The 288358-nt window shown below is 41.2% G+C and overlaps 3 protein-coding genes across 15 annotated transcripts; all 3 read right to left on the reverse strand.

The window, feature by feature from the left end:
- Positions 1-17014: 17014 nt before the first annotated feature.
- Positions 17015-25531, reverse strand: LOC311266537 (uncharacterized protein). The gene is made up of 3 exons (XM_084368954.1): positions 25441-25531; positions 19405-19741; positions 17015-18929 (listed from the first exon to the last, which is right to left on the reverse strand). The coding sequence occupies exons 2-3, from the start codon at positions 19712-19714 to the stop codon at positions 18493-18495; spliced, it is 747 nt and encodes a 248-aa protein (XP_084225080.1). The 5' UTR covers positions 19715-19741; positions 25441-25531; the 3' UTR covers positions 17015-18492.
- A 3001-nt stretch (positions 25532-28532) lies between these two features.
- Positions 28533-30140, reverse strand: LOC311266538 (la-related protein 6-like). The gene is made up of 3 exons (XM_084368955.1): positions 29968-30140; positions 29704-29890; positions 28533-29576 (listed from the first exon to the last, which is right to left on the reverse strand). Exons 1-3 carry the CDS (start codon positions 29982-29984, stop codon positions 28647-28649), a joined length of 1134 nt encoding a protein of 377 aa, XP_084225081.1. The 5' UTR covers positions 29985-30140; the 3' UTR covers positions 28533-28646.
- A 2349-nt stretch (positions 30141-32489) lies between these two features.
- On the reverse strand, positions 32490-202191 carry ptprfb (protein tyrosine phosphatase receptor type Fb). 13 transcript variants are annotated; one of them, XM_084369356.1, is made up of 35 exons: positions 201590-202191; positions 143191-143365; positions 129540-129685; positions 128463-128604; positions 107663-107851; positions 105882-105899; positions 103330-103440; positions 95646-95915; positions 94149-94730; positions 93429-93562; positions 92580-92724; positions 89323-89628; positions 88274-88467; positions 82850-82876; positions 79531-79648; positions 78494-79066; positions 76229-76329; positions 75321-75568; positions 73478-73556; positions 72053-72277; positions 64704-64858; positions 60850-60962; positions 57489-57521; positions 56022-56119; positions 52235-52358; positions 51488-51663; positions 46413-46532; positions 45499-45653; positions 44562-44847; positions 43253-43431; positions 38864-38990; positions 37309-37434; positions 36119-36273; positions 35079-35214; positions 32490-34453 (listed from the first exon to the last, which is right to left on the reverse strand). In XM_084369356.1, the coding sequence occupies exons 2-35, from the start codon at positions 143288-143290 to the stop codon at positions 34385-34387; spliced, it is 5760 nt and encodes a 1919-aa protein (XP_084225482.1). In that variant the 5' UTR covers positions 143291-143365; positions 201590-202191; the 3' UTR covers positions 32490-34384. The 13 variants fall into 13 exon arrangements, with proteins under 13 accessions (XP_084225482.1, XP_084225487.1, XP_084225488.1 ...); XM_084369361.1 differs by lacking the exon at positions 201590-202191 and adding an exon at positions 160613-160893; XM_084369362.1 differs by lacking the exon at positions 105882-105899.
- Positions 202192-288358: the final 86167 nt, after the last annotated feature.

A 288358-nucleotide genomic window follows, 5' to 3' on the forward strand; every position in this document is an offset into this window, starting at 1 on the left:
GGAGACCTAGTGTGAACTAATGTGATTGCAAATCAAGTTCAAAATTTTAATTGGGATTAGATTTAATAACAAATGTTTTTGTTATGAATGTGATAAGATCTTACGTGATTTCCCAGGATCCTCTAGGCTGACAGCATGAGGACACCGCTGTCAGTGACTGAGATATCATCAATCACATTTCAGGACAGTTTAGAGACTGAAAACAGACGCAGGCAGACGATGAAACCTCGATGAATTTATGAGACAATGTAAAGCAGAGAGCACAGAGATGTATTATAAGCAGGAATAAATCATATGATACAAGGTCACCACATTTTCTACATGAATAAAAATTAGGAGCTGATGTTCTGGGGTCTGTTCTTAAAAACAAACTTCCCAAACAGGCTTCCCATGGTACATTTAAAATTCCTTGAAAGTTTATGAATTTGAGGGGGAAAATGTAGGCCTTGAAGATCAAAAGGTCACTAGTCCTAAAACAAAAATAAATCCCCATGTGTAACAGTAATTAACCTTGATCATTGTCTAAATTTAAGCCACATTGGGTCCTTGAATTTGAGGGAATTGGGCATGGAAAGTTCTTGTAAAGTCATTGAATTTGGTGTTCAAGAAGGTGTGGGGACCCTGAAAAGTCTTGCAGATCCCACAGGTACCAAACAGATTTCTGTTCTACCAGCTTCTTCTTCTTCTTTGTCGTCTTTTTTTACTGTCTTCATATTTTCAAACCACATCAGTGGGTTGACATACTGTAGGTCAGTGGTTGTGACCCCTTAATACCCGTTTCATCACAGGGTGCATGTCCGACTCTTCAGCAACTCAACTAAGGAGTGATTATCACAAGTAAATCTGATTATTTATTGAATTATTTGACCCTTTTCAACCCCAGTAATAATCTTGTGATCCTTTTGATCCATCTCTCGACTCCTTGTATTGGTCCTGACTGAGCCTCAGGCTGGGAGTGACACAATAATTGTGCAGTAGCAGGATCTTTGTCTCAGTGATTTTTCTTTTTTCTGATGATTGTTTTCTCTCCTGTGTTTATGACTTGGGGAAAAAAAGTTCCTTATTTTTTTTTTTTTCATGTGTGAAACCAAATAGGGAAATAGGAAACCGAGTAAATAATTTCTTTTCCCAGGAGATGAATTTCAGGTGTGGAAGTGAGTGAAAGATTAAAAAATGAGGAGAATTTTTGCATTACAGGAGGCAAAAAACGTTTCATTGTGTGTAACCAAGTGGGGAAAATACATTTCAGGAGAACTTCGTGTATGTGTAAAACCAAGTAAATTTTTTTTCTTTTCCTCTCCGAAGGATATTGTTTTTATTCATGTGTGAGACCAAGTGGGGGAAAACATTCAGGAGAATTCACAAGAAAAAAAAAAGTCATGTCTCAAATCAACAGTGTGTCGGTGTCTCACTTAAAAACAATTATTCTCTTGAAAATAAAAATGTCACTCGGTTTTACACATGGGGAGAAAATTCTCCTGAAAACCTTCAGAGATGGAAAAAAAAATTAAGGACTGATTATCCTGTTCTCCACTCATAAACACAGGAGAGACGAAAATTAGATCAGACTTATTAAATGGATCATCAGAAAAAGTTCTTCACTTGCAGCTCAGGGCTTCCATAGTTTGCCTATAAAACGTCAAAAAAACTGTGAAAAAGGCCCGTCGCAACATCTCAGAAATAAAAGCAATGTTTTCAAATGTGTTGTTCTGTTAGATCAAACGGTCCAAAACCTCAACATAATCCATTTCAATCATATAAAACAGAGCGAAGCAGAAAATACTCACATTATGAAGCTGCTACCAGCAAAGTTTAAGAATTCCTGCTTGAAAAGCCACATACATTTTTAGATTGGTTGTAAAAATAGTTGCAGGAATTAGAGGTCAAGCCCAGACATTATTTTACAACACTGCCTCCAGCTTTGGTTCTGACTCTGGGAGCTTGTTTGTATGAATTTCAGTTTTGAGTAAAAAAAATATTGGATTTATGTTCTTCCAACAGAAAGATGACCTTGTAACCTTGAATTGATTGTCTTATTCTTCCTTACCCATGTATTATCCCTATCTTCTCCAGTTATCTCCAGGCTTTTTCTCCCTTCCTTTTCCTTTTGATATGCTATACATTCTTCATAGTGTAATTTGTATTTGAGGTTTTCTACATATACATCTTTCTTGAACTAAGGATATCACTGCAATTTGTATTAAACGCTAAGCAAATTGTTCTATCATGTGTGGGTTTAAATGTATTTCCTAATGTTTTCCTCTGTTCTATTAGGATCAAATTGAGATGTTTCTCTGTTTACGTTGCTGTGCTGTAAAAAAAAAAAAAAAAAAAAAAACTCCACTCCTGTCCTTTTGTAGTCTTGGTTGATTTATGAGGCTTCAGGCCAGTCTCTCCTCAAAAAAGTTGTTACATAAGAAATGCATGCACTGGAAAATAACCAAAGTAAAGTTAGTTTTGTTCAAAGGTGGTCTAACCTGTTCTGCGTGTTGCTATAGTAACACAACTGTTTTTCTGAATCATGCCTTTCCTTTTTTATTATATGCTTCAGGCTACCTGCGTCATATAGGGATAATAATCATGACAGGAACAACATAATCAGCATGAATATCAAAAGTACTAAGCGGCACCTCATGGTAAATATTATGGTATGTGGCAGCAGTTACTAAGATGTTATCAAAAGAAACAGTTAATGAAAAGGTGAATTCCAAAGAGCACTTTTATTTTTCTCTCTTAAGGCGCACTCACACTAGGCCATCTGCACCGTGCCCAAGCACGTTTGACCCCCGAAGTCCAGTTTGTTTGACTAGTGTGAGCGCTTCGTACTGTTGGCCCTGGCACGGTTGAAGGAGGTGCGCTTCGGCACGGTTCAGTTGCTTATGCACGAGCACGAGCATGGGTACGCAATGTGGACATGACATATAAGCGACGCGACCACTCCTCTCTGCAGTCATTTAACAACAATGGCAGCGAAGGGTTCACGTTGGCCCGATGCAGAGGTCGAGTGTTTACTCAAAATTTGGGCAGACACAAGCTTTCAATTTCAACTGGATGAAATCCACAAGAACTCTGAGGTCTTTGGGAAAATAAGAAAATAAGGCAGCATCAGGCCTCTCGGGCCTTAAAAAAACACCCTGTTTTGTCACCACAACAACGACTGGAGATGATCCGCCCTCCCATGAAAAATAGCCAGCTTTGGCCACAAAAACAGCGGAAAAATCTACCCAGGGAACATTATACAGTACCCGCTAAATATTAGCATATTAGCTTGCTGACATTAGCATCTCATTTAAACCACAGCTGTGCCTAAATACAACATGTCAAATCTCCTAAGATTGTTTCATTCAAAGGATTCTTAGAGGCTCGAAAAAGGGCGGAAATTCCTAGAAGGTTAACACTATCGCAAACAAACAAAAGTTATGTTTACATTTAGTGACACGCGTTTCCCACTGAAACGCATTGTGAGTACGCTTGAGGTTAAGCAAACATGTGGAATACATTTTCTTCCTCATTAAACATTTGGGGAGCAGATTTTGTTTTTGAGAGTTTTAAATTGCCAATCGTGTCCTCACTTGGCATGAGCACAATCAAAATAGGGACCCACTGATAGTAACACTGCTTCTTTGTGGTCAAAAACTCAAAAGGGCACCTTTAATATTAATCAGGGCACTGTAAAAATGTTCTTTGTTGTAGTTGCTCAAAAAAAAATGTTTCGCTGTTTCTGCACTGAATTAATCTGCATAGTTTTGGTTGGAATGAATATTCAGACTGTGTTTTTCTGCCCATGAAATGCAAATGCATGACTTCAGACCAGGTGGAAGCTGTTGTAAAGTGATAGCTCCAAGTTACAGCAGCTCCTGAATTTCAGCAGACTTGGATTACTTTCAAGCCTATACATGTCATGATGTCAGAATGAGAAGCACCTATTAGCATGCATTGTTAAAAAAAAGTAAAAGCCCTGGAATGAACCTCTTGTGTCATTACTCAAACAGCTCCTTTTAAGAATTCCTCAGGGGGAACAAATTACACCTGCTAACGCTAAACTCATTCCTCTTCTTCACGCAGTCGACTGGTGTTATAACTCAGAGGGTTAAAAAAAGGGAGTGTAAAATTCAAATTACTGTCTGAGACACCACATTTTTAAGACCTGCTATCACTCGTGGGTCGGAGCTTGTTTACAAAAGGCAGATCTGTAAATGAGTCACGCCGCTCTGTTTGATTTGGGAAGTTTTTTAAGGAGCATTTTTTAAGGATAATCATGTCAGAGTGTATTAAGTTCAGAGCGAGAAGTTGATCGAAGATCGTGATGAAAATACCTAAAAGGAGAATTTGTGGTATGCTCTGGTGGAGAACTGGGAGTAATGTTTTTAAATCAGTGAACAAAGGTACAAATCTATCAAAGCCACATTATATTCTTCCTTCCAAGCAGCTTAGGTAAACAGCAGGTGTCACATAAAGAACAATTATCAAAACCAAAACAACAAAACATTTATATGATCTCCAATAAAGATCCCCTGATAATTCTTCATTCGTGTCATTTATTTCCTTACAAGGAGTCAAGTCATCCCTGAGCGGGCTGGGAAAAGAAGAAGCACTGCAACATGACTATTTCTTCTCTTACAAGAAGCATCTTCCTCCAGCAGGGAAATGTTGTATAAACAAAGCGAGATTACTAACTGAATGAATGGGAGGCATGGCATGGGTATTAGTTTCAAAAAAAGTCCAAACTTTGCTCAGTATATAAATAAATGAATTACTCAATAATCTGGTATTTTTTAAATCTTGGGGCAAGCCCAACGTTCAAAGAAGAGACAGGCACAGGAAACTAAAGTTCTGGTTTTATTCCCACACTGATGGCCAGAACATTTTTCTCATGACATTTTCTGTCACAAACACAAATTCTTGGACGAAAAGTGCACCAATTCATTCCATAGCAATTTTTCGTTTCAAATAATTATTTGGTTTAGTTTCTGCTGCATCGGAGGGCGGCATAGATTTCTACATCCGGTGCTGTCTTGACCATGAGCCTCACATCCCTGAGATGATGCATGGTACCTTCTGAGTGGTGGACCGCTTGGTGGGTGTACTTACAGTGTAGGGCAGAAAGAAACCGCTCACAACAAGGTCTGTAGATTATGTTGGCTAACAGGGTCATGACTTCTGAAGTGCCATCCAGTTCCATTATATTCAAGAGGAGGCAGAGATCTCACCGGCTGATGTCTCCAAAACTCGGCAACTCACACCAAAACCACCTAAATGGATAAATAGCACTACAGCCAAGAGGAAGACAATTTATGTTGCTTTGTATATTCAGAGAGTGCATCCAAACCCACCACCCCATGTCTGAATTAACATGGTGCCTATGCCTCAATACATTTCTGTTTAATCAAGCTACCACAAATAGGGCATCAATAGGGGTCCGCAACTAACCCTAGAGGGGGAAACCAGCCATGCATCCAGTAATGAAGCCTTGTCATAGGTGGTAAAAGGTATACGGTTAATGCAGGTCATCTCCTCTTAGTTTTACTTGTTTCTTTATCTGAAGAGTTTTACAAGAAACACATAATCATGCACTGAAGTGTACAATATGTAACCCACTCAGCACTGGTTTGGTGTATTTACTTAAATGCTGTAATTGTATACAATTTGGAAGTATTTGTACTTTACTTGAGTAGTTCCACTTTTTGTGCATCTGCTTCAAAAAGCAAATATTTCTCATTGTCTTCCACTACATTTGTTTGAAAGCTATGGTTACTATTACTTTTAAAAAGATTAATATACTGATTTATATAAAAGCTGTCTCATAAGCTCATAATATGATACACGTCATCAACAGTATGAATTCAACTCCCAGTCAGACTAGAGAAGCATCTGGGATGTGTTGTAGAGAGGAAAACTGATATTGATTTCATTTTTAATCATTATTTTATTTATGAACTATTCAATGTAATGTAACTTTTTATTAAATGTACAGTGTTTTTTAAAGACTGCTATACCGGCCCATCGTATTTGAACAATGGCCTACAGTAACCCCAGTTAGGTTGAAATATCTTTCTCTTAGTTGTCATTCCTATTTTATGCCACAAGGGGGAGCTGTCATGTGAAAAAATACATTTTTAAGTACCTGATAATAATTTCCTAAAACTACAGGATTGATCCATGAATTTCAGATTAATTAAAGGAGGAAATCACAGCTGCACAGAGGTCCCAGGCCTCCAAGCGCTTTCAACACTTTGAATAAGGAACCATGAAGACAGACAGTTAAAGAGAACCATGGTGATTTTACTATTTATAATGTCAGCATGAAAATGTACGAGGTATTCTTACAGTCTATACAAACCAAAATTATTTAATTCACATCACAGTCTTAAGTGTCCTAATAGGTCCTTATAAATACCTACTGTCGATCATTACGCTGGACGAGAGAAAAGGGACAAATATATCATCAGTCAGCCTCATCACTCCTTCAACTTGATTCCTTCTGTCCTTTTTTTCTCCACCTCTTTCTGTCTCTGATCCCATTCACACGGCACACATTAGCCACTACCACTGAATAAAGTGCATTTTGAGCATTTTGTTTTGAAACTACTTATCATTAAACAAAATCTTAATCTCACAGGGATTTGTTGTAGCTAATTAGTGTTGTTTGTGACAGCATGTGTTACAACTAGGAGAGATTAAACACCAGGTGCACGCAAAATAAACAGGATTTATACAAATCCTGGAAAAGCCTTGAAATGTTTGAAATCGTGTTATCTTTGAAGAAAATCACCAACGTTGAATGTGGAGACAGGAAGGCTCTGCACGCTCGAGTCCAATACAAGTATTTTTTATGATAAAGCAAAGCTTTCCATCAATAGATCTTTACTTGAAAGAGTGCAGAGCGTTCTCCCTATTTAAAATTATGTCATCTTAACTGAAGATTTTAAATGGTTGTGAATATAGTTTAATTATCTAATTTACATATCAAAGTCAGTTGTGCAAACTGCAAACCACTTCTGAAATTCTCCTAATTTTTTCTTCCATTTTCCGCCGTTGTTATTGGCATTAAAAGGTCCAGAATCTAGGTTGATGAAATGTGTGCGCTTGCTGGATAATGTTTGTTTCAAATGTCCACTTGACGCTTTATTGTGGGTCTGCCTTAGTTATCTAAACACACATGCTCACAAATAGTCCTGAGAATTCTTAGATAAAAGTGAGAAATGTAATAGAAAGTAATCTGATTATGACATTTATTTAAAAAAAAACAAAAAAAACCACTATATTCACCAGAATGTATGGTATTGCATGTGTGTGTGTGTGTGTGTGTGTGTGTGTGTGTGGCTGCAGAGGGGTCCGTATGCTGCGAATTGATCTGCAGGATCATCACTCCCTTCGTCCTTCCAGCTCTACACCTTGCCCCACTTCCTCCTCTAATCCCCCATTCCATCAAATCCTGCCACTCCCAATCACACACAGCCCTCTCCATATCTGACTCAAATCACAAGCATTTTAATTCAAAGTGCCCCCTCCCTGCCCTAACTGAGCCATAATTTAAAGAAAGATGCTGAGAAGGGTGTAATTCAAAGGGTTTCAAGGAGTGGAGCATATTGAAATCCACATGGGGACTAATGACCAAACCACAAAAAACCAAGACTAATAGCAAGTAGCACAAAGCGAGAAAGGAGTATCCCGAGGCAAAGATAACTGTGTCAGCTTTTTCTACAAAGGCCTGACATATCTCTGCTTACAATCAATAACATTAATGCTGATTGTCCAACAGTGTAACCATCTGCAATATGTCCAAACAGCTCTGCACAGAGGCAGCTATCAGCACATCTCTACAACCACATCCACCTAAAGAAAAGCTGAGTGATACTATCAAACTGGAGGGCATCAGACGCGGCAAACAGAAGATTCTTTATTCAACCAAACTCACGCCAGTCTGCTCACAGAATGGCCGTCATTCATTTGAACACAGAGATGGTGCCATCCAAGATCTATTTAGAGAAGACGCTGCCAAATTAAGCATCCTTCGCGCTTCCCTTCCCCACGCCCCTTAAAGGTCCAGTATGTAGAATTTCAGGGAATTTAGAGAAATCTTTTGGCTAAAATTAAACAAAATATTCATATCAATTGTGTTATTATTAGTATAAAATCACAGGAACTAGGAATCATTGTGTTTTCGTTGCCTGAGAATGAGCCTTTCATATCTAAAGAAGAAGCGAGCCCTTTTCCACAGAGTTGGAAATCCCTCAAAACTGGCATTACGCCAGGAGGCAGCGCCTTACGTGCTGTGTCACACAGTGTTGTTCGCCTGAAGCGTTGCCTCCTCAGCTTACAGTGGGTGTCTTGTCGCTTTTAACTTCAAACAGAATTTTTTTTGTGATTATCGCTGAGCGTCCAAACCGTTATGTTTTCCTAAACCTAACCAAGTAGTTTTGTTGCCTGAACCTAACCAAGTTGTAAACAGGGCTTTTAGGTTTAGACTGCACAGCTAAGTTTACTTTTTTTTGTAATTATGGTCCCCTTTAAATGTCAACAACCACAACCTTTAACCTCAATGCATTCCCCCAAATACCTTTCAACCTCTTTTTTAAAGGAATTAATACCTCTTACAGGAAATACTTTCAAATCCCAAATATCATTTATCAATATCAATCAACAGAACAACAAAAACAACTCCAGTTCATTAAACAATGGTTTGGTAATGTCCTGTTGTCAGTCCAGTCGAGGGAATGAAAATAAGCGGTCTTTGAAACATATCCTTTCTGGTCTGCCTTAAACAAGCCTACCAGAAACCAGGTGAAAACAACAGTCTCCTTCAAAGATGTTGAATGTTGAAACTCAAAACCACAGCAAGAAAAAGACCTGGTCTGAATAGGAAAATGAAAAAAAGGATTATTCTCTCTCTCTCTGCATTTACATATAGAGTGGTGTAAGGATGACGCCTTCCTGTAGGCCAACCCTGAAGTTAGGACTTGGTTACAAAGAGCCTATGGGATTTTTGAATTGGATTTTGGATTATCGCCGACAATAAGCTCTGTGACAAACACAAGCTTATAATACTTACAGGTTTTGTTCACCAAGATAATCTTCACTGATGAGCACCACTTTTGTGATTTTCGAGGCGTAAATTACATCGCTAGAAGTAAAAAGCTAATGTTGACTTAAACATCACCGCAAAAATACTAACAGATTTCCGGGTTTTAGGACTCATTACTACACCACTGTATAGTGGCTCATGACTTTCGCGATTTGTATACTTATTTCCTTATGCGTTTCAGCACAGTTGACTTTTTAAATGACTAATAATCAGAAATAACCATCAGGACAATTCCAGATAAACATCATTGTGTCAACTAGTTGGACAAGGAACACGTGAACTCAAATTAAACTCACTGCAGATTTCCATCCATTTTGCAGTAACAGGTGACATGTGAGTACAGTAGATAGAAATTTAATGTCTAACTGATACAGGGTATATCTCCAAAATCAAGGCCGACCAGGAAGAGCGTAAGCAGAGCTCTGATAGGATAGCAAGGTGTGTTACTTTGGTATCACCAGTATGACATGAAATCACTGATTTCACTCCTAATGTCACCTGAAACTTTACACATATTTTAAAGTAGTTCACCCCATTTGAAATGACTGAGACATTTTTTATTAAAGATCTTTACCTTTTTTTCTTCTTTCTAACCACTGTTTTGGTTGTAATCAAGTCATTATTTATTTCCTTGATGGAAATTATCAGTTAAGTTACCGGTAAACCATACACTACTCATAATTAGTCAGGGATATTGGCATGTATGCATGTGCATGGTTATGCAATAAAAGTCAAATGAAATGTGTTGCATTATTCTTGGGGGACAGGTTAGTGAAACACTAAAATATCCAAATATCCCTAACTCATTTTGAGTAGTATTTCACCACAGTCTCATAATTAAGGCCTTGAAACACAGGTTACAAAGTAATTGTGTTGCCTGAACCAAGTAGTTTTATTGCCTAAATCTAACCAAGTAGTTGTATTGCCTAAACCCAACCAAGTAGTTTTATTGCCTAAACCCAACCAAGTAGTTTTATTGCCTAAATCTAACCAAGTAGTTGTATTGCCTAAACCCAACCAAGTAGTTTTATTGCCTAAATCTAACCAAGTAGTTGTATTGCCTAAACCTAACCAAGTATTTTGTTGTCTAAGCCTAACCAAGTAGTTGCATTGCTGAAACCCAATAAAACTGTGACTGAAAACTGAAAATATTCCTTTAAATAGCTGAAAACAGTAAATGCATGTGCAAGGTCAATTCATGACCAAGCATTACTTGCTGTGAACAAAGTAAATGGTTATCTTTATACTTTCACTTCTCTTTGCAAAAGTTTTTCTGACAGTAAACTTGTTATAACCACCAAAAAATACTTTTTCATTTGTCCTCTAAACTCAGAAAAGCCAATCAGAAAACTTTCCCGCTGAAGCTGCACTAACAGCAAGAGACCTTTTACTCTACTCCAGATTGTGTATTAACAGCGTGTACGTCATGGAGAACTGTCACTTGTTATGAGTTGAATCGTTCATTGAAAAGTTCTTTCTGAAACACAATACATCGTATACACACAATGTCATCTTTGTCAATTAGCATCTTGTATAAATTCAGTGAATTATTAATGGTTATTTAGGTTTAAGGTTTTAAATATTTATGGATGTGAATATGTGAATTGCGCATGAATTATGAATGAATACAAGGAGTCAACGAGTACATTTCGTTGACTTGCACATCTATCTGTATTATAATGTGATGTATCCCACGACCTCACTTCGCCCCTCTCAAAATCTTTTATAAATCTCATAATGCAATTAAAAATGTGACGCCCAATGTCTAAATGCAATCATTCCATTTAAAAAAAAAAAAGTAACACAGCCAAAATGGATTGTGTTAATTCATCTTCGGAGAGTTCAGCGCTGCTCAGGAAGAGGAGAAACACCTGCTCGCTGCAGTTGTTCATGCTGTTTGGGTCCTCTAGAGTCATCGATGCATCCTCCGTCCTGCTATCTTCCTCTAAAGATGTCCGAACTCACCAACATGCTGCAGCTGGACATGGGAGGGGGCTGTAAAACTTTGGCATGTTTATTGTAGATCTTGTCAGTGCTGTTACCAACAACAGATGTCTTGTATATACTGACGCTATTATCCTCCAACACGCTCCAATTTTGATGCTGAATACAAAGGGGTTTTTCCTTTAAATCCGACAACAGAAATAATAATTGATTTTAGCTCAAATGTGCTTTTCTCAAACACTAACAAGGTGGTCGATTATATAAGAATGCAGCAGAAAAAACACACAAGAGAAAGGATAATGGGTGGAGTGGATTAATTTTGTCTTCTGAGCACCTTTCCGCTCAGTTTAAATCCCTTGTTGGCATAGAGTTTCACTTCTTTCAATTTGGGGTTCATTAACTCCCGCTGGCCCAAGGTCTAACCTGCCATTATCACCCCGTGAAAAGTCCACAAAGGAAAAACAAAAAGCGGCAAAGATTTCTTTCTCTTAAAATGTCAAACCACAGTTTAAATCCTGTGAATCATACTTTGATTCACATAGATGCCATGTGTTATTATGCAGTTGATTTTCTCATGAGTGTTGCTTTCATTAACACCCCCCCCGCCCCACACACACACACACACACACACACACACACACACACACACACACACACACACACACACACACACACACAGAGATCCTGCAGTTCTCTTCTGTGGGTGTGTAAACGTTTTGGTTGAAGACCATTTACCATTTGCAGTGGCAAGTAACGGAAATATCTGTTTATAGCAGGAGTGAAGTGGTTCCACTTTCTTTGCTGTTGTAAACATTTTAAGCATATTTGGGGTGCTCCAAGTTTGAAAAAATACCAGGAAATTGCATAAAGTTACTATGTAAATACAAGGTGCTGGGAAGTGGTCTCCAAATTTTACTCTTTGCTGTGGCGAAACTTGTCACTGTTGGGGAAATTCTTCGTATATTGGATTTCAGGGGGATGTGCCTTTGATGTGAGGGGGTCATGTACTTCTCTGTTATTCCTGTAGTTTGCTTTAAAAAAAATATGAAATTGCTCAAAATACAAACTGTTGAAGTCATTTCTCCCCCACAGCTGTAGTAAATACAGTAAGTCACAGTCAAGCCCAAACATGTGCTCCACTTGGCCGAATAAAACCCAAGGGCAAACAGATTAGTTTTTTTCTACTCACAAAAATACAACTGTTACTCCGGACCATCGGTCAGCCAACATCATTCTGTATGACCAGCCTGTGATGGACTCTAAACTCAGGTAACCCGAGCTGATTGCTGTGTTGCCTCTAAATGCCTGCAGTCATGGTTTAAACTCCAAGAGGTGGCTCATTGAAACTCTGCAGGAAGTTGTTTAAGTTATGTTGTCTGGCCTTTTCTGGAATTTATGTCTCCTGGGGATAACAAGCACTAAGTCTTCGTGAATGTATAACTAAGAAAGAGCTTTCCCCACTTCATATACTGTAAGTCATACTCAGGAGATGAAATATGGGAATAGCATATTACATTTAAGATAATTTACATCTAAAGTGAACTCAAAATACAGCTCAACTGTGCGACTGTACAGCCATTACAACTCACTAGATGTATAGTATATACTGTATGTCACATTGGCTGCAGTCAGAGCTGGCATCTGAAGGACTGGCATTTACTTCAAACAAATATTGTTCTTGAGTTACCTCCACATGAAAGAGCTATTTCCAAAACAATAGTGTATATACTGTATATATGACCGCCATCATGTGAAAACCCGCTGACTCCACTTTTGATTTGTTTAATGTTCTGACTTCCATTTGAAGCCAAACTCCCGCTCAGACACTCACACATTTTGTACATTATCAAACTGTGATTTTCAGTGTATAGAAGAAGTTGTCATGAAGTGTTGCTGTTAGCTTTTCTGATTAGACCATGGTCACTACGCCTGTTTCCTTCTTTTCCTCCCAGTTAGTCATATCCAAGAGTACATTTCAATGGTATCACTAACAACAGAACCTAATTAATGAAGGCCTTGATTCATTTAGATATCCCAGTGAGCCATGTGAGTGAGTCAACATGAACTATACCAGAGCCCCAGATCAGACACATGTGAAAGGAATGCAGCTACAATAATTGATATCAATTAAAGCTGTGCTTTACCTGCTATGACACGTCAACATGTCTGCCCCAAGAAAGGCCATGGCTGCGTTCCAATATCCATGCTACCATACTATTTAGTATGAAAACGATATGGTATGTCCCAATACTTGCTGCATTCCAGGCAACTCGGAACTCGAAGATTTCCAACCTCCCGCTGTAAAAAGTGCTATGGCACGCCACTCAGAGTCGGGATCCTTACTTGTAAACAGTCCGACGTCACACAACAATGTTAGCACCCATGGGGAGGGTGGTAGGATGCATTTGTAGACTACAGTGGTTGTATGAGGCGAGTGAAAGGAATATTTCTATACATTTAGAAATATAAAACGTTTAATGGTGTCTGTTACTTCATGAATCATGTTGTTTATATTTGGAAGAAGGCCGCACTGCTGAGAGATGAACTGTGTGTACATGCTGCCAAAGAGTCATCGAAGTTTTTCTGCATCACGCACCTGGAGCCAAGTAGAGGCTTGAGGGGTTATGGCCGGGAAATTCAGACCTCCAGCTAGAATGCGGCAATTCGTATCCTGTATCAGCATGACAAATAACAACTGCATCCAGTTGTATTTTGCAATGTGCAAGTATACACACGCATCTCTGGTCATTCTGACCCACAATCCTTTACTCAGCAGAAGATACTTAACATTTACTAAGATGTCGAGAGAGCACACTGGCTGCATTTCATACTTTTTCTTTTTTACTTTAAATTTCACACTACGGACTGCAATGAATGTATGAGCAAGGGCTTGAAGTTCCAGGCGCAATGTTATGACAATGTAGTAAGTCCCAATTGTATGCAACTGTACATTGAAAGGGCTGCTGCAGTACGTCCTAGAAGTAAAATGCAAAAGTACGTGATTTGGTACAAAACATTTGGAACATACGTAGATCTAGAGTTCTTCCTTTGAAAAAAGTCAAAAGTTATGTCTTTCTGTCAAAATGCAAAATCTATTACCTTCTGCTCTACTATTAGCGCCATTAGTGGGAAAAAAATGGCATTTTCTACAATATATGTGTCTATTTGAATGTCAGCACCAAATGATTAATCTTGTTTTTTTGGTTTTGATTCATAATTTCCATCTGCTGCCTACATCTCTGATTTATTTTCAGCGGGTCTAATTAGTCTGGTGTTGATCGCTTATTGACGACAGTTTCCCCGGTTGGAAAACCCATCTAGCCAATCACAGCTTTGTAGGTGAGACTAATGATGCTTCCCAAGAATTTCCCAACTTCTGACCTCAAAGTGTTCCAGGTGCACAGCGCCAGATGTAAAAAAAATACATGGCTCACCATGATAAACTCAAGGTCCTTTGGCAATTGTACACACAAGTGAATCCTCAGCAGTGCGGCCTCCTTGCATATATAAGTGAGTAAAGTATCCAAATACTTTCATTCACTAGCCTCATAAAGATAGTGTCGTCTCGAGATACATCCTACCCTCCTCGACATGGCTGCTGCCATTGTTGTGTGACGTCAGACAGCTGCTTCTTCGTGAAGTTGGATGGATTTGCAGAGTTTACAAGTAGAAACTATGACTGTGAGTGGCATCTCTGGACATTTTCTGTTTGGAGTTCAGAATCAGCAAAGAACACAGACGTCCCTTCAGCCAGAGCCTGAAAAATGTCAATAGAAATTCATCCAAAAATAACATTGGCAGAGCGAATACACAAGGTGCTGCTGTTATTATGGCAAAATAAACAGAAACTGGCTAACACGTTCAAGATATAAAGCTTCTTTTTACCAAGGAAACTGTCTCTGAAAACACTTGACACACCTTGTGTTAGACCACTGACATTTTCCAGTGTAATTTGACTTGCACGAACAATGAATCAACCTACACCTTCAAGCAACATCATGAACTTGAAGGGGTATGAATGGTGTCTGACTCACTCGCTCCTCCTGCTGCTTGTTTCTACACTATGTAACTTTGATGAGCGGGTAGCATCACAGTGTGCAATGCTTTACTGCAGGACATCACATATTTTATAGAAAAAAACATTTCTGGTCTTGCCTCTGATGTCTTCCAGCTGCTCTGCCTGAACTCTCTGTGATTTACCTTTAACCTTTAAATTCTGCATATTGTCGCTACAAGTGAGCTCTGTTAGCTAGCTGACTCCGCCTGGAGCAGCGCCAGGGAGTGTTGGTTTTCACACTGCTATCACGGCAGCTTTGGACCACCAGGACGAGGACGTTTGAAGGTTCAGGACCAGAATAGACACCGTTACTGAGCGCAGTAGCTTCTACGGACACGATGACAGAGGTGAAGAGACTGAGGACGTTAACGGAGGAAGCTAAGAGGAGAAAAAGAAACAGTGACAGAGCAAAAGACGATTAGCGTTAGCGACAGCTTCGCTAAACAAAATGCTGCAAGACGGACGTCGAGCTGGACTTGCTGCCGTTGAATGGTACGTAACATTAGCTTGCTTGCTAAGTTATGGCGTAACATTGTTATGATGTGCCGAGTTTTGTTTGTAGTTAGCACATAACGCTACATTACACCTGACAAACTGTTAAAGAAACCTGGGGTTTCATTTACGACAGCTGTGTTGGACACCAAATCGCTCAAAATACACATTTCTACATAATGTTGCCCTAAATTCAGCTACCTTGGAGATTATTTAATGATTTTAATGTACGTAACAGTGCAGAAAGTTCTCCAACTCATGAGGCCTGATAAAAATAAAACCTTTTAGCTAAACTTTTTGAAGGTCATCTTTTATTGTCTCTTAAAGAATGATAAAATGTCACTGAAAGTACAAAGTTGCCATTGTTTGATATTCTCAGCACATCCCATAACAATGACTTTCTCTTGGTGACCTTATCACTATCCTTTGTGTGTCACACAAACCCGAGCCCGTTGGAGTCTCTTGAAAACTTAAAGTAAATATTTAAAGAGTTTCAGTGATTTCCTAAAACAGCTGGGAACTGCTGTTTTTAGCAAAAATGTCTCAAATGGGAGGAAAATTGCGTGTTTGTTGGGAACTATTTTGGGACTGTGACATTTCACTCCAACTATGTGGCTCACTGATGTGTTTAAAATGTGTTTTTGGGCAACAGTGGCACTCCAATGGGAGTAAACTATATCAGGTTTTGGCTACACAGGCGATACTTGTTAGTTGGACCAATTAATTGTTGGTTTTGTTGTTTTTATGGGACTTTAACAACCACATCCTAATATTGAGGACAAGAAAAAAGGCCTCATCTGGTTTAACTTGAATTAATAATAAACTGAATGATAAGCTGTCACTGTCACATCCCTGCAGATTTTTCAGAGTGATCAAACCGTCTGGTCACAAGCCCTGCCATATCAGCTCATGTCATGATCGCTGTTCAGTACATGGGCTGCTGAGCTGCTGTATAATAGATGATTTCAGAGAACCTCACTGTGTGACAGCTTCATTGGGAAACATTCGTATATTAGCATGACAAAGGTGTTGTGCTTTTATCTGCCATACGGTTGATTGAGTGTAATCTGAGCGTCAACTTTCCCCACAGGGGTCCTCTTCTTATCTTTATTTATTTCATTATCAACAGCATCCTGCATTATGAGAGTTGATTATTAATAGTTTATTTAAGTCATTTAAATACAATCTTGAGTACAGAGTATTTGACACCCAAAGATTGATAGCTTGGGAGAAATGATGAACATCCATACCTCTGAAATTATGTTTATTCAGCAGTCAATATAGAATGTTAGATAAAACATTTTTTGGCACAGTTGCTTAATGATAATAAGCTGTCCCGTTTCTGTGTGGTATTCTAAATAAATATGCAAAAAACATAATTTACTTCCCAAATAAATACAATATAAACTACAATAAAAGATGCACCGCATCCACACCCCACACTGCACCTCCTCAGGAAAGAAAAAAAAAACAACAAAACATAATTTATTGTACTTCAGGCAAACAGTTGCAATGGGTTCGAACCAAATAAAGATTGTCGAAGGTGAAAAACATGCTTCATAACTCATTTCAACAGCTTATTTTCTTCTAAAACTCTAGCAGGCAATACAACAAGGAGGCATTTGATGGGCCAATAAAAGGCTGTGCTGTGGGCTTTGGATCATAGTAAGTTACAGGGTTTTATGGATGGGTGCGAACACTTTTTCAGATCCTGACTCTACTTCATAGTTTGTTTTCTGTCAGCGAGAAAAAAAAAAAAAAAAACATGCCATCACTGATCACTGTAAGCATTCTTCTCGTTTACAACTCAGATTAGCTAAAATCTCTGAGTGTAAACATCACAAATTACATCCAGAGACGATATTAAAGAGGTGATATCACCTGGAACTTGAGACGTGAGGTGTTTGTGAATCAAAGTTAATGAATTCATCATGTGTGTTGAATTGACTTGGTGTGCTTTGGCAACTCCTTGAGGAAAATAATTCCAGAGGATTATGTGTAATTGCGATACGGGGGAAAGTATAAAAAATGATGATTTATTTGGGTGCGATGATGAATTATTCTACGTAGAGCAGGTGGGATCAATTTTCATGTCAATCTAACGTGTTTTGAGACAGGTCCTCACTGTAAATCTACACAACATCGACATACAAAACACAATAATTAGAGGTGGGTATCAAACCTGGAGCTATATAGAAATTGTTTTCTTTCTTTGTCAAATTAATCAATAACACATGTTCTTTTACCTGTGTAATAACACTGCAATCAGTAACAGGAATGCATACAAGCAGGGGAACAGGTCACAAAGTCACCTGTGGTAACAACAACTCAACACACCTTTAAGTTAATAAACCTTCTGGACATCATCAGACATTGTTTTAGTAAACATTGGTGGATTACATTTTTCTCTATTTTAGTTTTATTTGTGGCTTTGAAATGGATTTTTGAGCACTTTTTTTTTTTTTTGTACCTGAAAGGTGATTTACTGTCACCGCTATAATCATGTAAGCTACAGGATTTGGACTTGAAGTGGATATGAAGTGTAGTAACAGCAATAATCTAGTCCACCATGGCTCACCTACGACTCAAATGTTATATCACTAACATATTGTTGCTACATTGTCGTTACACCACAGTTTACAGTGTTACTACACAGATAGAAAAGATGATAAAAAGGTTTTGGTATGAGCAGTCATTTTCTGTGTCCCTTTACATGGAATCTGCACAAACGCAGCACCTGCTGTCCATGTGATACGGCTCCCACTGCATTGACAGGCGCCACAACGCCGTCCCATCCTTTTCCTCCTTTCCTTGAGTTTATATTCCATAGTTTGTCTTTTTCAGCATCCATGTTCAACTGTTCCAACAGAGGCTGAGAGCAGCAAGAAGAGGTGATAAGTCCACTTCATCTGGGTCATACACATCCGCAGTTCTTCGCCGACACGTTTTGTATTGTGTGATAGCGACTCTTGTTGTCCAGGAAGGAAAAGTCCTTCTCGAACGCGGTCGGCCGGCAACAGGGCCCGTTGCTGACCTTGTCCTTACGGCCCTTCTTCCTGAAGCCCGTCCGCATCATGTGCTCCATGGTGATGTCGTAGTTGTGCCGGTGGGCCGTGCACTTGCCGCTGCAGTAGCGCAGCAGCACCGTCTCGTCGCTATCGTAGCCGAGACCCAGTTCGCTCACGGTTAGCTCCAGCTCCCTCAAGGAGCAGGGCTTAGGCCTGCGGGCTCTTTTAGTCCTTCGGGCCTGCTTATCGGCCAGGCGCCGGCTCTTCCTCCTCTTCCTGTCAAGCAAGGTGCCAACCACTTGCTGAAGCTCGCCCTCTGTGAAACTCTGGAACATCATGGAAACTAACAGAAAGGAGACAAACATGGTCAATAACTTGCAGGTAGGATGACTGTCTGATTTTTGTGTAATTTTCTATCAGATCAGATACAGAAGAGGACAGATGGTCATCAGAGACAGCCTACTGTAGCATGACAATGAAAGCGTGTAACGACAAGATGTTTGTTTTATCTGACAACAGCTACAAACTAGCCTTATCATTATCAGTGTCACAGTCAGTGGCAGAATTCCCTGAAGCCCACTTAAGCTGATGAGTGTCTCTGTGAAACCATGTGGAACCAGATGTAAGAGGATAAGTCTTCATCTCCTGGAAGTCACAATGGTTCTGTGGAGAGTCGGTGAACTATGAGGTGCTACTTGATGACAGACATTACAACCTGCTTCATAAGCAAGTGTTCAGTCTCAACTTGAGCTGACCTTTCACACGACACCTTATCTCAGACCAGACAAGGAAGAAGAGACAATAACAGTTTATCTTACACTCTGAGAGGAGGGAGTTCATGTCGTCTGCTGAGCGCGTTCTCCGATGAAGACCACCCATCTGCCGGGACAACGCTGTCGATTCTGCTGCTGCTGCTGCTGAGGCTGCTGCTGATGATGAGGGCGATGGCAACGATGCCTTGGAAGCTGATTCAGATGATGAAGACCGTCTTGATGAGGCTGAAGATGCGTACGGGTATTTCGTCTTGTGTTTGAGCTGTCCGATAGTGGCCATGTTTCTAACAAGGAGGATGGACAGGGCTGCACCACAGAGCATGAAGGCAAAAGTAGCACCTTTCCATAACTTCATCTTAGAACGTGGAGGAGCATTGAAACTCTGTCGGGAGAGGGTGAAACGGACAAACGTCAGACATGTTCAAACAGTCACGCATTTAATAGTGCAAACCATCTCCTAAACGTGTCACAATAAAGCACAGAGAACAATGCAGAAATTGTTGTCGTCTGCGCCGTCACATTTCTTTGACCCTGCCTCGAATCCACTTCTCTCAGTGGGGATTTTATTTCACTGTCAGTTTACTTTTTCTGATTCGGCTGTCAGCTCATTTTCACTTTAAGTGGGCTCTTGATCCGCGAGCTTGACATCACTTGCTGACACCTGAGAATGCAGTGTGTGTTTAATCGCTGCTGCCGCCTGAAGAGGAAAAAACAACTGCAACTTCTTATTTGAACTGAAGGCAGGTTGATTTAATTCTGCAACCCTCTGCTCTTTGAAACCTCTTAAAAGTTTGTGTATCTTATCAAAATACCTGACGTGCTTCTTCTCTTCATTTCAGGTGGAAAAAACCCTTTTCTTTACAGAACTTAATGTTCCGTTAACATCTTCAGAAAAAAGGGGGAAATCCATTTCTTCCTTGACAGGAGGCTCAACCACACCTATTTGCATTTCTATCTATGATGAGGCCTCAGTTAATGTGTGTGTTTTGTACATCCCTTTATCTTATACCGCCCCTCCCTTTCGAAACTCAATTCGGAGAAATGTACCTTCTCTTTCCTTATTGCCATGCTGCAGGTATTTAAGAAGTTTTAAAGCGCACATCTTTGTATTTCTCATATAATGTCACCAGTGAGCAAAACATTCCCCCAGAGCCGGAAATGGTATACTGGCAGTGACTAACAGCAAATCCAGACCGGCCTTACAAAGTGTTTTCCCAGACTGGATCCTGTAGTGTACATATACAGGCTGCTGTAGTGTTTACAATGGGACAAAATGAGACATATCTTTGTCTAGTTTAGCGGACAAACAAAGATCTGGAATGAATGACTTCTGGAAGTTTGCACTTTTACTCCCGCAGATGACATTAAACAGAAAGGTTTACGAAAAATAGTTAAAATTAGGAACATTTGGTCTTTCTGGTGGAACTATAGGCAGCGTCAGACTCCTCCGCTGCGTCTGAGTGTTTGGTCACCGCAGAGGGAAAAATACAAAGAAGTTGCACACTTGAGTTGCAGTGGAATAAACAGCGTATAAACAGGTATAACCAGTCCTATCAGTCATAGCTTGACTCATCACTCATAATTCCATATGGGCTTGACGTGGTAAGCTGCGTCTGAACAATGAACGGGGAAAGGTATTTATTTGAAAGTCAAACATTTCAGCTCGCAACCTCATTTGACACAGTCCATGTAAATCAGATGTGGCTCTGCGGTCGCTGCAGAATGTAACCCGGCTATACGTCTCATTCTCGCTGGTTTTCACTCCCCGCGTGGTAGATAGAAGCCTCGATGAAAAGTCTCGTTTTGTTTCTCTTGGTTCAACACCAACTCCTTACACCAGGAATCTTGCAGCTCCTGCTCTAAATAAGATGAATTTTCTCATTTAAAAAGAGCCAGTTTGTTATGATATATGGCACAGGGTGAGATCATTGTTTTCTTTTGCTATTAATAGGTCAGTTTGGGACAATTACTCAGCCTCTGAGTTAGCAGTTTCACACGGCCGAGATACATCAATGCCAGTGGACGGTTCGCTCTGTGGCTCATCCTGATAAAGCAATTAGCTTGTGAAGAGATGAGTCCTCAGATGTCTCAGCCGCTGACACTGGATGAAGCCTGGTCGTCAAACACTGATCTCATGTCCCTGAAGACGCTTTGATTGTCATAATTGCTCCACTCAGAAACACATTAGTCCCATCTGCAGTCGATTGGCGCCAATAAAAGTGCCAAGGAGCATTCTGCAGCTTGTTCAGATGGTCATGGATGATTAATCAGGACAGACATTTAATATCTACCACTGGCCCCCGCTGTCATGGACATAAATATACAGATATTGATAGGGGGAAGAGGCACCGGTGTTTTTCTTAGGAGAGCAACGGACATGAATGAGTGGTCCTTTTCCTCAGAGGACAAAAGCTGCTGTTTTCCAGCAAACAGAGAGGAGCAACAACGCAGAGGATATAGTGGAACCCCAGAGGACCCTGCAGCAGAAGGAAAAGCCATCCTCAAACTGAGACATTAAAGTGCAGATGAGCTGCAAAGACAACTAAAACACACACGGGCGCAGCATTTCTGGCCCTCACAAAGCATCAGCGCCGATGTGCCCATGCACGCTCCGAGACGAGATCGGTGTGAGGCCCAAAACAAACCCAGAAAAATCATCTATTCAGGAGAAAAGACTAAGTTTGCACGCATGAAAGTCATTGGGATTTGTGTTTCCAGTAAAAGTGGGAGTGAACACGAGGTATGTATAGACACACCTGATGTTTGCTGTCAGTCATATGTCACCTGAAGAGCTACCAACTGAGTGAAAACATTCCCTGGGGCTGATTAACATGTCGGAGGCAAACCATGAAAGTGAACTGCTCAGCCAAGAATTCCTCAGTCTGTCAAAGCCATTCCTGAGACATTATGTATGCATCGTACGCCGGCGCCCCTTCCTCAACCCTCAACCGAGCTCTTGTTGTGACTCAAAGATGGCATTATTTCAAACGACACAATAAAATTGATGTTTTCAAGGAATAATTGGGTCAGTGGCCATGGCGCTGCTAAGCTGGTGGTAATGTAATTACAGTAGCATGGCACTCGTGTCCTCCCCTCCCTCCCTTCTCCCAGAAGGAGACACTCAACAGAATGCCACAGCCTATGGAAGATGAACCAGAGATCTGTCAAGATGGGGATAAGGGGCGTCTGTGGTTAACACTTTTGAATGAAGCCAGCAGACAGGGGGTGCCTTCTTTGTCAGCTTGCTTGGATCTTGACCAGTGTGACATGATTACAGCGAGGGAAGATCACAAAAAAGGAATGAATGAAGAGCTTCTTTGTGCTGGGGGAAAAAGAAGCGCGATACCAACTTTTACTGTCTCACCACTGTAGAATTTGTTCCTATACATTCCCTAAATACAGACTCGTCTGTCTCACTCACTTACTCACTCTCCCTGTCTCTCCGTGACTCACGCATACCATAAACACACACACACGCAGCAATTGCGTGGTTTCACTTTTCCCAAATCATATGACAAAGTCTAACCTTCCATTGCTGTCCACTTCACTTCCAGGGCGCACACGCACTCCCACAAGCAGCATCACATAACACTCGATAATCCATCTTACATAATACCGCTGCTTCTTGATATCTGAAATGTCCACAGGTTGAACCTTTGTGTACATGCAAACCCGAGGCCTCTACCTACAGATCATTATTACCACGCCGTGTGTTCCAGCTCAGCTCCACCCATGTGACTCTTTGCACCGCTCTGAACACACCCCATAAATACCTGTGCCTGAACAGATAACAGAGGAGCATAACAAACAGTGGCGAAGACACCTACTGGGTTGTTGCAGGGAAAACAAGGTGCTTTAGGGAGTCCTAGAGAGGCATTGTCTTGTCTTTTCCCTCTTAAGTGAGCATCAGGAGGCCTGGGGACAGCTAGAGAGTGCTTGTGGAGGTAATAGGGACATATTCGAAAGATCAGGGCGGGATTAGCACTAATGCCTGCCGGCTTTATCTGCAGTCACGTGGGTTAACACCTGGCTGCAGTGTTGGTGGCGGAGCCTGGGCCTTGCTGTGTGTGTGTCTGCGTTAATCCATCAGACACCTCTAACTCAGGGGTTAGGCCAGCATGCAGGGCCAACGGAGAGAGCAGCAGCAGGCGCCTCTTTCTCCTCTTCTTCATCCTCTAAACCTGTCATGCTTTCAGTCTGAATAATGAAGAAGAAAAGTGACGAGCTCAGTTAGTTAGATCTGTTGTGTTGGCACCGGGGTGGGCCAAAAAGGCTGTAAAATAAAGTGGATGTTCTGAGCCAGGATTGGCTGTTCTAAATCCAGCCTTGGTTCTAATGCAACTGAAAAAGGCTTAGGTTAGACTGTGCTGTAATTTTGCTGGGCAACCGCTTCAGTTGGCTCCCGCTCTGTCACTCAGTAACCATAGGATAATTAAAACAAGCCCGGTCCTTGTTAGTGGGAAAGCTGCTGTTCATTATCGAGAAGGAAAAACAGGAGGAAGGAACATCTGTTTGTGATACCGGGAAATTAATAATTTTTTACACTCATTCTTTAAACGCCAAACATGACTCCTGCATCTTTTTAATCCACTGGATGTAGGTGCGTGGTTAAAAAGATTTTATTTCAGAGGACCTACTATCACATCCCACGGATTTAAACAGATTAATCCAGTGACCTAACGAGCCTCACGCGAAAATCTCACACCTCAAACCTGTTGCTCTCAGGGAGGTGTTAATGAGGTGTGAGGGGATGATACACTTTAGATAGACGCACATTTGACACCTGTCCCAATTCGTCTGCCACTTTCTATTATGGGAAGAGTTGAGTCAAGGTACGGTCCTGGCATGCGTTTAAACATGCGTTTTTTTTTCTCACAGACAAAGAGGTTACATGAGGCTCGGCAGGAGAACGCCCCCCCTCGTCATTTTTATGGTGCGCGCTGGGTGTAAGATTGATGCTGTCTCAGGTACTTTCTAAAAAAGAGTCCATGAGCTGCTATTCTGGCTGCTAATCTGTCTATGCCAGATCCTCTTTTAACACAGGAGCATCGCCTCTAAACCCATGTTAAACATGTTGATGTTGCTGTAACAAAAGGTTGACGGCCACCTGGCACACGTTGAATACCACTTTAAAAATATGACCCACGCGAGCAAGTACAAGCAAGTGCAAACATCTGAAATATGACATTTTACATCTTTATAAGCCTCTGCTCTCTTCAGGAGATTCAGATATTAATTATTTCCATGCAGGATGTATATTTTAGCAGGAATCCTGATGAGACGATGGGGAGCGGTGCATCAGCTCAGCTTCCCCTCTCAGTTTTGCTCCTGTTATGACCAGCTTTGGCAGGTTATGAAAGTTGAACAGCTCAATTGACTTCAGGCTTAACCTCTATCCGGCCTCTTGGGGCTCTGCTAGACACAGTATAATCTCTACGTATGATATGGGCTTAGCGAGAAGGGATCATCACTTCAGTAAAATGCTCATAGTGAGCACATCAAGTTTGCCTCTCTCAGAGTGTCACCGTTATATTTTTAGACGAAAGTTTACCCACTTCCTTTTAATTATTCAAGCGATTAAAGGTGCAACTCTGCAGAAAAAGAAATCTCTAAAACGATGAACACAGAGGAAAGATCATTGTCCGGAATCATTATTTTGTTAAAGTTGTGCTCCAACGTTTAGGAAAGGAAAGCCAGAAAGTATTGAGAGAGCAATTATGCATGATAATGAGGCAAACCACCATGTTGGATAAAAGGCAGGAAAAGAAAACAAACTTTACTCTGCGGTGAGGGGTTATTCAAACTCTGCAAGTATACAACAGTGATTATTTTTCTTGTTGCTCTTCCAACATACTTGCATGCCCCTTGCAGTCAAAGGTAACCGCTCTGCAAACATTTCGTGACAGGCCGCCGTGCACTATTGACATGCGGTTCCAGCAAGGGCCGCTTGTTGATACAGATTATCCAACGTGTGTTTTCTGCCACTCAAGCACTTGGTGAGGCATCCCTGTCAGCGGCAACCTAACGCCTTCCCCATAAGCTGCCGGCTTAAACCAACAAAAGAAGATGTGGTGTCCTTACCGTTCGGCCGGCTAATCCAGACTTAGCTGCGTGGCGTCGTCTTCAGCTGACCTCCACAGGCAAGTGCTGGCTGGGTAAGTCCATCATCATCACAGGCGAGGAGCGAGGGCAGGACTCCTGCGTGTTCCCCTGAAAATCATCACAGCTCCCTGTGCCTGCAAGTACGGGAAGTGTCCTGACTTGATTCAGGTCCAGGCTGTATTATTCTTCTGTCATCTTTGCACTTCCATAGAACTCTTTTATGTTGCAAAGATCAAAATCAGCATTCCTCTGAAAGTAAGCGTGTGCCGCATGGCACTCAGGTCGCTCCATTCAAAAAGAGGAGAGTTGTGTGTTTAGAAACGTATCTGACGTGACATCTGGTTCACTTCAGAAAACTTCTGTCATCATGCTTCTCCATACAGTGTCTGGTCCCCCGTTTTTGTTTTTTTCACAAACCTGAATCTGAAACAGGAACAGAGCAAAGCAGAGGTAGTCTCATGTAATAAACAGATCTTACAGATGCCTTAACTTTTATTCCATCTGTTGTGAAACTCCTTCCCCTTCATGCCATTTTTATCTCCTTACAAGAGAAGTGTTGGAAAGATAATGCTCATCTCCTTACCCTCTTTCCAGCAGCAGGTCTTCTCTTCAGCTCCAGGGAGGGAATCTCTGCGGGTAGAGAAGATGGGTTAGGGTGAAGAGGGAGAGCGTGGTTACCGTAAGCGGAGCAGAGTGCTTCTCTGATGCCTCTGCCTGCCTCCCCCCCTCAACTGTTGCTCCTCCTCCTCCATAGTTGTGCTTCTGGGCCGAGTCGGATTACTCTGACATGATAATCTCCCTGGCTCTAGCTCCAGGAGCACTAAAGGATGCTTTGGCCTGAGCAAGGGCTTACATTCACCTTCTGCCGCAAGAGAGTCTGCCATCTTAAGTGGGCGACTGGTAATTGGGCAGATCAGTGAAATAAGAGGGGTCTGTGTCTTTCAATCTTTTAGGGGGAATTAAGAAAGTTCGCAATTGGTTTAAATGGTGCTAAGACAACACTAACCCTGGTTAAATGGAATTATCACAGCAGAGGTATTTCACGATGATTCAATCTGCAGTTGGCTGGAGATAAAACCAAGCGTGTTGTTGTTGAGAATCGCACGTTCACGTCTCCTCCAATACAAACCAGTATTTTAGCCCTTGAGCCTTGAAAGGCAAATGAGGAGCAGATGGTTGTGCTTTCGGAAGGTATCAGGCACTCCAGACTGCAATCTAAATAAATACCCCATCCACAGAGGAAATGCGTCAGGTGTGTAGGGTCAGTCATGTATAAACAAAGGCCACGCAGTTTGGAGACGAGGGAAGGCGATGTGTGAGGTGGGAGACGGGGCAGATACACTTACAGGTGCTGTTTGAGGGCAAAGAAACAGTTGATTAAATCTGCAGGGACAATTTTGATCTTAACAAAATTGCCCCTGCAGCCAAGGAGTTTGAAATAAAGCAGATATCCTTGAGTGGAAGAGTAAAAAAGTCAACAGGAAACAAATTATTTGCTAACAAATATCTCATACTAGCACCATGAGTCATTCACATGTCCTCGGGCCAAATTATACACAAATCACGCCTCGCAAAGTTCCTCCAGTGAGGCGATGATGTGGCCGAGAGCTAACTTTGGAGGACTTAAAATTCCTCCACCGTTGACTAAGAGAAGAGGGGAAAAAAACCAAAGGAATCTTTACCCAAGCTTCGTCTCGCACCAAAAATGTGCATTGATGGATATTCAAAGGTTGTTATCTCAGTGACCTAAAGTGTAGATTTCATGTTCAGTCCAAAGTGAAGCCAACGCAAACTCTCCTTTTCATTTCAGCGCTGACCTCACGGATATCACTGTGCCACAAATCAACAGAGGAGTCATGCTCTTTTTTTTTCACACTGTGGATATTTTGGTGGTGGTAAGCAGGTGCAAAATCATCCAAAGAAAAACAAAACTAAGAAAACATGAGAATTATTTCAACTAACTTGTTTGACATAAACCTCAATTACAGGCCTGAGGAGCGATGTGTAAAAACATGATGACTCCTAGTTAACAGGGGATGTCGTGCTTTTCTACCCTTGAAAAGGAACGATCAGCACACAAACATTTCCTGACACTGGGCAGGAACGTTTCTACTCCATACATATTGTTCACAGATGTGCAAAGCTTTCGCGGACCAGACTCGGCTGCAATAAAAGCCCAACAGCTGTTAATTGCTAAATCAAGTCAGAGACAATAAGAGTGAAACACATGATACGTTTACACTGCGAAATTTCACTCAACAGCTAAGATTACATTAGTCATGACGACAGTCTGACGTCCAGAATATACAAGAGACAAAAAACAACAAAGTGTGTTTCCAATTTAAATCTGATAGAATCACATACACATCGGATTGAAGCTTTTCCACTGGGCGTGGATGAGTGAAGAAACACATTTTGTTTAGGTTTGGGCAAGATTTTAAGGAAGCCCTCAATCAGTAACACTATAAACACACCATTCCAGTCGAGGTGTCATTAGAAAGGCTGAGCAAAAGGCACAAATCTTGCTACCTCACTCGTCTTGCACAAGATGTGGTTTGATGATTGGACAAGTAGCTTTCAGCCAAATGTCATCTCGGCGAGTGGAAAACTACTTTTTAGAGAACCAAAATCTAAACAGGCACTTTGTGAGAGTGATGCAGCGAGACAATGAGGGCCTTTTCTGAGCTATTTCATGTTGAAAGACAACGCCTCCTTTTTGGAGAGAAAGTGGCAACAAGGTAAATCCATCCTGGCCCGAGAACAAATATACAATGCAATTTCCCAGTTGTGACCAGAGGAGCTGAGGTCACGGGTGTTTCTGGAAGGGCCTGTGTGGACTCAGAGACACTTTGACGACAGTTTGTGTAACAATTTGTACCTCCAGCTAATATTGTTTTAGTCTATTTGCATGCAATGCAGTGTATTTACTTCCTACGCAACAACAGCTTGATGAATAAGACACAGTCAGTGTTTAAATTACATGGTTGTGAACGCAGCTATATGCTGCCCCCATCTGTCCGTGGTTAACAACTACATGTAACCCTGAATAAATAATCTCTCACCACCAGATATCAAAGATTAAATAGATTTTATTATGTAATACAAATATTATGTTATTATCTTAATCAGCTATTATATTGTTGTGGTATATTGTTGTTCCATGATTTCATCGTCACCACTGTTATTCAGCCTGAGTGATGATACTCCGTTTGATCTCTGCGTCTGCTCCGAAAGCCTTTGGTGCCATCAGGACCGAAGGGCTGGCGTGGCAGCCGTTGAATCAAGCAGGGCCTGTTCAGGTGCACCTTGGTGTTTAATGCACTGGCTGCAAACTTGCGCTTGAGCACCCAGGGGCTCTGAGAATTCTCCTTATCACAGTCTCCAGAGCACCAGCTCCTCCTACTGTACCTCTGAGTAAAACCAGTGAAGGTCTTGCCATTAAAGCTGGTGGAGGTCTGCTCAAAGGTTCTTTGCATGCAGTTATCTGGGTACTCCTGAGGCTGAGACGTGCCTGGCGTCTCATCTGAAACTTTAACTGGCGAAGAGTGCTCCTCCCGGAGTGAATCCTCCGAGGTTTCAAGTGGATTTTCCTGGGATTTTCCAGGTTGGTCCTCTTTGTTTTCCTCTGATGGGTTGTCCTCGCTGTTGTGGTGCATCGACTGGAATCCCAAAGGTACAACACACAAGCCTTCACCGTTAGACTTCTCCTCTTCTGTTTTCAAGGCTCTGTAGGCCTTACGAACCGCATCCAAATGATCAAACTTCACCACTGCACACAAATGTTGCCCAAGCTCTTTGTGACGCTTGGCGTAGCACTGCAGCTCCTTGGGGAGCTCTTTGCCAGGTTGCAGGATCCAGACTGAGGCAACGTCGCCGTGAGCGCTGACTTTTTGGAGGATCCTGTCTGAGAGTGAGGAGTGCTCCAGGCCGTCTCCTTTGCTTTTCTCTGCGGAAATGTTGTAGATGAGAAGGAGCCTGCTGGTGGGGGAGCACAGCAGCCATTTCGGAAGCGGCTTTATCCGCCTCACTTTGGTGCGTTCATCATTCACCTCCAGAGCTTGCGAGTACTCTGCTCCAGCTAGAGTCATGTACCAGTCAATGGTCAGGACCTTTATCTGTGACAAACAGTGGGGAAACTCAGCTGTTTGCAATTTACTCTGTTTTTATTCAAACTGAATGAATGTAAACACCAGAGAAAGCACATGAAATCTTGCTTTTCTTTCCTTTTTTTTTACCTCTTACCTTTTTCAAACAAGTCAGGAGCTTGAGACTGACGTAGCCCTGCTTGTTCTTCTTCACATGCTTCAGCAGGAAGCCGTCCTCTGCCAGGTGGCTGTCGGAGAACAAATCCTCCAACTGGGCTTTAATCTTCAAGCAGAGCAACTCGCCTTCACGCTCCTCTGCATCTCGGGCAGATTGTGCATCATCTCTACAAGAGCACATGACTCAGCATCATGATGCGCTGCAATGTAGATTAGTCAACCATATGCTTTCAAATTTTCTTACCCAATCGGATTACTCATGGTGTCTTCTGGAAAAGGAAGAGCAGGTCACTGAGCTGTGCTGTTGTTTGGACTGTTTTCTGGGCAAAATAAAGACGAGTGCTGAGGAAAAAGCAGCAGACTGGATAGAGTTATTACTACTCAATGAAGACGAAAATGCACCTGGATACGGTTCATACAGTCACAGTGATGTGTTGGTTCTGTCGCATCCAAAACAACATTTTTGTAAAATGCTGCAAGCTAAATTCCGCCTCGCACACCACCACTCATAACAAGGAAAAACTGTCATGTAAACAAACTATTAGCTGTCATAAACAGAATATTTTCACTGCTAAAATAAAAACCCACAACAGAGACCACAGCAAAGTATCAGTATTACACACAAATGACAAAACATCATTAAAGGTGTGAGTTTCTGCAGCATGGCTCGGAGCTAATTGCACAGTCAAATTAATGGCATTGTGAGGCTCCCAAGCTATGTTATGATGTAGAACAACATCCGTACCTATGCTTTAAATCCAGCTTTAAATGTTTGTGAGCTTTAGTCTTGAGATAATTCAGCCTGTTACTGCTACTGCTACTGCATGAATTGTTCCCACATGCTGAAAGCAACAAATAAACATAATTTACATGAGAATATGTAGGCGCCCTGTTTGCTTCCTTCCATATGTTACAATCAGTATATGTGGGATAAATATACAAACCCAAACTGTTTCAGGCCTTTCCACAGATGCAGTCACGCCAACGTTTTTTTCCCAGTGTGGGCTGCTGGTGAGAGGTAGACTGAGCAAGTTAGCGAGGGGACCCGAGATGATCAAGCCTCGCTATGAGCACAGAAACCCACATGGATTTATACAAACTCACATGTAGAAAGAGGGGTAACAAAAGGCACCTTAAAAAAATATATATCAAACACAGAAAATGGGTAAATATGTTAGAATAAGAAAAAAACATCTATAGTTCTAATATTAAACAAGAAAAGATTCAAAAACCCAACACATCTTCTTCATCAGAGCTGTGTGGGTGTGATGTGTGTGTCCTTAAACACTCCCTCAGTCATTTAATCAACTGTTGGACTCATGGCTTTCTGCACACTGGTGCACCACCACATACAGCTGGCGCCCTCATTTTTCCCGCCCCTTCCCGTCAAAGATCGTGAGTCAGCCTCTGATCATCATTTTGCGTCTTCTTTTATTTTTTCCATCCACATACTGAGATGCATTTCATTGTGGGATTGCTCGCTAAAAGCAGTGTACACTTGTTGGCTACCACCGCTGAGTGCTGGATACATTTCACACTAAGAAATCAGACCTTCAAATAAAATGGCAGCAATATTCAGTAATTAAAGGGTGACTTCAGAGAGGTTGTGTGTGTGGGATTTGATCAGATTTGATTGACAGTGGTTTCCAACACTAAACTCTGATTGGTCCACGGTGACATCATCTTTCTCCAGAGTCCTGCCCACTTCAGACCAGTCAGAAGAGCACAGAGGAAAAAAAACAAAAACTGAATTTTCTTTTAGGTGAAAATACTGAAATGAAATAATTACTGATGATAACTGAGCCATCTCCATGACAACCGAGCACACTCCATCTGTTGTGCAAGACTGTGAGATGTGGGAGAAAGCCCTGGAAATAGTGGATCATTCATATCTTCCCAGGGTGCTATTTTCCCCAAATGTATTTGGCACATGGGAACATGACAGACTTATATGTTTCCCAGTTTTATATACAGTTTGTGCTTTTCCAGAAGATGTTAGGATTATCCTAAAGTGGTGACCATGAGTTCTGCTGTGTTTATTACTAGATTTTAACTTGAAACACAAAAGGAGAGTTAATGTGTATTAACCAAATATTGAACTGGGGAACATGAAACATGGGAATTTAGACCTTGGTAACATATATCCCTTGGAACTTAGGACCCTGGGAACATAGGGCTTTGGGAACCTAGACCGTTGAAACTTAGACTCTGAGAACATAGAACTCTGGAGAACAAAGAACCCTGCGAACATAGAACTCTGGGAAAATACAACCCTGGGAACATAGGACCCTAGAAACTTGAAACCCTGGGAATTTAGACCCTGTAAACATAGGATCCTGGGAACATGGGAGTGCTCCTTAAATAGAAAGTGGACTTGGAAAATAACAGTGTGTTCACCTAGGATCCGATGGGTTACAATTAAAATCTGAGTCAGAAAATTAGTTTGGGGACCTCTTAAAAACATTTGAGGTGGTAGATATCTTTCAGACACAAACACACACAAACGCACACTTTCAAGTATCTGAACATTCAGTAGTATAGTTGGAACAACTATTAAAAATGCCTTGAAATGAAGGACACGTGATAATGAACTAAAACTACAACAATCCAGGCAAGGGGTGATAACGCAGAAACAGTTTCCTGGTTGTCCAAAAGGCAAATGGGCAAAAGAGCAAACTTGTACTTTATAAGGATTTATCAGTTAGTAGTTCAACTTTCACACATTTTGTAAATGACAGGATTAAAAAAAAAGCCTCACAAGCCAGAATTTGTACAAAAACCCAATTATTTAACTTTATTAACATCAATGTTTTTTCTTTTTCATCAACAGTTTCTTTTTAAATTCCAGTTCTTTATCAACAAATAGAAAACAGACTGTGTGTACAACAGATCGAACCCCTACAGCACTAAGCATTCACAAGGTAAAAATGAACATTTTAGTTTTTCGCCAGCGTTTTCAAGTCCCCCCTCCCTCCCACCGCCGCCGCTTCCACCATCACGTTTAGGCCTCTCGGATCAGACGCTCCCCTCCTGCGGCTCGTGTGGGAGAAGATGTGTGCTTGAGTGGTGCAATGGCCCGCGCTGAGTGAGGAGTCGTCCATTTTGATGGGTGGATTGGGGTGGGGGGGTTTGTGCTGTTTTTCCTCATTCAGACGGACAACCAGCTGTCAAAGTTACTATGGTAGTACAGTAGATACAATGGTGTTTCCATTAATACACACTCTAGGACAGCAGGCTCTCTGCAGTCTCTAGGGTTGGTAGATCAGCAGAATTAATCCTTTTTAACAATATACCTTTGAAGCTGTGTATATATCTATATGTAATTGTACATATATATAATCAATCATAATTATATATATATATATTTATAGTTCTATTTCTGTATAAAATAATATCAGGTTTCAGTTCAAAGGGCTGAGTCTCTTTCCCTCTGGTAGGAATGGTTGATTCTGTACAGGTGCCAGCGTTCATGGCTCTACTCCTCAGCCCGTATGAACCACTTCCGCTCCTTTCCGTCTCGTGTGGTTCATCTCCAGCAAACCGACCAGGCTAATGGGCAGTGAGGAGATGGGAGGGACTTGAAGAGCAACAATATTCAGAGATCAGGGAGTTTATTTTCTGTCAACTACCCTTTGGGTATAAAAGTCTGTTTTCCTCAGGTAAGTTCTCCGCTGTGGAGCATGAAGGCCTCAATGCCATAGGCTTCTGATGAAAAATAAAACAAGACGCAAAAAACGTAGAAATCATGTGCTTTCCATTTCTGTACACCTCTGATTTAGTCTCTTGTTAGCTAATTCACTTTTTGTTTTATAACTAGCTACCATGTTTACAGAAGGACAACCTTTTAGCTAGTGTGTGTGCTCTGAAATCAATTTTTTAAAGTTGATTTTTTTTGTCGAAAACAGCAAGTGAAAGGCAATTTTTTTCTGAACGGAGATATTGAACTGTGTAAGACCAGAAACAATGAATAAAACACATAATATGAATAAAAAGATAATGTGACAAAAGAAATCTGACAGCAGCTCAGAGAACAGTGGTCCTCCTGTATTAGTATCTAGGAACGTGTTAAAAATACATGTCCCTTGTGCTAAAGTACCCTAGAATAAAAATAAAAAACAAAAAGTACCGAAAATATATAATGAAAATAATGCACGCCCTATGCTGGGCAGTTTAAGACAGAAGAAATGTCTGATGTTAAAATGATTATGTAAAACAACAAATAAACTAAACAATAACATTTGTTTGACGTAATGATTCATAATATGACAATAAAATTAACATAAAAACAGAGAGAACGCTCTCTTAGTGCTACCAGTAGCCTTTGACAATCAGGGAGGTTTGGCTTCGACAGAGCAGAGAGGCGAGCTGCCGGTCTGCGCTGTCGCATCTGTACAAGAGTTGTCATATTTGTCAGAGTCATTGTAATGTTCCTGTTATTATTCTTAAAGCAAAATCTCATGATGTTGGTTAAGTCGGCGTGGATCTCTATGATTGGTTGAACCCGTCGCCGGGTCTGAAAGCGCGTCCCTTTCTCCTCCCCCCCGGTAGCTGCGGGGAGGGGGGTCGGGTTTGAGGGGGTCAAGTGAGTGGATGGTGGCTGAGATGGGACACTTGGCACACTCCTGAGAGGTTTGACCAGGGAGGCTGCTCGGTGGGAGTGGTTATGTTGCATAGTGGTCAAAGCTCCCCAGGTATTCCAACGCTGCCCTGTAGCACAACTGGTACTGGTCCTGGAGAGGAGAGGAAGAAGAGACCTCAATTAGAGAGTCTGGATTATCACTAGTCATATCTGTAATTCTGCTATTCTGGTCTGTTCTGCACACATGACATTTACTGCGTGTCTGTGTCCATGAAGAGGCATCCCTTTGGAGTGTTTTTCCTTATCTGTCTACAGATAGAGGATGTGGTGAGCTGTGTTAAAGTAAGAAATCGAATCTTGTCTATAACTAAAGCTGTAGTAATTAAAGCTGTTTGCACTAGAGGCACAAATGAAATGACTTCATTAACTCGACAGCATTCACTTTCTTCTCTCCTTATTTTTAACTGAACATGTTTATGAACTCCATGACTGTCTTCTTTAATATGCCATCAAGGTGCTTTGCCTGCTCGTTGTTTAATCTGTTTTCTTTATTTTATCTTGACTTGAAGAACATTTGACACTGGATCTCTGTGATAGCACCGGATGAGTTTGCTGTAATATTTCAAGAAGTTCCTCTAAAACTTCTACTAAGGACAAATTTGTCAGGAAGTCAAAAAAGGACACTTGAGATAACATCAAGAAATAAATTATACAACATTGACTTTGGAATACCGTCCTGTCACTGTGGGATATTGAGTATAAACAGTTGTTCTTACCTCTGTCTGCACCATGGCAGGCCGCTGAGTGCGAAGTGTCTTCACTGTCTGGAAGAGGTCGACCACTCCTTCGTACCTCATCCTCTCCAGCACGATGCTGAGGGTGATGAAGACTCCGGTCCTGCCCACCCCGGCACTGAGGAGCACACACAGAAATCTTTATCACATCTGCTGTTCAAGGCTCATTAACTCTTTATGACTATAATGTTCAAAACTAAGAAATTAAAGCTCATTGTACTAATTTCAGGTTGCTCTAAATAAGAAAGCCTGACTACACTGTGGTTTTAATAAAAATAACTGGGAAGAAGTCTGTTGTCTGTAAGCATGCGACATGATTTCAATACCTATTTTTGTTCTTATAATGCACCAAATATATAATACAGTTCAACAGCACCATGAAATACAGCCTCCTAATTTACCATAAAATTACACACATATAAAAGCAGCACATTGGAATGATGGCACATGTGAACATGGACAAGTTTGACTGTTTCATCTCTATTAGTGTCAAATTCAGTGGAACTGACATCACAATGCAGTGAATACATACTTAATTCATTCACTTTTCCATTTCATGGGTATTTTGTATTCTTCAGTTAGACAGATATTGTGATGTATCATTAGACATTTGTCTCACAATCAATTGATTATCGCAAGATCGCTGTATCGTGATACTATCCTTATCATGGGCAACGTATCGTGAATCGCATTGCACCATGAGTTACTCACGAGTTACTTTTAGCCAGGTGCCAGGGTAATACTTTGGAAAGTTTTTAAATGTTGAAACCCCATTTAGATGTGATTTTCTATACCTGGTGATCTCAAAATGATAAGGACCAAAGTGCAGAGGTACACACCTCTGTCATTATCTCAATTGCTTGTACTTTGTGCACGTGGAACAGATTATATGCCATTTGAAAGTGCAGAGAGAATTACGAGAACTCTCCTGCTCCAAAATCAAAACGGTAACATTTGCATGCACGTATAAAGCTCTGAAGTAGCCGCAACAGATTTGTCTTCATTTTATTGCTTCATTTTACCTGCAGTGTACAGTGATTGGTCCGTCCTGTCCGAACTGTTCCTTGGTTTTGTGCACTTGTCCAATGAAATCAATGAAGCCTTCTCCAGTTTTTGGCACTCCTTGCTCGGGCCAGTCGGTGAACTGGAATTGGCGGATTGTTCTGGACTGGCCGTCCTGAGTGGCAGCAGAAAAATGAGTTTAAGTACATTTAAGTGACACGGTGCATTCATAAGAAGAAAGCGTGACAAGTAGGTGATGCATTCTTGTTTGCATATTTCTACTGAGCTTTTTAGATGCTTCAATTTATCTCTCTGCCTGTGGCCTTCGCTCTAATACGCACTCGACAAAAAAACACCACAGCACAGGTTCTCAGTCGAGGTCCACAAGTACCATAACCCTGCTGTTTTTTTACTGCAGCCATCTAATCATCTAATTTACACCTGCGTGTACAATATGAAATCAGTTGATGATCATGTAGGAGAAAACCAGCAGGTCTGAGGCACTCGAGGAGCAGTGATGACAAACACAACACTGCAACATGCGGTGTAAATTAAATGTTTCTTTGTACATGTTACGAGTTGATTTCTGCATTTATCTCTCGTTCGATGAACATACTGTATATATGTCTATATGTGAATGAAGGGGTGGATGTGGGATTAGAGTGTTGCTGTGCTGTGGGCCTTCTGATGACAGTAAAGTATATTTATAGCCCATTGAAACTACTGCATCACAGGGAGTAGCAGTACTGGCCCTCGGGGACTGGAGGCTATGCTTTTCATGTATTTTCACAGTGATCTCGAAACACACATGCACGTACACACAGAGACACACACGCACACAGAGACACACACACAAACACACACACACAATCCATAGAGCATGCATACTGCTACTAAATCCGGGTAAACATGTTTGATGGTGCATTCACTTGATGTCAACCTGTCAGGAGAAATAACACGGGACGCGTTCTGATCATCTCTACCTTGAAATCACAGTCGGTATAATTCTTAACACTTAGCGCGACTGTCAGCATTTGTATGAAAACCTAAAATTAAGATGGATTTGGGTTAGATGGTTGTATTTGTGTAAAATGCCAATCAATCCTCACGCCCTCTCCCCAACCCCACACACACAGGGACAAACCCACAAATATTCACACACACACACACACACACACACACACACACACACACAGTGAAATCAACATACCCTGGCATCTGTGACTTTGAACTCTCTGAGGATGTACTGGGGCATGTTGTACTCAGCCATTGGATCCACCACGAAGTACTGGTACCTGGCTGAACGCTCTGCTGGCCAGTACTGATGGCACTTCTCCTGCAGAAGAAGAGGAAAGCATACATTTTAAGTGCCTATATTTGACAAATCTTTTTCCAAACACATCCAGGAAGAAAAATAGACTTTCACATAATGGCTGTCTGATGCAGAAGTGCAGGATATTATTAGTAGGCTGTATGTAAGTTATTAGTCATTTTGAGTCATGAGAAGGGCTCTGCTTACAAAAGGAAATTGAGGAGAGATGAATCTGTGATTCTGAATTATTGTCTTATTCATGGAAAAATATTTACATAATTTGCTTGTGTGCTTAACTACTGCGATGATGTGCATGAGGGCTTTTTTCCTAAACTGTGATTATGGATGAGAGGGTGATAAAAGCTATAAAATGCAGTTGAGTGCTGTTTGAATCACCTGCATAATCATAAAAAAACAACTCAGTCAAAGATATTAGGAGTTTAATCTCAAACTGGTACCAAGATCATTGCACTGATGTTATTTCATTAAAGGAATAGTCTGAGGTTTTGGGTGATAACACTTAATCACTTGATTCTTGATGAGTGACACCACTCTCTTGTCTTTCCATAAATTATATGAAGTTGAAGCCAGAATCTAGTTAGCTTTGCTGAGCATAAAGACTAGAAACAAGGGTCCAAAGGTATACATTTGGTATGAAATGCAACAAAGGTCTTCGGATGGAATCAAAGGAAAACCGGAAAAGAATCCAGATGAGCCGTTTCCCCCTTTTTCCAGTGTTTGTGCTGAGCTAAGAATCAGAATCAGACTTCAGAAAGAGAAATACTTAATGGATCCCCATGGGGGTAATTGCATAAAGCTAGCCTTCACCTGGCTGGAACCTTATATTTAATAGACAGCTGTAAGAGAGGTATTGATTTTCTTATGTAACTCTGGGCAAGACAGCAAACAGGTGTATATCACAAAATGTCAAACTACTTTTTAGAATTCACTCCCTGACTTGTTTGTGGTGCCTCATGACACCCAAAATCTGTAAACTTTCTTCGGGGTCACGGTTGATGAATCTAAACTTTGCTGAGTACCAAACTATTTTAAAAGCAGGAGTGTTATTACAAAATGATTTTTTTATGTAACTTTATGTATAAAGTCTGCCAAATAAAAAGTTTAAATCGCTGTTTTAGCTCCCTTGTTACCAAAACAGATCAAATTTTTCAGAGTGTGTGGTGCAGTCATGCAGTATGGGAATTATCAGTACGTTTGGAATGCAACCAATTATTGACAAATCTGACACGGCAGCATGGTAGTTTCAACCAGGAGACATTCCAGCCATGCTGATAAGAGAGTTGACTTTAAACCATAGTTACTGTCCAGAGTTGAAATGAATTAATATTTGAGCAGTGTGATGGAGTAACTAAGCTGAAGTGAGCCAAGTTTGTTATCATTCCCTGAGATGGTTCAATGACCTTACAGGTATTTATGTATAAAATGTATTTACCCGTCCCATCTCTCGTAGCTTGGTGAGCATGACAACGATGGTGGAGTTGTGCTCCCACAGCATCCTCCAGAAGTCCTCGGTGGTCTCTGCTAGCGGGCCCTGTGTGGCCAGGTAGGCCTTCTGCTGTCTGAAGACATAACACCACACAGAGGAGGCATTAAACATTACACATAATAATTGTTAACTTTATGGTGCTTTTACAGCTGGTATTATAAAGCACATCACAAAGCAATAAGCAGAAAACGATTAAATGATAAAGGAGTGCTTGGCTCAGGAGAAGAAAAGGCTTTTAATCCAACCCGAACTGCAAAATTTAATAACAGCCAAGATATAAGACATGTAACAAAACTGATGTCATATAAAGTGTTCAGATACTTTCAGACAAAAATTTATTCAAATAAAATTCAAAGGCTGGAGAGAAGCTCTTTGTGTTGCTCCATTTTTTTTTTCTATAAAAGCAACACATAATATTTGTTGGACATTTATATATGAGGCACCTACAGTAGCATGACTTGTAGGAAAGGGAATCAAAACCTTTAACACCATGTTAGGTAAAAGCTTTCGGCTGCAATTTGTAGAGTAAGCAGAGCTAGAACAACTAGTTGAATAATCCATTAGTTGAGTGAAGGAAAAAACATTTGTTTTGTTTTTATTTGTGAATTCATGAATCCTTTCAGGCATTTTTCAAGCAGAATGTCAAACATTTTCTGTTTCCAGCATCTTAAATGTGAGGATTTACTGCCTTCTTTGTCATTTATGATCGCAAATGAAGAGTCTTTGGTTTTGCAGACTGTTGGTTGAGACAAAAGAAGCAACTTGAAGATGTCACTTTGACTCACTTGAGCGTGTTTTCACAATTTTTGGACATTTTACAGACTGAAAGATTTCAAGTAATAGTGAAAATAATCAGCAAATTAATCAATAATTAAAACAACTGTTCATTACAGCCCTATTATAGGGTATTGTTATTGTACTGTTGTGATGTCAACCTAATGCCTAATGCTGACAAGACAAATCCCTACATGTTTAATGTACAAAGCAAATAATCCATGGCAACGATCTTCATCGCTGAGCTTTTCAAGCCTGAACAGATCCTCTACTTCTTCCTCCTTCCTCTCTGTAACACAACACAGAATGAGCGAGAGAGAGAGAGAGAGCACTCGATATGCTCACTAAACTAGAGATGAGCTCATCCACTGAGGTGCCAGAGCTGTGCTGGTGTCCTACGTGACTTTGGTCCAGCAGAGCAGTTTCTTTGTCAAACAGCAGGTGGCAGCAGTGCACTGATCAACAGAGAGAGAGAGGGAACTGAGGACTCCAACACAAAACGCACGCATCATCATCGTGCACGCACACACTCACATGTTTGCAGCACATGTAAGCATCCAGGTGTACCAACGTATGCGTGCCGTAGTTTTGCATGTATATTCAGACACGGGGCTACACACACGCACGCACTCAGTCACACACTGAGCCACGGCTGAACAACTAATGAAGGTGCTGCGGGCGAGGCACTAATGTGGAACCGAGAGATTAGAATATGCTCGGGGCCTCGCTCGCACAAATAAAGAAACAACAGATTGGTGGAGAGAAGAGAGGAGATGGCACACGAGGAGGGGAAGGCAACAGAGTGAGGAATCAAATTAAAAAGATGAAAAAGGGGGAAAGAAATGCAAAGTAAAGAGAGGAGATGTACAAAGTAGAGGGAGAAGATGTAGAGAGGAAAACGTGAGGAGATGAAAAGAGTGTGCACTGCTCTCTCCAGCTGGTCATCAGAGTGCAAAGTAGGACTGACTGCTGAGGAGGAGGAGAGAGAGGAGGAGACGGGAGGAAAACGAGGATGTAGGAACACAGGAGGAAGAAAGGGGAGGGTAGTTAAGCAGGGGATGAATGTTAAATTTCAAATTGATAGGGTGGACCCCTCTAACCTCGCCATAAAACAGCCCCTAGCCAAAACAAAAACAATTCTAACCGTATCACACAATACTGACTTCTCTGCACACAGTGTCCTGATGAGTGCGCTGCCAAACAGCACAAAGCACTCTGCGCATCATCCCACATGACTGCAGTGCTTGAGGACATAGTGTTTCATTTCAACCTCATTACAATGCTAAAACTCCAGCCTGCATCGGAGCATATCCAGGGCTCGTGCCCCTGATAGCATAGCTGGAATCAATGGCTCGCCTCTCATTAGCTTAGCATATTATTGGCTTTTCTTGAAGGAGCTGGGGTGAAGGGCACTGGAGGCCCCTGTTTAGTTTTTATTTATGCTCGGGCTTTAAAAGCGGCTTAATCACACAGAACCACTGGTGCACACAACAGGTCCCCACCCGGATATGTCTGTGTCTGCCATGATGTCTGAATGGAAAATTAAGATGGCGAGTGAGAGATGAGGGTGGGAGGAGAGCCAGAGAGTGAGGAAAGAGGTGAGAAGAAGACAGATTGCAGAGGAAAACAGAGAGAGACAGAGATAGAATGGGGTAAAAATAAAGAGGGAAAGGGAAGGAAAAGAAAGAACAGAGGAGAGAGGAAAAAGGAGAAAGAGAGGGTTTGGAAAACACACTTCATTACGATACTCTCTTGCTGCAATTATGCTATTTACACAGCAACAATGGAGGGTTGGCCTCTGCAGAGCAACTTCTCATTAACAACAGGACTGGAGAAAGAGGAGGGAGTTAGGGGAGAGCGGGTGGAGGTGTTGTTTCTGTCACGGTCCGGTATGAAACAGAACTCCATATGGACTGGATGGCATTTCAGGCTGGCTAAATCCATCCCCTCGCTGTAGACTTCAACCACAGAAGTGTCAGCACTGTCTGTCTCTGCCTCATACTCATATAGATATAAAACAGAGGCTGCCTTTTCATCTTCCTTCATCTCTGAAGCAATTTGGACTCACAGAGCACACGAGGACATGCAGTAGCTTCCATATGAAAGCGGCTGCAGTGCAGCGGATGAGAGCCACATTGACAGAGCCGAGAGTGATTCTTGCAGCTGGATACTGCCCACTGCGGACTCATCTTCAGTCCCCTCCCATACATTTTTATCTAGCGAATGTGAAAATCTACTGTATTTTTCACACCTGTAACAATCTGCCAGAAAACACCTGCGGATCTGTCATATTCAGTGCAGTAGGGAATGTATTAGGACAGTGAGTGTTGGCTCTGTAGCTCTGCACTCCAGGACGATGGATATGAAAAAAAATGGCTGCAAATACAGACTCTCAGATTTAATTGAAGGATTATAGCCCTGTTTCAGAAGACAGAGAGTAATTGGAAAAGTTATCATGAACCTTAATTAAGTAATTGCATTTAAAATTAAGTTGCAAGTCCTGTTCAATCAATGTCTGCCTGAAGTCTACGGCTCATTAACATCAGCAGACACTTCGTATCTTCTTCGGATGCTCTGCCAGGAGTGTACAGCAACCATCTTCACTTTTTGCCTTCAGTCTGGTCCAAAGTGCTCAGTTGGACTGACAGATGTCTTACTATTTTATGCTGCCGTCTTAGCCAGGACTCCCTCCAAAATGAGATTCTGAATCTTAACGGGAATCTTCCTGGTAAAATAAAGGTTAAATGAAACTGTGCTCATAAAACAGATGCCCTGTAGGACTATATATATATATATATGTGTGATCACTGTCCTGTTGCCTTGTTGTGAAATTGGGGGATTGTGTTCAGAAAAGGGCTACAAGTCTTTTGCTGTTACCACAAACTGGATGTGAACATTAAAGGATAAAGGTGGTGCTATTCCATAATTTCTTATTGTCAAGGAGTACCATTAAAGACCAGAAATAGATATTAGTATCTTTGTATTGCCTGTGTACACAAAGCCTGATATAGCTCATATCTTTGTGCCATTAAGCACAATTTATGTCCATAAACTACAAAAAACACACCAATGTGGCACATTTTTCTTTATTACATTGAACAAACACTCGTTTATTTCGAGTCAATGCCACATACACCGTCCTGCTGCATTAAATACTTCACTCTACTAAAATTAATTAATCGGTCACTGAAAACACTTTCCAAAAAAAATACTGCATTTATTCCAGTTGACTAACATTTGCTAAAAACTACGGTAGCCAACTATTTTAGTAGTTACTGAGCCTTTTTTGTTTGTTTTTTAATGAAAAAGGAAACTGCATATTTGTGACTCATTTTTCAAGATTTACATCTTCAGTAGGAACAACAGGGCTCGGGGTTGAGAACTTGGGTAGTAAGTTAGAAAATATTGAGAGACTGACTAATGCATTGTTGATTTTGTTCTTTTTGTGCGATGTTGTTGACAGAAGGATAAATACAGAATGATGCAGCCCTGTCCCTCAAATCTCAAAGTCAGCACTTTAAGCTCACTCATTGCATTCAGCTCAGAGAGTCCTTTACTGACCTGTAGCCGTCAATGCAGCTGGCATTGATGTAGTCCGAGCCCTCGACGCCACGGATGGGCTGCAGGCAGACGCGGGTAGACTCAAAAGGCATGATGTTGACCAGGCGGTTCTTGAACTTGTTGCAGGGCAAGTTGGCGCTGATGAAGCGTGACGTGTGGGCTTTGGAGTTGGCCAGTCTCTGTTTAATGAAAGGTGGGAAGAACCCAGACAGGGGAGAGAGATGGAAGGAAGAAATGAGTGACCTGTGACCTGGAGTAAACAAACAAAGACGTCTGAAATGCTGCCTTGTCAAAAGTCTCTATTTTGGTTTTCTGTCAAGATGAATAAGAAGTTCTGCTGGTAGGTATAACTAAATGCAACGGGCTTCTCTCCGTCTCAGAGCTTGGAGGATTGTAGGCGTGACAAGCTCAGTGTTGGCAGTGGTCAGAGCACAGATGGACAGCACAGGAGTGTGTATGGACAGTCATGGTTACTCCGGTATAATTTGCGTGTGTGTGTTGTGGCCAGACTGTGTGGGCACGGAGGCTGTGGCCCCCACATACGCCGCAATCATTCTCTCACTCTTTCATTCTCAGGCGTTGGCAGGAGTGTAGATGCTATTATCACTTCAAACAGAATGGATCATGGTCATAAGAGGGCTAATGGCAGAGCCGCGCTGGGAGGAAAGTGTGTAATAACATCACAGTCGATGGCTATTGACAGAAGGTGTGCGTGTGATTGCGAGTCACCTTGAATACCAGCTGTGTGTGTGTGTGCGCGAGTGTCAGTCATTCTGTATTTCTCCACGTGTATGTGTGTTGTTGAAGTGTTTGGGTTGATCTGTGTGTTTGTTCTGGTCCATTTGTCCCTGAAACATGTGATTCTACCGTAGCTGCTGGGATGTCTCGGCACCAGTGTCACGGAGACAAATTCCTGTGCATCACCTTATTTGGTGAATTAATGATTTCAAACAAGCTCTATGTAATCGCTCGGTGCAATAGCGACACCCTGAACAGAAGATCAGAAATCGCAACTGCAGTCTGACACCCTTTTGACGACCTGGCACTTCAGAAACCCATGCAGAATACTGACATTATTTTTCGAATTTCTGTGAATTATTAACAAAAACTCACATCACAAATCGCTAGAGTGTCACAATGTCACCTCTGTGAACTATTCAGTGCAGTATAAATCAGAAAAAGCTCTTTTGTTAAGTTAAATGCTTCATTACATCTAGCAGGAGTCAACTACAGCACTGCTAAAAATTAAAAGTCAGTTTATTACACTGGATCACATAGAACCTTAAGTAATAATTGTCTGAAGTGTCACCTTGAACTCCAGCTCCATGGCAGTAACCGTCTCGCCGGGCGCGGGCTGGGTGAGTTTCTGGATGTGGGCGTACAAGTTACGTGCCGGCACCTCGGTGTTTCCGCAGGTGGCGGCCTCCAGCAGGGCTTCGTGGATGAAGATGTACTGGTCTTCGGTCTGGACCATGTAGTTCCTCTGGGCGCGCATGCACGTCACGTGGCCGTAGATGTCTACAGACTTCTCGTGCTTCATGCGTTCCAGCATGGCATCGATCACGATGAAGCAGCCAGTCCTGCCCACACCCGCACTGTTGGATGGAGACCGAGAGGAGGGGATAAATAGGTTAGTGTTCGCTATATAACAGATAACTTTCTTACGTCTGTTTGCACTTTTTAACGAGACCCACTGAGTACAAACACATCAGTGCACTTCTATGGAGGTAAAACTACAACTGAAGAAATGCTGATCAGATTGTGGTCAAAAACGGTATAAAAATAAAAAAATGGGATGCAGGGTGCATAGAGAATATTATTGTACTGAGAGGTAAGTTTTCCAGTTCTATTACCATTTCCTCTGAAAACTGGACATTATGTTTTCCAGGTAATTTACTCCCTCTAGCACAAGAACTGAACCATAACGAAATTGTTTGCTGCAGATTGTGATTGGAGAGGCATCCTGAGAGGATTTTCGACTGGCTGGATTATACGCAACACAGAATTATCGAGCCAAATTCATTGGAAGAAAAAAAGTTGAATCAAGAAACAAGATTTCAACATCTCTTTTCCATGTGGTGTCATTTACTGTGTACTGGCTCTTATTTTTGATAAAAGAACACACTGTCTTAACCATTCCCTTTCATCCATGGAGAAAACAAGCCATGAAAAATAAATCCATGATGAAAACTACCAGTTCATGTACTGTATGCACACATATTGAGCTTTTTCTCATCTACACCCACCTGCAGTGCACCACCATGGGCCCTGCATCTGGAGGATTGCAGGCCTTTACCCTCCGTAGGAAGGCAAGGATGGGGGTGGGGTACTCTGGCACCCCGTGGTCTGGCCAGGCCATGAACTGAAACTGTCGCACCTCTCTCTTCTCACTGGAGCCATTCTGCAGGAGAAGGTAGAAGGAGTTTAGTTGGATACCGTGACATGGTAAATTGTAACTGGCTGCCTTATTAAGAACAACGTCACGCTGTTTTGAATACATCAGGGTCAGACTATTTTGATGAAAGGGAGCTGAAACTCTGCAGTTACAGTCTGAAAAGCACAAGTGATTTATTTGTCAGAAATGCAGCTATTTCAAGCAAAGGTCTCGAGTGCTATCACTTTGATAGCTTCACATAATGTTCTCTTCATGGCTCTGATCATTCTGCAAATGTAGGTGTAGATAATGTGTATAATTTTGGAATTGAACTCAGGCAGTTTCTCGGAAACGGATTCTTGGCATTGTCACCATTCCTGATTGAAACCAAGTAAGCACTCCAGCTGGAGACTAGCATTTAATTAGAAATTATAATAATTTTAGAAATTACGAGTAAGTAATGGAAAAAGAGAGAGGAGAATTAAAGGACGAAACATCAGTCACATCACCATGACACTGAAGTATATGAATCAAAGTGAAAAAGTGAAATCTTTTCTTGCCTGTCAGAGAACACGAGACAAATCTTGGATGTTAAAAACCAATTACAGCAGCAAAAAAAAAATGGCCCAGTGATAATAGCCCTTATCTGTCTTCAGAAAAATAAGAAATTACATTTTAAAATGTGACCCCAGTAGTGATGAACTGCAATTACCTACTCAGAACATGTCCTTCATGAGCATTTCTCACTATATGGTTAACTGCAAAATGAAAAAGGCAGTGCTGTACCTTGTAGAGGGCGAAAGTGCGGACGCTGTAAGTGGCTAACTCCACAGTGTCCAGCATGGTGACCTGGATCATCCCGTAGGTCTCTGTTCCTCGCGACGGCCAGTACTGGTCACACTTCACCTGGCAGAGCAAGAGAGAGGGCACACTGTCAGGAGTGAACTGCTGCTAACATCCACCACGAGCCTAGTGAGAGGCTTGTAGGATCACACTGATTAACAAGAAGGGAACATTAGAGAGGTCAGATCAAAGGCTTTGTCCACTGTCTAATTAAAAAGTGAAGGCTCAGAGTCAGCTCCTGTACCTCCAAAAAAAAAAAAAAAGAACTCAAGTGAAGTGAGCATGCGCATTCATGTATGTCTCCATTTGAAGCCGGCTTCAAAAGGGCATTAAAAAGCCCACTTTGTCTTTTACCAGCCTGTGATCATTTTCAATTAGCTAATTGTCAGGTGGTTCGCAGCCCTTTGTAATGTATGCTTTTGGTGCATTAGTAATGATTGGGCGCTGTATTTTAGAGGGAAATGTGTCTAAAAACCTGTTCTCATCTGTCGTGAAGGGACAGCAGGCTCGGCCACCTGGCTCCATATGTGCACAGAACAAACTTCACTGCGGATGAGGCTAAAGATCCTCCAAACACTGGCACTGAATGTCTCTGCTTCACTCTGTGTATCTATGAAAATGACTGATCTTCATTTTACTTCCTCTCTTTAGCAAGGCTCAATTGGCATTAGGACTTATTAGGACTTAGGACTCACTCAAACACTTACATGAACTCCTCACATGTCACATTGATGAAAGACACTTCTGGCTGTCACTGGAGCGTGGCTCTGGTTTTCAAACAGCAATAGTAAGGTTTCTGTTCTGGAAGTTGTTGGGCAAATATGTCCTAATCCTCTTCTGAATGATTTGGAATCAAAAATAGCCATGCAGTCGCACGATCCTGCCTCGTTTGATTTTAATAACACCTAATTTAATAGTTGTTCACAGAGTCTGAGAGCTTCCAGAGGTGATGAGTCACAACATTAGCTAAACACTGGGCAAAGTCCACTGATTGGTCTTGCTTTTAGCTTTTGGGCTCAGTTGATTCTCAGTGGATGTTTTCAAGAATAAAATCTTGTTTGGAAAGAATTGAAAAGCGTGTAACATGTAGTTAAATCTGTGTGGCAGGTTCAGCCGAGGCATACTATGTGTGATTTGTCAGTTGTTGTTTCTACACACAGCGTTCAAAGATGGCTCCTCTTCCTGGTCAAGACAGAGAGGGAGCGAGCAAGGGAAAGAGAGAATGAAGAGAGGGAGCAGGGTTCAACATTATTTTCAGATTGTCTCACAGCGCCAGTTCTAAAGCATAAATAAACACGCTCCTGTCTCCATACTACCCTCTGGATTTTGTGTGAATGCAGCCAAAGTGAAGCTCTTAACAGACAAACAGCAGAGGAGAGCGATGGAGAAAGTGGCTTAACATGGTTGCTACATTTTTATGAAGTCAAAACCTCGTGCTTTAATTGGCTGGGGGCTACACGCAATTGCCCATTGTTACATCACAGAAACATCCGGGAGACAGCCATTATACTAAGAAAATAAGAAAATACAGGCAAAGGGCAGTGTCTCTGCAGATACAGACACTGCCACACACTTCTAGTGGGTCATAAGTGATGATTGAGAAGGATTACTTTTGTGTGAGTCAATACGTTCTGCAAAGTATACAAGAATTTTAACCAATTTTCAATATGTCAGTCATTTCACAGAATATCTATAAATCAATTCTACTCCCTTTTTACTTGTAGAAAACAGAGCGAATCCAAACTCTTTCTTCATGTCAGAAATGGTGGGACTAGCACTTGCTGCTATTGATCTGGATAACATGAGAGGGAAGAAATGTGGCGCAGGCAAGCTAATCATATTGATACTGCAGTACCGGGCTGACATTTCGGAGCACCTCGACTGTCTGAGCAAGCTGGTACAAATCGACATACAAAATGCGCTAAAATTCACCCCCTCACATTTCACCTCCCCTGGTGACAGCTCCCATTCAGAGGCAGAGGTACACCTTGCAGGAGAAACTCAATTGAGTGATGGGGAACCACTTGCAGTGCAAACATATGGATTAGCAGTCACCACTGTAATGAATATCTCTGTGCTGTCTGAGCTTGGGTGGCAAATTCTCCCTCGCACACATAAACAGATCCAGATGCACACACATGCAAACACACGCACACACACAGACCGCAGGTTTCACTATCATCTGCTTCTGCTTTGAACTTGACTTCTCACATGTCGACACCTGGCCTTTTGCAGAGGACGCAGACCTCTTATCTAGAGACACACACACACACACACAAGCACACACACACACACACACACACACACACACACACGCACACACACACACACGCACACACGCACACATACACAAAACCACAAGTGAGTAATAGCTCTGGTCTCATTTCACGTTCTGACCTTTTAGGGTTTTACTAACTAGTAATGATAGCGAGGAAGCTGAAATTTGCCTGCCGGATCTCATCATATTTGTCAAGCTCCTGCTCTGTTTGGCATAAGACATCAGTCTGGCTGGGTGGTGGGAGGTTGACTCACTCACCATATGTGTATGTCTGTGTGTGTATGTGAGAGGGAAATAGACAGAAATGAGATGTGTATTTATGCAGAGGGAGAGGACGGAATAACGAAAATCCCTGAAAATGTAGCAATACCATGTGTCTAATCTGGAGTACAGCCAGCTTTTTGTGATGTTTTGTCTTATTAAAATGTCATGTTAAATAATGTTGTTTTCAGAACTGATGCAGACACATTTTAATCAATCCAATTCACTGTTAGTTGCCTCACATTGCATTCGTAAAAAGTCATTTAGAAACTGCGACATACGGCTAATTGTCATTTAACTAAACATTTACTCCCTCTGTATACTGGATGTTGTAATTGTGATTTATTTACACAGTTTAAAGACTAATTAAACTCTAAAAATGTTTTGCGAGCTGTTAACACATTAAAATATGCTGTGTATGGAAAATTCTTTCAATAGTATAAATGTCAGCAATGCAGATAAAAACTCTACATGCTCTTTTAAGCAGTAATGAGTGGAATTAAAAACCGTCTACTGGTTTAGAAACTACCTATAACCGACCCCTCCCTGTATGATGATTAATATACCAAAGATTTCAAGGTACTTTGACATAAGCGGGGAGAAAAATGTTCCACCCCCACTTCTGGAAGGTAGGTTTGGTTCTCTACATCTCTCTCCACAGTGTTGGAAAGCCAATTGATTCTCAAATGTGTGTAGGAGGTGGGGATAGGCTGTTTGATTTCTCTTTAAGTTCCTCATGTTGTGGTGTTCCTGTTATTTTGTCCCTGTGTTTGTATGTTAGGCTGTGACTCTGAGATCAAAGCAGGAGAGCATGGTGATCTGTCACAGAGCTCTCCCAGACACACTAAATCTACATGTATAGAAAAGTATTTGCGAGTAATGTGTTTATCCTGGCTGACATCGACTGTAATAAAAATCATCTTATCAAACATATCCGCGCTGCAGAAATCCTCCAAGGTACCAATAAATGAGGTGTGTTCCAAAAGGACACAGTGTGCCCACAATTTGCCTAAATGATTGATTGCATCGATGGCTCAAAATTAAAACAGATGATGGTATGCTTTGAAGGATGGAGAGTAATTTAAGTCTTTATTTAACAAAACAGTTGCTTCTTTTACAGACCTACTATAGATACTGAATGATGAACTGAGCTTCAGGTAAGGTTCCCAAATTAAAAAAATCAATGTCGAGGGTTTGGAAAAGAACTCTTTCATTTACAATCCCTTTTACTTCCAGTCTGCAGTCAGGGGACTTTCTTTCATTAGGGCACCATATGCACACACTAATAAAGCACCACATACTGGCAGGGCTCCACGCTGATTTATTTCCTCCAAGGAATTCATGAGCATGATTCTGTGATGGTAATTAAATAAACCCATCCCAATTTTCAATCTCAAGTTGCCCATGTGCTCCTTTTTTGCTTTTATTAGCTTGGATGTATTTTTAGGAGCACAGGGGTGTTGCTGGGTGACAATCCTCTTAGCTCCAACTTCAGAGTTTTCATTATAGTGCCGTGGCTTTTCGAGAGCAAAATTCAGAAAGAGCAAACACAAATGAGACACTGTGTCTATGAAACATTGGCATGGCGTTGCAAAAATAAATATGTAGCAATCAAGTGTTGAGCTCTCTGAGCAGTTTCTAAATAATACATGAAACAGAAGTCGCCTTATTATGAAGTTCTAAATGTAACTACACTGTGCATGTTCTTGATTTCGAGTCGAGGATATGCACGTATTGTCATCATATGCAAAGTTGCCACAGTAACTCCACAACAACTGGCAAGCAAAGAAACAACAGGAGGGAGAATTGGGGAATGGGAAAAAGCTGTTGTGCAATTTACTTCACAGACAGATTTAGAAGGAATTCATGCATAAGTTTTTAGAGATCGCTGAAGACTCAGGAGAAGAGAAACAACATGAAGCGATACTGTCCACAGACAACCGAAATATCCTTTGAAGTCCTTGTGACTTTGATCAGGCTGACAAATCCTGCTTTAAAGTAAGACCGGGCGTCTATATGCCTTCTGGCTTCGTTGGGTGTAATGTTACTTCCTTGGTGTCAAGCTACATAAATATATACATATATACGTCAGGAAGCTCCATTTCTGCCCAGATTCTAACTTTCAACAGTGACTGACTGGTAGGTCGTAGTACTATCATCTTCAATGGCATCAAAGTTTTACAAGACAGTCCTGTGATTTCCTCCTGGTAAGGCATCCCTCTCCATTCATAGCAGCTACCCGTTGGTTGGTTTGGTAAGTAGGTGGTGGCAGAGGGTGTGGTATCACGTAAGAAGTGATATAAATTCATAGCTTCTATTGTATCATAATCTGCTGCATGCAAATGTATTTTCATGACATTTCACAACAGAGAAATATTCTATTTCTGGACACCTTAGTAATAGTTAGTAATATAGTATTATTGAGTGATTGACTGCCTTATTGGTTTCAAAGTAACAGAAGGACAGTGTCTCTCCTTACCCGTGACTTCTCCTCCAGTCTGGTCATCATGACGATAGTGTTGGATCTTTGCTCCCATACCATCCTCCAGAAGTCGCTCAGTGTCTCTGGCAGAGGCCCCTGTGTGGCGATGTAGGCATTCTGCTTCCTGTAGCCGTCAATGTAGTTGGCGTTGATGTAGTCACTGCCTGGAACGGCTGCAACCAAGACAGAAGGAGTGAGGATGAAATTCAAATATTACACAGCAAGCTTTATTTGCTCAGGTCAAGATCTGAATCAAAATACAGGATACATTTACTGATTTATTCTTGTTTACATTGAGCACATTGACACAGATAATTTGCCTGTGCATGGTACTTTCCAATCTACATGTTACGATCAATCTATACTGATGAAAAGATGATACATGTGTTTTCTAAGCATCCAATCACACAGAGATGCATTGCTAGAATTGTTTTGCCTGCAAAACCACTGCAAAAACTAGTGTTTTTTAGAAGTTGAAATACTTTCAGCTTTTCAGAATAAGCAGCAGAGTCGTACTGCTTTTTTCATTAACTACCTTTGATGGCCGATTACACAGGAACTTCATGCTTTTTTTGCTCAAAGCAGCAACAGCAACAAAGCAACAAGTTTCTGTGTGATCACGGCCTAAAGCAGCAGTTTCAGGCTCACAAAAATGTCCTTGGTACATGTGAAGGAGGCCTCAATCGATGGGAGCCTCAGTCAATGGCTAGCTGAGGTGTTAAGTGGCTTTAGATGAGCTCTTACCATCAACAGAAGTGAGCACCACCCTGGAGTGGTCATAGGCAATGACGTTTGCATAGCGATTCTTTGGCTTGTTGACTTCCATGTTGGAGTTCTCCCAGGTAAACTGCTGGCCTGGATCAATGGACTATGGGAGAGGGCAGGAAAGAACAGAGAACACAGACAGAAGGAAAGGAGAGGGAAGGGAAAAGAAGCACAAAAGGAGGCTCTTGAGTGTTACATGTATAAAATGGAACAAGACAGGAGAGGAAGGGAATGGCAAAATGACCCCACTGTCTGCTGCCATTAAGCTGCAGTATACTATGGACAACAAAGCCTTTATATGGAACATATACAAACATCATGTCTCTTGAAAAGCCACAGTGGAGCGCTACAGGTAAGTGCATTTATGCTATGGAGGGGACTGTGCAGAGCTATCATACTGCTACAGTACTGCTGCTGGTGCATGAACAGGTTGATTATTTGCATGACATTTGATGCCTAGAATACCAATGAAAAAGAAATACAAAGGTGCTGGTTTTTTGTTGATTTAAATAAAAACAAAATTCCATCGTCCATTGAGCCAACATATTCCTCCAATTTATAAAACCCAACATGATTGTCTTTTTAGCTGGGAGATCAGTAAAGATCTGCAGGCAACCACAAACATTCGTCCTCTCCCTTTAGTCATATTGAATTACCTAATTCTGGGAAGCCACATGCATGACTTCTTGCGGTAACCATGATTCTTGTCATCCTCCGTCTTTCTTTCTTTTCCCATCTTCTATTTCTGCTGTCTTTTCCTACCTTGTATTTTTGTTTCAGCCTCTCCCTTTCCAGCCCCTCTCTGTTTCTAACCCTTTCTTTCTTGCGTCATTTGTCTCTCGAGCTGCGACGACAGTAGACTGCATACATATTGATCCGGGGAGATATGTGACGGCCTCCCATCCCCTGGCTCGATAATGTCACAGAGTCTCTTGTTATTCTGTATCGATCCCCCTTGGCTCGCACCGGAACCATGTCCACTAATTCCCCAGACCTTTCGCCTCGCAAATCCTTCAGGAGTCAGAATGACACCTTCGAAATTCCTTCACTTACTTAACGTGGCTGCAGTACTAATTTAATTATTAGAGGTTATTTCATGTCAAAACTTGACAGCTTGACCATAATAGTAATAATTATTGGATAATGGATAAAATAAAGGTTGCAAGGTGAGGTCTGGAGAGAGCAGAGATTAGGATCCTTGGCCATAAAGTCCTCATTAAGTTGTCCTATTGAGTAAAGTGGGAAAAATATGGTATAAAAGTTATACACAAGCTATTGGAGACTCAAAGTTTATTTTCAGAGAAAGTCATGTACATGCTTATTTGTTTTTGAACAAGATATGAGAAATATGGAGAGCTCATATGCAAAAAATCTTGCACTACAGCTCCAAATTGCTCAGCAGCGAGATTCATGTGAGTATATGCCTATTGCTGCTGATGAGCTCAGCACTGCCAATTTCTCCGTCCGTGCCCGCCAGTACGAAGAGAAAGATTTCATTCGCAGTCAAAACATGTCATATTCATTTGAGAGCTCAGTGAACACAGCGGGCACACTAGACTGATGACAACTAGCAAACAAGTTAGGTAGAGATGGTAAAAAGAGGTGAGAAGCGAACGCCCAGGGTATTCTTGCTGACACACTGGAAATGCCTTCAAATGAACATAATGATGCCATGACGACTGCAGCGTGATAGTGCTTCCTGCGATAAAAAAGACTTGTCAGGGGGAGCTACAGCATGCCTGATTGACAAATTCTGCTCATTACCCAGTGTGCTCATTGCTCAGTGTGATGCGGACTGGCGTTGGTGCTAAAGGAAGTGTCAGGCCGCCTAAAACATCAGGGAGAGGAGGTGGTGAAGCCTCTACAAATTCCATGCCTCAGGGTAAGGAGCGACGGGAGCAGCCGGCGAACGTGACTGTGACAAAGCGCCATGAGCTCTGCCACAGTGTCTTGGCTGGCATGGAGATGGGCGGCCATCTGCTGGGCCGTGGAGGGGGTCTTCCCTGGCTTGGAATGGTGCGGAGGGGGAACGGGGTCGGGCTGGTTGCCTGCAGCAGTACAAGCCACTTCTCTGGCTTGATTCGTTTACACTAACTCAACAGGCCGGGAGGGCGAGGTGCTGGAGAGGCACTGAGCAACACACGAAAGCACTTAATTGAGTGCAGATTTTTACCAAGGTCTAATTATCTCCCCAGTTAGCTTCTAATTTCACAGTGAACCAGATAAAAAACTTCATAATAATTATATAGCATGGTCTTAAATGCGCAACGTTGCATCCAAGCATATAATGAATGTTTTATCATTATAATGGCTCCTTCTAACAGATTTCATACAAGATCGTAGATACCTAATGTTTTAACTTGTGTCCTTTTGTTTGTTGGTTGGTTGGTCTGTCAGCAGGATTACCCCAAAAATACTGAACGGATTTCCACGAAACCAACTATGGGTGGCTTAAACTTTCATGTGATACAAGGCTATTGAGTTTGATATTGCATTAGGCTTGATTGAATTAAAGGGGACTGTTGGGCCTTGGCAGAGGTACGTGCTCTACTGAAAGCCATTCTAGTTTGGATATGTTATAGACTCCTCTCATTGATATCAAGGGAGTGGACAAAAAATATTAGAAACGTTAATCAGTATATCATAATACAATTAGGGCTGCACTGCAACTACATTCTCCATAATGACCATTAAGTTGAATCGACACCTCTCTAAACACTATAACCTCCTTGAATGTAGGATTTATTTCACAGCTGTTGCACTGGAATGCAATACTTTCAGCTTGGAGTACTACAACTGAGAAAAAATCACGTGTGAAATTTAAATGAATAAGGCCTTACTCATATAAAACAAAAAATGCAAACATTTTATGTGAACACGGTTCTGAATGACATTTTTCATGCCGGCAATACCCCCGGCTAGCGGATAGAAGGGTTATATAAGGCTATGAAATAGATGTTATTTTCACAGTTAACGCTGGACAAGGCAGATAACAGTTATAAAACGTTGGCTAAAGTTTGGGCTCATGGTGATGCTCGGGGAAAGGTCAAGAGGTCACCAAAATAAATTTGTTCTGTCTCTCTGTGAGAAATCGCACAGAAAGCTTCATGCTGCAGCAACATATGCTGGCCAGAGACAGACAGAGGCAATCACATAACCTTTCAGATGAAAGTAAAAAAAACATTTACAATCATTCCAACAGCTTTGTTGGATCCATTAAGGTGAGGAGAAGAGCTGATTAGACAAAACCGATCGAGCAATCAGAACAAATAAATAAAAGACAGCTCTTGTTTTTCTGCATTCAAAGATGCCTCTACTCTTCATCTGGCCTCGCTTCATCCCCAAACCAACTATGTGCCACTTTAAATGCAAATTCAACCCCCCTCCTTTTTTTTTTGTTTTTTTCTTTTGGAGGAAGAACACTGACAAGAGATAATCCCTCACCGAGTTGCATCGGAGAGACTGCCGGCAAAATAACATTCTTAGGGGAAACGTCAAGACGCACACAGATTGCCTAAACAACTCACCACCTGCTCGTTTTGTGGGAAAGCATCTCGCAGTATTTAATGTAAGTGTTGGTTACCTGGTGGGAATGGTAATAGAGTTGTAAAACTGACTGAGGAATGTCTGTGAAAGAAGTCTTCCATAATCCATTTGAATACATGCATATGGGATCAAAAAGGCATAAACATAAAACGTCCACCCAGATATCATAACAAAGAAACAGATTTATATGGTTGACACAGGATCAGTTCTGGGCTCTTACCTCATACTCCTGGGAAAAGCGGAGACCGTCGTTGGCCTTCAGTCGCTCAATGTGGTCAGCCAGGTCGATGACAGGAATAGGCGGGTGCTCCCTCATTCCTGAGAGAGTTAAGAGGAGGAACAGGAAGTGGGAAGGAGACACAGAAAAAAGTGAGATATTGCTGTTCTTACATCAGATATGGACATCGACTTTCACAAACACTGGTTGGACCACAGGGTGAGTGAAGCTGCCAGTGGGACCATGAGGTGGCTGTGTAACGGTGAGGAGAGTGCACTTTGTTCAACAATGCATGAAGAGAGAGGAGAGAGAGGAGAGAGAGAGCGAACAAGTTGAAACAGGCCGGTGACATTTGGTGACATTTGGTGATATCGTCATGCTAAGTGAGGAGGACAGAGGTGGGGCTGGCACAGCAATGCACATGAGTGACTGGGTGAGCATGCTCCTGGAAGGAAGCAGGAGGCAGACATCTCTCTGACTCCACAACGCTCAATTGGTGGCAGAGGTGGGATCAGAGCAAGAACCCACAAGTCTCTACAAATCAGTCACACTGTCACTTCCCAGAGAGGGAAAAAACTGACTGGTCACCAGCCAAAACTCATTTCTTTGAAAATCTCTTTCCCAACAATAGACTATCTTTTCGGCCCAGCCTGGAGTGCTTGGGCTGGATTAATTTCAAACAACCCCCCTGCCGCTCTCTAGATTTCTCATCGCCGGGTTATTGGATGATTTATTGCTAATCTACCGACACAAATTCCCCCTGTGCCTCTGAACTTGGCAAGGCTCTGCGCTTAAACGGATTGCTGGGAACTTGCCTTATGTGTTAAAAGTTAACTGTATGCGACGCATGAAGAAGCTCTAAAGTTATACAGAGACCTTACATATTGCCTTGAAGTCACACAGAGATCAGTAAGACACTTTGAAGAGGTATGCATATTAACATTAGTGCCTTTGGCCAAGCGCATCTGTAAGGTCATGGGTCATGCTTTCAGATGAGCGACTGCTGCAAGCTCATTAATGCTGTAATGCTAATGGCTATTGGCTGGTAACTATGGCCACTGCACAAGATGAGATCTGACCAATTACACTAATTTAATACTATCACACAGGGGGACCTCACTGTATGTGTGTGTTTGCGTGTTCAGCCAGGTCTTTTACGGCCATGTTGTTAGGTAAATGGAGGGTGATGACGTAGATAACAAGGCTAATGTACAGCAAGTGTTACTGTCCGCACTGCTCAACTGTCCATGAAACCATCTAGTAACTCTGCTTCCACACCAAAAAGGTGTTGTGGGACGTTCACAGCCAAGAGAGGACATTGCCGCATCCTTGGAGCACCAGAGGCAACAAGCTTGTGGGCTTGTGATGTCTGTCAGGATTGCAACAGGGGGAATGGGATCAGGAGTGAGAGAGAGAGGAAGAGAGGCTGCATGTGTGGGAAATACACAATAGGTGAGAGAGCAGACTAACTTGGAGTGTTGGGGCAGCGATGAGAGCTGGGACCTGTGAAGAGAGGAGAGTGAAGGAGGGAGGAAGAAGAACACTCAATCAATGGGGATGGCTCAGGATCAGACTGGGGCCAAACAGTATCTGCAAATAACCTTTCAAGCTAGTTGGAGTGCACAGCGGGTGGTGTTTGCCTTCTCAGGACAATTCAAGTAGTGTAGTTTAGGCTGTTAAACACAAGTGCATACAAAGCTTGACTTTAAAATACTCCCCTGTGACTGCTCAGTGTAAACAGCACAACTGAGTTAAGGGCACTGTATGTTTTAAGTAAGGTGATAAAGGAAATTTTCATTTTATTACAACTTGTCATAGTTTGGGCCATCATTTTGGTTATTGATTAAGATAAGATTATGATCACCAAGGTAATTACTGAGATGTGGGAGCATGAAATGCATGTGGTCAGCAGTCAGACAGGCCGTAAACAAGTCACCATTTCAGGTTCTAAACCAATTTATGTAGAGGTAAAATATAAATGTGTTTCCCCTCGGTGCACATGAAGCTGTACAACTCTGTTTCCGAAAAAGTTGGCTCACTTTGTAAAATGTAAATAAAAAAAGAAAGTAATCATTTGCAAATAAAATATGTCTACCAACAAGGCTTTTACAGAGTTTTTCCTTGCCCATTTAGTAATGTCCTTTATATTTCACAAAGTAGTGAACCTTGTAACATCCTTGCTTGTGAACGACTGAGCCTGTTGAGGAGGCCCCTTTCATACCTAATCATGATTGCTGCTCCTGTCCTGTGTAAAACCAAAATGAACGCTGTGAACTCAGCTTTTCAGCAGAAATCTTCTCATAAAAACACCCAAACGGTCTTACAAGGCAGAATATCACCTTCTGTGCACAGGGTAAACTACGCAAATGATTGAAAAACAACGTGCACTCAGAGCACGGGCTGAGGCAGTCAGGGAAATCGCTGAAGCGTGCACAGCTACGTCCTGCAAAACCATGTTCATTTGGGTGAAATAGTACGGTTTTTAGGGAGTCCTCCAAGGCATTTGCAAATTATCCCATTCTGTCTGCAGAACTACACCAGCAGGATGGTTGTTGCGTTGAGTTGGCGCAAGAAGTCAGTCTGTAAACTTTGACTGATATTTACAACAGTTTCGGTAATTTTTTTACCATTTGACTTTTCTTCTTTGAATAAGTTCAGCTTACCAGGGGATTTACTTAAAACCTTTATAACTGTCTGACTGCTTGTATTTTTGGCTCTACTGTACTATATTTTTAATGACATTCCCAGATATCAGCAATTAACATGCGAGTACAACCTTACTGTAACAACAAGAACTAATGTCTCTATGACTACTTAATGTAAACTGCACTACTCCAAAAATGACACCACGTTTTAAGTGTCAAACACAAGTGCTCTCAACTTAGTATTTGCAAATACTATCTGAACCAGGTCTGCCAAGGATAAACCATGTCAGTTCTCAAAGAACCACGCGCCTGCTGCTGGAGTGCCAAGAGGTACGGCCGAGGTCTGTTTAACAAACCAACACGCTGGAGACATGAGCTGCAATCGGCTGGACCACTTAACAACAATCAGAATCAGAGCAGGAATGTTCACCTGCTGTGGGCGAATCAAAGAGAGAAAGAACGAGAGGACAGAGTAATGGGCTGTTCAATATTCACTCAACTCAGCCTTGGAATCTTGCACGTTTTTCACGAGCTAGACGCTAGCCTTGGTGATTTTTGATAATCACCACTCTTGAAGCAAAACAGCGAGGTGGAAAGGGAGAGCAAGACAGAGATAAATGTTGACATACAGAGAGAGAGAGAGAGAGAGAGACAGAGAGAGAGAGAGAGAGTGGGGGACAGAGAGTGAGAGAAAGAGAGAGAGAGAGATTACCCTACAGGGAGAAATGGAAGACAAAAGAGGAAAGAGGTGGAGTGGGAGGACGGGAGAACAGGGCTCTTTTAGAGCGGCAGCACTGCTTAATTCCTCTGCAGGGGTTCAAAGGGGCTGTGTGTGTGTGTGCGTGTGTGTGTGTGCGCGCGGCGAATGGGATCTTTAATAACCCGTGAGAAGGGATACACACACACACACACACACACACACACACACAGAAAACACACAAAAACACACAGAAAAGTGCATGAATGCGCGTGCACTGGGGTTGACATTTTCTCTCAGCTCCATTGTTCCCTCCGCCTGGCTCACCTTCACATCAGAGGCAGCAGGACTCATTACCAGCTAGGGGGAATGAAAGGAGCTCATGGAGGGAGGAGGACCGGGGGAGGAGGGAGGAGATCAGGAGGAAAAAGGAAGACGGCTGATGCTGAGGCGGGCACCCTGACACAACCCCCCCCCTCTCCACATCACCACTGCGCGTGGATGGAATCTGAATTTTCTCGGCCTCCCTCCACTGATACCGTTCAGGGCTGTGTATGATGGGAACATGATTTGTTTATTTTCTCTTATTGACCCATTTTTCTTTTTTCTTGAAGACCGGTCAGACTTACAGCCTGAGGATAAATAACAATATAAGCAGGACACATGAATTTCATACAGCAACACCTGCTACAAAGCACTAATAAACAAGAGATCCATCAAATGGAAGGAAGGCAGGCAGTCATTGCAGGAGGAGATTACTTCTTGAAATGCTGTTTTGTTTGGTTGAAAAAAAAAAAAATCATTCCAAAACGCAATATCCATTTGAGGAAAAAATCGTGCAAATACGAGATATTAAAAAACACTATTAAAGGTGAGTCCCCTTTAGATATTTTCGTTCAGTGTTGAAGATAGGATCATCTGATGAATTTCAGGGAGGATTTTCGTTTCAGAACAAAGCCCCTCATGAAGCAAAATATACTTTTTACTCATTTATTATAAAAGAAAAGTTGACTGAACCTGCACTCTTTTCCAGCCCTGATTAAGCATTAAACACTTACTGCAAAGATATTTACACAACTTGCGTAAAACAACAGACTTTCCTACAGACCTCAATTAACCATTAAGCAGGTCCATGAGGGCGAGTGGAGGTTGATTCCGTGCGTATGTCAAATCAGAGTTATCATGAATTCCAGTTTCTGACTTGTAATAACAATCATGCCAACCTCCAAGTCATAATTTCAGTGTTGTTCAGTGTTATTTAATGGTTATGATGTTATATTGTAATTTCACAGTATTTCATTTCTCACATGAGTAACTCTGTAATCACACAACCATCATGTCAAATGGGAATCTCCCCTATCTTTACCACCCTTCCCATGTGACGTGAATGCGGTATAATTTCATGTTTCAAGGATCTTTCCTGTGGGAAATCAGAGCAAGCTTTACCATATGTTGCTACATGTATGATTGCTAGGCTGCGATTTATTACCTGGGGTTTGGTAGTTGAGTCTTCTCATCTCCACGGGGTCGGAAGAGTTGGCCAGCAGGGAGTCTTTCACCCCACCTGAGTGCTCATCTTTGGGTAGGGGTGATGCCCGCTTCCTGAGGTGGCAGAAACGGACAGTAAGGTGTTAACCACATCTTGCCAACACCACCTACATACTTGGTACAAAAACTCTAACATAGCCATCAATTCCTCGAGCTAACTGCAAGTGGAAATGACAGAATGATTAAGAATGACATCAGTGTATCTTCTGTATTGTCAGACAAAAGGACTGAAGGAAATGCACACACATCGTTGTGTTGCACACTTGATGAGGCTAATGGCATTGTTAATGGTTCTCAAAACTAGTTCTGAGTACCAGCAATTTAAAAGACAGTAGGTACCAGGGCATTACCCCCATTAGCTTGCCAACTGGAGTTTAATGTGTTTGAAGAATAGCCATCATTTTCCTGGAGAGGGGTAGGTTGGGTTTGTTTGCCGCTGGATAGGTGACAGCTGCTGTGTGGGTATGTGTACAGTGCGTGTGTTTGTGTGTAGCAAAGATTTAAATGTGTGAATTTCGCTGCTGTGTGTATGTGCTAACAACACATTGTGTTTACTGGCTTTCCAGATTGAGAGGAAAACAGGCGGATGCTGTAATTAGCTCATCAGCTGGGTGGCACAACACTGGGTAATTAGACCAGTTCAGCAGCACCTGCGCTGCCAGGCCCTGCCTAGCTGAGGCTAGCATAGCACAGAACAGAACAGTACAGCTTGGACTGGCTCAGCTCAGTCGACCGTAGCTTTGTCCATCAGGCCGACAGAGGAACAGAAAAAGCAGACTGCCTGTATTCTTATGTTCAGACAGCCAGCATCTGTTGACATACACACACAAACAGATGTACGCTTTCCCACCTCTCACAACGACACACACATCCTCTCTGACACACACACGCGTGCACACACACACACACAGATACAGCTGCAGACTCAGAAGCCTTCTGACTGCAAATGGAAATGGGCGGAAGGAAGCATCAGGGCGCCCTGTGGAAATTTCACATCTCATTGCACTCCATTTGCAAGTGGCGAGCGTGGGTTTTAGGCAGGAGCGGGGCCTTCTGTTGACGCCTGGCGTGGTGAGAATACATAAAGCACACACAGCCTTAACCCAGTCCACCTCAGCCGCTGGAGCTTGGGCCTCACTGCCACCTGTTATCTTATGCTGCAGGGGCTTAAGCTAATGCTAGCAGCGTGACGGCTAATCTATGACAAGCATCTTTTCCTCTCCAGCCGAGAGCTGAGCCAGACTGTATCCGGTTTTCCCAGAGATCACTGCTGGTGCTGGTGCTGGTGCTGAGCTGGGGGAGGGGGTGAAAGAGTTTGGCATCTGTGATCTGTTCTCCACACCCCCTCTGACCCAATCAGATACCAATCTACATGACACTTTAGTGCTGGGCTAAAGTAAACATGGCAGCAATCTCAATGGAGTTATTCATCTCAGGCTCAAAGTGAGGGTTAAGACGTGTGAGAATGTAAGTACGCACAAACTGTACTGCAACACACACACACACACACACACACAGTGTGTGAGTGTGTGTGCAGTAAAGGGTGCACTTAATGAGGGTAGAACAGGGCCCTTTGTTGAGTCTCCTGCCACGAGGAAGCAGGGAGAGGGAGGAAAAAGTGGAGGAATGGGTCTCGGTGGAAAATGTCAGCTTAAAAGATGGGAACATTTCTTTTTCAGCAGTTTCCCTGTCTGGCATTTACTTCACAATGGCCCATTCAACAGCAGGTGATGCCTTGGCATATTCAGATGGGGCCAATCCTGAAGGGGCGCGCTGACACTGGCTGGATAATGAAACACAGCACGGAGACAAACCATGGCAGACAGGACGATCTGAGGAGGAACACTGGCACTAGATGTGGAACATGCACTGGTACACAGACGTGACCTAGGGGTTTGACCCCAGTTATCAAAGGCTGCAGGGTCTGCTGCCTCTCATGTCTTGTACGTAATGTAAGAGTGAACAAATCAGATCAGACACACCTATTGAAGAATACCTACTTTTAAAAAATTACTTTCTGTAATGCTGATGGGAGCTGAGAGGAGGCAGACTCTGCAAGCCTTAAAAGCTGATGTATACCACCGATTACACCACACAAATGAAAGGGACTTGGGTGGTGGGAGATGAAGTTGTGACTGATTTAACAACGGCAGTACCCACCTTTCCTGTTTGCTGCAATCACAGAGGGCAAAAAGAAAGGGGAGGGGGAATTAATAGGTATTTGGTATCCATATGGGCCTATAACTTCTCAAAGTTTGTTCCATCTTTAGAAAGCTAAATCGATTTTTTCCGAACATGTAAATCCATATCTTAAAAGGTACAGTATAAAAGGTTATGTTAACACTTGCTGGAGACTTTTGAGAATAACCTCATCATTGTTCACTGCTGGTGTTGGTCTTGGCGAATATGCAGGTAGCAATAACAACAGAGCTGGAGTGTGATTACTCCTTTACACATTTACTGCCAGTCCACAGTGAAAAGGGCACACAGCCACCTCCCCACAGTCCCTCCTGTCGATATGTGTCTACATGGAGAAAGGGCTTCCAGACAGAGGATGTGCCGCTCAGCAGTGAGCTGTCGCAAGGCCTATTATTAACCAGCCCCTTTCTAAGACTGCTGGAGACGACTGCCTCACAGCAGTCTGCATGGCTGTGGATGGCAGGTTGGAGAATAGGTATGATGTGATATGAAAATTGTGAATGGAGAATTGTAATGGAGCCATCATGAGAATATAGGCAGGAGGGACTTAATCGCGAAGAAGCAAAGTGTGGTAAATAATGTCTCGTAGGTAATAGATTCCCAACTAAAACGAGTTTTTAAAGTGTCCAAACCACATTATCGTCATTATTATTGTCTATTATTTGTGTTATTGATTAATCTGTCAGTTAATTTTTTTAATTAACTAAACATTTGGTACATGTTGTATGTCACCCCCGCTCTCTCTCTCCCTCTCCTGTCTGCCTCTTCAATGTCAAACTGTCCACTAAAGGGGAAAATGAAAAAAAATCCAAAGGGGAAACACTCAAAGCTTTCTCTGACCAACGTCTAAAACCAGAAGACGTTCATTTCACAAAGATATGCAAAAAATAAAGAACAGCAAATCTCCACAATTTAGAAGTAGCAGAAACCAGCAGATGTTTGGCATTTTCACCCAATAAATCACTTGATCCCTAAATGATTGATCAATTATCCAAATAGTTGTTGACCAACTAAACACCTAATTGTTTCAGCCCTAGTTGTGTCATTATCCATTTATCTGTACCTTCCCAGCAGCTTGTTGGCCTGTTTGTATCCACGGTGTTCTGCACAGGGGCAGCTTAAGTGCTTTTAAGAGATATTGACTGAGCTTTTAGTTAAGCCCTCTGTTGCAGCCTTCTGTTTCTTATTTGAAATGACCAATGGTGTTGGCCAAAACACATTTCTCACTCCTAACTAAGGGTTTTTGACAGCCAAGCTGTGCTTTTCATTAGGGAGGCAATGTCAGCTGCCATTTCAACTGACACTTCACATAGTACTGTTACACACGGCCAACTGGGCCAAAGTCTTTTGGGGAGACTTGAGGATTTTCTGAAAGACAAATCAATCTGCCTTTGGTTCCTTTCCCATTATACTGTATATTATGGTAAGGAAATTGGATGTTACAGTTTGTACTGTGAGCAGCCGGGTGCAAATGGCAGAGTGGAGCATGTCTCATTACCATTCCTGATGCAACCAAAAGAAACCTACGATCACAAGTGTCACTGCAGTTCAACCTCACACAAACACTGAGAAGAATGACTGAGCACAGCCTCTTACTTCTTGAAGAGCAGGATGGCGATGACGATGATGATGATGAGGACCACAGCCAAAACTGGGCCCATAACCCACAACATCTCGGGCTGCTCCATCCCGTGAGCCATTGCTGACGTGACCTGGATTGGGTCTGAGTAGGGACTGGCTGAAAATGTCATCTGGAAGAGAAAAGACAAGGGGGAAAGTGCAGGTGCATGAGAGCCAAGTCACTTTGGAGCTGTATGCAACATTTTCCATTCTTATCTATATGTACGTGGCCCTCCTAAGGGGTTGTTAGACTTAAAAGCCAAGTTAAAAATAGCCCACACAGCACGGGGAAACAGAGGTTCAAGTGAGCATGATTTAAAGGTAAATTCAACATATTACATAGAGTTTTTTAAACAAATAGATGAACAGCAGGAAGTCTTGGATGTTATGTAAAAAGTTGGTCTAAATCCACATTTGAATATTCTCTTAACTTTTTTGCTGGTTATCACAAAGTATGAGCAGGTGACAAACTGCAGTTGCTTATTACTAAATCAAAAGCTCCGACACAATGACTCAAGGTAAGGCCAAGCTTACAAATGGATACGGGTCATAAATTTTGAATGTGGCAGACAATGGGCGACAGTGAGAGACAAGTTAACAGATAGCATCTTATATTCTTAAATCAAGAGGAAACCAAGAGAAATCACCAAAAAGGGACATTAATTATACAGTGCTTTCTATAGTTAACATAACACTGTTGGAGACAATGACATATATACAGTGTTAGCTAAGTTCTTGATATAGAAAAACAAAATATCTGACTGCAGATTTCTTGTTTCTAGCACCTTGTGAATCAAGTTATTTCATGCTCATAAAAGGCCACAGTTCAAGGATGCAGCAGAACGAGCCGTAAAGCTATAGATAACTCAAAAGACACATTCCTACAAAACACGAACCGCCTTCTTTAATGAAGTTATTATTATGTTTCTATTAAAGCATTGCATCACGTTAGAGACGACAGCAAGTGTGAGACAGGAGAGTGAGAGAGGCAAGAGACAGAGAGCCAGGGATGAGTGTGCATGTCCCTTGGCCACTGAGATAAATGGGGGCACAGGAGAGGACTCATCTCTTCTTCATTAGTGTTCACACCGTGACGGAAGAGGAGGAGGAGGAGGAGGAGGAGGAGGTGGTGACGGTGAGGGTGCGTTTCCACCTTGGTTGTAAATGAGACATCTCCCTGCTCTTCCGTCTTCAAATGACGGTGGGGAGGGAGCGATGGAGGTGTGTGTCTGAGAACTGCGTGCACGAGGTGACGCAGTATGGTGTTTAAAAAGTGTCTGAAAGAAGAGTCCAACTGCAGGAAAGCAAGGTGACAGATGAGAGAGAGAAAGAGGGAGGTGCCAGGCGCGTGTCATTAGAGCACAGCGTGTCTCCTATTGAATGACGATGGGAGATGCAGGTCGGGGAGGGGAGGGGGGAATGTGCGCAGGGGCATGGGTGACAGATCGCAGCCCTCGAAGGGAATTGGGCTCCCAGCATGCAGCGGGAGTGGCGGGGCGGCAGGCAGCGGTAATCCGGATCATTAGCCGCACAGCAGCCTGCTCTTCGGCACACAGGCAGATATTAATTGGAAAGATAAGCTGAGATGAGCTCAAAGAGTCCTGCGCTCTGTCAAATAGTTCTGTTATCTCTTGTACTCTTGGGCAACTGCCGGAAAAATTTACAGTATGGAGTGTGTGGAGAGTGTTAGAGCATGTCTCAATCATGTACGTGCAAACCAGCTCTGAGGCATAGGCACAGACATAAGATGACTCAAGTCTGAAAGTAAAAAGATTCACATTTTCATATTACAGCGACAGTTTACAGCAGCAGTTTCACATCAGTCTTTCCAACACACACGGAGATAACACACATCAGGCACATGAGACCGTTCTCGCCTGTTCTATGCGCCTTTGGGAGGAACCTATTATCAACGAACAAAGAGAAACGACACAGCGGTGGGACGCTGATGATGTGACGATACCACAAGGCTTCCTGTTCCTTCGGGAGGGCCCAAAAAAGGGCTTCAGGATGTGGCCCTGCAGGGAATCCTGGGAAAAAAACTTTTTTTTGGAGGTGGTGTAACAAATGACTGCAGCTGTGTTTTCAGGGAAGGATAAGGGAGCAAGAGCGAGAGGAGCGGAGAGGGCCGGACAAAAAGAGAGGGCTTTTTGTCTGTTGGTCACGCCAAAGTAGTGGGATCATCCATTTGAACGGCCCTAATATCTGATAAAAGCTCTGTCACGCAGCTCCTAATGCCTCTCCGCTCGCATAGTGGTATCACAATGGGGTGATAGTGCGGTGAAGGAACGTTTGAGCCTGAGAGTGAGCGTTTCAGAGACAGTGAGAGACAAAAATGTAGATATGTGTATCTCTTACCATTCTGAATCAGTGTGTACTGTATGTATGTGTACAGTATGGACATGAGTGGGTTTCTATGTGTTAGAGGTATAGTCAGCTAAAGAATCTTAAATCTTTTGCTTACAATCCTCACTTTTTTTTTATCAAGGATACATATGAACCGATGTATGTAACATTTGGATAGAAGGCTTTGTATTTTTAACCTCTGCTGACCAACACCTACGTTGATTGACATGTCTCAAGTATAGCTAAATAAACTTCATTACTTGAGAAATCTGTATAATGGAAGGTTTTTGGCATTTGTCAGTGAAAGCTGGTGTCTGTACTAAGCTGAAGAGAGGTAATAGCACCTCTCCAAAACAACTCTACAATCAGGAACGCACTGAATGATTACTTTTACAAGTCATGATTTTAAGCCCATCAATAGATCGGGAACTCCATTGTTTGGGAAATATTACAGTTTTTGGAGCATGTGAGAGATAATTTACCAAAGTAGGAAGTCATTGCAATGTGTCAGATACAAGTTGTGAACGTTAATTAAGCTGCCACTCAAAACTGAAGTGCTTTCTCAGTCAACAAAAAGTAATTAACACATCTCAATTGAATCTTTCCTATTTAATTATTTTTTTATCCAAAGTTGATTAAAAATATTGAGAGCCAAACCTTAATAGATTTCATAATTGAGTTGAATTTGGAAAGTGGATTAGATATCAGATTTCGTATTTTAATAACATCCGATTGAATCCCATCCCTACTGAGAGGAGAAGCAGGAGAGTAAATGACTGCAAATCAATGATGAGCATTATTACTGTACTGTAAATACTGTCTATTCAACTGTGTGTGTTATGGGTGAATGGATATACTTGTTTCTATCGATAGGTGTGTGCACCGGTCGGTAGGAAACAAAGAAAGTGTGTGAGTGTAAAGACTGTAAACAAATGTGTGTAAGAGCTTATGTGAGCATACGTCAGTTTTTCTGAGCCTTTTCTCAAGCTCCTCTGAGCCTTCACAAGTGTATATGTTTGTCTAGGTCGCAGCAGCTGAGAGTGTGTGTGTATATGACTGTAAGTGTTTGCCTGAGACAGAGTAAGAGAACAACAGAGAGAGAAAGAGAGTGGGTGATGAGAGATGGCAGAGAGCGAGGAGACGGAGTGAAAGAGAGACTGAAGCAGAGGTGTTATAGTAGTAGAAGTATATCCAGTCTGCTATCTGGCCCGTGGGCTACACAACTTCCCCAGTCAGCCTCTGCTCCACCGTCCCCTGAGCACAGAATCCGCTATGCACAGCACAGGCACATTCGTTTCAACTCACTGTTGACCCTGCTAGCTTCCACGTCTCTCCAAAAGTGGCTTAAATAAGCCGCAGGGGGGTGTGCCAGACAAACAAACAAACAAACATGCAAAGACGCCCATTATGTATCTGCCGCTCTTCTCTGCCTCCCCAGGGAGGCGGACGAGCCCACACTCTCCATTTGTTGCATGACACAAGCAAAGACAGCGAGAGGGAGGGAGAAGACAGGCTAGAGAAAGATATATATATATATATATACATATATAAAAATTGGAGGTACAAAAAGTGAAAGGGAAGGATGATAGTGTGTGCGAGTATGCCTTTATCTATGAAGAACAGAAATGTAGCTACAGGGTCTGGCCTACCCTGTATGATGACCCTTCTTCGTACTGTAGTTCTCTCCTCACACTTTTTTTCCCCCTCCACTTCATTTTTCCCCTCACATGCCCTCTTTCCCATTCAGCACCAGAATTGCACTTTCCCCTCTCGAGCTGTCTGAATACCGAGCATACAGATATCTGGAGGCATCACTAGAGGGGGATGGCACTATGAACGGAAGTGACATAACACAGTTGAAGAGAGAATTCTGTATTTATACCACCCGTGGTGAAAAGTTGAGTTTGAATATGCTTATACTTTCTGCTAGAAAAAAAAAAAATCTTGTGTTCACAATTCTCTCTTGATATTGTTTGTCAAAGCCTTTTGAATTCAGAAAGAAGCCAGTCTTCCATGTTAAGGGTGTTTTGGGCCCAGAGCACCAACAGAATTAGTGCTACAAAGCCAATTCTTGTTGAGAGTGAGTAGAATATAAATGTCTGGACAGAAAACTGTGGTAAACAAACTTGAACACCCTCAGTTTTTTTGTTGCTCTCACATTCACCTCTCCCTTATCAAAAGAAAAGCACACATTACTTCAATCTCCTCCTCTTCCACCAGTTCACTTCCTCTCATTCGAGCTTCACAGGCTGGACGGGACACAATGCAAAAATGTTGCTTTCCTCTTTTCCTCTCTCCAACACTAACCCTCCTCTCTGTCTCACATCACACAGTATTTCATGCTACCTCCCTCCCTCACTCTCTTCTCGCATTAAATGATACTGTTTATACACACCCAGCATCTATCATCCCATTTCACACTTCCCCCGGCTTGTTTATCTGCCTTGGGTGCTGGGGAGACATGAAGGCACACTCGCTTCTTCTTTCTCTCTCTCATCCCCCATTTGCCTTCCCTCCTTCTCTTCTTCCCTCCAACCACTGCTGGCTGCTTGTGGCCATTGATATACGAGGGCTTATTAAACCCTGGCGGTCCTGTTTGATCTACGCTGGGGGAGTTTGGGTGGAGGCGAGAAAGTGTAGTAAAGACACAAGTCATTTACTCCAGTACTTGTTGTCTTATTCTCCCGGGTCTGGTGAAGATTCTGCTCGAGGCAGCTTCTGCCAACTGCTCAATCTCGCTGCGCGCTTTACCTCCTGCACCCGTTTGTGTTTGGTAATAAATGTTTGCAAGTACCGCGTTGGGTGTGACAAAAACAAACACCGCTGTGGTATCTGAGTTTCACAAAGAGTGCGGTTAGGGGATTTGTGTGGCGATCAATGGCAGCCCACATGTAGTCACCAACATCCTTTCATGCACACAAGAAACGTGGGTTACTGTAAGAAATGAACAAATCAAGGTGTTTACAGGCACTTCAGTCATCTTTTTGGACTAAATCCTGTGGTTATTTTAGCAGCAGGTCAGTTATAGGAGTTATTTCCTATCCCCTAGTGTATTTGAACCAAGGATGAGAGAATTTGTGACACGGTATCATTCTGCATCCCAGAGAGTTTTTTTTACTTGACTTTGGACTGACGGTTCAGTCAGAGGACAGGCTCTGTAGTAAGAAACTGACAGTTTTTCATTTCCATGTGTGCACTTGTCTGACTTGCTACAAAAAGTCTACTTTAGAGTTGTGCATGTCAACTAACTTTGACTTTAACTTTAACTTTAACAGTGTTAGTCTGACTTTGGATATACAACGCTGGTTGCAAAACAGTTGGGGACGCTGTGTAAAACATAAATAAAACATAATGTGATCAAAATATTTAATGTGTTACCTCATCAGCTTATTTAAATTCTTTAAATATATGCTAATTCTGAATTTGATGCCAGCAACATCTTTCAAACAAGTTGGGAGAAGGGCAACAAAAGACTGGTTCACTGGTAACAGGTGATAGTATAATGATTGGGTATGAAAGTATAAAGGACTTTACTACACGAGCTTGATGAAGCAAATGACTGCATGATTGTTTTATTTACATTTTAAACAGCGTCACAACTCTTTTGGGATTGGGGTTGTAATTATTTTGGTTGCACTGCAATGAGTAATAATCTTTCCTTTCATCCCTGTCACAGCGACACATTATCTGTCTAAAGTCTTGCACATGTAAAAAATCCTGTTATAAAACCGTTTCAGTTCATATATAGTTCAGTGCTCATATCAAGTTTTCTCCAGCAATGAAGTCCTGGTGACGGCATTTCCGTAAACCTTTACCCGAGTTAAATAACTCACGTGTCTTATTTGCATGGACTTTAAGAAATTAATGCAGAAAGCCGTCAATAACCGGGTTACTGCAGTGAAGGTAAACACGCTGATTGACTCACCCTGTGAGTGAAGCCTGATTAATCCGAGCGATTAAGTTTAAAGGTGGGAGGGTGCTACACAGTTTAAGGAGGGGGAGTACACAGAAAAAGACAAATCTTGAGCGCCACTTATCCAACCTGGTGAGTCTGGCAGGTGCAGTGAGAGTGTTGTGCAGCGATGGGGTTTAAGCATCTCCTTTGAAGTGAAGTGTATCATGGCTGCCCACTGTAGCCTCCTTCGCACCTCCCTCCCCTTGTTAGAGCGAAGGAGTGGGGGATTACTGGTAGGGAGGTGGGGGGCTTTAGGGACATTTAAAGCAGCATTTCAAGGGAATCGGCCTGCTTTACAGACTCCCTGGGCCCTGTGACCAGGCCCTCGTCTCCCTCTTAACTCCAGCCGCACTAATCAATCTCCTCTGCTCTCTTCACGGTCGAGAAAGAACGAGGAGAGGGAGAGAGACACAGAGAAGCAGAGAGGGAGTGAAAGAAAAAGAGCCGAAAGGAGAGCGAGAAGAGAAAGAAATAGGTGAAAAGTCTGGGATTTGGTTTTGGACATGGAGCACTCGCTCTCTCTCCCTCTGTGGTCGCTCAGGGCCCGGCCACTGAATATGCATGTCCCGGGCAGTGGAAGAGCCCAGAGCAATTGCAGACTCTCATTCTTCCTGCAGTGAAGTTTACTCCAGACCATCCCATGGAGAGCTGAGCCTCTGCGTTAGTGCTGTTTGACGAGTGCATAGGGCCTCCACTTAGAAAGCCAAGAGTCTTGTATAAGCATTGTAAAGAGATCTGTGCCGGGCCCCGCTGGCTACTGAAATGGCTAAGCTGGATCTCTGATGTCATTGTCGACTGATAAGGGAGTTATCAGGACAAGCTGCAATGAATTTTAGAGGCTGTAGTAAAGGGTAAGTTGCAGTAAAAACAACAACAATTTGGCTTGCTGCTGCCATTTTGTAAAAAGGAAGCGTGGTTAGAGCCTGGGTGATAAACTTAGATAATTTGTTTAAAAGGAAATGTGACACCTACAAATATTCAGGTAAATTCAATTAGTGTGTGTCTTTGTGTCTGTGTGTCTTACATAATTAGCAGTGCTGTCTGCCCCTTCATATTGGAGTACGGCCAAGACAAAGCAGATATACTCCTGTGCACTGGTCAGGGGCTTGTTGTAGAAGCCGTGGTACCTCTTCTCATCACCCAGAGTGAAAGTAGTCGGCAATGAGGTTAACTTAGCAGCAATGTAAGGCTTGGAGGAATCCAGGTGACGTCTGCGCCTCAGGACGGGGCCTTCACTTGACTTTAGCAGCTGTGGAAAACATAGAAAGCAAAGGTCAAAGTGAGTCAAACCTGAACTTTGATCTCCTTTCAAATTGGAAGCCAGAAAAAAAAAGAGACAAAATATATAGAATTATACAGTAACATGGAGGTAATGGGCCTCACAACAATTAGTGGGACTTAGGGAAATCTACGTGCAAGAGAGCAACTGAATGCCCTGACTTCCATCATATCCCAAATCTCCAAAAAGGAGATAAACCCTCTGCATTCACGCTATATGACCGGGTCTGGTTCTTAACATGGCTCCAAATAAGAGTTAATGATTCCACACAGCTGAAATGCCCTTTGCTCAGTGATATAACTTTGCAAACAATGCAGCCAAGCTACGAAGTGAGCAATTAGTGCTTGCTCCAGCACACAATCTCAGCATGACTGCCAGCCTGGTTAATAAATGAGCAGGAGCACACAGCACTGCGGCATTGTGTTTTCAGCAGCATTTTGTTTTCTGTCAGTGATGTCTCATGCGCTGCTCCAGATGTAGCTTTATTAAATCATTATGTCGGAGGGAGGAGACAATGGCCTGCTCAGTGTTTAATGACTCAGGGAGTCCCATCTCTCTCCCTCCGATGGTCTCTTCTGTTATTTCTTCAGGGAGCCTAAACAATAGCGATCCAAACCAACGAGCCTCGCAGTTTACTTAAAAATGATGCTATTAATATTTAGGCCTGTCATCTAGCTTAAATTCTCTTGTGGACAACGAAGACCTTTATTCAATAGAATAATAAAGCAGTCATAAATCTTTATTCTCATTTGAATACCTTATGTAAAACTTTGTTTGCAGTTGCAAAACCCTGACTATAAACACCATAAAGAAAAATATGGAGGTCGAGCAGTAATTTGTAACTACTGTTCTGAAAAGTGCTAAACAAATAAAGTTTACTGGCTAACATTTACATCAGTAGTTATTTAAGATTATTGTCTGTGCAGTCAAACTGTTGGATTCAGCAGATGGGAACTGGCTGCAGACCTGGCATCCAATCAGGACACTCACCACCTGCGCGAGTGAGTCATTGTTAAAATCTCTCTGCCCTGCCACCCCCCCCTCCCTGCGCCCAGGAGGGCAGAGCTAATTAGCTACAACCAGCGACTTCCTACCCAGTTGGAAACGGGAGATGCTGTCGGTGACCCCTGACCTTGCATATTAGCCAATCAGCCACCGGCTGGCACTCACCTCGTCCAGTTCCATCTCGTCTGGATTCTTCCACCGCCGTGTTGACTGGGATACGGGCACCACCACGATGTAGTACCACCTGCCAAGAAAAACAAAGCCTGTGTTAAGACAGACTGACTGAAGCACATGCACGCTGAGATCAAAGTCGGCCCAGCGCATTAATAACACAGTCAAAACATTTAGAAAGACATACTATCACTGTGAGGCTTGCTGGGCTGAATTCAAAACTTGAGTGGTACACAAGTGGGTCCAACCAAGGTCGAACACCAGCAGATTGGCACTGCATTCTCCAATTAATGGCTAATCACTAAGAACATCTGCCATGTAGACTGGAACAAACACTATCCCAGCGAGAGAAGCCTTCAGCTAATAGAGATCCCCATAGGAATCCTTAGGTTAATAGGACCGGCTATGTGACTGCTTGTGTGTGTTCTTTTACTGCTATCATTATAAAGAACAAAAATAGAAGGAAAAGAAAGACATCAGAAAGACATTTAGGAGTTTGGGGTCAAACTAAGGAGTAAGGTAATGAATTCCTGTGAGGTGCTTGTGAGTACACAATGTGCAAACATCTGTGTCTGTGTGTGCTCATGTGCTAGCCCTGTCTGGCTGTCCATCTCGTGTTCACCCTCAGTCTGTCTTCTCTCAGCTCAAAGTTTTTCCCCCCACTGCGGCGCTCAACCGCTTGTAAAATCAGCTGCTGCTGACAGTGAAAGCAGCTGCTTCTCTCCCCTTCTCTGCAGGCTTCGACTTTGTGATTCAACAGTCAGAATGGGAGAAGACATGTATAACAAGACACCCCACTTTCAACCCCTCCACACGCGCACACACACACACACACACACACACACACACACACACACACACACACACACACACACACACACACACACACACACACACACACACACACACACACACACACACACACACACACACACACACACACACAGCCACTCTCCCATCCGCAATCACATGCGCTCTTTGCCTGTCAATCTGTGCTGCAGTTTGGCCGACCCTGTAATCTTTTTACCGATCAACCCAGTGCACTCCCCCTACTCAGATGTGTCTGTACGTGTGTGTGTGTGTGTGCGTATTTGAAGGAAAGGCACTGGTTGTTAGGGTCGGGCTGTATTTAAGTTAAAAGATAATACAGCTCGCCTTGATGTTTAAAGTCTTGATTATCATCAGGTGCTGTGTAAAGGTGGCTGAGAAGTTTTAAGTTTCAAAATAGGTTCAGTATTGATCAGATACAAGTGTTCTACTTCAGCTGCTGTTGCTGTTAGAAAGGTTGTTCAGTTTAAGCTCCTAAACAATGTCAAGTACGAATTCCTTTGTTCATTTCTAGTCTTTATTTACTTACAGAATCAGTTTAATTTGATGTTTTCTGTCGTGTTTATACATTTGATCTTTCCCTAAAATGAAACTGTAAATGTGCTTTTTATTAACTGTCAATAATTACATGAGTGATTAAACTTCTGGATGATTGTTGTTCAATCACATTTGCACAAATGTATGTAAAACAGTGCTGCCTAACCTAAATGTCAACAGGTTCTTAGAGCCACTGTAGGTTTTGAGAAATAACACTTCCAGTTCTAATTGGCAATAATATAAACTGGAGGCCCCGTTTAATATTTCACACAGGCAGCCTGAAGGGGCTGCATAAAACATTTCACTGATCCCTGATGAAAAGCTTGGTCACTGCACCAGCCAAGAATCAAACACAAATGAAGCTACATTATCCCTTATTTTAATTCAGGAAATCAACCATCATCTTTCGGTGGATGTACGCCCAGAGTCAGAGTGAGCCTGCGCGCTCGGTCCCATGTGTCTCAGTACTGACCTGACACGTGTGGTGGTCTGGACCTCAGGCATGTTGATTGTCATCTTGCCACCCTGAGCCTGATGTGTGCTGGGCTTGGTCTTGATCAGGTCAGGGGCAGTGCGGATGGACACCTGCTGCTGCAGACCCCCAGCAATGTTGCCTCTGCTTGTCAGCACAAAAGAGTAGTCTGTGTCTGGCTGCAGCTGAGTGATCAGCCTCCTCTTCAGGGTTCCCTGCACTTCCACACTTTGCTGGTTGTACAAGATCTGTGAGCATACAGGGAAAATGTCCAATTATCGTATTAAGTAACATACATATACAAATGTATACTGTATTCTCCAGACAAATACAATGCTCTCTCCTCTCACTCAGACGCACACATGGAAAAAAAGCAGTATGGTCCCAGGAGAGGCCCCCATCTCATCTGACACCTCATCTTACTGTATGTGTTTCAGTGTCAAACTTGCCCATTGGCGTATATTCAATTTTTTTTTACACTATAAATTGTCCTTTCTCTATAATCATGGGGTGGGAATTGGTATAGTATCATTTTGACAGATTATTACAGCTCATAAATGAGCATGAATTGGGCTTTTCCTATTTTTCTGTGCAAATAAGGAAAGTCACTGCATCACACTCTGGTAGAAGTGTGAACAGCTACTAGTGTAGCGCTGCAAGACAATTATGTTGCAAATGTATGTTCATGTTAACAGCTTCCCAATGAAGAAAAGCTCCTGTGGTCATTCTTATCTTGGTGATTGAACATTTGAGATATGATGATCGTAACTGACATTGCAAAACATTATAGTTCATAAAAGCATTGAAAAGCAATCATTAAGGTAAAGTCTGTGTCCGTGAAAAGATTGCTATATGTCCTTGAGTAAATGTATGAAGGTTTTTTTCCTTCCAGGATTGCTCTGACTCACCTTGAAAGGCACTTGGGGTTTGTAGTTTGGTGGCAAATCCCAGGTGAGGAGGACAGATGTTTTCATGACAGCTTTGACACCAAAGTTTAGGGTGGGAAAATCTAGAGTGGCAAAATGCTTTGATTAGAATCTCAAGTATGACATCTTGTACACCACTAAATGTGCGTAATTCAATTTCACACTCTTGTAAAGCAAGTAACCCCTTCAGTAAACAATGTGAATGTGATATTCGGCAGCGATATCTTAAGACCAAACTTGAAAAGCCACAGGCGGGGTTCGAAGAACATCAACAATCTCATTCACGCTTGGTTACAGAACACATAAAAGCAGCCTTCATCTCCCTAAGCCTGTTCCATTTGCAAAAAGATGTAGGAGATACACTAGTAATAAATGTAGTTTATTAATCACTGGCGATTAATAAAACACTCACTAAATGGGGCACCACCTCTGATGTTTTGTCTATTTGAATAATCTGGAGGTAATTAATCAAATCCGACTAAACAAGGTTAACTTGTATCAATTCTAATCAATTTTAAATCAATATATTCAATCTCATAAATGAAGTAGTGAATTCTACACAGTTTCCATCGGTTCACCACATTAAAAACAAACCTGCACAGACAATAACATACGGTTAAATATGTTTATTGACTAAATAATTCAGATTAAATAAATGAAATGGCAATTTAAATGAATAACAACAGGTAACAGGAAATGTGGAATAACTAAGTAATGGGTTATTAGTGGAATATGGGCTGATGGTGAGATCACGAGTTAGGTTGAAGCCAGTGGTTTGCGACTCTAGCCGGAAGTCCCAGTCCAACGGCCGAGTGTCAGCTCGTCTGGTATCAGCAGGTTGGGGACCTCGGTCCGATGTCTTAGGAAGAGCGTGGCTGGTCCAGTACCGAGCCGGTGACGATTCTGGCTCACTGCCCAGTGGGATGGTACCGCTTGAGAGCGCGGTGGGTCAGAGCCGGTCTCAAAGTCTGTCTTTCGTTGGAAACCGCTTGCACAGTTTCGGACGCAGCAAGTTGCTGTAGTGTCGTGATGATGATTTTAATAAAGTTGTTCTTCTTCGTTGCTTCGAGTGGTGGTTCTCAGGCTCTGACTTTATAAACTAAATTTAACTTCTTGGATCAAATAACGGAGGATGATACGTTGATCAGGCGGATCTTCCGTTGTTACTCAATACAAGATAATCTAAATTAAGTTCACTTCCTCTAAATCAGGTTACGATACTTAACTGTATAATAAAATTAAAACAGAACTTCGTTCTGGTATAAACTTAATAAAAAGAATCTAATCAATACAGCGAAAAATATAAAAATGGGAAAAATCAACGCGTGAGCACTTCTGCTGAGATCGCTGTCTTGAAGTGTGTTTCAAAGTAAAAGTAAAGAGCGGAAAAATTAAAGACGACGTTTCAAAACCGTGCTTCACCTTTCACAGAATCTCACCATGGCTCAATAGATGGACTTTGTCTAGCATGAAAAAGTATTATGTCATGATTAAAAATCACTGAACAATTAAAAGAAATTAAAACTGGATCAAAAGTGAAAACACACTTGAATATACCTTAGAACTGGTAGAATTGATCACTTATACTTATTCCTCCTAGTTCTAGCTTAATACTTGTTAAAACAAAACATATCAGAGACATTTACTGGTAATCAAGAAAAACTTATTAAACAAAAGATCTCCTGAAGGTCTGTCCCAATCGTACCAGGGCTTATCAAAGACATACGCAACAGGCAAAGACCTCTGCGATTACCAAGAAATGTATGTGGCACTGTGAGTGACGACATGTGTCTTAAAATAGGTATCACTCGCAACTGGTTATAAATAAGAAATCTCCATTTATAAAATCATAAAATGTACAAAGACATGCATGCAGGGTACGCTTTAGATTTGTGTCTAATGGGGGGGGATGAGGTGGCATGGTAATGTGACTGTAGCGTGTAATGAGATTAGTACTCTATAAATCAATAAACACAGTGCTGTACTGTACTGAGTGGTAGATGAGAAAGACGTGGCAGTGATAAAGCCAGAAAAAGAGCCAGTTATAGCGTGCTCTAAATACATGCAGGTGGTGTTCACCCATATGCTCGTGTATGTTTTGGTCTAGGTTGCATGTGTAGATGTGGAGAAGTGAGTGTGTGATGATTATGTGAGCCTGTCTTAAACCCTGATTTTATGTTTGCAAATCAAACACCTCTGACGTGTTTATGCATAAATGTCAGTCATGTGTGTGAGGAGTTATCCTACCATTCGACATGGTCCTGCTCTGAATGCTGGGGCTGAGGGGTCCCGCGCCCTTGCTGGTGAACGCCTGCACCCGGATGTCGTAGGTGGTGTCAGGATTAAGGCCCTGGATAGTCATGTGCGTGTCAGCTGTGCGGTTGGTGGTGTTCTGATGGCTGTTGATGTCCCTGTACACAACCACGTAATGTACGATCTTGCCATTCCTTTCGGCAAGCAGCGGGGGATCCCAGGTCAGCTGGGTGCTTGACTGGGTCAATCCTGTTACTTGCAGGTTGAACGGGAATCCTGAAGGCACGTCTTCAGGTGTGCTGATCTCCTTTACATAGGCCTCGCCGATGCCAGCACGGTTGCGGGCGCTCAGGCGGAAGACATAAGTGGCGCCTTTATGCAGCCCAGTGACGGTGTAATGGTCATCCGTTTTTCTCAGCTCGCGTGAGGTGTAGTTTTCCTCATCAGTGCGTTTGTACTGCAGCTGGTAACCCATCAGCTCCCCCACCATTTCCTTAGGTGGCTGCCACTGAATCAGCGCTGTGTTGCCCATGGTGGTGCTGATCATCATAGTGGGCCTGCCTGGCACTGAAAAAAGATTGAAGTAGAAATAAAATAATATGTTGTGATGTAATTCCTCTTAATATGCCACAACTGATAAACGACTCTCAAATTTAAGGTAACAGTTCAAAATTTGGGAAAATTTCAGGGGAAAAATTATCATATCTGTCCATTAAATATACAGCTAGAAAAAGGAGCTGGTTAGCTTAGCTTAGCATTAAGACTGGAAACAGCGAGTCTTTTCCTTTGGTTAAGAAGATTTATACCTGAAAATTGACCTTTATAACAAATATCCACCAACAGGGAGCTTAAATGAAGCATATGATGGTTACAACAGCAGCACAACAGCACTCCACTAAAACTAACATGACATTGCAGACACATGGACAGCCTTCTAATCATAGTACCGTCTTGAATTAGGGAGACTGAGGTTGTGTGTTTTAAGCCTTAAAGATAATACAGCAGTATTCACTGATAAAACCAACACTGACCTGCTCCAGTCGTGGTGATAACTTTAGCTTTGCTACGAGCTCCGTCTCCCTTGGTGGTGTATGCTGCCACGGTGACAGAGTAGGTGGTTTCAGACTGCAGCCCACCAATGATGGCCTCCTGCAAAATGGAAAAATCACAGGGTCAGAGGTTAAAAGGAATCAGTGAGCCTGAGCACCTCAACGGCGAAAAAAAAAAAAAAAAAAAACCCAAAACAAAATAAAAACACCACTCACACAAGCTCCTATCCCCTCGCAAAACACACAGCACCAAAGGAAACCATAACATTTTGAAACACCCTTCTCTATCCACTTTTATTTTCTTGATAAATTTACCATTAACAGGACACTAAACATTTCAAGTATTTAACAGAGAGAAGTCTTTAAGGCACACAAACAGGGCCAGGAACTTTTCTTAAGTCAAGAAAAACTCCTGTGCCCAAACGTCACACGCTGAACCCATTAACCAATAAACCAACCAAATGAACTCAAACATCACCAGTGTGTCAGTGTTCATGTCTGCTGCATGGATATGCATGAGGCTACGAATCCCAGAGGAGTTAAGGATCATCACTACACTGCAGTCTGTAAAGGAGCATTAATAGTCCACTTCTGACTGTGGAGCATATCTTATAAATCTCTTGATTTTAAAGATAAAAAAAGCTTCAGTCAGATGTTAAACATTTCCTTTTTTAAATAATGAAGATGGAATCTTGGTGTTTATTGTCCTCTGGATTCCCATGTCAGTTGGTCTGAATCTCTGCACAAAAACACAGACACACTAAGGTGGTTGACATAACAGTGATTCAACAGTCAGGAACAAACAGACAACTGAGTTAATTCACTGCTGTTGTTAACCTGCTGCAGTGCTGGCACTCACTTCACCAGTCTGCATCAGTCTGAATAAAAACACACCCACACACGCCGGAATTAAACACTCTGTGAGCTTGAACAAAACCCATGTTTAAACAGACATACATACACATACATCAATGCACGTACTCACCAGTGTACTGTATATAAACTGTATATAAAACACACACTAATAATGCATGCACGCTCAGACACACCATAAATGTGCACATGTGCACCCACACAATGATACACGCAGACATGAGCACACACTCGATACCGAGAACAAATTAATGCCTGCGGCTTGAGCACACATGCTGGAGTTGTCTGTTTCTGACTGGGGCCACTGAGAGGACGAATACGGCAATGCCTACCAGCCTTCCTGCCGGAACTCCTCGCAAGCTTCTGATACTCTTGGAATATAATACGGCTTTGCCCTATTGCTGTTTCTCTAACTAATGAAGTTTTAATTTCGTACCCATAGAAGAACGTTTAACAGTCTATATAAGCCAGCTCTGTTTGACAATGCTTTTTACTGCCCCTCTTTTTAAGGGACATTCGGCGCTCCCATACTAGCCTTTAAGAGAGACGGGGGAGAAAATGCTAAATTACTGTATCATAAAACCATTTTAACTTTATGGAGGAAGTCTCATTACTTTAATCATACAAAATAGCTTTAACAGTCTCAGTAGTGGCAGCCGCAAAGATCTTTTCCCCCTATTCTGGCAAGGTCAAATTGGGTCTAGTAACACTTTTGAAACTCAGCATAAAATAGAAAAAGCGAGGCTTCAAAGTTTCCTTCAGAGCAAATGCTTAGAGCAGCACCAAAGGGCATTACAGAGATTATCAAGTCGACTAGTTATAGAAATGGATTCTTCTCTACAAGCCTCCGTATAACACCATCCTCACTAGGGCAGAAAACGCCAGGGGAAAAATGGGAGCATTGTTATATTAAATATATACACTTCAGATATTTTTTTATATTATATAAATAATATATGTTTTCTGTTAGTGATGATTTGCAATAAATAATAATAATAATAATAATAATAATAATAATGAATAAATAAATAAAAGAATGTCATTATCATCTGAAAAACAAAAAAATGTCTAAAATCCTCCTCCCTCTGAGCATGCCATTGGTCAACAAGAAATGCCAATGTTTTTGCTGTTGACATCTGTCTGTGGCAAGTCACACTACATTAGTTACCTGGCACACAGACTGCTATCGCCTAAACATGGCTGCTAAAGAAATAATAAAGATGTGTGAACAGATGTCTTCCTGTGACAGTGTCTAGCTCCGTGTCTGTCAGGTGTTAATCAACACGTTAAGAGGAGAGGGAGAGGAGGCAATTCTGACTCATGCCATGTGGGTGTAGCTGAAGAAATCTGGCCATTTGTGATGTGCAAACAGATTTCTGTTTAACTGGCTGTTATCAAATAAATAAAACGATCTTCGCACATCCCGCTGGCTGATTTCTAAAGAAAGCAAAAACATCCAGTGTTGATATGTAAACAGATGAACAAAAACACTCAGCATCCGTCAACCTCTGGGGGTGGTCACTTGACTGATTAACCAGTTTTCTATAAGACAGCAAACAAGTGCCCTAAATTGCTCAAATTAATTCTTTGATGCCTCTCCTTACAAGCTATAAACCTTTTTATTTTAAAAAACAACTCTTGTTTTGCCCTTGTTTGAATGCTGAAAACTATGTCTCCTATTCTGGCAGGTTTCTATTGAATTTCTGACGAGGAACAGTAAGTGGCTCTGCATTTATGCCAGTGCAATATGACGTCTAGGAGGTAATAAGCCATAACAAAGGGCTGCGTGACAGCCATGGAACAGTGAGCTGCCATCCAGGCAAATGAAAAGAACATGAAAGGCTGGTGGAAATCTTGGAGATGTGTGGAGCTGATAAAAAACCCACAGCTCCTCCCCTCAGATAGACATGTCATCTGGAACAGTAGGTGAGACAGCAGGTTAGGTGAGCCTGATTAATGTCAGCATCACACCGGGATAGTGACACTCAGGCTCTGACTGTACTATGCGCTCAGTGACGGAGGAAAGCACTGCATGCTCGCTGCAGTAAGTGCCTCAGATCTGAGTGAATGCCCAGCTGTTACCACGAGTTTTTCTTATGGTAAAATGTTGAAAAATGAGACCATTGGAAATAATCCTCATGCTTTGTGGTTGAAGTACATACACATATACATAAACATAAAAAACAGGAATCATTAAGACACACGTATCTTGCTGTGGTTATGATGGGGTTATGATCTTTCATGAGGATTCACACTGAGTGGATTACAAGCACGGCACACACAGAAATAAACACACACACACACACACACACACATAAACACACACGCAACTCATAATCCACAAGCACACACAGCACCCCCAAAATTGAAGAGGGGAGAAGAGCCTGCCCTGCAAGACAACCCAGCAGCACACATGAGGTTTACTCACATGCTCGGTGGACTCGTCAATATTCCACTGATGGGAGAGAAGACACAGGACACAGGGCGGGGAGAGAAATGAGTCAGAGACAACACAACAGGCGTAGAAAAAAAGCGCTTGTCTTTTTTTCACTCCAAGACAGATGAATGTAGGTGTCAACAGAGTCATGCAGTAGACAAAAAACAAAGAGGGAGAGAGTGATGGAAGAGAAGAAATAAAGAAAAAAGAAGTGACGACAAGTTGAGTGGCATAAAACAAATTGTGTAGCCAAGTTGAGCAATGGTTGTGAAATGCATTATTGTTTATGATGCACTGTCTTGTTCCTCATTTGCCCATGAATCCAATAAAAACCTCTCTCTTCCTTAATCACTGAATACCTCAATTCAGTATGATAACTATCTAACCGTGGATATAAAGCAAGACTCTCCGGAGCATTTCCTCTTGCCTTTCAGGAATGGAGGGAGGGCCTTTTATTCATTATATTTCAATATGTTTTCAAAATGTTCTCCCTGCTCACTGTGCTTGGCCAAGTGATTCCCGGGGGAAGTGAAAGCCCATTTCGTGCCGCGGGGCTCCGTCGGTGCCGAGCGTAAAATCCTATTACCAGTGCTGCTATGCTAGCCCTGTGACATCAAACACCATCGATGCAGAACGCAACTGCTGGTGTTTACCAGCAACTTGCTCCACTGTTCAGTCGCTGCAAAGGAGTTTGCTGATGGGTGACCTGGCTGACAAGGGGCAGCAGAGATGACACTGGTGACACTGATGTGGGACAAAATGGGGAACATAGATGGAAGGGAGGATGAGGAAGAAGGGTGGGTGAGGGTGGTGGTGGTAAGAGATTACGTATGGAGTTAACAGGAACACTGGGGGAGAAGGAGGAGAGCAATGATGACATGAGGGGATTGGTATATTGTAGTAATATTGTATTTTCTCCTCTACCTCTATCAGTATCAATCCATGCACAAAGTTTGGGTTTTATTTGTCAAGATCAGATGTTTCAGATTTCCATTTTCCGCAATAATAACAATACATCGGAGGTGAATGGAATTGGTTTTGTTCACATCATTGAAAAATATAACAGCTTTCAGTTTGTTACCTCAACAGCAAAACTGCAGCGCAAACAACATTAAGGGTCATCAGTCCGATACCTAAACACTGTCAAATGAGACTTTGCAGCTGTTTGTCATAATTACCATAAGTGCACAATCATGCAGCTGCTATCATTAAATATAATGCAACTTTTAAATGTTATGATCATTTTGGAAAATTACTGAGTTGTTTATAACAACAAAGTAATACCTTTCCAAATGTTAAATTAGTCGTTTTTCCATGGAATATTAACTAATTCTATTGTAAGTTGACTTTTCTCCAGCTAAAAGGTTTAAAAACGACCCTGGGCGGCTCTAAACAACAAGTTACAGCAAGCATCTGCAGCAATTTATCTGATTTCTTCTTGTAGAAATAATGCTTAAGCCTATGGCTCATTTAATGTTATTTAGACCATAACTTTATCAAATCTAAATCTCACTATTGTAAGCAAAACTACAAGTAGATATTTTCATTAAATTGTTCAACCCTAAACCAAATCTATGTGTTTAAGATCTAGATACCATTAGAGGTAATTAAGAGAATATGTCTTTTTGTAATTTGGTGAACTTTTTCTTTAAGAAGAAGAGCATGAAGCTAACACAGTACGTAAAGCCTTGAAGACAAAATTCATCAGTGCTACCTGCCCAACTGCTTGTCCAACTTTCCTTTCGTGCCACGCCAGACTTTCACAAACAGAGAGAGCGAGTCTCACACTCGCACACTCTGCTGATTCATTGTGCACTGAGAGAGACCGTGTTCATCATCCTCCATTGACTGTTGGCATATGAAAAGACAAAAGACCCAACTTCTCCGCCCTCCTCCCAGTGGACGAGTCTTTATCACCAACCAGCTAACTGAAGCATAAGGGAGGTTTCTGTATGGTCCCAGTTGCGACTGGTCGACACACATGGCGCATTAAGAAGTGCTGCCTCATGCTCCCCTGACATGGCGGGGCACTAAATAGTACCATTTAAGAACAGCTGCTACTTAACTCCATGAATAACAGTTTGTGACGTGCCTAATTGCTTAATTTGTTTACCGTCGACTCCACTCAGTATGTCAACAGAGCAGCGAACACATTAAGGTTCGGAAGAGTTCCTATCTCATCTTGGGCTTAATCCCTTTCTATCGCAACTGCTCTTGCTTTCTGCTTAAATCCATGGGAGAATTATAAATTATCCCCCATTTATATTTCGAATGCCAACGCAAGCTGAAAACACATCATTGCTGATAAGCGTCGTTTGTGGAAACGGAGCGGTATAATTTGCAGGCGGGTGAATGCAAATGTGATGACATGGGCTGAGATGTGTGGCTATAAAAATGGGAACGAGGGGGGGAACGAGTGATGTGGAAGAGAAGGAGCTGTCATGATTGATGGAGTGAAACGGGCTGAGGTGCTTCTTTTCTCTTTTTTTTCCGATTCACATTCAACTCCAATCTGAGGCAGTGAAGGCCGCTGAGGCAGTGAAGCATCGCCTCGCTTGCTCCCACACACAAACGCGCGCACACCACAAAAACGCATGAGTGGTCAAACAAAATGAACCTGGAAAAGTAGTGCTGAATAAAAGCAAACTTGTGCAGGAAGGCAAACTTGTGCAGAAAATGTATAGCGCATATGGTGGATAATGGCCTCGAACTCAATCACGCCATTTTCTGCCAACTTTTATAGATGGGTAAATGAAAAACATCAGCCTAGAGGTTGCTGTGTGTGCATAGTGATGAAGCAGGCTATGTGGTGTGGACCTGCCCACTCAGGTTCAGGCCACTTTCCCAATAGAAAAACAGTTGGAAAGGGGTCGATAACATCACAGTTAACATGGCCTGTGGTTTAAATTTAGCAGGGAAATGAGGGCGCTGTGTGGGCTCCTGCTTGAAAAGAAAAAGAGGCGCTTAACCCGCCCACGCACAGGCAAGCTTTCCTAGCTCTCCTCCCAGCGTTTCAGCTAACCCTGAGAGAGGGTGAAGGAGCCAGAAACAGAGAGACAAGACAAGGGGAGAGGTGATAGTGATTTTGACAGAATCTGCAATCCAATCAGTCAGCTTAGATTTGGGATTGAAGTCTAAGGTGAGGTTGAGCTATGTTGCGAGAGCCCTGGAAAATCTGGATTTTTTTTCCACCTCCTGGCAGGCTTACTGTGCATCCAATGCAGGTGAAAGGTGGATATGGAACTGATTTCACAACACATTAGGCAAATTCTTGAGAGAAACTCTATGGGATGTGCCAAGATAGAAGAAAATTGTTTTTTTCCTTTTATTTATCATCAATTACAGGTGTGCGTTTGAGGGATTTGCATGAGTCTAGGATGAGTCATGAACTCTTCTCAGCCAGCTGGAACGCCTACTACAAGGTTGATCGCAGCAGAGTGCATGTTTGCTCATGTTATCTGGGTTGTTTTTTCCACTCGTTGTTGGGGTACGGGAATGGAAAGATGTGTAAGAAAAGGAGCGATTGTTCTAAAAACCAGTTGGGCGAATGCGGACAAGGGAGTGTCGGCTGACTGTGTGGTCTTTAATGAAGTCTGGGCAGGTCCTTGCAGGTTGGCTACGCAGTGCTGTCTCATGGAAAACAATCTGTTGAGATGACTCAATCAAGGGTAACCAACCTGCACGCAAGCCTCTGGTAATTACTCAACCGGCTTCTCAGGCAAGAAGGGTGCAAAAGGAGGACACGAGAGAAAGGGAGGGGAGTTGGAGGGAGGGAGAAAAGGAAAAAGTCCTTTTATGTTTTTCATAAAAGGAGGGAGGAAAAATTCAGGTTTCTGCCAGGGTGGGGAGTTTGAGTTTGAGAGGTGTGCTGGACACCAAACTGGAACCTGAGAGCTGTTCTGAGCGCCAAATTGCAGTGTGTCTTTGTGTTTATTGTGTGAACCTGGCACAAATGAGACATGGCGGGGAGTATTGTTTGCACAACAAGTAGGGTCATGTTCAGTTCAGTTTTCACAATGCAAAACAAAGTCACGCTAAACATGTCGACATCAGGAAAACACTTCCAAGAATACAAGCAGCCACCATGTTATTTTCTTCCTCCAGACCAGTCGGCGCTGTCCTGGCTGTCAAGCACTCTAGTACACAGTCAGATAACAATAAACGGTCAGCAGCAGCTGCCAGAAACTGCTGTTGTAAAACAAAGGTGTTGGATTGCGTTCGGGAGTTGAGGGTAGATCGTTTGGCCAGGTGATATCAGCCAGAGCCTCTCTTTTATAGTTATTCTCATCTCTGTCTGACCAAAATTAACTCATAATTTTATGCTAAGAAATTGCTATACATCCCCATGAGAGATGGGCCACTTGGGTGACTCATTATGTATTCACTAATGAACCCTTTACTCCACAACTGGGATCCACAGGCTTCCACTTAGCATCACGTGGGGTGTAGCACTTTTGACACGTTATTTCAAGGTGACTTTGACAGTGTTCTTCTGAAATTATAAGACTTAAGACAGTGAGGTGTTTTGCCAAAGCAAATGAGAGCATTGTGTACTGCCTGGGAACTGAACCGTCAACCTGTTGGTCTCCCTAAATGCTGCAACAAGGCATTTATCAGCAAACACCGCTCAGAGACACATGCAAGGCTGTTGGATTTTTTGTGGTGTTCCTGCGGCCAGGGAGCGATTACTTGTTCAAATGAGATGCTTCTGTGTGAGGCTATCGAGGGCGGCGAGTGAATGCGTGTTTGCGCAAATGTTTCTCCCGGCAAACAATCAGAAAGAGGCTCTTAAGCTGGTCTCCCTTCTCCCGGAGAGGGGGAAAAAGTGAGAGTGGGGTTTTTGGTTTTAAGATATTCATGAATCTCTGAATCCCTCTTAAGGATTACAATCTCTCATCCATCTCGCCATGTCACAGAGCTTTGGGGCGATCCGGAGCAGCCTGCATTAATGTGTAAAGGGCGACGTCAGGAAAAAAAAAATCTAATTCATAAACATGGTAACAAGGCAGTGCATATGTATTACTGCTAAAACCGCGAAGAGAGGTGCATTGATTCCACTAAGCTTCGTCCTGATGTAACACATATAAAATATTTAATAGCTATTACTGTAGAATTAGAATGGATCTTGTTACGACAGCTAATCCAAAGCTGTGGGAGCAGGGTACCAATTTAAAGTCAAATGTCACATGTGGAGAACGATGAAAAAAAGAGGGGAGGGGGGGTTACTGCAGTCGACAGAAAGAAAAATTCCATGTGTGTCACCCGGTATGGGGGAAATGAAGTGTGAACTCAGAGAATGGAAGGGAATAAGGGAGCGGTGAAGAATGAAAATAATGGGAAATGAACATAAGACGGCTACAGACAGTGAAAGAGAGACAAAGTAAGACTGGACAAGAGTAAGACATCATCCAGTACCTGGGCCTCTGGCAAAGCAACATCCATGATGTTAGGCTGGCCTCGCGGTTCGCCATTTTCAAGCCGAGAGAAGATGACTTGGTAGCCTCGGATTTGGCCGTGCTGCTTCCCTGGCAGGGGCGGCTTCCAGGTGACCCGGATCGCTGTGGAGTTTACGGCCTCAACCTCCAGCTTCCTCGGGGGTGCTCCCGGCACTGGAAACCAGAAAAAAAGGGGGAGAGAGGGAGGGAAAGCAGAGTGAGCCAGAGTAAGACAGAAAGAGATTGATGGACAGTGAGAGGGAGAAGAAGAGAGGAAAGAGAGACTCTAAATATGCTGAGTAGTCATTTTCCTCAGTTCATTGTGTTTTGTGATGAGGAGCCAAAAACATCAAAATAATGACTCCTGAGTTTTTTATAGACGTGGGTGCTCTTAAGAAGAAAGTGATAACAGATTTGGCCACGAATCAAAATCATCTTTACTCAATTTAGACCTTCAACGTCTACTGTGTCCCCAAAACACCCTATGCGGGACAGCATGTGGTCTAGCGATGTCTGTAATGCCCTTAATTCTGGTATGAAATTAGCTGTGTTGTAGCAAACTTCAAACACATTAATTATAGACGACTCTCTCTTAGGGGCAGCAGCTCTCTATCAGACTGCAAACAAAATGAGGAACGAGTGAGAGAAAGAGGCAAGAGCGATGGAACGGAGAGGGGGAGTTCTGCTCCACTTCTATTCCTCAGAACAGAAGAAAGAAAACAAGAAGGAATTTAAACAGTGAAATCAGAGGAAAGTGGTGCAGAGCTGAGGCCCTGGGGGTGATGAGCCTTAACCTGCTGTAGATGTAAAACGTTAAAGCTACGGAGGGCAAGCTGGAAAGAAGAAAAAAGAGAATGAGACACGCTCTGCTACCACTATCGCCTCATTATCTCAAAATTGATCAACAGGACACAGAGAAATGTGCAGTAGAAGTCGAGGAAAGCGAAGGAAAGTAGTGACAGGCAGCCCCCATCCACACAGATGTGAAGAGTCTGAGAGCACTCTGCTTAAAGGAAGGTGTTAACCTACCATCCTCTTTGGTTCTTATCCTCACTGGGGCACTCTCGGGGCCAGGGCCCACGTCAGTGTGTGCCCTCACCCACACCTGGTACTCAGTCCACTTCTCCAGGCCCTCCAGCACATAGCTAGTGGCGTCTGCGCCAATGTTGGGCACCTCATGCCGCTCTGTGTCCTCTCCAGCCATCGCCTGGTAGCTGACTGTGTAGCGCACAATGGCGCCGTGGCGGCTAGCAGCAGGCGGTGCCACCCAACTCACCTTGAGGCTGGTGGAGCTCAAGCTGACCAGATGTACCTCTTGAGGGGGGGCTGATGGGGCTGTAGGGGGAGGGGAGCACAACCACACGGAGGGGGGCACGGATCAAGCAAACAAAAAATTACAAAAACGCAAGCAAACATAAAGTAAAACTGGAAGCTTTTTGGACAGTGGTCAATGTAATTATTAAAATGGAAATGTCAAAGTTGATTATGAGTCACTTTCTGAGCATGTGAGACTCACAAATCATTTGTACTCATACTGTAGGTGATAAATTTTATATTACTACATTGCAAGTTTGAATGTAACATTTCCATTTTTCATACTGAATTCAAAAAGCTTCCATACTGAATAGGATTCTGCCTCCAGACTGAGATATTGGCTGCAAAAACACATTACCAGGCTACTGTTGAAGCTATGTCTGGCACTACATTTATGCACAAGGCCATGAAACTACAGGGTGGGCTGAATGGAATACAAAATGTGCCAAAATTTTACAAGGCAATGTTTTTATAAAGACGTAATTTGTCCCTAAATGCCCTCTCTGCTGCCTCTCGCAGTATGCAGAGGGAGCAATAAAGTGGCCATATATGTGTGAGAGTGTGAACAAGTGCTTGACAGTGTTGCCTGGTGTTCGCACATTGATGCAGAAGCTCTGGGCTTCATAACAGTGATGGTCGGACAAAGCTTAGTGCTGCATCTGAGATACGCTGGGCAGTCCGAAGTCATACATAAAGCTCTAATTTCATAATAAATAAAATGTGTGAATATTTGAGCTACTGTCAACATCTGGTTTGTAATGGAAAACAGCATTATCAGATTGCACAATTTCCTAAATGTTCCAGATTTACTACGGTCTGGAATAAGATACTGCAATAAAAAATATTAAATTGTTTACAACAGTTGCCGTATAAAGTACATGTAAATTCTCAAGTCCAGAGAAAAACAGAAAACCAATAAACTATTTCAAAATAGGGACAAGAACAACACTAAAAACGACCACAATAGCATTCGTACTTTACATGCATCTAATTCAATCAAACACCACAAAAAAGGCCCTTTCAAAAGAGAATAAAATGAACCGAGAAAAATATAACAATATTACAAATCATGCCCATGAAATTTATTTTTTAATAAACAGAGCAATGAACAGTTAGTTCAAATATGAATCCAAATACAACTAATAGAAGACCACCTTTTCAAATTATTAAGGCTTAACAAAAGAGAATCGAGTCTCATCAGATTTTACCTGGTCCACGAGAGAGTGGACAGAAAACTACAAAGCCCTGACTATAGCACACGTATTACAAAAAGGTTACAGACTGAATCAAAACAATGTGAATGATTTGCAGAATAAATTGTGATATTGAGGTCCTGATGAAAAATTTGCCAGATCAAAGTCAAATTGGACAAGGGGAAGACAACAAAACAGAAAATTCACACGCCTTGGAGGCAAAAATGAGCAAGACAAAAAGGGGGCTTTAAATAGAGATAACATTATAGATGAGGAAGATAAAGTATCTCTCTCTGTCTCTCTTTCATCCTGTTAAAGTCCAATACATAATTATTTGATCATATAAATTCAAGGTATATTATTCACACACATAACTGAAGAGTTTCAGTTGGAATAAACTGCATTTTGTGTTTCTCAACCAATCATTATTCAAGTATTGACCTGTTTTACTGATGTCTGTGCAAACAAAACACTAGCAGTTGTTGTCCGATATTTCGTCATGTATACGTCCTATGTTCTAATTATCTTGACTATTGTTACTGATATAATTTTCACTTTTAAGTCAGGCATCATGCAGCTTTATGGACTGAAGAGTTCTAAGCTGGGTAGTAGAGTTGCAGTTTTTGATCATATATAAACAGCAAAATAATGATAATAATAATAATAGCTTAGTTATGTTCATTGCTCTGAATCTTAAAAAAATGAAACAAAACATTTAAATGCAGCACAAGAAAATGTCACACTTCTCCACCGCTTTTTTCCAAAGGGAACCTTCCCAAAGCTGCCACTTCTTTCCTGCACACCGTCCATGTGGCGCATGAAGCCCAAATTCTGTTCTCGAAATTCTGTGTCCTTGTATCTCCAGCTGACAGGAGGCACAAGACTCTTCACCACTCATGATCTCAATTGACAGTTATATAACTCTGTGGTATTCACAGGTGTTGGCTCTTCTGGGATTGTGTCTGTCCTCATGGGGAAAGATTTAAAAAAGATGGATATCTATGCCTTCTGTCCAGTCAATTGTATTGTTCTCTAGTCTAGTGTTGCAACCACTGTGGTTGTGAAGACATGTTCATGAATTTCTTTGATGCATTTTAAAAGTTAACCCTAAAAATTGGTACCGTGACAATTTAAGCATGTCTCTTTTCTGTAGTTCCAACATTTCAACAAGTGTGATGCGTCATCTCTCTAGTGTACCAAATTAGAAAGGCACACTTACTCATGTGAACCTTTTGTTTTCAATACAATCTAGTTCTGTACAAAATGAGTGTGAGGCACAAATGCTCTGCACATAAGCCTCCTGGGTGAGCTGGTACAAGCGTGGTGCCACCACAGCGAAAAAATCAGCAGTCAGCTGGTAGAGTGACATTTTGCGTGCTGGCACTGTAAAAGCACATAATGATATGAGGCAAAATAACACAGCACAGCTCACAAATGTGGGAAAAGGACACAATAAACGTACCTTTGACACTGAACACAGGGCCTGCCCTCAGATAGATGGACAGGAGGGTTAGTGTTGGTGACAGAGGGGAAGTGGTGGGAGCGAGGGGCTGACCGGGATGGCTGCACTGTCAGCATTTTATGTTGCGCTGAAATTGACTTGACATTCAAGTTGCCAACGCTGTCTGATTTAAGCGCTATGAAACGCAACTTTGTCCTGCCTGAACCTAAACCTGTTTCAGCCGGCTGTGGGGGACTGTTACTCTACAGAATCACTGGTTAGTGGACAACAAGGAAAAGACAGATGAGAGAGACAAGGCAAAAAAATTATGGACTTACTGGACTGGGCGGTGCGAGCCTCGATAGGCTGGGTGTAGACGCCTAAACCCATCTCAGAACGGGCTGCCAGCGAGAAACGGTACAAGGTGTCAGGCTTTAGACCTTTCACAGCGTGGGAGCCCACTGGGTCGAAGGTCACATGTAACTAGAGAAAGATGGCAGTGGATTAAAAGCAAAGATAGTCACACAAGTCTTTTCATGGGTTGCGATATGGGGTAGTATTTGTTGAGGAATTAAATTCTGAAGCCTGCTTTCTCTTCCTCCTACATGCAGCCGAATTTGAGAGCAGCTTGTTCCAGAAACAAATTGTCTAGTTTACAAGTTGTGCTGTTGTCCAGCAGAGTTGAGCACAGGGCCACAACAACACTAAGAGACAGAGTAGAACAACTTTGCTGTCTGTTACTACAGTGAATCTTTCTCATATGCTGAGGAGTTGACTGCATTACTACTATAACATTGCTTCAGCCACAGCTTTCCATTCAGAGAAATTGCATCATAAAGAGCAAGAGTCATTTGTCTGCAAGATTTATTCGTCTGCAATCTCACAGCAGCATATGGGAAAAGAGTCAATCATAGACAGACAGACAGTCAGCCAGCCAGCCAGCCAGCCAGCCAGCCAGCCAGCCAGCCAGCCAGCTAGCTAGATAGATAGATAGATAGATAGATAGATAGATGGGTAGATGGATAGATAGACAGACAGATAGATAGACAGATAGACAGATAGATAGATAGATAGATAGATAGATAGATAGATAGATGGCATGACAGAGAGATAGCTTATGAAAGATGGTATGTAAGAGAGAAAACCAGGTCTTAAAATACTTATAACTTTCATGTTGTTATTCTAACCTTGTTGTCTGAGCCGTCCTCCCAGTACTCCAGTTCATACTTCGTGATGGGGTCCTGTACGGGCCACAGCCATGTTAGCATGATTTGGCTGTCCAACTCAGCTTCAGCCTCGAAGCTGGAGGGCTGTGCAGGGACTGTGTACAGAGAGAGGGGCGAGAGGACAGAGGTTGAAGAATAAAAAACAAAAAAGAGCACATTACTGAAGCTAAATGTTCTCCACAGTGTCAGCAGCAATAACCACCTCCACAAAACTGACTGTATGGGAAGGCATTTGCATAGGAAAGAGAAACTAGTTTTCAGATAGCCTTATAAGTCCTTTTACTCCTGATGCAGGTTCATACATAATAAAATACAGCATAGTTAACATTTCTGACCCTAAATGTAAGCATATGCGCACAGCTGACACAGGGAAAACGGGCACATTAGGGCTGGGCAACATATCGATATTTTATCATGATATGAGACTACATATAGTTCAAGATTTTGGACATGTTATATATTAGTATATATATTAGTGTTGCCTTTTCGTGGTTTTAAAGGCTGTGTTAAGTGATGTAATTTTCTGAACTGATCCACACCAATAGTCATCCCTAAAACATTAATTTTGAGGTATTTTCTGAAAAATATTGTAACATATGAGTTTGTTGCATAGTCTCAGTGCATATGAAAATTCACTCATTAATTAACACACAGAGCCACACATAGTGGTAGGCTGCTCACCTCCCTGCTGGGTTTTGACTTGCAGGATGTCAGAAGGTGGCCCGTCACCTACAGAGGTGAAGCCCAGCACCCTGAGGCTGTAGGTTATATCAGGAATCAGGCCTGAGATGGTGGTGAGACTGCTGTCATCGGTGTTGTGTTTCTGCCAGGCGCTAAGTGGAGCCGTCAGGTCTGAGCTGTAGTAGACCCGGTAGCCCCTGATTTGCCCGTTGGGTTCCTCGGGTGGTTCCCACTGGACCAGCATTGTGCTAGCACTCAGCATGCGAGCTTGGACATGCAGAGGTGGCGAGGAGGGGGCCTGTTCACCCGTGCGCGTCTCCACGGGGTCGCTGGGCGGCCCACGGCCGATGTTGTTGACAGCCATGACACGAAACTCATACTCAGAGTAAGGGCTAAGTCCACCAATGCTGTAACGGGTGGTTGCCACACCTTCCACTTCTTGGAAGCCGTTGTCTGAAGACTTGGCTCTGTACTGGATCATGTAGTAGGAGACAGGTTCTGGGTTTCCAGAGTCCCAGGTGAGAGTCACGCTGGTAGCTGTGGTCTCAGTCACAATGAGGGATGTGGGAGGCTTTGGCAAAGCTGAGGAGGGAGAAGCAGGGCATTAGCTTTCATGTCAAGACTGGGCTTTTAGAACTTGTGGGTAATTTGAGAAAAATAGGACGTCTGACACATTCGATACACTGATTCTCAAAATGTAGCCTGGTAGAGCTCAAATCAACTTCAGTGGCAAAAAGATATGACTGGTCATTTCTTCTTCTTGTAACTCATAGCACTGAATTGATTGCTTCATAAACTAATCCTTATACTGCTGTCAGCAGCCAATATCTTCAAATGAATAGCTGGAAGAGCAAGACTAAAATCTCAATATTGTGTCTTACAACTGGCCTGGTCATTACTGGCAATACAAGAAAATTGCAAAAGTGGTTCCTGTTGTGAGTGTCCGACAAACAAAACAGAGGGTCTTCATTGTGGCTTCGTTGAAGGAGGGGGTCTGTATTGCTGTGGTCCCTCTAAATGACTGTGACATTCTGTGTATCGATCAGCTGAGTGGAAAGAGGGATCAATAAAGACGACAACTGATAACAGAGGCTGCAATGGGTAGACAACACGCTTGCATAGTCACATACACACAAGTGGGTAAAGCCACATTCACAGTCAACACTTTGATACAAAGACCTCAACAATCATGCAGAAAGAAGCACACACACACTCTGACATCAATGCTCATTGACAAAAGACTGAAAACAACAACAGCCCTTAAGTATCAACATAAACCACAGGCCACAGCATAGGGGCAGCAGTGATTATGTACACAATGTTTCATCTGAGGTCATTTGAAGGTGATTTACTCTGTTTTATAACAACCCATTATCAGGAATATCCTAAATCTGTGGGTGTATCAAATCAACAGTTGAGTTCGCCTGTTACAGCAACAACCTCACCCAGAGACGGACCGAACAACAAAACTGAACTGGTCTGAACAGCAGCTCTCACCTTTGACAGTGACCTGAGCGGTGGCTTCTATCATGCCCAGAGACGAGATGGCCACGCAGGTGTAGTTTGCCGACTCACGGATGTTGGTGACCTCAAGCACATTACGTCCCATTGGCATCTCTTCCTCCTTGGTCAGCTCATTCAGGCCCATCGTCCACTTGACGTAGGGCATCGGTGAGCCCACTGCCACACATGTCAGGTTGACACTGCCACCTGGCATCACCTCTTGGTTGGTGGGTGGGATAGAGAATCTGGGTGGGACTCTTCGCACTAAGGGGTGAGGAACAGAAGAAAATAGTTAATAGGTAGGATGTGTAAGGTTAATATGATGATTTTTTTGTAATTGCATGAATGGCCTTGCCCCATACAACGCCACAAGGCTAGAAGCTAACTAAGGGAAGCTAATAAAATGGAGGGCTGATGGCTTTTGTCCGAATGTGCAGGCGAGCACAATGGGAATAATAGGACTGTCACAAAATGGCTCTGGAAATTCACAAGAAAACTTTGAGGGGGTGTTTTATCCTCTTGCCTACAAAAGGGAATTTAATAAAAAAAATAGCCCAGTTTTGCTGGAGACTATGTCTGGCCCTCTTTTGTCAAAGTGTCAAATGGTAGCGAGAGTTGCATCATTGAGGGACCCTGTGGAGATGGCATTGTTTGATTTCTCCTCCCTCTCGCTGGCTCCTTCTGCTCAGCCTGTCTTTCTCTCTCTCTCTCTCCCTCTCTTTGTGTAGTTCTGATATGCAGATAGGCTGACATTAAAAAGGGGTTCCCATGGAGACAAGAAGGGCCCGTTGACGTCGCCAGGGACAAGGCAAACACCGATGCGGAGGCTCCATGCAATACTGAAAAGCTGGCCCAGAATAAACAGGCAGCCAGCATTTACATACGGCTTGTTTTCTATCTAAATAAAGATGCACAAGAAATGCCTGCCATATTTACACGCATAAGATCTTTTTCTGGTAACTTTTGGCAACCACAACAAACTTACCCCCATCACATGGTGAAGAAAAACTAACTTGACAGTGCTTTGTGGACATTCACTAGTGTAAGACAAGTTGAATTCATTATCTGCTGAGTCGGACGATAGTATGTGGTGAATGTATGCAGGGGGAGCTCTGACTTCTTTAACCTTGATTATGAGGAAAGTGAAAACCAAGCTAAACATTTAGTTCCATAGTGGGCTAGTCGTATGTATTCAAAACACTACGGCATGAAACAGAATTTATATTGCTTGTTTCCCCTAATGCGCTACAACATCTCTGTGTCTCTCTGGAAAAAAAAAAAAGAGAAGAAAAACCCTTGACTGTAATTGCTCTTTTGCACCGGTCTCCATGAAAATGGATTTTCAAATGTGAGACTCCCTCCACCTTCCCTTTCCCCCACCCCTCACCCCTCCCTCCCCGATCTAATTTGAACCAGAACGTTGTTACTATATAGCCATGCTTGTTATTCCCCTCATTATGTGGTGAAATGGGAAAAAAAAAACACAAAAGCACCTTTTGAGATTCCAGTCAGGAAAAGGCTGGTTCTCTGGACGGCATATAATAAGGGGGGATTCTGGTTCACACTCATCCGAATTTTCCCCAAAATAATTGAGGTGCTGTTTATAGACCTGCTGCTGTTTTTTTAATCAATACAATCATGTGGGCTTAAACTACTTGGCTCGATATCTTATAAAAATATTAATATTCCAGCTCTGAGCCACAAAACAAACTGAATTGTGCATGTTTTGGAATTTGGGTGTCTTACTGTAGTTTTTTTTCCCACAATGTCTTTGCAGTTATTTTTATGAGGAACTAACCTTCAGAGGGTGCTTGGAATAAGAAATCAATGTAAGACTTGGAATGGTAAAGAGGTCAGCAAAGGTTTAGACAGAGTACTGATGGCTATTAAATATAAATAACAATGCAAAGTTTACGCATGAACAAGAGGGTACAACCTTAGTGAGTTACCACATTCATGCAGGAAAAAAGTGACACACTAACAGTCCAGGAAGATTAACATCAGCCATGGCATCTGCTTTCTGAGGTTCACACACTGATTTTTAAATGCAAAGACTGGATGGGCCAAGTAGCGTTACAAGCCTGGGAACAGGACAGGGACGACATTCTCAAGCAAAGCATGCACGGGAGCTGGGGAAAGATATGGGATGGGATCACAAGCCTGACTATGCTGAGAGAAGAAGATAAAGGAGGAACTTGGTCCAATTTTCTCATATAAATGACTGAACATCTGATTTCCAGTATGACTAATGCACGACAGACTTTCCATTGAGTACTTCCAGAAAAAAAAAAAGCGTTAGTATTCCACTTATGTTGGCTGCCACCTGTGTCTTCTCACACAACTGTAATACTCTCCGAGTGCAGCTATTTTTCACAACATATGCTTATAAAAAAAGAGAAACCTGAGAGAAGCGGCCCTAATGTACAACCATTAAGCTCAAAGTATCTGTTATTCTTTCATGATTCCATAGACTAAACAGTGCTAAGAGCAGTCAGTCAATGGGGCCTGTGTATATTGAACACTTAATGTTGTGAATAATTCATGTCGTGCGGTTAAGTTTGGAGAGGTGCTGTGGAACAAAATGACTAGAGGGCAGGTAATTGTTATCGATTCCCCCGAAGCCTCTCTCCTGTTGAGAGCGGCTTGGAGAGACGGGCTCTGGGACTCTATCAAAACCACAAAATAAGCCCTGTCTCCACTCCGCCTGCCTGCTTGCTGGATACCTATAAATTTAACTGCCTTGACAAAGTGCCCAAGGATAGCAGAACCTGTTCAGTCAATCAATATCTGAGCAAACTGGCACGGAGTCAGCGGGCTCCCAGGCTTCCTGGCAGCACCTAGCTGGGCTACCATGATGGCTGATCATCCCCCTGTCAGCACACTGCCAGCTCATTCTTAAATATTCTATAGGTCAGCTCTTTGCACAGCAGAGTCTCACAGATGGTACAGGCAAGGAGATAATTTCCAAAACATTAGCTCTCTCTTGGACAATGTAAATGTCATCATTCATTAACTCTAAAACAGAGGCTCAGTCTGAAAATCTGTGCATCAAGGACCAAATCTACTTGTATTAACCACTTGTTTCTATTTTGTTAATGATTAACTGCTACACAGCACATTTAGTCAAATTAAATTAGACTTCCTTTCTTTTAAGTGCTTTTAAAACTGCAAGGCCTCCTGATCTAACATCACATGACGATTTGTGGGCTTCTGTCTTCTCATTAGGCCAACAGGAGCCTATCACATCGTTCAGTCTCTTGGTAGTGTATGCCCATGGCGGTAAAACAGACATAATCCCTCGAGAACCGCTTTGTCAGTTCTGTTACCCATGTCCCTCAGTGGGAGAGCAGGGGTGTCGCTGACTAAATATCTGACAAATCTGGATGCCACTGGAATACCAGAGTAATCCATCACACACCTCTGATGGGCCTACAGAGGCGGATGGAAAGTCTGAGAGTGAAATTAGCTACCTGCATATTTTTTTAGTGGATGAGGTTGATAGTAACAATATGGGTGCGGTTGGGAAAACTTCACAGCTACAGAACACAACAGAGAGTAAACTGCACAGGGACTCCTTGTGTGTTTTGGCACAGCTAATCGAAACACAGTTTGGGGGAGTGGTGTCGGAAGGCATGCAAGAACTACTCAAGGATTCATGCAAACAGGTAGACAATTAAACTACGATGGATACGGGAAAGCTATCATTAATATTTTTGTTTTTTACAGGGAGGGGATATCGGTGTCTTCATCAGAGGTGCTAGAAAAGATGGTTGACCTCACTTAAAATCTGTATTATATTGAAAGGAAGGGGTTAAAAGTGAAACTGACAAACCTTCACGCTGATCTGTTTGAGGATGAAGTGATTTGATGGAGGTGAGCGATGGAATGAAAAGATACAGAGTGGAGAGGAAAATAACACAGTGAAACAGAACAGTGTTCCCGTAGACACAGTGGACGTTAGTGACATGGCACAGATTGCAAACAAACAGTACCAGGGAGGGAAATACAATTGCACTGGCATCTTTATTAAATGTAGTGCAATTGACAAATTAAATTGTCAAAATCTATGGTATAAAAAAACCCCAAAAAAACCAAACTCAAATAAATGATGTTAAATTCATCATTTCAGACTTTTGTGTGATACTGGACACAGGATGTGCTCCAGCCCTCAATATTTTTCTTCATAAAACTGACCTGAATTAATCATTTTGTAAGTTTCCTTCCCAGACACACAGAGACACATACACACACACACACATAGAACAGCATGAAGATATTTTGGAAAAAAGAAAAGCCCTGCTGCAGCACTTTATCCTCTATGACATATTGACATGTCACATGGATATATGAAGGAGTGCCAGCAGACAGGAGCTGACATCCCTCCTCCGTAGTGGGATAAGCACTTGACAAACGAGCGCTCATGCACAATCACAGGACGCTTGTGATTCTGCCCACGTTGATGGAGTCCTCCTTTAGAGGAGGGTCACCAAAAGCGACCTGCGGCAAACAAGGCACGCGTGCACCTGCACACCTACAAACACGCACACACTCTTAATGGATGAGAAGTGAAAGGACATAAATAGATACACAGACAGGAAGGGAAAAATAATCCATGAGAGACCCCCCCCCCACTCCTCAGTCCACCCCCCTCCCACAAAGAAATATGAGGACATCATTCTCTGGTGGCTCTAAAATGTCAAGACAAGGGTGGTGACGGTGGTGCTGGCAGCATGTTTGTGTACCTGCAGACAGGAATTGGATCAGGTAGCAGTGGTGAGTGGAAAAAAACAGAAACACATTCGCAGACACAAAACACCAACCCATAACAAGCACATTTAATGCAAGTCTGACAGCTGTGTGTGTGTGTGTTTCTGTATGTGGGCGGGTGTTAGACGGGTGTTGAGAGAGAATAATACCATAATTCTTTCTCCCAAGGTAATCTTTTTCATATGTCACCTTCAGGTAATGGTAACTTTATTGACATTTAAGCCTGCAAATGACTGTCCTACGCAACAAGGATGAAATTTTTAGAAGGCGCCGAATTTCATACAATGACAGATTCTTATAATTTACTCAAAAGTACTAAATTTAAGTATTTGGCATTATTATAGATTTTGTTGGGAAGGTTTTATTATGAGGATAAATCCTCATTTCACGATTACAATACATTAGTTTATTTCATACTACGTATGTATAAAATCACATACGCCTTTTTAGTGATGGTTATATTGTATATTGTTTTTCCCCACTAAATTTTGTTCTATCTTTGTTGGCTTTATTTTAAAGATTTGCTTCATTTCAACAGTTTAAGTAAAAACGGAAGATATAAATTACAACCATCTCTTATGCAGGTGTTATGCCCTTGAAAGGATTACATGCTGATGTGCTGAAGTGTTCATCTATAAACAAAGCAATGTTTCTTTTCCTTCTTTGTTCAATTGCACTGAAAGCTCAACTTTTAAGAAATGGCTACTTTGAATATAATGTACCATAATATCCCCTTTTAAAAGTGAAACAGCAACAATCTGTCTAACAGTGAAATCTGTTAACTGCTTCCCTATTTTGTTCATCACAATGCATTCTGAAATTTTGCCATTATTGCATGTATTTATTCATAGCCCAAGCATCATTTTAATTTTGTGCCGGAGGTTTGGAAGGAACCATTTGTTTTCAGCCTGCTGCAACAAACCAACACTGTAAAGTTTAACATTTGTCAAATGACCTGTTTGCTTCCAAGGCTTGTTATGTTTACAGGTTTGAAGGCAGACTTTGTAAGCCCCTAAATCCCCCCTCTGGTGTCTTAGAATAAAAAAAGGACGTAATAACAACAGGAAAGGAAGAGAGGCAAGTCAAAGGCCACTTGTCTTGGGTCCCTCATGTTTAAAAACCAATCAAGCAGCCGGGTGATGGCACAGCCCCAGGTCTCGTCTCCTCATTCTTGCAGCGGTAACAAAGATGGAGTGAAAACATGGCTGGAGTCTTTGTTCTCCATTCCAGACTTGTACACTTTTAAAAGGTTACGGTTGGTTTGATTTCTATCTCTCCGCTGGTGTGGTGAGGATGGCGGAAAAGTTGGTGTCGGGGCCAACGGGTTGACAGCTACCTGGGTGGTGTTACAGACTAGCTGGGCCTGGGGGCCCTGCTGGCGCCACGCCACACAACTACTGTAATTACCTCAGAGGGGAAGAAAGGGCTGCGCTTGCACCTGTGACAGACATGCCCTGATTAATAGACGAGACTTACATCCCTTTCTCGCCTTTGCTGTTTGGCTCACTACCTTCCCCTGTCAAGATTTAGGATCTAAACCTTCTGGAGCCCACAATGTTTAATCTGTAAATTTGATGCCGCTGCGGTCCTCGAGGATGATTTTATCTTTGGCTCCTCTGATCCAGGAGGAGGTCGTATCTTTTTGGATACTTTTATAATAAGGAAAATACTGAAGCTAAACATTAGTAGGGTACATTTTGGTAAGAGGAAATATTGTTTAAAAAATAGTCTTCTTGATTCAATTTGACATTTCCTAAGCAGTGGTTTGTAATTTCTGTCTGGGTTTGAAGGGAAAGATTGGACACTAATTCAATTATTTTATCTTGATGGATGAAAAAAGATACAATGTAAGCACTCCTCCATAAAATAGCCTCTAAGATACACTACTGCATCTGCTTTTAACAAAATTATGAAGTGTGTCTCTTTCTTACCCTGACACTTTCAATCCCTCCCTCCCTCCTTCCCTTCTCCACCCACACTAACAACTGGAGCAGCTATTCTGTTTCATGTACATCAGACATGGTGGTGTTATCCGCAGGGGCTGACCTAGACTACTCTCTCCCCTATACCAGCTTTTTCCAGGATGGGTACAATGCTGCCCTTGCCCTGCATTAGTCTGCTCACGGAGAAACCACAACAAAAACAAACCCTGAAACTCCAGACCCCTCCATGCCTGTAGGAGCTGTGGGTTGTGCAGAGGGGGGGAATAATGGAGCCTTTCGATACAGTCAAAATAAAAAAGAAAGGAGGCCTGGCAATGTTTTCAATGCCAGCGGAGGAAACGCTTTCAATGCAGCTGTTTTTCACAGAGGCCGCACCTGGTCACGTTCCCAGCCAAACAGGAGGTTGAGGTTAGTTCAGCTCATTGGTATGGGAGGGGTGGCAAGGCAACAATAATGGTGGGGGAATTGGTTGAAGGAGAGAAAGAGAGACGGGGAAATAGAGGTATAATAGCGGTCATCAAATGTGGAAATTACACAGAAATCAAAGACCCTGCAAGTGTTTTTCGCAGGTGTTTTTTTTACTGATCCTGGATAATTAGAACTCTGCTCAAGTTGAAGCTGGGCAGCGCTATGTTGGGAACTGCTACGTGAACCAGTAAGATTTATTAAAGAGTAATCTGTCCCACCCTGGTCAGTGCGACTAAGTTAACAAGAGGTCGATCAGAAAGCCTGCACACCTCCCACACAGTTTGGAGAACCATCCCAAATAACTGAAATTAAATAACTTGTGTGGATGAACTATTGAAGGTAAAGGTCTCAAAGGGAGAAAGAGATGGTGTGTGAATGACATTTAAAATAAAACAGACAACAAGCTTTAAAGGACAACATGGTTGTTTGTGGTTTGCAAATGTTAGAGACAACAGGAATGATAGATTAATTCAAGAATTGACAGAGACATTTGACTTTACCTCGTACGTAGAGATTGGCGGGAGAGGAGTAACGGGTCCCAGCGCTGTTCATGGCAACACATTCATATTTCCCTTGGTCGGACTCCTCGCTGTTCTCAATTTGCAGAGCTCCTGCACAGAGGATTAAAAAATTTAGCCGTCTTGACAGTTGTGGAATATGAGATGTAAGTTGGCATGAAACCACTGCAGATATCTGTACAGAGACTCGCTAGAGAGCCTGTAGTCAACTGGTCTAGCCCAGTTCATGTGTAATTAAGTGTCTCAGACATGGACACAGTTTTGTCAAGGAAATGCTGAAGGCTACAAAAGCATTTAGCTGATTTGGCAAGTTTAATGAAACCGCTAACAGAATATTTGCCTAGTCGTGTTAAGAAGAAAAAAGACCATGACTGAGGGTCAATTAATCATCTGAATAACATGTCACAACCTTCACAGTATGATTAGGCCTTCTGCTTACGGAAATAATTGACAAACCGAAGTGTTTGTGTCATGGCGGGTTATCTTTGCCAGCCACATGTTAGGACGAGGCTAAGCTGTACTGAAGAATAACCACAACAAAAGCAGAAGAATGGATCAAATATCTAAGGAAATGCAATCTGTGTTTTTCCAAAAGACATAATTTACTGTTGTGGGCCTCAGGAGGAATGCTACTCTGATTAAGTATTCTTGATCTGAGAGTAAGTTATGTTTTCAGATATCCTAACAGTTGAAATAAAATTAAAATGCAACGATAATGAAACCAAAATGAGGGAGTTAGTGATGACCGAACCATCCCTCTAAGTCAGATTAGAGGGAGAGATTTTGCTGCAATGCAACTGCCAGTGCAGGTATCTTTTTTTCAGTCTTTGTTGAGTATGCATTTAGCTGTGAAGTCATAAATGTTTTCTTTTTTTCTAACTATCTGACCATGTCTCACCAGAGCCCTCAGGGGAGACGCTCCTCTGCCAGATGGCTGAGATTAGTATTCACAAACCCAAGTAGCTGAAGTCATCAAACAGAAGGCTAACATGTTCTTTTTAACAAAACATGAAAGCCCTGGAGGCCTGTCTCGGTGTGGTCATTTTGACACACCATGTCCATAACCATCACATAATCATTGCATTGCAATCGTGCAAATGGCTGACAGATGAAACAAGTTGTAATTTGACAAATGGGAGACAACAGACCTAAAACAGCCATCTTACCTGCATCCCATGAATATAAAAATGTATGTTTAAAAACAAAACTACTTGTCTCAGCAGTACTTATACATATGTGTGTCACAAGCGAGTGATATGGTTACCACATCTCCAAAACAGCATGGTATCAGCATTAAAGGCAGCCAGCCACCATGCAGTTTGAAAATGACAAAAATACTCAGTATAAGATGATGTCAGGATACATTTTTTTCCACATCATGCAGTATGAGATGAATGTAACAAACAGGTTCACCACCAACCAAAGGGGACTCGCATCAATGCGAGACCGAAAAAGAGAAGTGAAACAGGGCGGGGCAGTGACATGTGGTAATACCACCTCAGATCTCATGACAACACATCTCTCCAAGGTGTTTGCTCAGCTCATCGCTGTCTGATTCAGCACTGACATGCACCTGCATACTAATGCTGTTGTCACCAATCTGTCAATCTGCCCATTCTCCCATGGGAGAAAACAGCACGGGTACTACAGGAATGTAGAGGGTTACTGCTATGGCAGTTGTCAAGGCTTCAACAATAAACCCTTTCAGTTACTCCCAAATACTCAGACATTGGTGGATCTTCTGCAAGGTCATTTCACCATTTCCCAGTGCAGAAATAATGTAAGGGCCACAGGTGCTGCCTTAACTCTTAGAGAGGTAAACGTCTAATTAAATATGGGCTGTATTAGGAGCCATGGACGTGCAGACTGTGAGATGGACAGCTGGTTGCTCCAAATGTATTCAGTTTGCCCCAGACGTCCCATATTTACCTCACTGTTGTTGAAGGGAAATCATGCTTTCACTCAAGGGGAAAAGCAGATGATTACCATAAAAAGGGGTTGAAGCTTCCACCGTAACAATCTCAACTAGGAATCCTGTTCCCATGCTGGAGGGATAATGCCGCATAGGTTGTATGCAAATGCAGCCATTTCAGTTTACATTGAGGCTGGTTAGAGGAGGCAGGTAGATCCTCTTGTGGCGATGGTGGCCTTTATTTTAAAATGCAAGTCCTCGCCCCTTTTCGCTGAAAAGCCAGAGGAGAGCCAAAAGATTTTTGTTTCTGGGTGTGTTTTTCTTCTTCTAACAGAATAGGAGGAGCCTTGAAAAAGCTCATTTTCAAGATAACACCTTGGACTTGCTTTTGCATTTCCATTCTCCTGACATCAGGGTTGGCGATCATTTGTTTGTTAAGGAGCAGACAGCAGACAGAACATGTCGGGAGGAGACGAAGGGGGAAGCGGAGGAGGGTAGGCTGACGCTGACAGCGTGGATGAAACTGGTGATGTGGCATTTTGGGAAGGAATGCAGGGGTCTGATATGGATGTGAGGGAAGGGTGTGGACGTGATATTTTCCAACACACTTCATCATCCTTACCTCTAATTGGTGTACCACCTAGGTGGGAGTAATTTCGATGCAAACAGGGTTGAGAGATTAGTTAGTAATCCACTTACAACAGTGGGAGAGAAAACATGGCTTCTGACAGGCCACAGATACAAACAAAAAAAAAATGATACAGAGTAGAGGCCACTTAAATGGAATGTGACAAAGTTCAATGTACCCAATCAAAGCTATGAAGCAAGGATACACTTTGCACTATACCTGTAGTCCTGTCCTTGTTTCACAGCAGCTTTAAAATAGTATGCAATTTAAGTGTACTTTTCATAAGTGGTCTTATTTAAGATGACCCCCACTCTTTGTACTGACTGCATTTTTGCAAAAAGCAGTTAGTAAAATGGCCAAGAAAAATGAATGAAAGACATCTACAGTAAATTGAGTGATGCACAGGAAAAAGTATTCAGGTCAGAGGTATTAAATTGAAAAGAAGTTAGTATCTCCGCAGAGTGAATGAATCAGGATGGTGTGAAAAGATAGACCGAATGTGTCTGTGTGCTCACTCAAAATCGAGCGAGCGTGATGCAATAAGAGGAATTGGGTCTGCCTTCCCTGCTACAATGTGGCAGCAAATTACTGTGCCTTTTACTGCCGTCGCAAAATTGGCCTCATTTCAGGTCATATGCAGTAATGTAAATCCAGATACGGCAGCAGATGTCAAGTAAAGGGTTGTGGATAAAAAAGAATTGTTGGTCTAAGGGCATTACATATCAGCACATTTCCAGGCACTCACACTATATGCAAGAAAGGAAACTAATTAAAAGTTTGCTGCAAGAACTAAAAAAAAAAAAATATCACAGTCTAAAGGCACAGCTTTATCTTTGTTATAGAAAACATTATCAAACAGTTAAGTAGTTGTGTTAGGATCTAATTTGCGAGAATCTGTGTCTAATTCGGGTTGTGCTTGTAGTAGAGCCACATATTTAATATTGCAAGAACATAGACAGTCCAAGAGAGCGTGCTCCAGTGACCTGTATTCGGCTTCCACTGGGCAGCTCAAGTGCCAGGATTTTTCTGGAGTAGCTCTCATCTTTAATCTTTGGGGCCTCAGACCTGCAGCCTGGCCTGACACTCTCTAAGTGAGGTAGATTTAGTAAGGAGTGACAAGACCGAACCTGGTCAAAAGCCACTAATCTCTCCACCTTGCGCCGTTTCCACCTAATCCAGGTCAGGCAAGCACTGTTTATTTATCAAGTGGACTGCTACTGTGAACAAAGGGCACCTCATTGATTTTTGTATTTATTTATTTTTTTTTCAAGGTTAAATCCAAGCTAATGCATCATCCGCCAGCCTCATTGTCACCAAGCTGCATGTTTAAGAGAGGATTAAGGATTATTTAATATGGTGAAAAATTCTCTTTCTGTACTTCGGAAGGTTACAAGCTCATGCATCACTGTCAAAGATTGCAGCAAGAACTTCATTCCAACTTCTGTGTTACTTTATAAGAGGCTGTTGTGAGGAATAATATTCTGTAAGAACTCAGCTAGCTTATCAAGGTGACAAACTTTGAATAAAACTTTCATGTCTCTCGTGATGAAAGAGAATACATGAAGTCATACATGACAACAAAGGCCTTTTATGTTTTCACATCATCCTCATGTCTAACAAGAGTCATGTCTGTTGGTATTTGATGACATTGTGTACCCTGCAACTTGCCTTTGCTACATTTACATTATCAGTATGTCACGAAGTATCACCTAAATCATTAAATCAGATCAAATTTAATTGTGCCTGAAATTAAGTCTGATCAAATCCAATTGTACCTGAACGAAGCTGTTTAATGCGCCCGTTGCTGCTGCTGATGTCCACAGGAAGCATGTCCTTGAACCAGGAGATCTCTGGATCCGGGTTTCCGCTGGCGGCACACAGCATGGTGGCAGTTCTGGTCCTTTCAACCACCTTCAGCTGGGGACCCATATCAATGGTGGGAAAGCCATGGGGGATCTGGTTCTCTGAAAATGTACAAAGGCACATTTAAGTGTATGCTGTATCGAAACACAAAGCAAGACATTTAAAAAACAAAACAAAAAGAGGAGGAAAAAAGTGTTTACAAAAAGATTCTGACAGAATAGGCTCTTGATTGCTGAGAGGCATTGAGTTGAGCTTGCAAGGACAGAGAAGAGTATGAAAGAGAGAAAGTACATTCAGGTGCAGAACAGTTAACAGAACGCATTCATACACAGAAATTAGTGTAGGAGCAGAATAAACGACCGGGGAATGGTAGATCTGGTATGATTTGGGTTTCAAATAATGAATAAAAAAATCCAGTCTCTCTGATTGATTATCATAGCAGGCTTATTACCTGGCACTGGGAGGTTTAGACAGAGGAAGGATAGTTGCAATCTGCCTCTGGGCGCCCATGCATAAATGAGCCGCCTTAGGCTTAGCAAGCTAAACAAACCTATTTGAATAATCCAACTCATCATAATGGATGTAACAGCAGATCCATGACAACACATAAAGTATAATCCCTCAAGCAGAATTCGGGATTCTAAGGTGAAAGGTCCTCATTCATTCAAATACATACTGATATCTTATCATAAGATTATCAAAATATGTAAAACATACAGTATAGTCTTTGACTATCTCAGCTCAGGCTTGCCATATGGGAGTCTAAATCTCACCAGAAAGCGCTATATCCAAACATACATGTGATTAAACCATAATCTTTTCTTGTGCTTCTGTATGTAATTTATTCTATGGAATGTCCTTTCTTTTATCTGGACCCTAAGTCTGTATTAAAGTTTGAATTGAATTGAAATTGAATACAGTATCTACCATTGTGTGTTTCAATTGTGGAAAACTTTGGTTTCATGATAGTAAACAGCTCGTTAGCTATATTATTTACAGGAAATATAAAGTTGCATTTTTCACAAAAACTGTGCTGCACATCCTAAATCAGACCCAACCTGCCCTTATAATAAATCCTAATTTAACCTGTGGACAGCCTTAATCAAGAGGAAGCACGATGGCCCTTGAGGGGTCTTATTATCATCTTGCTTTTAAACTTGTAATCTCTTTTATCTCTTCCCTCATATGTAGATGTGTCCTTGGGGCCAAAGTACTGAGATTAAATCCTTAGAACAGTGCTAATGATTGTAACTCCTGCCTTCGGTTCACCATCAGAAGATACCTAACTGCAGGTTAAGAATAAGCAAAAAATAGTTGGCCTACAGGGATGAAAGGAATTAATATAAGATAGAGATTTTGCAATTTAGCGAAGTTTTAGGACATTCTGTCCAGAACGGGATTACAATGGGACAAAAGTAAAACTGAATGATCCTCTACAGATGAACTCAAGATTAAAAATGTAAACATATTTTACAAAATTTGGGTCAAGATAGGTGAGGAGAACAAAAAAGAAGAAAACTTTCACCTAGGTGTCTTGGAGGTGCAAGGTATTAATCATTAGCTACCTCATGGAGAGAAAAGTCAACCATGTAAGTATGTGAATGCAACTGTGTGCATACACAAGACAGAAGGAGAACAGGGCTAAAAAACTCAAGCACTCACTGCATATTTCCTTGAGTAATTAAGATATGAAAGTTGTCTTTCACTCTAGACTCATCAGACACAAACCAAACATCGTCTGTCACAAGAAGTGATTTTGACTCTCTTATTACTGACTACATTTGCTTCACTTGAATATTATTGGGGCACATTTAAAACGTGGATCTGTGTTTTGATTTAATTCTGATTGGACAGAGATGGCTGTCAAACACAAGATGCTGGAGATTCGCTCCGTTTCCCTGCTCACTTCGCTTGTCTGAGTCAAAAATCTATATGTAAACTTATATGGCTTGAGCATAGGTGCATGGGTGTTGTACTTTGTTCTGATCCCCAGCAGAGCAGTTGTTCCTCTTTTCACCCAACCTCTTTTGTGTTTGGCCTGTAGCCCAGACCGTCTCATATTCAGATGTAGTTAACAGATCTCTGCATGGACCTCTTATCTTTGCGGCGAGGCTTACTTCCTGTCTTACGATATAGGATTTGTTTTCAGACATCCCAACTGAAATCTGGATACCGCTACGAAACAGACAACTACAGCACAATGAAATAATACTGTGTACTTTGTCATTGCATGAACAATGGTAACAGTAGCGCTCTGTGTTTCTTTGTGGTTTGCTCCTTCTAACCTTCAAAGAGAAGAGAAAAGGTAGAGAAAAAATGGTGGCCAGAAATGAGGAATGAGCATTTCTCTGCCATTCTCCTTGTAAGTTTCAATGTAAGGAAACCATTAAGTAACACTAAATCTAGAGGGAGCTGAACTCCTGTCTCACCCACTTAAAATTCACTTAGAGCATGTTCATAATGGCCACAGATCACCTGAGAGGAGGTCCCTTTGAGGCTGCTGACAGGGACCCAATTTCCGCAAGTGCACATACACTTGGGTGGAAGGCATAGTTGGTGTGGGTTCTGGTGGTTGTGTTCAGGGACAGGGGGTTGCGTTTGGGGACCTTCCAGTAGAACTAAATTAGGCGGTGTGCATGTCTGTGCACTGATGCAACTACACTATTCCATATGGAGTTATTATCTACAAACTGACTGATTTGGCAAACTGAAGTCTCCACAAGAATTTAATTGATTTTTCTGTATACATATACGTATTTAATCAGTTAATTTAAACTGTCCGGTTTATTCTCAGGAGTAAACTTTGGGCAAAATTAGACTGTTAAACACCCTTATCTTTGTATACAGCAAAGAGCAGATGGCTGATCTTCAATCACATTTAAAGAAAATGCTTTCAGTCTTAATACCAGTCCTTTACTGATTCCCAGTGTTGGATGTGTAACACATTGTTGCCCCCACACATCACTCCATATCTCAACCAGAAAACGGTGTTGCTTCCCTCTAGGTCAAGTATAAAGTAACAACATGGTGTAAAAGACAAATGATTCAATGAGGCATGACGCTGACCTGTCAATCGCATCTTGCCTGTTACCCTGGGGATTGTGCAGAATTGTGAGGAGTCTGTCATACCATATTTCGAGGTGAATTTCCAAAGATTTGTTCTTTTTCTTCCAAAATGTATCTGCGGCCACTCCAAGATTTTTAACATTCAGTTGCCCACAAAAAGAAGTGTTTAACCTTCCTGGGGGGAAAAAGCTATTTATGTTATAGTGCTTTGTGGAAATCTACCTTTCACTGGAGAAAGTAGAATATCTGCACAGAATATTTTCAACCAAACCCTCTTGCATTGCTGCCTATAGAATATTTATGATTAAGACTACTGGCAAATGTTCCTGGGCTGTGAAAAGTGCACACCACTGGTAAAACAGGGTGAAAGACACCAAAGGAGTTATTACACGAGTCAGCGGCTCTGTCATATCATGGAGCATAAACAGGGAATAGTTTAAGAGGTGCACAGCAGCCGCATACATGAATCCATTTCCTACCTCTAGTTAATATTTGCATTGCAGGCGAACTGTTATTACAACTAGCAGACATTTCTGTCACTGTGTAACTGATCAGAAAGTGCACTGTGGCTTGGCTTGGTGTGTCAATTCTGACATGGAAAAAGTTGAATGGCAGACCGGGCAGGGCTGCATGTATAGTAGATGTAATACATATGTAGGAGGCTGAGCATTGACAAGCTTGTTATTTCCATAGTGTGTACTATACTGTGGGCAAGAAAGTGTCAAGGTTAGTAGCTCAACCGGGAAGAATACAGAATAGTCTTTCAATTTCATGAGCAAACAAAAAGGATTTAATTGGAAATTATAGAAAATATTTTAAGCTGTTCTCATGGAAGTACGAGATCAAAACCTCATATTGCCTGTAAAAAAATTAATTAAAAAGCAAAAATGTTAAAATAAAAATAAATGTCTGTAATGTAAAGTTCTGAGCTGCAGCTAAAACGTGTTTAGTGTTTAAGTTTTGCTTTTTCAACTGTATGCCTCAATATGCTATTGTACTCTAAAGAATCACTGACTGAATATGAGTGAGTCTTTAACATGCAGGCCCCACACATTTCTAACACTTCAGAAGCCCAGGCTTGCTCCGTGATTCAACCCTTAAAAAACTCATAAACAACTTTATAACTTAAAGAATCCCTTTCAAACGGTTTAACATTTAATTATTTTAGTTTCGTTACAAATTTAACACAATGCTCTGCGTGAAAAGATGGAATTTCTCTTTGTCTTTCAATTGTTGCAAGACCATGCAGCCCATATCTAAAATACTTCTCCTATGTCCTTGGGTTTTGGTTAAAAAAAAGAAGAAAAAAAGAAGAAGAAGAAATGAGAGTTCTCTCTATACACAATGCTTATCAAAGATCTCGAGCTCATGGGTAAGATTTGAGCCCTGTCTGTCTGCTCCTACTACAGCAACTCCTGCGGCTGGCCTCGTCTGCCAACTTGTCATCCCTGGAAGACAAAGACATGCCTTTGTTCAGTCCTCTTTAATTTGAAGGGAAAAGAAAAGCGATGGGGAAATTTGGAGAGAATCCAATGAAATGGTGCGGGCGATGCAGGTTGATGTTTGTCAAGATAGAGGGCATTTTTAATAAAAAGGCCCTCTGGTGCTGGAGTGCAATTCATCAAAAAAAGCTCCACTTCTGTGTCTAGTCCAGGCAAGGAAATATGAGTAAGGAGAAAATCCTGTGATAATGTCACATAGGCACTCTATTACTAAGATGAAGAGTTCTGCAACAAAACTAAGCTAAATGCAAATGTAACTGAAATTAAATTGTCAAACTGCTAATTTATTCTTCATATATGCAGACTTAATAATCACAAAAAATATGTATGGTGCATGCATATGTTGCACCTCTGAAAATTTCAATACTCGTGTTCTGCAGTATTGATACACTGGTACCAGCTGCAGTTTCTCGCTCTCTCTTCTCTGTGACAGTGAGTTAGCACACACCACTGCAGTACCCACATAGCTCCTCTCAGTCACTCAAAGTGCTGTCTTCTCATAGCTCATTCTCTCGGTTTTGTAATGGTGTTGTAACTCGTTAAAGATGGTGAGGGCAGAGCTTCTGCGACCAGTTTTGGTTGACAAAGAATACAGCAGGAGTGCCGTTTCGAAATACTTTTACATTTGAGGTACTGCATGCCTATACAGAAGCGCTGCTACAGACCAGTGCTAATGAAAGGTGCTAAGACAACAAAGTTAGCAATGCACCTGAAGGACAGACAAAGAATGTTGAGAGGTTTGTAAAAGCTCTGAATTCAGCATCACTGAAGCATTGAACAAGATGGCCAGTAAATTGTTGCTGTTAATAGTGTTGCCCTGTTGATTGTTCCAACAGCCACCTGTGATTTTCAAAGCTAAGCTAATCCACCTCAGAGCTATCAGGCCTGAGGAATCTCACACAGCAAAGTTTCAGTTGATAGGAAAATACTCTGACAGAAGTAAATTAACTTTAACTCTTAACTCTTGCCATTAATATACGATACACACGCCTTGTTCAATGTATCTTTATTTTATTTTTTATTTTTCAGGTACTGTATCAAAGTTAGAAATTCCAGTATCGTGACAACACTAGATAAGTCCAACCTGTCTGAAAGCTGTGGTATTTAATGGGATCTAATGTATCTTCAATATATCCTGTGACAACAAAAGTAGTAGAAACGCCCTGGATTAGCAAATGAGTGAAGCCAGGGGCACAGCCAGAAAGGCGTCAGATGCAAAGCTAGGTATGCATGAACTGGTTCCTCCATGATCTGAAAAAAGAGGACCATTGTTCTCTCAACAGCTGGTTATCATGCACAGAGTCATAGTGCAATATGAGCTGCTTCGCAGATGTACTTGTTTACAGTGGTTATAGCAGTGTGGTGAAATGACAGGGCAGAAGGTGATGGCTTAATGTGGCTGTGTGGTTGTACTACTCAATTAGGACAGCAGTGGGGGACTTGACTATACACAAAACATGTTGGAAACACTGGCGACATAATTTGTAAAGAGAAGAGGCACTAGTTACATGATAATTACTGAAATGAAGAAAACATGATACAGTTATCACAAACCATTGTGTCAAGGAGGTGTGTCTCTGTTTTAACAGTCGCATGAAGGTGAGAAAAGATTTAGATGAGAGAAGAGAAGAGAGAGGAAAAAAGCAAAAAGGAGAGAGGAAAGGAGGAGAAGAGGAGGGGGCAGGGGAGGGGTGTATGCCAACCTCCTGCCAGCTCCAATTACCAGTGTGAGTGGAGCGTGGCAGCTAGGGCGATGGGTCTAATCAGAGCCCTGCTGAAAGAGACCCGTCCCTGTCCTTCTGTCCCACTGGGAGGCTGCTGGAGCTCAATCCCACACTAACGTCAGCCAGCGTTTTTCCCTCAACCCAAACACACTCATCTCAATGGGGGAAAACACTCCAGACACCCCCCTTCCTTCCTAACAGGGGAGCCCTGACACAGTGGCACAAGATACAAAAGTTCTGCAAAAAAAATGCCTGCCTCATTTCCATTTCAGTCTGCCCCAGTATCTCCTTCCTTTATATACTCAAGTGCAAAAGTGCTGAATATCATGTGCTGTTACTGTATGAATGTTTTAAATTAGTGTTGCGCCTGTGAAGGTCCCTTCAGAGAGAACATGCAGTCATAAAACATATGTTAAGGAATATTCATGAGAGAACGTTGCTACTACATGAACAGGAGTTGTGTGCATACTACTGCCCGCAGCATCTTGCTTCATTCTGAATCAATTGTTAATCTATTTCAGCATCAACATGGGCCATCAAAAATTAAGGTGCTCTTTTCTGATGTTCAATAGCTTATACATCTGAGCCGATCTCATTTCGAGCAAGAAATAAAAGGCTGTATGATCTCCACGTGTGCCCGTTGCAAGTGATGGATGACAACAATTAAAGGTGATGTCTCCTTTGATAGAGCCAACCAAAGGACCACGGTGACGGCAACACTGCCGCTTGCCTCATGAAATACTACTGCTCTCAAATCTACCCTTTTAAACATACATCAGTCTGTTTACTGTAGGTTTGTGCACTTCTAGAGAATATGTAGGCCATTTTGGGGTTTCATTTTCCTGTGTGTACGGATGTGTAGCATTAAGCTCTTAACTGATGCCTAAAAGTTTCAAAGAGCAATCCATTTTGTTAAATGTGTTAGTATGAAAACTACAAAGACTACAGTCTCTGGGTTTTCTATGTCTAACGGATAAAACTTTTTAATTATTCACCTCTCTGCTAGAAAGGGAAGCTAAATATAGTGCAATAAGTGTTGTCTACGTCTCACCTGGTCGTGAGTCAATCTGGCACTGAAAAGTAGACAGGCCGTCTGCAGAAACAAAGCGCGTGGCCTGCGGCTGTTTCCAGCCATGAACATTGTCGAGACAGACATTTGCATCTGCCTGAGACACGGAAGTGTGTGAGAGGTGTCAGCTGCAGCAGGAGGTGCAAACAGAAAGCCAAAGCTAACATGAGTCCAACTGAAAGAGCTCTATGAATAGTTGGATCGCTGATGGTGTGTAAAACATTCAGCAAGTTCACTCGGAAAATGTTAAACTGCGGAGGATTTACGAGGAGCGGCACAGAGGTGCGCGGGTTAGTACTGTCGCCTCACAGCAAGGAGGTTATGGCTTCAAACCTGCCAGCTGGCTGGGGGCCTTTCTGTGTACGCATGTTCTCTCTGACAACGTGTAGGTTTCCTCCTGGTGCTCCAATTTTCTCCCAAAGACATGCAGGTTGGATTAATTGGCTACTCTGAATTTCCTGCAGGTCTTAATATGAATATGCCGGCTCTGTGATTGACTGGCGACCTGTCCAGGGTCAGCTGGGATCAGCTCCAGCCTCCTGCGAAGGATTGGCTGAAGAAGAAGCTGGTATAGTTAATGGATGGATGGATTTATGAGGAACATAAAAGGGATGGTGGCATTACACTCTGTTGGACTGTGGTAATGGATAAAAATCTGAGGATTACAGTGTTTCCAGTTACAGTAACTATACAACATTACAGCTGTTGCTTATTAACATCTTGTGGTTCAGTCAACTTTCACATTGTGTGTGTTTGAAATGTATGGCAGTGCTTGCAGGAAATCCTGCGACTAGCAGTGACTAATAGGCAGACAGAAAGGCAGACAGACCCAACCAGTATTCATGTACTGCCTTTGCGCTCTTGACATGCAATGCATCGGAGGGCAAGGAATTTTCTCACATGTTGTGCCATGAGGGGCATGTGAGCAGGACCCTCTTGCTCTTCAGAGAAATGCTAGCTGGCAGAGCTCCCACTGCAGAGGTCTCCTCAGCAGGGATGACACGGCACACCCCAACATCAAAGACCCGGCAAGGAGGCCATTGATGTAATACTGTTGTAATGACATGAAAATGGTAAAAATCTCCATGGAAATGGGGGCAAATGTACAGTGTGAAATGAAATGCGAATTGAAATATGTCTGAACATCTTGACAAGCCAGTTGTCTCTGGCACGCTAACTCTCAGCCCAGGTGTTTTGGCAGTTTCTATGGAGATAGCGGTACATCAACAAACATATGAACAGCACACACAGGCACACCTGCATGCAACGGACCACCGCAAAAACACAGTCATAACAAAAACACTGTTTTTGAACGCAGTAGTTAATACATGCTACATGCTAGTGGACGTATCACTGCGCTGTTATTCTGCTGTTTATCCAAGTGTACTTGTTGCAAAAAGACTGTAATGCATGCCATGACCTTTGAAATAATACACTTTTTTGTCTGGCTGAGCAGAACATTTGGCCTTACTTCCTCGCCTACAGGCAGATAATCAATAACAGTCATCTAATCCCCCCCTCGAACTCTTTCCTTTCCTTCCTTCCCTGCCTCTCTTTTTATCATCTCCCTCTCTCCACTTTCCTATTTATCTCTACTCTTTTTCTCCTATCTGATATCCTACTTCCACTGTCAGCAGTATGATCTACGGCCCTGCCAGATGCTCCACGCCTGTTATTTATGCCGGGACGCACCAGTTAGTACATAACCGTGGCCTCCGACCATTACTGCAACCCAAGGGTGGTCTTCTGAATTCACATGGTTATGCTGACCGAGTCACCTTGCGGGACAAGCACTGCTGCACAGAATCATATCCTCCATTAACTATGCTATATGAGTAGCACAGCTGTAGGCTTTCATTTTGATATTACAGCTCTACTTCTTGCCTTGTGGTCCTACCAACAGGAGTTTGATTGAAGACCCTTGAGATTATAGTAATACGGAGTACACGGTTTGTGGTTTACTACTCATTTTAATGTAACTGCCTCCAAGATGGAAAAACCTTAGGGCTCATGGTAAATTTCTGTGGTAATGTGATGTGGCTAATAAGACAGGCTATTCCTCCAGGTGTCTCTGAAATAAGAACAAGGAGAGGACCAAAAACCAGGAAGCGTGACGGTTAATGAAAATCGGTGTACGAAAGGAAGCAGAGCGGCGATTTGCAAATAAATGAATTAATTGATCCTCTCCACAACTCAAATTAATCATCGGCAGAGCTTTATTGTGACATGTTTAGTGTAATTACGGCAGATAGGGATGGCTTTTATGAGTTCTGAGAAAGGCAGTGGATGTAGTGGAATGTGGCAGGTTCTGTTAATTAAATCCTCACTGACTGGGCTCCTGTGACAGCCTTTACTTATTCTCTCAGTCAGAGATAATGAATAATACACAAAGTCTGTGAGTCAATGTCGACAGCTTTAACTTTGTAGTGGTGAAGTGATGGGTGTTCAGAAATATCACATATTGGTATAACCTTTAGACTGCTCACCTCGAAAGAGGCAAACGCAATAAACTCATCAAAGCTGGTCAACAGAGCAAAGAGGCGAGAGAAACACGACGAGGGGAAGGTTGAAACATGACCTTCGACCACAAATTGCTTGATGGTATGTACTATTCTGTGGTTAGAGTGAATTAGCTTGCAGCTCAGGATGTTTTTAGTGATTAGATCCGCTAATCACCACGCTTAGAATAGTTGGTATGATGATCTGATCTGTGGTGAGGTTTTAACCTCAGTGTAATTACATCAGGAAAGGACCCAGACCTGCTTTCCCCAGTAGTAACAGTCAATAGCTGGGTGAGGTATCATACGATGCAAAAAATAAAAGAACGTCAAAGCAAGTGCTCCTAACTACTCTGTGTGAACATACCTTGACACTGAGTGTTTAACAGAGCAGACCAGAAGCTGAACCTTCTTGTTCAGTCAACGATCTCTTGTGAAACAGGTTAAAAATATTGATGCAGTTGTAATGCATGCAAAATCAACAGTGCCTTTGACAGCTGTAAGCAGTACGATCAACTACAACCTTGAAAAACACAGGTTAGCAGCTTAGAGGAAATGGAACTATGCCTCTTAAACATGAGAAAAATGTCAAGCTTAAGGCCAAGCTATAAGGCTGATAGTGAGCCAAGCCATTCTCCCCTGCCTTCTATGGCCCAGTGGGTAAGCCAAGAGGGCTTGGTGTGTAAATGTGTGAGGAAAGGGGGTCAGGGTGAAAGGACTCCCATTAGCCAGCTCATTGAGTGTAGGTATTAGAACTCCCCTGACATGCAGCAGGCCCATCCATCCATAACCAGTCAGGGCCTGGGGAGCCGTTGACTCACTGGCCTGTGGAGCTTTAAGGTGGACCTTACTCTTCACCTGCAGGGGTACAGGCCCAAGGTGTCATTCTTTTGTTGCGCTGTGTGATGTTTTAACTTTATTATTGTGTGATGTTTTAACTTTATTATTCTCACATATAGAATAGAGGATTCTGCACAATATGATGCAGCACAAGTGATAAATAGTTATAATATCACAATATAACTGTGAAAGTGATGCATTACCCTGTTTTTTGGTGATGTGTGTATAAATAAATGAGGGTGGGAAAAATGTTAAAATATATCAAAAATAAATGTGCTTCAACACAACTGTGGCCATCAGTTTGCAGGGCTTTCATGACAAATTGTTCATTGTCTTCCATTGTACAGTCAATTGTGTTAGAGTGCTGCCTAATCATCAGTTTTTCACGATTCATAGACAGACGCAGGCAGCTTTCCCTGTTATCAACATCATAGCATTTGGATTAAATGATCTATACTAAATCAAAGAAATACAATACACCTAATTATGAACAAGAGGTTATAATATGAAACTTTAAATCAATGAGATCAAAAGTAAGTTAGGTCTGATGTCAATGTCAATAAGCCATACATAAAAGACAAAAGCAGTGCATCTACAGCAACATGAGGTTTGGTTCTCTGCTAACATCTGCTTATTATCTACTGTTCAGCTAATTCTATTTTTAATTTCAGCCCAATTCTGATTAACAATTATTTAATAATATTATGATTTTTCTGTGCCACAGAGATAATAAATTCCATATAACAGACATCTTTAGCACCTGTCGATAAGAAGAACACAGAATGGCACCAAGATTGGGGGACAGGTTGAACCTTGGCTGAGCATCAAATACTTTTAACTAAAGTAAGAAAAACAGCATGAAGCAATGAACAAATTGATTTGCTGTAAAATTACACTGTTGCTGGCTGCAGGGCCCAGACTGCTCAGGTGTGAGTAAGTGTTTGACTTGCATTTGACCCTTCAAATATCAATTTGATTCAGGTGCACGTGTGAGTGACACTTTCTGCCACCCTGTGCGTTTGCATTCAGTAAGACGGCTTATATTTCTGGAAAAATAATATTGGATCTTCACATTTAGATGCCCAACTCTCTTTCTCTGCAGGCCCCTTGTCTGTTTCAGAGTGAAACACGGCAATCAAGTAAAAACTTCTGAGCTCAGATAACCAGAACAAATGCATACAAATGTAGGAACCAACAAAAAGTGAATCAATCCCAGGCAAAAATGACTACCTGTTACCGCACTTACACTCTGTCACTCTGAATGCACGCACGGTGAAACAATATTGATAATCACATTGGTCATGGTCTCGCAGACAAGTCTAGGGCAAAATCTGTAATTGAATAACGAAAGCCTGTTGCATCTGTTTGTGGCAGATATTTAATAGCAGATGTCAATTCACGGATATCCCTGTCTGTTCCTGACAATGTGCAGATATTAACAGATGTGCATGTCTTGTCACATCTCCAATATCTTCTGAAGCCCAGAGACAACATCCAGATGAGGAGTTCAATATGTCCTGACATACAACAGCAGCCATGAATTAAAAAGAAACAGTGACAGACTACAGCTCTGCTCTAAATAAATGCTGGACAGAAGCCAACTGCAACAGTATTTTAGTGCACAAGCTATGAAGCATAGACTGCGGACATATTAACAACTACATGCATGTTATGAGATCTTTGATAAATAATCATCGGTATTGTGGATATCATTTTTTAAAGGCCAGCATTAGAACAAGTAGAACAGTCTGGTAAACTCAGAAAAATATATCAGTTTACTGTAATGCAGCCTTTAAAACCATGATTTCCAAAATCTCCAAAGTCTCATATCATCATAACGATGTAATATTTATATATATCACCCAGCCTTAGATGACATGAAATGAGATGTTCCTGGTTTAACCCACTGTAATCTTTAAAAAAAACAAAAAAAGCAATATAAATTGCTGGATTGCTACTGTCCAGGTGTTACTATTACTGTGCTGTGATGGTGACACGAGACAACAAAGACAACTTCGACTCAGCATAATTAGTTTCTGCTTAGATAAAAGAAATGGTTCTGATGGTTTGCCCTAGAGACTGGAGCTTACATCAGCATCGTCAATGCACCAGATGATACTAAAGTGATGAATTTCATAAAATTTGTTTCGTTTCATTAAAGTCATTTTCCTATTTTCTTTTACTGCTTCTTGGGCTTTAAAGTTTGATCAAATGTGTTCTTTGGGAGACAGAGGAAAGCTCTGACTCGTTAGAACACTCCAAAAACCACTGGCCCACTTAAAATAGGATAAATATGTCCCAGCATTAGCCTTTTCTTAACACCTTTCAGGATGTAAAATTTTTCCCAAAGTGGTTTAAGTTATGGGATATATTAGAGAAATGTAAATCCTCTCCTCTTGAGTCATTAGGACAGGCTGCAGATGTGTTTTGAGTTTTATACCTAATTACATGCTTTCAACCATTTAGAAAGTGGTGGGAGGGAGCCAAAGCTGTAATGATCAAGTTAAAGAAATTCACCACACAACAAAAACATAAAAAGGCTTAAATTGTGCAGTGGTTCTCATTCAAGAAAAGGTCTTAGCTCACCTGTTTTTATCAACCACTTTTTATTAATGTTATTTCTACTCATTAACCCTCCCCTCCCCTGTCTCTCTCTCTTTCTCTCTCTCCCTCCCTCTCTCTCCCCTGAGGTCATAGACATTATCAGCACTGACGCCGTAGACATACCAGACATTGCAGTCTTTATAGATACAGCTCGCCAAAAGCATGTAGCAATTGATGGACAACTACAGATGATAAGATGTAGCCTCAAAGCAACATTGACTCCGTCCAGATGTCTACGTATAACATGGGAATTTTAGTCTGGTGTCAAACAAATCTCTTGGGACAGATCAATTAACCGGGTTAGTTCTTTCGGATATCTGCTTCCCGGTTGATTTGAATTTTTTATGATAATTTATTGATCACACACAGAAAGACTAGCACAGAGGGTCAGATATACAACAAGCTGGCAGGGATTCTTTGGGATTTAATGATGGATTTTATTCATTTCAATATTATATATTGAACTGATTCTCAAGGTTGAGAGCAAGCTCATGTTGTTCTCATTTTAATTCCCTGTGTATTTGTTTTGGTAAAACGGGCACTACAATAAAGGTGCTACAGCCCTGACCAAACTTTAAAAGCTATCTGTACCCCTTACCAGTGCCCAAGTCCTTGGAAGTAAGGATGTGAGGATGCAGATTGGGTGGCCAGGAGGGTGATTCCACCCTGCCATATTGTACAAGTCCTTGGGAGAAGCATGCATAGACAGATGCAGTTTGTATCTGTCAGGCTGGATATGATCTACGACGCCGGGCCTCCAGCCAGCAGATGGTGGGAGAAATTAAATCTGTGACACACAACGTCACAATGGAGCTCAGAAATACAGTCTGTGTTGTGTGTCTGTGTGTACACCTGTAGATCTGTGCGTGTGTATGTGTGGATGTTTGTCCCTGAATGATTTTGTTTGCGTGCAACTCTGTGCTTCTGTATTCCTTCAGCATGTTGTGACAAATAACGGCCGTGCCTAAAACGGAAGCCAAACCTGCTCTGCCGTGCCTGCGTCATTTTCATAAACATCCTACAGTATATAATGTTCAACATGACCTGTCACCTGACCACCTGCTTTCTTCAACAACATGAGGGAACTGCCGTTAAAATGGCAGCATGAATGTTACACAAAGCCACCAGCATTCAAAAAGAGAATGGGAGAGAGTGAAAAAGTAATGTGGGGGAACAGCAGTTACACAACAGACCTTATTTTGGTCATTGTGGATGATTTGAATAGCGCGAAGGAAAGGAGAGGATTAAGTTGTCGGAGGAGCAGGGCTCGGTATTAAATCATTCCGATATAGCTTCTCTATGTATTTATCTTGCCTGGGAAGAGGCGCAATGCGATTTCTATGCTGTTTATCCAGTCAGGTTTGTTGTCCGCACTTGCCTGGCTCCTGAGATATTTATTACTGGCATTGTGTCGCAGCCATTTTTTGCCTCTGCACCAGGGAATATAATGAATGCGAAGCAAATAAAGCCCTTTTCTAACCGGTGAGGCCATAATTTGTTTACTGCCACCCAACACGACCACTAAACACAGTCAACACCGTGAAGCTAGGATACTGTATTGAATTCCATTTTGAATTTCTTCAAACCGAGAGCAAAATCTGATGAGTTTTTAACAGTGCTGTATAATTATGGCCTCTTTCCTATCAGAAACTGGAGAGGCATAAAATGGACTCATAGGGCAGAACTCTATTAATATTACAAGGAGCTGCATCACTCCAAAGTTTGATGTTTGACATGTTTTCGCCGAACAAGGGGCTATTTTCTCTCCACTGCAGAAGCTTTGAATCCTTGCATATTTCTCTCTTGACCTTTCCAAAAATCACATTTTCTCTCGACATTACATGTTCAGAAACGAGTTGCCAGGGAACTTCAAAAAAGGTGTGCAGCTGGTCTGTAGGAGAACCTTTCTAATTCTCGCTCTGACAGCGGAGGATTCCGGTAATGATGGAGCTTTTGATCTGGTACCATTAGATAACATTCCTCCCTTCTAGAGACAGGTCTGCTGTCTCCCTTAGGACAGGAGGACTGCTGTTCTCCAGCACAGCAGAAGAGTCACAGAGTTTCTGCTCATATTTAAGGAATCTTCTCGAGTCACAGGGAGCAGTTTGACAGTTTTATGTTTGTTTTTGCTTCTTTATTTTGGAGGAGTTTTGCTGAATGACACTCTCCTGGGGGTTGATAGCATTTCTCATTAATACAAAGACTGGTTTGTCTGATGATTTCTGGCTTTCAACTTTTGGACTTTTGGCTTTCAACTGTTACAAATACAAGCAGTATTGTTTATACCATGTTTTTTCTCTGTGACCTCCAATTAAATGTTTGTATTTAATTTCCTTATTAAGTATCTTCCTGATTTGTTTTCACCTACTAGAAACATGCATTATTCCTTCTAAGTTACAAATCTTGGGTTGCTGTAGGCCTTTCCCAGGACTTGTCAATGTTGCAATTCCCTTGCTGCTGATAGAAGCCAATTAAAACGCTGTAGCTTTAAGGATATTGCTCCAGGCAATTCACATAATTTGGCTCTTGTTTTGGAGAAAATCTGTCACATTACAGTTGTAAAAACAGTCTATCTATCCATTGCACCACAGAGCCTCATCTGTTTTATCATCACAATTACTGTCATGACATGGCTTTGACACCACCTTAGTCATTTCTTGGTCTGAGTCATTGCATTTTACATTTTACATGCTCATCAAATGTTAACGGCGAGGAAAATATGAAATATTGCTTCGACACGGAGAAGTGGCAGCACACTGCATTTAAGACTGATGTTGTGAGCTGAGATGTCTTTTCTGGCCAGCAGTAGTTTATTTCATATATCACCAAGACAAGCACCATTTACCTGAACATTTACTGAGGCAGTTCAATTCAAGAGGGGCGCTCAAGGTCAAAACATCGGCATCGTTACCCAAGTAATGAGTCATTGTTCCCTCTGGTCATCTCTCTATACTACCCTGCAACGTCATACCACTGCTGCACTGTCCACTATATTTAACTGCGAAAGAGGTAAGGAGATAGAACAGAGGATTAGACAGAAGACAAAAAAAACAAAAGTTAAAGGGATGAGAAGGCAGGAACAGAAATGAAAGAGAGGGGAAGAGAAAGGGAAATGAAGGACTGACAGCAACAATATTTCTCAATCGCACCTCCCCCTCTGGTCTCAGCATCGTCTGCATCATTATTTATCCATACAGGTCAGACCTGCACACAGCTGACTGACTCTCTCTCTCTTACAAACACACACACACACATACACAGTCTGAGCAGGATTGAACATCTGAAAAGTAATTTTGCATGTAGACCATTATTCAAAACATCTGAGCGAGAAAAGGATGACAACAGCCAAGGATCATCAGATTTTGACTTATGACAGCAATAAAGAAACACAACTCTGTTCTTATTATTCTGCCGCTGTATCAGTGTGTGTCCCTCTCTCACTCGCACACACACACACACACACACACACACACACACACACACACACACACACACACACACACACACACACACACACACACACACACACACACACACACACACACACACACACACACACACACAATGAGAAATGGCTGAGCTGACTTTGGGCCCGTATGTAAGTCTCAACGGTGTGACCTCTCGGGGTGGGGGCGTGAGAACTGCCACGAACAAAGAGCAGGGCTGTTACAGCGTGACAGAATTACAGAGTGTCTCAAGACTCATGACTGCAAAAGTGCTAAAGCCCGATTCAGCTTTGGTGTGATAACATGCCTTTGCGACTTGCCACAGGTGAGCGACAGACTAAACTGTACATTCACAACTACGATCATCTTCCCAGGTCAAGAAGAAGACAGGGACCATTTGTCAACGCCAGACACAACATCCACTGTGGACAGAACACTGGGAACAAGTCTAGTATGGCATGCATATTTATTTATATACAACCGGAATCTTTAACACTGTATTTGGCAACATTTGACGAGCTGTGACCCAGCCACATTAACTCAGAAAGTGAAGTAACTGTCAGTGAAGTCAACTTAGTGTGTGAAAAATAATTACATCAATCACTATTTTGTCCTTTGTGTCATTCTGCTGTCAGTCCCTTGAAGGAAATTCTTAAGTCCCCTGATGCTACATAATAAGGTAGCAATGCTGATACAAAATTAACATGGGCCCATTGATTTATCAATCACAAGCAAGTGATCCAGCTGCTATAGTGCACTTCTGAACCTTGGTATTTCTTATTTACATACTACAGCCTTCTTTTGAGGACACTGAAGGCACGTGTAAAGCTGCACCAATATGGCTGTCATAATCCATATTTTGCAGGATTGGCATAACAAAATAAAGAGCCAGTATATGAAATAATCATAATTAAAGCTCGACCTTCCTTTGCTCTGCTAAAACCTATAATCCAGATCGACTTAGTGGTATAATGACTTCACCATTCTCACTGCCTCACTGGATAGGAGTGCTCAACGTATTATGACAACTTCATGCGAATGCAAAGTCACATGTACTTAAAGTCACACAGGGACTGTGAGGCTTTTCTTTTGGAGTGCAAAAACAGGAAGTTTTTTGTTTATGAAGTCATTTTTTCAACCTTGATTCATTCAGGGAAGGTCGACTGAGACGTGACAGGATTTTATGCAATGCTCAGCTTAATTTCTCTTTGCACATTCACATGTGGAGAGCTACCCCGGACGGCCACAGTCCCTTTACTATTGGTCTCTAAGGAGCTATACTGGTTTTAGTGCCTTGCTCAAGGGTACCACAATGAAATAAGTTTACAGAAGTTTAGCAAGTTCCTTCTAACTTTTCGAAGATTTTATTATTTGATTTGAAAAAGCAACATTGTGATGTGACACCAACTTCTCAAACCTTCAGGCTACCACCGCCCCATTAGGGAGGAGGATCATTAGTCTCCGTCTGTTTGGTGCTGCCCCAGTGTTTTCTTGTGTGGTGCTGCTGATATGAACTTGATGTATCGCTAGGCTACAAACAATAGTCTAAAAATAGAGTGGAGCTGACAACATTACTTTGTGAGAGTGTGTGTCTGCATGTGTCAAGGAATATGCATGACTGTGTGAATGTATGAACTGGCTCTAAGTTATCAGGCACATCCTCCGGGTTTTTGGATGAGCAGAATAAAGAAGCTATTTTGATTAAATATGATGTGTTGGTCTGTTCTCCACTGGCCTCTGTGATTGCAGCAACACTTGTGAGTCTTCCTGAGATAAAATAAGAAAACCGCTGATGGACTAGTTTAAAGGTTATCAAAAACTTTACAAAACGCAACCCACTTAATTAAGGAGCAAAACAATTTATGACATTCCTTGGTTTGCAATTTGGTGTATGCTAATGAATCAAATCAATGAGTCATCTAGATTGCATAAAAAATTATACGTCAGATAAACATCAAAACTTCCAATAATTGAGATTACAGTTAAATCTGTAATAAGATATTTTTGAATAAGCAGATAGACTCAAAGACAGGCTCAAGCCTGTTATGTCAGCTACGTCAGTGTTGGCAGAGGCCGTTCACTTTCAGGAAATATAAAACAACTTGGCAGCATTCTATTAAACTAGTTTGGAGATAAATATCTGTCTCTCTTCGTCCTGCTAAATGTTCAACAAAGACTGCGACCTCACCAGCCACTCGTTTACTTTGGCTGTCTGCCATCTCACTATGGACAGGTAGCATAGTACAGGCTTGCTTGAGTGTGTGGGCTGAGTGCAGCTGTCCACATTTTTTTTAATGAACCCACATTGTTTTGGTTTGTCAGACAAAACAGTGAGCTTAAAGGGGTTTGTCTCTGGCTAGAGGTGAAGACTCAGGTGTTGACTTTGCGGAAACATGAACACAACCAACCCTTTCATAAAACTATTCCTGAATATTCCTTTTGTAAACAACATTGCTTACTCTAGCTTTGCAAATGTGTACATCATGATTTCACTGTGACTTTAAAGATTGTATGTCGACACAGTGTTGGTAAGACTGGCATGGTTAAAGGCCTGGTTCCCATTCCATGCTTTAAATGTATGCACTGAGTGTGTGCTAGCAAAGCCCTACAGATAAAAGCATCCATCATGTGGTTGGTGTCTGCATGGTACTTGACTCTGGGCTTAGCAGCTACAACACCGAGCACAGGATCAAGGAGAGAAGACGACTTCATGCAAAGCACGTCTGCTGGTGAGAACAGTTGCTCAGTGTTGAGTAAGACTGTTGTCCGTCCTTCCAGTCCACTAACTGAGAAAATCCACACTCTGTCTCCTATTTTGCCCTCCAACACTAAGACTGTTATTAATCTCAACTCATTCATGTGCGCTTCATGTCATGTTAGTGCTGTTTGTTAGTGCAGGCAACAGCATTCTTCACGATATAGTGCAAAGGAGGGGTAGAAAGAAAACCTTTCTTTGAGCAGGAGAAAAGTCCCTTCGGGAAGATTACACAAGCCCAGCCGATGATATCATCAAATGAGCGTGCAGAGAAAAAAAGGAAGGGTGGGTGTAAGAAAGATGGGATTCGAACGGGGGATGGAAAGGCTGTATTTGAATGAGAGGGGATCTGCTTTAATGCCAGTGTAATGGCTACGGACGGCCCTAATCCTCCCGCTGGCCAGCTCTGGAGCTTTTTTTCTTGAAAGTTTCTAATGAAATCAACTCCTGCGACGACGAGCACCCACATGACAAAATTACAATCAGCTAAGGAAGAACTTCATGCTCGCAGCGCAGTGATATGGAAGGCTGAGCAGGGAGAGGTGCAGAACCCCTGTCCAGATAAATCACATACATTAACTCTGTGTGCAAGAAGGAGAGAGAAGGTCCATGGAGGTCAAACTAGCCTGAAGGCACAGAGGGTAGCACTACATGTGGAAAAATTGTTCATATGTTCACATACAGAAATTTTCTTTCAGTTCTCTGGATAAGCAGGGAATCATTAACTTGTATTATTCATGATAAGGCTTTTTCGATGATTATGGGATGGTTTGTTGTGGCGGAGGACCCCGACTGACTCATTAATAGAAGAAAGAGACAACGTAAATACAGCTTTACAGCCAATAAATGCTAAATCTTGCCTGGAACAGTACTGTGTGCCAGGTCATATATTTGCTGAATTGCTGAACTGTATGGTATCTTATTTAAAAACGCATTCCTTGCATTTTTCTTTCCCGCCTTGTGGAGTTGACATTAAGATAAATCTACCCCGCCATGACACCGCCAATACCAGGAATCCTCTAGATTTTGCAGATGTTTATGTATGAATTATTAAGTCAAACACCCATATTTGCTTTTGGATGTATCGGAATAAAAGCTTTAAAACCCAGCAGCAGCAGAAGGAAAAGGAGGTGGAGGGGTTAAAGAAAGAAAGAGTAAAGCAAGATGGAGAAAGAAACCGAGTGAAAAAAAAAAAAGACTTATCTTACCTTCAAGCACTGTTAGCTTGGCACTAGTGTTGATCTCGCCAGCACTGTTGGTGGCTGTGCACTCGTAAATGGCTTCGTCTCTGTGTGTGCGCAGTGGCTGGATCCGCAGTACGGAGCCCGAGCCATCATCAAACTCAATCACCTGGGAGAGCCGGAGCAAAGCAAAAGGCCAGGAATGTTATTTTTAGGGGCCTCCTTTTCTTTTCCAAAGATATCACTTTATTGCAACACATAAATAACATTCACTTAGACTTGCAGATTACACATTGCTTGGCTCTTGTGTTTCTGATCTGAGGTTCTACTAGTTTCTTCAGCCTATTTTCATGTCATGCTACAAAAATCTGACTTTTCAGAAGTAGGATATGAGACTGTTATACTCACTAAAAATCTAGCTCAAGGTTTAACTTAAAAACAAGTGAGAAACAACCATCATGTTTTGACTTAATTTTATTATGAAATCATATCCAAAAACACTGTGATTCACAGCAGAACCACAACAAGGATCATATAAAGTAAGACCAACCAGAAGTATTACCCAATAGCACCCCTGGCTGCCTTAGCTACATTATGTTACAGAGAAAATACTGGTCAGACACAGTGTGAGTTCCCACCTTAGGTACTTCCTTCTGTTCATATGAGTTCAAAAAGAGGGAGGGAAAATAAATCAAGTAATACATCAAGGGGATGTGTGGCCAGAGATGGTGGAGCTGAGCAACAGAAGGGGAAGGATGAGGGTGTGAAAAGAGTGAAAGAGATGAAGAGGACTATATAAATCAAGATGGAAGGAGATTAAAGAGAAGGGAAGCCTGTCTGGTCTCGCTTGGAAAAAAGAAGAGTTTGTGTGATGCTCAATAACAGGGCAATTGATTGTGTGTGCTGTGTGTATGTGTGTGCCGAGTGTGAACCCAGTGAGTGCGGATGTATCTGTGTTAATGAGAGACGGTTAGAGGCAGACTAAGGCCCACGCCTGTAATGTTTTGTCACGTGTTGTGTTTGTGCCTGTCTGTATTTATGTGTGTACACGTGGGTGTGTATGTGAATGTTTCAGAGATCTGAGAGTCACGCATGAGTGCTCACCTCAAAGCGCTGGGAGCTGACTTTCTTGCCTTTCTTCATCCAGGTGATTCTGGGTTTGGGCTCCCCGGTGGCCTGGCACACAAACGATGCAACCCCCCCTGAGATGCCTGTCTGGTCCTCTGGGGATTTGACGAAACTTGGCAAGCCTGAGAGAGTCGGAGCAAAAGGGGCAGAGGGAGATGGAAAGTGATAAGAAGCGGGAGGGAAAGAGGCAACGGAGAGCAGAGGGGAGGGGGAGGGATGAAGGTGATGTTAGTGCCAGTCACATCGGCATGTAAAACGTACTTATCTATGGGTATCACTTTCTCCACACAAAAGCAACAATGAGAAAAACACACATTGGTATTGTTGCTGTCCACACCTGCAGCTCAGTCATGGGAGAAACATTCAGTCTTTGTGTGCCTGCCTGTCACTGTATCATGTTGAATTTCTCACCCCTGCTTTGACACACAGTTTGAAACAGAGCAAAGTTTGTCGCCCACAGACAATGAAGTTGCAGTTCTAGCTATTGAACATGAGGGGCTGCATTAAACTCAATGGAAAAAACGTGTTAAGCAGATCAAATCCAACTCTACAAAAATCACAAAGAAAGAAGAGTGAGATGCTGGTAAATTAGACACGTGGGGAATTTATCAGGTTATATAGCACCCAAACATCCATTTTTGGCTTACAGGTATCAAAACTGAATGGCACGTCCTAAAACCCGAACACGGCTGCAATTATGTTGGGATCCTGTAACCTCTCTTTGACTTCTTAGATAATGTGTGTTTACGGCAACACAGGGGACTACCATGGAGAACACATACAAACGTAATTCCCATGTTTGCCTTCAGGGTGTTTTTACCGAGTACCACACCCAACATCATTATACCTAGGACAATGAAGTGTGTGTTTCAGCGCCAGCCCATCTAAGTTGACATGATTCTACAATGAGCGCACCTTGGCTGCACGCTATAGCCGCCATGCTCGATGCTTTATTTACAGCATCAGACGTGCATAATACGAGTCTGGCTTCAACAATGTGACACCACGTAGTTATTACCAGCTCCGTTCAGCTCGTGTTTCATCTCCAGAGTCATTAAAGAGGGAGGTGGGGAACACCGAAACCGTGGAGACACGCACAAAGGGGTGAATCATTATGCTGTGTACACAGAGGAGACGGCAGCCTTTCCTCTCTGAGCACACGCTGGGGAAAATCCAGCAATGGCTGCCACCATTCTTTTCTTTTTTATGTCTTCTAATATAACACTGGTGGAAGAAGGTGTCGTGGGTGGGGGTCAGCATCTAGTTAGCATAGCACTGTACCTCTCTCTGATATAGATAGGGCCTTTAGTGAGCACATTCTCAACCTCTGCCCTCACTTGGCTGGAGAGAAAGAGAGGTGGTGCTGTCTGTCCTTGCTTGAGGACAACTGTGCATAGGGGCTTTCTACAAGCGATAGAGCAGTATACAACAAAAGAGATTCTGCGGGCATACAGGCTGTGACATGTGCGAACACACATAATACTTTGATGTGAGGTGGTTACACACACAAACGCAGCTAGATGGCGGGACAGAGGTACTAGCTGAAATATGAGATGTTTGCTGTAGCTCCTGAAGAAAAGCATACTATCCATGTAGGATAATCTATGGCGAATTGAAATGCATTCTTTAAATGCAAAGTATGTAATTTCTGCTGCTAGGGGTCTCTCAATCAAAACAAAACAGAAGATGTAAGTAGTGTGGGGTTATGGGGCTTGTTGTCTTCATTGTTAAACAACCACCATTGCAGATGGAAAACTGACTGTGTGACTCAGGCACAAATGCTAATGGACAAGGTTTTATTCACGTAATGTTTAGTCCCATTAGTCCCTCGACGACTGCCTTCCTCACCCTCTGACTCTGTCACAGAAGTTATAACGGCAGGTGACCGCATGAAACGTTCTGATACCCTGAGAAAAGTTACAGATGTTTCTGGGTTTGAACTAGGGGTAGACCAATTATTGGCCTGGCAGATATTTGGGGCAGTTTTCTGATTGTCAGTATCGGCGTTCTTTGTGGATTCCAATTGCTGATCAAATGTAGTCATCACTCTGTGGTCTCACTTAATTTCCAGCCCACAACACTATCTGATTGGTTACACCCAATTATTGGTTATTGGTCTACTACTAATAATCAGTATCGGCCCTGTAAAATACATATCTGTTGACCCCTAGCTTAAACAATGTTGGAAACATTTGGGATAACGTGAGTGCACAGTCGACAAAATATACAACAAAGATCTAGTTGTGTTTTGATGCAGAGATGTTACATACTATATCTTTGAGATGACCATACAGATAACAAAAGTGCAGTCAGACAGAAGGTAATACCAAAAACAGCTCCGTACACTCAAGATAGGAATGCACTCAAAGATAGCATCTCTTCAGGACATTAAAAAGTAAAATGCAGAAATCAAGTTGAGATCATTTATTCTTGTAATGAAGAATTTTATGACCTGTTTTTCTTGGAGTAGTTCTCTGTCAAATAACTGTCAAATTAGCAAAAGAGATTAAAGCTAACATGCTCCTTTGTTTAAAAAACAATCATGATAAGATGACAATGACAAACAAATCCCCGGTGCTTTACATAACTGATAGACTGAAGTGCACTGTGGTGCAGTGTAGTGTGTGAGTAGGCAGTAATGTGTGCAGTTGGCAATACGCAGTAATCCAAACACATCCATCCATCCATCCATCTGTGACCTGTGACCCCTTCATAGTACCTAAACCCACCTGACATTTGAATGATATTTTCGTCCTGGCACTCCTACGGACAAGATTTAGACTGCAACAGCACACTGATAAATCCTCTTCTATAGCGTCAGAATGTAGCTGTGACACACATGCAGGCAGCAGCAGGGTGCTGTGCTAATGATTCAAACCTGATAAGCTCTTAAGAGCGTCTGAGAATGCATTTGTGCATGCATGGGTGGTGAGTTGGAATCCTCAAGACCTGATTATCTCAATTTTGACTTCCAAGAGTTCCTACGAACATCTGTCCACAGCAGTTCTGTTGAAGCTGATGTGAGGGGCTTTTCACTTTGTGGTTAAGATGGAGGATCAGGCAGCATTAAAGAGTTCCCTGCACATGCTTCAAATTAAAGGATGTAAGCTCATGTATTGCCGCAAACATCAAGTGAGGAACTACTGGATCTTAGAAATCATAAGGATTTTTCGGGATAAGTGGAAAAAAAGAGTAAACTGGCCCTCACTGAGCTCTTCCTGTACTAATCCTCTTAAACAAGCTTCTCCTGAATCTCGATAGTTAACCTATGACTCAGAGGCGAAACTATGGCAAATTCTGAGCTGTCCATCACTAATCCAGATCTCACCAAGCATTAAATCACAAAATCTCGACAGTTAATAGTGGTCCTAACACACTCCAACGAAAGGGCAGAAGCATTTATTTTTGGACTAAGACTCTGCTGAGTTCCTCCATCATGGTGCCACCACTGGCTGGTGAGGATATCAAACTGTTGGGTTTGTCAGTTCTTTTCTTAAAGAGACAAAATCCACACTCTGCCTGTGTCCCATTTTCGTGGCTGTCAGACACTTGTCACATGAAAACAATGGCAAGGACGAGGTGGAAAACACATAAGCCTACCTATGCAAATCCTTCACTCAGCCAGTGACTGCAAGCTTTGAGCTGCACTTCTTCTAAGCTTTGATACATCACATTCAAAACTCCTATCTTGACACACACAGCTTTAACCCATGCGCTCTTCAAACTGCCACAACTGTCAGGCCCAGTACAGGCTGCGAGGTGCCAGAATTTCAGGGTTGAAGGTATCGACTCGTGAATGCCTCATATCCCACCTTTAGTTTACTCGCGCTAACCAGATTGATGCATTGCTCTAATTACTGATGCTATCATGTAAACACAAAAAGTGGGTTACCAAAATCAAAGCGAACGCACATCTGAACAACAAGTCAATCGTTCAATCTACTGGTTATAATTAGCAAATTAATGCACAGGAAAGATCAAAAAGTGATCTACATGCAAAACAGTGTTGCTGTACACAAACACCAGCATGGTGTGTGAAAAAAAAGCAAACACATTTGTTGCTAGCGGAGCAAAAGGGCTTTCATGTTACAATTAACGAGTAATGAATACATGAGTTATCTAAGCTAAACAACACAAACAAGTGGAAACCCTAAATTTTACATGTCTTATTTTGTGGGACTAACAAGGTGTTTCTTATTTGCTTTCACATATCCTCACAGACAACCTGAAAAATGATAGGGTTGTTAGGGAAATTAATGCAAACACTTTTAATGTTGAATGTTCAAAGACTTAATCTAGGAGTAGTTATCAGTAATATTCTTGATATTTGCTATTTACGCTGTAGTGTGTACACAAACCAGGTGTATTCTCCTTAAAGGATGCATCACCCTGTGGACTTGAAATTTGAGGGGAGGCTATTGACAAATCTGCATAGATCCCTGGTTGAGACAGTACAGAGGGAGCCTGGAGGCTGCTGATTGCTCTGTGTGTGGGGGATTAAACAGCTTCTCTCAGTTAACCTAATGCCTGCAGCAGTATTTGTGTGGTCTGAGGTCATTAGAGAGATGAAAGGTACAGGGGGTTCCCCAAGTCCGGTATTGCTACAGGTGTTTTATTTTTCACTAGACAGATTTCAAAGTGTCGGGAACACCCGTCAATGTACAGTTAACAGTAAAAGTCTTTAAAAGACAGGATAATATAGAAAGCGGTGTACTAAATTATTCATTCATATACAGTTTTCCCCTGTTCTAACCCACTCAAAGCAGTGTTACTGTGATGTATGTTTCCTAAGCTGCTATAGTGTTCAGGGTCCTCAGAGCAAAGCTTGTAATAAATGCAGAGACAGCAGGGAGAGTCGTGTAAATGGCACTTGTGTGGCTAACAATTAGTGTATTCCCAAGCCTGCCAGAGTGCCCAATGAGAGCTACTCTGTGGTGTAGAGTATCAGGGATCGATACACACAAGGCAGAGAGAAAACCATTAATTCTTATTAATAATGGATTAGCAAGTTATCATTTTCATGAGGCAACACTTAGTGGAAATTTGTCTGATGGCATCAGCACTGGTTGTTTTAATGGAACACTTCCATTAAGGCCTTTTCGGGCCATTAGCAGGCAACTTGTTTGCAATTAATTCCATATAAAGCTGCCTCCAATGTAAGTTATTTACCCCGATAAAGTCAACTGCACTTCAGGCTGTTTGTTTATACCAATAAACATAATGTTTGCTATCTACACCTCTCTTTTATAGCATTTTAGCATTGTGTTTTTCTTTTTTTCAAATGGCGCATGAATAGAGCACATGACTCAAGCACAGTTTTGTCATCATCATCTCCCCATGGTGGATGTATTTCAGGTCAACATGATTTATTTTTATCATGTGGTTTTAAAATTTTAATTTCCATTTTGTCACATTTAGTTCACTCCACTTGTTCTTGCTGAGTCGATCACACCACATCATGTATGCCCCTAACTGTGAACTGGCTAAACAGATACTTAGCAAGGTAAATGAGACACATTGTGGATGTTTTAAGCTCATTTAAATGAGCATAAATATCTTTAGCCTGAACTTTTTGTACCACAAAGGTTCAGTGTCTAGTTTTGTCACCTTAGACTAAAGAGATCCTGGTTTCAAACACAACTAGGACCTACATAGGCGGAGTGAGCTTATTTCTTCACATGTCTCAACAGGCTTTTGCTGTATGGTCTTGTTTGGTTGCACTATCCACTCCCTCTCATTGACAGTCAGTTCACACTGCATTGACTCCTGATAACACAGAAACTTTTGTGAGAATGATAGTGTAGTGGTCGAAGATTGATGGAGCTTTATAAGCTTTATCAGAACTTCTGTGAAATCACACGAGCAATGTGATTCATCATCACTGGGATAGTGTACTTAAGGCAAAACGTCTAAACCTATAGAAGAGAAAAAGAAAAAGAAAAACATCAAACTTTCAATGCCCTCATGGACCACGAAGACAGGCTTTCAATCAGGCCTTCCAGCCCTCAGTGAATTATTCAAGAAAGCAGAGAAGAACAAGAACTCTAAGTGCAATTACCCTTCACTTCTCTCTTCCCAGTGTGAGCAACATTAATGTAATGGCTTTCATCTTCTCGAGCCTATTATGAAGGAGGGAGGCATCTCTCAAGCCTGTTCTCTCTTTCTCTCTTCTTGTCTGTCAGTCAATAAATGACATTTGGGGAAAAAAGAAACCCACACACACAATGTGCTTTGGTGACCAATGCCTCGAGTGGGCATTTAAAAACAACTGTTTAAAAACATGCGAGGATAAACGCTTCATTGTGTAGTTTTTGATTGTGAGGATGTGGGTGTTCCGGGTATCACACGATTTTGAGTCTGAGGTTTTATATTACCTGTGGTATTTCAACTGGCGCCCAAACTGAATCCAGTCAAAGATGACTCACTATTGTGGCTTCTTTCAACCCACCTGCTTCCTTAAGGGAAAGTTTTAACAGACATTAGATAAAGGTAGGCGTTTCACTATGATTTCTTTGCTATACTTTCTTAACATAAATCTACTTCTGTTGCACGAGGAAAAATATAAAACTTAATGCTCTTTTAATGAAAATTAGAAGTTTAACCAGCCTGGGAACCAGACGAATCTGCCGAGATCATGTTCTATTTGCTCTGACTGATATATTTGGCCCCCCTCCCGTTCAGACAGATATTTGAGACTTGTTCCAGTGCAAATAAAATGTGTCTGGCCAATCACAACTGTTTATCTAATATGGGGTAGGATTTATATGATGACTGTCACTGGTCCAGATTTGAAAAGTCACACATCAAATGTTTTGCTTCTCTGATTTGTTGGAGGGTCTCTCTGGTCCGTCCAGCAACTCAACAGGCTCATAAAAATGTCAAACTAGGTATTGCTGATTAAATATAACATTCTGTTACAGCATAGTAAAGCGTGACGTATACTTGATATTTGGGGCCGATTCCAATACCGATATTAGGGAGTAATAATATCAGCCAACTGATATATCAGTCAGACTCCACTGCAAATAATCTTTTCAGAAACCCATTTTAGTGTAAAGTTTAGCTGTAATTTGAGAATGTTTGTGATCGGGCCAAGAACTGTGTCACTCAGCGCTGCATCACACATTTCATTGCTCTGATTAGTTGGAGGCCAATCCAACTACGTCCAGAAGCATTCTGGTCTGTGCCTGTTGGAAATCAAAAATGAACTGAGAGGGACAAGACTATTAGGCATTTGTGAAATAGTCTGACGATGCCAGGCTAATGTTTTACAGTTTCCACTTCTCACTGCTAACACCCATCAGTTCTTGCTGGTTGGGGAGTCACCATATCATTATTTGAAAACAACTGATATATGGCTTCTCACACAGTATGGACAATGCAAATGTAAAATGCAAACTCAATGATTCAAATGAACAGCCTCTTTGTGAAGTATGCGGCTCTTGCCAACAAGACAAGCCTGCTAATGTGTCGGCTGAACTGCACAGCTCATCTGCATAACCCTGGGGCTACATCACCTCCGATGTTCATTTAGTTCACTTGATGAAATGTTCTCATTTGCGCTGTCATGAAACTAAGTGTTTTTCCATTCTGAAGCTGTGAAGGACGACTGACTGCTGCATTTAAAGGCATGTGTGGGTGGGTAGAAGAGTGTCAACCCGGGGACACACGCATGCAAAACAAAGTGCGAGGAGGGAATAGAACATTTTGAATGCAGCTTGAATATGTAATAAAGTATACAGCATGGCACCTTTGTAATGGAAATACAAACTACTCTGTGAATTTGCTCTGAGAATACAAAAAGAGATTTGGGCAACTGATGGAGGGCTTTGTTAATGCTGCTGGGTAAAGTCCAATGGTCACCTTGGCTCAGACCCTAACATTAATAGACCAGTGTGGGGAAAATGTTAAGTGTGTTAAGTGATCCCAGGAGGAGTTGGGTTGGTGGCTCTGCTGCCGTGATGGCTTCTTGCTTCTTCAGAGATTCCATTTTGGGGTTGGCTTCATCATCCATCACCACGCACCCCCTTGCGACCCCACTAACCTCATTAATTTGCTTCCCCTAGATTAGCCCTCCTCAGAGACCTCAAAGAGCTCCTACCATTGTTCTCATCGTCTCACCCACACGGCCCTGAGGTCTTAAGTAATTTGACTCTCCACTAGCCAAAATTGAGGGAGAAATTAAATTATGTTACTGTAGGGACGTGGAACAACAAAGAGATTCTGGCTTTACATGTGCTTACAGGCTCTTTTTCGCTTCCCTCCTGATTTAGCATCTTTGAAAAGCTAAGGTGACCATTTACCCATGAAATAGTTCCCACTTGAGATCCAGCCATGTTTTATGCTGCTCCATGTCCACAGGCTGTTTGGGATGAGTTAAATGCCTTTAAATGCACCTTGGAGGATGCTCCAAAAGTAAACAATACACAGGTGTGTGGCAAAATGCCTGTGAGCTACTTGATTCTGTCCTATTTAAAGCCTGCTATCTTGAATTTCTCCAATCTCAGAGTCTGATCATTGATTAGGAGGATGTGACAAAAAAGCTGTATGAGCTTCCTTTAATACTTCGAATAATTCCCATATAATATTGCTCAACACAAATTAAATCCACATCAACTCTTCAGCATCAGCGTAATTATTTTCAATCAAAGTGGCCTAAGATTAAGTGAGAATGTAATAAGCAGCAAGTAAGAAGGAACAGGGAGGAATAGAAGTGTTCAGTTTTCAATAAAGCCATTGCTATGAAAACAGAATTAAAATGTCTCTCTCCGTCTGCCCTTTTCTGGAAGGACACTGGCGGTTCTTGTCATCCTGTGGCATTGCCGAATCCGGGACACAGCAGCGGGTTTGGGTGACTGCCTCTGGCCCTGCTATTGAGCTCCCTAATTAAACTATTAATCTCACATCATTAACCTCCGATGACCCTACCCTCCCTCCATTCTGACATTGCTGCACTGGCTTATGAAAACAACTTCCCATCGTATTGCCACAACCTCTAAATTGCATTTCTCCAATACTTTATCTTGCAGATGTTTTTCTCACGTATATTGCATTTTTTCAGAGCGCATTTTCTACTGTTTAGTTCTCCCTCCACCTCAGACTCTCTCTCACTGTGCCTGTCTGTATGATGTGTGTGGACCACAGCTGTGTGCTAACTGCATTACTCTCCAAGTGGCTCTCCAAGGTGGATATGGTTACTTTTAATTAAAAAAGAATCAATTTCTATCCCTGTCAGTTTTTGAGCTGGGTGACCATATGGACACTTAAAAATACAATCCAATTTCCAGCCCCTCAGCCCCCCGTCTGGCCACCCCTCTCAAAACCACTTTGGCACTTCCATCACATCAGTCCATTGGAGAAACTGCCAAATCAATCTATGGAGCTTGTTTTACAGGTTAATTTCAAACCGTTTTTCATCTCAAAATTCTGGTAAAATATGCTAGATCACCGCCTATTTGGGGATATTTTTTTGTCTGAAGCCAAGGGTTTATGTAGCATAGCAGCCCTGTGGGAAACCTCTCAGTAGTCTAGCCATTGGCAACAAAGAAACACAATGGCTTAGAATTTTTTAATAGAGCTGACAAACTACAATGAATCTATTAGTGGTATGTAAGGGAACACAAATAAGACACTAAAAGGTTGTGGCATGAGACATTGGTTTGTGTCACATTTAGCTTATTAAGCTAATTATGGTGCCATTGTAATCCTTCTGCCACTGGGAGTGAAAAGAGCAGGCGCGGGCACAAAGGCCTCGGCGGTCTTGCCGCGCGACACATGAAAATCCACCTAAGATTATAACATGAGAGGCACGAGAGGAGACACATACATCAAAAGCTTATTAAAGCCAATGAAATAACTCACAATGACAGCGCTACAAAAAGATAACCATTATATTTAAGTGCTGGGTATGTGTGACTTTGAGGCTGACCTTGTGGGCCAGTGGCCTATTGTGTACAAGGAGGCTGTATAGGGAGCTGGTTGATTAGGCTGAGCTCCCAAGGGATCGATGGGACGTCTGCGATCAGCACTCAGAGTAATCACACTGTATTGTGTGCCTAGTCAATGACGGTATAAGATGGATGATGTCACAGGGCTATAACACTGTTAGTGTTGGTGGAGGATTTCTTGTACTTATTTGTGTGTCTAAATAATGATGAATTGTACCATCATAAGTATCACACCAAACAAACAGTATGACAACAACCTTGGGAATGTGGCCATCCTAAACAAGCCAACAATGCACTGTAAACAAAAAGTTTTTATGTAAAGAGAAGTAGGGCTGGGCAATATGGATATGGATAAAAACATCGAGATATTTTTAGGCTATAGCCTGATACACCACATATATCTTGACATTTTGAAATATCAGAAGCACTTCATAAACGCCTGAACTGGGCAAAAAAATTCAATATCAGAAGGTTTTTTTAACAAATAGTTAACTATAAATATCGCAACATTGCAACAGATGACTATTGTTACTTTCACAAAAGTTTACTCAATGAAATTGTTCATAAATAATCCTTGGTAATGTGGATGTAATCACAAAGTCAAGTACTAGAACAAGTGGGACAGTCTGACAAGTTCAGAAAATTACATCTTTTAACTGTAATGCAGCCTTTAAATCCAGGAAAATGCGTGTCACGATATTACGATATCCAAAATCTAAGACAATCTTATATCACAATAACAGTGTAAAACTCATACATTGCCCGGCCTCAAGAGAAAGGCCGAACACTGCTTGCATGTCAGCTGAACATTTTCAAGGGGGAGACAAGGACACCAGACTGAACCCATGTCATCAGAAACTTGCCAGGCACCCGCCCATAATATCTGTCTGGTGTCTGCCCTGTAATACAGGAAATCCAAACCAGAACTATCAAGTTCACATAACTAAGTTGCATACAAATTACAGGCATCAACTGCACACAACCCTGCCATTAGTGGTAGGTGTTATTTTTGCCCCCCAACTGTCTTATTTTAATTCTATGTCTGTTTGCTTTACAGTCTGGGTAATAGCAGGTCTGGGCCTTTTTCCATGTGTGCTTACATTAAACTACAACCATAACTTAACCTCGGAGCAGAACAAGGCTTATCTATAAGCTATTTTTTGTTTCATCTTTCTTTGAAACTGATATTCCATCTTTTCTCAAGTTCCTTATTCATGTGTCAGTGTTTGGGTGTATCTTGAATTAAACACTTGTACCAGCTTGACCACAGCAGAGTATCTTTGTCTGTTAATTAAAATGCTTGGCGCTGTGTTTTTATCCGTAAATGATATGATTACCAAAATTAGATACCAAGGCAATCTTGCTCTCATGGACACAGAGAGGCAAGGAATAAGAAGACAAGAAAACTTGATTTACAAAAGACTTTGTCCACATTAACCCATTGTTCAGTGATTGAACACAGTGAAACACAAGCTGGCTATAGCCGTGTCTAGCTGTGTGTGTGTGTGTGTGTGTGTGTGTGTGTGTGTGTGTGTGTGTGTGTGTGTGTGTGTGTGTGTGTGTGAATCTTTAAATAACTTGTGTTGAATTGAAAAATGGCAAATGGAGATTGTATGACCCAAATACTGTAGATACAATCATGACAGGAGATTTTGTGCCTGGTGGCAGGCAAAATTGCATGGTGAAAGCATGGTTTATAGGGAAACAATCTAAACACCAGTGGTGTTATTATTCTACTGCCATTAAATTTGGCAATCAACATTCACTTAAAGGAATAGTTCACTCCAGAACAAAATTCAGTCATTATCGACTCACCCTCATGCTGATGAGAAGTCCCATGTAGTTTCTTATTCCTCAAAGTGACAGTGACTGTTTAGACTAGAAAAATGTACTAAATGACGTTGTTTCGAGTAAACTCTGGATGTCGCCAATTCAGGCCACTTGGATTGCAGCGGACGAGCAGTATGGAGGAATATTACAAAGTTTTTGTGTAGTTTTATGGACCTTTTCGTCTCGGGCACCATTGACGCTCGTGACATGGATTTTTGCTGCAGGATGGTACCCCTGCGGGTCTCCATATGTACTTTGAGGAATAAGAAACCACATCAGACTTCTCATCAGCATGAGGGTGAGTCGATAATGACTGAATTTCATTCTAGAGTGAACTATTCCTTTAAGTGTATGTTAAAGCAAAAAACATTGTCTATTGCTAGTTTAATATTTACTTTTACATGTAGCTATTTGCACAAAACAGCACATAAGGCAGCACAGTGATAATCAAGGCCCCATCCAAACTGTGGGCTGTACTGGGCATCTGACAGACTGCACATCAAATAATATCCCGGCACCTTCAATGCCCCTGACATTACCTTTGAAAATTGATGATCTCTAAAAAGCATATGCAATTGAATTAATTTTGTCATCCCCTTGATGGCAATTAAAATGCAGGCATAGCAGAGCATACAAATCGTAACATGACATTAAACATGGTGCACTACCAATAAATAAATGTTACTGGCATAACAGATCTTATTTGCCTTTTAAAGCCCCATGTCAATTATTCATAGACTAAGAGTTGTCTTGCAGTTATCTAATTATTTTACTTTAGACAATTGATCATTAGAAAGTCATACTTTGTTTGGATTCTTAAGTAATTATCAGTATTCAGAGTTTTTTATTTCATATCAGAATGCACTGGAGGGACTAGACATCATAGCATATCGCAATAGTTTTGGACTTAACTAAAACTCATGCCACTGTTCTAGGTTTGGCAATGGATTTAGTGCAGTGGGGCACATCATTAAAGTATCACTGCTCCAGTCAAGGTTTGATTTGGCCGGATCACATTACAGGCAGACAGCAAAGACAGTCTTGCCAGACCACAAGAAAAAAGATAGGAGTGCAAAACTTTTCTGCAAGGTCAAGATCACACTGACACTGTGCAAAACTCTGGACACACCGCAAGAGACAAAGATGATCACACAGGGCTGAATGAGTCAAGACAAAGGGTACAGAAAAACAAATCCTACTAGACCCATGTCTGAAAGGACTGGGCAGTTGGCGTGGGCGGGTGGGGGAATGGGAGGGGTCGGGGTATAATTGAATTACAGTGACCCTTATGACAGCACTATAGGTGAGGTCATGTGTTGAATTAATTCTGTCCCTGACCCCGTCCTCGACAGGGCAGTGCCTCTTGGCTGCCCCTGAGATCCAAAGCGCAGCAACGGTGACACATCTTTTTCGAGTTGCGTCTTCCAGCCAAAACCGTCATCCAGATTGACAGCCGGTCACAGAGGCCGATGGAGCATCGCTGCATGCAGTGTACTTATTTTTAATGCAGAAGCAAAAGCTCTCTATACTTTGGGATGTGGATCAGGCTAGTTGCTATTTATGTTTTCTGTTATCCACCTAAGACACCAAATGTAAATTGAACCTATATTCTATTTTAAATTAAGCTCTGTAATGCACAGCATTAGAGCTTGTTCTCTGTGAATATCCACACATTAAACCAGGAGAACATGTTCAAAGGGGCTACATTTGTTCAGATGATCAGTAGATGAGGTAAGGCACCTGATATTACTTCAAAGAACTTGCTGTTTAACTTGAAGCTTAATGTATTAACTAAGCCTAATGTATTATCACATCATTGCAGGACTTCACAGGTGAATGAGGTCACTTACTGTCTGCCATAGAGGAGAACACCATGCAGCTGACTAGAAGCAAGAACAGCAACGCCCCTCTGGGCAGGAGGGGCACTGCCAGGTGAATATTAGGCACCATGTTCCAAGTTGGCACTGCTCCCTCCTCAGTCCCCTGCTAGACACGTCCCACTCTGACAGGATCAAAGACTAACACCTGGGAGAGAAAACACACACAGAACAGAAGTACAGGAACATTAGTATTCAAACTTGCCATATTTGCATATATTTGAATGAGCATAATAACACAGTAAAGCAGAAATATTAAACATGAGACAGAACCAAAGGAGATGGAAATTTTGTATACTTGTAAGAATACAACAGCACACAACGCTGGAGATCTTTGGTTGCGATCAACAAAGCACCCAATACCCACAACAAAATCCTGCCCGGGGCAGAGGAAAGTACAAGTGAAGCGAATGTAACACGCAAACTACATCAGCAGAGGAGTTCTGGAACAAATGCGGTACATTGCTACAGAGAAATCATGGGAAGAAATAGCAAGAACAAAGGGGAGGTCAGGACGCAGGATTAAGCTCCTCAGCTTCTCCCCTCACAATGGGGATCAGTAAAAAACCCAAAGGACCTCCTAAACAGGACTCCCTAAGGACCTCCGCCCACTTAATGTTACCCATTAAGAAATTGAAACTGTGTCTTCCAGATGGGTTCAAATCACACAAAGTGCAGTGATCTCATAATATGACAACATGTATGCATACATAAACATTTAACATACAACAACATCCCAAGGGGGACGTAGTTGGTCAACAAAGCAGCAGCAGGTGTACCACAAATTAACCATAATTAACCAAGCTATAAAACGGAAAGCATTGCTCCATCCTCTTAAATAGTGGGTGGAGACGCAAAGACAAAGGCTGTCCCTCAAATTAAACTGCACAAGCACTGATTCTCTGTCCTTTTAGGAATTAGATTTTGTGTAGGAAATGACTAAGCCGACTGATAAGATTTAGATATATGACCTTAAGTTTGTTATAGCCTGCAGTTTCGATGTCTAATGCTATTATGAACAAAGGAACTGTGTATCCCCATAAACTAAGCTAACTAAATTTCTTATCCCTCTTGCCCATGGCCATTTGTGATGAGTAATCATAACGCTGTAAACCAGACCACAATATGGTAAGGATAGATATCTCCCTTAAAATGAAAGCAGTATCTCCAGAGGAACTTAGAAAAATGAACAAAAATGAGAAAAGTTTTATAAGTTTTAAAGTAACCCTTCTTCTGTCTTCAAGGGCTCCCTGACAATGATTCTGTTCAAAGCTTCTAGAAGAGGCCTATTGGAATTGAATTGAAAACTTTCTCAGCTCGTCTGTTCAGTCTCACTGCTGAGTTTATAGTGGCGACTGAACAATACTGATTGCTGATATTTGTGAAAAGAGAAAGAGAGGCTCTCACAATGTAGAATATCTTGAGGCTTGCTGGGTGGCCGGTCAGCTTTAGTCTATTCAGTTGAGCTAAATAAGTTAGAGTGTCAGGAACACAATGCCTCCAGTATCTTGTGGAAAAAAACCCTTTCCATTCTTAAGCCTGTGGAGGTGTTGAGCAGCCCATTACTCATGTGGCTATTTCAATGTGTGGAAACACGGAAAAAAACGCACACACTGGGCACCTCTTTGACCACACTCTTTGTGAAACAAGACCAAGGGAAACACTCTGCCAGGCAGAGATCTTAGCAAAGCAAAATTTCAAGAGTTTCCTTTCTTCATCTGAGCTCTACTTTAACCTCTTTCGACAGCTCTCTTGGCAAAGGAAAAGACGGGCACGGCTGAGTAAAATGATGTGAAGGAATGGTATTTGTGAGTCACAGTGCTGGTGCCTCACCTGGGCATGTTTGCAGACAGGTTTCGTTGATGGCTAGCTCTTCATCACTATTTGTCACTTACGGAATGTGCCTCGAGGTTTTCATGTCTACTAATCAAATTTCTGATGCAAAACACCCTTATATCTAAGGAATTTTTTAAACACAGGTTGTAGCCAAAATCATCTATCATCAGTGAAAGTTCAAGCTGATATCGTATCAAACTTTATAACACTCCTCCTGGCATGGAGAATCTTGAGAAATACGGTTAAATTAATTTATAAACCTCTGGGGGAAAAAAAAATCCCCTTGTGTCTTCACCTTCACTGGTAATGAGACAGCTGCTCATTGTTGTTGTCTTAAGCTGCAGAAGTGCAGAAGAAGAAAAAGATACACAAATACGCTGCTCAGTGTGCCAAAGAACTGGATCACACCCCCACTCTGCTACCAGAATGAAAGACATTAAGGCCCCATTTTTATTTCAAGTTAATACCCTAAGTTAGCTTTGCAAAATGAGTGTAAGTCACATCAAGTTTGTTGGCTGACAAATTTGTTTTGACACTCATTTTTATGTACGCCAGCGTTACGTTGGTTCATGTCGGTGGGTAGAGAGTGAGTGAGGCTGATAGAGCTGGCTACTCGCCGTGCTCCAAACCCTTGGCGGTGGAGGGATATCTTTTACAGCAGATGCCAGAGAGAGGCAGATGCTTTTCATCTTCAATGAGACAAATTCCTAGAGCGAGGTTTATTCTTTATTTATATAGCTACTTATTTATCCCTGTGCAGCCCGGTGCCTCCCAGCTGCACACAAATACTAAGGGACAATCACCTGCCACTTTGTGCATTTGTGCTGTGGAGGTAGTGCTGCTGAGAGAAGGGCAGGGCACCTATGTGGAAATGGTGTCGTGTAATCCAAAATCTGAGCATGTGGCTCAGCACACAGGAAAACATTGTTTGCAACTATGTGGGAGAGCGAGGGAAAAACAGTAAGAACATGTAGGGGTGGATGTGTGCCCTTGTGAGATTGTACGTGAATCCTTCTGTCTTGGTAATGATTTAATTCTGAAGCCTGGTGAGTGAGTGAGGAAAGTGGGGATGAGAGAGAAAGAGTTAGCAGTGCATAATTATGGTGAAAATGATCATCCAGATTATTTCACCACAAATTCAGATCCTAATTAATAATCATGTAATTAGCCAGGATGAATTCAGGAGCCTAATTGTTTTACAGCTAGGATGGATTATCTACAATAATACAGTGCTTCAGTGCAAGTATGCTGCAACATATACCAAAGTTTTACATATTTTTAAAAATTGTAATGTGTAAAATTCTAGCTAACAAAATTTAGACGGGCTTTAATTACCAGTCAGTTCTGTCTGACAAGAAATGAGGCTTCGATAGCCAGTGTGCCATTAACACAGTATAAAAGTTTATGGAGAACAGAATTTTTATTGTGTCTATGCAAACACAATTAGCAGATAACAGTGATGAGGCATCCTGATATAAGAAAGTAATAGACAAAGTCCAAGATTCTTCACTTCCCACCACCTCGTTATCACTTAGAACATGGACACTAATTGAAGAAACAAAGGAAAAGCTGTGTTTAATAAATTCAAGCTTCAAGCTTCCTGGGCTGAATCGCTAATGTTTAGACACAGACATTCATTAGAGGCCAGAACTTTGACATGTAGGTGGTGACTCAGAGGTCTGCAACCAGGCTGAAGACAATTTATGTGCAGCTTTCGGTCCTGTGTCCAATTTGCCAAGATGTCAAGATCATGTATCTTATATAGATATAAGAATCTCTGGTGGCAACATTTTATCTCGACACAAAGAAATTGTGAAAGAGAACAGAAGGTCATTAAAGTGATACTGAAGTTGAAATGACCTTAGCCCTGATCGAACAGTCACTCTTCTAGAAAGAAGCTTTGGAGTCTTGAGTGTCTTGGGAGTTCTCAGTTAATGCAGAGCGTGACATATACTGTATATATGCGGTATTATAGGCAGACAGCTAAGAGGTTTAGTGAAGTAATTAACAAGGGAACAATGGGATGTGAACATTTCCAACGGTAAACTGTGGAGGACAAAAGAGCCTTTGAGCTGAGTTCAGCAGGGAGGGGAACCTAACACAAAATACACACCTATCCTGTTTGCTTGTTTGCCACCCACATCAGGTGCCTGTCATTCAAGTTATTACCCCCAGTGTGTGTGTGGCAAGGGAGTGGCCACCCATACAGAATTGGTAGTCTACAAACAGACAATGTGAGACACACAGCTGCGCAGAGACAGCGTAGAGGCTGAGTAAACACTACTATTACACTAACTACAGGTAGCATCTCTGCTCTCCATCGTTTCCATCCCTCCTACTCATGTTCTCTCTCTTTCTCCATCTCTGTTTAATGGGTCATCCTGACCGCGGGGAGGCGGGACAGCTGAGATATATGGCTAGCAGTGTGGGGAGCTAATCATGGCCGTCTCTGGAGGTGATAAACCCAGACCGGAGAGGTTTGTGTTGGCGCAGCCTGCAACGGCTCCATAAACACAGTTACAAGCTGCATTTCGACAGCACTGTTTTGGCCCCTGATTAGTTTTCCATGCCCTAGAAGGCTCACCCTCACAAGTCTGTGCTCCTTTTTTACCTCAGCAGTGAACACACAGCACGGACCCTAGAGAATTACTGCGAGCCGAAGCCGCCCGTATCGTAAAATGAAAGTGTAAAGTAACAAAATTAGGTTTTCCCTCCAACTCTGAAAACCTCACTCTATCCATGAACTTGATGGTGCATGTCTTTTTTACAGGACTGCAACAAGGCCCTGCATTGAAATTCACCTAACAAAGGGTAATGTCCTGTGACCTATCAAGTTTTACAGCAGTTTTGTTTACCAGCTGATTCCACAGAGTTAATTGTTAACGCAGAAGATTGAGAGATCGAAAGACACCTACAGCAGACAAGAGCACTTCCTCAAGTTGAGCAATAGAAAGTAAGGAGCACCGATTATGCTGACCTACAATTAAATGCCTCGTGCAATAAAATCACATGAGTGAAGTGTCAGTGTGGATGACTCAAAGAAATTCATCAGGTAGTTAATTCAGTGATTACGTATACTACTACAGCCACATGAAATGTATGCAGACATTTACAACATGTGACACAGAAGTCTATATGACGCATTGTGATGTAATCCATGACGCACGAGGGTGAGACTCAATGCACCAGGCTTCTGACAGGCTCCAACTCGCCTCTCGTCAGAATGCAAAGACCGTCGCATATTGGTTTCACCCATATGATACAATGTCGATTGGCATTTAGTCTGGTTGAGTGAACATTTAACAAAACTCAGGCACCTCCATAAATTGCTACTGAAGTAGGGATTTACAATCACCTCTGGGGGGCCACCAATCTTTTCAGCTGCAAATCAATCTGGGAATGAAAGGTGATATGTATTACACTGATATGTATTACACGGGGTAGAAGAGACATACCAGAGTGCCACTTCCATTTGAATTTATTGGAGAGTGATTATTGGCGTTGTCGAGCTGCAGAGCAAGGAGAAAATGGCTTGTGCTACAAAGTGCTGGGCAAAGGGCCTGCAATAAATCAAAAAGCAGGCTCAATGCAAAACAGACATTCATCAAATAAAAGCGACGGTGTGCATAACTTGACCAATCGAGTGGATGAAGCGGCTTTCTGTAAAGTAGCACCAACCTTAGAAGCCATATGTATAGAATACAAACGAGTGATGCTTGAAATAATGTGATAAATAGAAGATCATATGGAGTATCCATAAAAACTTAGTTACATTTAAAAAAATAATCTTCAACTCACAGACAAGCCTTGCAGATACACAACAGTTTTGTTTTGTTTTTCATGCGTACTAACATTATTATATTTATTATTATAAATCACTACTGTTTATCTTTGTCTAACTGAAATGTTCTCTGCTTTTCATCTCTGTTGATTTTGAGGTATAAGTATAAATTTATAAATAAAAAATCATTTTGTTATTATTATTTAGGCCAACCTGTAACTCCACAAAGCTAAGGATTAAACAAAACTAATGGAGGATGATAATAATAATAATAATAATATCAAAGCTTTTTTATTAAATTCAGGGTCTCTAAATAGCCTTGCCCCAGTTCAAAGACTGAAAAAAGTTTTATTATTTGTGTTTGTTTACATTTCAGAGAGTTCTACAAATGAATTACTGCATTATTAAAAATGTTTCTGTGCTATGGCCAAAAATTAAATTAGCAATATAAACTGAGACACATTCTCAACAGCAGATGTGCATATATATCAAAAGGAAATTCACTCTGTCAAGCAAGAAAGATGGCCTAAGATGTCACCACTTGACGGTTTGCTTGTGGACAGATGGTGCCATAAAATGACTAGGCAGGCAGGCAGCACAGAAGGCATGGACTCCCCCCTTACACCACGCAGAGGACTTCAATTCAATTCCACCCACCCCCACCCTCACCACCCCCTGGGCAGAAAGCCTGGTCTCCGCCAGTAAAAGACAAATAGAGTGAAGGCATGTCAGCAGAAAGACTGGCAAATACAGAGCTCCATAGATCAATAGCTGGCCAAACAGAGGCAGTTGTTCAGGCTCAGCTCAATCCACGGATATATCATGGCTGGATTTTTAGCAACCAGAAAGAGCTGAATTTTTGAAAAATTAGGCATTATAGAACTACGGTGGAATGGAAACCCACTGTAAAGACAGGCTTTCTCACTGGTATTGCTCAACAAGTAAAGGCCCCTTCCACTTCTCCATAGGTTTTCTGGGTATTTATTATCTACAGGTTGCACTGAGGTAAGGGTATTTGGCCCAACTTTGTATAAGAGCGTAGGCGGGGGGTTTGAGGGCTTCATACTATTCAGCAGGTGTCTCCACTGTTCTAAATCAATTACCTCTAGTGAGTCAGTGCTTAGGGTAGGGGGGTATTATAAATCAGCTTGGTGTCAGGCCAGATTAGTGACTGTAACGGGCTGTTGGTGAAGCTCTTTCGCCAGCAGGGACCCTCCAGAGGTCTACATGAGAACCAAGCTGTGGCCTCTGTGCTCAGTGACAGAGCAGCAACTCTGGTAATTGTTTGCAACAATACTCTGTACTAAGGTTGGGCTATATGAGGATGAATACTGTGAGAATGACAGAATTCTCTACACCCTTTCCATCCCCTTTAATATGCCTAATAATAGGAGAAAAAGTAAATCAATGAGCAGAACTGCTATGAGGCAATACTGGATTTTTCAGGATTTTTTCATCATTATGCTAAAATACTTACTTAAAATACAGTTTTATGTTGGAGTTCATCCATATTGTGCACCCCCTACTAGGGATTCACCGATTATCAGCCTGGCAAATTATCGTTGTGGATATTCAGCACTTTTACGATTATCATATTGATTTTTTCAGTTTTTGTCCAATTGCTCATAAAATAATTTAATTTAAAAATGAGCTACTTTGGCTCTGATACAGTATCCTTACTCAATGTCCTGTCCACAACACTATCTGATTGATTACACATCACGAGCAATAGCCTATTAACTCTGAATCTGCAAATTAACATGCAACTAAAGTTATCAAATAAATGTAGTGAAGAGAAAGTATAAAGTAGCAGAAAATGTATACTCAAGCAAAGTACCTCTTAACTGTACTTAAATACAGAACTTGAGTAAGCTCTTGTTATTCTAAATTTTGACAAGAAGATTTTCATTTTTACTGCAAATGTATATCAGTTACAAATATCAGTAATTGGTCTCTTTGATTACTAATAATCTGTATTGGAATTGGCCCTGAATAACCCATATCTGTTGATCATTAGTATTAGGATTTGCCAAATCCTGCTGGCAAAATTCAAATTTGCTGTGGAAGGATCAGCCAGACTATAACTGTTGGCCATTAATCAAAAACTGTAGTCATTCACTCACTCATCACGGGATGGATGGTCTTATTTCACATCCTTGACTGCAAATCTAAGGACATGTATCGACACTGACTACATTTGACATTGACTTTACATGCGCAGTAGTATTCACTATTATTTCAAATTTGACAGTATTCAGAATTGAATATAGGCAAAAACCATATGCTATTTGGATATTCCGGATTAGACATGATTCCAAATGGAGCATTTTCCGATTAAGACATGGGATATGTTGATATACGGCCCTTTTGCCAATTTACAGGAAGCTCTGTATTGCCTCGCCAACAAGTTTTCGAGGTTAGGGGAGAGATGCAAACACAAAAGAGAGAGAAAGAAAGAAAAGCCCACATTTATAGTTGGAATCTACTTTTAAACATTATATTAAAGGGTTTTTGGATATGCATGAAATATTTCAACTCCAGCCTTTTCAAAAAGGTGTTTAAACGAATGGAAGAGGGAGGCTGAGTTTGTTAATCAGAGTAGGCATGGCTGTATATAAACTGAAATATTAGTGGGATATTCTTTTTCATTAGCAATGTAAACAACCTAGTAGGAATAATGTTTTTGTGGAATATTTTTTGCATGTAAATTGAGTCACTGCGGCCTACATTCACTTCATGACACACAAAGACCAAGACTTTTCATACTCCACTGGATGGTTTTGGGCTTGTTTGTCTTCAGTCAGAGCTGAAACGCGCAGATGGAGCTGTATATTGACACAGCGGTTTTATTATTTCACCTTACAACAGAGCATGTAAACGACTCGGGGAAAACAATCCTCTGCGGTCCAAGGTACAGAAGAACAAACCCAGTGTTGACACAGGGAAGGGTTAGACTAACTCAGGGAGGGCTGGGAAAAGCACTTCGTATATAATCAAACATTTGTGGTGGGAAACAGAAACATTGTACCTGATGGTGTCTGTGGTGAAGCATGAGGTTCTATTTAGAAAGGAGGACCCCTTAATGAGAAATGTGTTTGGGGGAATCTAAACGTGCTATTCCTAGAATTACCTTGGAACAAAAAGAAACCTGTCTTACACAATGAAAAGCCAAGACTCCTGGACTACCTGAAACAGTTAAGACCTAACAGATTTAACATGGGTTAGTTGCCATTTCAAATGTGAAAAAAAGGATCCCAAAGCTCTAATCCAACTCCTTTCCTGCCTTCTATTACAGACGACTATCCTCTCAGCCGCTGTCTAACTAGTGAAAAGAGGCAGAGTCTAATAAGCCGTTCTGTCTTTCTGTCAGTCTGCGTTTCTCTCCATCCCCCTGTTTCCTCCACCTCTCCCTCTCTCCCTCCCTGGCCACGTCTCCTTCTCTGTCTCTTTCTTTCTGTCTGAGCCCTGAGCCAGTCTGTTGGAGCAGATGGAACCATATATCCCCATTGCTCTCCGGAGGCCTGAGGATTTAAAATGTAAAAGAGATGAGTGCGGAATAGGCAGGGACCAGTCGATAAAGGGCAAGAGAAGTAGGGACTCTCAGCTTAGACCATGTTCATCAAACAAGTACAGTGCTCCCGAACACAATGACTGAGCTACAGAGCAATGAACTATGAAATATGTGGACTCTAAACTCACCAGTGACTTGGCATATCTGTGCTTACTGAGTGTCTAATCCTTACAAGATATGAGCAGAGCCAGATAATGTATTTCTTTTGGTAACAGATGCCCATAGATTTTCTTCTGTCTATAGAAAATTAATCGACAACAATTGTATTGCGTCTGTTACCAAGGAAAAATTGCAAAGGTTTTCTGGTTCCAGCTTCAAAGATGACAACATGACAGTTTTTTTTCTACTTATGCTGAAGATTTAGATGAAAATTGTGTATTTCATTGATTAGTCAATGAACAGAGAACTAATCTGTCTGCTACAATTTCGATGATCACCAACACATTTCAGCAAATAATTAAAAAATATACCATAAATTCTGCTCCTACCTTCTCAAATGTGTGAACTTGATTGAATATATTTGGTTTATGGATGGTTGGTCAAGCAGAACAAGAAATTGTGCCTTTGGTTCTGGGATTGACCGATTGACCGATAAATGATTAGTTGGGATCCGAAAAAAACACAAGGGCTTTTGCAAATACTTTAAAGTCAAAATCAGTGTTTTTTATAATGTTTTAAACAAATATAAATTTAAGACCCCAAGTATGTCGAGAAAAAAAAAAAAAAAGATAAAATAGAAAGACAACTTATGTCTTGAATGAATAGTGCCTGCTCATCACTGAAGACCCTCCAGCACTTTAGCCCTGTTTTCGCTCAATGCTGACCATTAAGAAGTTGCGATTGAGTCAGGAAGTTTCGGGCGTGGTATGTGCCAACAATACAGGCATCAGTAGAACCCCACATGTTGCCCCTGTGTACTACCGGTGCTTTTCAGATTTAACGTGTACCTCAGCATCAATTACAGCTTGCTTAATTTCCTGCCAGCGCCAGTCGCATCCAAAACTATTTTTCAGTTTTTTAGCTAGCTAGCAACCACAACTGACGATAACTAAAAGATCAAACGTAGCTTTACACCAACGTCTATAGGTAGCTTATGGAACGTCAACTTCATGTAGAACTAGTAATGACGTTATTCAAAGAAATACATATTAATGGGCATTTTACGGTAGGCTACAATTTTCCAACCAGCCTTAAAAACACCATCTGCAAATGCAAAACCAACAACAACAATTAATTACCTCAATTCACTTGCTTTTATTTCAAGACCTTTTAAAGGAGCTGCGGGAACCCTGAAAACAAGTTCGCAATTTATTACACCAACTTAACGCTGACAGCTACCAGCAAAGATAAACAGAAAATAATTAAACTGTTACTCCTGAGGCTTTCTCTTGAAGTTACCTTAGCTGGAAACGAGAAGTCAGACCTGCCTTCCTTCCCACCTCACCTCAGACCACCTTACAGGTAATGAGAAAGTATCTGGACGCTGTATCTGTCGTCTGGGAGCAGATTCTGCTTCGCCCTCCATCTCTGGGTGGCAGTTTGACAGACAGCAGGAGTGAAGAACAACAGGCAGACGAGGTTGTGAGCAGTACAATCGATTGCCAGCTGACTAGCAAGGTCCATTATACTGACAGGCCGGAGCCACAACACGACGACCTGCACTCCACCAACGTCCTCATTACTACCTATGAGTCTCTCACTGGGACCAATCTCTCTCGCGCTCTTCCCGTTTTTGCTCTATGTTGCTACTCTCCACAGTACATCTCCCGGAGCACAGCATAAGACTGAATTTCACTCTGTCAATCTGATGGACATGCTTTAAAGGAGGCAAAAAGCCACACCTAAGCCTCAGCACTTAGCTTCAAGCACTAGGCAAGCATACAGAACAAAGACAATGCGGGGTAATACAATGTTCTTCAGAGAAATGTTCTTTAAAAAATGAAGCCGAAGTGTACATTTAAGCCTGTGCAATCTCAAAGAAATGTGAACTGTCTGCGAGGGAAAACTTCTGCCATATCAACCTGTCTTTCAGCTATGCTATCTGCTCACCTCGCCCTTCGTTCCCCCACCAGCTCCTCTAGTTATTCTGGAATCTTTAGTCCTTGGAAGACTTATTTATACCATCTCCCTACCCCACCCCTCTCCCTCATAGTACAGCTGCAGATAGGATTTACCTGCAGCTGAGACAGCCTCCAGACTATCAATTACCACCAGTGTAGAGTCACTGTTCTGCAGCTTGACTAACAAGACATACACACATAGACACAGTGCACTCACACACACACACAGATCTGTTGGACACATCCAGTTAGAGAAATTCTGAGCTGACTGTGAGGATTTTACTGACTAATCAAAGAGTTGGGTGAAAATCCTCTTCAACTTAAACAAGAGCCTGAATCCATCCAATCAAGCAAACTGATATTTTAATCACGTGTGACAGGAGAGCGGAAATTAATAGGTGAAGACACCAGAAAAGCTATCTCAAGAAAATAAACCTGCAACATTTAACTTAAAAATTAGGCTGTTTCAGGAATTGCTATCACATGTTGAGACATGAATTAAGAAGCTACGATAACAGCAGAGCTACTGCTACAACTAAACGTTTGACTCAACAATATACCCATGTTGTTCAAAGATGTGTGTGAAAGTGTATTGCTTGCATTTGTAAATGATTACAAAGTAAAAAAAACAAAAAAAAACATGCACAAACATGCAAAACTTTGAGCCCTCACTGTAGTCCATTTGTGTAGTTATAGCGTTTGACTGGTCTGCTATGTGCTGAAACCAGAGATCGCACCAAATTCTTCCTGACATTTCATCTCACTCTCTGACAACGATTAGACTGAACACCAAGCCATTACACATAGCAGAAAGACACGTAGGGACAGGACCTGTCACTCACCCCACCAGATCCACCCTGACGCCTAAAGTGCTTCTGTCAGGTCAACAAATGAAAAGCCATCACAGCCAATGCTGCAGTCATCAAGCTGAAGTCATTCCATAGACTGGTTAAATGCTATCTTGCCAGGTCCTGTTAAACTTGGCTGAGCATGTTTAGGCTCAAGGCGTCAGTTTTGATTCCTCTGCTTTAGTTCGTTGTTGATGCGCCATCACAGGAGCTGAGCAACCAGGCAGGAAACAGAAATCATGTAGGGGGCATAGGCTAACACTCCGTAATACAACTCTTATAAGGACTACAGCCAAGCATGGTCACGTAGTCAGTCCATACAGCTCAGTGTAGCCTGTGAAGAAAGATCTGAGAAAGCAAATTCCTTTTAAGTGAGCCATCGTGTCTAGCCTCGGCAGTGGGCAGTGATCATTAGGATAACATATTCGGGTCAAAAAGCTAATGAATGTGCATTAACAATGGACTGTATGGAGACTCTCTGTAAAGCACAGCACTTTGGCAGACATTCACAGCTCACCATCAAACCATTAAAACCACTAGCTTCACGAGATACTGAGCACTGGGATTTTTTTTTTAAGCACTGACCAACATGTGCAAAAAAGGGCTATGCATTATTTACCTCATACATAAAATTAGATCGCCTTACTAGCAAGCTTCAAGGCATTTCCGTGGTTTAAATCTTCATCTTCTTGGCACTTCAGTTGAGTTTCCGAGGATGAGATGCAAGGGGGCTTTCCTATGAACTATAAAGAACTGGTTATCCCTCTATCTCCCCTTTCCTCAACCAGTCCTCTTGTCTGACTGTCAGCCTAGGCAGCCAAGTCTCCCATGTTTACTAATGTAGAAGCAACCCCTTTATCAGGGAAGAGATTTGTAGGGAAGAGGCAGGGGATTAGCCATCAAATTACCAGGCAGACAGCATCCCTGCTCCAGGGTTGTGAAGCGGTAATCTCTGAGGCTGAGGGGGGAGATCCAGATAAAGGTTTGGGATTGGTGCTGTGGAACTACAAACTCCTAACTGTGCATAAGTAAAATGTGAAAGTTTCAGGGGAGCTATTTCTTCTTAGCAAATTCGCTTCCTTTTTTGTGGTAACTACTTTTATAGGGCCAGATCATATTATATGTTTTCTCCAATGTTGTTGGGCTGGGATGTGGTATCATTATATAGCCCAACACCCCCACAGTCTAAGACTTTTGATAGGCGAAAGCGCTCAAACAGGAATGCTGTAGCTAGGCAGGGCTGGTGGAATTAGATTTCAGCAGCCTTGCCCACGGTTCTTCTTGCATTGTCACCCCCCTGCCCTCCCTTAAACAAGCAGTGCTCTCCTCAGAGAATACCCCCTGGACACAGGAATGTTTCATCAACGCCTCAGCCCCCAGCATCCTTACAGGGCCACAGTGGGCCAACAGGCGCTGCACAGGCAGGCTATAAATAAGTCAGGCATTATAATGGAACCAAATGAATCTCCATCCATCTTCCCAAAACAAGCCAGGGACCTCAGAGTTCTGCAGGAAGAAGAGTTATTGCCTGTGTTTGAGGACGAACCACGAGATGAACAAAAGCCAAACGTTGTACTGATGCTGAATACATCCCACTGTAAAACATGCAACACGCGTGCCATTCTCTCAGTGTGAGCAGGTCCAAGCCTGTCTTTGAGTAGCCTGTTTGCGACTGTGAAGACTTATTATGCCATTATATGACACCTTATTGATAGTGAGGAACCAGTCCTGCTTGCTGCTATTTGAGATCAGCAGCAGTGGACTGTTGAAGAAGAAGTCATAACTTTGGAGGAAGTGGCAGGAGGGCTGATAAAGTAATCAAGTTGAATGTTGAGTCTAAGCCAGGCATTTGAAGAAATTGGGAAGCTGAGTAAACAAGGGGGGGTGGTAGAGGCAGAGGGATAAATCAGCCACATGACTGTACTCCCAGAAGCAAGCACCAAATAAATCAAACCTACATTCAATTTTATTTGCTTTACTGCAGTTTAGCATCACAGTTATCCCCTCATATTCGAGACCAAGGTAAAGCTGTGACCTTTAATTCACAATGGCAGTCTAAATGCAACCAATCTGACCTCTCTGCAGAAAAAAACAATATTAAATACAAGATATTCGCAGCGTATCATAGAGTAATTTACTGATATAACATCAAAGAAATGAACAGTAATCCCTGGTCTTCTCCTATTTTCAGATAGTAGCGTAATTCATGGTAGAATTTATATTTGCTATGGCCACGATGCAGTGTGACCTTAACCAGCATTGCTGCACATTTCAAACACATAAGCACAAGCTTTGGCCCTGTCATACATACATAGCACACAAAAAAACCCCAGCTGCCCCTGGAAATGTAGGCTTTTTCAATCAGTGTGGAGGCGTAATGGGATGATGTGGAATTGAAATGAGTTTTTGTGCAAGGAGGGAAATGTCCTCTCTGACAAAGCGGATTTGTGTTCCCGTTGAGAAACCCATGGTTGTAATGTATAGTGTAACGGTTTAAATCAAAAGGTGCAAGACTATGAGCACAAAACAGACCTCTGGTGGCTGTTGATAACTGGGCATAAAATGTAGATGGGTACATTAAGAATTCAGAGTAGAACATATAGTGTAGAAAGAGAACAGAAAAGGACTCAAGGTAATAATAGAACTGAATACGATCTGAGCCTGAGCACTGTGATCAACTCAATTTCCATTTAGGCACTAATTGGCTGCAAAAATAACATCACCTTCTCTAAAATAAACCTGTTTGTTTATTTGAATATGGTCCCTTGTCAAAACCTCAAGGTGTGTTTAGCAAGCGTGTGTAGATTTCAAAGCATAGACATAGACAGAGTTCAATCAAAAGAGCTCTCTGCTTGGGGCAGCTGAAGATAAGTGTTTGTGTCAAAACACTGGTGAATTTTGTGATAAAGAAATCCTTTTTTCTAAACCTTCTCCTCAGCACCTGTCACAATGAATGAGCGACTGTTTGAGAGAAAGAGGTGTCACAACTGAGACCAAAAAGTGACTATCAACACAGCTAACACATCACACAGGCGGTGGCCGTTGATTGACACAGCGCATTACGCAAGAGCAAATCCAGCACACTCACCCCACACTGCATAAACATCTGATTTAGTAAAGATCGGAGGATTGACAATTAGGCCTTGTCATCATAAAACAACTACTCATGACCTTGTCACCATCAGGGAACACTTCCTGACATGAAAATAAATGAGAAACTTTCCTCTGCTGCCAAGTCTGAGGCCTAATCATAAATAAGTCTACACTTCAGCTACAGCATCAAAGCTTTGAACTTTAATAACCCAACAGAAGCTAGTAGGCTTGTGTCTACTTACAGTATGCGTCAAAGACAAAGGTCTGGCTCCTCTGACACAATCGCCTTCACAGACATTGATCTGTGATTGTAAGCAACCTTTTTCATGTTCCAACTGGGACTAGAGTGACTAAGGGGATCCATCATGCGTTAACAGGCCATTACACATCACCCAATTCAGCGATGATGAGAAATCAAGTCCTATGGAAAAATCCATATACTCAGCCCATAATTACTTCTGAGGAATTCGATGGGGAGAGAAACTGAGTGACTGACTGCTCCAAACAGAGTAATTTATTCCAAAAGGAAAGACTGCAGTCATTAAAGTGAGGGATATTTTGTGTGTTTGGACAGGAAATCTAATAAGGAGCAGAGGCATACAAATGGCCGTAGTTATTTCCTCAGGTCACTTCCTAATATCACTTAATGTTTCTCTGGAACATTACCGGTGACAACGTGACTTAAGCACAGTCATAAAAGTGGAATGAAGGGTCGGTGGCGGTGAAGGTGGAGGTGAAGGAGGACGACCCACAGGTCATCCAGTTTGAACGGATGAAGATAGCTGATGTTTTTTTGTGTTGTTTGTTTATACTCCTGAGCAGCTGAACAGACATTTTAACAAGAGTCCATCTCGAGTTTCACCTCAAGGTCATTTTTTTAATCAAGTCTCGGTTGCCACTCCAAGTCAAGCGTAACAGGGATGAGCTGTAAAGTGATGGTTGTACTCCTAAAACATTAAATAAAAAGGAAAAATATAAACAATAAATAATGAAAAGCAAGCCCAGCTCAACTAAGAAAGAAAACACAGTTTCTTTTGCAGTGAGTCAGACCCATAGGGAAGTCTAGCCATTTCAAAGGCCAAACAAAACGAGACAGACATGTTGTCTACACTATGTTCTTTGAAAGCTTAAGACAGCTTTGACAAAGAAGAGCGAGTAGCAAAAAGGATATGTTTTCAACTGACAACAGCTCCTTGTATTGAGCAACAAACCTATTGAGCAACTACTGCCACATTTATTTCGACCAAGAACAAGATGAACTGTCCAAAAGTTCTCATACAAGCGTATAAAAGTTTTATGTTGTAATCAAAAAATAAAAAAAAGAAATAAAAAAAAAGATTTAGGACATAATTACAGCTGAAGGGGACATTTCCAGCTGGTTTCTCTTTGTAAAGATCAAGAGACAAAGGTACAGAAAGTTTTCATGTGACGTCAGTAGAGTCTTTCCCAAAAATATCTTTTAACTAAGATATAGCTGATATTCACAGTAAGAGAAAAACAAACAGAAAACCTTTCAATCACACTTTAGACACATACCAGTTACACTTTGTTGAAAACCGGGTCCAAACATTTTCTAAAAATTATAATTTCGGACTTCCAGAAGTTTATCAGGGATTTCAAAGTCTTTCAGTGTCTCCTTCTAACTGGAATTCTTGTCGCTGAAATTTAACCCTCCAGATTGCCCAGGGAGATAAAGACAACTAGAAAAACAGGTTGTTTGGCCTCAGCGCAGGCCTAATGCAGTAGAACGGTAGGGAGCCTCACCTTAGCAGCAGTAGCTAGGGGACATTCTATGGCTCTTCTATTCAAAGTCCTCTGAATACGTAGGGGAGGGCTTGCACCAGACAGGGCAATTTGCCAGAGAGCCAGCCAATAGAGCTAAGCCAAGACGAGGTTAAACTATTGTTTTGGCTTAACAAGCAAGAGTGAGCAAGGACAAAAGAAAAGCGGACAAAAGAATAGTAAGAAAATACCTGACCATTGAAGTGTAACACATCAACTTATTTTGCTACTTTAAATATAAGTTAAAAGGTACATCCTAAGATGAAAAACAACATCCTGGAACAGGGATCTAGAGAGAAATAAAGTTCAGGGTCTACGACAGTCCAGCAAGTTTCCACCAAACCTGAGCCTCATCTTTTTTTTTTTAAAGAACTTCTGTTTTCATCAGTGACAAGGTACAGTCTGTGGTCCGAAATTCACTTACCCATGCATGTCAGTTAGGTCCACTTAAATAAATTCTTTTTATTCCTTATTCCAGAGACAGAGTATCCAAAATCATGGAAAAGAAAATCCAGCAGTATCCACAAAAGATTATCCCTGAACGATGTCTTATAAAAAAGTGTGTGAGAGAAAAGTAGTCTCCAGTTCCTGCTCAGTTATTCCATTCACAGCGTTTCATTAAAACAGACGAACTGTCTTTTTGGCTCTCCAGTAATACGTTTCCAGCTGTGGCTATACAGCAATGTGGCTTGAGGAGAGATCCTTCAGAGGCAAAGCTTGTTCACACACTGAGCGTGTGTTCAGGGACTGCCTGCAAGAAGCCAAACCCACTATGTGATGTCACTGGTGTCAAATTTCAGCGAGAAGAGGGAGGAGGCTGCGAGGCCTTACCTTTTTGAACCTTGACCAATGAGAAACAATTTTGTAGTGCACCTGCATATAGGAAGAAAAGGTTTGAGGTAGGAGTACACATGATGTTATGTATTCTCTATTCTCCATTATGTCTTTTCTATCTACCACCTCTGAGGGGGCCAATGTGACCTATTGTACGCTCATATGCAGGCTTATCCTTAACTGGACCAAAAACAGCATGTCCAATATGCCCAATTCTAATTTTGAATGGAAGTCCTTTGTGTATTTCAAAATCAATCGGTGTAAACAAAATGTGACCTTGAAACAAACAAGCATTCCCAGAGGACTGTGCCAATATAACATGTCCGGTAACATGTTTTGGGGGTAATTAATTTGTTTCAAGAAATTATTTTTGCCCTCTCTCTCTCTCTCTCTCTCGCTCTCTCTCTCTTGCTGGAAAAAAAAAGAAAATAAATATGCAAAATCCTCATTCTTAAATCAGCAAGGCGTTGAGTACACACACATATACACAAGTCCCAAACACACTGGTTCTCACTCCCTCCGGTCAAACTCTGCTAGCCATGGAGCTAATCATCCACAACAGATGTTCAGAAATGTTCAGTTGGATTTATGACAGAGCTCAGAGGAACAGCCAAGTCAGCCTCTGGTGCTGTTTTTCTCTTCCGTCCTACAAGGACAAGGGATTGCACTGAGAGAGGATGTCAGCACAACCATTCTCTTCCCCCAAAATTCCCTCGCTCTCTGAGATTCACCATCCGAGACGACAGCGCCTTAATAGATCACAGAGCCTCAGGACCTTGGGGAGAGGTTTGCTCATTTATCCCAATAATACTGTGTGGACTGTAACTTGACTCATCCAGCAATGCTTCAACAATGTTTCGCCCTCGACGTAATGATGTTTTTTTTATGCATTTCAGTGGCACTGCTGACGCTGCAAGGCCTGACCTGGTCCGGGACAAATGTTTTTAGATGGAGCCATATATAATACCATGTTGCATTAACAATTAAATTATACATTACAAACAATATCATAATACAAAAGTACTTTCTGAAAGGGAAGATAAACTTTAAGAATTGCCATACTGTTGGCTAGTGTAATTCCTACTGATCTAAAAAGGGCAGTCCTGCAAATCAGGGCTACATGATATGGTAGAAAAATCATAATGTGATTATTTTGCCAAAAATTGAGATTGCAATATGATTCATGATTAGGGACAATGATAATTTTGGCCTCACAATGTTCATTTTCACTGAAAAAAACTATTAAAAACATGATAATGGGACATTTGTTTGGGTCTGGACCAAACAAAAATGTTTTCTTACATCTGGAGAACAAGATTTGACAACCAGTGCAACTCTGCAGTGATACAGCTCTTCATTATAATGCTACTTTGTCACACATTTGAACCTTTATCATGATTGGGATATTGCACTTGGCCATGGTTCAATTTTGATTATATTTCCATTAATTGCGCAGCCCTACTGCAGACACAGTCAAGACCATAACAAAAGATATTCAGAGTGAAGTTCTAAAAAGCCAGTATGATGGTTTCACGCAAAGAGCAGCAATGTCGAATGTCTTCTAGGCTTAAACTCTGCTGTAGGAAATGGCGAAGTGCAATGTGTTCTAGATTTCTCTTTGTCGTTAACAATGGGAGACAGTCTGATTTTACTGGAGGCAAAACACTGCACATAACAGAGTTTTCAGCAAGAGAAAGAATTGTTTTATCTTTAACTTTTCCTTCTAGTTTAGAACTAGGATGTGGGCCATCTGATTAAAAAGTAATTCAGTTTGTACAGCCTGACATATAAACATTTTCAAGCTGTTTGTGCAATAATCTCACTAATAAAAATGGGATCTCAAGCATACAACATGCACAAAAACTCAACCTGACATGTAAGGGTTCTTAATGAAGAGTTTCTGGGATTTGGACTGTTTGTTGGACAAAAGATGCTATGAAAATGGCACTTTGGGCTCTGAGAAATTTTGATGAGCATATTGACAGTGTCATAGACTAAATGATTAATCAATAATTAAAATAATATAGCAGACCATTTACCTATATCACCCTACTTAGATCAAAATTATCTGTAAAAGCAGAACAACCAATCTGGACATTTTGGAAGCCTACAAACTCATGAGAGTTTGAGGGAACCTTCTGGAGAATAATTATTACACCCACACAGCCCTGAGGAGAGGAGAAAAAGTATTTTTGTGGGTGTAAAGAGTCTGCCAACTCAAATGTCACATTCATCTGAGATCAAATTGCTGAACAAATCACTCAGTGGTAAAAGGTAGAAGTACAGATTAGATTGGCTGGTGGTCTTAACATAAGAGTGGGTGAGAAAATTAATTGTGAGCTACAGTAATGCAGTGTAGTGTGTCAGTTGCACAACATGAGCCATTTCATCTGTAGTAGTGTAATCTCATTTTAGTGCAATGTAAAACTCAAAACACAGATGGACTCCAACAGTAACCCTCTATGCGAGATTAAAACTGTTGCCTCGAGTGAGGTATTGTGTCTCAGGCAGTTTTAGGACTTATCTCTTGCCCCACCCCCCAAGAGCTTGAATAGAGTTGGAAACACCCCCTACCAAGTCTGAGAATTTATAACATTGTGACAACCACCCATCCCCCGCTCATTTCATTAGACTGAAAAAAAGGTCGACACCTCTTCCATCTGAAGAAGGGCGGCCTCTCACTGACTTTCTGCTATCAGATAAAAGATTAATGTGAAAGCTTGATTTTATGTGATCGACGTTTTTTCTGGCTTTCCGGCGTTATTTTGTGAAACATTACATTTACTAAATCTGTTGTGCAGCTCCAGGGTTATCTGCAGGTAAAGACCACCTGGATCAAGACCAACAGCTCAGCATCATTGGGTGGGAAACTGCACTGGCTGATGACCAATGGGATTGGCCCTGGGGCTTTATCAATAAAACGTTCTGCCCCGTGTAACAAGTCTGCCAAAACATTTTAACAAGAGTCAGCTCCGAGGTAAGAAAGCAAGTTTTTCGGTCTGGTGTCAGAAGAGCACATATTGACTGAATAACTGATGTCTATCATTATAGGAATATATACTGCATTTGGAAACACTGCAGCCTACCACTATCTAAAACCACAATTCAGCGAAGCATTAGCTATTATCTAAAGTCATACATTTTTTAAAACTTCCTTTAAATGACATCTAAAACAAATGTGCTTTATCCCCCATTCAGAGGGTCACTGATAAACACAATTCTGGCTGCATGCCTGTGAAAAAATGCTGACCTGTGTCGTAAACACTGAGCTGTGAAAGTCAGTGTGCTGCTGCTGATGGGCTCTTAAGACTAGCACTATGTCATCACGTCCAAGAGCACAGCTGGGCAACACCTGTTAGCTTAGAATTCCCAGCCCAATTCACAATTTACTGAGGCTTGGCTACTGATATGGTCTATTTGTAAGCTAATTTAACTCCAGATTGAAATCAGGTGGTTCTTATATCCTATACATGGATCATATTCTAACCAACAAACAGTGGTTAAGGGTACTTGCAAATTATCACTGTAATGTACCTCTGGCAGCAAGTCAGAGCTATGCATCTGGTGATCTAATTATATGTCATTTTCTCCATACAAGCCATCATATTTTCATTCATCAGTTAAGTGAATAAAAGAGCGGCATTTGCACAGAGTAGATAGCTGAGCACAAAATGGTTATCTTTACAATGCAAAGTAGGCCAATGCATCTCTGAGCCCGCAAAAATGAATGAAAATGTCCAAACAGTCCAAACACCAAGGGCACACTTTTGGCCCAGAATTTTTCTCAGGACTGTCTGCAGATAACGCTGGCTCCAGCGCTGAGAGGGAAGGTGATGGCACACGACGACAGGAGGTGTGAAAAAGACAAGGACAGTGGGAAACAGAGCACATAAAAACACAGATAAGATTGGCTTCGCTGTGTTGACCTTCAGTGAGTGCCTGCGTGTACGTGCCTGTACAGACGTGTCTGTGTGTGTTAAGCATGTGAATTTGTGCATGTGTCCCCTAGTCTGTGTTTCTATATGCGTCCATGGAGGTGCGTCTGACTGCATGCCTATATTGATTTGTTAGTTACAGAGTGAGAGAAAGGAATAAAGAAATAAGACTAAGACGGGTAGAAGTGCGAGGGGAACGCACTTATTTTCCTCCTCCTCGTTGAAAATCAAAAACAACGAGCGCTCTCCATTACACTCTGCTGCTGACAACTGGCGGGGCACGCTCTCTAAAGGGAACAGCAGAGCGTGCCGCCGAATGCATGAGACAAATCATTTTTATCTGGGACCCTGGCGGGTATTGACAAACCGGGGGTGCATTTAGATAGCCCAATTAAAATGGGGAAATGAAGCGACATTGAGGCACTTTACAGCGCTGTGCCCCCTCTTCACCCTCTGGCCCCGCTGCACTCCCTGAATCTCTCCAGAGACTGACTTCCTTGCCTACTGCTCTCAGTGAAGGGTACGGGGGTGGCAATGAAAGCAAAGAAACGGGTGGCTCAGAAAAGTCGCTTTGAGGTGAAATACATCGGGAGGTTCTGTTTGTGAGAGCACAAGTGACGTAGCATCATTTTTATTGTTTCATCTTGCATACAGAATTTTTGCAGAGTCCTCTTGGGGAGTAATAGTCACTTCTGTAGCACTGAGGAGATCCCCAATGGGTGGAGAGGCATACAGCAGGGTCTGGAACAGCGTGCAAGACTGGGGACTAAATGCAACTCTGTGCGACTTCAAAGGGTATGTTGGCGATCAATGATATGGATGTTGGCTCCATTTATCCCAACGTGTCTTAGCGGGTGACCTTCAATGTCATCCTCTGCCTACTCTAAAGCCTGCATGGTTCAATCTACTTCTTTTCTCACCTGAATACGACTCCCCTTGGTCTAATTTTCAGGCCTCTATTTGTCTTTTTGATCAATGATCATTCCACTGAGATTACTGTCAGGCAGACTTTTAGAACAGATAGCCACCTCAGCACTGACAAACAACAAAACTCTCCTTCGCCGGTTTCCTTGAAGTATACAAAAGGGTTACGAGAGCAGGATATCGCAAGACGTCTCACCTTTTGTCTAGGTGGAGAGTGATAGCAAAAGCAGCCTAGTTTGCTCTCCAGTCAGGAAAAGTCAGCATGGAGAAAGAGTAATGCCTGGGTGTGCTATGGCCAGCTGTTCAACAGTGTTACATTTCACAGGCTAGCGTCAACAGATCCACAAAGATCTACAATGCATTCTGTGATGTTTTTGTCAGCAGAGAAACTGATACCTGCTTCTTTTATGATGTAGTTCTCCCTGAACCTTGTCAAACCATGTCCTTATCTCATGTTAAAATTGTCAACTACAAACTACAATCATTTTCATCTAGCCACTCATCTCAAGAGAGTGAGGAAAACCAGCAACAAACAGCAACATTTTTACAGAGATTAACAGCACGATGCCAAATTCTGCCTTTTTTAAAGTGTCTTCTGGTGCGTTTTCCCCTTAAAACAGATATTCCCCAGTGGCTGAGAAAACCATCATCAAAACAAGTACAGACTTGCACACACATCAAATGTTTCAAAAGAATAGGTCAAGGATACGATCCAAACAGGGGCTAGCACTTTCTGCAGCATCTCGGATGGAGAAAATATGCAGTGTGCTGAGGAGACTTTGATAAATCTGAAAAACTTTCAGTGAGGTTCCTAATAAAAGCCCCACAGAGCAGTGAGTCTCTCCCAACCCGAGGAGGCTACACTTTGTCTCTGACAAGACAGCCTTCCAGATGCTTTCCCTCCATAAATTTCTGCCTCACACAGAGGATAAGGTGCTAGCACTCAAGAAGATAAGTAGCCTGGCTGGCTACAGTGAAATGTGTCAACTACTTTTAAAATACACTCTAAGCTTTGTGGATGTTCAGCGTCAATGTTCAACCACACAAAAACGACCACATATGATTCTGTGCAGTGATTCTCATGCTTCCCTGGACTTGTTTTATCATAGAACAAACCGTCATGTGTCTTTATAAAGCATTTTATTATTCTAATAATTTCACATTGGCATGCAGGAAAAACAACTCGGACACAAAGGGATGCATTCAAAACCAGAAATGAACTTCAGCATTGTTAATAGCTCTCATTAGGAAATCTCCCCAAGCTTTGCACCAGAGTGCATCACTTTAGTGGAATCGAAAGGAGAGGGAATGAAATTATTCCCTCTGTTGGAGTAGGCTGCTTACACTGCTAAAAGGAAATAAACCACAAATTATGAGCTCGCCCCTCGCATGAAAAACTGATAATGGGCTGAGCACTTATGGCTTAGGCTATATAATGATATAGTAGCAATAGCTTGCAAATATATCTAAATATTACATGATTATATTGACATATTGGATACAAAAAATATATCCAACATCCAATATATATAGTACATATGATATAGTAAGAATGAAACTTTAATGTGCAGGCTGTATCCTATATTTTGCTTTCCTCCTACAGTCACTAAATGCTGTCTAAAAGTTTAAATATAACCATTAGACAATGAGATGTTAAAATTGAGTCAGCATCAGTCATGGTCTTCCACATATTCAAAACAAACCCAAAGAAATTCTCCCATTTGTCCCAAACACAGACATCAACATGCCGAGGACGCACGCACTCTCACACACACACACTCACGCACACATGCGCTCGTGTACACACACACACACACACACACACACACACACACAATTCAACAGATGAAAAGCCTGCCAAATAAAAGAGTAATCCATCACTCATGCCATTTTGCATTTGCAGGGTCTCTCTCCTCGACAATAGCTGGACTGACAGTGAAAGATAAGGGCCCTCTGTTGACCAAAACGGTGAACACATCAAAGAAAAGAGACTAAAATGATCCGATGTTTTGTGTGGAAATTAGTATTGAGTATCCAAGGTTATAAGAACTACAACAAGACTGATTAAAAATGTGGTTTTATTTTACTTCAAACTTAGACTTAGGCTAGACCTGACAGTAATACTGGATCCTCTATATTTAAGAGGTGTTAAATAACAAGTATGAGCTGAAGATTGTCCTGCAAGTGGATTACACAGTGTTTTTGAATACACTCAATAAATAACTAAATAACTGACCAAGGCTAAACAGTAATCTGAACCTACCACAGTTTTACAGGAATTCTTAGTGCTTTTCTCTTCATTAACCATGTATAGCAGAGAGTAACAAATGGACCTCAACTGACTGACTACAAAGCTAGCCCAAAATAATTAAGGAAATGAAATATTCAACATAAAACTTCTTATTATAGCATCAGTGGCTCATAAATTTATAGAGAAGAAATGAGTGGATTAATTTGAGTGCTAATGGAGAACAAAGCCAGTCATTTCCCTTTCCTCCCATTCAGCTTCACTGAGCCTTTTAAGTGTTACACCTTCTATTACTTATCTCTGGGATTTCTGACGCGTGGCAGATCAGGCAAACTGGGTTCAGGGCATTGGTCTCTATCGTTATAAAAGAGGAATCTGCGGCTAAAGGAGCAAGCTAATAATGACAAAGATCTGAGCTTAAGTGCTGCAGGGGGAAAGAACAATTTTTCAAATAGTCCAGAGCCCTCTGTGCCGTTTTTACCTCTTGATGGGGGAAAGTAGAAGTGCTAAAGTGCAGTGAAGCTCTTTGAGCTGGGAACCCAAAAAAATAAAAAGAAAACACTGTATCTCAGACACAGATATACCTGTGAGTGAGGAAAATACCCAGACATCCTAACCTTCAACTCAGACCTATTATATATTTTTTTATATACATATACTGTATACATATAGCAGGGCTGTAACTAATGATTATATGAAATGTCAATTAATCTGTTGTTTATTTTCTCTATTAATAATATTAATATATATAAACACCACAACAATATATATATAACTCTTTAAATTGTCTTTAAATTTCTCTTTAAATTTCCATCTACTATATTTTAAATGTTTTACATAATTTTATCAGCAAATTTGTTACTGTGTCTAAAAGCTCTTCCACAGAATGTCTTATATTGACATATTGAAATATTTTTGCACCCTCTTGCCTAGAGCACATGTTGAAGCTTACTAAGACCTCTGGGACTTTGACAGTCAAGTCAGGCCAACTGTCAAGTCGCTTTCTGACGCCAGTGGCTCATGTGACAGAAAAACCAAGTACTGACTTTGAGGATGTGATCAGCAACACGGAGCTGAAAATCAAAAAGCAAAAGATTCAAAACCATGTTTATACAATTTTCATGAATTATAGACGTGTTAACTCATGTACTCTGTCATAGTTTACCTTTTTGCCTCCAAAGAGACAGTAGCATGTTGTATATAGGCACCCAAGTGTAATATTAAAGAAACCTTAAATGTAATACGATTTGAATTAAGTGATTTAATGTCATTTAATGCTAACTTCTGAGGGTTACAAACAGTATTACTTGTATACTGTGTATGTTTCTAGGTAATTACAAGTTAAAATACTACATCTCAAACTAAAAAAGATAGATTTGTTCTTATCGCGTGTGCACTGGGTGTGTCAAAGGGATAAACATTCTTGGAGTTACTTAATTCCATTTAGGCTCCCGACTGTCTGACCTACCAGCATGGCATTAACAGGTCCACCATGTGGGTGGCACTGAGGCACCCAAGAACAACCCCTACTTCCGACAGCAATCATATATTTCAGGCCGAGGTCAAAGTCATACTGTAGGTCACACTGTCGCTATTGCTACCCAGTAAACACAGCATGCCTTCATGACCACAGATTAGACTTTAAGAGGTGCTGCATGGTTTAAAGTTAGTCTGTCAAAAAAGGTACGGCCCCTCCTCGTTCCACAAGTCGATCTCTCTGCTCGGAGCCATGCAGCTGATCCCATCGGACAGCCCCAAACTGAAATGGTAGGTGAACCGTGATGTAATTTCCTCCAGCATCTCCTGATGCGTTTCGCCTGGTGTTCGCCTATGAAGAGGCTTCCCGCTAGGAAAATGTTCAGATCACTTCAGATCTCTGTAATGAGTTTTGCCACTCCAGTTATATCTCTGACAATATTAGGTACAGCACTGCAGTGGACAAATGCCACCTCTCTGTCACCATGTGTGAATGGCCAGGGTTACACTTGTCTTTTAGATGTGACCTTTGTGTTTGGATGTGGCAAAGGTGATGCTTCCACATTTGACACTTCAATGTGAACTGTCTGATTGGTCTTTTCTACATTATAATTTAATGCAGGTACCTGAAACATCAAGACTGGAGCCGTATATGCCCACCTGATAATGAGATCTGATAGGGGTATAGGAGGAGCCAGGCCAGTGCACAATGTTGATTTTTAGCCCAGATCTCACGTTTCAGGTGTATACAGCTGACAGTTATGCAACCCTCCTTGATTGTTTGCATTGTAAATACTGGTGTAACCATAACAAAAGAGTGCTGCCTGTAACATCTAATAACATCTTAAAACATCCATTGTAAAAAGCTTTTACTTTATGCATAATGATGTACAGATAGAATCGGTTGTTCTTTCTAGAATCAAAAGGACAATGCCTGCTAAAAAGGTTATAACTGCAGGAAGACCATAAAATAATGAAATATTCAAAAATATGGGTATCAGCGTACAGTATATGTTGTCCAATATACATTTATGAAATCTTTCTTAATGCAGAACATAATGCAGAAAAGGTGCTTGGGGTAATTTAAAATTGCTGAATTTGCAGTGAAGTTTGATGATGTCATTTTGACAATAAAGTTTATTGTTAAACTGTAAAATTTCCTGCATCGTTATCGACATTTTCAAGAGTCATCTTAAAACACACTTTCACTCATTAGCCTTTAACTGCACCTAATGCTGTTGGTGCTGTGACAATATGATGGCAATATATTATCAATAATTATATTGCTGCCAATGTTGTTAAATGAATGCTGCTATAATGACAGTGACAATATATTATTATTGCTGTTATTATTTTTAAATGATTATTATTACTGTATCGTTACTCTTATTTCCTTTTCCTCTCTTGTGTTTGTCTCCTTTTGTTTTATTTGGCTTTCCTCTGTGTGCTGTCAGGCGATTTGGATCAACTGTGTTGTGTGCAAAGCACTTTATAAATAAAGTTGAGTTGAGCTGAGAGTTGAGTCTATTATATGTTCATGTATCATTATCACAATCCTTTAATGCCCTAATATCGGTACCGGCATCTGCCACAAAAATTGGTTTAACTCTACTTCAAGTACATAATAGTGCAATGCATTCAAATACAAGAGCCCTGCAATAAAAGCTACCATTTTGCTACTTTGTCCCTTCCCAGTAAACATATAGTGGGATGAAACAACGTGAATATCTTTCAGTATAATGTAAAAAACACAACAGATTACACCCTTGAAAACTGCAACTAAAATGGAACAGCATTACCTTCACACAGACGGCATTTATTTCAGGACCATTGTCCATTACACTGTGTAATGTTTATGTTATTGTGTCCACCCCTTGCACATTACTGTGGTGATAATAATGTATTCTTGGGGAAAATAACTCCTCTGGAAACCCTATGCCTAATTTTCCTGGGGAGAGGTCTAGCAAATGTGTCACCAGATGGCCAATACTTGTGGGCGTACAAGCCACTGTGGCAGCAAAATATGTTCACTGCTGAATTAAACTAACCTTGTGTCCCTAAAGTGACTATGCAGATTAGTCTATATGTCAAATACCCTAAACCAAATTGGCAATTTAAATCAAGTAGCTTAACAGTGACTAAATAATACAAATGGGGGAATGAGAATAGTCTCTGGGGCAAAATATGACTCAAGTTTCAGTAGCAAGTTGGACAGCCACATCAAATTTCAACAATTAAAACTGTCTTGGGTGTCACATTAGCTTAATACATAAATTTAAAGAGTAAATATATTCCCCCTTTAGCCTGACATTTGCTGGCATACAGCAGTATCAACTGTTCAGAAAATCTTGGAGTCTAATAGCCTATATTTCTGGATTTTCTCGGGTGTTCATTTTTATCTTAGATACCTTGGGTAAAATCTACACACAAATCACAGATAAAACAACACACAGGCCTCCATTTGCAATTGCAAATAGGCCTCTGAACTCAATCAATACACATTATTGGCTCAGTAAGGGCCAGGATTTGTAAGAAAACCAAGATCAAGTCTAAGAGGAAATCCTTTGAACTTCCTGACTTGAAATCTGAATGAATATTTCCTCTTACCTCGATGGCAAACCGTTTATTCATCATCATTTATGTCAAAATGAGGCCACACTATAATTTCCAAATGTACAGCCTAAATGACATCAGCTTTCCCAGGCACAGCACCCCAGTAAAGATGAAAATAATCAGAGCAGACAAGAAATTACAAAAACATGCTGTGACCTTTCAAGTCTGAGGGGGAAAGGCTGTGTATACATTTACAAAATGTGAAGGGAGAGTAAAAAAAAATCCCATCACAGAAATTGGAGTGTGACTAATGGGTAGTGAAAGAACTGGTCTCTAACCTGAACTCCAAATAATCTTGCTCAAGTCTCCATGGCCACTTTGGGGGAGCAGTGGGGGGTTTGACAAGGGGAATGGAGGACCACCTGCACACCCAGCGGAGCCAGCTCTGTACTGGCACCACCATTTGTTACGCTCTGGATTCCCATTACTTCAGAGCTAGGTTGGCTGGGAAATCCATCTCCTGGTGTCAGGTTTATCAAACTTCTATGCAAAGTGCAAGGGTGGAATGGAGGAGAAGGATCATAGTCATGCATGGAGCCTACGAAGGACAGAGGTGTCTTCACTTCTCATGTTTTAAATTCAGTGTATCACAGTATGTGGGCTCACCTACCTCTTTTCCAATGTTAAAATAAAGACATGAAATATTATAACATAATTTTAGAACATTGTGAAGCCTAAGATACATGCCTCCACATTAAAATTATAAGTAGCAGCATTATATGCATGAAAACCAGCCTCAGCAAGCTTAGTGTCAGCCCCAAATTTAATGGGCACTTGACACACGCTGCTAACAGAGGTATTATATGCTGTATATTAGAGGGCAGCATTAGCCAAGCCTGGTTTGAATGCCAAGCTGGGAAAGTCAGCAGAGAGGAGTAAGGCCTTTAACCTCCAACAGTTTCATTGGAGCTTAACACTGGCCAACAATATAAAAACTATGATTTCAGGTGTTTCCTATTTAGTGTGAATAGAAAAATGTAACATTTTCACGATTCAGATGAACAAGAAATCTTTGAATTAAAATCAAGTAAAAAATAAAGTAAAAAGGTTCACAAATGTGAACCACGTGACCAAGCTCACTTTAATATCATTGTAAATTGGATATCTTACCTGGGTTTTGGACATCAACAAACAGAAACTTGTTTTTCACCATTTTTTTCAGACTAAATAATAAATTAAAAGTAATCAAAAAATGACAGATAGATTAATTGAATATTAAATTAATGCTTAATTGCACTCCTAAATTTTACAGAGGCCTAAAAATTATATTTATAGTAGAAATTGAATAGTTAAAGACTTGAATAGTTAAATCCTAACCAGCTCCACATGTAGAGATTATAATATTTTAAAATGAAAAAAAAAGGAAAAAGACCACCAGTAACTGATCTGCACTTAGTATCTAATTTAAGTGTCAGAATGTGCATCAAGATCCCTACTTCCAGGTGTAACACCTGATACATAAAGGACATTGCTGAGTGCAAGTGTGTCTTTGTTGGGTTCAGAAAGGTTAGAAAATAGGGGCAACAGAGGTTTTTCCACTTATAGAGACAGAGATCCCCGAGGCTTATCCTTTCTACATGCTTCTCTGCATCAATAATACAGACTGACATGCACAAGATACTCTCAAGGAGAGCCAGTCAGTTTGCTTCACCAGAGTGCTTGCCATGAAATAAACAAATGAGAACTGACAATCCTTGTGATAGTCCATACATCCTCATGAACAAGACACATCCTCTACTCTGTCCCTCCCCTATGGACTTTACACAGAATCCAGGTGTCTTTGTGTTCTGTAACAAAACACATTACCGAGACGAAAGGAGCACCACCCCAAAGACTCAAAAATAGTTCAGCTTTAATTCAAGGTTCTATGCAAAATCGGGAAAAGGAACATCAAGTGTTGCTGTGTGAGCCGTGTAAATGGTTATGAAATACAGATCAGATCTACTGAGCACCTGGGAGCGGCAGCACTGAGAACACAAACACAATAGTAAAATGTCTGTCAGGAGTTGAAACAGACCTGGAAGAGCATAGAAATTGTATTAGTTGCAATAATGTATAGTTCCCAGTGGGATTTTATAACAGAAGTGTGGGAAAGAACAAGAATGTGCTACAAATGCATTAAACTGTACCTATAATCAAATTTGTACGAGTCTTTTCCCCAGCAAATCACCACAACAGGAAGACACTGTTGATATCATTACATCCAATAACTTATTCAGGAAACATAGGAAGCTAGCCCAGATACTGAAGTCAAAATTAGCTGAAGACTGACTGTACAAACATTCTGCTTGATTGGTGGCAATCCATGTAATGTTAATTCAGAAAGTCACTTCACATTATTACACAGTATTTTGATTAGGAACGGGTTCTTCAAAGGAAGTTGCTACAGTCAAATGTATTAAAAACACATTTGTGTAGTACAATTAGCAGAGGATTTTAGGTATACAACATTTTATAAAAGCTGAGGAAATTGTCAATCTGGGCAAAAACAGATGGGATATAAATTCCCTTGAGTTCCAACACATTAATTCAAAATTTGTCTACTCCTGCTGATATTCACACTTTTTTTTTCTAAAGCCTGGCAGCATTTCATATGAAAGCATTGTTCTAAATAGCTAACAATCATTCATAGGTGCGAACAGCAAATCTTTTTTGGTTGATCCAAACACAGTAAGAATGAACTACCTGAATGACACTTTTATTAACATGCTACGTTTGTATTGTTCGAACATATGTGACTCCAATTAAAGACGTTCCTCATGTAACATAAAAGATCTATGGCAAGCTTAGTATATAATTCAGTTAGGATGTAGTTTGAGAATTGAAACCAGGGCTGCATGATAAGTGAAAAAAAATTAAAATTGCAATTTGAAAGATATTGTTATTGCTACATAAGTGATTTTAGTGGGAATGGTAATTATTGTAATTTAATTTATACTAAGAAAAGATAAAATAATAGATGTGAGTTTTGCTAGGGTTTCTACTAAACAAGCATGTTCCCTTATGTCTGGAGAGTATGATTTATAGCACCAGTGTTCAGTCTCTGTAGCACCACATAATGCTTTGTTTATAATAATGGTAGGTTGTCACATCATTATTTTAATAACATTTTGATTGAATGTGCAGCCCTAATTTTAAGTCTTACTTAAGATCAGATGTCAGTCACTCAGACTTTGAATTGCTTTGGTCTTTATGAAAAAAAACTCACTGATGTAGAGTCACAGTATAAGACCAATATGGTAGGTTTGAGAAGAAGAAAGAAAAGTTACTCATATGATGCATTTCTACAGCTTTGCTCTAAACCTCCTAATTAGTTCAGACATTCTGCTTAGTGGCTTGGCATTTTAGCCACAGGGGGGCTTATACAGTAAATTGTATTGGACATGCAAGCAGAAGGACACAACCTAAAAGGCTGATTCAGGAGTCTAAATCCTATGCTCTTCTAAACATTGTCAAACAAGCAAGAGCAGAGAACACTATTAAAATTCCATGCTAAATGGTGGCTAGAATTAGCTATTCCTCATGCAAAGTCACAGTATTTTTGTGAAGGTGTGGAAAATAAGCGTCAAACTTAACAATACTAGGACATTAGCAATTTGCAGGAACAAGCAATTATCCTTTTGAAATTTCACACAAGTCTATCCCACATAAACTTGTTATCACAGGAGTTATTCAGCAGCGGAAAGGCCTGGATAGAGATGTTCATTAGCCTATTGCTGAGACAAACACATTTGATGGATTAAACAGTCAAATATAACAAGATGCTTGAACTGCTGTCCTGGTTGTTAAGGGAGATCAAAGTGGGGCCTGAGGGTCTGGTAAGTATGAGGAGCAGGATTGGTTCAGCAGAGCTCCAAAAGAACAAGTGCTGGACCAAGGAGATACGACATCAGACGTGCGCGCTGCATTCCCTTAGGCCTGTTCTTTCAAAACTGTCAGCCTGCCTACCAAATGAGCTGCAAAGGAGGAGGGCACAAACACTCTTTCAGAAAGCACTTCTAATCTAACAATAAGCATAAGCCTCATTTGGTAATGTGCCGTCGCAGTGAATCAGGTTGAATATGGAAAAATCCATTTGATTTTTTTTTTTTTTAGATGCCACCCCCTGTAAATTCTCTTCCTACTGTGAAAAATGTGACACATTTCAGAGAAAAAAAATCAAATCCTAGATGCAATTATGGTCTCATGTGTGCTGATAGGTATGCTTGGGATTTATTTTCAAAAAACATGTAATTTTTTTTTAAATAAATAAATTAAATGCATGCAGTAAGATCAACCACTTTATAGAATTTAATACTTTCACCAAATTACATGTTGTGCTCGGGAGGATACCCAAGGTTTTGAATTTCAAGCCAGGAAGACCAGACATCAAATACGGACAGTAAATATATGGATGCATAAGGCACTCACACTGCTGTTGGGAGTACTTTTCTCAGTGACACATACTATATTTGCTTGCTGATGGATTGCCTGTCTGCCTGCACTAGTGCACATAGAGTAAGGAGACAGAAGTGCTGATGAAATGTTTTTTGCTTAGCTTTCGGGCATATCACAACATATAGGCCTAAATTGTGTGTTTCCGTGACATTTCTGCAATTCAACAGTATCGATTTAGTATTTTCTTTTAATGTAGGTTCTTCTTTCTTTTTCAAACTTTCTAACAGAATTAGGCCTGGCTGTGTTCATTGTTCAGGCCAGAATATACTCAAAATGAAGCTTTGATCTGACAGTCGTAAAGCTTAGGAAAGCTCTTTTCTACTCAAAGAATTTCATAGTTCTCTCTAAGACTAAATAGTGCTGAAACAAGTGATAGACCAACAGAAAGTCCCCAAATGACTTTAGGATTGCAGACGAGTCATTTTTCAAGGAAAACATACCATATCATAAATGTGAGCATTTGTTGCTTTTATCTGTTTTACATCATTATGATGACAATAGAATAAATCATTAATAAATTTTTTTCAAATGCCAAATTTACTGTAAAATGTATCAATAGATTAACCAATGATGAAATTAGTCATAAATCATTGGATTCTTACAATTCAATATAAAGAAATAATACACCTACTTCCAGCTTACAACACTCCACCTTTAGGTGCAGCCATTACCAAAATGTATCAACAACTCGGCTTCCCAACATGGAGGATGACGAAATATACAGCTTGTACTTTTAAAGTTCCCAGCCTTAGAATTAGTCACCTCTCAGTTAGCAGCTGTACCTTAAGTAATATTTGAAACAAACGTGAAGAGAAGCTATACAGTAAAGCAGTTTCTGTGGTGAGAACATCAGCTGAGAGGCTGGTATTGACTTGACACGCCAAATAATTCCCTTAATGTGTCTAAATCCACACAGGAATGCATGAAGATATGTCTGAGAAAAATGGCAACCAGTGCTGCATTGTTGCCATAGGAGGATGTATTACCACAGTACTGGTGCAAGTGTGACCGATCAATTTAACTTCCTCCTGAAAAACAACACGGCGAGTGGGGAAAATCAGCATCTGCTCTGTCCCACCCTCTGTTACATCTGCGGACCTTTGAAAGACATATGATATAATACAATGCTCAGTTTTTGAGAGACGTAAACGAAAGAGCAAGAAAAGGGAGGAAACTATGAGAAAGGGAAGGAGAGGGAGGCTTTTGTCTCCGCATTTCTCACGGTGGGTATCGGAAACAGCCAGATGCTGTCCATCACAAGTGAGGGCCAGAGAATAGACTGCCCTATTTGTCTAATGAAGAGGTCAAGGGGTGGGGGGTGCGAGGCAAGTGGGGCATAGCCAAGCCGGTCACAATGCCATACCCAAAGTACTCATTCCAAAAGAGTCAGATTACCCATAGCATGGTATGGGTAATAAATGTGTAGAATAAATGTGTATGACCCAATAGTTAGTCAGACATTCAGAAACGATGGAAAAACTATGCAACGCAAGGCAAATAAGCTCCACCTACCAGCCACTGCCAACCTTTCAGACAACTCTTCATTAATTGCTGAGGAGCTGTCAGTAATTACTGTAATTACTGTTTTTCTAATGTAATGCTTTTCTCCATTTAACAATATAAACTGAATGCCTTTGTTGTGGAGGTGTAACAGTATACAAATTTGACGGTTTGTATGTCGGTCATAGTTTAATATCTTTCCAATACAATAAACAAAAGAATCACAGAATATAACATTTTTTTAATTTATTTTTTGAAAAAACACTGCTAAATGTGGCTCAATGGCCAAAGGTTGGCCCAAAAATGTGCCTATTAAGACAAGTGTCGTTTGCTTAAATTAGAGCCAGCAGTGCAATTGAAGCTTTGCACACTTAGTTAAAGCGACTCACTTCATTATCATGTTTTACACAGTTTAGTAGCCCTGGAGGTCCATCCATTCGTGCAGAAAGCCAAAAGAGAGATTGCTCATTTATATAGGGCAGGCATAACCGCACAATGTGAAGGAACAACATAGCATTGCTCAAGCTGGGTGCTTTAAACTGAAAATGTTGCAGGCCAAACTGAACATCCTGTACCAAATAGTTTGCGATGAATACACAGGTTTTTAGAACAGTTCTTGGGGTAATTGAAGTTACCACTATATTGAATGTCTGATTATAGTGAATGACTTTTAGTGAGAAACATGCTGTATTTTTACAGACGACTGCGAGAAAGCTTTGTCACATGGTGCATTGACAAACACCTGAAGTTCAATATCAGCAAAACCAATGAGATTGTGGTGGAGAATTCAGTATCCAAACAAATGTGAAATATGGTAATAATCCCCCCATCTATTCCTGAGTTATAGTGTTGATTTCTAGAAAAATATTTTGGCAGAACATTACGATCTCACAGTGAAGTTGACCTTTTGGATATATAATGTCATCACGTCATCATCTTATCCTATTAGACATCTTTCTTTAATCTCCCTTAATTAGCATGAATTCTTGAGTTGTGGTTCAAAACATATTTGGCGAGGTCACAGCGTCCTAACTAGTTCATCCTTGAGTCCAGGTGGACATTTGTGCCAAAAAGAAATTCCTTCAAGCCATTCTCTAGATATCGCGTTCACAAGAATGGGACGTACGGACAGACGTTTGTACGGACAAGGACAAGACTTTCATTGCTAATGACTGCTTCACTTTAATTGGGTTGCACATATGGTAAAGAAGGAACTAGAACCTGAATGTACACTTCACAGTGTCTTTCTGTTATCAAGATGGAGAAACAGGGCAGTCGCTGCAGCATGTTGAACCAGCAATCTATAGTCCTCAAGCTGGAGGCTATAAAACTGAATAAAAACATCTTTAACAACCTCTTTTGTAGCAGAAACACTCCAACAGACATTTGTCATCTCCAGAGGGTCAATACCACACAGTACTTAAACCAGGGTTATCCATAGCTTAAGACCCAATACATAGGCAAAAAAACAGATACACAATGTCTTCTGCAAAGCCATGCTCCATTTTATGTGCTGCAGTTTCAAGGCCAAAATAGACAACACTAAATGGAATAAATGAAGTACAAAATTATCAAACAACTTGAACAGAGTAAAAAGGAGTAGTCGAGGGTTTTAGCGGCTCTGATTGTAATAACTTGGCCCTTCTACACAAAAACAGATGATTGAATTTCTGCTGATTGTTCTGCATGCCGTGAACATTTTCAGAAAGTGTAACTCAAGTATGGAGGGAAAAAAACTGTCCGACAATTTTGAGGCGTCATTTCAATTAAAATATAAATAGCTTCCATGGAAAGGACAGCATTCACAGAACTGTATTGTTGCGCTTTCTTTCTTCAAAAAAGCCTGACCTCCTCATGTATTAAGAGGCTGTGTGCTGTACTGTGCAACCTGACAAGGTGTGTCATACATTTCATTATAACATCTGCATAATGGCTAATGCTGTTACCATAGTAACACCTGTGATTGATGGCTTTGTTAAGAGGAATAGTTACACACCATTAAATTGGTGTAATAGTGCATGGCAGTCATCTCAATAACCAGGGACAAAGCAATTACCAAGTCATTAAAAAAGGAATAGACTAATACAACATGGTGCACACAAGTATGAGTGACATGCCTTGAGATCAGCTGGCATGGATTTTTTTTAACAAAAATAAAAATGTATTTTGTGTGTACAAACTGTGTATTCTGTGAATTTCTTGGTATTAGATTTTTGTGCAATCTAGCATGGATGCAGTTTGGATCAATTCTGATTATCTCTACATACAAACAGTTGCACTGAAATTGCTCTTTTTTATCAGGAATGTGAAACAAAGTGTGTCTTCTCTCACACATTACATATGCCCCCTCATCTTACACTACAGATGCTCAGTGTCAGCCTGAATGCTCATTTCCATGAGGATTACATTCAACTGTGTCTTGATAATAATTTGATGGTGAAGTCAAGAGTACTTGTTCACAGGAATACCTCCCTTCTCTGCATCCAACTAGCCAGGGACAGAGCACAGCAGTACTGGCAATGATTGAGAGAACTCAAAATTCAAATGAGAGAGGAGATGGAGTGACACAGATGTGCTGTTGTTCAGAGAGAGCAGCATGCATACAGGGTAGGCACGCAGAGCCACGCACCACCACACACAAAGCTATATACACGTGCATAGACAGCCGCGCCACTCAATCATCTTGGTCGAGGGCCAATCCATCTATGCTGGTTGACTGGGATCCAATCACCATTCCCAACAGGGCCAGAATGAAAGAATGGCAGACAGCCTGTGAACAGGCCCACTCCCTCATGGTAGATTGATGAGACAAATCTTGGGGCGGTTCATGAGGCATCCCATATCGAAACGAACATACCATAAAAAATCTCTGATGTCACAAGGCACTTGGAAACAGGCCTTTTTTTACCTTACCCAAGGATGGAGCGTGTACTTGTTTTTTCTGCATTTCTGTGTCCAAAAAGAAGAAGCCGTTTTTGTCATTCAACCATAAGAAGCACATTAGGATGTGTCATGAGTTTCAATTTCATTTGTCCCGAGCGGATAACAGTCATTTTCTTGTGTTTAATGCTGCAAAACATTCTCATTCTCTTCAAGCAATGCAGAAACATCTTGAGATGAGTGCAAAATAGAGCAACGGTGACAAGAAAAGAAGCTTTACATGGATTCAAAGTTCTTAAAAAGGAAAAACTTTTTGATTGTCAGTCAGGGGATTAAATTGTGTATTTTGAGTGTATTAGCTGGATACTGAGTCACTTATGAAATACCTACTATATCTTACTCGTTGACAGAATAGGCAAGTGTAATTAGGGCTAAAAGGAGCACGAGAAATGAAAGAAAACAGCAAAAACTAAAACTAGTAAAAACATTAGTGTGTCATTCTCATTATGGAAAGCTCTTAATATGGACGAAATAGTTTTAATTGAAGCTGATGTTTTTGTGTTTGGTTGGACAGGCACAAACTGAATTAATCATTTTTGACTAACCAGATTAATCTTTTCATTAATTATTATGCTGTGTTGTACCGGCTGTTTTACAGGGCAAGTCGGAGCCTTTAGGGAAAATTCTTGGGAAAATCCCTTAGTGTTCCTTGAACTGACTCTGAATAATTTAAAATATATTATTTTTAACAACTCCATAATATTAATTGGCCCTCACTGCACATTTAGAATTCATGAGTAAGCCTTCTTTGCTAACAGATAGAAGCCTTTCTGTAAGTGTAATCAGCACTAACATGGAAAATCACGGAGAATGGCTATTCATGAGGCTAGTTAGTCTCCACATCCGTTTTGCCACAACATTAATGGGACCTGATGTGGGAGTGTGAAAAAGCTGCAATGCCAACATACTGTGCAGAGTAGGTGCTGCTGGCTCTGCTTACAGTATGGCCATTTAGTCAGTGTTTGCAGTATTTTTCCTAAAAAGTCAGCCAGATACATCTGCCATGCACAGCAATCGCCTACACATGTAATCGTATTCATCATTTTAGCCTTGAAAGTGGTTACACAATGGAACAAACAATGTGCAGTAGTTCCTTTTGTGTCAAAGTTGCAAAAATTACGTGATGTCACATCTGCTCCAAGTGCTCCTCTGACTAACTCTGAGGTGACATCCAGTAAGGCTGTCGGAACAAATTTCAATATTCAATCTGAGCTGATTATGAAAATCATACCAATTTAAACCAGCTCACAAAACTGTTTTGTTTTTGTTTTTTTCTGGCTTTCGACTCCTCTATGTGAAAGCTAACATTTTGCAATTATCAACTCAAACCTTTCAAGAAAATGAACACTGAAAGGCTGTGAGTACAGAATCAACTCCATGATAACATGTTAAACATTCGTCATGCCTTGCTTTAATAAATCACTAGCACAAAGACCAAAGTCACTTGTATGGGCTTGTGTGCAAAACCAAACATCTTTGATTTCATTTAATGCATGATACTGAGTGTGTGCCTTGCTATATTATATCATGTGATTGATAAAATAAGCTAGTAAGCCCAAAAACCTTTTTGATCATCATGAAACAAATCAGTGAGTAGTGCTCATAACAGTACATGGAAGTGCACACCCTAAGAATCATAAGAATAATTATTTATTAAACTTAGGGAATAATTAAGCCTCAGTGGATATATTTGTGACTTTACAAGTAGGCTAGTGTGGGAAAGCTTTGATTGCAAGCTCACAACAGTACTAAAATTAAACTGTAGTCGATCATGACTATGCATAGTGTAAACTGAGCAAGCATGGGGAAATTCTTAGTTAACATCACATCATCTTCATGTAAGTCAGGAATGCACATGGGTCAGAAGTGGTATCTGCAAAAACAGGAATTTATAGCCATTTGTAAATACATATTTATCAAAATATATATATATATTTGTAAATCACTAAAAAAGTTAAGTCATGTAACGAATACAACATTTCTGTGTTGTATTTTACCTTTCAGTAGCGCCTTCCATGACTCACAAATCACCTACTGCTACATTAACACTAGCTACCTACTTATTTAAACTCACTTATTTTTCTACCTTGGAAGAATATGGAGACGGGGGGAGTGATAAAACAAAAAATAAAACACAAATCACACATATAATTTTGTATAAGAAACTGACCATTCTTCCTGCATTTTGTAAGCATAATCAAATAAGATCTTCATAAGACAAAGAGGCGTTTCATGACCATCTGACACAGTAGAAAGACAGTATACGATAGACAGATATAATGTCCAATCTCATTTTCTCAGGACAAGAAACAATGAGACGGACCGAAGCAGAGCAGAGAGGCAAAGATAACAGCCTTAACTCTGAGCACATATTAAGACCAAAAGCTCTTTTAGAGCAACTTGCCTGGAGCGACAGGACAATTGTTATTGTCGAACCCTGCTAGTGGGTATAATCTTTAGCATGAAGATTAATGACATATACAGCAGCCAAGATACTGCATTATTAGGAGTCATCCGCAGGCAAAACTGTCGTTTACTTATCCTGAATTTTTAGATTGACAAGAGCAATATAATCCTCATCTTCCTAGCTGTTTATTGACATGTGCCAGAGGAATCAGTCCTCCGCAAAGGCTCTCACTGCTGCTCCTCCTGTGTCAGTATCACACACAAACATTGCGTCTGCCTGTTAAACAGCTCAGTCAAATGGCAGCTGCACTGTTGCTTCTGCTAATGTGAAGAAGCACATGCTCACATTAGAGCAGTGCACCAGAGGGGAGAAGAGCCTCAGGACAGACACCTACTGAGCTCTGGTCCTGTGGCTGCCTCAGCGCTCTTTAAGATCCAGCATGAACCCCTGTTGTGTCAGTCTCTCCCACCGTTTAATGACGGAGATAACCTTGAAAAGTATCACACACAAGAGGAACTGTTTAATTTCACAGCTTTTCGTTTGGATGTGGGCAATTTATCTGGTACTCAACAGGCTTTACAGGATTTGTATTCAGTTCATATTTGGATATATTCAGATGAATTGCAGCCTACACTAGACAAAATGCTTTATTGAGTATTATGACTTCTGAATTACACGAGACAGATATAACCATTGCACACAGTATGTTCTCAAGAGTGTTACAAGAGTGATCTATGATTATAGGAATATAGACTGATTATGGTGTTAACTATTAAAAATATTGTAGTCCATAGTAAATTTTACTATTTTGCTTTTGTACATAAAATGCACTGGAACTGAGGGCTCAAGACTAGCAATAATGCACTAATATGCTGTAGGTTATATAAAACAATGTTGTGTACCTTGACACTAGTTTTAACTGTAATCCATAATTTATGTGCAATGAAGTTCTTTAAGAATGTTAAGATGGACAATATTAAAAGCATGGCTGCAAGTAACAAATATTTTCATAAATAATGAAAATGTTTAAAATTCCCAGAAGTGTTGCTTCAAAATGGTTCTTTTACAATGCAAAACCAAAAGTCATTTACTGGCATTATATGCCAGAGAAAGCAGCACAACTTCACATAGAGGCTGAAACTAGCAAATGTTTAACACATTCAATGTATTAATCGTTGGAATTCTATCCCACAGCAATAACATATTCAGTCCAGACTGACATGAAAATTACTGTAAATACCATCTGCAGTAAACATTTATTTTCCTAACTATACACCTCATGTTCATTATGAGTCTTTGAAGCACATGCCTTGAAAGCACAAAAGCAAAAACATGCAGGAGTCCAACCAATATCAAATTCTTTGCTTGATGATGTGAATTTGGCTGCTTTCGTCAACAACAAAAGTATCAGGTGTTGGAGTTTCCCAAGAGTAAATGAATGCATACCAAGGTACACCATACCAAGTTTCAGCCCCCACACAGACTGTTGAATGAGAGTAAGTCCAGCTGCTACAGAGCTGCTACATCGCACAGCATGAGAACATTTTAAAATGAGCTAAAGCATTCAAAAACACCAGTTTGGTTTTAGAAGTTAGTTATAAAAGATGCAACAGTGAAAAAGAAGCAACAATGAATTCATCATTCTGTAGCCTAGAGGGATGCACTCACAAATAACACATTCAATTCTGCACATCCCAATGAAAAATACAATAAAATGATTCTCCAGTCGCGGAAATTGCTCAACATATGTAAAAAAACACCACAATATCCAGAACAGTCGTATATTTTTTAATACTGGTTGTAATTACCTGCTGAAATTCCATTATTGGAAAATATAAGGCTGGTAATTACATTTTCCAATTTATCAGTGGATAATTTATCACTCTTGTTTCTCATTTTCCAAACATATCGATGTCTTACATATCTCTAACATACAGTATCAGTTTGTCTGTGGCCCTAAAAAACATTACTTAAGAATTTCTGCAAGTCACTGAATATTAAAGCAATCTACACAAATCTTCCTTGGCCAAACACCAAGGATGGTGCGATGTCATCTCTTAACAGATCACTTAGATATTTCACAATTTAGTCACACGTGTTGCTCATATTTAGGTTGTCACACATCCAACACAACACATGTCATATTTATCAACCCAGACGGAGAGACATATTATTGATAAACATTTACTTGAACTCAACATCTGTGACAAATAATCCTGCAGATGAAAGCCTGAGGGAGTAAGATAATTGGCAAGACATCATGGCAAATCGAAAGTTGAAAGGCCTGCCTTTCCTTAAAAAACTCACTGCACAATAAATCCATTGATCTGACAAACCCAATTAGGATATTTATGCATATTTAATCATGATTACAGAATAAGCGTTTTTGTTGTCTTAATTTAGTTTGAACAAGGTCAATCACTGATGCGGTTGCCTTTGAAGCTTCAGAACTGTGTGACTGCTCATCTGCTACCACCACAGGTCAGGCTGTCTCTAATCAATAGGCTCATCTCTTCCCTCAAAGAGTAAACTCATTGGAATGCTCCAGGGGCCCATAGTAGGAAGTACACACAGTCCTTGACCATGATATGCTGCTTAAAATGTAAATGAGCTTCTGAATAATGGGACAACTCAGCAATGAATATGCAGACGACCACAAATTATTTTTGCTTATCTTATAAATCATTTTTTGTTTGTTGGCATTTTGAAGGACTACAGATTGTTGATTCTCAACCTAAAACTGGAGCCTTAATTCGTTTAATCCAGTGGTATGCAAAGTCCCTGTGTTGACCTTGTTCCCTCTCTTGCCTTGGTGATCTAATCACAAGTGGACAGTTACAAACGTAGCTGTAAATCCATTATGTTCAGACCACTACAGCCAATTCTGATGTGGTCAGAATTTCCTGTGTGGTTAGATGAATGTCCTTCACTGGGATCGGCGCCAAACCAGCCATTTTTTTTGGATGGATCGATATCAGCTGTATTAAACTATCCATTTCCAATCCTTTGTCTACTACTGGTACACTAGCTGACAAGAATGTCCAATAGCTCTCCAATAAACACTGCAACCATTACCCAGTGCACAATGATGAAAGTGAAGCGCCATCACTTTACAGATGATTATTGGCATGCAAAGCCAGTAGCAAAGGCTTGCTTTGTTTTACTTTGCTCTTTCACTTATACTACATAGAGATAAAGAGATATTCAAATCTTAAATTAGTCCCAGTTTAAGTAACAGCTGTACTATATAGGAAACTTGTCAAACTTCCAACCTTACTTATGAACTACTTTTCTGCAGACTTATAAATAACCTTATAGAACTGATCGGCATTTAGTATTATAAAAAACATAAGCCTTATAGTTCTGTAGGCTGGTCTGTATCCTATCTAAAATTGAGCACCTAATTACATCCTTTAAACTTTAAGTATGACTGTTTAATGTCTTACCACGTTTCCTTCTTTCTATCAGATATCATCCAAAGGTTTACCTCAGAAAGAGTCAACAACAACCCCAATTAATTTTTCTATTAAAATAATCTCACTTATTTCCCAACTTGCTGGACTTTACTTTGATGTCTATTTGTTTGGTTGTGGTGCTTCCTTTGGCAGATAAAGTATGCCTGCCCATTACTTTCAGATCAGATCAAAGTACCTGGGCTTTGTGCAGGTACAAAAGCATAGATAAGACTTAAAGCAAGACAAATGAGAAATACCTTGTTAGGCTATGCTGCTACATATTATTGGTGCGCCTTTAAGCAAGTGTACTTGCTGTAGCCTTATTTTTTTTTATCAGATTTTCCAACAAAGAGCCGAATATTAAACAAGGCATGGTATCATGACAGCCCCTACACGGTGTGAAAAGACAAGAATAAACTGCAAGAAAAGAGTTGTAAATAATGCATTGGGCTTTTCTTAAATCAACCCCATCTTGAAAGCTTAGTGTGCAACTTCTGACTTATCCCTCTGTCACTTCAGAGTTTCATGTATGAAAAGCAATCATGAATACCAATATCAATGCACCTTTCCACATACTTGGAAAATGTTCACTGAAACACAGCAAAATGCACAAGGGTTTATTTGGTGGTATCTAACCTTGAAGTGACACTCTGATGTGATATGTAATACTTGAATATTGCTAAAAATGCGCTTTATTCTGCCAAATATTATCTTGCTTTGCCTCATCTCCAAAAGACCATACTGAAGGGTAAGTCTGGCGAGAATGTTTATGCCAAGCAACAGTAAGATGATCAAAGGGTTAAAGGGACTATAATCCTTTTTTGAATGAAATGGAAGATAGCCAGTGCACTTGCGGATGTCAAACAATATCTTAAACGTCCTACTTCAGTCGGGTTTTTATTCAGCAAGATTTTCTTTTTTCAATTCAAGCATCATCATCCCAATAGCAGCCCTAATCGATGGTCTGTGCATGAAAAACCATCCAGAGCAATAAAATGTCAGACATTTTTTCTGGTGCATGTGGTTTAAAGACTCAAAATGTGGCCTATAAAACTACTGATACAAAATGAAAAATGTCATCATATCATTTATTCTGTGTATTAAAACTAAGTTTAGTCTTTACTATGATTACTAAGAGGAAGACAAGGATTAACCATTCTCTGGGAGTTCTCCAACTTGGCTCAAATCACATGAGGTGAGTTAGTACAGAAGACTGCACAGCAAAGCAAGGAAAGAGGAGAAAAACAAGCTAATCAACATGCAGAGACAGGAAGCCGAGTGAGTCCGAGTCAAGCTGCCAAGCCGCCAGATAAAGATCTGTCTGACACGTAGCCTTTTAAATAATCCACTTGTAAGTACACCATTTAGAAACATTAGCATCTAGCTGGGAAAAGGTGATTTTCTGATGGGTGGGTGAGGGCGCAGGAGGTTTAGAAGATGGATGATAGCGTGGACTGGCACCATGTGGAGACCTTATAAGACACACCGACTTTAGATGTCACTCATTAAATCCCAAAGCAACTGCTGCAGATCCTCTAGAGAGTTCCACTGGCTCCTTGGAGAGAAGAAAACGAGAGCTCCCTCTCTGTCTTCATGTAGATCTTACATAACAATGGTGAGACAGGACTGGGAATTTTCTAATGGGGTGAACCGCAACACTAGAAGCAGGTGATGTTGGCGAAAACATTCTCTGTCAGCTTGCATTTTAAACGCTTCACAAAGTCAGTCAAATCCGGTTTGTGCAACCCCTGTTTGCTATCCGACTTTCCCGCCCCTGGTTCTGCCAGGCACTGTGTTTCTGATGAGAAAAGGCTTCACACAATCACAGGAAAGGGCATGCTTGATGTGAAAACATACTGGTTATTCTGTCATGACTATCACTTACACTCAGTTAGTAATCCTTATAATGAGACTGATGCCTGCTTATGCTGAAGCATAACACCATGGCTGTGAAATGCAGATGAACCAGCGTGGGAATCAGACAGGAGTTTGTCTGCCTTAAAAAGGACTAGAAAATTCTTAGCCCTTCTATGGGGCTCAGTGAAGTTGTTTGCACACTAATTGCTTTGTGACAATTGAAGGCTTCAAATAAATCTGCACCATTTCAAGTGAGTCAAGCTTTTTCAAACATTTTCGGTTTACTCTGTCAATTAATTATCTCAAATATTGTAGGCGATATTACCTGGCTGAAAGTAAAATTCAGAAGTGCTGGGAGACTCCAAAGCTAAGACATGGATATAAAGCTTATTAGGGAGGAAGACACACAAAGCAATCAGCAGCCTTCCTTAAGACTCAACTATCCAGAAGGGCTTAACCACACTATTTCACACTATTTCAGAGAAAAGGAGTTTTCTCTTCAGATTCAAGATTAAAAGGAACAATTTTCAGAAAGCAATTTTTATTTCTCTGACAGTGGTTCCTACTTCAAGTCAAGGATAAGGTTCATATCTATATATAGGCCTTGACAAAGAAAGATAAAGGTGGAAAAACTGCTTATCCTTGTGCCTGGCGTATTAAGAACAAAAGGCTTCTTCATTCATTCCACAACTTTGGTGTCATAATTTAGTTTTCTTTTTTTCTCTTGAATACATGGTTACAGTAAACTGAAACCATAGATGCAGATTCCGAGCACTGAAGTGGGGAGGTGTGAGTACACATGGGAGTTTGTGTGCATGTTAGTGCATGCCGTAGTGGAGGGGGGGGCCTCATACCTATGCTTGAAAGGAGAGCCTAAGCGTTGAGCGCATCTTGAGCTATAAATCAGTGCCCTGGTCAACCTGGCCAAGAGCATTTTCAAACCCATTTGCAGAAGATAATGCCAGCTATTCCTCCCAGCCCCAGGGACAGGAGAGCCAGCCTCATGAATCATTGCCCTTTTAGAGGAGCTGCAGCATGGATCTCACCTTGCTGTGTCCGTAGGGTTTCTTGACTCGTCCTAGTAGGCAGAAACAAAGGGTGGGAGTGAAGGAAAGTGTTTGAACTATGACCAGGGGGATCGAAAAATCAAGTTATGAAGAATAAGGACTCAGGCAGGCAATAACCAGGCTTGGAGGATGAAGCTGGCAGTGCCACCTCTACAGTAAACTATTGTTAGTCTGCTGGGTTGGAATATAATAAATCCCGATGGGATAAGTACTTTATCTCAAAGGTCGGGGTTCATACTGTATTAATAGTAAGCAAGGTTTTCATATCAGTTCAATAAATGACTAATGTAAATTGCCTGTTTTTACATTTATTGCCAGGGAATCAGGCAATTTTACTGAGAACTCTGAGATATCATCACCAGGTAATACTTTACAGTTTGGGGGAAAAAACGAGGGGGCAAGGCAGCGGTTTGTAGGTTGTAAAAATAAAAGGAGAAATAAATCAACAATCTATATTGAAGGTAAGGCTATAGGCAGGGTCACTACATCTGCCAATGGTAGCTGACTGGTGATATAGCCCTTTGCTGAATATTTTGTCCAGTAACAAGAAATTGTAGAACAGGAATGTGAATTTGTTATTGTCTAGTTCTACATTTTATTCCCAAAAGTAGCTGTATACTTTTGTCAGAGGTAGCTTGAAATATCTTGGCAATATCTCCCTTTCTGCCATGGTTTAAAGAAATGATTTATGTTAGGCTTTAATATCACATCATTAAATTTATGCAAATGCAAACTCATATAAACTCATATATACGCTTGTCTACAGGAGCAGGATGTGTTCAGCAACACGGTTAAACATTTCTGGCTCATTTTTTCTGGGTTGATCTAAAGGGAATTGTAAAATGTCCTCTCATAAAACCTTCTTTGGACAGACAGCTTTCTACCTTTAGGGGTTCAATATGTGGAACTCTTTATCCGCATAACTTGCAATGGATCAAAACCAGGATCACTTTAAATCCAAGTTTCTGAACCAGATCAGGCGTGTAGTCATGGATGATCTGGTGTCAACCTCTAGGATTTTATGTCTGTATATGGCACATTTATTTTAATGTGTATTCTATATTTATGTTTCTATCTTGTATGATGGCATATGTATTTTGTATGGCTCTGCAAATGTATTTTCTTTTAATGTAACTCCACTTGGCAATAAACATCACAAATGAGCTCAGGCTGTAAATGCTATGATATGTAGTATTAGCCTTGTTCGAGAATGTTCTTTCACTGTATATCTGTCCCTATAAATATAAACATAAAATTAATACAAACAATTTATTTATATAAAGGATCTACTACAACCATGGACATGGTGCAATGGAAAATAACCTGTAAACCTTGTTGAAATGAAAAGCAGCCTTTTTATCCGGTGTCCATAAACATTAAATATACAATAAATTCCATTTATTACAGATAAAGCCAAATGAGTTCCCCTCCCCCCACCACCACCTACACCACTCTGTGACCCCGTGCTGTGATATTCCATTACTTTCTGACTACACTCAGGAAAACGTACATGATTTCAGCTCTGCATTACAGTGTGTAACCTTGAAACGTACTTATTGCGAGTCTGATTAATGTTAGTAATGTGCAACTACGTAGTGGGTCATTTATATTATCATAGCCCATATTTATATATAAACAAGATACAGGAAACAACTTATCATTTCGGTCACTGCGCAGACATTTCATTAAAAGCAAGTTCAAAAGTCTCAGTGTTTCTTCATTCCCTGTTACTTCATTTATTTGTGCAAAGATAAGAGTGGAACAGTAATACCATGTCCCTGATGGAAAGTATTATAAATTTTAGGTTTATCTGTTGGCAGTTTTCTCAACTTTAAATAGTTTGTGATTTATTTAAATAATATCACACTGGGCTGACTTGAATAATAAGCACTAAAGCAGGGATACAACTAACAGTTATTTTCATTATTGATTGATCTGCAGACTTCTTTCACAATGACTTTATAAAATGTCAAAAAACTGTAAGAAATTTGCTGAACATAACTTCCCAGAGCGGGAAGTGACATCTTCAAATTGCCTTATTTGACCAACCAACAGTCCAAAACCCAGAGACTCTTCATTTACTATTATGAATGATGAAGAGAAGAAGAAAATCTTCACACTTAAGAAGCTGGAACAAGTAAAATATTGACATTTTGGTGTGAAAATGACTGAGGCGTTTCGACAATTAAAAAAATAGTGAGGTATAAGAGGTATATTCTACAAACTAAGCATGCGAGTTATTCAGTACACCATTAACACTGAAAGGCTAAAAGGAAGAAATCATCTGTGATAATGACTGCAATGTTGTTTCAGTATCAGTATTTACTGTGCATCCCTTTTGTTGGACTGGTACTTCCAGCATCCAGCATCCTAGAATACTCCAAAACTATTATTTATGTGTCTTATATGTCTCAATTAAAAGACAAATACTTATATGCATGTTTGTGACAACTGTGTCCACATTAACTACATCAAATTTTCACAATTTAAAACTGTGTCCCTTATTAACAGTACAGAAGGATAAATGATATAAAGGAGATAGAAGATATTAAAGATAAATGATAGACTTCTTTACAGTACAAGTATATGAAGCTTTCTTCACATAGTTCCACATTTGACAAGCACAAGCTAGAGTAAATAATTTACAGTAAGCAGCATCATACTTAACAGGAAATGTTGGTATTTTTAAACACAAGCGGTTGGTTTGTAAATGATTCATACTTACCAAAAGTTTAGGAATCGGTCTTGTAGATCGCTGTAGCTACAACGACTGCAACGTAATCCTTTGGGGCAACTCCGACCATCAATGTTATGTCCATTAAAAGTCTCTCTCTGAAATCTCATGCGAGGCGAGTTGTAGCAGTAAGATGACAGTGGAAGGTGTTGGAGAGAGGAGTTTGGAGTTCATCAGGAGGAGCTCCCAGCAAGAAATTATTTCCAAAGCCATGTCTGAATATTTAACTGATATAGACAATCTAGATGAGTTGACAACTGTAACAACTCTTCTCACGAGATTTCAGAGCGTGACATATCCTTGAATGAGATTTGTTTTTCTGGTTACAAAAGGAATCTTTTTATTTAGCAAGAAGGTCTTTCTCCATAGGAATCGTTTCTGTAATGTTGTCATACACTCAGAATAACAATGTCAACAAGCAAAAACATGTTAAAATTCAGCCATGACTGTGAATAATTTCTTGCTGGCAGTTCCTCTAGGTAAACTAAAAACTCCTCTCTCCAACTTATTCCACCTTCATGTTCCTGCAACAACTTCCCTCTCACAAGATTTAAGAGAAAGACTTTTACTGCATGCAACTTTGGCAGTCTGAGTTGCCCCAAAGGATTACGTTGCAGCCATGCCACAGCTGCCAGCTAAGGCGATCTACTGGACAAATTCCAAATCTTTGGGAAAAATTTAATGATAAACATATAAGTGGGGTTTTAAAATACTGGAATTCCCCATTAAGTCTTTATATTTGTTGTGCAATTTAAGCCTACTTGTGAGAACAGCACTCTTCTAAGCCTAGCTCAGGCCTTAATTCAGTCACTGAATTATTGCATTACATGGCTTTATTGGAGTCACTTGTCTTCACTTGAGTCATACATTCGGGTCTAATCAAATCTCGGCATCTTGAAAAACATCTCCAACACTAGCTGTGGAGGCTTTCTAGACAGTCTGTGCTCAAAGCAAAGGCCACAGAATTTGGATGGCATTGAGGATATTGCAAAATGAAGCATCATCCGTAGAGCTTATATGTAAGCTCAGTCGAGATTTAATGTAAAAATGATGTCAAGTGGGAAGAAATCTTTAGATCGGCATCAGCAAAATCCTGTTTATTCCTAAGCCTGCCATCTTAATTCAATGTTCTTACTTTTCATTGCTTGACCATGAGCTCCAGTGTGACATGATGACATGCTGTCAACGCTAATGGTCTATGATGGCATCAAGGCTCTGTCAGGAGGACACAGTAGGTGCTCAGAGCCAAGGCCCCTGGTAGCCCTCAGCGGACGAAGAGCTGTCATCTCTGTCCCTCACTGCCAAAGAGGCCCGCCCTCTCTCCCTAAAATGCTATCCATCTGCCATATCAGCGGGGGCAGAGGGAGTGCAAGGCATGCACTTTTCTGCCATTCACTGTTGTGCTTTAGCATGCCCAGATAGTGGTAATGAGGGTTCCAGTGTCAGTCTTCACTACTACAATCAACACATGGTCAGTTACTGAATTTTTATTGATGTACACAAAAAACACCTTTCCTCATCTCGATGCCACTGCCATAAAGTCATCCTTCTAAAAGTGTTTATGGTTCCAACTGTCAGTCAAAAACTTCTTCACCTTCATCTTTACCGCTTCTGTAAGCTAAAAGCAACCTGGTTGAGTGTCCTGAAAAACTGTCTTGGAGCTGATAGTCATCGCGATTTTTGCACCTCAAAGTGCACACAAAATCTTTGATGTCCGTGTGCTTGTATAAGAGTATTCTAGCCAAAACTGGTAAAGGCTTGGACAGAGATTCCCGTGAGGAAAGAAGCTTTTAGAGGAAAAAAAACAGGGATGATGTGCTGAATGTCCAATGAATGAAAGCATGCAAGCTAAAGCATGCAAAGTCACGATTTGTTCTCTAACATTTTTCTGACTGTCAGATGTCAAATATTTCTATCACATCATCAGTTATGCAACATGGTTACAGCATGTTCATTGTCAGCAGTGAACAATAAAGTAAATGTAATACCAGAGGGACATTTTCTATCTCTCAAAGGATAGCTTTGCTTGCCTACAGTGCAAATATAAAGGGTTATTGAATATTGAGATTCCAGGCCAAGTTCAGTGTGAAAACTGGCTCATTGTTCATTATCGTCAAATAAATCTACATCACCTATGTGGATTTGTCACATTTAAGTCCAGCCTGATGAGACGGCTGACTGACCTTCACGTAGTGTTCTGCATCAGTTCAGCTGCAGTTGTGTGTGTGTGGCTCCGTGTGTGTTCTAATTATGAGAACCTGAAAAGAATAGGTTGACAATGATAAGCAAAACGAATGACACCAGCCAGCAAGCCGTTGCTCCATTTGTCTGAAATGAAATAGTGTGTCATCTGTGAACTTCTGCTGACTGGGCAGATGCACAGCCAAGGCACTGAGGTCTTACACGCCTGTCACATGTTCCTGTCAACTCCCTGGTACATTTACCAATACACAAGATGTGATAAAACTGTCTACTGGGCCATAAACCAGGATGAGCATCCATACAGAATCCATGTTAGGATCTCAAACGAAAGACGTAATGACCCACAAGTGACAACTGTAGGACATGAAGCTATTTGGGCTCTAATGATTCATAAAATTCACAGTTGGATTTGATGCATTACCGTGGCAACACAATTTTATATATTTTCAACGCTGGATAAATAAGGACTGTTGAGAATGAGTCTCACATTTCCATTTTCAATTTACTACAGCACTCAACTTTATGAAAGTATAAAAGTATAATATCCGAGAGCGCAAAATTAAACAATACAGCTTTGTTCCATTTCGAGAGGTTTCTCAGCGGGATTAGACCAAACCAAAGCAGCCCTTTACAATACAACAAAAACAACTACATGTGGTGTCAAAGCAGGAGACATCACTTCAGCTGAACAACCACACCACTGTATTGTTTGATAAATGCTGAGTAAATTGCATGGTCAATTGTTTGATTATCCACATGTGTCAGATCAAGCACACTGCATGTATTGTTATACCCCATAAACACAAGATATAATCAGACCGTTAGTACTATTTATAAATGTTCTCACCTAATTTGTGTATAGTCAGTCCAATAAATTAATTCTGACAATATAAAAATGCCTATCCTGGTATTTGGTTACATCTCACAAGTTCTGAGAGCTTGTATTTATCCAAATAAAAGTCAAAAATATCTATTCTAACATAGAAAAAAGCAGTAAATTCTCACATTTTATAGGCTGAAACCAATAAGTGTTTTCCATTTTTCCTTTTTATTTGTACTTAATGATTAATCGATGAATTATTTGACTGATTATTTCAGAAATATGTTATTATTACTTCACAAAGGGCAGTAAAAGGCCTTTCACTGCGGGTAACGGAACATACTTTACAGAAACACCTTGATGAAAAACATTTTCCCACATTACCAGCAGGCATGTTATGAGTAAGCACCTAACAAAACCGGTAATTACTATGTTTGGACAAAAAACAATAATTTATTTTCACATGGGTGGGCTAGCAATGCCCATGATGTTCAGACCAGTTTGCTAAACACACTGTTATGGATGTTTAACTCTGTAAGCATCTGTAATCCCTGACTATAATGGCAGACAAAATAAACACAAAAACTTTTGCAAACGCAGTGTCATCACAAATGATAAAAAAAGGTCTTTGTATCTTGTCAACATCTCAACCATTTACAGCTACAGTGGGTGTTCGACACAAAATAATATGCTTCACATTATGACATTTAAAATGTCAGTGCAGAGAGGTAAAATAAGGGACTAGATATACAGGTATCCTTATTTGGGAAAAAATGAAAGGATAAATAATGAACAGTTACAACACCTGTAAACAATCCACTTGTATGTGTTTGGTGGTTAAAAGTTATAATTAGATGGCCTGTGTGGTGAGAATGCAAAGCCATCTGGGAGCCTCTGAGATCACAGGGACAGCAGATGAATAGCAACAGTTTCTACATCTCACTACAGGCTTTGTTATGCATACCAATGGGTAGCTAACTGCACATTGTGAGTATGATATTCTTCAGTTGTCTGAAAGTTCAGTTTCTCACATCAGAAAATCTCCCAGCAGCAAAAAGAGCAGTGATATTTCTGAGCTGCCAGCAAGGAAGGAAACTGAGGAGTTGAAACCTTGACCTGCTTCTTATCTTTGACTTCTTAATCGGGAGTGTTTATAAAAAATCCAATTCAATTAACCTAATATGAAATTATCATGCAGCATTAATGCCGACTGTGGTAAATAACTTATATAATGATAATTGATTAACAAAAACAAAATGTGACAAATCCAAATGCAGATTTAGACTATCTTTAACCTTTTTTGAAACACAGTAAAATGAAGGTATAATGGCACCACTAATGACTGAACACATCCTGTAGTTGCTGCACAATAGTCAATATCTTGGCTCGAAGGCTTTTACTGTGAAGCAGTTGCAGCTAATGTTGTTAGCTAATGTTTAGTCATTACCAGCAGCATTAACAGAACACAGACATCCTCAGGATTCAGCCATCAAATTCCGACATCCTTCATTCGTTAGTCTTTGCACTTATTCTTATAAAGAACTCTGCTGCTCTTGCACTTCAGCAGCACTTTGACTCTCTAATTAGTTGTGTGTTGTTTAAGGCTTAGGTGGTAAAAATGTAATTAAGGCCGCTTGGTCCATTTACGTAATGGCTACCTACTGACATATGTTGGTACAGAGCAAGTGCAAAGATGTCACAAGGGCTTGACACAGCAATTTTCACTGAAATTGGACTGATTCAGACATAATGGCTGGAGAAGAAAGCTCGAACCACTTACAGAAAAAGCTGCATAATCCAAACCAGACGGACCCCCTATATCTAGGAAGTCCTTCTGCTTAAATAAAAGACAAAACTGATTAGCATTTGACCTTTCAATGTCATTCATATTCACTACTTCACTCGCAGCCCTAACATGCTTTGAGGAAAAAACAACAAATCATGCAAGGAATAGATAAAAATAGGCCTCTGATGGTAGTGCAAGCCATTTTTAGGCCGTGTGTCTGTTTCCACTCTCCCTATTGCAGGGGTGCCCTGTAAAACATGGGTGTAAATGGTTTATAATGCCACCAGTGGACTCTGAAATGGGAGACCTGGTTTCAATCAGCAGTCAAATTGCTCCTACATTACCCTCGCAGACAGAGTAGTAAATCACTCTTCTTGCCTCTATGCTGCTGACGTTAAGGAACAAGCATTGTTAAAAATCCACCAAGCGTGCTACTAAGAGCACCCTGTCTCTATGTGGGGATGGCATGCTAAACAGGACAAAAGCAGTTGCTCCCAGTGTCCCTATAGGTGCAAGAGTAAAACACCCTGATAAGCAGAAAAGCAGCACACCCCATTTCTGTAGCTGAGTTTGACTCTTAAAACCAACAGTACTAGACCTGATTTGCAGCTTTGAATGCAAACTTTAGGTTATAGCCTAGATCATGTAACCCCCACGTAAAAGAGTCCAATCACAACCAGTTAGAACCAGTTTGCCCGTTTAAAAAGAGTACTTGGTTTCTCTGTGCCAACGCCCTTACAGTCGGACAGTGAGGCATCTCTGAACAGTTATAATCCACTATAAAACCCGAGAAACGCTGATCCCGCCCACCACAGACCAACACACTTTGAGCAAAACCTCTCATTAGAAGTCCAGGGCCCCAAAATTACCGAGATTTTACCCATATGGAAAGCATGAGAAAGCATCAGCTGGGAAAGGGTTGTACCGAGTGGTTTTTTAGCGTGTGGTCACAGAGGAGCTGGTTTTCTTTAACAGTGCCATTAAGCCCTGCCACTGCCAGGGAGCACCGGCATTTGAGGAAGCTGAGGCAGATGCTCTGGCTACTCGCCACAGACCAGACCTGCTAGGAAATACCCAATACAACTACATTGAAATGCTCACACAAGCCAGAGGCGTGCCCAGGTCAACAAACAGAAGAGATACTGCTTAAAAAATGGAAGTAAATTCATCTGAGGGCAGAATTTGTTCCTCAAAAGAAGAAATAAAAACAACACAGAGCAGGCCTGCACTACTAGTCGAAATATTATCAAAATCACAGGTGCAATATCCAAATCACAGACATTTCTTGGTAAAGGTAAAATGTGTGATAAAACAGCATTATGACAAAGGACTGCAGTGCTGCAGAGCGAGCTTACAAATCTTATTCTCCAGATGAAAGAAAACATGTTTGTTTGATACAGACCCCAACAAATATCACACCATGATATTTCTACTTTTTTCAGCAAAAATGAAAATGGTGATGCAGAAATAATAATTTCCACTAATCCCGAATCATATGACAATCATTATACCTGTCAAAACAATCACAAAATGACTGTTTTGACCAAATCGTGCAGCCCTACAAAGATTAGCCCGCCACATATTAACATGCAACACTGGTTAATGTTGTCACTCACAAATTAATTTACAGGTATTTCAATGAGAGGGATTCTACTGCAAAACAATTGAACCAAAGATGTTAAGGTTTTCTTATGCTGTTTCAACTTTATTTTCATCTGTATCAGTTGTAAAAATTGTGAAACAGGTCTATTTTTTGCTTAATAGTCTGATAAGAAACAAACAAGATTGTTGATTCCCCTGTAAATTAATCTCTTCAGCTCTGGTAAATGGAAGAAAATAAAGATAAATGAAATAAAAATCAAACTTGAGTTTCTGTTCTTCTAGCCATAGACAAACAACAATGAAAACGGCATCGCTACAATATCAGTTACCTGATGTTTGCTAATTGTTTCTATGCAGCCCAGTTTCTGACAATGTGTACGCCTAACAGATGATGTCACCAGCTAAGGGCCGGGGCTATTTTCTTTCACAGGCACCTAACAGAAACACCAAATGAACCGTAGACTCCTCTGGCAAGAAACAAAAGACGAAAGCAATGCAGTGATCCTTTGTGGCCCACCCTGTAATCCCTCAGGAGTCACAAGAGTTAGGTCAAATATGTCATATGTCTTCTTCTCTTATCTTCATGAAGTGTTTGGAATATAAAGTAGGCCTAATAGCGTGCAGGACCAGCAAATAAACACCAGTATCAAATCATGGCAAAACACATTCACAAATTTTATAGATAACATCAAAAAGTTAAATACTCGTAGTATGACAGCTCCCACAGCCCACAAAAAGAGACGATAAAAACAGGAAAATAGAATGAACACAGTAAAGACCCCTTGCAGTTTCGCTACAACATGATGGAAGAAAACCTTAATGCTACAGCAGCGTGGCACCTAACAGCACTGTCAACACAGGTTTAATGATAGAATATCTATCCACCAGATAACAACAGGTTACTCTGAATCAGAGATCCAAACAGTACCAGAGAGAGACATCTGCTTTATGAAAGAAATTACAGTGTGGCTCCACTAATCGGCAAGGATTCTCCGGTGTCGATGAAACAGCCCACATGCAATAGCCATAATATTTTACAGCAGGCTTTCCCTCTGAGGCCTCATACTGTGGTAGCGTGTTCCCTACAGTCTACAGGATAGTTTAATATAAAATAAGCCTGAATCAAGAATAGAAATACGCCATATCACTGCCTTTTCAGCAGGCAGAAGTTGAAGGTTAGAAAACCCCAAACATGCAGCGGGGCCTAGGATTCAGTTGCAGAAAAGCCTCTGATGCAATTCCAAGAAACTAACCCACCCTGTATCATCCTGTTACAGTTTGGCTCATGGTAAGGTCTCTTCATTGTGCTTGTGACAGCTATAATCGGATTCATGTATTGATAAAGGATGGCCATGAGGCTTCTCCAGGATGTCACTCACCAGCAAAATTGCATCCAATCCTTTCTCTAAATAACATGGCTGCAGGGATGATGCTGTGCTGACAATCTTTCTGTATATCCACCGAAAAGAAAAAGAAAAAAACACTTCCCTTGTTTTAAATATGTTCAAGAACTCGAGAGGGCTTCAGGCTATAATTTGGAGTGATGCACCTGTGAACGCTGACACAAAAAACTCCCATTACAATTGAATCCCCTAATGGATGAAATTTACGCTTTTACCTCAGCTGCAAAAGGAGCAAATGCATGACATCAAACCTGTCTCCGCAGCCAGCGCTGCAGCAGCACTAGTGATTTTTAAGGGCAGATGAATGACACATACATTGAGAGGAGCCTTTGCAGCTGATGAAGATGCAAGAACTCAAATAGCTGAAGAAAAGAGGGGAGATTTCACATGCCGGGGGGGCGCTCACGCACCCATGAGCAGAAAGGCAAGGAGCCATGGCACCTTCAATATGAACTGGGGAGGGACAAAAATAAAAACAAATCCTTACATTGCAAGTAAGACAACAAAATGGGGTGAAGCCTGGCTCACGCCCCACAGTTCACCACCGCACACACACACACACACACACACACTCTCATGATTTCCACATTAGTGATCCTCGGCAGGTTTTTCTGCTTGATTGAAGCCTTCAATCCCTGCGAAGACCACAGCCACGTCAATCCGCTCAGTGAGAAGTGGCTGCGCTCAGTTTGCTGACAACTCTGCGCAGGTTTGTGCATCGAAAATCACTTGTGAAATAAGTGATTGAGACGAATGGTACAACACCACTGCCTCCTCTCTCTGTCCCCCTCTCTCTCTCCATTCACATTAATTTCTGTTTGTTAAAATGGAGTCCGAGCATTTCCGAGGGGAGACACTTTCAAGCGTTATTATTTGGCCCTCATTCGGTCTTGAGATAAAAAGTTGTTGTTAGCTTTGCATTCAGAGTTAGCATGGATTAAAAGCAGCAACAAAACCGTGTTGTCGTTAGCCGACTTGGGACCGATTTTGGCAGCCCGGAGCTGACTTAAAACCTCTCGCCGTCAACGTTACACCTCACGGAAGCATTTCCAAAGTTGAGTCCACAACAAACACATAAACAACCCCGAATTTTCCCAGTGAGTTAGCTAACGCGTCTCAAGTTCAATGTGGGGGGAGAAAAAAAGATAACGGTGCACTTACTGAATCTCCTCTTCGTCGCCGCCGTTGGCATTTCTCTCCTTCGCTGAACCGCTGCGTTTAGTCCCGTCTTCAGTTTGAAGCAAGCGCAAAATTCCACTTCATGTAATTAACAGCCACAAAACACAAGAGTTAGAGCCAGCCCGGAGCCTTAAAGAAGAGAGAGGAGAGGGTGTAGGGTGGGGAGGAAAGGTAAGGAGTCCACTGCCAGACGAAACACGAGGTCCTATGCCGGTCGGCCGGCCGGGGTCGTGGATACTGGATCTATTCGTGGCAGCTCCCGTGTCGCTCCGCCGCCGCTGCTGCTGCCGCTGCCGCCGCTAACGGGTTAAATCAACGTCAGCTTCGCTCAAGTGTCCAGTGTCGCTGCCCGCGTGCGAGAGAGGGCGAGCACAAATGTGATTTCTCCTTTCTCTTTTGCGAGTGAAAATTGTGTCCTCTTGCGAGTTGGTTCGCGAGTCTGTGGGCACAGTCCCCCCCAGGAGGAGCTGTGGAAGGTAGGGGAGCTGCTCCGTCTCTCCCTTCACAGTCACGCTTCTTTCTGCCTCTGTGGAGAAAACAGCATACAGGTCGGTCAGCAGGATTTTCGGATTCACTCGGCTACACTCGCTGCTGTGTCCATTCATTCCTGCCCCTCTAGTCCCGCACAGAGATCACAAGCCTGTCGTTTCTTGTTTTTTTTTTTTTTTTTATATCCCTCTGTTTACACTAAGCACCTGCTAAAAAAAACAGATAATTAACCTATATTTGCAACGGTTTTGCACAAGGAAACACAGCCTAAGGAGATTATGGAGGTGAATTATGATTTAGGGGATCTGACAGGAGGTATGAGCAACAGCACAGACTTGATATTACACTCTCTCATTATGACATTTTCCTGAGGAGCCCCTACAGCTAATCCAGGTGGTCCCCCAGCCCCACTCTAGGAGCCTCTCCAATAAACGAAGTCATGAATCATCACTGAGAATAGAACATTTATAAATACTGCCCTATTATCCCCATTTTCTTCAGCAAATAAAATGCATCTATGGCCCCACTACTCATCGTCACCCTTGCTCTCACCTTGTATAGGCTCAGGACAAGACTGTAATTTTTAATTTATAAGTGCAGGCCAACTTTCGGGCTCTTTTCGCCGTAGTTGAAATAGTTTTTTAAGACAGCCTTGGGAGAGCGTTGCAGGGAGTACTCCCCACAGTCCAGTTACAGCATGTTAACAAGCTGTCTTCACTGATTTTGCAACTTACTCACATTTGGATATTAAGAAAGGCCCCAAACTCTGTGGTCCTTTTAGTTCAACTGTGATTCACATATTTGAAGATGGCATCAAAAATGCTTCAAATCTTAATTTGGCATTTCCAATTTAATTACAACCAACTGGCAATCAAGGACAGACTTTGGGTACTACAGAATTCATAAGTGAGGCAGTGCAATGGGGACAGAGCGAGGGCTCTGCTTACAGTGCAGCTTGGCTGTTAGTGCATGAGCACTCAAGCGACTCGGTTGAACGTGCAGGGCATAGACGCTGTGACCCCCAGTAATGAGGACCTGAATATCTTTAGGATTCTGACAACCCATCTACTCCGCCTTCTAACCTTACCGTGATCAATCGTTAGCTTGGCAGAACTCCCGCTGAACTGCCGCCTGGCACACCCTCCTAATGACTGGTGCAAATGACGTTTACACAAGGTTTTACCTTGCCATAAATGTCTCTTGCAGTTGAGAAATCATGTAGGCCCTCCACGCACCACACACACGGACGAATGCACACACACAAACAGGCGCACGTATACAATACACACCTCTACTTCATGTAATAAAATGAGTTATCATGCGACCTCACAGTGACTGAAAGCAACTTCTGTTCCTTTTAGCTTACAAATGATAACCTTGGACAGTGCCAATGTTCCAGGAATAGGATCCTGTCAGACAAATAGGAGGCCCAGCCAGCGCTATTACACTCAGAGGAAGGCCATTGTTTTGATACAACAACCATCAATATGTAGGTGCCAGACAGAGAAATTGGTGCATGTGCTCAATAATGCTGTTAGGTGTCTCTGGTGGCCAACAGCAGGCCTGCTTTTCAGCCTTAGACATCTCCTGTGGACAGTGGAGGAGACCTAGAAACAACCTTTGTGGAGGTCAGAGATGTCCAGTGCTGGTTTTTTTTTTTTTTTTAGCACTTATGGTTCTAAAGAGTTGTTAGAGGACAACCATGCTTTGCCCTTGCAAGATATTCAACAAAAGCATCCACCAATTCACAGATTTTTCTAAGCTGAGCACCAAACGTTTCCTGATCATTTTTGATGCTGTGGTCCTGTTCAGCTGGACGTTTGGTGTTGAACCGCACGTAATAAACCTCTCGTCCAATCAGGTTTCACATAACTATTGAATATAACACAGAAAATCTGCAGCTGAATGTTATATTAATTAAGGAATGACATATAGAATCTTCAACCCATTTTTTCAGTCAAATAAACCTCTTATAACCATCCGAGTATTGTAACAAAACCCCTCACTCTAAACTATTTCTTGCTCTTAATTATTGCTGCAGTTTGGAATAAATGGTTGACTAAATTACTGCAAATCAAAAAGAGTCTGAGGTACCAAATCAGCCTCTAACCATAACATTCCTGGGATAAAGCTTCATACATGGATCCCTTTATCAGCTGTTCCTCCTTATTAATTTTTTTATTGAACTCTATGGGGAAATTAGTTGGGAGAAATTACTTGTAAAGAGATTCATTTCTATCAAGAAGCACCCTCACTTGGTACTTGATGGTTTAAAGGCTGATTAAATCCTGGTGCAGTTACTTTTCAGTCCCCGATTCAAGTTACAAAGAGTCATCAAAAATTGAATATAGACCAGCAGAAAGTTGTGTTGCAAATAAAATGAGACCAACATTTTGACTTTCACAGTGACTGAGCACGTTTTGATGATGTGTCGAAAAACACATTTCCTGTATTGTACCAGATTTCGCTTCCCCTGGCAGGTTATTAAAAACAGTATATGCACTCAAACGTCCTTGATTTACATATTTTAGTGTATTTTTTCTCACCCAGCAATAGTCAGGAGGGTTTGATTATCTTTTCCATCTGAAATTCTCAGAAAAGTTCAGAAAGTACTACCACAAAAAGCATTTTATGTGTGTGTGTGTTTTTAAAAAAAAAAAAAAAAAAACAACCATGTATTACTTTATTGTTAATAGCCCTGCTTTGATAAACATGGCTGATCTAAACAAATCTTTCACAGCCAACTGGAAGTATTGAGTTGTTGTGTAATGATTGGCCATGTCAATCCATTTTGGTGGCCATAACAGGTTGCATTTCCTGGCTTTAAATTCAAGTCGTTAGGAAGAACCCTTTAGTTTATGAGCAGTGGCCTGGTTTATTTAGTGTATAAGGTTAAATGATAATTTCATCAAGTTGGTCCGAAGTTATTTCACAGTAAGACAAAAGGGAAACAACCCAATTACCAGAATAAATGTTGACATTGTGTGATACTGCAAAGCGCGGATATGTTGGAACTTAATTGTTTCTTTGTATTTAAACTAAAAGTCCTGTTTATAAGAGAGTTAATTATAAATGCTCTTATAAACTGGACGTTTAGTCTCGCTTTGGGCTGGATGCCAGCCAGACTAACCAACCCAAAGCACCAAATTTATGTTATGACAATGTTTTTTAATGGTCTGTTGAGGTTTAGGCACATAAACCGCTTGGTTGAAGAAAAGCTCATTTTTTGGTGTCCCTGGTTCTGCCACCACAAACGAAGCTAGACACTTTCCCGACAACTTGTCAGAAGTACCCACTTTTCAGCTGCATATTGTCCCAATGTCTCGTCCAAAAATATCCTATCTTGTTGCCACTAACACGGCTGAAAAATGCCTCACTGTCTTGTCAAAAATATATGTTTTTCAGCTGCGGAAAGTCTCGACGTCTTGTCAAAAATGTTGGGTTTTGTTACCGCTAGCAAGGCTGGGAAATTTCCTGACATCTCATTGACAATGTGGTGTAGCGCTTTCAAATGTAGAAACACTGTCCTGAGCAGTGGTCTCAGCTGTTACACCACCAGGTTACCACCAACTCCTCCACCTCCTGGCACGAAGGTCAGCTCATATACAAGTTATCTGTTATGACACGTGTTGTAGTAATGTTGAAGTATGAAATGTACAAATTGAACAAAGCCATGGCTTAGGGAAACATACAGTCCCAACATTTAATTCTAGCGGCCGGGCTGAGGTAAACAATCATGGAACATGTGAATTTCTTAGTTATGTTTTTGGAGACTCAGCTTTTACATTGTCAAAAATACACTGAATTAAATATTTTGTGATTTTTTGTTTCTAGCTACATTGGAGCCCAAGATATTTGTAATCAGACCATGTCGATCTTTAACCCTGAAAATTGGTGTTCAGAGAAATGAAGTCCCAGTTTTGGTAATGACCAGATTGCAACTTGTGTTGCAATATCTATATATGATGTCATCAGCATACATGTTTTATTTCACATGATGACGGTGTTGTGGGACAGAATAAAAATGTAATCCCTCAGTGTCTATACCTTTGGCACTATAATGCTGCTTCAAATTATTGCCTAATAGTTTTCACAGATCCAGGCTCAACATCACAAACCACTGTGAATTCAATAATCTTTGATTTTGATTGCGGTACAAGATAACAAGTAGAAGAAGTTTGATTTTTCTTGGTCAATTTCATCGAATATGGAGGTAAATTACTGGTTTTAAGATGTTTTGTCAGTTGTTCAATGACAGTTCTATGAAAACAACAGGAAATGATTGGCTTTGAAATGGTCTATAAATACTGCACCAGCGTGGTCTTCACCTAATAAAAGGATTGACAACCACTTCTTTGGATGTCATAGGAAATGTGTCCTGCTGTATAATGGGGGGAATTAAATGTACTTTCTGCCAAGTAGACACGCATCATCGGTTTTGAGCCTCTCAAGGAATTTATTTGGTTCACATGTTCTTCATCAGTTCGAGAAAACTGACTGATATTAGTGTGTGATGTTATTTTTAGATGGCTTGTTTTCCTGCACTCAGAGAGAAACTCAAATTCCCCTTTGTCTCAATCATATTTTTGAGCTAAGTGGAATTTGGCTAATTTCAGCCCAGAGATAACTTTGTTTCCCAGCCTTTTGAAAATCCTATTGTCTGTGTTTGGTCTCGATTTTTGTTGGTCGTGCATCTCCAGTTTTCATCAGTGTTATCAAACCAAATTAGATGCTGCTAATTCCTAGATTTTCTCTCTGGATTTTTACCAGAAAATTGTTTGCACATGAGACTGATTGGGGTGTTATAGTGTGTTACAACCCATCATTTCATCAGAAAACATTAGATGTTCCCATTTTAATCTGATAAATTCATTCTCAGACACAGCTTGCATACACTTTGGCTGTTTTGTGTTCCAACCTATTTTTGTCAGCCTCCTTGCAATCAAAAATAAAATGTTTTTTTGTGATAAAATGTTCTACAAAGTGATTCAGAGAGAAAATGGTCTATTAATAGCACTTATTTTAACTGTGCCGAATCATAATCAAACATTTTTATCAAGCTATCAAAAACAATATGTGTAATTCGGATCACTCTGATATCTAAGTTTAACTTTAATATGTTATTATACTAATCGTATTATATTCATTATTAATTAGCTTCTGGAAAAAAAACACTAAAAATGTGTTGATACATAATGATCAGGGGACCTTACACTCCAGAGCAGGATACTTTCATCTGGTAACTGTTGCACAATTAACGCAGGACTCAATGAGGCAGGAAAACAGTTAATGGAAGTTAATGATGAGAACACACCGAGCTCTTTGTATCATTAACCAACACGCAGTCAAACATGTTAATGATTGCGGTTTCTATCTCAGCAGTCGGACAGAATGAGGACCCAATTTTAAATAGGTACATGCGGAGGTGCTGCTGCAACTTGCTGCATTTCTTGAGATGGAAGGATACCACAGCAAGTTGCACTGAGCACACTAATAACTAGTCATTATGATCTGATTCTGGATTTCAATTTCAGGCCTAAAATACATGTGTGAGATGCAGCAGTGATGCCACGTAAATGACTAGAAGGATACGGAGAAGAACAGTATTAGACATAGGATATTTAGACATCTGTGATGAGATTAAAAGGTTTTCATTTAGTCTGTGATGTGACTCATTTCCCTCATCTTTGATTAGTTCAGGCTACAAATAGTCATGTCTTTGAGTGCAACACACAGAAAAATAGTTGATGATCAAATCCTTGAGACTCTTTAGTGCCAGGTAGCCAGAGATACAGCATTGTGGTGTTGATATGGGTACGTTTTAATTCTTCAGAGCAGTTGCCAATAATATAGATAATAATATCAACACTAAGACCTTTTTAATATGAACGCTCTGACAATCACCACCTCAAAAATCAATCTGTTTTTAATATATCAGTGGAGATAAGGTTGCATCTCATTGCAGTTCTTCTTCCCTAGTTTAATAAGCTATTCATGTTTGGTATCTACAATACTGATTCATCAGCTAAAGAATTTAGCTTAAGTGTGAAGTGTAATTGTAGTTAATGTGAATGTGATCAACTACAGAGCATTTTACTGCATCACAAGCACACCTCTTTAGCCTTGAGAGATAGACAAGAATTATCTGAAATACTCCGCTCCTTCAAAGCCTGGAGCCACAAGAAACACACAGCAGCATTTCCACAGAGGCTATATTTAAAAGGGGCAATGCAGAGAACCGAAGAGGAAGAGACAGCGGCAAGAGAGAGGGAAAAAGAGAGTGGTGGGTTGGAATTGGATGAAGGACATATAAGCTCTCATTGAGTTGGCAACAGCGAAAAGAGCCCTTGGTTATTGAAAAAAGAAGAAATCAAAGGCATAAAATTCCTGCAGAGGGATGGGGGCAGAGAAACAAGCCTGTCTTCCTCGTCTTTGTTTTTTTTTCTCTGTGGTTAGAGTAGTTAGCCACTCAGCAATAGAGAAGAGATGCATGGTCGCCAGCAGGTTGGCGAGGCCCTTGAGCACAAGGATCTAAGAAGGAATAGGAGGCGACACAGCACAAATTGGTTTATATTCTGCAATGTGGAGGATTTTGCTGAGTGTCGAATGCTGCTTTTGCAGCGAAGAAAAACAGTGACAATATACAGTATACAGACTCAGAATCCGCCTTTATTGGCCAAGTATGTGTACACAAGGAATTTGAGTGTGGTTTTACATTGCTCTCAATGTACTTACGCACAGCTACAAGAGCAATTTACAGGCTGATAGAAATAGACATTCAACGTACAGTAAGACTTTTGTGTACTGCACATACAACCAAGCCAGAAAAGAGGTGTACAGATAAGTATATAAAAAGCAACAGCCAACAACATACAGTGTTTCTGTAAACAATAAACCATACAACTAGTGCAAAGGAATAAATGCTGAGTGGGTTTCTTACAGAGGTGGAATAAGTACTCAGATCTTCTTATCTCCTTCAAGCTGCTGCAAGCATTGTTGTTAAGCTAACTTCCTGTGCATTTTGCAGTTAACAACCCCCTCCGTCCACTCTACGTCACCACACTAACACAAATCCTTTCTTTTTTTGAGGCAGCTCTTTTCGCCTCTTTCTTTTCCTCAAGAGTTTTTCTTTGCTTGACATTTTTGGTAGTATAAGCACCAAATATGTCACCAGGAGCACTAGAAATTGGTAGCTTTACCTGTTCCCCTATTGCCGCCTCTTTAAGGAGTTCTCTGTCCTGATTGGATAAAGTGGGCAGGGATATCTGAAATGTATTTTGTGTTTTACTGCATGAGCAGGAGCAGCAGAGACATGGATTGCAAGTAAAAATTGTGCCTTACATTTTTACTTTAGTAAAAGTAGAAAGGTATTAGCATCCAGATATGCTTAGAGTATTAAAAGTGAAAGTATTCATAATGCAGACTGGCAAGATATCTTATATTACTAATTTATTATTATGGGTGCATTAATGTGTTAATCACTTTAAGCTTGGGGCTGGTAATATGTCGTTTTTGAAGTCTAGTATATAGTTTATCTGCTGGGTAGCTGTGGTAGCTGAGGCTCGGTAAAGCTTCATAATGATCTAGAATATTATATCATAATTAATTTCTTGGTTATATTTTAAATTATCATACTAAACCTGCAAGAAACTTGTAACTTAAGTTGTCTAATAAATGTAGTGGAGTAAGAAGCACAATGTTTGCCTCTGAACTGTAAGTTTTTTTGCTGTAATTCCACCAATGGTTATGTAATAGATTATTCTATATACATGAAGTGGGTGGCTTTATACAGTATATGCAGAGGCTGCCCTCATCCGAAAAATGACCATATAGGTTGACTGTAAAAACAGCTTAGTACGACCCATATTTACGTTTGTTGTTAGGCAGTGACCTCTTGTGGATGCAGTAATTATTAAGGCAACAAAGGAGGAACTCAGGAAAATTAACATAAAGAGCGATGGATAATTGGGTCAAACAAGTACAGAACTTTCATCCAGGAGACGGCTGTGCATCTCCAGTGTGACAGTGATCACCGAGTTATTATTACTCACAAGTAATGTAGGTACATTTGTAACCGAAGTTAAATAAATAAGACAGTTAATTTAGACCAAACCACGATGTTTTCCTACACCTAACCAAGTAATTTTCTTGCCTAAACCCAACTAAACTACAAGCCTGCGACAAAAGTCCAGTATGGCTGTGGTTGGTACGCTGCAAAGGTCGTGTTGTTTGAAACAGTGGTATATGTCATTTGGGAGTCGCTGGGAATCAGCCTATTCAGTTGTTTAGGTATGAGTATGTGTTGTATATGCATGTACATACAGCATGCAGGATTTATATTTGACAGTGATGGATGATATGTACATGTTAGAGCCTAGTGTGAATACAGTGTTTCCCTTTTTGCAGTCCAGCACTTCTGAGCACGACAAACGTGCCATCTTGTGTGATGACTCACTAATTATTCATGATATGTTGAATATATACCGCAGGACACGACTGAACATGCAGCATGTCATGTGGTATGTGCCATGTACTGTATGGCTCTCACTCTGGCCAACTGAGGATGCAGATATTGCACATGTAAGGACAATAACAGCAAGGTCGTGATGTACTGCTGCACAGGATACAGCGCGGAGTAATGTGTGCTACATGACAGCTCAGGAATAGACTCTGATTTTATTGAGGAGGTCATCTCTCGGTAGCCAGCTGTTACTGATGTGAGTCAGTCGTGATGGATGTGATGGACAGGCATTATCCCTCTGTTTCTTCCTGCCATGTCTGTCAGCGTTTTCCCTCCAGCAGATTGGGTTCCACAAGTCATCCCTCACAGACCATCGCTGGGGGAATCTGCTGTTTCAACCGCGCACAGCATCCCATCAGACAAATGGATATTAGCTGGTTAATTTTTAATTCCTGAGATGCAAGGGAGCCGCGCTCTTTCATGGCTGGAAGGAGAGCTAATGGGCCCGGATTAGGTATCATGGGCGGATATCTGGGAACGGCCTCTTGGGAATGTCGTGTGGGTCTCTCCATTGAACACCATTAAGAGTCTTGGAGTAAGGAAGAAAGCCTCTCAAAGACACACTGTCCAGCTATTGACCTTTCAGAAGCACAATGGAGGTCCTCGGTGAAGGGATATTGAGTGGATGCTGAGAGCGGTTCATTAAGCCTTGGTGGGAGTAAAAACATGGTTGTTGATAAGGTCTGTACCACGTCCAACACAGCCGGACATAGATTTCTGTTTCCCACCAAACAACCACCCAAGCCCACCAAGAGAGATCGAAATACAGGTTCTGCATCCTCAAACAATGGTCGGCTCACTGCGTTGCTGCTGCAGCCGCCTTTGCATCTCTGAAGCAAACCCTGCTGCGATCATCAATGTCTTCACACAAGACAAATACAGAAGATCAAGACTGTAATATGTTGTCTGGCTAAGTGCACATCAAGACGCTCCCTGGACAGAGAGATTCAAACACCTCAGCCATGTTTTCCTTAACCACCTAAAATAATTTCCTTGCTTTCAGAAAGATTGGCAGTCATGATTGTTTTTATTGACTCAGATGTTCCATTAGGCCAGGAGCTGCTTGGGGTAAATGGCTCCTGACAGCAGCACAGAGCCGGATGATGATGCCCCGTCACTAGACCTCACACCAGGGTTATTAACTGGCCGCCACTGCAGCAGAGCACCAGAGCTCCCCTGACAGTGACACAGACATGAACAAAGTATAGCACTGTCTTCCAGTCTCTTCCTTCTACTAACTGAACGCTGAAACTGAAAGCTTTTCAGGATTAAAATGTAGGGCTCAGAGAGAAATTAACTGAGATCTATAAGGGGAAAAGGACCACATGAGTTAGATTTTTTTCACAATGACTGCAGACACAAGGAGAAGAGACAGTTCAACAGCACATTTGTACTGATGTGGTGGTTTGCATAGGACCACTACATCATTTTATTAAGTGATACAAAAATCGTCTCATTATACACATATCACCCGAGGGAAGAACGTTGTACTTGTGCTCCTTCCATCAATATGAAATCTTACAGAGCTGCGACTAACAATTATTTTCATCTTTGATTCATCTGCTGATTACTTTTGCAATTAAACAATTAATTGCTTAGTCTTTTGTAAATAAAAGAGAACAATGCTTGTCTCAGAGCCCAAGGAATAATGCTTGTTTTGTCTAAAATATCAAATGTTTTATATATTTAATTTACAGTGTTACAAAACAGAGAAATCAGCAAATCCTCACATTTCAGAAGCTGGAGGCAGTGAATGTGTGACATTTTTGATTAATAAATAACTTAAAAACATATGTGATCAGCTTCCTCTACAAATCATATACACTATTGATTTCCAGTCTTTTTTTACAGAGTACTATATGTAAATCAGTTAGCAGACTGTTGAAAGTGCTGAGTGTTGTGAAAAGTGTGGATATATTTACCTCATAATGCAAGTCTGACAAAATGATTTGATTTATCTACATGGTGAACCTACATAAATGGAAGTCAATAGATGCCAAAAATGGTAGCAAAGGTATGCTACAATTTCTAAACCACAGAATGGTTCACAAAAAGCTGTTTAGTTTTTTTTTTTAGATATTTGTAACGAGACCTCTGGACATCTGTTGCCGTGTTTGTGGCGACCAACACAGTAATATTAGGCTAAAACATGATCTTTTCCTTACTCTAACCGAGTATTTTTTTGTTTTTTTTGTGCCTAAACCTAACATAAGCACAGAACTGCTACAAGATAACATTTGAACCATAAATGAAGTTTCAAGATATCAGCGGTTTTACAGAAAATAGAAATAGAAAATGCAGTGTAGAGGAAAAGCTGTGTGTGACCTGCAGAGAGGCTGCAGAAGGGTGACTCATTCATTTCAGGCTCATAGAAAACTAAAAAAAAACTTTAAAAAAAAACACAACATGAACTTGGAAACGTGTGGTTATGTCCACTGCCGTCTCATGTCAGTATGTCAGCTATAAATCGAAATGCTGAATAGTGTGTTTACCGGGATGTCACCTCATCTTGTCAGCTGAACTCCACTCGAGAAAACAGACAAGCAGGTGTAATACAGTGAGTGACAAGGTGCACGGTTGTTCAAATTGGGAAACAACACACACACACACACACACACACACACACACACACACACGCCTCGTCAGCATTTTTTAATTCACAGCTCAGAAGGGCTGTCACTCCATGAACACTCCACCTGCGTGTGGTGGCGTTACCGCCTGTGGTACCAGCATGCCGTGCTGTCACGCAGGAGTGATTAGAGCCTCCTTTTATAATCTCCCTCCTCTGTCCTTTCTCCACACATCATTACGGTAATACAGCAGGCTCTATTACCCCTCAGCACCCTGTCGATGCCCCACTGCCACCGCCTCCCTCCAGCCTCCATGCAGGCCTCAGAGGGGTGATGATGATGGTGGGTTAAGAGAGGGCCCAGGGTCCCTGCAGCACGGCAGCTTTAATTTCACGCTTTGTTAATGTCCCCATCGCAAGTGCTCGTCCTGCCCGATGCCCTCCACAGCCGCAACCAGGGTCGCATCCGTCCTGGCTGCCCCGTGGTTGGCTCCAGCGCTGCGTCCAGGAGGAGCGATGGGAACCCTCCTTCCCTTTTTCTTTTTTTCTACAACTGTCTCCCATTTGTTGGAAATCTCTCCCTCACAACCTCGCCCCCTGCGTACCTTTATCTTATTCTCCACCCGTTGTGCACTCTGTCACTGTCTGTTTCACTCTCGACCACCCCCTCTCTCATTCCCTCTCACCCACGTCGATTATCTATCTCTCTTCTATTGCAGTCTCTTTCTCGTTCGCTGCCTTCCTCTCTCTGGTAAACAGCTCTTTCTCTCAGCTCAGCCCACTCTCTGCCCATTCACTGTATCTTCCCTGTGTTCTCTCACTCCACCTCGATTGCCGCTCTTCATCTCTTTCCCTCTTCCCCGTCCCATTATCTTCCCCTTTAATTCCCCCGCACTCTGTTTTCATTCGGCTCTGCTCACTGTCTCAATTTGGATGAACACGTCTCATTGCATCTCCCCCCCCTCTTTTTCCCTCTGCATCCTTAAGCCTCCATTTACACACTGTACCATCTGTATTTGCTAAGCACTGAGAGGCTGAGAATCATCATTCTGTCAACCTGCTCCTTCTGCATGAGTCGGCAGCCACTTTCAGATGTCCCCAAAATTGCCATCGTAAGCACAAAGTTGTTGAACCATAGTTTTTGGAGTCAGCTTGAGTACTTCACTGAGGGGGTGAAACAAAGGCCTGCAACCACCACCATTCTGTCACATAAACAATGTCCCTAACTCTCCTGTTCTTCCACACTGGTATTTATTTTTTATTATTTTGCTTGGCACTATACTGTAGTCCTGGCTCTAACATTTACAAACTAGAAAGAATAGACATAACATGGGACTACACTTTCCCAAAATGTCTAAAAGTTTCTCCTTTTCGTCACTGTGTATATCGCCTGTAAATTCTGCATAGTGCTACACTGAACATGATGTTTAGGCTTGCAAAATTCACAGTTGCTGGTTGACTCCCACTTAGCCACATCAGCTAGTAAGCTGTACATATAATTTCAACACTGGGGTAAAGAGTCGGGCAGGTACTCATCATGCGACGCCACTTTTCAAGGATAATTCCAGGTTATTCAAACTCGGGTCTTATTTTTGGAGTTTTGGCACTCATTCCCCATCCTATTTATGTTTATAGCATTGTTGTCAAACTACATATAAGTGTTGTGATATGGGATAAAAAAGCCATGGTTGCAGCATCAGACCAACAGGGCAAGAAACATGGGCAGTTAGATGATCAGCACAGGTTTTAAACAAACCACCAGGTCAGCCGCACCTTTTTAGAAGACAAACAATGCAATTTTTGTCCTAAACTATATGTCATAAACCTCCAGTCACACTCACCTTTGGCAACATGTATTTACCACAGTTTGCGTGCGCAGTTTTCCTGTGCAATAAGGGATTATTACTAACAATTTGCCTGCAGTCACTATCAGTTTCACCTCCAAAAAAAGTGCTTCAGACACTCTGGCTAAAATACTGGTACAGCATGTTTACAACTTGTCTGATGTCTTTGCGGTTCTTGTTCCATCTGATTTTCTCTTAACGATGTTGCACACATTCTCATATCAGCTTGTCAAATACCGTTGCTTCTTTGTCGTTTTTACACAACAATTTGCCTGTGTATGCAGGTTTTTTAAATGTTGGCAAATCAGCTAAAAATACATAATTGACTTATTTTCCCATTGCTAGGACACACGATTCTGATTATTTACTTTCTTGTGTGTCTTGTTTGTCATCAGGAACACGGTGGAAAAATAGGGAACAGGAGAAGGCACCAGATCATATACATAATCAGACAACATCCACAAAATGTTACAAGTAAAGTCTTAATAAGATTCTTGATTAGACACATTGTTTTTTGTGGCGCTGATGTTGGAAGTAGCTAATGAGTGAGACATCGCACTTCTTTGTCATCTCTGTTGAGAGTTGCTCATTTTGCAGTACTTTTCAGGCAGCTGGCAAGACTTGGAGAGTGACACAGAAGCTGCTGACAATGAACAGAAACGGTGGTTAGATATTAAATATCTTTTACTGTCTCGCTTTCAAAGGCGACTGCATGATGTTTGAAATGGAAAAGTATTAAGAAGCCAGGATCCTTAACTTAGGCTTGTATCATAACACGGCGCCTGAAAAGGGGCAAAAATTAGCGTGTCCGTCCTGGTGTTGTGTTTCAATCACAGCCAATTGGAGCTGGAGCCGATAAATACCCGTGGCTACTGGAGTGAATGCTGATTTACAAAAGCCGGGTATTAGTTGGTGTTAGCAGACCCACCACTCAACCCCAACCACCTTTGTTGCTCTGTATACTACAACGGGTGAAGCAGTTGCTCTGATCGTCTTTTAATGCCATAGATGGGTTTATATTGGTGTTAGTTTAAAGCCCAGTGTGTCTTATACAGATGCTGAAGGGTACTTTTTGCATTTCTATGAGATGCAGAGGGACATGATTGGCAATGGGACCAGGCTGGATATTGCAGTGTGATTTCAGTGTCCCATAACTGATGACAAAAACAAAGCCAATGTTTTGATATACTGTAATTATCCTTTAATGACCATTGAACCTGTGGAGACCTTTTGCAGTTCACTGCATTAATTGTAATTTTGTGCACATGGTTTGGGCACTAAGAGATGGAAAGGGGTCCTGATATCGTATCAGGAAGTGTGGTTAATTTAAGTGTCAGAGCTCACAAAATCCCCACCGCCGCCTTGACTCTAGCAATTTTGACAGTGTCACGTTTGTGCAGTCATTTCGACTTGATGCTGACAGTACGTAGTGAAAATGTCATCAACGTCCAGGAAGTGTTGATGCAAATATGTCATTTATTGAAGTGATGAAATTGGTTGGCAATTTGACTGCAACTTGACGAACCTGATCCAAATGTCACAGCAGCATATAGCGAGAATTTCCAGCCAACATTCATAGAGACACAACTATAAAACTACATATTATTAAAAAATAGTACATTTAAATTTATGTTTGCCAACAGTCTGACAGCAGACAGTGTGAATGGGAATCAATTAGCAGGAGACAAGTGCACCTTTCATCTGCTGTGTTGTCAGTGTGTGCGTACAGTACATATTAGTGGGACCCTCCATCCAGATAAGCAAGTGACACAAAAGACTGAGCAAGTAACACAAAAGACTGGGTAATGAAATGGAGGCTCCCCGAACAGAAAATGGTTGAAAAACAAAAAAGCTCTTTGGTTTGAGGAGGGTCGTGTTTCCTAGACAAGGGGGAAAAGGTAACAGAATCTCTTTGTGAGTGAAGTCATGGGGTCTCCTGTGGGAGGGCATTGATCGAGGGTGAAACAGTGAGAAGAAAGGGAGCACCTATCAGATTCTACTCTCACACACACACACACACACACACACACACACACACACGCACACACACACACACACACACACACACACGCACACACACACACAAGTTTACTCATAAGAACTGTTTACGCACACACTCTTATTGGCATTCTAGCCCACAAACTTTTCCTCCTACTCAAGACTACACACACACACACACACACACACACGCACACACACACACACGCACGCACGCACAAACACACACACAGCACCAGAGCCAGACACCAGTATTCATCAGTGTTAAACTAATCAGACAAAATATCTATTCATTAGACCAACACTCTAAAACTGACATCTTTTGCCACGGGCTACATTTTCACAAACACAACTAACACCACAAAATCGGTGACCATTTGTAACAATTTTTGATTATTGTCTATCTGGAAACGAGCCCACAAAACAAAAGCTAATGGTTTGGCTGAAGCAGCCGTGCCATTAACACAGCCATGATTGTTTGTCTCTGAATTTGACTTGCCTCTCTCTCTGCCTCTGTGCTTAATCATGACAGATGATATGACACTTGCCCGCAGAACACGGGCCATAGCTATTGTTTGAGTTTGCTCTAAGCTGCTTGTTGCTAGGTAACCAGCATTTATCAACCCCTCTCTACTTTTTTTTTTATTATACTCTTTACTTTTATTGCATGTCTTAAGTTGCTGCATAGTACAATTGCTACGAGGCCTATTCCACATTTGGAATACTGTCTTTTGTAGTTACTGTAACACATGCCAGATCCAGTTTCATACCTCAGGCTACGGTGCTGTGACACATCAATACTTAATCTTGTATTATACTTGTCTTGGATGATACTCTGCATGTGTGTTTTCATGTCTGTTTGTATGCCTGGCTCTGTGCATATGTGTGTGTGCCTGCATGTGAGCGTGTGTGTGGCGCGGAGAAAGTCTAATCTCTCATGTGAAACAGAGAGCAGGCAGTTTTTTATCTCTGGGCCGCTGTAGAAAATATTATTGTTTTTGCAGAACACTGCAAGGATCTGAGTTTATCAGTTTTCTACTATTTATATTGATACACCCAGAGATGCTCCGGCAGGTAAGATATATGGCAGGATGAAGTATGGCCTTGTCCACAGTCAGGAGGTACTGAACGCTATTTTGTGATGAGATGGGGACCAGGCCAAGGTGACCCCTCAGTAATATATGGGCTGCGGCTGCCAAGGCCTCCCAGGAAGGTATTTGTCATCAGTGTCCCCCAAGTGTAAGGTTACCAGCAAATCAGGTTATCAGTCTACTGTTTTTGGCAGGAATGGCACAAAAACACAGATTATCTTTTCAATATAGCTCAGCATTGCAGAAACAGACACAGACGCACACATAAAAAAACAAACACAAAAGCACATACACACGCACCCACCCACAGTGTGTAAGAAAACTCTACTGGTGTATATTCATTCTTTAACCCCTAGCCTTCAACATTACATGTTAACCTTAACCTTTTACCTTAACCCCTCAGCTTATTCTATTTCCAACCGCCGCACTGTGCAGCATGTAACCCTTTACAAACTATTATAGTGTCAATGATCTGTTTGTGTTAAAGTGCTCCATCTTCCAGTATTCTTGTTTTAATGTGCTGTATATAATAACAAGATTTATAAAATATCAAAGATGGCACAAAACAAACATCAAATCTGGTCGAGTCCGCATCAGCGCAAAGTTGTTTGTGCTTCAGTCCAACATTGATTTACAGGCTGCTTAAACTTTTGGACTTTAAAAAATTGACAGAGTATTGAAAACCCTGTTCAATCAAATCTGACTTAATACATCATTATTGCCTTTCCTCGGAGACATTGATCATCCGTATGCCAAGTTTATCTCTCCCGGTAGCCCAGAGCACACAGCCACAGAGGATAATCACACCAAGACAGAGCTGTGCTCTCATAACTCTGAATATGTAAAATGTTTATTGAATAATGAATATGTCCGCCAGCGAGCATGTCTGCCCCGGACTAGCTTGTTGCTATAAAAGTGAGGCTGCCACTCCAAAGAGCATGAACTCTCCTGCACATCAGCGGCAGAGAGTGTAGGCGGGAGCGGGGGTGACAAATGTGCAGCATTATGTGTGAGGAGGCAGGAAGCTGCACAACATGTCAGGATACAGATGCTTACATCTCCCTCACATCGCCTCTAGTGATCTATTTCAACCCACAGGTTTAATTATGTTTGCTTGCATATATCTATCTCTTTGCTCGGCTCAGTGGCGGCAGAGCAGGGGTTAATGCAGGGGTCAGGTGCCCCTACAGTAAGTGCTGTGTGGAGCTACTCAGGATTGTGCAACTATTAGGTTACATATCTGCTGTATATGTATCCCATATGTCCAACCTGAGTTCATTACTACATACTGCAACTATTATCGTTATGTACCAGAGAGTAGGGCGGAGCGGTTTTAGCTAATAATTCCTCATCAGTCCCGTACAGTAGATGTGAAGCTTGAAGACTCCTTAAAAAGAAGAAGGAGAAGGAGAAATGTTTAAAATTTAAGAACTTAAAATATGTTTCACCTGCTGGCCAAGAATTAGATGAGAAATTTGATACCACTCTCATGTCTGTGCCTTAAAGAAGCCAGAGCAAGGACATGATTACCTTAGCTTAGCTGAAAGGCTGGCTATATATATATTTTTAAATAAACACATTTTTAAGTTCAACAACCAGCTTTTTTGTTTTATCAGGATAACAAAATAATTGAACCTTTCATCATGAGAAAACATAATTTGTTATCCAGAGTTTACAAAATAATTAACGTGTTATCTTGAGATAACGGCATCAAAAGAATAATGGCAGCCATTGGCCGTTCTTGGCTTCTGTACGTCTCAACCACAAGTTGTCATTCTTATATTTCTGTTTGTGAGTGGATTAAACAGAGATACCATCTGTTAATAATTAGTGAACTTTAGATGTGTTGGTAGACACATTCTTTTGATCCATTTGACAGAGCCAGGCTAACCATTTCTCATGCTAAGCTAAACTAATCCCCTCTGGGCTCCAGCTTCATACTTAACGCACAAACATAAGAGGGTTGTAAGTGTATTTCCCAAAATGTCTAACTATTTCTTGAAAATCTCTGTGAAAAACATGTAAGTTTCCTTTCAGAAAAGTAGTGAACTAGATCACAACTCCTGCTGGTGCCTTCTAAAGATGTTTCATTGCTTTGTAGTGTCCGCTCTGGCTATGTGAAGTGCTTTGAAAAAAAAAAAAAAGAGAACGCACAGTGTCTTTTCAAATCTAAATTTAACCAAAGCCAGATCCTTGATCTCTGTCTCACCACCACAACCAACAACAAAGCACCCAATGCACCCAGACACTTCGTCCAGTCAGCTGGGTGATGTAGACAGAAAGTCTCTGACGGCCTTTGTCTCTCCAGGGATGTAAGCTGTGGCAACCTAAGTAAGGAAATAAGCCCTTTTGCAAGCCAGAGCTGACCCACAGCCAGCTAGGTGACAGAACTAAATAAAGACAAAAGCTGTCAAGAGGCTTTGTAATGAGCAGCTGACCATACAATCGACAGACGGTTCGGTGTGCCAGGCTGTCTGAGCAGGTCATGAGCTGGGCAGGCATATGTGTCTTTGTTTATGTTTGTTTGTCCCTTAAGGTCCTGCCCTGGGAATGGCATGCCCGTGTCTTGTTGTTCTTTATGTATGGCAGTCAGGTACGCTCTCTCTTCCTTGTTTTTTAAAATGTAGGATGAAAAGCAGGTCAGCAGGCACGAGTGGGAGGTGTTTGCCTTGAAAAGTGTTAGACCTTTAATTAAGTATATTTAAAACATAAAGCGGTTCCTGAATAAATCCCTGTTAAACAGCGCAAAATAAGTGTACAAAAAGGCTGTTATTGCTGTCTGACTACACCTGACCTCTCTCTGCTTTCAATGCATAACATTACGGTCAAATATTTCTCTGCACGCTTATTAAAGGCATTACCCAAAGGTAATAAAAACTGCAGCGCCATTAGAGCCAATAAGAAGTAGCAGATATGACAGTTAACTGTGACTGATTAGCCGCTGCACCACATAGCAACAAACCAGACAGAGCGATGATATGAGGAGTAATATTACCCAGAAAGTGGGACACAGCTCTGGAGTCATGGAATATGTCTAAGAGGCTTGGGGAGATCCTATTAAACACGGCTTCATGACACCTGCTCCTCTCGGCTCTGACCGGGAAACGACTGGCTCTGCTGACCTGTATCTTTGTCACACAAGGCTGAAGCGTTCCTGTTCGTGTCATCGTAGTCGCTCAGACGGAAAGCAGCTCGAGGAACGTGCTGGATGAGTAGAGAAGAGCTACGGCCAGTATTTCATAAGGAGCACTAGTCTGCACTTTAGTGATCCTACATCAGAGCCTTTCTGTCTCTGTCTGTGAATGATGAAATTGAAAACCTCCATGGGGTAACGCAGAGCCTTTGGGAAATGGTTCTTTATGGACCTGGGCTGAAATGGATCCAAGTTGGGAAAAAAAAACAACCTTTGGAAAAGATGAAATTGTCCAAAAAGCTGCAATAAAAACCAGCCCAGAGTGTAACTTTTATTGTGATCTCTGTATCTTCTTCTTTGGGTTCTTGCAGTTCTACCAAGACCATATTTCTTGCCTAAAAAAACCTTGTACATTTGAAATTGCTTGGATAACAAAGCACATCTTTCTAGACTCTGAATTAACACGCCATCAAGGTACTTGTAGAAGCATTTGTTGGGCTTAGGGAAACATTAACCGCTCTGATTAATCAGCTTGGTTAATATTAGCTAAAACCTCATCTATCCAGCAGCGGCTCTGCAGTTATTTCCTGCACAGTAACAGTTTTTCTATATTTTGGTATTTTCCTTTTGCCACACTTTAATCTCTATTAGCTAACCCCTTCCCCACGGGGCATGTGCAGGAGCTTCGCACACACAATCATAACAAGCTCTGTTTACTCCACAAACATTATTATGAAAATTGTCTTGCAGGAGGCAATACACAAGATGGTGGGTGATGCAGAAAGTGGAGTCGGTACTGTATGTGAACGGCCTACCGTGGAGGTTAGGGGTGGGATGAAGTGACTCGGAACAAATAGGACGGCGGGCTCAATGTCATCAATGTCTGCCGTAATTGAGCCAATGACATATTGATCTTTGGGTTAATGAAGACAAAGCACACAAGAGACAGGGTGTTTAAATCCACCATTGTTAATTCCTCTGAATCCGAGCATGAATCTTAATACTTTCACTGTGCGTGAGTGAGCATTGTGAAAGATAGACATTTTTGCCTGTGGTGGAAGACTGCAAATGAGAACTGGCTGTCACATATTATTTATGATTTCTACCCTGTGCTGTATACAGCTTAGGTTTTATTTTCATAGTTTGGGACTTTTATCATCAGTCATAATAATACAGTTGTCATGACCACAGACAGTACTGAGATCTGGAAACAGGGTGACATTACAATGACCCAGAGGGAGAAAGAAACGGAAGCCAAGGATGATCAGAGGGGTTTTAATTAAGTCAGAAACAGGTTAAACAGCCACATTATCTAAACCACTTAATTAGGAGGTAAAGCCTAGCCTTTATGCAATGAATAGTATATATGTAGATCTAATATATGAATAGTCTAGGTTATTTTCTCATTTTCACCTACACCGATATGAAGAGTTCACTTTTACATTTGAAACTAGTGTTATCTTTATATTTGACATGTTTACATATCGTGAATATAACAATATGTATTTGTATATATATATTGTATATATATAACATATTATCTAGGTCCAGACCCCTTTTCCTGGGAAAAACATGACATTTGTACCCCTCAAAAGCATAGCAACACTGTAAACATATACTTTTAACGACATTTGTGCTAATTATAGAACAATGTGTTTTTAAGGTTTTAAAGATTGGGTCTTTCCTTCATCTGCCTCACAGTGGTTCGGTCCACTGTTCGGCGGTACAAGTGTGAGTCTCTGGTGTGTTGGTGGTGGCTGACCTTTAGTTAGGAGCTACTTTGCAAAAGTTAACTTCAAGCAATAGATGTGTCTGACATTTGTTTTTTCTTCTGAACAAAACACATTTGCAGTTAAAACCAGACTGTATTTTGCTCGCTCCATTACCTCATGGTCGTCTCTTGAGCGCCAATGTAGTCTCGACATTGGTACAGGACAGATTTTCTCAACGGATAGTGTGGGTAGTCATTTACCATTGGCTTTTGTTTCCTTTCACAAAAAGGCAAAACCTGTCTGATCGTCTTAAAGCTTGCGTTTCTTGCATTTCTAACAGGATAAGGATGGCTGTATTCTACATTATCTTACTGACAACTATGAAAATGCCAAAACAAACATACAAAGTCATTTGTAGCTATTACAGATGTAAATAAAAATGTAAAGAGGTATATAAAAATAACCTTTAAAATATTATCATAAACGTGTAGTTTGATTTAAAAAAAAAAGGCTTAGTTATTTCCTAAGACAGCTGGGCACTGTAGTAATTAGCAAACATTATTTAAATAAGAGTAAATAATTCATCTGCTCGGGCGTATTTTTAGCAGTGGATTAGTACACGTTGCTCTAGTGACTTTACAGATGGCGTATCTGCAATTGACTCAAAATAAACAATGGCTGTGTTCATGGTAATGGAACATGTCACCAGCAGTGTGATGTTGTGGCTTACTGATGAGTTCTCTAAGACAGTAATTTAGGTCTGTAGCGCAGAGGATAAATCTGGCTTTGGCTACACAGGCAGAACAATTATGTGAAATTATAAATCTATCAATTATTTATATTTTATATTTTAGTATTTTCGAGTAAAATGTTACTAACTGATAGGAAAGATGGCCATGTTTTAATAAACAGCAGTGGTAAAACATTGCTTTTCATGGCTTTCCCCTTACTCGAGAACCCTTTTGTGAGCTGGACAGTGAAAGACAGAGTGCCTCCATTTCCACCACACTTGCCTACATTTTAGCACATGGCTCCTGTCACTGGCTGAGAGCTGGCCAGCGAAGAAAGTGTCACAGAGAGCGGCCGTCCATGGAAGCTCCCAGCAGCAGGAGCGATGAGACAGAGATGAATCACGCCGATGTCCGTTCCTGCAGCTTTCAGCAGGGATCAGCCCACGACTTATTCCCCTCCTTGTGTGACTTCAGCGGGGGCACGACCTTCAAAGATCACAAATCTTGCAAGTGTCACCAGTCATTAAGCAAAGCAATATGTCCTGAGTCCTCGCTCTGTGGCCAAGTCCACGGCAGTTCACAGACAGAGCCCTGATAGCCACTGTCGAGATCCCTCACTGTGCATCTATCTTCTAGTCTAGTAGGGGCCGTAAAATGGTGTATAAACTATGACCTTCAGCCGTCATCACCATAAGGCAATGTAGACAGAAAAACATTCATTTATGTTGTATAACTTGCATCCGCGCAATATTATTTTCTCTCATTTTATGCATCTTATAAAGATTTACGTCAGCCCGAACGTGTTACTGCTGCAGCCACTGGAGACAATTTCCCCTGCACACTGCAGCACAATTTAAGAGGCTTATTTAAATTTGTCACGTGATTATTTGTCAAACCACTTCTTGTGCTTCATGACCCTTCAGATATGAGCAATCCTCTAAATACGCCTCATTAATAATTCATAGTAGATATTCCTAATCAATTCATCACGTAGCAGAGCAGAAGTCTAGCAGATGTAAGCCGGTGCATACAGCACATGCATTAAAATAAAAAGTGGGATTTCGACAGTGTCAGTACCGCTCCGGCTGGTTGAAGAAATTGCTGTCTTACTCTTTTGTACTTTTTAATGAACTGTTTTGGGAAAAGAGCAAAAGATAACAAAAGAGCTAGGGTGAGGAAGAAAAAGTGTTATATAATTTTATCGTCGATATTTGTCTCTTTGAGAGATGCTAACATAAAGTGATGCAGCTGTAACATTTCACAGCATATTTCAGCTGACCCCCCCTACACACACACACACACACACACACACACACACACACACACACACACACACACACAAATCAATGGAGCTTCTGTTTTTACAATCTAGAACCCAGAGTCAGTTTTCGTGAGACAATTGATCCGCCTTCTCCCACCTTTGCGAAAGCTAAAGACACGTATGTTGAGAGCCGTGTCTAATCAGGGGAATGTTCACTGAGGGTTAGATTAAGATGAGAGGGGAGTGAGGTCGACACGTTGGATGCACTTCGCTGAGCTGAGCTGTGGGTAGACTCAGTTAACCACAGATAAACAGCCTACACACGCTGCACAATAAGTCTGATTAAAACAGTAGCAGATGGAAAGAGGTGTTCATATCACGACAGACATTCTCTAGCGCTTAAACGGCTGCCCACTGCTGAGATGAAGTCAGAAAACACAAAACCTGGAGCTAATGAACATGCTGTAGCTTGCTTAGAAGAACTGTCGGGAAACCAAAACCACTGCTGCTGCTCTCATCACAGTTAGTTACATTACCAGGCCATGTATTTGTGGACAGCCCTGTACCTTAAGGAGTGTTTTTAAAACGCAGCCTGCATCATTTTTTGTGTATTAAGGCTGGGAATTGGGTTGGAAACTGTTCCAAAAATAGCAGGTCTGTTCACATTCTTAGGGGATGTTCAGACTGAATGCAAGGCAAAATGTTTTCCTCACTTTACTCACATGCATTTGACTGCTAGGTCTGTTTATTTCTCACAAACCAAATGTACATATTTTAGCTTGTTAGCTACCAGCTCTGGCTAAAACGCTAAATGTAACAGTAATAAGTCGTTTTCCTCGAGACCCCTTTATTTCACTCTGCTGTTTCTGTAGCCTGTATTCATGACATGGAGTCGCTTACCTTCCAGATAAGTAGGAATTTGAGGTGGAAACACTTTAAACCCACTGCACACAAATGTGTCTGCACATCAGTTTGTGCCATTGACATTTAAGAAAACTGAACCACCCCTTGATATTTCCTTCTTTGAATCATACATTTGCAAATATCAGACTGTATTGAATTTAGGCAGAACTCTTGTCGGGGTAGTTTGTTTAAAACAAATGGAATGAATGAAAAAAAAACCCTTTATACTCCCTGAGGTATAAGAAACAGTTTTACAAGGTTTCTGTACAGAAACACAGATATCAAACTTACCTGTTTCCAACGTATTTATGTAGGATATTAGCAGTGTAACCTTCAGCTCATTACATGCATTCAGCACTTTTTTTATCATACTTGATCCCAGAGTTTGAGACTGACACTGTGCTGTCGTCCCCGGGACGATAGAAAATGTGTTTGGGACAACCAGAGATCTTCCCCGGAGAGTCTCCAGGACTAAAAGCATTTTTGTATTCATGTATACAGAGACCTGCTGTCAGCTCCTACTACTGTATGTTCATCAGTGAGTTGCTTACTTTGTTTCTCTGCTGGTTGTGGCTGGACAGGTGGCGTATAACACAGGTTTTTTTTTTTTTTTGCTGAAAACAGCTCCCCACCCACTCCACTGCTGGAAACAAGGTTGATGAGAGTGGTGAGTATGAAGCAGACCAAAACAACATGCGGCAAAACCCTAAAACACACACACTGATTATCTGTCGGTTTGTCTCTGAAAGTGTTCCCTCTCACATTACACACTCATTTGAAAATATAGAATAGAGCAGATCTGAATATTTTAAAAGCAGTTTCGTTTCTGTATAGATTTGCTTTTTTCAAAGGGCTAACAGGCTACCACTTCCAATTTTTTTTTTTTTTTCCAATATTTAGTGTATTACAATGGAACTGGGCTATAATTTCTCTCATAAATTCAGATTTGTTTTAGCGTCTGAAATAATTAACACTTAATCTAAAATGAATCCCTGAAGCTGACACAGTAACTCAGGTGTAAGAAAACTACTTTTTTTCACCTGTGAGGTTAGACATTTCCATCAAAGTGAAAGATGTATCTGTGTATTGTAACCTTGTTCCATTTATTTCTGATCATTAGGAACTTTTGCAGCTTTTCGAGCCGTGTGAGCAAAGTCATTTCCGGACCAGTCTGATCGAACAGGGCACAAAAAACTTTTTTCTCTCCTTACGGCCGGTGTCATCAAACTGAGATGTGTTAAACCTTTGTTGAAGACAAACCATAGGAGGGAAAGAAAAAGAGAGACATATGATGAGAGATAGACAGAGACAAAGCTGGAAAAGGGGAGCGTGAGAGACAAAGAGAAACCGTTATGTGCATGTGTCTAACAATGACAGCGAGTGCTCACACTCAGTTTAAAAGTAACTTGGTTGTCAGAAGTCACCCTGTTGCACTGATGTGAGATCAGTCAGGTCACCAGCCGGTTCCTCTCTGGCAGAGCTGGATTTCATTTGACAGGCCAGCGGGGACAATGGCATGACAGGTCTGTTTCCATGGGAACACATTTGTCACTTGTGTGGAGCGCGGCCAAAGTGTTGGAGGGGAATCACCAATGAGGATTGCAGGACTGGAGGGAAAATTAATCACACTAATGATGATTCAAAGTGTGAGCTGCGGCAGAATGCGAAAATCGCTTCTGCTCCTCTAGTTTTTCTCTGTTTCCCCCCTGAAACTGAAATCTGGCAGGCTTCAACAGGGTTTTCTTTGGGTGGCTTTCTGCAGACATAATATTCCAAATAATTTGATGCGGATGCTGGAAGGGAAATAAAGCCAACAGGAGAGGCAATGCCAATGCTGTTGAGAGTTGTAAGGATATTGCGGTGGCAGTTTGGCTTTGAATTAGAGAGGAGGACCAGTCAGTAGAAAGATGTTAAGATCTTAAATCTCTGGCATGGACTGATGGGCAATTTCCAGCTGCAAGACGGCAAGGATGACTGCTGTGCTTTCAACCCTGTTTTCTGGAATTGGATTCAGCCTGTGTTGGGTGTTATTTACTAGTAAATCCCTGGGAAATGGTCATTATTTTCAGTTTATGTATTTCAAACACAGGTCCAAGATTTTTTTGGGGTGAAAATTGAATATTAACGAACACTTGAACCAAATTCTTCCGAACTTCTTCCATTGCTATGGTAATTGGTGCCCAAATCAGCATTCCAAGGTAGGAGACGTTGTGTCGGCTGTACTGATAAAGACAGCAAGAAAGATAGCAGTTCTGTGGCATTAGTCTCACAACCTGCACACATAAAAACCAGCGTGGAAGCATTTCTGCTCTGCATGCACAAATGCGGTCCCACGAGCACTGGGCTGTGATGAACACTTCCTCAACCCTCCATGCTCCAAACTGCTCAACATAGCTTGCTAGTTAGGGTAATTGTCACTGAAGTTTCGACAACAAAGTTGCAAAAGTTATCCCAGGTAAACTTCCTAACAGAGCCTCTGTAGCGGTACTGTAATCACTGATATAACAATGACTAGCATCCAAGACTGGTGTTACAACAGCACCCACGTAATTGTTGTGCCAGTCCTGGCTTTTCAAACGTAATCTGTTACACCACAAAATAACTGAGTTACCGGATGATATGCTAACTCTTTTTCATGAAAGTAATGAAAGCAATTTGGGAGGGCAATAAAAACACAGATTTTCAGATACTTTGAATTGTAATTCTTGCTAGAGAGCCATTCACATCTCTTCCACATGGATAAAACCATAACTTTACCAGTCTGTGAAGCCTAATTGTGATGACAATCGCTGTTCAGTTCAGATGATTACAAAACAGCCCAGTTGCCAGGATATAATGTTAGCAGTTTACATTCCTGCAAACCACAGATAAGTCCAAGGTTGACATTTGTAACAAACATGGCATTTTTAGAGTGGACGGAGGTGGCATTATTATAGCCAGCAAGGCTGCCAAACAGCTGGTCACAGTTCAGGTCACACCAGTAGATATTTTTAAGGACACCTAGGGATATTTCCAGACTTTTGTGGCAACCAAAACAAGCTATTTTTCAATGGAAGTTGGACCATCTTCATCTGATTGTGGTGAACTGTGATGTTTTCCTAACCATAACCAAGTGTTCTTTTTTTTACCTAAACCTGATCAGAATATAAGCACAGTGTTGTGACAAGAGTGAAATAGAAATTTAGACCTAAACAGACATAAAGCTAGAGCATAAAAGAAACATTCAGTTTGAACTTTTCTGTGGTTTACAGAAATGTACTTGGCTAACATTTATTCTGGTGATTGAGTTGGAGGAAATGTCAGTTGGCGACCTACAAATTGTCTTCCAATTTCTATCTTGACCTTCAACTTCCAGTTAAATTCCAGAGTTGTCTTGTCAGGTTGTCTACTGTAAAATATACTGGAAAGTGACTTCTAGCTTTAGGAAATAACATTAACTTCTGGGTGCCTGGGGACACAAGATCAAGTATCAGTGTTAACCAATCTGTTCTTTTTGAAAAAAAAATCTGGGTATTTTTCAGTGAAAATCTGTAAAAACTGAAAACGACAAGCCTATGGGGAATATATATATAAAAGAAAAATTGCAATAACTTCCTGTACATGCCCCTGCAGAGACCTAAACCTGCCAGCTTCTTGGTTTCATAATTTATCATGACCAGCCTTGCAATATCTGAGTCCTTCAAGGCCATTTCATCTTAATGCGTGTCTGCCAGAGAGTGGTCCTTCCAAAATCCTTTCGATGGCACTCCAACCTGCCTAGTGCAATCAGCTTGGAAAACTCCACTGCCATTGTCCTGCTGTATTGTATTACCCCTTAAAGGCACTTCACCGCTTGAAGAGCCGATGTGCATTCATTATGTAGTTGAATGTAATTTATGCTAACTCTCTCTATTAATGTGATGCAATTGTCGCAAAACAAGTGTCCATAAGAATACCCATTCTTCACGTTTGATCCATGAATACTAACTAAAGACAAAGTTTTCTGCTTCAGGCATCACAAAAATGAAAGAAGTCAATAAATAATTTATTGAAAGCCACTGAGCTGACCATCTGGATGGTGTCTATCCTCCACAGCAGTGATCTCACTGAATCATTTCTGCCGTCTTACCATTTGTATCATCTCCCTCTCTATGTTCCTAAACTGGCTTCTCTCTGTTTGGCTTGGCACTCCATACTTTGGCGCTCCTGGTTCTGCTGGTGAAGAAAATCCTGGCATGACTTTCAGGGTTTGCAATTCCTCCGCCTCATTCTAAGTCCTCACGTCCTTAGATTTTTCCCAGACATGTTCCCAGAAGCCTGTTCTTTCATGGCACGGCCGAGCCTTCCAGATTCCTCCATTTGGTCTTGGTGAGAACTGACTTGGAGCTGTGCTGAGAGGGTGGCGCCGTGGCCCCTCTCCAGTTGCCAGGCCTGCCAGGATCCACAAGTCTTTCCAGTTAACGCGCCAGTGACAGGGCGGATGGGGAGGAGAGGGGAGGAGGGGAGAGCAGATGAAGAGGAAGGCAGGAAGAGAGGGTGGAAAGCAGGCAGTGGGATTCTGGGATCACTTTGCTGTGACCCATATCCCTCCGTTCTGCTCTGAATGCTTCAATATGAAAACAACCCAATTACTGTTGACCCCTGCACCGCCTCCAAAACACAGCAGCAACGACTAATTAAAACTGAAAGGGTTCCCATTCCCTCCTTTGTTTTTGCTCAGTGTGTGAGTTTGAGTGTGTATGTGTGTGTGTGTGGACTTGTAGCCAACTGAAAGCCTCTATTTTTGGGTCTGCAATTGTGAGAAAAAGGTAAAATTGTGCATGGTTGTTTGTGCTGAGTAAAAAAATGATTGCTCATGTGTAGTTATAAGCCACTTACTCAGAGCACAAAAGTTTAAAGGTAAAAGCAGAGAGCCACCCGAACAGGCTGTTTCTTTCTCCCCAGCCAGACCCTGGGGGCCCGGGGCAGCGAGTCATCAACCTGCCGATGTGTCTGGCAGTGACAGGAGCTTCCAATCCAATCTCTATTTCATTCAATTATCATCCCCTGCAACAGGCCTCTGCGTTGTTTGCCCTCAAGAGGAACTTGTGTCGGGCCCACGGTAGCTAGCATGTTTTGTCTGCGCTGCTCTCGGGATGTACAAAATCCATTTCTGTTCAAACACACATGCGATTCAGATGAAAAAAACTGTAATGGAGACAGACCCTGTGAGGGAGGATGTCGCTTAACAATGAGCCTTCAAGCAGATCCTCGCTTGTTAAAAACATATAAGACACGATAAAAAGAGCATATACTAATTGTTAAAATGTGAAAGTGGCCACCACATCAAAGACTGGGCAAGAAATCCTGTGGTCTGTGACAAAACCTGGAGCTATTCCACTGACAATTAATTGGTGCCTGCACTTTGTTGGCTCACAGAACGCTTGTCTGAGCTTTTACACCCAAATGATTTCACTCTAGTGCTAACAGTTGTTAACAGGAAAAAGTGCTCATATCCACTCATAGATACCCCGGGTGGTATCATCGCAACTGCAAAGTCGCCTCCATATTCATTGTCAGATGTCCAAGTATTTTTCTAAAGTTGGCACATAACAAACAGAATCTTTTTGTGTCTAGGAGGAACTCACAAGTGCCGGCCGATCGTCCAAGGCCATAAAAAAAAAAGAAAGAAAAAAAGAAAAAACCCAGTAATTACTTTTGGAGTGAACTTCATTAACTGATTGATCTTTCCTTTCAAGAAGGATTGCACTTATAGCATTCATGTGCAAGTCAGATTCAGGTGGATCAGTATTTGCAAATAATTCTTAGTTCTTGTTTTAACCTGCCTGGAGTAGCTGACAGGTGGGATTTGCCATGTAGGGAGAGCTGAGATGGAGACAAATTGGTTTCGAATAATTTAACTCAGACTGTATCAACTTGATAGCACGTTTTATGGAGTCCCAATTGTCAGGCAGAGATTTTCAAATGCAGTTAGACAGGGATCTGCTACTTTTACTTCCAACTACTGCAATATTTTTCAAGGCTCATGCTGTCTCTATTCCTGCCCTGTTTGAAATCTGTTCTCAGATTATCAGTAATGAACAGGAAGTAGCTGGTTATTTCCAATATTTGGTATTACGGTAAATCTGCGCTATTCATGGTATGATATGATTTCACGTAATTGGCAAAATGATTTAACCACAAAATCTGATTTGGTAGCTGATCTGGAGCTTTTGATTGTAAGCAGATGGAGTTGCCCAGATATAACTGAATTATGGATGCGCAAATTTCTGTTTTTTCGGAGTGGTTTAAGGATTTCTCAAGGTCAAGAAGAAACTTTCGATCCAAGCTTTCGAAGCCAACATGGATGAGAAGTCCTTACAGTGCACAGAAAATCAAAGGAAATTGGAGCAGCTTCCATCACATGATAAATAGGCAAACTCCATCTGCTGAGGAAAATCCAATGCGATGGAAAGCTGCTGAACTGCTACCAAATGGACCACGTGGTGCGATTGTTTAAGGTGCATATAACAGATTGTGTATATCCCTAAGGCCTTACAATCATGTTGAATCCATTTGCTTCGTCGCAAACATTTGCAAAGCCAATTGTTTCGAAACTAGAAATACCGCCACACGGTTGAATGCCTCTGCCATCCAGTCAGGCTGCAGTTTACATTCATGCCTTCTGTCCAGACATTGATGTAATTTATTAAAAGGGTATAAAGTATGTGTTTTGTCTTAATGGAAATTATCACTGTAATGACAGTGAATAATTCCCAGTGAGAAACATGCTGTCTTCATTCAGAGACTATTTTTACAGCAGTACAGGAGACTGATAGAGAGCTTTCTCACATGGTGCAACGGAAATCACCTGAAGCACAATATCAGCACGATGAGCTTGTGGTGTACTGTTGTATGCCAATTACTGTAGTATGTTCGCTAATTGACAGGAACAGAAAACAGAGTCAGATTACTTGTATGTGTTCACATGCTGCGACAGAAAGCTGATTCTAATTGAACACGAAATAGATACAAATTGTAAGACATGGATGCTTCACACACATCTTCAACCCAGCAGCACAGGAGATTTATATAATGAAATGTGAAATTATGGTCACAATCTCCCTCCTGTTTCTGAGCCATGGTGTGAATAATGGCCAGAAAAAAACATTTTTGCAGAAGATTATGATGTCAAAATGAAGTTTTGACCTTTGACCTTTTGGTTTTCAAATCTAACCAATTCATCATTTTATCCATTCTAGACATTTGTGTGACATTTTGTCAAAATTAGTTTATGAATTCTTGGGTTGTGGCCGAATACAAGTGAGGTTACAGTGACATTGACCTTCGACCACCAAAATCAGTTAGTCCTTGGGGACGTTTGTGCAAAATCTGAGGAAATCCCGTCAAGCAGTTACTGAGATATTGTGTTCAAAAGACTTGAATGGACGTCTGTGTGAAAGCACAATGTCTCCGTTCACAGCTGTTGTGTGGCGGTGGCATTGTGTACATCCATGATTGCTAGTTTGGGTAAAAAAGAAAGAGAACCAGAGTTTCTGGTGAGTGCTGAGTTTAGTGATTGTCCTGAATACAAACGCACAGGTACACACACCCTCTGTGTATTGTTGCCTGCTAGCTTACGACTAATGTGTGGGCTGTCTGGGGCAAATAAAAAGTGTTGCGAGTCACACGAATAATCACAAATGATCCCATGGCCAAACTCACTCGGCTGCTGGGGAACGCACCATTAAACAGCCACCCTTGCTGATAAAAATCTATCTGACAAGACTCAGGCACAATGTTCATGGATGAGGTGATGTTTGAGTGTTATTCCCTGACTCTACCCCAAAGGTAATAGCTACAGACTACTAAATGAAATGCACTGTTACCTTGAGTAAACTTGATTTCTCTGGTTTGAACATTGTACATGAACATTTGGGATAAACATAAGTAAACAACTTGTTGTTTGTTCTCCATTTCTGAGTATATTTGTTTCCAATAAACTATCCCAAAGGTCAGTTATAATGTGTTTTACCAAAGATGTGGCTTTCCAATAAGGTTCCTAAAGTAACACACACTACATTTGCAGTTTATTTTTTGCCAAATGCATTTCATGACCTCTAATAATGATTTGAATGACTTCATCTTGCATTTACACCGGAATTTTTGCATCACCCTGGATCCATGACGAAGGGTGTAGCGTATTTTTAATAGAGAATACTATCATTTTTCATATGAAACTGTCCTTAAGATCATATTGGATTTGCCCTTCTACCTCGTCATTCTGTTTGGTTTCTCTTTCTCTTCTTCACCCTCAGCAGCACCTCTGTCTGTCCTCTGGGAGACTTCAGCCCTTCTCCCACCCAGCAGATGGTCAAGGTCGAGCACTCGACCGAACTCTGCTGCACATCAAACCGTGTCTCTGTCTATAAAATGATGTCACCGTAAAAGGTATCACAGTCGTTCTCTGATGAATGTCACTTCTGGGAGTATAACTGAATAATTTAGACTGAATTCCACTTAATGTATTCATTGTTTTTTTTGTCCAGTTTTTCTTACATTTACTGTGTGCGATGCTGTGACATCAATATATTTTGAGACTCGTTTTCAGGATGATAGTATAATTAACAAAAGCACAGGAAACTGTTGGTCCTGGCGGATTCTTCCAGCCTCCGCAGTGCCTTTTACTTTATGTGCCACTGGGTCGGTGCTGTTTATCCAGCACAAAAAGAGCTTAAGATTTCAAGAACAGCAGATGGTGGAATGAGGGAGAGGCAAAGACGGGGGAAAATGGAGAGGAAAACAAAACATTTCTGACATGCTAGAAGATTTTACTCAAAGGCAACATTATTCATGAGAAACGAGGTCTTAGTTTAGAAAAAGCCCTAACTGCGGCGAGGAATATACAGATTATCTTGTCCGATGCAACATTAATGATTCAAACAGGTAAATGGAACTGAAATTGTTGCATGAGCGAACCAGTTAACCTGTTGCTTGGTACATGCCTCTTGCTTCATGAGAGAGAGTGAGGGAGGGATTGCCTGTGTGTGTGTGTCAGATCTGGTCCAGGCCCCCAGGAGCAGAGGGCTTACAGAGCGCAGTGAGGACAGCCACATCAGGGCAGCCCACAGACAGCTGGCTCCCTCAGATGATGCATTGGCCTTGGCATCCTAATTGGCCCCAGTGCCTCAGCCAGGGGGCCTGGTGTTTCTGTATGTGTGCACCCATGTGTGTTTGTGTCTGTCTTTGTCATTCTCTGGTGTGGGCTATACAGCGCAATGTTTATATTTGCTTTCTGTTTGCATCTGTTTCTGTTTGTGTGGCATACATCTGCATTCTGGGCTTAACTTTCTGAATGTGTGAAAACGGTAGTGTTCAGGTGTTTGTGTTTGTGTGGCCCCTGCTCTTCCCGTCTTTCTGAATGTGCACCACATGCAGCGCTTTGGGCCGGGATGTACTTCCACTGACCTTTCATCTGCTGCAGAATCTGCACTGAGCGCACACACATCTCCGCAAAGGACACGTGGTGTTTTTTAAATTAATTGTGTAGCTTCATGTCGTGTGTTGGCAAACGTGAGTAGTCATTATATTAACTTATCTGTCACTTTGTTTACTGTATGAATAAACTGTGCCAACATATTTTTGATCATTCCAACAAAGCTTCATTGAACTAAATTGAATTAAAAGGAGAGTGTATGCATGTGTGCATAATGTCCCCGCATGTGTATTTGGCATTAGGCATTCAAGTGTGTGACTGTGGTGTTAGAGTGTGTGCGTGTGTGCGTGCCCTCCCGCTGTCATGACTAATATCAGTCAAGCTAAGGATTATAAACAGAAATGACATGAGGCATTTACATTATCCTGGACTATGTAATAAATGGAGTTAATTATTGTTGTCATCCTGCCTGTTACACAACTGTCTGGTCACTTTAAGGCAGTGTTGGCCTGGTGGGGAGCGAAATTGTCCCGTAAATGAAAAGGTCACAGGTCCAACGCCAACAACAGTTCTTGTGTGCTTCACTGCAGAGGAGGACATTTAAGTCGTACGCGCTGCGGGGAGTGAGACGCATCATGCATGTACATCCATCTCAGAGGAATACGCGAAGGAAGAAAAAAAACCCACTCCTCATTACACAGCTTTAATGCACTGTGTGTGGTGATTCGCTGCTGATAAAAGGTTTTCATGTGCCTAAACAGAATCTGAAGCCAAACATGCATTGATATCTCAGCTGATCTTTGTGATGACTACTTGTACAGTATTTTGCTCCTCCCCCCTTCTTGTTCAATTTCAGCACCCCACTGCGAAGCTGCAGGCTATAATAACAATTTTTACATGGACCAGTGTCGGATGACTGGAAAAATAGGCTGCGACTTGCCCGGAATTGGAAGTATATAGTGGACCAATTACCCCTGTGGTGATGGCAATATACTAGTGTAGCTATAGGCTGGAGCTGCTGTGGGTGTAATTGATGTTGCTTGGTGGCTGCCAGAGAGGTTGGAGGCATGTAGACCGCAGAGACATTTCCTCTAATAGACCCTGCCAGGGGTCATGGCACACACTACAGACCAAAGCACTTACAACCTGACCAGGTCTCCAGTGTCTCCTTCAATAAACACTGTATCACGTATGTGGGGCCAGAGTGTTGTCGCGGCCTCGACCCCCCTTCACCTCTCTTGATACACTTTTTATACGCGAAAAACAAAGTTTACTCAAAGCTTCAGGTTTTATACATACCCAGCCTCATCAACCTGCAAAAAAACAACAACACGACTTTAAACTTTAAATTACATGCAGTCCATGCCCCAAAGTCCGATTTTGCATGCAGGTCAGGATTGGTGTGAATGCGGAGAGCAGATCAATAGTCAGGTGATCTCAGTCATCAAGATAACAACGTAAATGTAGGTTTAGGCAACAAAACAACTTGATTAGCTTTATAAAAGCATCATGGTTTAGGTCAAAATAAATATCTTAATTAAAGTCATGTTACATACGTGACACAAGATAAATACGTAACGTCTGTTAACTTACCCACAGTTTGTTTGACTTATCGGTCCACACCATCGTCTTCCTTTCGCAAACTTTCTTGCTCTTACACACAAAAGTTAACAGGAAGGACAAGCGTAGCACCTGCATGCAAAACTGGATTTTGGTGTAACCACTGCTCACAATTATGAACTCTAAATTTGTGTTAATTGTATGGACATTGCCTTCATAGCCAAGATAAACTGCATTTAAAAGAATAGTTACCATCTAAAGTGATGTGTTAAAAACAATAAACCTGCCTAGTACTTCTTTAAAACACTTTTATGTACCTCATTTATTGTAATCTGTACTGTGCTTTGTGAATCCTCAATTCATTCTCCACCAAAATAAATACATATTTTTTTTCTTTTGTGTGAAGACTACAGTTGTAAAATGATATATAAATAAACCCCGAACAGATTTTTGGACACATACAGTAGATGAAGTGGAAAAAGCTGTTAACACAAGACATAAAAATGATCCTATTATAAAGTTGATATGGCACACGTTTTAACACACAGTTGCCAATTTGCACATCTAGCAAACACACAGCAACGTTACCTTTAATCTGTAGTTGTTTTTACCACCTCGTTCACTCTGTTTTGGTCTCCACCAACTCCTAAAGGAGTTTAACTTTGATATCTGAGTTAACTAAGCCAGAGATGGGAATCTCAGAGTTTTCAGATCCAGAGCAGCTGATCAGAAGTAGTATAATCGTGTCTGAGTGTGAAAAAAAATATCAGTGGAGCACAAATACTGTGATCCAGCATGGCAACAGGTAAATAAAGAGCAGAGCACAAGTGATGTTAGAAATATGAAAGCTTACCAAAGTGGGGCCCTGACATTTACCTTACAAAAAGTGGTGAAAGGAGTCAAAAATGTAATAGTAGGATTTTATTTACCTTCATCCACAATCATCATTTACCAGACCTGAACTGCTGTAACCTGATGATGAAAAAATGCTGGTGGTAGCAAGTGAAGATGAAAATATTGATTAAACAGGTAAGAAATAGTTCATTTATAGACTTGTTTTTGTAAAGTCAGTCTCACCCCTGAACCGAAATTATTAATCAGTGGATCATAAAATTGTAAAATTTTCCATCAAAGACGGGATGGTGTTTGAAAATCAATACATCTGTCCTTAAAAATTATAAAATGAGTAAATATGCAATTAAAGAATGTCCAAGAATTCCCCCCTGTGGCAATCACAGACTCTGTTTCAATGATTATACAATCATTTGTGTCACAAACTACTGAAAACGACTCCACAAACATAACGATGCACTCCCCGATTTCATGAGGACATAAATTATCTCGATAAGAGTCTATGATGGACTGTGCTTATGTGGAACCTAATGAGCCCCAGATGATAGATATCACGTTCATTAAGCGCGAGCACGTGTGAATAACTCTTTTTTGTAAAATGATTGATTTTACTCAGAAAACCTCCACCTCAGGGTATCCCAATTAACATGTCATATACTGTACCTTGGGGAACGTTTTATAGTTATTGGTTGAGTACCCCGGTGAAGCCTACCCAAAGATAAAATGAAAAAAAAAACAGTAGTGCTGTGGGCAAAGGGATCCAATAAATCTGTGGTTGCTCATGGCACACAGCACCATGTCTTGATGTTTGGTGCCAGGATACAGACACTGAGAACTGGACCAACGTTTATTACCATTCAGCAGATCAGAAGCTTGTTGTTTGTATTCCCCCCTTTATCTTTTTTCCATATCCATGTCCAGTGTGTGTGCATTCAGTTTTCCAGGTACAGTGTCTGGCCCCAGGTAACCAAGGCAACCACCTGTGAGATAAGTGCTGCATATACAAGGCTTTTAGTTTGAAGTTCAGCTGCCGTGTGCAAAATACGGATTCCCAGTGAAAGAATCTCAGCCGGAAGGTGGAAGAGAGATGCAGTGCTTGGCTTTGTTTTAACACTTCACGACAACTACAAATGCGGATGACTCATTCTGCACATGGGGGCGTATACTAATTTTTTGTTCTATATGCTCCCTTAATTTTTATGACACTGCCATGATTGTATAAAAGAGCTCATAAAAGCCAGCTAGAGCGAGTGTTTCTCAGGAGCGGAACTCACAGATTAAAACTAGCTTTATAATTTGACTCACTGCTTTAGGTGAAACCGGATGATATTTTATAGCAAAATTATCTTCTGGTTTTACCTCTGTTGTCCCACGGCTGGGAAAGTAACAGCTAACTACTGCTAACCTGCAGCCTTACAATGAACACCTCTAGACTGGGTACCGGTACCATTGTTGCTAGTGTAACTGCTAAATGTAGCTGTCATTAGGTAGCTAAGCATGGTTAGCCATGCAGCTAAGTTAGCAGTCCTAGTAGCTGACTCCCCGGGATGCCAGGAGCCAAACCCGGCAAGAAAGCCACCTTAGTTCTGTACTACCTGTCGTCAAACTGGCCTCCGTCTTCTTGAAGGCTGTGTTGTTCCGTCCTGGTCCGGGCCGTGACTGGGAGCTGCCAGTCCGCCTATTGTCACTATGCAATACATGCATGCAATGTAGCTCAACTGGCTACTGAAAGCGCCAATCAGCATCTGCGACAAGTCCCTGCCTAGCTGCCTGTTTTTACAGGAAACATGTCACTCAGCCGAAGCAAGTAGCACTCCGGTAGGCATTTCACGGGAACTTTAAGTCTTTGTGACAGCTCCATTGAGGCAGCTGCAATCACAAGTCATATCTTTACCAAGGTGGCAATAGTCAGCGGCAACACCTTAATCAAGATAGAAAAGTTGAACATTACCCTAGTATGATATTAAAATTTAATACTCTGATGAGATAAGGGCTTGGGCACCTCTCTCTGAGGACAGTATCTGCAGTGTGGACGGATGCATCTGAGCTGTGCACCACATCCACAAATTGCTGATAGCCACAGAAGCTCCAGAAAGGTCACGCTGTTCCTGTGACGTGTCCGTCAAGTGCCGATCAAACGTCCCGCAATGACACTTTCTTACCTACTGCAGTGTGAGCTAGATATGACATGACATTTCACTGAATTTTAGAAAGCACAACCTTCACATGAGATGATCAGATTATCAGATCTGAATCTCATTTCCAGAAAAGGTTTACCTAGCTGGCTTTTTTTTTTTTCTTTCTCCCTGGTATTTCTGTCATACATGTTCTGGACACACAAGGATATGTGATTACATAATTTGTTGGAGCTTTAGCCCTCCTCTCTATTGGCTGCAGTGTTGTTAATCTGATTTATGCCTTTTCTATCACGCCCTTCAGCAAGATTCCTCAGGTAAGAGTGAAAGTTCAAATGCTGAAATATAAGTGCTATTTTGTTGAAACATGAACCTTTTTATGAATGTGACTCCCTAAAAAAACAATTTCAAGCTGTCACCACGCTGCCATATGTTTTGATATTGTTTGTTTTCAGCGGCGGTGGCAAGAAGAGTATGCCTCAATTACTGTGGCGGGTTGTATTCAAGCCTGCCTCTTTCAAGCCCTCCTGCATTCTGAACCAATGTACTGTTCCTCATTAACATTTTACTGTGGTGGGTGACCCTGCCATTCATTTACAGACAACTGCTTCCTGACAATGTTTTTTTTTTCCCTTCCTCTCAAAGGAGAGCAGCCCATTCTCTCCAGAATGTTAATGCCTTGTAAATCCAGAAGTGAGGCTGAGTTGAGAGGGAGCAAACTACCTTCTCTTCTCTTCGGCTGAGCGTTATTAAAAAATTCAATTAGGGTGCTGAACCATAGACAAAAAAACATCGCCTTCAGTGTTGGTGGGCTTTTTTTCTCAGAACACAAAGTCGTTTTCTGTCAGCTGAAAGGGAGACATTTGCCAGGTTTGTACTTGGCAGAAGATCTAGGCGACACAAAAAGGGATCGATCCTGAGTCGTCTGCGGGGTGAATTTAGAATCAATGTCTGTTCTGGGGCAGCCGCAACAATGGAAAAGGTGCACACATCGATAAAGATGTCTGCCTGTGCATTCCTGTGAATCCAGTAATCATCACATACTGTATTTGGGGGGTTTGATATCAATCATTGTTGTGATGGCACAAACACAGATTTTCAATTTCTATAACATGCTATGGCCAAAATCACGTGCAGGCAGTGGTGGAATGTAACATAAGTACATTCACCATGCAAGTACTGACTTTAGCACAATTTTTAGGCACTTGGCCTTGAGTATCTCTATTTTATACTTTTTACTCCACCTTATATATCTCTATATTTACTCAAGTACTATTTTAGGTACTTCTTAGGTATTCTGTCCTGTTACTCTATACTTCCACTCTGCTCCTTACTTTGCAGATAACATGCTGCATCAAAGCCAAAGTAGCACATTTTTATTCTAATTAATTAATTTTATCAGCAATCAGCAAAAAAAAAAAGCACTGATTCCAGAAAAATGCTGAATATCAGATCTGATAATCATCCAGGCTCAAACTCTACAGTATACATACATGTAGATATATATTCATTTTACCCTCACTCATAGTTTTGATACTAAAGTACATTTAATATATGCTCATGCATTATTCATATGGTGACTTTCACTTTTTCCAAAGTAAAAATTTCCACAATATCTTGACATTTACTCAATTATGACTTTGGGGTACTTTATAAAACACTGCAGCTTGGTCAGTGGCCCTGTAGGTACCCCTCCAGCATTTCTAGTCTTTTAGTATTAAGCACATATAAACTAATAAAGTACAAAAAGTCTGCATTGGTAGGTGGGCGGGGATGTTGGATGGGCCGACCATAGGACATCCACGCAAGAGACCCTAGTCTGAGTCCCGTGTGTAACCAAAACTCAAAATTGACTTGTTTTTAACATAGGTCCGTGAGTAATGAGCCCTGCAGTGCAAAACTGATGCAAGAAGGGTAGGTAGAGTGTTATAGTTTGAAGCTGAAAGTCCAACCAACAAAGAAAATGCAGTCATTATCTACTCACCGCCAGGCAGGTGGAAAGTTGGGTGTTTTGTAGTCCACAAAACAGTTCAGGAGCGTCACAGGAAACAGCAGCATTCACCTAAACAACTGACGCTGTCATGGTCCTCCTGTGTTTTATGTGTTTTCTAGTTTTTTTGTGGTGTCATTTGCCCTTTCTCCAGTGTTCTGTTTTCCCTCCTGTTTTCTTTTCTCCTCACCAGCCTGATTTTTCCTCCACACCTGTCTTGCATCAGTCTAATTAGCCCAGCCCTGTTCCCTCTGTTCCTCCCAAATCTGCTCTCCCTCCACACCTGCACTGCATCCTGTTCCCAGTGTTTCAGCTCCTTCCCTGTTCCGAGTTTTCTTTTGATTGTTTAGTCATGTTTTAAAACAAGTCCCCATCTACTTCAGTTGTTAAGGAGAATGCTCCATTGCTATTTTGCTGTGAAGCTCCAGAAGCGTTTTGTGGACTGCACCCAGCATGGGGGTGAGTAGATAATGACTGAATTGTAATTTTTGGGTGAACTGGTCCTTTAAAGCCTGTGACCAAGCTCCTGTATATGACAAGTTTGCAGTCAGAACATGTCATTCACACACTAATGCATCCATAAGAACAATCTAAGAAGATGATGTGTAACAATATAACACTGGCGGGAGCCTCTCTGCTTCATAATGAGCACGTTCACCGCTCTTAAAGTGAAGCAGCAGCAGAAGGAAATGTTTGCATTAGCAGTAATTTAATACAGCACTGGTGCGGTGTAAAGAGAGAGAACAGTAAACACTGGTGCTCGTTTCAATGAGAGGATGAGTTAAAACCAGTAATACTGGGCTATGAAAATGCATAATTTCTGTCACTAACAATGAAAACCAGTATAAAGAGAGGGAGTTATAGAATGTAAATGCATTGAGTGGCTATTTCTGAAAAATGCCACCCATAAAAAGAATCAAAAATGTCTTCAAAATTATAAACTTAAGCACATTTTACAGTTAACTTAGAGTTGGTATGATTTTGATTGCAATAATTATACTGTAGTTGCTGCTTTTACTTATGTAAATGACCTCAGCCATTGATCCTCTCCCAATACATGCAGCTTGCTCTCAGTCAAGGACGATGTGCTAAAACCCAGCCTCTGCTGACTCACAGAGCCATCACACCTCTCGCTTCCCTGGTCTGCTCAGCCACACATGATGAGCACAGTCTCGACGAGTACGGCGATCGATCAGACGTTGTACTATTTCCATACAACGGATCAATACTCAGCGGTGGCACGTTGTTCACAGGTATGCAAAGGTACACAGAGAGCAGACCTCCCTCCAGATCAGAGTCTGCTTCTTGTTTATGCTTTTATTTTGCAATGCGACACATTACTCCAAAGCGTTCGTGCTGCCAACACTACCTTGGGAGCAAAATGAGAAATTACAGTTGCACTGCATGAAAAACCTTTTCATAACAAGGTGAAATTCTTACACAAAGAATATGGAATGTTTATGGCACTGCTACAGGCCATGGACAGCTTCTTGCCAAGCTGCCTGTGCTATATTTCTCTCCTGTTGGCAGCTATTTTCCTGCAATGCTTCTTTTTTGCTTGTGCAGCCGGTGACCGGGAGGCATCCTGCGGCACCTGTATTAGATAAAGTCAAAACAAGGGTTGGTGTTGATTGGCTCGTAGATCCTTACTTGATAAAAGATAGCATCTCTCTCTTTCTCTCGGTCTGCCGCCATGGGCCAGCCTCCTCCTGTTTCCTCTGCCTCCTAAACCAAATCTCCCACCATGGGAAAGTTGTCAGGCAGCCTGTTGCTGGGTAACCAAAAAGGATTGTGGGTCAGAGAAATTATCCGTTGAATACCAACAACAACTCCTCAACCGTCGGTGCTGATAATCTAACTAAAATGGAAGGAGTCTCTGTCGTTTGTCTGATTTTCTTGACAGTTAATCTGATCCACCTCACAGTAGGCGAGCGTACGGCTGAGCAGCCAAGGAAGTGCAGTGCTGAGTATGAGCTCTTGAGATCTTTGTGTCACATTTATTAGTGGTGTGCGAGTACCAGACGTACCAGATGTGTTGGACAAAGTATTTATGTTTTCTAATGTGACAATGCTTTGGTTAATATCTGGTTAGGTTTAGGCACAACATTTGATAAGGGAAAGAGAATGGTTTGGGTTAAAATGATCAAAAATCTTTCATGGGTCTGTGCTTACCATCTGTCCAATCCTGCTTGTCGATACTGTGCATTCACGAACAGATGAAGAGAGAGATAGATACCGAAGAGAATGGAGATCTTCCATTATAGTAAAGTCTATCAAACTGGTCCAGCATCAGCACAAAATTCAGAATGAATGCTTCCAAAATAGCTAAATAGCCATGTCCCAGAAAGCTAGTTGTTAGCAATGGAAGTAGCCAGTTAATTATCTGGCAGTATATTATTTGGTATTAAGTCTTTACATTTGCTTGAAATGGTCACCCCTTATTGTGTCCTGGGCTTCAGCATTCACGAGGGTTGCCATTTTGTTTTGCTGAAATCAAACATTTCAAGCATGTTTCCTTTGGAATGAACTCCTCTGTTCCTAGAAAAAGCCTGGTCACAAATAGCTAAATAGATTTATTATGTGATGCAGCTATGCCATGGCAGGTGTTTTGCTCAAGACCCCAGGAAGTGCAGTGTCGAATATGAAATTGTTTGGATAAGCAGTTCTCGAGCAAGTTGCAAGCAGCAATACCAGAGGCCAAGCAATCAGCCTGTTCTGAAAGGGAACTGGCACTGCACAAGTGATATCAAAACCTAACTCCTACAATATTGTTTCACCCGACCTGGCTGTTTTTGGAGCACAGATGTGTAATATTTTCCGAGATGTTCTTTTCCCCTGCTGTTTTTGCAGCAGTTCTGAGTGTCCGTTTTTAAAACGTGTTTTTAAAAGTGTTGTTACTGTTAAAGTAATGTGTGATTCACAACTGCTGGTCACAGCCTTGTGCTCATTCGCAAATAACTTTGACACTGTTATTACTGGATAGTTATGTTGTGTAATGTCTTTTGAGAATAAATAATTTGCCACAATCTGTACTACAATCTGATAAAACTAAAGAATTTAGATTTTGGGCTCAGGATAAATGATCTAATGAATCACAATTGAGTGTTAAACAAAAACCTTTCTGTTTTGTATTTCTGTTTTGTTCTCAGAGCTAAACATTTCCAGAAATCATGGGATGTTGTTGGGTTTATAAAACAGCCAAACAGCGGTAAACCAGTTTCCAATCAGCTCTATCCAACTGAGAGATGAAGCAACTTTGGCAGTCATCCATCTGTGAGCTGTTCAACACATGTCTAGCCATTTTAAAATGAGAGATGAAAAATTAATGGCTTTAAATAATTTTTTGGGGAAATGTTGAAATGTTAAAAAACTGTGCTTTTGAGTGTTAATATTGGTTATGTCTGTAGGCTTAAATTATTGATGATGCATTTTCTAGTGGTCGGGTCAGCACCAGCTGAATAATTTTGGCATTCACAATGCACATGGACAATTATAGGGCTGAACTGGAAATCTGACAAATCATGAGCAAATGTATTCTCTCCTGTCAGGAAACACATTTCACAGCTCCGAGCTTTGACAGAACAGATTCCTGTAACTTCTCCCAGTTCATTGGCCTATGTAATCGAGTTTAGGTGGTCTACCTTTATTCAACTGATGCTCTGCAAAATCTTTGAACAAATGCGCATTGGACCTTATTTCTGATACTGACTGATGTAATAGAATAGTACTATTACAAAAGTGATTCAATCATTTCATCCCGTGTCCTTCAAGAAAGAATACATTTTAGGTTTTAGTGGTTATTCTTAAAGAGAGAAAAAAAGAGCACTAGTTTTGGGTCAGTTCTTCAAATCTGCCAATAACCCAGTAAGGTTTTATAATTTTATCATATTTATCACTGGGGCCATTGCCAAGATTTTAGAGATACTGAGGTCATAAGAGTCTGCCCACATCCTGCGTTCAACAAAAAGATAGTCTTGAACGTTGGCTGCTTCATTTAAATGGAGCAGCTTTTCAAGGAAATTCCTCCGTAAATCAACATTCAACATTATGCTTTGAAAGTTGACGAAACAAAAATAAACTAAAACCAGAAGAGCAGTCTGAGAATCATGCCCCCTATTTAACTGTGCTTTTGGATCCAATTACAATGTCCTGGAAATATGTTGTGAAATTATTTGAAAAATTACACTTCTGTTTCCCATGATGAAAATATCAACGCTGCTCTGAAGCCCTCGGTGCACTAATAAAATTCTGGAGGAGAAATTCTAAATCCTAGCTTAACCCTGTAGGACCCCCTGTTGCAAATTTGCCACATCACTTTTAACAATTCTAAAAAAATGCCTACAAATGTTTTTTTTTCTCAAGACCACATTTACATAGTTAATGGGTCCTATTGTCTGTCCTCACAATGCTATTGGATAGAATAAGTGTTTATAGGTTCGGTCATCTGGCCATGAACTCACTCTATCTGCAAACTTCCCGCTGAGCTCATCTCCTTTTTTTGCATGACTTGATTTGTCAGGATTAAAGTAAGTAAAATTCCTTAGATATTTTTTTTTGTGTCTATTACAATGTGTGGAACATGTACATATTTAGTTATTTTGGAAAGCATTCATTAAATTTGATTTAGAGCTTCTTATGTCCATGTTGCAATTCTGCCACGTTGGATCAGGGTGGTAGTCAAAATAGCCTGTGCTCCTTACACATTACATAAGGACACTGCACTTCTCACATGGTCACAAATTGAAAAAAAATGTAGTAGAAATTTAAAGTGTTAGATGATTCAGTGTAACTAAGCTCTAAATGTGTTTTTCTGTTAAATGTTTAGTTAGTTTAGCTTAGACCATAATTAAACACATGAATAAAATGTATAGGGTATTTGAAACTCCCTGTATCTTTGTAGTTTTTTGTTTGTTTTTTAACTTCTAAATGATCCTGAGCTATTTTTCTCAGTGTTGCCCAAGTAGCAGTTTGTAGCATTAGGAGATAGAAAAACAGGTTCTGAATGTTCTGGAGTTGTTGGGGTGATGCCTGTTGCATTGTTCAGGGACAGGTGTAAATGGTCTTGAATGTGGACCTGTAAGTACTCTGGGGGGATGCTTGTGTTCCTTTTAGTATGATAAGTAGAGAGCATAATAGGCCAGCCAGACAGTATTGTTTGAATGTAGTGGAATTTTGATCAGCATTTGTATTGAAATGATAATACTTATGGACATACTAATGGAAATACTTAGATCTCTACCCTCGACACATGGTCTACCACCCTGTCTATTCCAAAAGTTTGTGACAGAAGACATGATTGAGGCTCTGACAAGAAACACAAATGAGTACAGCTTGCAAAAATATAGAACATCTGTTAACACCAATAATAGGGGAATTGAGAAGATGCTTGGCATGTACCTGAAGATGGGCCTAATGCAAATGGCTGGAGTTCAGGGACAGGGACACATTCAAGACCATTTACACCTGTCCCTGAACAATGCAACAGGCATCCCCCAACAACTCCAGAACATTCAGAACCTGTTTTTCTATCTCCCAATGCTACAAACTGCTACTTGGGCAACACTGAGAAAAATAGCTCAGGATCATTTAGAAGTTAAAAAACAAACAAAAAACTACAAAGATACAGGGAGTTTGTTTTGGGAGACAGACACGCGGTACATCCCTGTTTCTGATGTGATGTCCCGCAACAGATTCCAATCTCTGTTGACTTCATTACACTTGACTGTGTCAGAGATGGAAAAGAAGGACAAACTCTGGAAACACAGGGTTTGCAAATACTGCAGTCAGGCTATAAAAGTGGTAACACTTTACAATAATTTAGCGTAGTTACCAGGAAACAAATTAGAAACAAATTAGGGACTAAATGCTAGTTTTTTTTATCAGGATCCATGCATTATTCCCTGTTAACATGTTGAAAAGGGTAAAAATGTTGAAAAATCTCAGTGTTAAAGATAGTGAGAAAAAAATTCCTGGGTCCCTCCCTTTATTTTGATCCACACCAAAAGTTAACGGGCTCTATTATGGGCCAGGACCAACCCTCCATCAAAGTGTCGTTGAAGCCCGTTCTGTAGTTTTTGTGTAATCCTGCTGACAAACCAACCAACAAACAAACGGACATGGGCGAAAACATCGTGAAAACATAGCAGGGAAACAAAACCACACAGATTGTTTGCCAAGTGAGTTCTGGTCAGTGCATAAAGTAATGAGGGCTTAGCATCAAACATTTCACCATGAGAAAAACAAACACGTTCTTGATGACGAACCGCTTTACAACTGTACACAGACTCTTCCCAAGACTCCACTGTAAGCAGTTGCATTGAGCTCAGTGTGTTAGCCAGTGTTGAATGGCACGCAGACACAAACAGCTTGATGCTGGAGCCAAGGGAAGGTGAATCATCTGCTGATCCACTTCAGCATTCTAATCAGGGGCCTTAAATTGGTGATCCAATCGAGGGAGCTGGGCTCAGCCAAGCGCAAACGGCCCGAAACACGTGACTGAGGCCATTTGAATAGAAATGGTCCCGGCTCGGCAGCATGCCACTGCACCCACCATCAATGTATTAGAAACGATTGTGCTATTTACCCCCACAAGACCCACTTTGCTTTCTTTCTAATGGTGCTTTAGTTGGGCACATTTGGGTCAACCGTTTAAGCGCTTTCACCTCGTTGAATGAGCCTATTAACAAAGCGCTTCTGTTTTTCTGACATCCAATCCAAGAAAGAGGTTGATAAAACCTCTTCAAATCAAGGCCATTTTTTTATATCAGGATGGGCTTCTGCCGTCATCCTACAATGACGACAATGCTGGTTGAGTACCCTGGAGGATATTTGATAGTTTGTGCTTTGAATGCTGTTTTGTAAGATGTTGCTGGTGAAAGAAGAAAGACGGTGGATTTAAATTCCCCTGTGATGGATACCAAGATTAATGAGGCTAACTGGAGGTTTTTTATTGCGACCAGACCACAAACCACCAGAACTCTGAACTTCCATCCACTAATTACTTTGTCAGTGTGTGTGTTCACATTCACCGGTGTGAATGTGCATTCCTTAACGAGCGTACGTGTGTGTGCATGCTTTTATGTGCGCTGGACCACATGGACGAGTGTGTGTAAGCAGGAGAGGAGAGTGAGCTAGAGATAGAATATGATAATATTTGTCTGAGTCAATGAGTTACTCACCAGAGTTGCTCGAAGCCTCACAGCTAAAGCGTGGGAGGCTCTCCTTGTGTGTGTGTGTGTGTGTGTGTGTGTGTGTTTGGTATGTACAGTATGTACAGATGGGGATATGGATGTGGTATGTGCATTAGTCTGTGTGTTTTTCTAAGGAGGGCTGGGGTGGAGGGGGTTGAGCAGGGGGCACTGCTTGGTGAAGCTGAAAGAGGAGAGATGACATGCTGTCAGTCTGAGTTGACGGTCACCGCTCAATGCTTTAGCGCCTCCTGACACTTTCTATTCAGACCAGGGAGACCGCAGAGCGCCTCCGGCATGCCGAGGGATCCCGCCTTTTAATTGAGCCTTTACCCAAGATTCATTTCACTCTGCACCCAGGGCCTCACTGGGAGCAGACAAAACCATGAGAGTGACAAAACTGGGCCTCGCATTGTTCCGGCTCAGAGGCTGGTGAAACCTAGACCTACATAAAAAAGTTAACCTTTAGAGACGTTATCCCGGTTTCACGGGCATGAAACCTCACTAATCTGAACCTCTAGCATATGAAAGTCATTTTATAATCAGAAGACCCCTTTTTAATGTATAAGACCTCCATTAACCAATATAGCTTTACGGTTAGAGTTAGATCCCTTGAGTGGGAAGACATTCCTTATGAAAGACAAATAAAAGGATGAGATGACCTTGTGCAATAACAAGAACGCTGCAATATGACATTAACATGTAAAAGACTTTTTTGTCATGCTGCCTAAGTGCTGAAACAACAAAAAATGTATCTGCAACCATTCAGATAACTGAATAAATCATTTTAGGTAATTTGGCAACATGTTATATTGCACATCTGTAATTTCCTAATAACTTACCTTCCTGGTAATAACTATGCAGTTGGTGCTGCTTCTGCTGTTGAACAGAGACAGTGTTCAATTAGTAAACTTCAAATCAATTATTACCTTACTGCATATTGTTTTAGTTAGAGCGGGTCAACTCACAAAAATGTGAAACTTGTCTCCAGGCATTTAAGCAATTCAATGAAAATGAAAAATAAATTTTCCACCATAAATAAATAATGAATGAATATTTATTCATGTTTAAAGAGTGGTTCTTCCAAGGAAATGCAAATTTTCTGTATAATTAGGTAAAAAAAAGTGAGTTCTTTCCAGGAAAATAACATGTTGCCATCGAACATTTGCTGTTACCAGTTTCTAAAACATGAGTATTTGTTGCTTTTCTCTGATTTGAAGTAATATTACCTTGGGCTCTGGGAAATTAACAAAAACGTTAAAATAATAATTGGCTACTAACCTGTTCTGCATGTTAAACTGAAAGCAAAGGCTAATCCACATATCATACATGCTGAGACACTGACATCCTTCTCTCTCGTTCTAATTATTGCCTCCATCATACTCTATAGTGATTAACATTCCATAAAGTCACATTAAGCTATGGTCCATTTCAGTGGAGCAATCACATGGCAGTCCTTACAGAATGTGAGCAGGAAAGGGTTGATGATGCGTGAGTTTTGCACTCGTGTTCTTTTCTTATATAACTTCACTTCAAAAAGAGAACCGGATCTCAATGTGACTTAATCTCCAAAGCCTGTTCTGACAGTGGAGACGAGAAACCATAGAGAGTCCTAGCAGGCCTCATTAGCGCCAGCTGGAAAGGAGGGGCCTCACCTGCTGTGACAGATCTTCTCAGACCTCTCAGAGCAAACAATGTGCTTCATTATTCTCCTCCTACAGCGGCTCCGCTGGTCCAGTGTGATGGCTGGCAGCTAGAAACAGGATGACGTGCGATGCTAAATGAACTCCTAGAGAGCTGTTCAATCTAATGTAAGGACTCAAGAGAAAAACAAGCGAGGCAAGAGTAAACATGTAATTTTGAAAATACATGTAATTAGGAAAATTAGTAGTTTTGAAGATGTTGTATTACAGAGCATAACGCAGCACTTGCCTGATGAAGGTCGAGTACCCAAACGTGACAAATAAATGTAATTTTGTAAGACAGAGTGGGAGGTTGCTTGCAACTGTAGATATTATACACAAGAGTGAACTAGAGACTATCTTGCAATAGGATCAAATCAGCCATGAAGCCTTTCAACCCCACTCAGTAGTCATTACTACATTATTGCATGAGACCCCAACAGTCTTCGAATCCGTTCCTTTATTTTGTTGTCAACTCTACACCTGTAAAGTTTCGTGACTGTATCTTGCATGGATGTGATGCTATTGAGCCTTCCCAAGGCCCATCCATTTCCACTCTGTGGTCCAATAACAGTTGAGCAAGCTTGGAACCTGGATGAACGTCAGTCACTTAACAAGATCGTTAAAAGATGTTGCAGCACTAGACAACCTGACCGTGTGGAAGGCGTGTTTATTTTGTCTCAGAAACTGAAGATGTATTTTTTCCGATGTAAAGAGTGGATGAGGACTGCGGTCAAGCCAGCTGCCTCTCTTTTTTTTACGTGGCCAAACTAGCCGCCTGTGTGGTAGACCTCACCATCAGCTGAATATTAACAACGCCATAAAAGACACCTAGGTTTGTTCAAAAGTAAGGAATAAATACATAGCATACTTTATTAATCCCAAGAAGGGGGTTCTGGAGCAATGTTACATGGCCTTAATTCGGATCATTTCGTGTGTTCATATATCGTGATTATGTCCTTCCTTGCTATCTAATGAACACTGCAGCACCTGGCTAAACGGGACCGGTGTCGCCATGTTTCTTATCGTCAAGCTTGTCCGACCTACCAACGCTAAGTGGGCGGGACTTAAAATGGGTCAATTGCACCGACAAAAATCTGCCCACAGACACCTGGCAAAATACTCCAAAACCGCTTCTGTCTCAGTAACAGCTCCAATAGGTGTCTCCTGGACCACATTTTGCCATGATGACTCACACACGGACTCACAAGGTGAAAATATTGCCAGCCGAGACTGTCGCAGCTGGTATCAAGCATTAACTGATGAGCCATTCCTCTCAATATGAGTCAAAATTGAATCACCTGCACCTGTGCTGTTGGGTTCACCACGGTGGGCAGATGGACAAAAGAACAAGACAAGGATAAAATATGGAAGGAACAAAATTAAAAGCCTCCCCCCCTGCCTGCTCTTCGGGGGATCACACTTGTTGCGCAGTGATTTTAAGGCTGGATGTAACAAATAAATCACTCATTGAGAAGGAAGTTGTTTTTTTTTTTTTTTTTGCAGTGTATGGACAGGAGCAATTTCCCCAGTGACAGACAGCTCAATAGTGATCCCTGTCTCTGTGTCTCAGTGTGTGTTCTGACTCCCTGCCTGTTAATAAGCAAACCTCCCTAAAGGCACAGCTGGCTTCTCTGTTTGCCTTGTTACCAAGGTCTGTCCTATCAATACTAAATTTAATGGAGCAGCAAAATGTAAAATGCACAGCACAGGGCTTTTGAATTTATACACTGTCTATTGCAAATATACCATACAATAGGTACCTGGACACTATAAATAAACATGCAATTTAATGCAATGTGCACAATGGCCCTGCACTGGAAACATACTGGCTATGAATATGTTTAACCCTTTGTTCCGGAGGGAAAACAGCCCTGAGAGGCTGGACCTAAACACAGCTGTGCTTTGAGCTAAATGCTCGTGTCAGCGCTCCAATGTGCTCACAATGACAATAGAAATACACAGATGTTTTCAGAAGGTAATTTGTACTATGTAAAGCATGTTTACTGTCATGATCACATTGCTAATTCAAACTTAGGCTCAGCTGAGGCTGATGGGATGTGATTTGTTTTGCAGGTATAAGTATAGGCAAAATGGTAGTTCTGATAACAATAGATAAAAAGCCAGGGGATCACCTAAGTCAGCAGGATTCATCCTCTGGGGGCAATGGATGTCTGTGCAACACTTCAGAGCAATCCATCCAATATTTGTTGTGATACTTCAGTCTGGAAAGAGCTGAATGTGACAAATGTTGCCATCCCTAGAGCCATGATGCTACCATGGCTGCAAAGCAGAAGTTGTCTTACAGTCAAGGAATTTGTATCTACCAATGCATGACAGCAGATGTTGTCTTTAAAAGGTCTTTCTAAAAGTTCTCTTGTACTGAGAAACTGTGTTACTTTGACTGATGTATGATGGGTTTTTTATAGCCTTCATGTTGCTAGGCTAGTCTACGGTCTGGTAGTCTGCAAGTAAGTCAGCCTAAAAAGTGTCCGACAAGTGTAGTTGAAGTTTCTACAGATTTCTTTGTTAAATTCCTGACATCTTGACCACAAAGTGGACCAGACAGAGCTGTCTTTAAAACTGCCAAAAGAAACTGCCTAACAGCATGTCATGTTGGCGGACGGCAAGCCCAAAAAAGAAATCTGTACTTGATCCCAAAACAAACCATTTGCAAATGCAGCCATTCAGCTAAAAGGTCTGTAAATCACCAAACAGGTAATTCAGCGACAGTAAAATCCCTTTGGGATGGTAGAAATGGAAAGATCAGTCAGCTATTGTCATATTTCTTGTGTTTCTTCTGTGGTTTTCTTGATCTACAGTTATTACTTTATATTTATCTATGAGAATGCATTTACAATCTTAAACAGTTCATCTAGCTGTATATTAAAGTCTTAAAATCAGGGAAGTCTTAGAATCAGACTGATACAGTACTGAAAATATTCAGATTTTAAGCAGGCGATTTGTAAATTTTTAACGGGGGGACCTGAGTGATTTACAAGGCAATTGGTCTGTGAGTTTCCTGGGCTGCTGTAAAGTGCTATAAAGGATAGCAAAGCTGCGCCTTTTAAAATAAGAATGCTTGGTCAAAATGTAACTCTTCTGCATAATTTATCAGTTACAGGTCTGAGTGGACTATGATGGCATCTTGGTCCATACCTGGACAGCGGTCTGCCTATTATCGTCCTACGGGGAGCTGAGAAGGATGGCAGGTAAACAAGGGGGATGCATTTTGGTAATTTCGCTAACAAGAAGAGCAGCATCCCCCTCCATCCCCCCTCTAAGTGCCTACTAATTATTACTTCAGTTTGTGTTTTTAGGCTGTACTTTGCTGCGGTGTCGTGTCGGACTGCATTATAATGAATTACGTAAAGTGCAACGTACAGTCTCTAAAATTACCACCGACTTGTTTCCACATCTCTCTGACACAGTGCGAACAACTATAAATTGTATGTTTTACAGTGGCAGTATTTATGACACACGTGTTTGATTGCATTGTAATGTGGAGGGATTACATTTATGCATACCAGCCTTGTGGATTAAATCACATAATTTAGATCTATATTAAAAAGAATAAAAGTCTAGTATCATTAAAAGTGATGTTATTCACCAGCAGGCACAATAAAAGTAATTGAATTTGAAGGTTTTAATTCTATTTTTTTATGTATTCATTTGGAGAGTTTCCTGAAAGTGATGATGACAAATGATCCCATTCTTACAAATGTTATCTTCCGACCAAAGGTTGTGAGATGGCTAATTACTTTATTATAATACATAGAAAGTTTTACTTTTATTTCAGTAATCATTTTGTAAAAGTGAGTGTCACTCTTTCCCAATGGTATTTCACCCTGTAATGAAACTTTCCTCCTTTCAATACTAGAGACTTTTTGGTGTGAAGATTTTTCATTATGATGAGTCATGAGGACGGGCTGTAAATGGTTGCTTCTGGCAGCCCGAGGTGCTGAGACAATTCATGAGGATATAGTAGAGCTTTTTCTGCTAACAGAAACAGCGGGTGAAGCAAAATTTCTTTTCCTTCATTTTCGCCAATTTTCTTTTTTCAAAGAAGCGTCCTCCCACCTCCACACCTTTGTGATTCTTACACAAACACACACAGACAGAGGATGGAGTGAATGTATTTCTGCATTTGTACTTTCAAACACACACACACACGCAGCAGCTTTGCATTTATACGTTGTATTACCATAGTTATACAGCTTAATTGGTTAGATTCACTCCTTGACCTTAACCACCTCTTAAACTCAACTTAATCCTTCTTCAAAAGTTAACCTCAAACCTAAATCCCGAGAGTAAATTAATCCCTCAAAGAATCCCTGAGAGGACACTTCAAGCTCACAAGAAGAAAAATAAAAGAGCACACACATACGCACCCAAACACACATACACACTCTGGTGTTAATGTTTACAATGCGGTGCGGAGGTGAGGATGATCTTTGTTGAGTGTCCCTGCCACCGCGGTGATCTAGTGTCCTCAGCTGACAGGGGTGTGAGGCTGCCAGGCTGCCCAGCTATCCTTGAGATGCTGCCCATCTCTACGGAACTCATGCCAGTGGACATTAGTCTCGGCCCCATCCCTCTGTTTGGGATTTATACCCATTAATAATTCATTCACTGTGGCGGACTTATGAGGCCCCCCTCTTCCTTACTGCACCGCACCGGCCCATTTACACGCTCTAAAATGACGCACAGTGGAGTGATGTGCAGAGCCGCTTCAGTGGCCATAGCATTTTAAGCTGGGAGAAAGAAAGGAAAAGGAGAAAGAGATAGAAAGCTCCCTCTTGCTGCTTCCCGTCTCACACACACACACACACACACCCCCCCTACGGTTTCTAGGCTACACCACAACTAATCGCTGGGAAAATTATCTTCGTTCAAAACCGTATCTATAACTTGTTTGAGAACGTACAGTATTTACCCTGCAGTTTAGATTGAAGATAGGACAAAAAATGGAATTGTAAAGCAAGCAGGAGGGCTGTGTTTATGAATATACTTGTGTCCAGTGGTTAAGGATGATTTAGTTGACAATACGCCTAAATAAATCACCAATTCGGTGCTTATCAGTGTACTCAAATTGAAGTTTAATATCCTCTGCTCCCAGCAATTTCCTACATCCTCGAGCCCTGTGCACTGCCAAGCAGACACCCAGGACTTGCATGGAAATCTTCCCCATCACCGTTCACCACCTCTGAGGGAGAAGATTATGAAGATTAGATTTGCCTTAAATAGATTTTTTATGGCAGCCAGAAACAATGCTATCTCGGAGTCACTCTATATGCAATTCACTCTGCCGAATGCCTGACAAAAGGCACTCGCCTTTCATTGTGCGTGAAGCATGGCTTTGTGCGCTGGTGATTGAATCTTGCAGGGGAAGTAATGGCAAATGTTATGACCACTGACGTAAGGGGATGGAGACTAATATGGTTCCCTGCCTTCCTCAGCAAACCACAAGTCTACGCAATCTGTCTGCAGGCCATAAAAATGCTACACCTGCGATGAACTACGGTTGGGGCTGCACCGCATGGCTGTGTGTTGGTATGTGCGTGTCGGTGTGTGTGAGGGTGTAAACACGATCATGACACGCACATCAACATGAAAGCGGGTGTACTGTATGTTTGTGTAAATGAGTTTGAGACGTCAGTGCTTCATTTCAGCGCACCGACCTCTATCAGTTCTTCTGACGGCAGAGGGAACGTGTGAATATAAATTAGCTTTAAACTCGCGGCATTTCCTACTTTCTGTTCACAGCAGCTAAGATTACAACGTGCCCTCGAGATTGACAGTGATTTAGTGTTATACTGTATGTTTTACTTAGTATAACACAGCAGACACTGAATACACCACACGCATGTGTTCACTTATCCTCAGTTTATTTGGTTACAAGGTTTGATGACAGTTAAAAAACGGTAAATCTAGTGACCAAAATTTCTTCAATTTGGTCAAAAGTTATTCCACTATTCTCACCAAGTGACATAACTACATATTGTAAATACAAGTGAAAACCAGTGAATAAGTTGACATTCATAAAATATTTAGTTTTTTGCCCTCATTCCAAAATAGACAATATTCCTACTAAGCCCTTTACATGGCTAATAAAAAGGAATATTACACTATTATTACGTCACAGGATATGCCAATTATCCAGACATCCTCCTTCTTTAATTCCTTCATCCACCGTCGTGAAATGGTATGTGTTGTGATATTTGTGCTTATCCAAAAACCTGTTGATATCCAAGTGTTTCATAATGTTTAAAAGTAGGTGTGTTTCTCCTTCTGACCAAAAATGTGACCTATTCTTTAGTGCATGCATCGCCTTGCAAACTGATGGCTAGGCATCGCAAAAAGCTAACTAATTGAGGTCAAACCCCCAATTGAGACTCATATTCTGAATGTGCTGGAAGCTGACTTTATTTCTAAACTAATGATAGCTACTGATGCTCTCTGTTAGCGGAGCGGAGAGAGGCACTGAGACGAAGCACTCAGGAAGAGAAAGCATAAAGTCACGGCTTTGGTCTACAACCCGAGCCCTTCACAGAGGAATCCACAGTCCAGCAGCATTAAACAACTTAATCAGATCATCCACAGACTTTTAAAGGTAACCGAGAGAGACGGGGAAGGTCTCATTTTTCACGTCAGGTTAACGATTGACACTGTAAACTACTACAAATGGTCACACAGAACCCCTTTAATAAGGCCGAGAATATGCAAAACAATCCAAACAAACCAAGCTCTAAATTACATTTATATACTGCTCATATTACCACCGGGATTACATTTGTTAACAATGTGTTAAGGAAACATTTCTAATCAGCGTATCTGCAAAGTCTGAATGTACCCGCAAAAACGTTCAGGGCATGTATGCTGTTTGCTTTCCTACAGTATCAGCTCTTGCTGTAGAATATCTGCTCTGAACAATAAAAGCATGATAAATGTTTTGAATGGTTACACTGAGGCAATTAGTTAGTTTAGGAAAAGATTATGCTCTTATTTTTTGTGTCTGTAGCCTAAACCATGTTCTTTCCCGATCTTTACCAACAGTTTTGTGTTGCCCATAGCTAACCACACTTATACTTACATATCGTGGTCTCCAGTGTCAAAGTTCTGCACTTGAAAATTAGCCAGTATATATCGACAGCTGTAGTTATATTATCACAAACATATCAGGATTGGTGTATAGATATAACAAAGATGTGTTTAATTAGTGTCTGCATCGGCTTAAAAAATGAATGGTGGCCAAGACTTGATACAAGAACTGTTTCTGTTTGACACACCTGATATGATGCTTAACAGCTCGACATTAGCCTTACCATGATACTGCATAAAATATATCAGAAAAATTTATAAATTAATACCATGATATTGATTTCCACCATATCCTCCAGCCACAATGGGTGTGTGTTTACAGTATTCTAGGCATGTGGGGACATTAAACCCATAAAACTGGAAGAGTTAGTGCAAATGTTGATTGGTCTAAAACCACATGACCATATATTAAACTCATTCATGGCCACATGTGTAAATACCCCGCTGGCTGCTGCATTAATCTTAGTTTATATGTGATTGGTTGGCTTTATGTTTTCTTTCATGCGTATCATCTGTGAATGGTCTTTGTTAAGTGTTGCCTGATGACTCTGATGAAGACAACAGGCCCCAGTTTTATTTTACTGGACTAAAGTGTTGCTGGAGCTTTGATACTTCAGTGCATGACTCAGCCCACTGAGCTACAACAGACCAATACAGATGCCATTGTACATTAAAATTTATTGTCCATAGTTAGCACAGTGACATGTTGGCATTGTTTATGGTCATATCATTAGAAGGAACGACCGCAAAAGTTTAAGTCCCATAGTGGTAGCAGGTCTGAGAGCCATTATTCATATGTTCCAATGGGGAGGTAGCTGTTTATTCGGTCCCTCTGGAACCCAACTGTGTCAGTAACAGAGGTGACTGGCGCAACACCTATTTTCTATCCGGGTGCTCCTGTGCTGGATGGTTCACTGCAGGCAGCAGGGTTTGTTAGTGTCCTGTGGAGGCAGAGACAGGTAGACAAGAGCCAGCGAGATGTAATGACCCCCACCATCAATGACTAAGCCCCACCAGCAGCTCTGCATGGCTGAGAAAGTACACCTGATATTAATGACAGCAGAGCTATAATAACCGCCGCCGCCTCTCTCCCTCTTCTCAGTCACTGAGGAGTCAGGTGGACAGGCTGCTGGTGTGAGCGCCAAGTGTATGTGTGTGTGTGTGTTTGGACATGTGTGTCTGCACCTGCGCCTCCCACACACACATGTCAACCATGTTTGCTGTGTATGCGGAGTAGGAGTGCTCGCTATTTTTGTGTATTTATATCTATATTTATTGTGTTGAGGCAGAAAATGGTTTTCATTTATATTCATATAAAATCTGAGAGTTTTAATTTGAATAAAAAATATTCAGATTTAAATCACCGGAACTCCTGTTGATGCATCTTCAATCACCTGATATGTTTCTTCAAAAACATGTCAATGATTGACTGCTGGGCTGTCAAGTTCACACTATGACTCACAATATCCATGTTTACTTGTCGTTTGTTTTTTCCAACTGCAGTACAGCTACATTTTGTATCTCTGACTTACTTCAGGACCGTATTCTGTCCAATTATTGCAAAACTATGGGGTGCTATAACGAAACTAAAAAATACAAAAACTAAATGTCAATGTTTTTTTTTACCAATGGATTTGAAAGCGTGACAGGTCTCATTAAAAGTGCAATCACAGTTTTCTCCTGCTCAGTCCCCTGCTCATGATGCTTTCGGGTTAGGTCATGGATGCACTCATCTCTGTCGCACTGCTCAGGTGTGTCTCCATGGCCCCAGGGGCCAGCAGCCACTGTTGGCAGCAATCCCCTGCCCTGAGTAGCTGCAGATCACTGATAGACTCTCTGAAACGTATTCATGAAAAAAAGGCAATTTGATGTCAAATTGGCGAGATGTCAAAAAAACAGTTATTGCAGGTTTAAACAAGTTGCAAACGTTTGCAAATTTATGGATCAAAGGAAAGTTTGACATTTTTGGGAATACGCTTATTCTCTCTCTTGTTTAAATTTACATGAGAAGATCAATGGCACTCTCATCTCGAGTGTGGAGCTTGGGCCAGGAGGCGATTAGCTTAGCTTAGGATAAAGACTGGAGGTGGGGGAAGAAACCTGGCCAAAGTTATAGTTTTAAAAATACACCTACCAACACCTCTAAAGCAGAGGTGTTACAAAAAGAAACACAAAATGTGGTTTTAGTGAACAGAAATAACATTACATACTGTATATGTAGTTGATCAGTCCTCACAGCAATTCTTTGCACCGCCTCTGCTAGTTGTCTGACAAACTCACAGTGATGCAACACTGTGGGAAGTCACTGCAGCTGCTTGTTGTTTGCTGAAAGAAAAAAAAAAAATGTTTCCCACAATGTCAAACTATCCCTTTGAGCTTCCAGTTTAATTACTGGAAACTCAAAGACATTCAGGACATATTTGCTCTTGTTTGCTCTGTTTGTAGAGCAAAAAAACAGGCAGTAAAAATGTTTTGGGTGAGAGTACTTTTCAGTAGACTGTTGTTATGTTTTCCTCACAGGTTTCCAGAAAAAAGAAATACTAAACATATTCTGATATTTTTGAAATAAGTGGTAATATATGTGTGCTAAACAAACAAAGTTGAGATAAGGGCAAAACATCACAGTTTTACCAATCAGGTGCCATACCTAGGTCATGTCCTATGTCCCATACCATGGACACAGTGTTCCCTCTAAACAGCCAATATCTCCATTACAAAACATAACGTTTTGTAGAACTGTCAATGCAGCATACGTGAATGTTTCAGTGGTTTGCATTAACATTAAGTGCCAACATTTTATCCTGGCTTCTGGGCTGTGTTGTAATGCCTCAGTAAGTAAAAGACTGAACTTGCAGCTTAAAGTTGCCAAAAAAAGTTCGAGAAGAGAACAATACTGTACATCCCCATATAGCTCACTGTCTTCTAGATAAACTGAGTAAAGCCCAGAAGCCTATGATTACCCTAAACCCAGAGAGTTCATTACTTCAAAGTAGAAACTCATTAGTTTAGATTTGCCTTTCAAGTTCACTTTCTCTCAGGATCCTGACTTTAACTGTTAATTACTGTTCAATTAATTTAAGAACCAGTACCTCTGAGGCAGGTGCTGATACCGCACAAAACTGATCAAGTTCAGCTTATTTCCATAATTTTGAGTAATATCACTACTGGGAATACAAAAGGAAAATAATAGAAGAGTATAGCCTATCGTCAAACTGATAGGGCACAGTATGAGCAAATATTCATACAGCATTCCCGCTGTTTGATGTAAATCTTGATTAAACATCACAGTTATTAATTTCAAGGCAGACCCTGAGTGGATAGTTAATTACGCGAGCTCTGTTTCAACAAGACTTATGTTCTCCCGCGATTAATCAAGGCAGTCATAAACGAGGACATATACAAGAATGCCAGCCCGCCCCTTCGCACACATCCCAAGAGCTGACCTGCTTCAAGAATTGGATTTAATTCTGAAGGGATTAAGCATTGTGTGGGTCAAACCTCGACTATGGGAGTGTGGAACAACAGTCCTTAGCTAAAACCCACTGAGTTATGATATTATATGTGTGTCTACGTTCAGGTGAGCTTCGGCTGCTTGTTGCAAAGGCAATTTTGATCTCATTTCAGCCACTTTTATTCCCCCTGTCACCTCAGCTTGCAGAGAGACACGGTTGGAGCGATGCACATGCAGGTTTGAAAGAAAGGTGCGAGCCCTATTGGGAAACAAAATGAATATACAAGCGCGCTTGTTCGCCTGGGTGTACAGTGCCCGCATGCACACAAGTGAGCTGCAAGCTGTCATGACAATTTTACCTCCTCGTTTTTCATGTACAGTACTGTTGAATGTGCTGCGGCTCAGCAGGGGAGAGTGATTACGTGCAAAGATTAGATAGAGGGGGAGGGAGCTATAAACCTCAAGGAAGACCTATCATTTCCCAAAATCTCTGCATCATCAGGTGCATCACAAGCAGGACAGTGGATCAAAACCTCCCGGCTATGGAATTTCTCACTAGATCAGACTTGCTCTTCATCACAATGCCCTTGCATTGTGACTTCCAGTCAAACCTCCTGAGTGGAGCTAGCAGGGCACACAGTATCTCTGTTGGGATGCTGAACCACATCCCTTCTTGTGTTTGTCAACCACAAGGTCTGAAGATTTCCGATGATGCATTCAGTTCATTTGATGGAAAAGGTACACGGAAATTTTGAGTTGTGCGACAATCATTTCACTCCACTGATAATCTCAGTGACAAGTCGCAGATTCCTGGTTCCAGAGGTGAACACGAGGCCAACCTGCACAGGTGCTTTTCTGACTTTTAATGGTGTCTTGATAGTTCCCGCTCACACACAAACACTCGGGGTGCTAGACTGACAACGATTAAGTGGCGTAACACCTGATGCCAAAGCTCTATGTTCAATCAGGTGGACAGAATCTCTGCATGCTGCCACTGTGCCGGGGCTGGAAATCCTCATGTAGGTGTTTTTGAATCTTTAACGTTCAAAATTTTGACCGTCGACATTTCTCCTGATTATCAAGAAAACAAATGGCAAAATAATTAGTGATAGACATCAGGAAGAGGCTTTATTAGAAAGGTGATGATATATTATACTGACAACATCGGAACATACTGAAGTGTTCAGACCCTTTAATTAAAGCAGTTGTAAGTGATATATTTATTTATTAACATAATTATTTAAGAGCAGCTTTAGTCAAAAGTAACAAATCCTCAGGTCAAAATATTCGATGTCCTGCATTAAAAACTGAACTTCATGAAAAGTGCACAATATTTTACTTCAAGTCTCTCTCAAGTTACTTTCCATCACTGCTTCTGAGTGGCTGAAAGTTTGTTGCTGTAAGATATTATATGAAAAAGTTATATCGTTGGATAAAGTCCCAAAGTATAATCACCAGGTGACGCAGAAACATCTTGAGTTAATACAGAAACATTCTAAAATATTATGTTCAGAATAAGAAGAAGTGCAATATGGAGATATTAATAATATTTCTCAACAGCATGGCGGGCTACATGTTACTAATTATGATTCAAATGTTTTCATTCAGTTCTGCAGTAACCTGACGCACCAGATGGTTTGTTACACAGAACCATCTGAGAAGTCGTCCTTGGAGACAATTCGGAAAAGGGCAGGCGTTTTTAGAAAAGTACTGAAGGCAGTTGATTGGATGAACCATATGTCTATCATGGGCTCACGTCAACCAATCAGATCAAACCATATGACGTAGCAGGCAAGCGGAACCATCATCTATTATACATGATGCGCATTATGACAACGACATGGTTGAAGGAGCCAATGTGGAGGCGAAACAGAACTTCTGTTAATGAGCCAATTAGAAGTTTTGAGAGACATTCTCATTTCTGAGAGGAGTTTGTTCAGGCAGAGGTTGACGCATTTCAGTGGTGACCTAAACTTTACCCATCCGAAACACTGGTATGTTTAGGTGCAATGAACATCATCCATCGCTCCACTTTATCAGTGCGTTACCTCAGGCTTCATAGCTTTGCTTTAATGTGAAGCAATGCAGCTATCAAATTAGGGTGCTCAGTGCCTTGTCTTTGATCTGCACTGACGATGGGTGGTGGAGAAGCTCTGCCATTAATAAGGTCAGTGTTAAAATATACTACAGTAACTCACTGCAGGTCTTCACTAGGATACTGTTGGAATTTAAAGCAAGAGTCTCTGGATTTTTAAGAATTTTAATGAGTAAGGCCTAAACCACCAAACCAATAAGAAATGATGGCAAAGTACAGTTTTTGCAAACCACGGATAATGTTTCAACTTTATGTTTTAACTTTATGTTTCTTTATGTTAAATTTTTCATTTTACATTATGACAATGCTCTGCTGGTTAGGTTTAGGGCACAAAAGCTGCTTCAGGGTCAGGAAAAGATAATGTTTTGGCTTAAAATATCTGGTTTGGTTGCTACAAACATGGCTGGAGATGTTTCATCTTCTTGTCAAAATCTCTGTTTTCTGTGATCACAAACATGGCCACAAATTGTCTGGAAGTCTCCTTTAAAATATCCAGTTGTGTCACACTTAACAAATATTGGAACGTAGTCTCAAAACTGACGTCACACCACCAACCCCTTCACCTCCTGCTAGGAAAATCAAGTCATAGACATGTAATGTGAACATGATGTGACACGTATCATAGAAATGTCAATATGGTGCAAATGATACCTACAAATTTGAACCTATCAGCGGTTTGCAGAAAGCCAATTCGTGCTGGGGTCCAGTCGGAGACTTATGTCATCATCCCTGTCTTACGAATAAGCAAAATGCTTTAGAAACTTTCTAAAAAGATAAATTGCTGAAATGGCTCTCAGTCAAAAACCTCTTACCTTCAGATTTCTGAATGCGTCCAATTGCTTCTTTGTTTGAGAGATTTGGCATGTGACAGGCTGGAGTGCGTTAATTTGATAGATTCTCAGAATGGCTGCTTAAATCACATCTCCTCGAGTTGCCTTGAGGCAATTATGAGAGAAAAAGTACAGCACAAAACCTTTTACAGCGAGTTGTAGATGAAGCACTATTTACTAATTGCCATCCATAGAGCTTCTGGTTTAATTATTATATTCTGATCAAATGCATTAGCCTGTCGGATAGGCAGAGTTTACAATGCATTAATTTTGAGATAAAGTGAGCCACAATTAACAATTAAATCTCTAATGAGCAATTTCTACTTCAATCAAGCTACGGCTTATCATAGTTTCCATGAATGCAGGTATTAGCGAGCGTTGCAGTCCAGTGACACTTACTCCACATTTCACTTAATGTGATAAAAAAAAATCTCTTTCTAAATTTTAGCCATTCAGCAATGCTTTTATTCAGTTGATCATAGAAGGACGGCAGCCACACAATAAACATCATTTCTCAGATGAAGCACATGACAACTAGTCAACAGTGATAGTTCAATGGTCAGGAACATGGTGCTCTGAAAATATTCCAGTGACCACGAAATGATCGTTCATTAATAAACTGCTTGTTTTCAATCCACAGCATTTGTACTTTTTGTACGATTTTTATGAATATAGATTGCCTATATGTCCTCAACCTCTTGACCACTTTCTGAGAGGACCATGAAGTCCATAGCTCTGGCCACCTTGAGCCAATGACCTCATCAACGTACAACACAAAGGAACAGGAATGACAGGCTTTTCATTATTGCCCAGCCATTGTGCCTGAGGGGGAAATCAATTATAAAAACACGACTAACAGCAAAGATAACAGCAGTGTCCTCTATTGTGTTGGAACGAGCTAACTTTTTTTTTCCTCAAGGGTCTCTTGACCAGTCCAGCATCACCTTGGTGCAATTTGCTCCCCATCTCAAATCCCATTGCCTTTTGGAATTGGATTTACCTGACTCATTCACACACTGAATGGACTCTCCTTCCAGTGAAAAAAAAAAGAGAGATTCTGTGTGAAATTGCCTGAGGAGTCGGGAGGTTTTGGATTCGTCAGGTACCTCGCTCTGTCTGCCATTAACCTTCCAACAGGAAGAATGTCCTCATTACAGGGAAGGACTGGGGGCTTCTGGGGGAGAGGGTGTAGGAGGAAGTGGGAGCGCGAGCTGGACACTGAAACAAGGAAGGGACATGAGAACAAGGATGGGAATTCTAGTGAGGAGAATTAACGCATACCATGAGCTGAGGGAAGGGCGCTCATGATTCATGTAGTTTCATATCTTCTGGTAATTGCACAGTCAGTGCAATTCATGTTCTGTAGTACAAAGCCCTCGATGAATAATCCTGGGTTTGCCAATAAAACATAAAACTATTACTGGGTAAGAACCATAGATATGAAACACTAGATGCAATATGTCATAATGACTTGCATTCATTATACTGTATCGGTCCAATTTTAAACTTGCTCTAATTATAACCTACTGTGAATGAGGTTAATGTTGTCAACATATTATATAATATTGGTAGAAAAATACAAGGATTATGTATTTTTCTACCAATACATCAATGCTATTTTTGAAAAATATATTTGTATTTTTTTTGTATTTTGTCTGAACTTAATATGTAATAAATGTTTTTGTGCGTTCGTTATTTGTGTCCGTTTTTTCAAACAAGTCCCCATCTACTTCAGTTGTTTAGGAGAATGCTGTAACACTGTCTTGATTTTAAGCTCCGGAAATGTTTTGTGGACTACAGTCTGTCACCTGAATTTACATCGCCATGGGAGATTATGACTGAATTTTCATTTTTGGGTGAACTTTTCCTTTAAGAATCTCTTTATGTACTTGGTTAGGTTAGCTAACAGTACAGTTACTTTGTATCTCTCATCTACTATATATTGACGTGTAAAAAAGTGATGCTAGCCCAACAATCACCTGGTAAGATGGCAGACTGTTATACCATGAATAATGTAATCATGTCACATCTATGGCTTCACAAATGGGTCAATGAGGCGATAAAGAGCACACAATATAACTAGAATACAATGTACTGTACTGTATATGTACTGTAGAAAGTAGGGCACAGACACAATGCAAGTACTTTTATCACAGGTGTAAAGTTTTGTTTCAAAATAAAAAGTTGCTAACTGTCAGCTGTTTTTTTAAATGAACAACATGAATTAAAAATAAGAAGACTTTAGACAAGCTCTGGGACCTTCACTCCCAGATGAATAGCTTCTAAATAAGAAAATAGCATCTGCTCACAGCTGGAAATTAGGCTCAATCAGCATGAAACCAGATCAACACAGATGTACCCTTCTTTAACAGTAAACTGGTTTTCTGTCACTGTAAATCTAAAAGTGAGGAAGCAACAACAAAGAAGAACAACAGCAAAACTCAGAATAAACTTCTGCTTGACACAACTCTCACTATTTAGGTTAAAAGAAAATATTCCCTCCCTTGCTGTAGAGAAGTCATACCAGGGCATAACGATAACAAAGAAATGACTACAGTGTGAAGTACAACGTGTTCGTGTTCTTGTATTACACTCAAGTTCAACTAAATTTTCTCTAACTAGTGTTGAAACCATTCTACTGCAATACGACTATATTATATTGTACACTGTAAACAGTAATATTACAGCACCAGCACCAGGCTCCCAGCCAATCGTGTTGGAATAAGCACTACAAGACATTAACATGAAGCTCTGCCAATATCTACAAAGCCCACTGCCAGTGAGGGATTTACAGTCCCATGTTTCCCACATAAGCACGGTGTTTACAATAACAATACAACAACAGAATGTTTTTTGATACCTGCATTCAGCATACTAATGTACCTTTCATTTATCTAACAGGTAAACCCATCAAGAGGAAGTATACATCGGGAGCAACTCATAAAACATGCATAGAAATGGTATGGAACAAAAATGGAGCCAGTTTGAGAATTCAAAAGAATAGCTAGCAATGCTAACACAGAGGGGCTAACGAAAGTAATCAATTTATTTTGGCCACTTGTGGGCAGCATAACAAACTTAAAACACAACGTTTTTAATGTTATTGCATTGTAATGGTGGTTGTGTTAGCAAACATTTGCCTACAACATTAGCGTTCATTTAGAGACATGTTTCTGTCTACCTAACAGTCACTCTTATTTAAGCTCTCTTTTGGTCTCCACCAGCTGCTTAGAGAAATATCTGATATCTAGATGCCTGACTGTTTTAGTCGGTTACCTTTTCAGTCTGTTGTTTGGTCCTAAGCAGGAAGCCTTTAGTGGGTTTACCAGAGTTTGTCAGCTGAAAATGTTTCAAGTGCCAGTCTTGTCCTTTATCCTCACGTCAAAAAAAAAGACTGTCATGCCTATATTAGCAATAACAATATAACGTTAGCTAGCTAGCTAGTTAGCTACTGAGATATCAGCACAGTAAAGGTGATTTTTTTATGCTTGCAACAGACCCTCGGTTTGAAGTCTGTGCCGGAAAAACTTCCATTTTGTGGGCCATGAACACTTTACTCTACCTTTCTATACCGACAAGGATCTGGACTCTTAGATGCAAGGTGTGTATTGGGATTGGGCCAAAGAGGCTGAAGAACTTGGTGATTGATGTCAATTCATCATGGGTTAATCACAGTAAGCAACACCTTTCACATTACACACAGTTGCAGTTGAACTCGCTATCAGCTCTGATCACTTGGTGCGACACAATCATTTCAGGGAGAAACTGTTTTCTGAGGCAGACGGTGGGTGGGAACTCTGAAGTGCAAGACAAATTGCATGTGCTGCTGCTCATGCATCATGCTGCTGCCAGCGTTAGTGTTCTCTTGATCTTAGAATCTGTTTGTGTCAACTACAATTTGGATCTAATCATCCTCTGGGATCTTTTGAACCGGGTCTGTATGTCATTAGGTCCTTAGGCCACTGGATCTGCTCTCTATCTTTGGACAATAACTTGAAGCACTTAAGGTTATGCATGTTTTCATTGATCTGTCAAGATCTCTGCATGCAATCTGGCCAAGTGAGCAATTCTGCACTGCTAAATGTACATTTTCTGTGGAAACAAGAACAAATGAATATGATATGAAATCAAAACGTTTAATCTGTCTTATAACGAGGCCACATATAATCACTATGCCTTGGCTGCAGGGAGATAACTACAGCTGAGGGGCCACCCACACCACAGACACCTGTGTGAATATATAAAGATAAGCACTCTCATTATACTGTTCTGCAGACCTAGTAGAAATAGCTCTCGTCTAGCTGCCATGCACAAGTTGGAAACAAGGACCCTGGCCATTTTTAATGCATTTTATTTTGAGGTTGTTGTAACCCGCTGCAATGCTCTCTCTCTACTCCTCCACCCTCCAACTGCAACCCTGCCACCTCCTCTTGCCCTCATCCCAACAGGCTTGATCTCTCTGACTCATTTTCATCAACTCGTCCACATGTTTCTTTCAGATTTGTTGCGCTTGCTCCCGTGAGGGCTGTTTGTTTGTGTCTTGCTCAGACTAGCAGATCATCAGGCTGCATGCCAGCAACGTGTGCAACCTGGTTTGAATAAAGGATGATTTTCTGGCAGCCTTGCCGTGTTACGTCATCCACAGGGAAAGGTAATTGTCGGTCGAAACAGATAATTCTATAATCTTCCGAGAGGTAACTTGCTGTTATCCCACCGGGAGAGTCCTGTCAGATTAATCAAAATGTTACCCATCAACAGCGACTGCATGGGAGGCAAGCAGCCCAAAAACAATAGCTGTTTACCATTAGCATTTCAGTTAGATCCGGATTGAAACCCATCATCAACTGTAGGGCTAATTCGGGCTGACAGGATGTGACAGAGTAAACAAAGAAGTTCAATACCACTTTACGGAGTGGAAACCCATCCAGAGTCATTTGTAAAAACCTCAGTCATTGTAATCTTTTAAAAGAAAATCTAACACAACAGTAAGTAGTTTTCATTTCTCGCAAAATTGAATTTCACTACCACAATCTAGCACAGCCGAATAAAATCAATGTGATTTTGAATGTATTCTGTTATATTTGGGATACCAAGTGAGGCAATATGTTGTGTTTCTTAAGGGCTTTCAGTTCAATTTGCAGTGCTTGCAAAAGAATCGCTGGAGTAGAAAAGATGCCGTGTGTTTGAACTGCAACATCAAAAGACAAACTTTTCACACTTGTATCATCGCATAACAGTTTCTCACTTCACAGCCTTGGTGTTTCTGTCGTTGAGCAAACGACAAAAGCGGCAGCGAGATGTATCAGAAAGGGGACATCTATGAATGACTAACACCTTTTATTTGGCTGTATACAGTCAGTAATACAAGCATAAATATCACACCGACACAACGGCGTTGAGTGTTATTTTGCTGTGTGAAAGTTTATAAAATCAAGGCCTTCTCAGAGTTCTGACGTGTTGTTTTTCAGGACTCTTCACCGGCACTTTTTTTTAATGCCATCAAACAGAAGTCAGTAGTTAGTGCAATTAATGTCATTCTTGGCTTCGCCTTGGTGAGAATATGACAGGCAAATTATTTTTATTGTATATGCTCATACAGCGCCACTGATCGCAGTGTAATCTGATCAAACACGCACACACACACACACGCAGGCACACGCACAGACACACAGCCACACAGCCACAGGCCCGGCACAAAACAAAACAGATGTAGGACTAATGACCCACTCGCAGAGTAAATGACAGTTGAAATAGGTTTAGAGCAATCTGGAATCAGATAAATGGACCTAATCTTGTTCTGGTCGGGACCCTGGCCGGGAAATGGCTCCTGACACCTGAGACCCTGCTACACGTCAAGGCTCAATCGGGGCTGGCGGCACAAGCCCATACATCTCCATTTTAGATGACAAGACACAAATCTGAATCCTCAAGCAGAAGAAAGCCTGGGAGGGTCAGTTGTGGTTTTGTGTGGGATTAAAAGGAGAAGAAAAAAGAGGAGGCAGCCGTGGTCAACAAAGATGTAATGTGTGCGTTTTCCTCGATAAAGGCGACAAGAGAAATGGCTCTGATTTAGACCTCATTAAGCCAGGCTAAGGGCTGACTAAAACCCAGTCCTATTTCTGAGAGTGGTGTTTATTTATTTCTCCTGCCGGAGTGCAGCGGTCAGAGGATTAAAACCAGTTCAATTTCTCCAAACTTCAAACATCGAGGGACAAAACACAAAGGCAAGCATTAATTTTAGATCTGTGGGGAGGCGATTTTAATTAAAGCACTTTCATCCAAAGTTTTGTTCTGTGTTGCCATGAAATATTCCATTATGTCCTGAAACCAGAGGCATCCATGTATAATCCATCTACAAATACTATTGTTCTGTATTCACATCACTCAAACTTGTCAAGTTGATGAGTCAATAGAGTGCTGCAGGAATGAGTCATAAAACCCAAAAATAAGTTAGTATTTTTGCACTTCTGTTTCCCTTGTCTTCAAGTCAATGGGTTTTTTAGTTAAATGCCTGAAATAACATCTGTGGTTAACACGAGCTCAAGAGACTTTCACATTTTAATTCCACTTTATAAAAATACGTCAGTGAATAGCCCACGTTTGAATCACAAAGCATTCGTGTGTCTTAAAAAAGGCGGTTGCTAACAAGTGGCTGAATAAGACTAGAGAGGCTGTCGGGGACATTAAATATCATCACGCTGAAAACAGAGACTCATTTACTCATTATTCTGTCTCAACAGGTCTCAGGATGCAACGTCGATGTGGTTAGTTTATAGCCTCTATAGCTTTTTACTTCAGGTGATTTCATTGATGCGTCAAAACTTATAACACTGGGGTTCGTCTGTGAACATAATCCTGCTGAAGGTTTAAGTATCATAAACTTGTGTTTGCCAAAGAGCTTATTTTCTGCAATAATACGAAATCCTATTCAAAAATAGCTGAACCTACAAACATATGTCATCCCTGCAGCACTCAATAAGAGGTCCCTGTGACTACAACAGAAATGTAAAGTAATGATCCTGAAATTATTAGTCAATTAATCAGGGGTCAACCCATATGGCTTTTTCAGGGATGATACCGGTACTGGATATTAGAAATCAAGGAGACTGATAAAGTACTGTTCTTAAATACAATGTTGAGGTACTTTACTGGAGTATTTCCTTTTTCTGCTACTGTATACCTTCCCTCCACTACATTTATTTGAAAAACACTAGTTATTTTGCAGATTCAGATTATTTTATTTATTTTGTTTATAGGTTATTAATTGTCATGTGTTACCAATCAGATAATGTTGTGGGCAGGATATTGTGTGAGAGGCTGTTGCACAAGAGCCCTTTTTCAAATTAGTTGATTTTATTGGCAATCTGACAGAAAAATCACTGATACCGATAATTGTAAAAATGATGAACATCGGCCCTGATAATCGGTCTATCCCTACAATTAATCGAGAAGTTGGTCAAATAGAAAATGAATCAGCAAATGTCTTATAAAGTCATTAGGCAAAAGTGCCCAAAACACATTCACCGGTTTCACCTTTGCAAATGTGAGGATTTGCTGCTTTTTACTATTTGTTGACATTTCATATAAAATTAATAAATAATTAATCAAAACTCAAAGAATCATTTTCCCACCTCAGGGTCTGTGAAGAAGAGTCACGAAGGGCTACAGAGGACAAGCCACCTCTGCTGCCAACACAGAAACGCGCCGTCTCCTGTGAAGTCAGATGACAGAGAAATGTCAGTCTCTGATATTCACCCCATCACCTTCAATCACCAGACAGACACACCTCATAAGATGAGGGCCAGATAGCAAAGATCAAAGTTGGAAATTGCCGGCAGAAGGCATGTTGGTGAGGCGGGAAAATTGGAGCACAGGTTCAGGATGAGACTGAGACCACACAGCAGGTCCTAGGTACTGTATGAATCAACACCAACATTTGGGTCAGGTGTCAGAGACAGGTCACATTTAATTGGGATATTCATTGTTGATACTTTTAATTCTTTAGTCTGAAAGCCCCGGGTGATACAGAGTGAAACCTGTTTCGGATAGAGTTAGAAATTAGGTCACGTATTGGTTGGTGTTAGCTTTAAATATGAAGTGATTGGGGGGGAAGGATTATAGGTTTTGTTAGCGCTGCCATTGAAAACTTTGGTTACACCCCGCTTTTACGAAACCCCGCTGTTCCGAAAATAGACTTCCATACATCGTAATGCCGTGGTTTCCCATTTTTTCTAAAGACCCAGCTATTCCGAAAAGGCTATTGTGGTACCCCTGACCCTAACCCCTAACCCTAACCATATTGGGAAGTAATTGGAAGTTGAAAGTCGGATTCGGAACAGCGGTGCGTCGGAGTGGGGTGTGTCGGGATGGAGGGGTTTCGCAATGGAGGTGTTTCGGAACGTCAAGCTGTTCCCGAAAACTTTAGCATCATGGCTAACGCTAGCAGCCTAGCTAATGTCCATCAATTCACTCTTGTTTTACCTCGGTTTCTATCACTCTCCCTCCTCGCCTACTTTGCCTCCTCCATCAATGGGGTTCTTCTTCTCTTGCAGTATAGAGTCTTCACAGTAATTCCAGTAGTTCCACTGTCACCTTGGCATAGTGACCAGGGAAAACAATGCCTCTTACTCTTTTAGTTAGGCAATGGCAGAAGCACTTCTGTTGTGCCTTTATTCGACCTTTATTTTTCTGGCAAAAATCCAGCCTGGTGGCAGACCGAATAGATAACGCAAGACTTATGTGGAACCAATCTATACACAGATCATTTATTTTACAGCCAGTCAGTATTTACTTCGGAATTATTGGTAGAAGCAAAAAAGTTGTCTGTTTAATATACATGACATTTTTTGTTCATTTTGGTCAAATTCCCTGAAAGAGTAGAGCCTTTTTGACAAATGTATGCAGTGTATGATCACTTCCTTGACATTAAGTGTCTCGGACTGAAATATTTCTGAACTAAAGGTGAAGTAAAATGTGAGAAACTCTACTGCTTTTTGGTGAGTAATCAACCACCTGTAATAAACGTCTGCTCCACTTTACCATTCAGAACTCTGTTATAGTTTTAACTCTCAGAGCCTTCTGAGAATGCCATTGTAATAACAGGTGATGCAGTTACAGTAAATGTGCTATCAAGTTAGCCTATATAATTGCTATGAGCTGCGTACAACTTTCAAGCCTGATTTAGTTTGCTAAACCTTGGAATTTAAAATTTCCCATGAACTTAATAAAATAACAAGGAACACTGAACTAGATTTAGCATGGGGTGATTTAGATATAATTCTATTTACATGTGGTAAAGGCATCACTTCATTGATCAGGAAGTGCCTGAAAATATAAACTGCTGCAGAGAAATGGGATCATATTGCTTCCATAATCCTTCTATCTCTTCACTGGTCACCTGTCAGATTTAGAGCTGATTTTTTTTTTCAGGTTTTACTGATTACTTTAAAAGAGCAGCTGGTTTTATCCCCAAGCTGTATGACTGAACATTGAACTTGAACAGCTCCCTACACACAGATCCTCCAATGGGGCCCCTCTGGTCATTCCAGCATCGAGGTTTGAAGAATAAAAGTGACCCTGCTTTTGCTAGGAGAGCAGCCAGACTTTGGAGCAAGCTACCAGCGGAGGATGAAACACCAAAACCTCGTTTTAAGTTCCATCTTAAGAGATATTTTTATAGAGACTGCATTTTTTCTTCTTATTGTGGTTCTGTTGTATTTCTCTGTCGGTTTCACTGTTTGTTTTTTATTGATTTAATTCACTCATTTTGACTCCATTAACAGTGAGGCATTTCTTCAACTGTGTTTGAAAGGCTTATTACTGGTGGTGGACGAGTGCTCATAATCATCAAAGCAGAAATTGCGGTTTGCAGTTGTGAAAACCATCTATAGTCGGCTTATTGGAAAATTCTCGGTGGTGAGACAGACAATAGCACAGCAATTTTTCACATGTCATTTTCAATTTTCACATCAGAGGGTAAAACCATGCTACTGATAAACTATCATTTAATTAAAGCATACATAATAAATGTGCTCTCCGGTTATGGCCATTTATCACCTACTACATGCCAGTGTCAGTAAATATTAGGTATTAACTGAATTCAAAATTGGAGGGAGAGCATCTCTTTTGCTTCGCTGCAGGCAATGAAGAGTTACGTAACTGCCTGAATTGATCGCTTGTTCTTTAACTTGAGTGATAATTGATCAAGAAACCTTTAAATGCACATCTGCACCTCCGAGATAACTCCGCAAGATTTAACAGCGTTGGCAAATAGGAGGCTCACAGATTAATATAGCAATAAATCGAGTGTAAAACTGCAGTTCTTATCAGATACAGACACAGTCAAGTTCATCACTCCGGCAGAGCGCTTCACCCATAATGCATCAGGGGCAAAGACTGGCTGAAACACTCTGTTTGTTTATGCTCAGGTAAAAGGACCTATTATGTGTGCAGACATAATACAGACGTTAACCATTTTCTTCCCTTTTGTGGTTACCTGTCTTCAGCAATTTCCATTAAGAGGCCATGACACTTCAGAAATTTATTTAGACAGCTGGAGTGTGTTGAAAGATACAGATCAAATTTGTCTCATTCAACAAGGGGATGGAGTTTGATATACTTTCATTAGCTTTGTTGGCTTTACGATTCGTTACACAGGAGGGTGGATTCAAGCGGTAATAGGGAGTGTGACACATGGGGGTATTATGATTTATTCTTTTAATTAAGATGTTAAATGTGACAGATTAGTCATGGCAATTACATGCTGATTTGAACGTATGTATAGATGGTAGATTAGTCTATAGATGCATGCTCCTGTGTGCACAGCGTGTGGCATTATTAAGAACTCTAAACCGGCCTTATTGGAAAAGCAAACTAAACATTTCCTACTGTAATATAAGCCACGCATACTCAATCTCAATGCAAACATAAAGCAGAGGGGCTGATGTTTGCCGGCCAATTCTCAGTGGCTCATTAGCTTATGTTTATGAAAAGTGGGAAACGCAATCCTCCCATTTTCCTCCATCTTTACTCTACTGTGTTTTATCTTCTGGAGTGCCTAATGTACAGCAAAGTATCACATTCCATGGCAAAAACCCAGACATGTTCCAGTTACTCATTAGAGCTAGACAATACCGGGATGATGACTCAAGACTAATACCACCCGGCGAACTAATTGCAGTGGGACATGCAGCTGTCTGGAGGAAACGGACGACGTTTTGAATGACATCTCAAAGCCCACCTCACAGAACGAGACGTGAAATCACAAACTCAGGACAAGACGTGTGACGATCATAAAAATTCTGTGCGGGTTCCCTCCAATTTCACGGCCGTGAGTCTTGCATAAAGTTTAAGGTGACAGTGTATACACACTGACATCAATGTCACTTTTTTCCCCACTTCATTATAATTAATCGCATATCTCTAGGGCGCACAGGCTGAGCAAGAGAAGCTAGTTGAAGCCGGGACGGCTGTAATCTGACATTGATGTACAGCAAAAATGGAAGTCCTTGTTCACCTTCCCTTTGTTCCGGGGAAAGGGAAGTGGTGTGTGAAAGGGTGTAATTAATGAACCCACAAATAGCTCCAGTTTCGTTTAATGACAATCTATGTGTTAAGAGGCAGTACCCTTTGTTACTGTGGGTGTGGGAGAGCTGGCAACACAGGCTCCCAATAGAGCCTTGACAGGTAATTCTGCATTTTGATATGGTAATGAAGCAGAATGCATCACTGGATTCAACCTGAGGGACTCACATGTTGAGCGTCCTTCAGGGTGTAAAAATGTAACGCTCTTGATCATCAACGAGGCCACTGGCAACAGAGTATCAGCGGGTGCGAAGGTCGAGAACTGTGTCTGTGTGACTTACCCCAGGGCCTCGCCAATCCAGCCAATTTCTAATTGCCGCTTTAAACAGGGCAAATGAAGCTGGCATGACAAATTGCGTCAAAACAAGTCTGTAGGCTGGCGCTCAGTTAATTTGTGAGACACAGAGATATATTCGGTGCCAGGAAGAGCTCGCGCGTAATGAATATCATTTCCCAGGTAGCAACCTGCAGATGATGTATTTTACTGCATGCTGTGCACAGTGCATTGCAAGATAGGCAGACTGCTCAGTCTAATTTAAAATGAACCTGAACAATGCAGTGTCTATACTCCTAATGCATATGATGAGTGTTATAAAAAGGGAATGTTATTGGCTTCTCCTTTAATGACAAACCCTTTGATTTTGATGCTGTATCAGATCGGTGCTATAAAATAGATGCTTTCCTCTTCACAGCAGTTTTACACACTCAGTGTTTAATTAATTTTTCACATCAGACAAATTCTAAGACCATATCTCAGTCTGTTATCTGTCAGTCCAAAAAATAAAAGTTTCTGGCACCGACGCTGCCCATCTATTTTCACAATATGCTTATCTCAGTCCCTGAAAGATTCTCATTGTTCTTCCGCTAATCCTCCAAATCTGCAGCATGACTCAGAAGTTAACCACACTCTCTTGTGCCAATACAATTACGTTCTGTATTATCCTCCAACAGGAGCCACACGTCGGTTTTCCCTCTGAAACAATGCGCCCCAAAATGACTCCTTGTCTGCCAAAAAGACGATAAAATGCCCAGCTGTGAGTTTTAATAATGCTCGGAGGCAAACACGAGTCAAAGGAGCGGTGAAAGATATAATGACGCACTTTGTTATAATGAAGCTTATTGTCTCAAACAACAGTGGGTGACCTGATACAGAAGCGGTCTACAAGTAGAACCCACCTCTGCTGTGTAATAGGACAATAAGGAACATGGAGTGTCTTTCTTGGTCATCCAGAATAAAACCATAATAAACAAACAAACCATAATAAACAAGTCTATACACAGTTCAAGAGTCTTTTGGATATCAGGAAAGAAAGGAAAATAAGCAAAATAAGCTAACATAAGTACATTTTCTTTTCAGTGATGTATACAATGCATGTCACTGACAGCTTCCATGTGTGATATTCTCGATCTTTGACCAGACGAAGTCACTCAGATCCTTCAAAGTCAATTGAGATGAATCCATAGGAATGTAATGCATTCTTTGGGAGGGGATGGCTCGTGGGAGTCGCCTGTTAACCTTCATGGTCACAGGAATTTAGTCATTATGAAAAAGGATGCTGGCAGCCCTTAATACAAAATCATGGCAAGCTGTGACATTCCTACGCAAGTGTGGGTGCTTTTCAGCATGGCCCCTAATCTCCAAGGTCTATTTTGGACATGCATTGGTCCCCGAGGTCCCCTTACTCCGTGTCTCTCCATCTCCATCCGACCAACTGCACACTGTCACATAATACACTGTCTGCCTTTAATTACTGTCTGGAAGTATCAGGGTTAAGGGTCACACATTCCATCGGGAGCCTCTGTGGGTGTGCGTGCACAAGTGTCTTAACTCAATGTGCAGAATGTCCTTTGTATGACGACTGGAGTATTGAGGGAAGTGCTGAATTCCACAGCACTTTTTTCCCCTTGCTCATCACGTATCGCACACCCTTGACCTGCCACTATCAGCCCCTCGGACCCGTTTTTAGGAGTGCAAATGGCCTGCAAGGAGTCACCGGGAAGCTCCGGGAATGTGTCCGAGCTGTGATTGCAAGTGTCTAATTTAAGTATGAGACAAAATTCTGAAATGATATCAGACACAATTTAATCCTCTCTGATATGCAACCCAAACCCAAAAAGGGGTTGTCGCCCTTGAGGTTAAAGCCCCACTATCCCCGGGGCTCAACTTCTACTTTCCCTGACAAGAGACAAGATTAGCCAGCTGTACTAAAGACCAAACTGCTGTCGGCAGAAGCAGCTAATTTGAGCTCTTATCTAAAAGTCAAAAAGGTAAAATTATTTCCACATGGAGGTAAAAGCTCTTAGCTATTGGCTTTAACAGGAAAACATCTTTATAAGCGTATCCGACACCCCCACTATCTTTCAAACAGTGAGGCCACTAGTGTATGTACGCATGAGGACAGAAACAAAGGAGGCCGCTCAGAGATATGAATAAACCCCCAACACCCTGTCATTTGACTACAAATATGATTGCATAAATCAGCCGATGGCCTCTCGTGCTCGACTGTCACCAGCACGTCGTCAGTCCAGCCAGGCTATAAATTAAAGCAAACAAACTTAGGAGTCGGGCTACAGTAATTGGGTTTGCTGTCTGTTGTTATATTTTCCTATCTGGTGAGTTGTTATGCGTAATCATAAAATTCAATGACTAAACATAATAGTGTTTTCATGATGGGAAGACAGGCGAGCACAGGGGTGGATTTGAATATGCTTTAGCAGAGATTTAGCTGCTCTGCCTTCTGTGCTGTGACCAGCATCATTTTTTATCGAGTTTTTATTAAATGTTCAGAGTCGCCAGCACAAATTCCACACGGGCAGAAATAACATATTGTTGAATGCTGATGCACTGCTCCCTGAAAACATAATCTAGCGGCTGGGCAGAAATAGGCTGTTTATCATGGGATCTGTTGACTAAACTGTCTCACACCATTAAGCAGATCCCTGAGATACTGATTACTAGGAGGGACAAAAACATAAAATGCAAATGCTTACAATGACTGAGGTGCAAGGCCATGATGCACACTCCACTCAATCAGGGAAAACAATGATGTAACACTTGATGGAGCATAAAAAGTCTTCACACTCACCATGAAGAGTTGGACATTTTCATTACGAGGACATGCACAACAGGGCATCAGTCCCATTCACTGGCTATTCAATACAATACGCATATATAAAGCTGCTGAATTATAAATGATGCACTTTTCGTGAGAGCATGAGGACATCTATTGATCAGGCATCTGTCATATGACCCGCAGATTATCACATGATCTGCATGGATTGCCTTACTCTCAGCGCTCCACCGGCGACGCGGGAGCACACAGGAGCCTGTCGTCCAGTGACTAAAATGTGTTGATCCGTTGATGAGATGATCCTTAGTGTTTATCAAGTTCCCTTGACCTTGACTGTGATTGGGACAATAAGCAGCCGGTGAAGAAGCATAACCTATGAACACTACACAGAAACAGCAGCTAGAAGTATCAGATAATTCAGAAGAAGTGGAAGGTTTATTGCTTTGTCGTTTAGGGCTGCAAATAAGGATTATTTCTATAATAGTGAATAAAAACAGATCGCTGCAAGTGTGTGTGCTGTTGTTACTCACAGTTTTTTAAGCTTAGTATAGCTAGCTAACTTTGTTTCAAGCTTCTGAGGTTGATCTACGTTACGGACATGTGGTGCGGAGCTTTTAAACCCGACACAGGGACGTATGCTGGCGGTAACGGGAGACAGTTTTCTCTGCTGGGAGGGACAGTTGGAGGTTGCCGTCAGAGCGACAGTGGGAAACAGCGGTGACACTTTTCGGCAACACTGAGGGGACACACTGCCTCGAAAAAAACAACAGTGTTCTAACTTCATTCCCACAGTACTCCATTTAATCTGAAGAATCACTTTTTTCGAATTAAGGATGTTGTTTGTGGATTTTTTGATAAATGTGACGACAAAAGAAGATTACATTCAGTAGAGCCCGAGCAACACTTAGGTATCACATGTATTAATAATAAAACACACCTCTATCCAATGAAAAGTCTTTCAATCGATAAACATTGCAAATGTTGCTGCCAACACTCTTCACTGATCTTGTTTACAATGATTAGTCGTTACACAACGATGAACACGCCAACAAACAAAAAAGAGCTGAATTGAAGCAACTGTCGTTCTGTCAATGACAGTTTGGCAAATATCTGTTTAGATTATATTTAAATAAACTGGTAACTTGAAATGATCATGTTTTATTTCTGACAAGTGTGATAGCCATTTTTTTCACTTATGATCATGAAGCATTAACTAAATGTCACAATATCTACATGAAGAAGAGATGGTGACACCTGGAGTAGCACATGCTGTTCTCACGGGGGCATGATAACAAAAAACAATTTCCTGTGAAGTACCATCTAGCAGATATGGTGTACTGTAAAGCTGCCACTTTTTCTTCTTCTTATCCAACCAAGGCTTAGGTACCTCCTCTCCTACTGAGTTGCCTTATCCTTCTCAAGCATCTGTTTTTGAAGCCAGGCGGCTTAAGCACAGATTAATGGAGAGTCCTAGAGTTCTTGCCATGAGGGCACAAAACAGAAGTCTTGGCTTGAGTTTTGGCATCAGGACCTGCATGCAGTAAGTCACCATTATCAGCAACATATCTGCTCGGCTGCTGGGACAGCAAGTTTGCTTACATCGCCGCTTTGACTTATCTCAGCGTTGTACTTTTCACTTCTTGGGCAGCATTACCTTGAATTGAGAGCCCATGGGTGTTCCCCGTGCAGGCCATTTGCTGCCTGCTTTTGTTTTACTGGTGTGTGATACACTGGTGTAAATGTGCTGTAATAAGATAGTTGTCTTGTACTTTTATTGCCACTTTCATTAACTTCAAGAAACGCTGAAACAGCTTCTGTTGTAGATGGTGCTGTAGTATAGGCCTACTGGCATTTATTACCCAATCAATACTCACCTTAATCTAATTTAGTGGGAAGTAGTGAACTCTTTCACTTTATCCCCTCCCCCCTCTCATTGAGCCGAGCTCTGTAAAAAGACCTCTCATTCTCTCATTCTCTTGCCAGGCTTTTCATCCTACAGACAGATACAATGTTCCTGAAGCCCTGCAGTGACTGTTCTCACGCTTTCTCCCTCACAGCTCTGAAGAAAGGGAAAAAAACGGGGTCTTTTCCCGAGCCCTCTCTCTTTCTCTCCCCGAGGAAAAGAGGGTTGGAGGGGTGGTGAGGGGGGCGGCGGCGATACAGCCGCCAACCCTCCCTCAAGTGTAGCTGCGACCCTGCGGGCTTCGCTTGCTCCCCAATCTACCCAATCGCTGTAAAATGTGCCGAATGAAACAGTCCTTTTTTTAAGGGAGCCAAAGTGAGCAGAGTATGAAACGGGAGCTGTGACACAGTCAACGTGCTTGGACTACCAGCCATGATGTTTAATCAGAGATTAAATACACACTGCATTACATTCTCCAGTCAGGCACAGTGACAGCTCCCTCATCATTCTCCACTATTTCCAGGAAATATAGACTGCAGAGAAGCCCCCTGAAGTCAGGTCTAACTATGTTTATATGCGTTGATTATCTTTTTTCCTGTCACTCTTGCTGATTTATTTATCTCCTTTTTTAATCAAATTTGAAGTTTCCTTTCACTTGTAGTTCTTTCTCTCAACATTGCACCAGCAATCATGAGGCCATCACTGGACCACACGCTGTGCGACTACCAATTCAAACTGGTAATTCATGCAAATCTTGCATTAGAAGTAAAGCCATTAGGCTTAATGCATTGAAAACATTTAAACATCAAACACTAATATCCCATCTCTCCTAATCTTTTCGCCTAGTTGACTTGTTGACAATAGACGAGCAAAGAAAATGCACGATTATTAGCCTGTAACCTCAGACTTTTAATGCATTCAACTTCGAGGGATGGGTGGGCCTGCTGCCATCAGTCCATGTTTACTGTTTGATATTTCCCTCTGCATGTCTGTCAGCGAGTGTGTACACAGCAGGGAGCCGAACTCAAGAGTAATAGAAGCCAGACTGAACACCATCTATCTCCCCACAATGGCTAATTTTGCTTTCAGTTCTCTCCCCGTCTTCACATGTGGCAATTTGCATTCAGGATGGAAGCATGCGAAAGTCTGATTTGGTCTGATTTTCACTGATTTTGTTCCCAACTGCTGCACTTAGTGGATGCTGATTGCAGTTCAAATTACCACTACACACTAGCACTGCAAAATCTACCATTCAGAGTTATTTCTGAAAAATTCATTGAATGACATTATAGTGCATATCCCATTTACGTTTTTAAGCAATCAAGCTCAGTCTCCGGCAACAGATTGCCCTCATTGGTTGGTATGACTGTGAAGTGAGATTTATAGCCCAGTGAAGCTGCTGAATGAACAAATCAATAGATCCGTGTTTGATGTAGTGTGTTGCGTACAGGCACACCTCCTTGCACCATTGTTCTACGTCCACCTATAAGACAGACAATTCTTCTTTGTCATTTCGCGAGACGTGACATTCACAGCGTATGTTCGACAATAGGCCTTTGTGCCTTTTGTAAACGTCTGAAAACAATTTGAGGCAGCTGATTCTGATGTAGATATAAATGGTCATTCCTCTACCTACTCAGAGAGTTATATCATTTACCAGGAGCAGTCACATCACCTGAGCAAATGTACCAGTGCAACAATAGAATATCTAATTAAAAACAAAAGCCTTAGATTGAAGATTCTGCTTTAGTATGAGGTATTCATATTGATAAAATGTAATTAAGCTGTGAATGAAATATTACTTTAGATAATTTCTTGAAAGCCCACCTTAAGGCTGGTGCTGATTAAAAATAATTTAGACTATAAATTTGGCAGCAGTCTGCTATGTTAACCTGCTTGTAATTGTAAATGTGTGATTAGGAAGTAGACTACAACATAACACAGCCCAAGTTTGCTCCATGTCATTGCCTAGTACTGTGTGTTTTCAGTACAAATGTTTGAGAATGAGTCAGCTAACTAGGCTTAAAAAAATATGAAACAGAAATACATACAAAAGCTTTACAATATGCATAGTGTGGGAGATTATATAAATGTTTAAATTCTTATAATGAAATGTTAAATATCTATTGTCACTTACCTCTTCATGATGTTGTATTGTGGCTTGAATCCTCACACCAAGGTAGTCCAAGGCTAGCATGTGTGCTAGTTACACCTCGTATTTTAAATTTGTTGTCATGTAGGCTGCTTCAAAGTCAGTCTCCATTTCTGTTACTGTTCCTTATCCATTTATGTGCTTGTGTATAGATAGCTAGACTCAAACAACTGCATTTTCACTAGGTCTTAGACAACACTTCCTTCATACCTAAACCAGTGAGAGAGTACCAGTGACAGGTGAGCTGAATCTTTGTCGTCCTATGGTCAAAGGTTTAATTTGTAAGAAGTGGCCAGAATTTAAAGGTCCTCCAAAACTATAGGGGGCAGCATAGATTAACTCTAGCTATCGTTGACTTGGATCCATGGTAGCGACTAGTCACTGTCAGCAAGTAGGTCAGGTAGCCATGGAGCAAAGTGGCCCTATTAGCTGCCTGGAGTCTGCCCACACTGCAACCCTGAATGACAGGGGAGCCACCGCGGTCACCAGCGCATCAGTCAACCCGCCTCAGCTGCTTCCCAGTGAGGCCCAGTGTTCAGCGCCAGCTGCACACCGGACAGAGAGAGGTGATCTACTGTGGCTCTGACCAGGACTATGACTTCAGGCAAGGACAGGGTAGGCATGAAGCGACAGAAGAAGAGCGAAAATGGTGTGTAGAGCTGGATTATTTTCATATCTTACTCAGTGAATTTAAGATTTATTTTGACCTAATCACAGGTGTTTGTGGAAACACAAACCAATACTTTTTTGTGAGCTTTTTTATTTATTCATTTTTTTTTAGCTCATCTTAGTTCGGTGAAAGCAAAAGGTGAAAGCTTCAATTAGAAGGTGTAATGTGTCCACTGTTTTTGTGTTTGGTAGGAAAACTAGTTATAAAATAGATACTGTAGCAGACTCAATCCCTTTACATATCCCAGCTGAAACTACACAGGGGCTATCAGAGTATCTGCCTCTTGCAGTACTAAGTGGTATCAGGAGACAGGATGGGCTGGAGCTAGCTTGTTGTTTTTTTTACTATGCCCACTAGAGGTCACTCCTAGCAAAAATCAAATATGGCAGCCATCTGCTGCTTGAAGTGATGACGGAAACTGCGATATGTCTGGTGATGACGAGCTGGTCTCGTCGGGTATTGTTATTAAACACAGTGACAAAAGGACAATCTGAAAATGTATCGCCCAAGCCTGCTCAACGCTATTTTTAACTCTTATACTGTGTCAGATTTTCCAAGGTTTTGTATGTGTTGCATATAAAGCCTCAGACTGCGACAAGTAAATAAAGCTGAGTGATGAATGCAGTGGAGCAACAAGTGTTATTTATCCTTGAATATTGTGGTTTAGATGCCTGTGGTTTAGAAGTCTCACGAGCTGCAAATGAAAGCAAAACTATCCGCAAATACTTGTACAAGACATAGTCACTGTACTATCCATCTAACACTATAAGACATGTTCTGACTGCAGTGAAGTACCTCTGGCATGTAAAGGCCCAGATCAAACTGCTCCAGAGATGAAACAAGAGTACATCCATCTGTGGCGTATACTGTACACCATTGACTGTAGTGGAGCAGCTGTATTGCCTCCCTGTAGCACACACCCTCCACATCCCATCTTTATTAATATGCAAACATCTGCCTCCTCTCTTTACGAGGTGTGATTTCTAAGTTTCCTCAACAGCATCTGCAAGCCAACGGTGCTCAGTTGGGGTTCGGCCCGCTAAACATTTACCAGCTGTTGACCCCACGGTTGATGGCTGCGTGTAACAGAGCGCCATACGAGATGACAACAGTTACCACACTGGTCCTCTGTGTCCACTTTCACGGGAACCTCTTTATCTGTTTCACTGTCTTAAGCTGACAGATTGCTCAATGAGGGAAGTTTCTCTAATGCGCAGATGTTGTGTTAGACACATTGAGGGACCTATTAAAAGCTTTGTCCCCAGATTCCAACTCAACCGTTTTTAAAAAGTTAAGTTAGTGTTTGGATGTTTTAAAACTCTTTTATCAAGGTCACGTATTGCTCTGAGATGTTGTAGTCTTTTCTTTCCAAGTTGGTGAGCGATTGCGTTATTGACAAAGGGCGAGAGATTGGAGAAGAAAAAAGCTTTGTGGTATCTTCATTGTCAGAACAAGCATGTAGAATGCAATACAAAAGGGTTTCATTCATCCGCCACAGTGACAAGCTCCTGCTCTTTAAAAACCCAAAGGAAAAATCAATACTGTGCGAATGTAGCACTCTGCCCCTCCACCCCTCCACCTATCCGTCCCTTTATCCTGTCATTTCTATCTCAGTTTGGAGAGTTTTGTTTGCACTCGGACCGGCTCCACTTCTATCTCCCCTCCACTAAAGCAAAGGTCTGCATCGCTCTGGCCCTCCAACAAATAAGACCTAGCATTCGAGTGCGGTCCATGTGCTTCATATTATGGGAGCACTCCAAGCTCTCTGCGCAGATGATCAAGATGTGATGAGCATGCAAAGCATATTAGAAGCTCTGTTAACTGTCTGATTGGGTAGAAATTCTGCTATTTGTTGGTGAGTATTTTGTGGTTGTTGTTCCTGGTGATTAGACACCTAAATTCATAACTCTCCAGTTTTGATGATGATGAATATGATGCACCACCAGCAATTCAGGCTGGAAATCTGTATGCTAATTTCGCATTTGAGATGAGGTAATTTGGCCTAATGCACTGGAAAAATTCTGATTTAACCCTTTCTGAGACTCTGAATCTGAATCTAATGAAATGAGCCAGCAAGAATGAGCAAGTAAAGGCTTTTACAGCTATGGTAAGTGAAAAAAAGGGAAGATTACAGGGAATAAAATTCATGGTATAGAAAACTTGTCTGATCAGCAGTACAACCCTTTGCAATTAAGGTTGTAGAAGGGTCATTCCATGCCAACTCAAACAGAATTCAGAACTTTTCCAAGTTCATTTCATGTAATTTCTTAAACTATAAAATAAAATAAAATAAAAAAATCACTACTATTAAATTCATGGGACCTTGCTACAGCTGTCTTTTGTGTTTTATTGTACGTGTATTCTCAGCCTGCTCTTTTGGGATCGGGTTGACCATTTCTTACTGAACATGCAAGAACCCCTTTGCAACATGAATAATGTATAAAAAAATCAACAATGTAACATAACCCCCTTCCTTATTTAATAATTTTTCACACTTTTGATTTCAAGGTTTTCTATCTGTGTGATACCTATTGAGCCTGTTTTTCGTTGGGTTAAGGAAAGTTGAAAGTTAGAGCTGACAATGGCCTTTGTTGAATACAAGACTGAGTATTATTTATGTGTTTAAAAGGAAAGTTTGTCATCAACTTTGAGCAACAAAAAGATAAAAAGAAGAAGAAAAAACAGCTCTAAATTTAGCTAGACTAGATTTTCCTGAAATGTTCATTATAATCTCATGATGAAAGACTAAACTGATTAAAAAGGCTAAAAACTCAAAAAAGTGGACTAAAATAGTTATGGTTTTTCATGACAAAGATAAGAAAAAAACTAACAAGGACATTTGACACAAGACTAATAAGACTACATCATTTATTCCCGATGGGTGACGTATAAACAGAATCATGATGTTTTACCACTATGTCATCCATAGCACCTTTTGGACTTCTTGTCCGTGTCTACTTCAGGTTCATTTTTGACCTTGAAATTAGTTTGATAAACAATCCTGAATGAAGGTCACGTTACAGTACCAGTCTGTTCTGGTACTTTTGGTTGAAGAAGTGAGTAAGTTGAACCTGAGTTGGGTTTGGTTACATCAGAGGTCAGGAATGATGATTGATGCTTAGATTTCTTTACAGGTGCAATTTGAAAGAAAGTTGATTTTTGAGTCTCTTTCCCATCTCGTCAAATACTGTCGCTTTGGGATTATAGGTCGGGTCCACTCCTGCCTTAAAGCATCAGTATTTGACAAGTTGGGAATGAGACTCAAAAATCAACTTTCTTTCAAATTGGACCTATAAGAGCATGGACCAGTCTTTCTTAATGAAAGCCTGAAAACTAGATGTCTACTTTCAATCTAAGTTAAACTATGTTCAGATAGAGTCCCTGTATTGGGACTAGGAGACATCTGACGTCATTCCCGTGTTTATGAAACTACCTCTCAATTCATTTTACTGTGTGTACTGAGGCGTTGCCTACTTGGAATACAGGAATGTCATAAGAGATCAGTTTTTGCACCATAGGGTGCTTCAGTTAAATGGTTTCATATTCCTCTGCTGTTATATGACCGTGCAGAGCAATCACCACACCTAATGTTTCCCATGGCTGCTTCTATCACTGCATATCTACCACCATGTTTAACAGCTGGTAACAGAGTTTGTGAGCTGTTGATTTCTTTTGGCTTTTCATGTCCACATGTAGGGGAAGTGGTAAAAAGGAATTTTTAGTCCATGTAATGTTTTTCTGCTGCACACGAGTCAATGTTTCATGCTTATTAGACAAGGTTATGTCAAGGTTATGTCTTTGTCTGAGAAATGCGAATACACCTAGTTTTCAAATTGCAACTCTGCCATAAGCACCGGACTTCTGAAGCTCACAAAGCAGTTTTAGGTGAGACTTTGATTCAGTTCTGTGGCTGTATTTTTGGTTTGTTTGGCAACTGTTCTGTTAGGTGTCAGAGCTTCAACTGGTGACCAATGTTGCTCTTTGTCGACGCAGCTAGTCAGTATTTGGCAGACGATCCTGAAGCCTGCGTTCCCTTGTTGCATTTTGCCGTGTTCTGACAAATGTTCCTGCAATTGGAAAATTGTTTTGCCTCTTTGGGACTCTTTGTTTGTTGCCATTTATCTTTTCAAACTTTTAAAAACTTGAATATAAATGGATGATGTCAGATTGTTTTAGGCCAAAAGAGACAGCCTGCAGCATGTAGCTGACTCTGTAATTGTGATTTATTTATCCACCCTCTATTTGACTGTCTATGGTGATGAGAATATGAGTCATGTTTTGGGTATTACAGTCATTTCTGTCCTTTCTCTGACCTGCTGCATGTCTGCCTTGTAATTGTGGTGCTGGATTTTTTAAAAGAGCTTCATTCCAAGTCTCAGAGGAGGCCAAGAACCACCAAGGGAGTTTCCTCCTCGAAACACCACTGATCAGAAACCACATCAGAACTCATCAAATTTCACTGAAACACAGAAAAACTGAGGGCCTAGAATTACCCTTTGAAACATTAACAATCTGCGGACTGAAATAACCTTACAGGATTTCCTATTTTTGCCTTAAGCCCTGGTTTAGATAGAAAAGGGGGTTAGCGCTCACCAGAACAGCTTTGTTTAGCGCAAACATTTGTGCATGTTTATTTGGCCGTGTGTTTTCTAACCTCACAAAATGTCCCCTTTCACTTCCAGTAAACAGTAAAACCACACAAAAACAGATTCACATGCATATTATTCCCCATCCCTTTCCTGCCACTATTTATTGACAAGAAACCAAGGTTTTCCTTCTTTATGACTTTAAATATCAGAGTCTGTTTTCATTGTGCTGTTTGGGTAATGATTTGCTTGAACAC

The sequence above is a fragment of the Pagrus pagrus genome (genome assembly GCF_965226575.1).
Source record: "Pagrus pagrus genome assembly, chromosome: 12".
Taxonomy (NCBI): domain Eukaryota; kingdom Metazoa; phylum Chordata; class Actinopteri; order Spariformes; family Sparidae; genus Pagrus; species Pagrus pagrus.

Coding starts and splice junctions, on each gene's coding strand:
- LOC311266537 (XM_084368954.1), bottom strand. CDS start 19,714: ATGAAGTTATGGAAAGGTGCTACTTTTGCCTTCATGCTCTGTGGTGCA. Junction 18,930..19,404: donor GAACTCCCTCCTCTCAGAGT/GTAAGATAAACT, acceptor CCTTTCTGTTAG/TTTCCATGATGTTCCAGAGT.
- LOC311266538 (XM_084368955.1), bottom strand. Junction 29,577..29,703: donor TCCTGACTTGTTTGAAAAAG/GTAAGAGGTAAA, acceptor TGTTTGTCACAG/ATAAAGGTCCTGACCATTGA.
- ptprfb (XM_084369356.1), bottom strand. CDS start 143,290: ATGGTGCCTAATATTCACCTGGCAGTGCCCCTCCTGCCCAGAGGGGCG. Junction 73,557..75,320: donor CAGACCACCACACGTGTCAG/GTCAGTACTGAG, acceptor TTTTCTTGGCAG/GTGGTACTACATCGTGGTGG. Junction 52,359..56,021: donor GCTTTTCCCAGGAGTATGAG/GTAAGAGCCCAG, acceptor CCTCTCCCATAG/TCCATTGATCCAGGCCAGCA.